At 42.2% G+C, this 228162-nt stretch overlaps 1 protein-coding gene across 2 annotated transcripts; it reads right to left on the bottom strand.

Moving 5' to 3' along the window:
* Positions 1-3056: 3056 nt before the first annotated feature.
* On the bottom strand, positions 3057-180196 carry BCAR3 (BCAR3 adaptor protein, NSP family member). 2 transcript variants are annotated; one of them, XM_036767866.1, is made up of 12 exons: positions 179750-180196; positions 166953-167280; positions 137520-137559; positions 43703-43834; positions 35506-35948; positions 30165-30268; positions 27262-27914; positions 14797-14912; positions 12223-12394; positions 7704-7815; positions 6662-6874; positions 3057-3723 (listed from the first exon to the last, which is right to left on the bottom strand). In XM_036767866.1, exons 2-12 carry the CDS (start codon positions 167270-167272, stop codon positions 3545-3547), a joined length of 2484 nt encoding a protein of 827 aa, XP_036623761.1. In that variant the 5' UTR covers positions 167273-167280; positions 179750-180196; the 3' UTR covers positions 3057-3544. The 2 variants fall into 2 exon arrangements, with proteins under 2 accessions (XP_036623761.1, XP_036623762.1); XM_036767867.1 differs by lacking the exons at positions 137520-137559; positions 166953-167280; positions 179750-180196 and adding an exon at positions 90549-90742 and having other exon boundaries at positions 3476-3723.
* Positions 180197-228162: the final 47966 nt, after the last annotated feature.

The raw sequence follows: 228162 nt of genomic DNA, 5'->3' as shown, positions 1-228162 counted from the left end.
TTAGTGAGAGCTCTGTGATGCTTGGCTTCATTTACTAAGGCATTTATATAAATTTTTATGCTTGTAGGTGGGCCACATAAATTGCACGGCGGGCCACATTTTGGACAGCCCTGCTATATAGCATTGGTTCTCAGATTGCTTCCTTATGCACCATCAGAACAGTCCTAAACTCTATGGTCATCTTCCTGGCACATAAGTCCAGCGTCCAAGAATGATGACATCATCTGAGCTCCTCATAGGTATTTTCTGTTCTGCTGTTCACACTCTCAAGGAATTGTGGAAGGAAATTATCCTTGAATTCAACGTAGTCAAATGTGTAAACTGTGCTTTGGTAATAGGTATGTATGATCTTTTGTCTAGAGCTTCTCGGTGGGGATATGGTTCATGTGTGTTGGGACTGACAAAATGAAATGGACTATTCACTGGAAAATAATACAAATGAGAAAGAGTGATGGGAAGGTTATAAGGGGAAGATAAAAAGAAATCACTTTGGATTCACGAGGAGCTCTCTAAGATTTTTAAAAGATGTACACAAGATAGAATAAGGAAGACATATCAAATTTCGAGGTGAATTTTTTTCAAAATTTAAAAACTCACCAAATTGCCTCATTTGCCTCAATGTCCTCTTTCCTTTGACAACAGGAAAGCCTACCTCCTGGTTGATTCTGAGCCTGGCTGTGATACCTGTGAATTATGTTGCATGGAACTCAGTTGCATGATTGGCTCCTCCAAAAAGGTTATTTATGACTTTGATTTAAAATCAAACAGAGCTAAAGAAGTTTTCTCCTAATATACCTACAGTAGGTCAGCCCGTGATTTTAGGCTTAGCCCTGAGAAAACAGTCTTGACTTTATGTTTACAACCATCTCTTTCTCCTTTTATAGAACATTTCTCTAACCGTAGCAGAGCTTCAAAGGTTTTATAAATCTTATTTCTACAATCAGAAAGCATCTCTGAGCTACAGTGATGGGATGCAAGTATATAGGACCTTATGGCTTTGTTTTTTATTCTGAATTTGTAACCATTACTTGTTTGAACTTTCCTAATCTAGGCAAGTGGAGAAAATCACGTCTTAAGCTTTGCCTTATTTGTGTATAAGATTACATATGTATAACCTAGCCTAACCCACATCTTTTCTGACTGATACGAAGTTAAACTATATCCCTGTCCTGTGCTATACTGTGGTATGGTCCACTTGTTGTTATTCATCTCTGGATGTAAGGCAGCAGTCCATCACTGATTTTGATTCACAGTGCACCCTTAGCATCAGTGTCCCAAGTGTGTTGCTAAGTGCCTACAGCCAGCCAGTGAAGAAGAATGGACTAGATTTCTCCTAGAGATGGAAGGGTTACTTCAAGATAACACTGACCGTGTTGCCTCTGTAATGTGGCCCTGTCTTAGCCCCTCGTGTTCACAAAGCAGGACATGCGCAGATTTCACGGGCAGATCAGCATGGAGCTGGGTCACAGCAAGCTCACTGAGGCGCCAAGCCTCTGTGGTGACTAGAGAACATCTTCCCGCTTTCTGACCTCAAAAAACCCACATTATTCCTTTTTCTCCTTTGATGCTGTGCCTCCCTCATAGACCAGTTTGTTCTTCATATTTAAATGTTTCCCTTGGTTTCTCTGCGCGTGTGTACTGTATGCTATACATCGTAGCCTAGTTTATATTATGGCGGAGACTATAGTGTGTGCTGTGCCACTTAGGGCTGTGTACGTTTGTAGCGTACTGTAGTGTTTCTATGTAGGCATGTACATAGACGAGATATGCTTATATTAGACTATAGTGTAGACTGTTTAGCTTATACCATACTACAGTGTAATAGAACACGTTGTTCTTATCCTGCAGCGTCGTGTAGACCAGACAGTAGTCTATGCTATTACACTGTACCGTGTGTAGCGCAGTATAGCGTAGTGTGGCACCCAGAGATTATGGTACAGCATCCACTATCATCATAACCAGTGTGGGGAGGGACATCACTCCACCCAGCCCCACTCCATGTATCCTGGATGCTATAATAAATGACATAGCAACGTTCTGTGCTGCTTATCATGCTGGCTTCATAAAGGCCATATTATACTGTGCTACGTCAGGTGTTCTTTACTGTCTATACTATCACTATCCTATACTTGCATGACAATGTCATGTACTGTACTGTACTACATAGTGCTCCTCCCTACTCAACCAGCTTATGTATAATATATGCTAATAGATGCTAAGCTCTATTATCTTACATTGCAGTATTATGATCATTGAACTCGGGAGGGGTTAGTTGAGCTGTTGTATACCATCCTCTATTTTGAGAAGTGGCCCAGGTCAGCCCCTTTCATTTATCTCCTGGCCCTGTTCCTAACTTTTTGGACTTCAAAGTCACGCCTCCTCCCTGGCCCCTCAACTGTTTTTCAGGTCTCTTCTGTGTATTGTTTTCACCATTAGAATATGAGGTCCTCAGAGGGCAGGGATTACCTTTTTGCTTGAATTTGCATTCCCAGTACTTAGCACAGTATCTGGTACATAGTAAGCACTTAACAAATGCTTTTTTCCTTCCTAGAAGGGGAAGGTAGCACTCCAGTGGAACTGGTCTCTGCCACACTTCTCCATTCTCTGAGTCAAGAAATAAAATGACCGTACCTTAACTCCCACCAATTTGACTTCCTAGGACCTTTCTTCCCTGTATTCCTTTCTGTTCAGCCCACCTGCCTGCTTATACTTTTGTAGTATTTAAATAGGGTGTGTGTTTGGGGTGGGGGGGAGGGGGAGGTACAGGACCATATATTCAATGGAAGGAAAGCTCTTAAGAACCAGGGATCCTCTAAAGATGATTTTACTGTACACATATACGCATACAGATATATGTATATGAATACATACGCTAAGCAAAATGCACTTAAACCCAGGTGAGGGTCATTGAATGTGAAGAAAAGAGCTTTCTACAGCAATAAGCAAAAATCCAAGGTAACTGATAGCATTTAAGAAAACTGTTCCTTGACCAACTAAATCAAATGTATTTTATTACCACCATGAATAATTTAATTTTGATATTAAGAGACCGGACGTCCACATAAAGATATATTTTTATTCATGACTATTTACACAGTTTTCATATTCATTTAAGGAATATCATACAACTGATACCTTCTGAACAGTTTCATGCCATTCTTAACCTACTCTTCTATTTACACTTCTACGTTATCTTGTGGGAATTGAAATTACTAAAAGTGGTCAAAGCTGTTATTTTAAAGGGTTAAATCTGATCAAATGAGATCAGCTAACCCTGTCCCACAAGGTATTTTCTTAAAGTTGGCTAACAAATCATTAGCAACAGTTACATTAATAAATTATGATTCCTTTAAAAATCAGTAGTAATTTTTAACAATTCATAAATAAATGTGCACTGTGCAATTTACATTTTCAAATATCCTGTGGATACTAAAGGTTTCTATATTGTCACATTTGTACTTAATTATTTTATCAAATGATAAACTTTCCCAAAGAGGAAATTGGATAAGGTTGAAATAATATTTCATGGTTCTTTGAAGGCTTGTCAGAGCTCTGCATGCTTCACAGGAGGAGGTTCCAATTTTCGTGAGAGTGCAGTTAAAATCTGGTTGAATTTCTCATATCTCTCAGTTTGATTGACTTGTGCTCCTTTGCTTCCCCAAAGCAGTCTCATCTGAAATTCAGTCTTGAAGATTTCATTCATCTCTTCATCTGCCTGAAAACCTAATAAGAGAAAAAGAAGGTAGCAACGTGTGATACCTGAACTCACACTGTAGAGCTAAAACTGTAACTCCACTTTAAAAGTCTTCTGAATTGTCAAGAATGAAAAACAGTTCCTGATCCAGCTAAAGATGGTTGGGCCAAATTTAGTAGGCTGAACATGTAGTAAGAGCTGGGGACTACTTAACATGTTCCAAAGAAACCTCACGATGGAAATTTTGTAGGATGATACTACCAAAATTGGTTAATGGACTCAAGTTGTAGGTCCTGTAGCTCCTCTTCATTTTTTAAAAGGATCTATTTATTATGGCAGTTTTCTATGATTTAGAAATTTTTATCACTTAGGGAAAGGGGAAAAAAATTTTCGAGACTGTCAAAATGAATTGAACCACCGGATTTCAGAGTTGGAAGGGGTATCAGTGTCTATCTAGTTAAAGAGTTTCTATTTGAGGATCCATAAACTTGTTATTAAAAATGGTTTGATAATTATTTCAATATAGTTGTTTACATGTATTCTTTTCATCCTATTGGATTCAGTCCAGTGGTTTCTCTGTCTAGATTTTTCTGGATTCTATCAAATCTAATGTTAGCTATCTCTTGGCTCTGTCGTCTGCCATTTTAATAAGCACGGCATCTATGACTTCATTCAAGGCACTGATTAAAATTAACATGGGATGAAGCACAGACACTTGAGATACCTCCTGGAGGTTAAGAAAAGAAGGGTCAGGGTAGCTTGAGTTAAAACATTTGAAAACTTTTCCTCTGTGAAAGAATTGGTTACACATGATATATAGAGAGAGAGGGGAAGAGAAGGGTTCCAAACAGTTCAGGAGAAACAGGCTAGCTAGATGGAACATGGTCCCACATCAGGTCAGCATGTTAGAAAAGGTGAAGAATACAGACACAAGATGAAGCAAAGAAAAAAGAGAATGGTAGGGAGAGAGGTTTTACCTAGCAGGGAGGGGAGGAAAAAGGTGCTCTAGGAAAAGGTCATGGAGACCCACCTAGGTAACCATATTAGGGACTTGAGGAGCTTGATAGAGACAGTACTTAATGTTCGAATTGTTGGCTGCGCTGTAAGTTTTCTCTCCAGTTTTGCATCAATCTCAGAGTTGGGAGGAGCCTACTAACAAACCTGAAATATGGCTAGCCAACCTCTCCTTCAGTGCTGCCAGTAGTGGTACTAATACCATACTGTTAAGCACTAGAGACCTGTGTTCCCTGAACATTTTGTATTAAGTTGGAGAAAGGTGTCCAACCATCCTAAAAGATATTTTAGATTTAGAAACAATTTGGTGAAGTATAAAGAGGCAGAAGACAAGTTCAGATCCACTACTTATTACTTACTTGTGTAACTATGAGGAGGTCACTTCCTCTTTTGGACCTCAGTTTGCCCAACTGGTAAGATCAGGGCGTTTGCATTAGATAACTTCTAATTAAGATCTTTCCCTAAATTTGTTCTATATTCTTAAGCCACACAGTTACACACTTCAATGTGTTCACTTCCATGTGCGTCAGCTGAGTGCCACTATCCTGCCTAGTCTTTGAACAGTGGCATCTGATCCTTTCCAATCCCACATCCCTTCCCTTTTAAGGTGAAAGGAATTGGCTTCTTTTGGGCTATAGGGTTTGTAACTTCATTAATCAAACTGTGAACCTTTGATAAATTGAAAAATTCTAAAGTGAGGAAGAAGAAAATGGAAGCCTGACCAAGCCACAGGGAATGACTTTTTTTTAAAAAAAAAAAATGAAAACTATTATCCTAATGTTTTTTATAAAGATCAGTTACTGCTGTACTCACTGAAATCTATTAGTCACATATTGCTTAGTTTATAATCTTAAAGAGAGGAAGTTTTTACATGCTAATGGGAGAAAATCCTCAGGTGACAAGAGTTCACTCCTGCAAAGCATTCTTTTTTTTAATTAATTTGTTTATTTTTTAGTTTTCAACATTCACTTCCATAAGTTTTAAATTTTCTCCACTTCCCTCCTCTCCCCCCTCCCTGCAATCTGATATAGGCTCTACACAAACATTCTTATTAAATATTTTCACATTAGCCATGCTGTATGAAAGAATTAGAGCAAATGGAAGGAACCATGAGAAGGAAAAAACAAAACAAAAAACCAGATAGCATGCGTCAGTCTGCATTCAGAGTCCATATTTCTTTCTCTGGATATGGATGGCATTTTCCATCATCGGTCTACTGCAAAGCACTCTAAAGTTCATAAAGCCCTTTTCTCACAACAACCTTGTGATTGTGCCTAAGTAGCGTTTCCATTTTACTAATGAGGTAAGAATTGGAAGGGATATCAGTGACCATCTACTTCAACAGTTCTTAGCCGGGGGTCCATAAACTTGTTTTTTTAAAGATAACTTGATAACTGTATTTCATTGTAGTTGGTTACATGTATTCCTTTCATCCCATTGCGATTCACCCATAATTACATAATACAGCTAGTAAGTGGCAGAGCTTTGGTTTGAAACCAGGGATTCTGAGACTCTAGGGTAGTTGCATCACATTGCCTCTCAGTAAGTGTATATATATATTATATATATATTCTCATTCAATCAAATCCCTTATCAGAGATTTTACCTCCTCTCCTTTTATTCTACAGTAAAGCTACTAATGAGGTCAGACATGGGGGGAGGGGAGGTGGGGATGAGAAACTTAAATACACAGCCTGATTTATCCAGTTTAGAATACATGAATACATAGAATACAATTAGAATACATTAGAATACATAGAATACAATCAATAATATGTAATGTCATTTTCAAGTGGAGAATAAATATTATGAAAAAGGAACTGAATTTTCATGCTTTCACTTTGTCTACTGTTGTCTTCACCAAAGGTCGCTCGTTTTGCCATGATTTTGTTTTGTATCATCGGCAGTAATGATAAACCAATGAGGCATTAGCTCAGAGACATGTCTGCTTACCTTCTAGGATCCTCTCTGCATTTGCCCGGTACATGTCTGCAGCCTGGGCTATGAATCGGGCTGTTTCCAGGTGGCTCAGCATGATTTCACAGCTTTGATCATTTTTTTCCCACATGTCTGTCCCTTCAAAAGTGACTACTTGCCGCTCCATCAAGGTCACTAGAGGCATAAGCAGTGGGACTGTGACCTTGTTCTGGGGAACACACACGGTCTCTGGAAAACAGAAATGGGAGTCTGTAGGTATACTTTCCAAGAGAACTAAGGAACAAGACAGGTGAAATAGGCACAAGATGACAAGCCTGACTTGTGCAGGTTTTGATCAGTGAATAGGCTGCCTAGGAAAGTCATAGGTTCACCCTGAGTGGAGGTCTTTAAGCAAAGGCTGGACGGAGGGAAGGGAGTAAGCATTTATGTAGTGCCTGCCATGTGCCAGGTGCTGGGCTAAGTGTTTTACAAATATTTTACAACTCTGCTGTTTTGATCTCCATTTTACAGATAAATCAAAGAGAGATTAAGTGACCTGCTCAGTAACATAGCTGTTAAGTGTCTGAAGCCTGATTTGCCCTTGGGTCTTATTGACTGCAGGCCAAGCCCTCTATCCACTGAGCTACCTGGCTGCCTCTGACAAAGCAAAGGTGGTGGTGATTCTTGGAGAAGGGGAGAAAGTAAGGAAGGGATTCTTGTTTAGGTATGGGTTCATCAACAAATACGGCTTTTGGGGTTCCTTCCGACCCTGAGATTATGAAGTAGATGAAGCAGCTGGGGTTGGGTGGTTTTTTTTTTAACCACTAAAAACCTCCCATGAAATGACATCATTCCTAGAATATGGCCTCCCTAAATCAGTAATCTATGGATAAGCCTTTACCAATTCTGGTTGTTAAGCTTTTAACAAAATGCCCTGAGAAAGCTAGAAATTATAAATTCTCAATACAGTGTGTGTGTGTGTGTGTGTGTGTGTGTACGTGTGTGTGTACACACATGTGAGTGACACCGTTCATTCAAAGAAAACCCAAGTGGCCTGCAGTTGTTGCTTTGTACCTACCTTTGCCTTCGTGTAAAGTTTTGCTGAAAGGTTTCAGTTGCTTTTCATAGAGGATTGCGGTCTGGGTGTACTGGTGTCGTAAAGCAGTCCATGTCTGTTCTAACCTCGTAATCTGTGAGAAGAGATGTCAGAGTAACTCTTGGGAAAGCCATGCTGATATCATTTGAAAATAAACCCAGAGGTTGCCATGCAGTTTACCTGCTCCTTCATGAAACATTTCTTTTTGCTTCAAGAACTGCAGGGAGGGAGAATCCACTACCTTCTTAGGCAGTCCATTCCAGTTCTGGACAGCTCCATTTTTTTTTTTAAATTTCCTGTCATCAAGCCTAAATTTTCTTTATTTTACTTTCTACTCACTGCCCATAGTTAAGCTCTCTGGGACCAATCAAAACAAATATAATCCCTTTTCCACATTACAGCCTTCCAAATACTCAAAGATGGGCTATACCCAGAAACCATGATGTAAAATCAGAAGGCATCAATACAACTTTTTTTTTTAATGTGCTCAGAGCTGAACATAGTATTCCAGATCTGATCTGATCAGGACCAAGGACAGAGGCATATCTACCCCATTATCCAAGGGGAAGGGGGAAGAGACCAACATGCAATACTTCTGATACAGGTACATTTCACTGTGATGGCAACGGTGGCCTAGGCTAATTTCTCTCATCCGACCAACAAAACTTTTCTTCCCTTCCTGCTCAGGACTTCTCTTCCAAACCAGAGGTTTATTCACTCTTTTCAACCTAAAAGTTTTATCTTTCTATCTCCTTGCTTGCTCTCTCATGCTTTCTCATTTGTCATTACTCTGACCTAAAAGTTCATGCTCCAATGGAACCAGATATATGAATAGGCTTGGCCAACATCATATGTGTGTGTATATGTGTGTGAACACACACACAAACATTGCAAGTCTGAGGCCTTCATCTGTTATAGAGCCTATTCCCTGCTCCAAATTAAATTATATTTACTTATCTTATTGTAATTGTCATCTCTGTGGTTGAGAGTATGCAAGGGCTGTTTTGTTTTTCTCTCTATCTCCAGAACCCAGCACAAAGTTAAATAAAAGTTTGTTGATAGAACAGACATCAGTTGTACTTTAGCGACTTTGACCTGGAATGCCCAGGTTTTAAAGTATGTCCACTTTATTCCCAGCAACCCTCGCCATTTAAAATCTAACCCCTACAACTCAAGGGTTAGATCTGTGTCACACTACTGCCAACTTCTGTGCTGAGGATAAGGAGACACCATTAGGGAAGTGTAACTAGGTTCATGCCATTTCCACAGAGCTAGGGAATTTCCTGTCTTGGTAATAAACTAGGGATTTCTGGTAAGTCCCTAACATTTTAAGGTTGACATTAAAGAGGGTTAATAACCCAGCCCTTTCTTTCACAAAATGCACCCCCCCCCACACACACACACAACCAAAAAAAATCCCAAATATAACTGTCAGGAAAGTATTGGGTTAAATAGATGATGAATGTGACCCAGTGGGGTATTTCTCATTTTGTTTTTTTTTCCGCTGTCCTGGAAAGCTTTCTTTAGATATGTAATTCTGGAAGTACTTCATAGTAGATTGAGATTGAGTGAGGAATGTATACAAACAATGTAAATTTAACCCAAATAAATAAAAATTTAACCCCCCAAAATAAAAAAATTTTGATGCAAGCATAGAATTTCTACCTACAAGAGAGGTCATTTAGTTCAACTCTCCTTTTACAGATGAGAAAATCTGAAGCTGCACAAGGATCATTAAACAGAGGGACCACAGGTTGGGGCATCCTTCACATGTAGGCCCTTCCCCTGTGGTCTGAGGCCTGGGGCTCGAAGAAGATTGAAAAGCAGTGAGAACCAGAAGACCATAAGGACTGCTCCCTAAATCTTTATTGCATTGTTATATTGGATTGTTGAGTCTCTTCTGATTACTACTAGGATCAGAATCCCTAACATGTAATTATATGTGTTTATACATCCTCTTATTATATCATGGCAGACTTAGTTTAAAAACAAAAGGGAAGGGGGAACAACAGCAGAGGAGAAGTGGGTTACCTAAAGTCACAAGGGTGGTGCTTATCACATTGATCACAGATCTGGAGTTATAAGGGACTTGTAGTCCAGCTCCCTACTTTTTTCCCCTTAGGTAGGAAGGGGGCCAAATCTGTGATTTCATTAGTGAGGAAACTCCCACTACCAATGCAGCTGTGCTCAGTAATTGTTAGATAATTTATAGTCTTAGAGAATTGCTTAACTAGCACATGTTAGCAGTGGAATTTAAACCCAAGTTTTCCTGACTCCTAAGTCCCAAGCCAGCTCTCTCTTCCGTATAGCATGCTGCCTCTCCTCCTCTCACACTTGAGGAAACTGATACGAGAGGAGAAACACTTCTTCTAGAGACCAAAAGAAGGTCACATGACTCCAAATTCACTACTTTTCTCACCGTACCATGCCATCAACCCAAGTTACTCAGAGAGGATATAACAAAATGAAGCTTAAAAAAAAAGGAAATACATTTCAGTTGATTTTCTAGAAGCAGTGATATATTTTGGTTAAGCCATGAAGTTACCAGGCCCTGCTGTAACTCTTGGAGGGGGAAGGGGCCACAAAATAACTTTGGCTTCATTAAGTGTCATTGCTCCAATCAACTGAACTAGTTACAGAGGCTTGACTGGCAGAATGACTTAGATCTGATACTGTCTTCAATGTAAAGAGAATAGTTGACAAGACAGGGATTCCAAATACATGGCATTTGACACGTGTCCATTCCCTTCTTGATACTTGATCCACATGACACTGCACTCTCAGGTTCTCCTGTCTTCCTTACTACTTTTTGGTTTCATAGGATTGCAGAACTAGAGACCTCAGTGACTACTCAGTTCAGCTTCATCGTTTTATAGATGAAGGAGCTGGGGCCCAGCCAAATTCGTTGACTCGTCCAGCCAAGGTCGTACAGCTTTTAAATGTCAAAGCTTGGACTTAACCCCAGATCTCTGTTCTTCCCCATTGTACCACTCTGTCTCCTCTCCTGGCCCCCTCATCTTCCTCCTTTAGACATCAGTGTCCTGGGCCCAACCTAGGTCTGTCCTCTTGGTCATCTCCCACAGCTTTAATCATTGCCTCTTGGAAAGTACTTCATTGACCTCTTTTTATACTCCTAACCTCTACAATCCCACACTTCTCCACTTGGACATCCAAATCAAAATTAGTAGTCCCCAAAATGAACTCATTTCTCCTTAACCTACCTAGTTCTTCTATTGATGGCAGCACCACCACTCTGGCTGGAATAGAAGTCTGGAGTCAGCTTTGGCTCTTCCCTGATTCCTTACTCCCCGAGTCACAAGTTTTGTTGAATCTACTTCCAAAAACACTCACATCCCTCCCTTTCCTGTCCGTTGCGGCCATCCTCATGCAGGCTGTCATCTTTTGTCACCTCTGCTACAACTAGCCTCTTAATTGTTCTTCCCTTCCTTCAGTCTGTCCTTCCACCCATCCATTTGCTTCACTGCTACTGAGAATCCTCCTACAGCACCAATATGGTTCTTTCCTTATTCTATTAAAAAACAAACTCCAGTGGGTCCCTGGTATCGAATATAGTATACACTTCTGATTCTAGCGTTCACACTCTAACTCCAGCTTAAATGCCTTGCAAACAGCAGGTGTTTAATAAATGTTACTGAATTTTATCCATGTACTTTGTTCTCAGGCCTGTCATTCCCTCTTCTTCCATCCCCATTCCCATCCCCCCCTATCATATTTCCTGTTTTCTGTGTTTGGAATTCACCATTCCTACCTCTAATTCTGCATTTAAGTTCCTCCACTGTTTCAGGGAACAACTCAAGGTCCATCTCTTCTCCTAAGCCTTCCCTGATTCTCCAGTACCCATCCCCAGTTGCAGAGGATCTCTTCTCCTCAGAGCGGGTAAGGTTGCATCTCCTGTGTCCCTTATGCTTACAGTGTCTAATGAAGAGTAGGCAGTAAATAAATGTAGAATTGAATTGGTAAAGATTCTCATGCACTAGACGCATCATAGAAGTTTATAAGTTCCAAATGACGTGCCTTCAGCAGGTTATTCATAAGTAATCCACTGTCCCTTGGACATATTTCCCAATGTTCTAGGCTTCATAGAGTTAAAAAAAAACTACAGTGTCAACACGTGCAAAGATCCAGACAGAAATATGTTGTTTCTGGCAAAAACAAGCTACAGCGTGGCATACCATCCTAATTGGTTTCTCACAAAAAACATTGATTTTTTTTTTTTACTTTTGGATGACACTCTTCATTGTACATCAGAGGCACTTGCTGACTGTCAGCAAATTACCCACTGTTTTAAAAACAGAAAGTACTTTGCACAATACTTTCAGCTGCCTTTGTAATCAAAGGCAGCTTTTATCATGGTTCAATTCAATTTACTTATTGAATAAAACAGTTAAGAGATTTGCCTGGCTGACAGACCTGTTAAAAAAAAACAAAACAAAACATTATCTCCACCTATGAAGCCCCAGAAGGCAAAACAACCACTTACTTGTGGCATTTCCAAGGCTTTCATGATGGCGGAGAAGGCATACAGGTCCCCCATGGAGTCCTTCAATTCCACAGCCACCTGAATGATCTTATGGAGTGTTGCTGCTCTTTCCTCCAAACTACCCGTGCAGCCCAGGATATCCACTGCTATGCCTATGGCCATGGTATTGTGCCTGGAAGGGAGAAGATGTGAAGTCACTCTGACGATGGTGAAGCCAAGGGCAAACCCACTAAATGAATGTCAAGGACAGCACCCCTGTATTGCTCAAAGCTCTTCTCAACAGGGAAGCGCGGCGGGCCAGAAGTCAGCAGGCCCAGGCTTCAAGCTCTTGGGAGGTGGCTGGGTAGACCACAGACAGGTCATTTAACCTCACTGAACCTCAGGATCCTAATTTGTACATTGGAGATAGAATTCATTCACTTAACAGGTATTTTAAGCATCTACTTTTGTACATGGTAATTAGGGATAGGAAAAAAAAACCCAAAGCAGTGCCTCCTTGAACTGAGTTTGAATATGATCTCACACAATCACTAGCTGTGTGACCCTGGGCAAGTCATTTAACCTGTTTGCCTGATTTCTCCTCTGTAAAATCGGGATAATAACAGCACCTGCCTCCCAAGGTTGTTGATGAGATAATAATTATAAAGTGCTTAGTGCAGTGCCTGGCACATAGTAAGAATGCAAAAGCTCATTTTATGTATAAATATATCAGCTATTATTAAGCAACTTATGTTGGAGGAAGTGCCATGTATACAGATAATTAAATGCAAAATAATACTAGTACTCGTGATCTCAGGCAAGGGCTCAGCAAACTTTAAAGCACTTGAAAAAACAGGAATTATTACTATTACTCTCATATTCAAATAGATCTGTGGGGTAATCCTTTCAGAAATGTAGATTGAAGCCCACGTGAGCCCAGCCCCGTTTTATGTTCTCTCCTTCCTTCACAACAGGGGTAAGGAAGGAGACTCAATGCAACTCGCTGAGGAGGCTTTGACTTCCTTGCGTTCTCCTAGCACCCCAAGGACTCCACTAGAGCACAAGGGCTACCCATCAGTTATCCCTCCCTCTTGTCCGGTGACCAGTCCATCTTTTGTGAATGCATGTTTCTTTGATGACATCCTTTATACCAGTTCTTCAGAGTTCCTTATTTCTTACATATCACAGCCTCTTCAGATCCAACATGTGCCTTCTACACTAGCATCTTGAGTGATGGGCATTTTTAATTCTAGTATTCCGTGACTTAGAGATAACATCAGTAGAATGTTGAAATTTAAAAGATGGGGCTTTGTTCCAAGGGGAGAAGTCCCTTGCTTCTAAATTTGATGGCATTTATTTCCTCTCATTCCCTAAACTTTTTGTATTCACATTGTCAGGCATTTAATGTGACTTAAGTGCCTGCTTCAACAGTTCAACATTTATTAAGCGCCTCCTGTGTTTCAAGCAATGTTGTGCTGGGGATACATGAAAAATGCGGAACATGAAGGAATGCAACCTAAGAGGGTAATATAACATATACGTAATTATGATAAAAGGCAGAATGTAACAAGGGAAAAGATAAGACCCAAAGGGCTGTTGAGGAAATTTTAGGAAGGAAAGCTCACATGTAGCTTAGGGGGATGGAGCAGGGAGAAGGAAAGTTGAACCCTTCAAGGAGGAGAAGGATTTCAAAAGGCTGAGATGCGGAAGAACACATTTCAAGCGCAAGAGACAGCCTTTGTGAAGGTAAAGAGAGAGCAGAGGAACTTGGGAACATCCAGCACCACCGAAGATAGAATGTTCTGGTGGAGTGGGGCACAGATTCCTGTAGAGGACTTCCTGCTTTTTAGAGATAATGCTTTCAATGGAAACCTGAACCCATGAGCTTAGCCCAGAGCACTTGCTATCACCTGCTTCTATATTCACTCCACAAGACTTTACTCCTTTCACAGCAAATTACTGGTTCAGAACAAAATGAGACTGTGTTTTCCTAACAGACTTTTTCTCTCCTTCCTCACAAACTCCCACCATTTATTCTTGAATCTATTTGCCTTTCAAATAGACAAAGGCCTTTAAGATCAGAGAGAGGCCAGGGTTTAAGAGGTATGAAGAACTAGGAACTCTCTGTCTACAGTGTGTTTGGAACACCCCCAGACTCTTCACCAAGGCCATGATTATTGACTCCCATCGCGTTTATGGGCCAGCCATGCTACCAGCTGCATACAAAGACTTCTTTTCTCCCTCAACCTCCCCCCACAGCAATGACCTAAATACAGCTATGATCTTAGAGACTTCCTCTCCATATTATCTTTGTTAATGTCCAGAAAGTATCCTCTTGCAAGTGTCTTCAAAGGAAAAACCTAGATTCACAGTAACATGCCAAAGACTGACATCTCTCTCAAGGTACACAACTATTAAGCACCTCCTTTGTTTCAAGCAATGCTGCTCCCATGGTGTTGGGGATACATGATGGATTTATCCATTTTTTTCTTTCTAAATGTGGTTTCCTGATAATCGAGAGAGGTGGCATCTCTTCTAACTGCCTGACAGTCAAGGTTCAAAGGACTGAAATGAAAAGTGACAAGGAATGTTTACCTTTCAATGATGTCCAGGCGCAGTTGGTGTCCATAAGGCAAGGTAATGAGTTCCAGACCTGAGTTTACTCCCATGATCCTCCTCATCTCTTCAGAGACCTCTAGTATCCTAGCAACCTGTCAAGAAGAAAGCTTAAATAGATTAATTTGGGAAGTTGGCTTGACGTGACCCTGATCTAACGTGTAGAAAGAGCTACAGAAAAACAGAGGCACGCTCAAAAGTATTCCAAGAGTACCCTTATCTAAAAATGTACGTATGTCATACAGTGATGTCAACACTAGCAAATTAAACACTGGGAGAAAAGAGGGCAAAAGGGACTGAGTTGTTTGGTCTCCGGAGTTGGCAAGAATTTCCAACCAAACAAACATCTGATTTATTTAAGCTCATGTCAAAAGTGTCCTAGAGACCTGTTGTAATATTTTACTACCAGTGCCAGGTAGGGGTGTGTGTGTGTGTGTGTGTGTGTGTGTGTGTGTGTGTGTGTGTGTAATGGACTCCATCAATTTACTGAAAGAATGAAATGTTAATGTCTAAGTTTTCCTTTCCCATTCCAATTCTCACAAAAATGCTGATTAGATCCTTAACGTTGCTTCTTTTGCAAAGAGTAGCTAGCCCCTTTAAGTCTGGAAACGATTAGGGCTTCAACACTGGACGCTTGAGGAACAGGTTTGAAATGTGAGTTTCGAGCATCCTAGCATCTTAGATGTAGAGCTGAATGGGACCTTAGAGGTCTTCTAATCAAAGACATGTTTGTTCTCTTACTGGACTTTTACTTGTGGGACTGCCCGTTCTATGTAACTTTTAAGGAGAGGGGCCGGCCATGCGGAGCCATGAGACCCACCACAATACACTGAAGAAGAAAGAAGTGTCAGCTACACATTTGTAATTACTGTGGAAAGGAATCATAGTCAAACAGGATGCTGGACTCCATCTTGTTACTTTTTCAGCAGCATTCTAGATGCCTCTTCAGGACACATAATAAAGCTGCAAAACAAAACGTCTAGGAGCTTGGCCTCTGTTATTAACCTTGACCTTCTTTGGTTCAGCAAAGGAACCACTGGGGATTCAAAGAAAATAAATACATGGGAATTCATTGGCAAGCCCAGGCACAGAAATGAGTTCACCTATGTGGCCTTCTACTCTTGGGTGCTCTGGGCCCCAGTATCCCCCATATGGAGGCAGCTAGGTGGCACAGTGGATAGAGCTGGGCTTGGAATCAGGAAGACTCATCTTCATAAGTTCAAATCCAGCCTCAGACACCAGGTGTGTGACCCTGTTTGCCTCAGTTTCCTCATCTGTAAATTGAGCTGGAGAAGGACATGGCAAACCACTCCAATATCTTTGTCAAGAAAACCCCAAATGGGGGTTATGAACTGAACAACGACAGGCCTCCATATACAAAATAAGACCAGTTCTCAAAGACTGCTTGACCTCCATCTTTCAGAATTCCTAGCTTCCTTCAGAGCTCAGCTCAAGAACCCCCTACATGGGGTCTTTCCTGATTCATCCTAGTTGTTAGTATCTCCTCCCACCACCCACGCCACCCTGAAATTACCTTGCATATATTTTGTATCTACTTACATTCATACCTGTTATTTCCTCCACTAGAATATAAGCTCCTTGATGGCAGGGACCTTTTTACTTGTATCCCTATCACCCAGCATAGCAGGCACTTAATAAATGCTTGCTGATTAACTGGCAACTATGGAGGGGATAATTGCCTTAATGGAAACAGTCGACATAGCATGCTTGTCCATTGGGAATTGTTCTATGCACAGGAGAAGGAATCCTGGCACAGTTCACTAGATCAGATTTACACCTTTGGCCATGGGAGGCAGGTTCCTGCCTAGACATTTGTCATAGCCTGTTTGCATCAGAGCTGCTGGCAGCAACCCAGATTTCCCCATGTGTTTTGAAAGCTGAAATTTGTCGTCTCCGTTAAGCCCAATACCTTTGTGTGATTTCCTTTAGTCTGTATGAACTATTGTAGTCAGAATAAAGAGTTCTTGGTATGTTTAAAAAAATCACAACAAAATGTATTCACAAGTGAAGAACCTCTATTTTCAATGAAAAGACTACGTAATGATTATAGCTGACATTTAGAGGCACTTTAAAGTTCACAAAATGCTTTACATCCATCATTGTGTTTTATTGGTACTACTAGATCAAACCCATTTTAGAGAAAAGGAAGTGGAGCCTTAGAAATGTGGAAGTGGTTTGCCATTGTTCAAACAGCCAGCGTCTGTGGAGGGATTTGAACCCCACACTGTTTTCCTGACTGCAATTCCAAAACTATGTAACACACCTGATGCCCCCTCGTCCTTTTCCTAAATGTCAGAGTTTCTGCCTAGTGACTGGACAACACCTGGCAGCTGATTGTGAGAAGCAAGGATGAGGGGCACTGACTGGGAACACAGAAGTCTCCACTTGATTCAGTTCAAATAAGCACCTAGTAAAAGCCTCTTCTATGCCAGGCCACAAAGATACAAAAACCAAAGTGAAACTCTAATCCCCATGCCTTTAGGTAACTCCCCAAGAGCATGTGTCTCTGGACTCACATTTGAAACACCATTAACCAAAAATATAGCTTCTGAGCATCTATCTACTATAATGGAAGACCTGGGTTGAATCCTAGGCCCTGCTAATTATCCCAGCTGTGCTTATTAATTAACCTCTCTTGAGCCTCAGTTTCTTCATTTGTAAAGTAAGGAGGTCAGAGTATGTTACACAGCTGAAGAGGCTCCTTCCAACTCTAAAGCTGTGACTATTCTGATTTTTTAAAAAACCAGAGATACTAAAAGGTTTTCTCAGGGTCCCAGTGGCTCTGGGGATCACGATCTGATTACAGCAGGAACTTGGCTGGGCATCAGGGACCCTAAATGAGGAAGTAACCTTGGATCTCAGCTGACCTCTTACCATTTCTTCAATTAACCCACATAGAAAGTAAAGATCAATACATCTGTGAGGCCCTGACCCATATAAACCAAGTAAAAAGCTGCCCAAAGTGGTGGAACAATAAACTGGTGTGCCATTCAAAGCCGGGGAAGTGGTGTTTCTCCCTGGGGGCGAGAAGTGATAGATGATCATAGGGCAGTGACCTTAAAGTTCCTCAAATCCAACCCATCTGACAGCAAGAAAGGGCAAAGGAAAAAGGCAGAACAAACAAGGAGGCCACTGAACCCTCCAATTATGAAGTACATTTGAGAGAAGTTTCAGGCACTTGAAAAATCACTGCTGTTCCCTTTGAAAAACTAATTATACTTTCTGGCATCGGCGCTGGAAAAATAATACTTAAATACTTCAGCGGCATTTTTCAAACATTAATTACCACCCCCTCCCCACAACTGGAAAGTTGTTCTTATTTTGTTTTCCCACATCTTGTTGAAGAAATGGGTGAAATATATATATATATATATATATATATATATATATATATATATATATGGGTGTGAGCAGAATTTTTCATAGGTTCCACCCATCCCCCACCAGCCTCCCTTTCCCCAAACACTTTCTTATTTTCACAGTATCCTCAAACACTGTAACAACAATAAAATAGTTCATTTTTTAAAAAAAGTAGCACTTTATAATTTTAAAGCTATAGTATTTAAACTATTTATCACATATATGTTATTTATAGTATATATACATGTAATTATATACATATGTATGCACACATACACACACATATATCTATATATGTAAAACACATAGTTGCAAGTCTCTCTAAGGGTCCTTTTAACCAGCATAAAGGCAAGATCATAGGCTTGGTAAGGCTTGAAGTTAAGGGATTGTTTCACTTTTTGTCATTGTGTCTTCAATCTAGAATGTTTGACAAATAGGAAACACTTAAAAAATGCTTGACAGTCAGTAAACATTTATTAAGCACCTACTATGTGCCAAGCACTGTGCTAAGTACTAGGGATACAAAAAGAGGCAAAAGACAGTCCCTGACCACAAGGCGCTCACAACCCAATCGGGGAGACGACAAGCAAATGAAGATGTGTAAGCTATAAACAGGACAAACAGGAAATAACAGGGAAAGTGCTCGAATTAAGAGAGTTTGGGAAAGGCTTCCTGTAAATGATGGGATTTTAATTGGGGCTTGAAGGAAGCCAGGGGAGGCAGTAGGTGAGGTGAGAAGGAAGAGCACCGAAAGCACGGGGGACAGCCAGAGAAAATGCCTGGAGTCAAAAGATGGGGGAGTCTTGTATTTGGAAGGAGATCACTGTCACTGGATCAAAGAGTATGTAGTAGGGAATAAGGTGTAAGAAGACTGGAAAAGTAAGCGGGGGGGGGGGGGGGGGGGGGGGGGCTAGGTCGTGAAGGGCTTTGAATGCCAAATAATTGATCCTGGAAGTGATTGGAAGTTACTGGAGTTTGCTGAATGGAGCTGACATGGTTAGACCTTCCCTTTAGGAAAATCACACTAGTGGCTGAATGGAGGATAGGTTTGAGTGGGGAGAGACAAGGCAGGCAGAATCACCAGCAGCTATTGCAACAGTCCAAGCATGAAGTGATGAGAGCTTGGCACTTGGCAGGATCAGAGGAGAGAAGAGAATGCATTTGAGAGATGATTAATGATGAAATCGACAGGCTTTGATAGGATATGGAGGGGTGAGAGATTATGTAAAGTCAAGGATAAGACCTAGGCTGAAAGCCAAGGATGGTGGTACCCTTGGCAGTAATACAGGTGGGGGGAAGGCTTAGCGGGAAAGATAATGAGTTTTGTTTTGGGAATGTTCGGTAATGTTTCCTACTGGACACCCAGTTCAAGATATTTAAAAGGCAATTAGAGATGTGAGATTGGAGATCAGCAGAAGTGTTAGGGCCAGATAAGCAGACTTCAGAATCATCAGCATAGAGATGGTAATTAAATCCATGGGGAGCTGATGAGATCACCAAGTGAAGTAGACAAGAGGGAAGAGAGAAGGGGGCCCAGGACAGAACCCTGAAGAACACCTATATTGAGAGGGTGTGATCTGGATGAAGATCCAGCCTAGGAGACAGAGAAGGAGTGGTCAGATAGATATGAGGAAAACCAGGAGGGAACGGAGTCCCTAAAACCTAGAGAGAAGGGATTATCAAGGAGGAGGAAAGGACCAACAGTGTTAAAAGGCTGCAGAGAGGTCAAGGAGAATGAGAAATGTACGTATCTGTTTATGTGTTCATAACCAGGGGTTTGGGGCTCAAAATTGCAAATCTCAAAAACCTCATTTGTGGAGGCTGATTACTCAATGTTCCCTGCCTTCCTGAGAGAGGACAGGCAACTACATTGCCTTTCTCTCCCTTCAGGGAACTCTCTCTGAAGAGACTCTGGAGCCAAGATTCTCTCTAAAATCCAGAAGCCAGGTGTCTAAAATGTCTCTTCAAGTTCTCAAGGTCTGGAGAACTGAGTAATTGATCTCCACTAATGAGGAGAGTCTTGCACAAATGAGGTTTGAGTTCTGGGTTCCATGTTTTTTCCCAGTAGACAGTAAAGAGTTTTGAGAGCAGGAACTCTTTGGCTTTGTTTTAGTGCTGGTGCCTAGCAAAGTGCCCTAATAAATGCCTGCTGAATTGGATTTAATTGAACTAGAAATGGAACCCCAAAAGCTAAAGCCACGGGAACCTATCTATGCTCATAATCAGGCTCAAAGTACCATTGACTTCTCTGAAAGAAAGAAAAGCTCCCATATTTGATCCTACAAGAAGGTTTTGTGTTCAGTGGGTTTGCGGCAGGTCCTAGCTCTTTTATCCCAAGCTGCTCTTTAGTGGTTAATCCTGTGAATGTATATCCTAAGGGTTTTAGTCACTCGGAGGAGAGAGAGTAGGGTAGGCTTTTAGGGGTCAAAGAACAAGATCTAAGCAGCTAGGTGGCACAGTGGATAGAGCACTGGGTCCAGAGCCAGAAAGACTCATCTTTAAATTCGAATCTGGCTGCAGACATTTACTAGCTGAGTGACTCTGGGCAAGTCATTTAACCCTGTTTGCCTCAGTTTTCTCATCTCTAAAATGAGCTGGAGAAGGAAATGGCAAACCACCTCAGAGTCACTGCCAAGAAAACCCCACAAGGGGTCATAAAGAGTTGGACATGATTGAAAAAAGTGACAAGAAGAACAAGATCCAGGAGTTAATCCAGATGAAAATTAAATTGCAGGTACTGGAGATCTGGGACTAGGGGGGAGGCAAGATGGAGAGAAGCCCTGGCCATCAACAACAGTGGGAGGAGGCACACTTTTTATAAATGCACTTATTTTTAATACCAGAAAATCTCACTCTCCAATCGGCATAAAAGTATTCATTTTGTGACTTCAAATATAACAGTGGAGCCTCAAAGACCCTCTAGTGGACTATAACACACAGGACGCCGGCCACTCCTGAGTTGAAACATATGACATGGTTGACTACCACCCCCTGACCGCCCCTACTTGATGCCGTCTTTTCCCTTGGCTTCCATGATGTTGCCGCGTCTGGTTTTCCTGATAGGTCCACCTCCATTTTCATTGCTGGTTTCTCATTCTCCTGTTCTCTAAGACTAGGAGTCTAACATTGCTCCCACCCCCAAGTTCCACTCTAGGCCCTTGCTTAACTATACTCCTGGCAATCTTAGCCACTTCCAAGGCTTCTTTGCAGATGATTCCTGAAGCTGTCTCCTATTTCCAACATTTCAAACTTAAAACATCTGAAAAAGAATTTTTCATCTCACCTCTCAAACCTTAGCCTTTTTCTTAACTTCCCCATCACTTCCCTAGTCACCTAAGCTCAAAATCCCAAAGGTTCCTTCTGAACCTACCTCCCAATGTCCTATGAGCAGCCGAGTCATGGAAATCTTAAAATCTATCACTTTCTGTTTCCACTGCCATCACCCTAGTTTGGTCCTTCACCACCTCTTGGCTGAACTATTATCATAATGATCCAATATTATAATAGCCCCCAACAGGTTTCCCCTGCCTTCTGTCTCTTCCTTTTCCAATCCATCCTTCACAGTACTTCCTATTCCAATCCCTCATCCACAGTACGCCAAAGGTTATCTTCTTAATGAACAGATTTACCACATCAGTCTACTGTTCGAAATCCTGTGGGACCTCGCTGCTCTCCCCAGAAAATACAATTTCTTTACTACCATATTCAAGACCTTCAGTGGTATGACTTCAATCTACCTTTCTCATCTTTCTCTCATCTATCTCTCTTTCATACCACTCTCACAGCCACCATCTTAATTCAGGCCCCACTATCTCTTCTCCTAGACCAGCACTTCTTAAACTGTGGGTCGCAACCCCATATAATTGGGCAACAGTAAAAGGTTTCTGAACATGCAACGACCAACAATTAACTCAAAATCAGACGTGTAATGAATCCAAGGTTTTTCTGGCAGCACCGGCTCATGTTTCATTGAGCAACTTCACTGTAGCCTTGGTTCTGAACACAATGCATGTGCACTTTGCATTACGCATGTGGTCACGCCATGAAACACCAACAAACACTGCCAAAATGTGAAAAGGGGTCACGAGTGGAAAGAGTTTTAGGATCCCTGTTCAAGACTACTCCAGCAGCCTTCAGATTGGTCTCTCTGCCTCAAGTCTTTCCTTGCCCTAATCCATTCTCCACCGAGATGCCTAAGTGATTTTCCTTAAGCCCAGGCTACTCTCTTATTCAGTCCACTCCAGTGGGCCCCTATTGCCTCTGGGATAAAAGACAAATTCCTCTGTCTGGATTTTAAAGCCCTTTACCGCCTGGTCCCAACAAAACTCTCCAGATTTATTATACATTACTCTCCTCTCTATGGTCCAACCAAATGGACCGTCCTGTTTCTCACATATGGTACTCCATCTCCATGCTTTTACATGGGCCATCTCCCATGCTTGGAACCTTTTTCCTCCTCAACTCTGGCTTACAAAATCCACCCTTTCAGCATTTGGATTGCACAATCCCTTCCACTTGAGAAGCCTTTTCTGATTCCCACCACCTGGCCCCTAGTATTCTGTATATACTCATAGATCACACTGTCTCCAATAAAAGAGAATCTTTTTGAGAACAGGAGCTGCCATTTTGTGATCTGTATTCCCAAGGCCTAGCATAATAGGTGCACATACATAGGTGCTCATTCGTTGGTTGGTTGATTATTCTGTACTCCAGTTAAACCATTTCCCAGTCTCTTCCTGCTCTCTCCTGACTTTGTTTACCCCATTCAACAGGCCTGGAACGGATTCCCTTCTACCACACCATCAATCATTGACACTCTTTTCTCATCTTTAAGAACCAGTCCTGGTGCGTCCTCCATGAAACCTTTTCTAATTCTTTACAGCCACACGTGAAAACTCTCTCTGAACCTTTTGGACTGACTTTTCCTATGTATTTAAAAACATCCTATTTTATACTAGAGTTATATATACGTATAGATGCCTTATTGCCTTAAGTTAAAAGTAAGTTTCATTGAAACTGTACTGTTGGATAATAGGATTTGGGGCCGGAAGACTGGAAATCTAAATCACTTATTCTGCAGATGAGGAATCTGAAGCCCAGAGAAGTGATTCATCTAAGGTCATGTTTATCAATTGTTGTATCTCTGGTGACCAGCACAAAATAGGTGCTCAAGAATAGTGTTTGATGGATTTAATTTTCAAACTTTGCCTAAGGTACACAGATGGCCTTTCTCCGGTTCTAGGAGGCAGTATTCAAGATAGAAATTTGGTTTTACCTCTTAGTAGATGGTCCAGCCACTGCTACTTTCAAGCACTCAAAATCTGGGTATAAGTGAAGAGGACCGGGTGTCTTACAAATATTCTAATAGCTCTAATTGGTAGAAGTTTCAAAGAGGCATATATATTTAGGCTTAATATAAGGAAAAATTTGCTGACAATTAGAGCTACCCAAAACTAGAATGGCCTGCCTTGGGAGACAATAGGTTGCTCCTGACAAGAGGTCTTTAAGTGAAGCCCGGATGGCCATTTATCAGGTGTAATTATAAACTGACAGAAAATTAGACTTTGTTTCCCTCTATAGTCTGTATCATTAATCTTCTCTGCTTAATAGTCATTAATGTGTCCCCACTGTGCAAATAATACAATTTACGTCTTTTGTTTGTAAAGCCCTTACCTCTCAAGAGGTAGCAGAGCTTCTTAAGCATCCTAGCATACTAGATAAGAGCTTAGGGTTCAGATTCAGAGGCCTGGGGTTCAAGTCTCCCCTCTGCCACTTATTACCAGTGTAGCTACAGGCAAGTCACATAACCTCTCCTCTGGACTCAGTTTCCTCATCGGCAAAATGAGAGGTTGTCTCTTCTGGCTATGAGAATATGAGAATAAATAGAGCATTCTCCCTTTCACTTTTTTCACTGCTCTGAGAACAGAAAAGGAAAGGATGGGGTCTATGAGGGGGCACCATGTACAGGACAGGTAGAGGCCAGACATTCCCAGGGCTCACCTTGCCACTTTGGCTGCTTTCTGCTCTGCCCTTCCTTTTCTGAAATCCTGCTTCTTTTTTTTGGAGTGGGGGGAGAGGAGGGAAAGAAAAAATCCCTTCATTTCAAAGGAAATTTCCAACATAAGGGCAAGGGGAAGTAATAGTGAATTGTGGTCACGCTATAGATCAGCCAGGAAAGAGAAGCAGGGACCCCTGTGCCTGAACTTACTACATGTCTAGAGAATAAATGAGCTCCCTGGCAACTTAAAATGGCAAAGGTACAAGTGGGAGAATCAACCGTGCCTCCTAGATTTCTGTCTCATCCCAGGAGAAGGAATGACTTAGAACCAAGCTTGGCTCTGCATCAGGCAGGAATGGAGACCACGGTAACCATGGCCACCATCTCTTTCATAACCCTCACCACCATCCTGACAGGCTGCTGGAGCGCCCAGAAAGCGATACACAGATTAGATGTGCTACTTCCCAAGGTGTTCCATGCATAAAATTGGTAGATACGATGCTGCAGAGAGGTTTGGCCAGGAGGACTAAATGTACCAGAAAAACGAAATGGAAGTTTGCTTATCGTCACAACTGAGAAATAATTTTACCCCGGCAACAGTGAGATGATTTCAAAGCTGCTTCAAGTGAGCAAGATGCTTTTGGTCTTTCCTATCTCTACCTGATTCTTCCGCATGTCACATAAGGTGGCAATGGTGTTATACTTCACAGGAAACCTAGCCTGCTGATGGTCCCCTGAAGAAGGAATCGCCCTTCTTTCCCACAGCTCACACAGGGACGTCATAAGCTAGATGAGAAAGCAGCCTTGGATGCCTGGGAGCGCATTATAGTCTTGATCCTGAAGTAGATGCAACGCCAATACATGAGATATTATCCAGCATGAAAAACTCAAGATAATGACAATGATATTAGTAACAGACATTTAGATAGTGCTTTAAAATTGACAGACCACTTTCCCCCTAACTGGTGGTGAATCCCCTTTAGCCTCCTAACAGTCCAAACAGGATTTTACTCACATTCAAGTGACGCGGGCAAAGGCCCAAACTGACCACCAGTAATAACTACCAGTGTTAATCCAAGTCTATACAACAAATCACATAGGGGAAAAACCTCAGGGGTTGGGAACCTGTGGCCTTGAGGCCACACGTAGCCTTCTAGGTCCTTGGGTGCGGCCTTTTGACCGAGTCCAAGTTTTACAGAACAAATCCTTTTTTATTAAGGAGATTTGTTCTGTGAGGTTTGGATTCAGTCAAAGGACCACATTTGTGGATCTAGAGGGCAACATGGGGCCTCGAGGCCACAGGTTCCCCATCCCTGATCTAAAGTGTTGGATTTGGAGTCAGGAAGACTCAAGTTCAAATTCTGCTCCTGAAACTTGCTAGGGTGGGAAAGTCATTTAAGCCTGAGCCTCATGTGAAAAATGAGGATAATGAGACCTGTAGTTGCCGCTTCAAAGGTCTAGTGTGCACCTCTGCTTCGCAAACTCTGACAAGCTATATCATGTCAGTTACTCTTATTATTTAATTCCCCTCCCCCATCCACCCAGCCCTCTCTTCTCACAGTCTGATCACAGCGAGTAAGCCTCTTTCATCTGCGGGTGACACAGGCAACTTCACAGGCTTGAGCAATTGCAAAACAAAACAAAACACAAACACAAAAAACTAGGAGCCCAAAAGCTAGAGACGACAATTTCCAAGCCAGGAATTCCATTCTGTTCCCAAACCAGCATCCTTGCTCAGGATCCAAGTACCAGTTTTCATTGGCAGAGTACGTGCCAATAAAAAACAGAACCACCAAAACAAAAATGACAAAGATAAAACAAAACACTGATATGTATTTTGGTTTTAAAGGGATGAAAAAAAAAACCTAAGGTCCTTATTACATTTTTTTTATGTTGCCTAGTGATCCTGAGTTGGTGGCTGTTGCCCCTACCCCACCCATGACGGGGACTGCCATGGATGCCAAGCTCCATGATGACAATGCTCTATGATCCCAGAAAAGGAAAGCTGACTTTTATAAATTTAAAACAGTGTGACATTTGAAACTAATTGTCTCCACTGGGCCACAAATAGGTCCAGCTTTTTAAATGGTCTGCATAGCTATTCAGTTATCAGTTTCTTTATCTAGAGATCACCACTGGTGGCAGGGCTGGGCTCACGCTGGGTTGAGACACAAACTTCCTAGAAATGCCCTTTCAGAATGACTCGATTCAATTCAACAGACACGATGGGCTGTGTAGAGGGCCCAGTACTAACGATGAGTGAGATACAAGGTTTAAGCAAGATGCAGTTCTTGCCTTCAGGGAACCTAGAGTCTAGTGGGGTGATAGCACATGTACCTGTATGACAATAAAATAAAATAATGTACAGAAAGTTTTTAAAAGAAGCACAAACACAAAGTGCTCTTGAGACACACAGGGCAAAAAGTGGTTACTTACTGAAGAGAGCAGAAGCGGCTTCCTGGAGGAGGTGGCGTTTAGGTTGGACTTTAGAAGGGAGCTTCTTAACCTGGGATACATGAGTTTGTTGGTGTGTGTGTGTGTGTGTGTGTGTGTGTGTGTTTAAATATATTTCAATAACTAATATAATTGAGTTTTTTCGTAATCTGATGTGTTTTATACATTTAAAAATATTATTTTGAGAAGGCATCTGTAGGCTCCACCAGAATGCCAAAGGGATCCACAGCACAACACAAGTTAAGGATTCCTAAGCTAGATGATCCCTGTGGTGCCTTTAACTCTAAAAATCTATAAAAGTAACTGCCAGCCCACGAAGGAGACCTCTAATGAGTTCCCTAATACCCCTACAGGGTTTGAGGTATATACCTGGCCACAGTTTCAGCCCCGGGCTCTTCTACCAACCTGCCAATAGAACTGTCCAGGGTGAAGACTGCTCTGACCTCTTACCCCTTTGATCAATCCCCACACTCAGGGCATCTTCAGCCATTTCAGAAATTTCTCATAAGCTAAACACTTAGAAAGAAAGGTGTGGCTAAGTTGAAAATTTAGAAAGGTCTTTTTTTTTTTAAATGCTTTTTCCTTCCTGTTTAAAAGACCCAAGTATTTACCTTGCAGTCCATCTTCAGCATATGCTTGGCGATAACCTTGGGATCGTTATTGGTGAACAACTCCTTGGCACGTTTCAACATCGATGTTTCCAGAGGCTTGTTTTCAGGAGGGAGGAGTTTGGATTCAAAATCATTGGGCCTGAATGAAGACACTGTCTCCAGAAAGGGTGTCACAAACACCCCGCCACCCTCCTGTCCCTTCTCCATCTGGGCAGCCAACAGAGCCCGAGAAGGCCTCGGAGTGTCGTCGTCCAGGATCAGATAGTTGGTGCCAGAGTTTCGAAGTGAGAGGGCCCCGTTCTCCTTGGCTGTCAGAGGCTCTCCACAGCCACTCTGGGGACACAGAGCCTGCTTTGTCCCACAGAAGCCAGGGGAAAAGGCAGGATTGAGTTCACAATAGTTTGCCTCAAAGTTGTGCCAAGTTGAAGGAGACTGGGGTGGCTTTAGGAAAGGCACTTTGCTGGGCTTTGGTGGGGGTTTGGGATACAGCTGGCTGTCCGATCCTCTCAAGGCTTCCCCGGGGACCTGTGCTTCCAAGGAAACCCGCCGCACCACTGTGGGGCTGAGTGTTGGCTCGCTGCCTGTCCTGAACACTGGGGAATTTGGACAGGGGCTTGTGTCTATTCCGGAGGACTGGGGTGGCAGTTTAGAACCTAAAATTTAAAAAGAGGGATCAAAAGAGCCCAGTTTTATGAAAAGGAAAAAAGAAAGAAAGAAAAAGCAACCTCCCCCCTTTCTAGCAAACTCAGCGTGAGAGACAATATGATATATAAGGCTCTAGACTTAGGAGTTAAAAAAATCAGAGTTCAAATTCCCACCTCAGACACTTGCTAGTTGTGTAACCCTGGGCAAATTACATAACCTCAGTGTCTCGGTTCCCTCGTTTGTGAAATAAGAGGCTTGGACTTAACAACCTCTAAGATTCCTTCCTAAATCTATGATCCCATGATTGGGCTTTATTTACATTTCCATGTTCCTTTCCAGAGAGCCCCTGTTATATACCTCATTCCCAGCAGAAAGAGTAATATCTCAACGAATACGCCAGCCAGCAAAATATCCCATTTCTGGGGCCCATCACCCAATGCTAATGCCTGTTGTCTGCTGTCTTCTAATGTCATTTGGGAATCCTTTTAACAATACCCTGTGTTTCTACTCACCTAGGGTTAATCTAGTCAAAGCTGGATTATTCCATCCAACATAGAATATATGAATGGAAGTTGATCTTTCATAAAGAGAAGACAGCTTGTAGGCAGTCAGCCTTAAGGGCTCTCAGTCACCACAAAGCCTCACTACCCATAAAGAGAGGAACGGAAAAAAGAGGCTGAAAAGAGGATTCAATTTGGGAAAGAGACCTTTGGTTCCTCCCAAGCTTACTTCTGTGAAAAGGTGAACCTCAAATATTTTCATCTGCTTTCCTAAAGTGGCTAACATCTATATAGCGCTTTAAGGTTGGCAAAAACATATCGCACGCATCATCTCATTTGAGCCTCAGAACAACCCTTTGAAGTAGATGCTATTAGTACCCCCAGTTTACAAATTAGAAAACAGGCTGAAAGAGGTAAGGTGATTTGCCCAGGATCACACAACTAAGGCAGGTTTCAGAATCAGATCTTCCTGACACCAAGTCCATTAACCACCGAGCTGCCTGCTACATTTTCTCCCTGATTCATCAGTCCATCATTTCCTCATACCACTTCCTCCTGTTTCTATGTAACATTAGTACACACATATTCCACTTTAAGGTCCTCAAAGCACTTTACATCTACTAATTATCCCATTTGAGCCTCACAACAGCTCTGTGAGAATGGTGTTATCATCATCCCCATTTCGTAGGTGGAGATACTGAGAATCAGAGAGGTTAGATGAGTATTGAGCATCTGAGGCAGGATTCAAATCCAAGTGTAATCTCGGTGATTCCCGGTCCAACTACCCACCATGCTACATACAGTGCTCCTACGCTTCCAAACACAACACAGGCATTATTATACAACCCGCAAATAGATGCCATGAAGAGGAAGGAAGAGCTTACTGAATTTGGGTGACTGTCCTAAGACAAAGGAGAAGTGGTGGGTGTTCTCACCAATGCTTTAAACACTTCCTAGTCTTAGCTCGTTAAGAATGATAAGCATAAAAATGCAGATTAATGGGGAAGGGGAAGAGGGTAAAAGGGGGATTCTGAGAAATTTACTTCCCATAAGGGCCATCAAACATCTGTCAGAATCAAGTAATTCAATCTAAAAATGATCATCCTTATGCTGGGCAGATACAGCATTATGGAGTGGAAAGAAGAGACAAGAAAACTGGGCATCTGGGTCCAAATCCCAGCTCCTCTTAATAGCCGTATGTCTACGAGCAAGTCACTTGAATCTCAGCTATGAAAGACGGCTGTGGAATATAATTCCAGCTCTTCTACCTACTTCTTTGGGGGTAGCCGTAAAGATAATGTTCATAGACCTTTAAGTACACTGCTCCGCATGGACTGAAGTGAAGTACTAATATTTAAGTGTGAATTTATTTAGAGGCGGCTGGCGGCACCAGCAGATAGAGTCCTGTGCCAGACCTGGCCTAAGGAAGACTTGAGTTCAAATCTAGCCTCTGACCACTCACTATGTGTGGGACCCTGAGCAAGTCACTTACCTTCTGCGTGGCCCAGTTTTCTCATTTGTAAAATGGGAATGATAACGGCACCGACCTCGTGGGGTTGTTGTGAAGCTCAAAGGAGACAGTAATTGTAAGGCGCTCTAGCACGGAGCCTGGCACCTAGCAGGCACTACATAAAGGCTAACTCCTTCCTTTCCCGTTTTTATCACCCCTTCTATTGTGCCAGCCAAGAAAGGGAGCGGGGATGGTTGTGGAAAGGCAGAATTGCGGTCCCCTTTGTATCTAGATTCCTGAGGACGTACCAATCGGCAGGTAACTTTCTGACTGGTGGGCCTTGAGGGACAAGGACCTTTTATCCTGCACGTGATCCAGGCATGCAGGCTGGCTCCCACTTTTTTCTTTATTTCTGAAGAGAGACACAAAGGAAGGAAGAAACATGTTACAAAAGACGAATCAAGCGGCGTTGTAATTAAAAAAAAAAAATCAGCGGGAAGAACGGCACTCTTGTTAGCAGTATGAAATCCTCCGATCTGAAGGAGAAAACACAAGAGTGACGAGCGATCGATCGTTACACATGCCCTCTTTAGTCCCTCAACCCCAGGGAAGACAGGACAGCTCGATTTAAATCCGAGTGTGCGTCTGCTCATCCAACCTGTCCTGTCCTGTCAAATGGGGCTGAGGGGGAAGTTTCAGGATACTCCCAGGAAAATCAAGCTAGTTAACTACTATGTACCACTTCAACAAAGCCTAACATTACTTGCAGACTTGGGGCAAATGACTTGTTTGAACTAACGTGCAATTTTCACAGCAGTTTCCCTGTGTCAACAGCCGCTACTACTGAGTTATGAGTTTCAAAGCTGTTGCTGGGCCATTTTCAGTGCAAATCTCAGTATCCCAGAGATACCAGTAAAAGTCATGGAACTAACCTCCGTGGTTCGCTCACACTCACACTCAGAGGGGTCTCCTCAGATTGCTGAGTGAGAGCATGGGGAAGATTTTTTTTAAGGTGACTCTCTGGAACCAGTATTGGGTCACAGGGACTAGAAACAACCAGAGTTGGAAGGAACATCAAAGGCCTTCAAGTCCAATCTTCTCCTCTCACAGAAAAGAAACTGAGGTTAAGTGACTTGACCAAAGTCAACGCCAGTAGTAAGCACCAGAGAGGCAGGATCTGAACCCAGGTCCTCCTCCTCCAGAATCACTGCTTTTTTCCCCTGTACACTAGTTGACAGCAGGCGATGCAAGGTCCGTCGAAGAGCTTAATTAGGGCCCTAGGAGCCATGCCACCTTGGCTTCCTTATTTTCCGCAAATCAGAAACAATCCTTCTAAATCAAAGGAGAGATTGCAAAGCTACATTTGGCAAACGTACTCCCAGCCAAGTTGTAATTGAATGCCACCAGCTCTGAACATTCCTGAACTATGGCCCTGGAGTGCTCAGAACGGAGGAGGGAAGTTCTTTTTTTTTTCCCTACCTTTGTAAGCCTCAAAGAAAAAAAAAACATCCCCAACCCTTCAACAACAGAGGCATTCCTCGAAACCAGCAACCCCTCAATGGTAAGCGGGGGCAGCGAGTAATCTCCAAAGGGAAATGGTTTCAGTAAAGTGATACTCTAACTCCGGAGCAAAGCAATGACTGCAGTCAGGACAGCTGAGCCCTGCCATCCTGTCCCATCCCGGAACAGGGTCTGGAATGCAACCTGACAATATAAATGCCAATCATTGGCTCCGGACACCGTCACGTGCTGTGGGCTGCCAGGGAGGATGGGGTGGAGGAAGTCTTGGGCACCATCTAGAGTTCATGGTTTACTCCTAGTTCACAATGGGGCAAGATGCCACTACCTGGAGAATTTTCCCACCAGTTCCAAAACCCAACACTCCCCAATACATACACACATAGGAAGGCATACCAAGGGAGGAACACACACACACACACACACACACACACACACACGCACGCACCCCTTTTTCCACCTCCAGACCCTAACTCCTAAGATCACAGAATTTAGAGTTATGAGCGGTATCACAAACCAGCACCCATCCCTGTCATTTCACAGACAAAGAAACTGAGATCTGGAGAGTTTATATGACCTTGCCCACAGGCTATAAATAGTAGAGTCAGGATTAGAACCCAGGGGAAGGAGGGGCTTAAAATACCTGTTATCTGAAAATGACCAGGGGGTTTTAATGAATTTCAAGCTCAGTAATAGTCCACAGTGGAATAATACAATCAAAAAAGCTACTTAGTCTGTGTTAAAAAGTACAGTGCCCAGGGTAAGGGAGGTGAGAGTCCTGCCAGTGGTACAGTGGATAGAGCATCTGCCCTGGAGTCAGGAGGACCCGAGTTCAAATCTGGGCTCAGACACTTGACACTTACTAGCTGTGTGACCCTGGGCAAGTCACTTAACCCTGATTGCCTCACCAAAAAAAAAAAAAAAGAAAAGATGCAATGGGGATTGGGCTGAGGATGTAGTGGGTTTTCCCTTCTTAGAGGTTTTTAAGCAAAATCTGAGTGGCCACTCTTGGGGTGCACTGTGGAGGGGATTCTTGATCAGGTGTGGGTGGGTCTCAATGGCCCCCCAATGTCCATTCCAACTCCTACATGGTGATTTCTTGATGCTTCTTGGAATCCTTGCTATCCAGCAAATTTATCATGACTGGTATCTTTAACCTCATCACTACACAGAAGGTAATTTCTCACTCTCAATTCTACTCCCCCTTACACCAATCAGAAGAGATCAAGCTTATCCCAGAGTTGGCTGTACCTCACTAGGCCTCAGGTATCACATGAAGCTATTATCTATCTATACTATTCCCTGATGCTTTTATTTCGCCATGCAAATCCAGGCTCCAAATTCTGTTTACTTGTCAGCTTTGACGAAGTTTTCTCCTGACTTAAAGAAAGTCATTTGAAATCAATTGAAGTAAAGGAAGAACATAAAACTAGGGATCATGGGATCAGGATTTTTTTTTAAAAAATTGAATAGCAATAGAACTTTGGAAAAGTCAACTAACTACTTTGGACCCAACTTTCCCTGAGAGCAGATGATAAATTCAAGGCTTCTTTAACTTCCAGAAAGGCCGGTATTATCCAACTAGAAGCTAATATAACTGCACCAACCAGTACTTGACTATGGGATGGAGAACATGAATTTGATGCAGTTGCTTTTCTTCTTCTCCTACTCTTCTAAATATTCTCTTCTTATCTCTTTTAAGAGACAGCATGGTACAGTAAAAAGGATATTGACTCTGGAATCATAAAACCTAGTTTGAATCCCAGCTCTGCCCACTTCTTGTGTGGCCTTAGGACAGCCAACTCTATTCAATTTTCTCATCTGTACAATGAGTGGAATGGACTAGATGACCGCTCAAGTCCCCTCATGCTCGAAAAGTATTATGCTATCAAGTCCTCTTCCCCTTTTAAAACTTACCAAAGTTTAATCCTTGGCCCTTAGGCCTTCTTCCTTGGAGATCTCATCCATTCTTCCCTATTTGTACACCCTGCCCTAATTATCCCTCTGGACTCAGGACCAAAATTTCGAACTGTCTAGTGCCATTTCCTTTAATTCAGTACAACTGAAAAGTAACTATTCATCGTTGCTTCTTAACTACCCAATAACTATTAGTGGTCTCGCCCATGTCCCTGGTATCCTCAGCCACCTAACTTCTTCATATCCAGTTTGTTGCCATGTGCTACATGTGAGTCTTCTTTCCTAGCATCTTTCACACTTTCCTTTTCATTTCCACCTCTACCACCAGCCTTATCACTCCACATCAGGACACCAGAAGGAGGCCATCCTTTAGCCAGGTGGTATCCAAAGAAAGCCTTGCAGAAGATGAGATTTGGTTTGGGTTTTAAAGGACAAGTTGGTTTGGAACTCAACATCTTGTAAAAATGGATGTCGAAAACTACCTTTGCATGTCATTGGGAAAAATAAAATACTATTAAGTGGGTGTCGGGGGTCGAGAAGGGATAAGTAGGATTTGGCTACTCAGACAGCATTGGGCATTGTAGGAGGTGGAAATGCATGAATGAAGACCAAAGGTAGGAAAGAACAAGGGATATTCTGAGACTGAGCAAATCAGATATGTAGGGGAGACTGGTCTGTCTATAGGTTCTCTTTCCTCCTAACCATTCTGCTGCGCACTGCCAGAAGACTGTGTGATCAATTGTTTTTTAGTTGTGTCTGACCCTTCGTGACCCCACATGGGGGGGGCAGTCTTAGCAAAGATACTGGAGTGGTTTGCTACTTCCTTTTCCAGCTTATTTTACAGATGAGAAAACTGAGGCAAACGGGGTTAAGTGATTTGCCCAAAGTCATACAGATAGTTATCTGAGGCTGCATTTGAACTCAATTCTTCCTGATTCCAGGCCTGGTGCTCTATTCACTGCACCACCTAGCTGCCAGAAGATTGGGACTGGGATAGGGACTGGACTTGAGATTTCACTGGTATAGGAAATTCCTGGATAAGGAAACTCCTCCTAAGAAATGCAGACTGGCATCTTCTCTGTGCCTTGTAGAGAGCTGCCCCAAGCAATGCAAAGTTAATTGACTTGCCCAGCATCCCACACCTGGTATCTATAAGAGATGGGACTTGAACCCAGGTCTTCATGGGTCCAAGGCTGGCTCACCATCTACTCTACTATGGAACCTGGATCTTCATAGGTCCAAGTCTGGTTCACCATCCACTCTACTATGGAACCCAAATTTTCATAGGTCCAACGCTGGTTCACCATCCACTCTACTATGGAACCTAGGTTTTTCATAGATCAAAGGCTGGCTCACCATCCACTCTACTATGATGCCTCCTTAACAGCAGGATAATAATCCTAAAACATCACTTTGATCATGTCACTAGTCAAAAACTGTTAATAACTCTCCAATGGGTATAGGACAAAATTTGAATTCCTTGGCCTAGAATTTAAGACCTTCCATATTCTTGCCCAACCTACCATTCCAGATTCCCTTAAGAAACCCTACACCCAAGTCATATTCATTTATTTGCCATCCCCTGAACATTTCTAGACTTTGCTATCTCTGTATTTTACTCATGCCATGCCACTCCCTTGGAAGCCCTAAGCCAGGGCATGTAACTTTTTACCTATCTACAACTGGAAGCTTCTAGGCAGGTAGTGTTAACTACTTAATGGGCCTTTGCTCATCCACCCCTCTCCATTTTTTAATGCTCTCTCCCTCTTTATCTTGTATTATTTAGTATATGCATTGCTTTTACTTATCTCTGTTACTATAGTGGAGAGAGTACTCGCTCTGGAAAACCTATATTGAAATCCCATCTTGGACATGGACTACCTGTGTGACCCTGGTCAAATCACTTCATGTCCTTGGTCTTCAGTTTACACATTTATAAAACAAAGGGACTGAACGAAATGCCTCTGAGGTTCCTGCTATCCCTATGATCTGTGTATGTGTTGTATCTATCCCAACAGAGGCTCCTTGAGGGGAGGGACTGTTTGGGTCTTGAGACTCCATCCCCGGTGCCAAGTAAAGGGTCTTGCACATAGTCAATATTTAACATATTTTTTTTAAATTGAACATCTTATACTTTTTCACATGCTGCTCATTTCCTAAAAATAGTCTCTTAAACTCTTAATCTCTCTGTAGGCTTGATTTGAATGAACTTACCTTAGAAGATTTCCTCTGGCCAAACTCTGTTCTCGAGAGGGCACATTGCACATATTGAGGCTCAGTCTTTTTGTGGTTTCTATTTTTCCCTCTGAGAGGCTGTATTCCCTTGACCGGGCAGGAGAAGTGCCGTATCTCTCCTCCAGACATCTCAGCGGCACGGTCCTGTTGATGGGCTGAAAAATAATAGCCCCACTCTGCTGGGATATTGGTCGACGATTCCCCACGTAGCACCTGACTAAGCCTGGGATGGTGTCAAAGCTTTCCTGATCAAACTGATACTGGATACGGCAGTAGGCTTCATTGAGACGGAGAACTGTCTTATTGATCTTGAAATGTTGGGCTGTATTCTTCCACTGACAGGTCAAGACGAAGTTTCCAGGGCTAGAGAGAGAATCCCGCACCAAGAAGTCTCCATCTCGCTGCACAAGACTCTCTGATACCTTTAGGGTAAAACCACATGGGAGACAGAAACAGGAGAGTCGATCTTACATACCATATTATTATCATTAACTACCTACATTTCTTCAGACATAACTGCTGGTGATGCTAAAATTTTCTTTTGTGCTTTCCACTTTCCCCACCCAAATGGCAGAGTACTAGAATATAAAATTCATATAATATTAGGCAAATAAACTTTTTGGGACAGAACGAGGAAGAAATGGTATCTGATAACTTTTTCCTCTCAAGATTTATATGTTTTATATGTATCATCAACAAAATTGTCTACTTCCTTGTCTTTCTCTTGACTCTCTTGACTTTCCAGTGTCTAGTAAATGCAAATCCAGTTTCATCTACCCATGGCCACAGAATAGGGATATTTTAGCCAAACACATAAGCTAGGTAAATAAGAATTACCACATAGATCATCATAATCATCAAAAAAATGGACTATATGTCAAATCACTATTTCAAACTGCTTGCTTCTGGAGAGGAAAAAAGTATAATAAAAATTATATAATGTAATATAAATTCTACATATTCCTTTCAAATTTGTTCTGCCTCACTGTGCTTCCTGCTGAACTTTCTTCTTTTCCCTTCTGTGCATTTTTTAAATGTTACAATGGCCTTTTGGGGGCATTTCTGTTACTGACCCCACCTTCTACCCTAGAACCCCTGCCCTCTATTCACAACTGAAAGAAAAAAGAAAAAAAAAAAGAAATCCTTGTTACACATAAGCCGAGTCAAGCAAACTGAATCCACATCCTAATAAATATAGGTCTTACAACCTTGACCATAAACATAAGTCTCCTCCTGCACCTCAAGCCTTCTGCCTCACCGTAACATGCTTCATTATAAGTCTCCTGAAGTTACGGTTGGTCATTTCACTGAGCAGAGTTCTTAAGTCCTTCAAAGTTGAATTTCTTTACGATGTTATTGTCCTGGTATAAATAGTTCTCCTGGTCCTCATAATTTCACCCTGTAATAGTTAATACTACCCAGGATTTTCTGCAGCCAATTCTCATGATGCAATAATATTCCCTGGCATTCACATACCACAATCTGTTCAGTCATTCCCCAATTGATGGGTACCCTGTTAGATTCTAGTTCTTTGTTTCTCTCACCCCATCCCTTTCAGGAAATTATTTTCCTGGGACTATTCCCTTTCCAGTATTATCCTTCTTCCTCTTTTACCCCCAGCCCCATCCCCTTTATTCCCTGCTTGTTTCTCTGTTGAGTTTGATATATTTTTTAATATTAATTTTTATTGGTGTCTCTTTTTAAATAATACAATTCCCCTAGTATCCTTCCCCAACACTGACAGCCAAACCATAACAAATACTATCTTTTAAAGACAAATAATAGAAAAAGAGAAAATAGCATAACTGATCTGATCCTGTGATCAATGCATAGAAAAAGGCTGAAAAAACGTGCAATGTACAACACCTGTGGGCCTCCCACATCTTCAAAGGAGTGGGTGAGAGGGTCTTTTCATGTTTCTTCTTTTGTTCTTTATCATTTTGTTATGTTCACTCCAGTTATATTATTGTGGTCACTTTGTACATTGTGGTCACGCATACATTGCTTCCTTGGTTCTGTTTACTTCACTCCGCATCAGTTCATACAGATCCTCCCATGCTTCTCTGTATTTATCACATTAAGCATTTCTTATAGGACAGTAATATTCTATGACATTTATGTACCACAATTTGTATTATTGTTGTTGTTCTAACATTTTTCAGTTGTGTCCAACTCTTCATGACCCCATTTGGGGTTTTCTTGGCAAAGATACTGGAGTGGTTTGCTATTTCCTTCTACAGCTCATTTTACAGATGAGGAAACTGAGGCAAGTGACATTAAGTGACTTGACCAGGGTCAAATAGGAAGTATCTGAGGCTGTATTGGAACTCAGTTCTTCCCGTCTCCAGGCTCAGAGCTCTATTCACTCACTACACCACCTACCTGCCTTTAGCTATTCCCTAACTAATGGGCATCTGTTTCCAATTCTATGTTGTCACAAAAAGGTGCTACTATAAACATTCTGGCATATACAGGAGCTTCCTTCTTATCAATGACATCTTTGGAATATAAGCCTATATTTCTAAATCAAAGGGTATGGTAGTCATTTTATTTACATAATTCCAAAGTGCTTTCCAAAATGGTTGCACTGAATCACAAGTTCCACCAACAATGCACTAATGTGCCTGTCTTCCCACAACCCTTCCAACATTAATTATTCCTGTCTCTTGTCAGTCTTTGCCAATTTGCAGCATGGGGTCAAATCTCAGGGTGGTTTTGATTTACATTTCTCTTATCATTAGTGATTTAAAAAGTTAGATTCATTTCTACAACAAACTGCGTTCAACCCTCCCTTGTCCATTTCAGATAAGAGGGATGTTCATCCGATGCCCTCTCCTTCCACCTGGTTCCTCCATGTTTCTATATTTTCTCACAGACTCCAATTATGAGAAAGAACAGGTTCTACTCCCTTATTCATCTTTTCTATACTACTAAATTTCTTTTATCCTCCTCCCTTTTCCTTCTCCTCTTCAAACTCTTAAAATAAAACCAATCTACCCCAAGGTACTTTTAAAAAAATTATTTAACTATCTTAGTATTCTTTAAAGACATCTGTGTTCTCAAGAGACACTTATTTCTAGCATCATACTGTTCCTTCCAATTGCTCAAACAAATTTACCTTTCGAGGGCTTTCTTTATTCTTGCATATTTCAAAGTTCCTACTCAGTTCTAGTCTTTTCATCGGAAATGCTTGAAAGCCCTCTATCTCAGAAAAAGTCCATTTCCTTCCCTATAAGATTTTTAAGGGTAAGGTTCTTGGTTATAAGCCTCTAGCTTTTGCCTTTTGGAGTATTAAATTCCAACATCTCCTCTCTCATTTGTGTAATGTCGACTGGTTCCCAGGTACCATATTTCCCCATGCATAAGATGCACCTTAATTTGGGGGCCCGAAATTTGAAAAAAAAATGTGTTACATAAAGTTATTGAACTCGAGTTTTATTCTTCTGCTCATAGCTTTCAGGCATCTTTTGGGCAAGTCTGGTGTGTGTATGCATGCTTGGTCCATTCCCTTTCAAGAACCTGAAGCACCAATTGTGTCCCTTGAAATCAGTAACTTCTTTTTCATCAGCAATTCTTCTTGCCTCATGCTGAACCATCTTTGTGGACACAGGAATTCCAATTGCCCTTTGCTCTTCAATCCATATCTTCAATTCCCTCCCTAAATCAGGCCATTTTGCTGACTTGCCTCTCATGGCCTTCTGCTGTGGCGTTTTCAGTAGAGTTTCTTCTTCCTGTAGCCAGTCTCGGATTGTCTTCTCAGTTGGAGGAGGACCAAACTTACATTCAGCAGCATGATTTCCATTCACTTTTGCAAACTGGATCATTTTTAACTTGAATTCAGCACTGTGGGAAAATCTTTTCTGAGCCATTTCTGGGCAGAACGTGGCAAAACGTAATCAAATGCGAAACAATGCGCACAAAGTAGCAAATGCGAAACAATGAGCACAAAGACAACAAGAGCGAAAAAGCGGGTAATGCAAGTAAAAAAAACTACAACCACTGTATAAGACACACCCAATTTTTAGACTCCCAATTTTTCCCCCAAAAGGGTATGTCTTATACATGGGGAAATACGGTAATTGTACTACTTCTAAGCCTTATAATATTCTTCCTTTGACTTGGGAGCTCTGGATTTTGGCTGTGACATTCCCAGGATTTTTCTTTTCTTTTTTTTTTTTTCAGAAGGTGATGGGTGGATTCTTATCTTCCTTTTGCCTTCTGATTTCAATACATCTGGGCAGTTTTCATTTATGACTTCTTGAAATATAGTGTCCAGGATTTTAAAACCATGGTTTTCAGAAATTCCAGTGATTCTTTATCTTTCCTTAACTCATTTTCCAGGTCTGTTTATTTCTGATATCTTAATTTTTCTACTTTCTCAATAATTTGATTTTGTTCTCTTTTTCTCCTTCTTCTAGCTATTTAAATAATCCATTTTTCTTCCTTCAAGTCTTTCTTTGCAACTGTAATAGTTACTCTGGTCTTCCTGTGATCTACAATAAGTCCATATACTGGTCAGTGTCTCCTTTTGTTGACTCTCATCTCTAGCTTTAGTTCCTCAACTGAGGCTTTGTGCCAAGCCAAGGTTCAAGCCCTGAGGCCCAGTGCTGGGTCTTTGGGGTTCAGAGCATTGGATCTTCATGTCCTTCAATGCCATCCCAGTATGGAATTCCCTAATCCTACAGGTAAGGAAACTGAGGACCAAAGGGATTAAAAGACTTGCCTAGAGTCACTAACAATGTTAATGGCAGAGCCAGGTCTACAAAGAACCCAGATTCCCTGATGCTCTGAATATAATATACTTACTATCAAAACTCTACCCCACACCACCAAAAACTATCAAAGAAAGCCATTAAGTCCCCATGTAGCCAGTCTTCCACCCGCCAATATATTTGTATTTATTTCATTAAATATTTCCTAATTACATGTAAAGAAAATTTTTAACATTCATTTTTAAAAATGTTGAGTTCCAAAGTCTCTCCCTTCCTTTCCCCTCTCCTCCCTCCTTGAGAAGGCAAGCAATTTTGTATCGTCATACATCTGAAGTCATGCAAAACATATTTCCATATTAGCTATGTTGCAAAAGAAAACACAGGCCAAAAAACTATATGAAAAATAAAGAAAGTCTAAAAAAGTATGTTTCAGTCTGTACTCAGAGTTCATCAATTTTCTCTCTCTAGGTGTGGTTAGTATTTTTCATCATGGGTCCTTTGGAATTATCTTAGATCACTATCTTGATCAGAGTAGCTATGTCTTTCACAGTTGATTGTCTTTACAATATTGTATATAAGCAATCTTTTACCAAGTCTTATCATGTCTATCTCCCCCACATCTCTTGTATATATTATTCCCTTTTCTCCACCTACACAGCCCAGTACAGGCCCTCATCGGCTTATACCTGGACAACTATGATAGCTCTTCTAGGAAGCACTTAATAAATGCTTCATTTATCTATCTGGTGGTCTCCCTGGCTTGATTCTATCCCCACTCCTGGCCATACTCAGTCGCCATAGCGATCTTCCTAAAGATTGGGTGTGCTTCTTTCACCCTGCCCCACACCTACTCAAAAAGCTCAAATGGTTCCCTACTACTTCCAGGACCAAGTAGATAAAATGCTTTATTTGGCTTTTTTTTAAGCCCTTCATAATCTGGCTCCTCCATACCTTCCTAATTTGTACACTTTACTCCTTTACTGAAGTTACCAGTCCAGCTATATTGGTCTTGTTCTTCCTCCAACTGGACACCCCATGTCCTAATTCTGTGCCTTGGCATTGGCTCTTTTCCATGCCAGTCAATCAATAAACATTTATTAAATGTGCCTAGTCTCAAGAAGCTTCCCAATGACTAGGGGAAGACAATACAGAAAAGGAAGCTAAAACAAAACATAGGGGTGATGGGTGAGATGAGGGGAGGGCTGGGAAGGTACTAGACAAGAGGCATGGTGGGAAAGCCAGACAGGTACCAAAGAAGTGCAGCCAGGTAGGACATGAGGAGCTGTTCTGAGCTGAGCTCCCTTCTTAAATGGAATGTTTTCCATTTTATTTTTTGGACATTCTCTTTACCACCATCTCCTAGATTCCCTAGTTTTCTTCAATACTGAGCTCAAATCTCACCATCTGTAGGAGGCTATTCCTGGTCCTCCCACCATGGCTAGTGCCTTTCCTCTGGTGTTACCTTCCACTTAACATTGTATGTTAATGTATGTACATAGTGTTCCTTCCCATCCATCCACCCACCATTAGAATGTTGAATCAATCGCTCAAGGGTAGGAGCCTCAGTATCCTTGGCACAGTGTTTGGCATATAGTAAGTTCTTAATAAATGCTTGTTGACTGACTGAGGTCCCTTCCAGCTCTGAGATTTTTGTATGACAATTTAGTTTTTCTCCTGAATTAGTCAAATTTATTGCTGTTGAGTGTTTCAGTCATATCCAACTCTTTGTTGGGGTCTTCTTGGCAAAGGTACTGGAGTGCTTTGCCATTGTCTTCTATAACTTATTTTACAGATGAGGAAACTGAGGCAAACAGGGTTAAGTGACTTGCCCAGGGTCATGCAGCTAGTAAGTGTCTGAGGCCAGATTTGAACTCAGGAAGATGAGTCTTCCTGACTCCAGGCCTGGTACTCCATTCACTGTGCCACCTAGCTGCCCATACTGGTCTTAAGGAGTCCTAAAAAATTACTGAACACACACAAAAGGGGGGAAACCTCCCAGCATAATCAATTCAAAAAGTGAAAATAATGTGCAATATGCAACCTATAAGGACCTCCCATCTTTGCAGAAGGGTGACTTGGGAGTATCTTCTCCTAGATCTTTTGAGCCATGCATCTTTTTTATAATTTTGCAACATTCACTTTTTAAAATAGGATTTTATTTTTCCAATTACATGTAAAGATAATTTTAAATATCCATTCAAAAAATTTTTGAGTTCCAATTTTTTTCCCTTCTTCTCACCACCCCGCCCCTGCAAAAGGCAAGCAATTTAATCTAGGTTGTTTTTGTGTAGTCATATAAAACAGATTTCCATATCAGTCAGCAACATTCACTTTAGAAAATTCCCCCACTGGGGGTATAATAAGGAAATTAAGTGGTGTAGTGGCTAGAGCACCGGGTTTGTAATGAGGAAGGCCTAAGTTCAAATCTTGTCTCAGATACTTATTAACCATGCGACCTTGGACACGTCACCTAACTGCTCTCTTGGTTTCCTCATCTGTAAAATGAGGGTTTTGGACTCGATAACTTCTAGGATCCTTTCCGGCCCTAATGCTATGATCCTATGCCCAAATTCTGAAGAGCGGAGAGTTTGCTGCAGGTGGCATAACTAAATAACTCCTTTTGTGTGATGATGTTTGTGGCATAGGTTACCAAAGTCACATCACAGGTCACAGAATATAAAAAATGGAGAAGAATCCTTAGACTCTACCCGTTGGTTCAAGAGAAGTAGGTATTAGTTTCAGGAAGAACACAAGAATGTACACTTTAAAGGAGCATCTTTGATAGTGCTAAAATGTCTGCCATATATATATTTTTTGAAGATTCAGAACTGAATACATATAAACACATACATGTATGCATTTCTATTTCTATCCATCTCTACTTATAAAGATAGAGATTTGGATATCTGTATATCTTTGTCTAGATATCTATCTATATGTATCTATCTAGTGATCTATATCGATCATTATCTCTATAGTATATATATATATATGTATATATATACATATATATGTGTGTGTATATATATATATATACATATATATATATATATATATATATATCATCCATCCATGGATGTATATGTGTATATATCTATGCATATATAAAATACATATATATGAATGCAAATAAAAAGACTTTCTATTTTTTTTATCACAATCTGTTTACTAAGTTCTCAGAATGAGCTAAAGCCAAAATGGACTTTGTACTTCTGACCCTGACATTTCCCTATGGTTCCTTTATAGAAGAGGGCGTGTTAAGTAAATAGCACATTGCACATGATGCAGATCGTCCAGCTAGAATCTCTTTTGTTTTACCCACAGAGGAGCTCCTAAAAGGTCTCAGAACGCAGTAGCTAGAGGTGGTTCAGCTGGCCATTTGCCTGGGAAAGTCTGCCTTCTCTATTTGCTCTGAACCAAAGAAAGAGACAGAAAGACAAGAGGGCTGCGGACATGAGAGATACCTGTCGGGGAATGCGCCCGTGATACCAGGCGTGGCTGCGTAAGTCCTCGCCACTGAGCTGCAGCTCTTCCTCCAGTTCCTTCTTCAGCAGCTTCTCTGGGGTCCTGTCCATGATGTGTCTTTCCTTGGAGAACTGTAATAAAAGGCATGAGCAGTGATTTTGCTTTCCCTAGACCACCTGGCACGTCATACCCCAAGGGCCAGACACCTGCTTTGATAGCCAAGCTAGCACTTGCCAAAACTTCAGTTTAGTTCAGGTTGAGGAACCTGGATAAAAGCCGCCGTCCACAGTGACCTTTCATTCTGCCAGCCGCTAATGTGTCATAAAAATGTCATCTTTGCATGGGGAACATGGCAGGAAGTCCCGCCAAGGTCCTTGTTGTTTAATCAACCAGCTGAGGTGGCAGGTACCTTTAATACCATCTGGGGCCCGGCAGGAGAGCCATGAGTAGATTTAATGGGTGGCAGCTGCAGGTGGGGCCTGTATGGCACGTTTCCTTAAGGATCAGGCTCCTCTGGGATTTTCTCATTTTACCTCATGACACCAGAGGAGGAAACAGCTAGGTACTTAGTGAGAGGACTTGGGTTCAAATCCTCTCTCTAGTATTTTCTACTTGAATAACTTTCAGCAAGTCACTTAACCTCCACAGGCCTCAGTTTCCCCACCTATGAAATGAGGGGGCTGGCCTATGACAGGGGTGGGGAACCTGTGGCCTCAAGGCCACATGTGGCCCTCTGGGTCCTCAAGTGCAGCCTTGCCAAATTTTGTTCTGTGAAGTTTGGATTCAGTCAAAGAGCTGCACTTGGGGACCCAGAGGACCACATGTGACGTTTGAGGCCACAGGCTCCCCACCCCTGGCCTATGGTCTCTGAGGTCCTTTCCGGCTCTTGTCAATGATCCTCTCAAGGATGAAGAGAGGTACATTTCACTGACCAGATTTCAGCAACCCCCCCACCCCCACCACCCTCTTGGTTTCATGCTAGCGGAGGCAAAATATTCTGAATACGAGAGGACAAATGTTTCCAGGCATAGTTCTGAATCCTCAATCATCTGGAATGTATAGACACAAACTTGGAACTTAGTTAGGTGTGAATGTTCTAATATGCTGGTGCAACAGATTTTCCGGCTCTAAGGGAAGGCAGCTCACCAATAGTTCACTAGAATCACAATATTACACTATCAAAACAAATATTTACAAGCCTGGAAAGGCTTGTAGAATCTCTTAAGTTACCTACTGTGGGCTAGGAACAGAGGACCCAGACACAAAAATTAACCCCTCAAAGAGCTCACAAGAAGAGTAAGAGAACTTAGATATTCTCTAGAGGCCGAGGGGACCTGAGAGATGCAGTACAATTCTCTTTCTTTTCAAGGGAGGAAAATGAAACCCAATGAGGAGAAATCGCTTGGCCATGGTTCCAGATGTCCTCAGCATCTGCATCGGGAATCACACCCCTCCCTCTGATTCCACATCTGGACTCTCACTGCTATTTGGGATGTGTTAAGTTAAGAGGAATTATACCCACATTCTTCTTCATTCAAACAAATGCTAGACCCCTACACCTGAAATCCTAGCCTAGTCCTTCCATGCATTCTGATCTACATCCTGAACCAATTCAAGGAGGTATCTCAGTCTGTGGGGACAGTTGAGAGGTAGAAAATCAAAGTCACACATGTTAGCTGTTCAGGATATGTTTGGGTCTAACTTAGAGACTCTAGAAAGCTGGCTTTTCTGCATTCATAAATGTGAAATAATAATAATAATCATAATGTATAGCCAGCATGGTAGTGGATAGAGAACTGGCTTGGAGCCAGGAAGTCCCAGCTCTGACACATACTGGCTGTGTGACCCTGGGTAGGTCACAATCCTTCAGTGCCCTGGGCAACCTTCTAAGACAGGGGTCCACGAAATTATTTTTAATAACTATATTTCAGTAGACTTGTCTTCCTTTGTAATCCTATGTATTTTATTTTATCCATTATAAAACACTGTTCTGAGAGGGGTGAATGAGTTTTCGCCGGACTGCCAAAGGGGTCTAAGACACAAAAAAAGGTTACGAAGATTTCCTTTAAGGTTATAGGGATAAGAACGAGTCTCCTCACCGGGAATTCATTATATCAATGAAATCATTGCCCCAATCCAAAATAACCCCAGTTTAATTACTGACATTTCTCTAATGCTTTAAGATTTATAAAACACTTTTCTCACAACCACCCCAGGAATGCAGCAATGATTTATCAGGCCCATTTCACAAGAAGAAACTGAGGCTCATGGTCATACAGATAGCCAGGATTCAAACACACATCTCCTCGCTGCCCACAGAATGAGCAGCCTCTTTCAAGATTTATCAGACCACCAACTTCTTGCAACCTAAATCCTCTGAAAGAATCTCTCAATAAATCATGGGTAATCGACACATTAGGGTTCATTTTCTACAGTGCCTGGCACATAGTGGGCTCTTCATAAATACTTGTTCCCTTTCCCTACCCCACCCCCACCTCTGGGAAGAAGAAATTAGTGAAAATCATGGCACATCTTAGGAAAGTTCACCCCTCTGTCTTTGGGCAACCCCATACTTAGGCAGTCCTGGTTAAAGACCTCAGGAGGAGGAGCTGCTTGTTCAATGTTCTTTTCCACAGCATGACCTCCCATTCAGCCCTACATTTCAGTTCCCCCCCCAGTCTGGCTCCATCTAACCTTTCCAAGTATTTGAATACTATCCCCCACCATCTCCCGATTTCCCCAAAATGCAGGATTTCTTCCATCTCCCATTGTCCTGTATTTACCCAGGAACACCTGGAATGCACTCACTCCCTCCTCATCTCTGCCCCTTGGGGATCCTTGTCTTCCTTCAATGCACAGTTCAGGGACTCCCTTCCCCCTCTTCTCTAAACTCTTCCCAGAGTCTCCCCAGTTATTAGCTTTTTCTCTTTCCTCTAACAGCATTATGTGCAGTCTTTTGTGTTCAGGTAGAACATAAGCTCCTTGAGGGGACGGAGGGGCTGTTTCCCCTAGCAGAGCTCCTGGCCCAAAAGGGCCTAAGTAAGCATTTGTTGAACTGAATGGAATCATTCTACCTGTAAAATTCCATTCAGTAAGGACTTACCATATTTACTTGCATATTGCTACTCTTGGTACCTTCTCTCCCTGTTTTTGAAGAGGTAATTTCCTCCTGACAGCCCCCTCTGATTTGTGCCTTGCCTCCTCAAGGTAAAAATTTTAGCATTTTATGGAAGAGCTTCAGCAAAATTTACCCACTTGTATACACACTTAATCAATGTCGGTCTACCAAATGAATCAAGGTTATTACTGGCTGTTCCCGTTGGATCGGGAACAAGTAGTAAGATTTCTGACTCGCAGGGTTTTCTCCGACAAGGATGATATGATATGTTTTCACAGCAGCTGCCATGGAAGATACTGTTTTGTCTGCTTCCCTGATAACAGTCTGAAATCTTGGTAATGGCACGTTCTTTTGTGCTCCTATTGGTAACAGGAAGGCAACTGCTCCCTGGATGTTGGGTTTTTTCTCTAGGAAAATAGTATATGCAACTCCTAGCTATCTCTAGATATATCTGAGCTAGTCGTAGGGCCCCGGATGACAGAATTAAAATGGCCAGGCATGGTAACATACACCTGCAGTCGTTACTGGGGAGTCAGAGGCTAGTGGTTTGCTTGCATTCAGCAGTTTGGAGATGTAGTAAGAGGGAAGCTGATGTTAAGTCCAGCACTAATATGGTGAGCCCCAGGAGCAGAGGGACCCTGCTAGGTTGCCTGAGGAGGAGTGAACTAGACCAGGTCAGAAACAGAGTAGGAAAACAATCAGTATTGGGATTGGGCCCACTGCAGAACAGGGACTGGATTTCTGTTTGTTAAGCTTCGGCAATTCTGTGTATCCCCAGTACTTAGTACAGTGCCTGGCACAAAACGGGTGCTTAATAACTGCTTATTGACTAAAAAGCAATAAGGAAATTGAAAATCAGTGGTGGCATTCTACTTTGAGGATGATGACTTTTACAATTTAAAAAAGTTGAGATGAGTGTGCTAAAGATGAGTTTGGAAGCATTGCTATCGTCTCTACTTCTAGAAGGAGGGCCCCCCCTTGCCTCCCCTTCTAGAGGGAGCCCCCTCCATCTCTGCTTCTGCAGGGAATACCCCCCCCACCTTCCCTCCCCTGCTGCAGGGAGCCCCCCTCCCATCTCTGTTTCTGTAAGGGCCCCCCCTTGCCTCCCATTTTTCTGGGAGCCTCCCTCCCCGCCTCCCCCTGCTTTACTTCCTCAGATCTGACAGATTTGTAGCTGACAGCAGTGGAACAGGGAAAGGCAATTTTTATAAATGGAGAACTTGATGGAGAAGCAAAAAGAACAGGAAACAGCAGGTGTCCCGTGCTCCAGTGCCCTGCTTCTAACACCAAAGGCAGAGTCGTGGGGTTAGAACGCACACAAGGTTTGTCAGGCAGCTGCAGCTGTACTCCAGGAGAGGAACTGAAATTCTCCTTCAACTTTAATTGGACGGGAAAGGAACAATTTGGTCCCAGTCTATTACTCTAGAAACCAAACACTCATTGTCTGCTGCTTGTTAGCGCTGGGGATACAAAGGTAGCGGCACCTACAGGAAGGAGAGCTGGGCTGGGGGTCACAAAGACCTGAGTTGTTAAGGATTCTCCCTGCTACCCTGAAATTACTTTGTATATATTCTATAGCTAATAGCCTGTGCATTCTATGTATATGTATAAAGTCCTAAGAAGAGGTTGTTAGGTGGCACAGCAGACAGAGCCCTGGGCTCAGTCAGGGAGACCCAAGCTCAAATCTGGCCTCAGACACTGGCTACCTGTGTGACCTTGGGCAAGTCACTCATTTGCCTCAGTTTCCCCATCTGAAAAATGGGGATAACAATAGCACCTACCTCCCAAGGCTGTGAGGATCAAATGAGATCCTGTCTATAAAATGCTTAGCATAGTGCCTAGCACTTAGTAGGACATCAGTAGTGATGATGATGATGATGACGTTATCATTTGAGGGGAGGGATTTTCTTTTCGGGGGTGGGGGTGGGTGTGTGTGTGTGTGTGTGTGTGTGTGTGTGTGTGTGTGTGATGGAATCATAGATTTAGGTCCGGAAGGGACCTTAGACATCAGTAGGACCAGCCCCTTCTTTTCACAGATGAGGAAACCTGAGTCCCAGAGAGGCCAGGGTCCCACTGCTTTTTGTTGTTGCTGAGTCATTTCAGTCATGTCTGACTCTTCATGACCCCATTGGGGTTTACTTGGATACTGGAGGATACCAGCTCATTTTACAGATGAGGAAGCTGAGGCAAACAAGGTGAAGTGACTGGCCCAGGGTCACACAGCTAGGGTCTGAAGCCGAATTTGAACTCACAAAGATGGGTCTTCCTGACTCCAGGACCAGTGCCCTATCTACTGTACCTCCTGCTAGCAGGACTAGTAGGTCTTGCTGACTCCATTGTACCACACTCTCCCTTGTAATACCAGTGCCTTGCCCCTCATAAGAATTGAATACACACTTGCTGAAATTAAAATGAATTGCTTTATATCCACCCTCACCAAAACATTCACAAACTCTGCGTGAGCTTCTCTTGAGGAGGGCATTGTAGGGTAGGAGTTGAGGGTGAGAGAGGAGGAAAGAGAGGAGGCCAGCTTTGTTCTGTTTCTTTTATTATTATCATCTCATTCTCACCTTTTTCAATGAAAGTCAGTCAACGAGCATTTATTCAGAGCTTACTATGAGGCCCTGTGCTAAGCAGTGAGAAATGGACCTGAAAATGTTTTACATAATTGTACATGCATAGCCTATATCTGATTGCTTACCATCTCAGAGAGGGAGGAGGGGACAGAGGGATAAATCTGGAACTTGAAACTTTAAATAAAAATGTTTTTAAAAAGTAAAAAAAAAAGAAGGAAGAAAGAAAGAGAGAGAGAGAGAGTGAGAGAGAGAGGGAGAGAGGGAGGGAAGGAAGGAGGGAGGGAGGAAGGAAGGAAGGAAGGAAGGAAGGAAGGAAGGAAGGAAAGAAGGAAAGAAAGAAAGAAAGAAAGAAAGAAAGAAAGAAAGAAAGAAAGAAAGAAAGAAAGAAAGAAAGAAAGAAAGAAAGAAAGAAAGAAAGAGTCCCAAGACAAGCTGCTATCAGGCAACTAGGCCTGGGATTTGAGTAACACAGAGAACTCCCAGATGAGAAAACTCCCTCTACCAATGCAGGTCCAGCTCCTTCTCTGCAACTTAAAGAGTTTTCTTGCCCAGGGTCACCGAGCTGCTAGTATATTTTCTATTTCATATTATTACTCTAATGTACTTTTTCAACCCAGTGTTTTCTACACATGAGAGAGGAACTGGAGCAGATGTAGTATGGCACTTTGACTAGGGTGGGTCTTATTTAGCACAGGAATCACCTCCCAGCCTACAAACTTCCCTTCTCCCTCAGCTTTACCACCAACACACAGCAGCTGTTCTGCACATCTCCCTCCGGAGGAAGTGAGCTTTACGGTTTTGTTGTTGTGTTGTTTGAAATCAAGAACGCTTGCCCCACAATTCCAGACTCTTCTTAGCTTTATTCTGGGGGATTAAGCCATCACATGACTGTCATTAGAAAGAGATGCAAGATGTAAATGAAAGATTTGAAAGAGGTGTGGACAAGTCAACAAGCATTTATGAAACACCCTCTCTGGGCTAAGGGGCAGCAAGCTAGGTGGCACAGGGAATAGGGTGCTGGTCTTCCTGAGGTCAAATCCAGTCTCAGACACTTACTAGCTATGTGACCCTGGGCTAATTAATCACTTAACCCTATTGGCTTCTGTTTCCTCTTCTGTAAAATGAGCTGGAGAAGGAAATGACAAACCACTCTCCTTGGCCAAGAACATCCCACATGGGTCACAAAGAGTTGGACACAACTGAAAAAACCCCCCGAACAACAACTAGGCTAAGTGCTGGAGATAAAAAAAAAGGCAAAGACAGGTTCTGCCCTAAAGGGGAAGGCAATAAGTAAGCAACTATATCCAAATAAGATATACACAAGACCAAGTAGGAGATAATCAACAGATGGAAGGTACTAGCATTAAGAGGAATGTTCTAGATCAAATATCCCCATAAGCTGGACATATAAGAAATCTGGTTGGGAGGCACTGTCAGTCAATAAACATTTAATAAGCACCCATTATGTGCCAGGCACTGTGTTACATTCAGGGGATACAAAAAGAGGCAAAAGACCTGACCTCAAGGAGCTTATAATCTAGTGGCCCTGCCATGGAAAGGTCATGAAACTTTGAGTGCTCAGCTTGGAGCCATGGGCCCAAGTTCAAATCCTGGCTCTGACACTTACTAGCTCTGCTATTTTGTCCAAGTCTCTTAAATTCTTGGTGTCACGTATGTGAAATGAAAAGGATGGATCAGGTGATGCTAAGGTCCCTTCCAGCTGTTGCTCAATAGTCCTAAAATCCCATGGTTTTTTTTTTAACAGTAGGAATAACATAGACATACCACAATCTCTGTGTGTGGCAGTGTCTTTAATACCATTCGCACCTAACCTCAAATAGTGAAGAGCCATTGAATTAGCTGGCCAGCCCCATAACCTTCTAGGACTACTTAAACTTACCTTACACCATCACTGGCTGCAGCAATCAAAGATGGGACCATAGGACCATAAAATTAGAAGGAGGACTTAGAGGTCACTGAACCCAACCTCCCATTATTTGACTGAAGAGAAAATAAAGGCAGAGAGAAGGTAAATGACTTAGTCAAAGTCACACACCCTGGTCTCCTTGAGTCTTGTATCTAGCCGCTATGAAACATTGCTACACATTAATATATATGTCAGCTAATCATGAGAGAGTTTGGTAAAACCAACATTTTGCCAAAAGTTGAAGGGCATAGGTTTGAAAATCAGAAGCTAGTAACAAAAAGGTTTCCCAATTTCTCCGTAACTCCATAACAATTGCAGAGTCCTTTATTTTCCTCATTAGCCTTTTTTTCCTTATGAATGTCTTCTTACATGAATCTACTCACCTCTTTCCTATTGTCATTACTTTTAGTAATATCCAGTGGCCAGGAGGGGCATGAGAGCAGGGCGAAGAGAACTGCCACAACATAAGGTGAGCCCTACCCCAGAAAGAGCAAAGAAAGAGGAAAAGGAGCCATAGATACAAAAAAATTTAGAGCAGCTCTTTTCATGGTAGCAAAGAACTAGAAACTAAAGGAGCGTTCATCAGCCGGGCAAAGGCGAAACAAGTTACAGCATACGAACGTAAAAGAACACTAGTGTGCTGGAATAGATGATGAAGGGGACAGTTTCAGAGAAACCTGGGGAAGACCTATATAAACTGACATAGAGTGAAGTCAGCAGAACCAGGAGAATAATTTACACGTAAAGACACACAGCTTTGAAAGACTCAAGAACTCTGATCAATGCAATGGCCAGCCATGATCCCAGGGGACAAATGATAAAGCACGCCACCTGCCACCTGCCCCCTGACAGAGAGGTGATGGACTCCAGATACAGAACGAGACATTTTTGCATATGACAAATGTGGAATTTGTTTTGCTTAATTATGCACATGTTACAGAGAGTTTTGGTTTTATTTTTTCCAATGGAGAAGTGAGAGGTAGAGAAAATAAATACTTGTTTACTGAAGAGATAAAATAAAAATTTAATTGCTTAAAATGTTTATTAAATGTCATTTTTTAGTTGTGTCTGACTCTTCATGACTCCATTTAGGGTTTTCTTGGCAAAGATACTAGAGTAGTTTGCCATTTCCTTCTCCAGCTCATTTTTATAGATGAGGAACTGAGGCAAACAGGGTGACCACAAGTCTGTTATCTGGAGAAATGGACTAGTTAAGTCTGAAGAAGTTCATCACCAATCTTTTATGATCAAGGGTTGTGAATTTTTCAACCACAGCAACTCCTCCGAGGTGCAGCAGGGTTGCTAATTTGCATTGGTGGCAGGAGGCCAAATCCTGGGAAAAATCACAGATCCTTGAAATGTTGAAGTGTTTAAGGGCTAATCTAGAACAGACCTCATTCTCACAAGCCAGGAAGAACTCTGGGGAATGGATGAATAATGGCCATTAAATTGGATTCAACTGATCCAGAATGAGAGACGTGGACAGGGAAGGGAAACACAATTCAAAATTTCCCACCCTAATATATTTACTAGGGTTTGGGGATGGGAGGGTGTGGGGTGGGGAGCCACTTCTGCTACAGACTTTGCCAGAGTGAGAGACTAATCCCAGAGGAAGAGGCCTCATGTTCTGGGTAAGGTCTTGCTGTTGCTGAAACACTCTTGGTTAGCTTCTTTATGAAGACCCCAAGAGAAATCTCTCCCCAGAGTTCTGGGGCCCTCAGTAAATTGGAGGGAACAGGGAGGCTAAGGTTACTATACAGGTCAGAGGTGAGGATGGTATGTTAACAGGAATGGATTATGTCACCAGGATGATATTCTGACAATTCAACCCAGGTCTGGGTGTCAAACATTTTGAAAAGGATCGAAAAGAAAAATCAGCTCCTCCAATAAGTCTCCTTGATCATTAGAGGTGCTACCATGTCTTCCCCCATCCCAATACCACCCTCTGGCATTAGGGCACCCTAATTGCCCTTCACCTAAAGCAGTATATAAGCCCATGGTGTACCTGGAAAAAGCAGTGGATTTGAGGAAGACTTGCCTCTGACACATACTGTCTGGGTAACTTTAGTTAAGTCACTGAGTTCCCGTTCTCCTTGATCTCTCCTCCCCAGCTACCCAGAACTAATGAGGTAGCTGGATGGGAAAAGCCCTGAGGGGAGGCCCTCTTCCCATTCATTCCTCTTTCCTCTAACCCTACATCCCCACCATGGTATACAAGTAGGAAAAGGGGTACAAGATGGCTTCTCACATGGCTTGGATGAGCTGGGAACCACCAACTATAATTCTCAGGGTAAAATGGAGGACCGCCATTCTTCATCATCTGCCCTATTATTGAATGCTAAGGGCCTTACCAGGATCTACACTGTCATTATCCCCTCCAGACCCCTCAACACTCCCATCCTAACAGTCTATGCATCCTAACGACCCCTGGATCTTGCCATCCAACCTGCTACGGAACCCTTAGGCCTTTTTGGACCTTTCCCTCCACCTCTCTTTTATTTTCCCCCAATTCAAGTATGATCACCTTGAAGGCAGAGACTGTCTCACTTTTTTCTCTCTGTAGCCCCAGCACTTCCTCACTGTGCTTGCCACATAGCAAGCACTTATCATAAGGGCTTTTTCATTCATTCATCTGTAAATGAGGGGATTAGGCTCTGATTTCCATTATCTTCTCACCTATCCCCCTGAGGCCCACTGTCCACTTGTTCTATGGGTCGGGGCTGGTCTTATCTTACTGACTCCATCTTCCAAAAAACCCCTTCAAGTCAGTTTTACCTCTTGAAACAGAGCAAGCCTAGTGCTGACAAAGCCTGAACAGCCTAAACGCTGATGATTATTAGAAAGCACATTTGGGGTGGGGTGGGGGTGCATGGAACAATGCCAAGGGAGCCTGAATTCCACTGCCAAGACAATCAGCATGCTGGGAACAGAGTAAATGCTGACATTTCAACAGCTCTAAGAGAGAGAGAAAATCCATTTCCAGCCAGAAAAAAAAAAAACCACTCCAGTATCTCATCTTGTGAGAAGGCTATGCATAGAAATGAAATTAAAGTGTGGATTTAAAATTAGGCATGCAGTCAGGATTTTTTTTTTAAATCACAGGGGATTGCTGTCAATAAATCAACCCCACGATTAGACTATCTGGGCACACAGGCGATGTGGAGGCGGCGAGTGGATCTGTCAGAAACCAACCATGTCCCAAATGGAGGTTTGAGATGATTTACATATGAAAGACAGTCTGGAGGATTAAAGCAAGATGCCATCAGCATGATAACATATATTTGTTTTATTCTTCCTCCCATGAGCAAGAAATGCCTCCAAGCTGTAGAGTAGAAAAGCTGCAGAGGCAAAGAAAAAAAAAAGGATGATAAAAATGCATTCAGGGATCTGGCCTAGATAAAAGAAACACCAGAAGTAGAGTGGGAATTACTCAGTGGTGGATGCTGAGAATCATAATAAGGGGAAAACATGTCTCTTTCCTAAAGGAGTCTGTAGTTTAGCTTGAGATCAGGAAGTGGGAGATGAAATCATAAATAACAATATAAGTTAGCTTATGGTATATATTAAGTGAATAATGTGGACAATTAAAAAAAAACCAACAACAACAATGTGGACCAGACTGGGTAGGTAAGGTGTCCTGGAAGAAGCCAGCTAATTTAACAGGATAATTTAGGGTCAGAATAGATCTTTGAGATGATCTAGTCCAGGGGTGTGGATACTGCGGCCTCGAGGCCACGTGCAGCCTCTAGGTCCTCAAGTGCGGCCCTTTGACCGAATCTGAACTTCAGTGAAAGGGCCGCACTTGAGGATAGAAGTTTGGATTCAGTAAAAAGGTTGCACTTGAGGACCAGAGGGCCACATGTGGCCTTGAGGCGGTGGCTTCTCCACCCCTGAAGTCCATAGCCTTCTTTGCTAGTGTCATAACTGGTAGGTGACAGTTCTTAGCTGTGTGAAGGAAGGTGTGGAAGAAGAGCTCATTCTCTCACTCACTAAGCTCCTACCAGTACAGAAATGGTTCCTGGATGGGTCACTAGAATTTAAAGGTAACTCTCTAGTATGAATACATAGTACCTCTTCTGGGGCTGCTCCCCCAAGTAGACACTCACAGGATGAGATCATCAGAGGATGGCTGACCATTTCTCCCCACAATGCTTTAAAGGTGACCCTGAGGGGTTGGAATGCTAATACTGTTGTTCAAAAGCCCCCACTGGTCTGTTTCCCTTTATAAATTAGTTGACCAGATTTAATTATCTTAAAAGGTATTTGCTGAGATGGTATATAAGAAGGTTGGTACAGAACATTCCCCTTGAGCCTAGGAGAGCAGTGGCCCACACAAAGTGCCCTGGAGAGAGTGAACACAAACCTAGAATATGACAGCACTTCGACATAAGCACGGAGAACAGATGTAGCCAAAGGGTAAAATCACAACTCCTCCCTCTTTCCTATTCTTTCCCCTCTTTGTGGAATCCTCACAGAGTTTGCTGCAGAGCCTGGCATTAGTGACGGGCTGGTTGCTGTAGCATCCCTGCTGGATAAGTCTATCTATTTGCACCCATGCAATTTCTTCAGACTGCAATTCTTATAAGGTTGCTCCTTGGTCACATCCATCTCAAAGTTACTGCTCAGTCACCTTCCAATTCCTTGAGCTACTGTACTAGCTCTGGCGGACTTTGCCACCAAGTCTGGTCATTGGTGGGATCATCTGATGGGACCTCAGGATACCCTATACACACATTGTTGCCTTAATAGGGGTGAGGAGGAGTTGAGGGGGAAAGAATGGGAAAAACTCTCATGACAAGCAATTTACTTGCAGGGACTTAGATGGAACTCTTTCATCATTCAACTTAGCCTTGCCTGGACTCAAATATTCTAAATCGATTTGCTATATTATATGGAGGCCCAGAGGTATGTCTGATTCTTTCAGCTAATCACATCATCTGTCTTTTAGCCAATGATCAAAAAGCACTTTACTCCTTTAAAATTGAGTAAAGACATGTTGGGACCTTGTTTATGCTTTTGATTGATTGATTCAATTGAGCTGTCTGGAACTTCTGTTATTATAATGGATGGAGTAGGAGTAGAAAGTCGTCTTATGGCTACAGAAGGCAGGATGGATCCCCTTGATCAGAGATGTAGTCCCCAAGGAATCATGAAGACTGGATTTAGGGAGCCAATTTTCTGGTCATATAATGGAATAGAGAGAAAGTATAAAAGAGAAGAAGGCCTAAGATACAACCCTGGGGTATGCCCATGCAAAGGCAGTGGGGCATGGTTATTGATCCAACAAGGAAGATTGGGAAGAAACAGTCAGTCAGGTAAAAGGGGACCTAGGAGAGAACAATCTCACGAAAACCCAAGAGAGAATATCCAGGGCTACAAACTAGTCAAGAAGAATGAGAACTCAGAAAAAGTCAGTAGATTTGGCTGTTAAAGGCCACTGGAAGACGGCAATTTTAGTTGAGTGATAGGGCTGGAAGCCAGATTGTAAGGGGCTGAAAAGTGAGTGGAAGGTGATGATAGGCAATGAATGTAGACAACTATTATTTTTAAAGGAGTTTGACAATGAAAGGGAGGAGAGATACAGGATCACAGCTTTAAGGACACTCAACTGGGTCCAGTGCTATCCTCTTTCCAGGAAAAAAGTGTATGCATACAAATGTATGAAAAAAGTTTATATATAAATATATATACCTTTAGGATTATTAAGGAGTCTATTTTAAAATGGGTATCATATTACTTCTCAATGGGAAAGGGAACAAGTGGAGAAAGGGAGAGAATTTGGAACTGGAAATAAAAAAATTTTTAAAAATCTTTTTAAAAGATCATATTTTCATGGGGCAGCTAGATGGCACAGTGAGCAGAGCACCGGCCCTGGAGTCAGGAGAACCTGAGTTCAAATCTGGCTTCAGACACTTGACACACTTACTAGCTGTGTGACCTTGGGCAAGTCATTTAACCCCAATTACCCTGCCTTCCCCCCTCAAAAAAAAAAGGCTATATTTTCATTACGAAGAAATTATTTTTGGTAGAATTGTATGTTCACTACTGAACTGATAACGTTAATAGCTCCCCTTCTAGTCCATGTACTTGAAAGTTCAATTTACATTAGATTTGTATTATTATCAATTTCATACTTTCCTCTGTAGTCTTAGGTCCCCAATGCTGACAGTCCCCATTAAATCTGCCAAACAAAATTCATTATTTATTTTGTGCGGTTTAGGTTTGTGGGTACTCTATGACCAAAGTCTAAAGATTCCCAGAATCTTGGCCCCTAACAGATCTCAGCAGGCTCAACAACTGAAAATTGAGGTGGGGAGAGGCCCCTCTTCTTTTAGTTGTCCAGCTAACACATCTTTACAGATGAGGAAACTAGAGCCCAGAAATTAAGCCACTTTCCCAAAGACACTCATATATACCCAATGTTGCAGCCAATAAAAGGGATTCAATGGAATGCCAGAATGACTGAGAGTCATCCAGTGGACTAGGAAAGGAAACACAATTCAAAATTTCCCATCCTAAGATATTTACTAGGATTTCTTTAGCTGTTCATATAGCCAGAATGAGAAACTAAGACCAGAGAAGAAGCTTCAAGTCCTGGGCAAGGTCTTGAGCTGCTGAAGCATTCTGGGTTAGCAGCATGAGCAATCCCTCCCCAGAGTTCTTGGGCCCTCAGTAAACTACAAGGAACAAGGAGGCTAAGGTTATTATTATACAGGCTGAGCCCAGACCCTCTTGGTCCTAAATCCAGTGTTCTTTCCAGCCCAGAGCTAGGAACGTGGTGTCTGGAGCATGAAGAAGTCACCTTGGTTCCTCTGGTTCAGAATTCTCAGAAGCAGCCCTGCCATCCCTATGTACATGATTGTAAGCTTTTATTTCTTAGTATCTTGTATTTCATCACATGGCGTTATCTTGAATCCCCATATTTAAACGGAGCAAACCACTTTTAATCAGATACACACCCCTAGCATATTCAATATGACCTAACCACAATCTGTGTGCTAGAATTAGGAATTCACCTGGGGCCAGGCTTACTCACTGACCATTATAGCGTCACTAGAAGCCAAATGTATTTGTCAATGTCCCTACTTCAAGGGATAAGGGAAGGAGAAGGAAGAGATGTCTAAGAGGCGCTCTTACCTCGAATCAAGAGAGGCACTCTGGGCAGAGTCAGTGATCTAAAACTAGCAGAGACCTCAGAGACCATCTAGACCAGGGCTTCTTAACCATTTTGTGGCATGGACCCCATTGCTGGTTTAGTGAAACCTATGCGCCCCTTCTCAGAAGAAATGTTTTTAAAGACATAAAATAAATTACCTAAGATTACAGAGGAAATCAATTATACTGAAGCAGTTATTGAATTTTTTTTTAATTTGATAGATTCCAGGCTAAAAAACCTCTTGTCTACTACACACCTCTTATTTTACAGATGAGGAACTGAGGCACAGAGAGGGTAAGTTAATTATCCAAGTTCACAAAGGAAACATTAAGAGGTGGGATTTGAAAACAGGTGTTAGTGGACCTTCTGACTCCAAAGTCAATATATTCCTCTTGTGAAGCTTAAATGAGATAACGTGTGAGAGGGTGTCCCATAAATCTTAGTGCATTTTAAAGCTTTAAGCTAATTAAGATGTTAAAGTTTAAAAGTGCATTAAGACTTCTGAGGTATCTTGTATAGACTTTTAATGTCTATTATATTATTATTAATAAACCTGGGGATATGGGATAGGTCCCAGTGTAAAAGTGGCCAGTCAAATGGACAGGTGAAATCTAAAGCAGGTGACTTGCCTTCCCTCAGGGGATGTCAGGAGAGAGAAAGTAAGTGGCATGCTGATGAGGGAAGTCCCAGCTACGGCATCTGTAGTTCTGGATCCTGATCCTCCTCTCCCTGTGTTGTGACTGTGGGGAATGTGGAGAAAGGGTATGTTTACAGAGAACTGCAGGAGAGCAGGGTGGGTCCAGGGCCCACATCAGTATGCATTCAAACTGGAGGAATAAGGGATGATGAGAACCATGGGGAGATCCAGCCCTGAGCTGCCTGGCCAAACTGTACTGCCTGAGCTGACTCCTAATTTCCTCTCATTGAAAAGGGGTAACCACTGCAGCTGGGCATTAGGCATGTGGAATGAGATTGAAAAGAGAGAGAAGGGCCACTGGTCAATGATTACTCATGGGTGAGTCACTTCCCCTCTCCTGACATCACTCCTGAGGGAAGGCACGTCACCTGCTTTCGATATCACCTGGCCATTTGGCTTAGTGAGAGTGAATGCATGGGCACTCATGCCCTCACAGTCCTTGTGCATGTTTGCTCAAGAGAGAAAAAGAAAAAATGAATTCAAGTTATTTAAGGCTGCTAAGTTTCTCCAATCCAGTCCCTGGGACATTTTACCCAGGTTAGAACGATCAGACCATACAAATGTACAAAATAGAAGCTGGCCCTCTTACAAAACAGTTCTGCATAAAAATGGCTCATTACCTTGAGAAGGAAGTCAATGAAGGTCCAAAACCAAGAAATTCTTTAAAGAAGTCTAAGCAAGACTAAAAGTCAGAAATCACAAGTGCAAATAAAAGTATTGTTTGATTAGCACAATTTCAAACATGAACAGGATTTCATCTTGGAAAAAGGGACGTATATGTCTTTAAATGAACCACAGAGGTTCACTCCAGGCAATCATTTGGAACAGAGAAATACAGGAATTGTCACAAGGTAGCCCCAAATGAATTGCTTCCTAGCAGATCTTTGCCAATGCAACATTGGGGCACCCATAAAAGGAACACAACTAAGCTGAGGTTCAATCTACCAACATAAACAAAGATCTGACTTTGCTGAGGAACACAATAAAACTAAATCTATTCACCAACATTAATGATGTTGTGAATTTAAATATAAATACGTAGATTTTTTAAAAAAAGTTTAATTGCTGACTTTTTTATAGCAATCATATCTGGTTATGTTGCTCTGCCCCTGTAACCCTTGAACCTTCCCACTTATAGCAAAGAAAAGTAGGTAAGTAAAACTGACCCAAAAAATGAAATGATGTTTTTTCTCACTAACCTCCATACTGCTCTATCCAGAGGAGACATGTTTCACCACCTGTTCTCCAACCCCAGATTGGTCATTTGAATTAATATGACTTCAGTTATCTTTTAGTGCTACTTTCTTTTCTAGTTCTGTTTCTGCTTAATTTACTCTGCATCAGTTCAAGAGACTTCTCGTATCTCTCTACATTTCCCATTTCAATAGGAAAGTGATTTCCCAATCAATGGGTACCCACATTATTTCCACTTGTTTGTTTGTAATCACCCCCATGGCTGTGAATATTTTTGCAAATAAAGGCTCCTTATGTCTTTCATAAACTTTCAATTAACTAAATAATCAGTCACCTCCCTCAGGGATTTATTCCCAGTGGTAGAATCATTGGGTCAAAGGGTATGAAGTGGTCAGTGAATTTTCTTGCATAGTTCTCACTTTGTTTTCTAGAACAGTTGAACCAACTTGCAGCTCTACCAATACTGGGTCAATGTGCTAACACATGAGAATTTTACAAAAAATTATAGGCAAAGAATTATAACACTTTAAAGATGAAAGTCAAATCAATCAAAGAGCATTTATTAAATACTTACCACATATCAGGCATTGTGCTAGGTGCTGGGGATATTGAGACAAAAATGAAATAGTCCCTACCGTCAAGGTGACTACAATCTATCAGAGGAGGCAATTTGTGTGTAAAATATATATACATATGTATATGTATATACACATATATACATCTATACGTACACATATATACACAAAATGAATATGTTATTTTGATGGAAGGAAAACATTAGCATCTGGAGGAAAATGAGAAAAGGCAGAGTCATAGAGGAAACATGGGATTCTAAGAGATATACAGAACTGAAAAATTATCTCATCTAACTTCCTGACTTTACAGATGAGGAAACAGAAGACCAGGGAGGTACAACACCTCATCTGAGATCGTACATAAGATTCAGGTCTCCTGACTAGTCTAGTGACTTTCCAGTTGCATCAGACTATTCCCTTGTAGTAAATAGGTTACTAATTAATATGAAGTACACCAAAGTTCACTAGGATTTCAATGCCATAGAACTACTTTATAGGTCAAAACTGCTTTAGTAGGAGATATCTCAGTAACCTGTGTGGGTGATTCCAAGTCCTATTGATTCTATCTTCATATCTTTTCTTCCATTCCAATCTCTTATCTTACTCTGCCTGCACAGTCACTGCCCTAGCCCCCGCCTTCATCACCACTCTTTTGGACTACTGCACTACCCTCCCTGCCTTACCTCTCTCCTCTGAAATTTATCCCCTGAAGGAAAAAGAAGCTCATTAACCTTATCCAAGAACACTTCTGATTATACTACTATATATTACACTACTGTGTATATATGTATGTATATATATATATACACAAAAACACACATGTGTGTGTGTGTGTGTGTGTGTGAGTGAGTGAGAGAGAGAGAGAGAGAGAGAGAGAGAGAGAGAGATCTATCAATATGCCCCGCTCCAGTTAGGCTACTGGCTCTAGGAAGGCAACAACTGTTCCATTTTGGTTTCACTTAAAGAGTGTTTAGCAAGTAGCAGAGGATCATAGAGTGTAAGGTACCTCTTTTAGTTCCATACCCCCATTTTATAGATGAGGAACTGAGGCCCAGAGAGGTCAGGAAACTTGCCCATCATCACAAAGCTAGTAAACGTCAAAGAAAGGGTTTAAACCCAGGTTCTCTGACCCATAGCCAGAACTCTCTCCCCCTGTATCATATTCTTAATAAATAGGTATTGAATGGGACTGAAACTTCCACAGAAATAATCACCTTGTATTTGCTAATTTGTACACCATCTCTGTAGCAGAATATAACCCAATGGATTATTTTGGTTTTGTATTCTCAGCATCACATGCTAGGTACTTAAAAATGTTTAATTTGACCATTTAAAAATAAAATAGCTCAAATAATCACTGGGATGTCACCAATCACCTAGCATTTATTGTGTGCCAAGGTGCTAAGGGCTGTTTTAGGTGCTGAAATAACAAGGAATAGATTGGGGGGGGGTGCAGCCAAGATGGCAGCTGAAAAGCAGGTACTTGCATTAGCTCCCCACCAGGTTCCTCCAAAAACCTATTAAAAATGGCTCTGAAGAAACTTTAGAGCTGCAGAACCTACAGAATAGAAGAGGGAAGCAGGGCTCCAGCCCATGATGGTTGCTGGGTAATGTCTATCCCACGGAGCTGGGAGCAGAGGGGAACACAGCCCACCGTGGGCTGCGCCTGGACGAACCAGAACTGGAGCTGGGCAGAACAGGCCCTAGTGCCCTGAATCAGTGAGCTGTGGCAGTTACCAGACTTCTCAACCCACAAACACCAAAGACAACAGAGAAGGTTAGTGGGAAACGCTGCGGGGACAGAGTGAAAGAAGTTCGCGGTGGTACAGCTCTGAGGACAGAAATACAGCTGCAGTTGCTTCCAGCCCCAGGCCCACCTGGTGGGAGGAATTAAGTGGTGGATCTGAGCAGGAGGGCAGAGCCTGCTTAAGATCTGAGTCGGGTCTGGGTTGGTGGTTCTTGGGGGAGGAGAAGTGCTGGTGTGGCAGAGCTTGCTGTGTAGAAATAGCTCTGAAAACAGCGCAGCCCCTCAAGCTTGGGAAAAAGTACTCTCTACTCTACAAGCAGTCATACCCCACTGAAAAACTCAAGGGTCAAGTAGCTGGCTGGGAACATGGCCAGGCAGCAAAAAACGGACCCAGATTCAGACTCAGACTTTGGAATCTTTCTTTGGTGACAAAGAAGACCAAAACATACAGACAGAAGAAGTCAACAAAGTCAAAGAGCCTACATTAAAAGCTTCCAAGAAAAACATGAACTGGTCTCACGCCATGGAAGACCTCAAAAAGGATTTGGAAAAGCAAGTTAGAGAAGTAGAGGAAAAATTGGGAAGAGAAATGAGAAGGATGCAAGAAAACCATGAAAAACAAGTCAATGACTTGCTAAAGGAGACCCAAAAAAATACTGAAGAAAACAACACCTTAAAAAATAGACTAACTCAAATGGCAAAAGAGTTCCAAAAAGCCAGTGACGAGAAGAATGCCTTGAAAAGCAGAATTAGCCAAATGGAAAAGGAGGTCCAAAAGACCACTGAAGAAAATACTGCCTTAAAAATTAGACTGGAGCAAGTGGAAGCTAGTGACTTGATGAGAAATCAAGATATTACAAAACAGAATCATAGGAATGAAAAAATGGAAGACAATGTGAAATATCTCATTGGAAAAATCACTGACCTGGAAAATAGATCCAGGAGAGATAATTTAAAAAATATTGGACTACCTGAAAGTCATCATCAAAAAAAGAGCCTAGATATCATCTTTCAAGAAATTATCAAGGAGAACTGCCCTGATATTCTAGAGCCAGAGGGTAAAACAGAAATTGAAAGAATCTGCTGATCGCCTCCTCAAAAAGATCCCAAAAAGAAAACTCGTAGGAATATTGTAGCCAAATTCCAGAGCTCCCAGATCAAGGAGAAAATACTGCAAGCATCCAGAAGGAAATATTTTGAGTATTGTGGAAACACAATCAGAATAATACAAGATCTAGCAACTTCTACATTAAGGGATCAAAGGACTTGGAATATGATATTCCAGAAGTCAATGGAGCTAGGATTAAAATCAAGAATAACCTACCCAGCAAAACTGAGTATCATGCTCCAAGGCAAAATATGGATTTTCAATGAAATAGAGGACTTTCAAGATTTCTCAGTGAAAAGACCAGAGCTGAATAGAAAATTGGACTTTCAAACACAAGAATCAAGAGAAGCATGAAAAGGTAAACAATAAAGAGAAATCATAAGGGACTTACTAAAGTTAAGCTGTTTTGTTTACATTTCTACATGGAAAGATGATGTGTATAATTCATGAGACCTCAGTATTAGGGTAGCTGAAGGGAATATACATACATACACACACACACACACACACACACACACACACACACACACACACATATATATATTTATACAGAGGGCACAGGGTGAGTTGAATATGAAGGGATGATATCTAAAAAAATAAAATCAAGGGATGAGAGAGGAATATATTGAGGGAGAAAGGGAGAGATAGAATGGGGTAAATTATCTCACATAAAAGTGGCAAGAAAAAGCAGTTCTGTTGGGAGGGAAGAGGGGGCCAGTGAGGGTAGATGAGTGAATCTTGCTCTCATCAGATTTGACCTGAGGAGGGAATACCATACACACTCAATTGGGTATCTTACACCACAGGAAAGAAAGAAGGGGATAAAAAAGGGGGGATGATAGAAGGGAGGGCAGAGAGGGGGAGGAGGTAATCAAAAGCAAACACTTTTGAAAAGGGACAGGGTCAAGGGAGAAAATTCAATAAAGGGGTTAGGAAGGAGCAAAATATAGTTAGTCTTTCACAATATGAGTATTGTGGAAGAGTTTTACATAATGATACACATGTGGCCTATGTTGAATTGCTTGCCTTCTTTGGGAGGGGGGGGTGGGGAGGGAAGAGGGGAGAGAATTTGGAATTCAAAGTTTTAAAAGCAGATGTTCAAAAAAAAAAGTTTTTGCATGCAACTAGGAAGTAAGATACACAGGCAATGGCGCATAAAAATCTACCTTACCCTACAAGAAAGTAAGGGCAAAGGGGATGGGGGGGAGTGGGGTGACAGAAGGGAGGGTTGACTAGGGAATGGGGCAATCAGATTATATGCCATCTTGGAGTGGGGGGAGGGTAGAAATGGGGAGAAAATTTGTAATTCAAACTCTTGTGGAAATCAATGTTGAAAACTAAAAATATTAAATAAATAAATAAATGACAAGAAAAAAAAACAAGAAAGATACATGTCACCTAGGAATGAATCAGCAGACATGACTTTTTACTCAGGATAAATCGCATCTAAATTGTTTACAAATGTCTCTAAATTTTCTAGCATAATATAATTGAAAGAAGGTATTAAGCGAGATATGAAACCTTTATTAAATTATACTTGATGCAAAGAAAAAAAATAACAAGGAATAAAGTGAAACAGTCCCTGTCCTTATATTCTGAAGCTTACATTCTAGCTTGCCAGTCTTTCAATTCTGTAAGTACTTAGAACTTCTTCAGTAATTATTACTATACCACTATATGGAACACAAAATGAACATACGATATGGTTCCTGCACTATGGGAGTTTAGATTCTAATGGGGAAGACCGAAAACATATTAAACGGTAACTTTCTATAACAATTATATGCTAAAATGAGCAGAACAATAAGAAAGTACTAAGAGTATGAGAACATGCTAGATCAGGGCTGTCCAACCTTAGGTTTTTATTGAAACAATAGACAATATATTTGGATTTGCCATTTTAGTGAGAGCTCTGTGGTAGCTCCGCTTCCTTTACAGAAGCATTTATGTAAATTTCTATGGGCTGCATTTTGGACAGCCCTGTGCTAGATGAAAAGAGGAATTCAATTTGATATACACTGCTAAATTCTATGCTAGGCTCAGAGGCAAAAATGTATCAATTCCTGCCTTCAAGGAGCTTACCATATTTACATAGATACAATGAATACATAGATAAGTAAATACAAAGTAATTTCAAGAGGAAGAAGATACTAACAGCTAGGATTATCCCCAGTTGTGAAGGTAGGAAAAGCTTCAGAGAAGGTAGAGTTTCAAAGAAGCAGAGATAAGGCGGTACATTTCAGACACAGGGAAGAGCCTGTGCAAAGGCGCCTAGGCAGGAGGGGAACATTTTTCACTTAACCTTTCGTAGATAGGCACTCAACAAGAGTTCTGACTTGTTCATCAACCAAGAAAGTGAGCCATAGTAATTCAGGAAGATGTGAATCATGAGTAAGACATTCTCTCACTACATGAAGAAATCGATACAGACTTCAAAGAACTGTAGAGGTTAAAAGGACTTTTTTTTTTGATCAGAAAATTAACCCATTCTATTTGATGCAATGCAATTGCTCCACATTTTACCATATTATGTAGAAAATACTGAAAATACAAGCTACTTTGTAAAACCAAAGACAAACATTGAATCCAAAGATAAACTATGTTTTACACAATGGACCCTTTTCCCATAGTTGGTATTAAATTTTAAATATCTATATTTCTTTTGTTAAAATGATTATTTTACATATCCCCTAAGTATATCTGCAATACAAACATAGATCAGTAATTCTCAGAAACTACCTGTTTCTAGAGGTTCGTAAAAGGAAGAGCACAACCAGAAAAAGGGGGAAAGCAAGTTTAAATGGCACACAATAACTAGCATGTCAAATACATTTAATAAAGGAGGAATTCCATTGCAATATCAAGGATTCAAAGCAGAAATACTAACATTACAGAGAATGTACATAGACTGTACTGCTACATGTACTGAGGTTATTTTCAAGCTGAATCTGAAATCACACATTATATAAAGTTGAGCAACAAACAACCATGTAGACATGCTGCACCACCCATCAGTTAAAAAAAATCAAAAAGGAAGCAGCCTCAGGCCATTCCTGTCACTGAGGGGCAATTTCATTTCATGCCTTGTCCCCAAACAAACCATCCTAACCAATGGATTCTGCTTAACGGTGATGAGATGAGATGTGTAATTAATCACTCTGAGTGGCTGGCTAGGGGCAGCCCTGACTTCTCTGACTAGAGATGAGCAGATAGATGCCACTTCAGACTTGGTAGGACTGGCCCAAGATGCAGTTCTCTGTCCGGGGATTTCCAGACCAGGACTGACAGTCACTCAGTTACCCCATGAGTGTTCCTGAAGAGCCTCTATAGAACACCACAGACTGAGGATGGCAGTTTTGCCAGGACTCCCGGCTTCCTCTTTCCTTGTAGTAAGAGATGGGATAAGTTCACCTTCTGAGGGAGGGCCTGAGGCTCGACAAGATTTCTTTAAGCTGATTTGATTTCAGGTCATTCTGACCCAGCCCAACTACTCGATGAGCTCAGTAGGTTTCCCTCATTTGGGAAAAACTACAAGGACAGTCTAAAGCCATTTCTCAAGGTAACACCCTACTCAGCAAGCACATGCAATGTAATCTTGGTCAATCTAAATGCCAATTTGCAGCCTCAGACTGAGAATTGTCAAAATGCTTAAAGCCACAACTCTAGAAACATACTTAATATAACTGCATACAATCTTGGTCATTTCTTCCTCAGTGGAGTCAGGCTTATATTTTAAGTGAGATCTACTTGTTGGCTTTTAGAGGGTAGATTTTTCTGCATCTCATAGTTTCTATGGAAAACACACACACACACACACACACAAATCCTGTTCCCTGGAGAGCAAGGTTACAGAACAGGAATTTCATTCAAAACAATTTGTGTGTATTGGGTAAGAAATGTGCTTGGCAATAAATAGACATGAAGTTCACACATGCTGACCAAAAAAAAAAACAAACAATCCAAAAAACCCTTTTCAACACCAGGGACTGCTTAGTTATCATGACACAGATAGTGCCAAAAACACACCTTTAATGAAACGACTGAAAAATATACACAACACAGACCAGCTCCTGTCAGGCTGTACAAATGACCTGTCCCGTCTCGGAAGCTCTGACTTCTCACAATGAAGAAGCTCCAAATACCTCAACAACTCCTCAGTGTTTGACCCGGATCAGAGCTTGCTGCCCGGGGCCCAGTGAAATCTAAAAGGACTTTTTTTTAAAAAAAATCAGGCCCATGATTTATTAGTGTATGGAGCTCCTTTTGCTAATGCAGGATGGGAGGGCAGAGCCAACAAGATGGCAGAGTAACTAGAAGAACATTGAGCTCTACTCCGCCATTACTCCCAACTCCTCCAAACAGGTCTAGAAAACACATCAGACTGAATCCTGTTCAAGAATTCTAAGAAAAAAAAATCACAGTTGAGTCATTTTTTCCAGGTAGGCCAACAAAGGAAGACAGAGAGGTCTATGGACACTGGGGATGGGGTCTGACCAGGAGCATACCATTTGGAGCATTTCAGTAGAGGGAATGGTTATGATCCAGGGCAAGAAGAGGTGCCAGATCCAGCAAAGAGGCAGCTCTGTAATTCACTACCTAGTTGCAGGTCACCAATCCAGAAAGTACTAAAGAGATGAGAGCCTTAGGCTGTGTACCAAGCAAGGAACAATTTCAAATGTAAGAATAACCATATGGTTTTGATTTCAGGAAGGGAGTGGGTTCTCAATTCTAGATTTCAGTCCAGTCTGGAGCCTGCTGAGGAATAGCCAAGAAAAGAATCCTAGATCAAAGAGAAATCAATAATTCTATCACTCAACGGGCAGAGCTTTCCAGATGGCTAATAGATACCAAGTCTAGCAGCAGTCTTCTGAAATTCAAAATGGTGCACACTTACAAGTATGTGGCTCAGACCCAAACACAAATCAGAAACTTGCAGAGCTCAAACCAGGAGGGTAATGATCAGACTTTATGTTGGATCAGACTACTTGGGAACATGGGAAGCTTTCAGGTCTCCATCCTGAGCTGTCCCTGAGATCCCAGAATAGCACAACACTCAACGTCCCAAGGAAGCAGCAGTAGGACCAGACCAGACCAAACTTCCCTCCAGAGGTACATGATACCCAGTCCTTACATAAAGTCCAGAGACAGGAAGTAGGCTAGAAGAATGAGCAAACCAATATAAGATGACACCTTCTCTGCAACTTCAGAGTCTCAGAAGGTCCTTGGTTAAGTGACTTGCCCAGGGTCACTCAGTCAATATGTGGCAGAGTTGGAACTGAATCCTAGGTTTTCCTGACTCTAAGGCCACTTCATCTTTTACACCACAATGCCTCTCATCTAACCCAACTGACTGATTTTACAGGTCATAAAACTGAGGCCAGAATCAGAACCAGTGTCTTCTAACTCCCTGCCCATTGCCTTTTCCATCCTTTCTTCTAAACAAAGAGCTATTGTAGGAGAGCTCTCTCAGAATTTTAATGTGCTAATGTTCTCAGTGTTCTCCTTTAAGCACCTCGATGATCTATAATTTTCTCTTGCCCAAATCTAAGAAAGATATTCATTTCTCAATGACCCTTTACAGATGAATGTCAAAGCTATTTTGCTATTTTGTGATTAGACCTGAATCATTTATCCCATCTTATACTAGAATTTCTACTCCAGTGTCATTAAAAAACAAATTTGTAATTTGCTGTTAAATTAAGAAGCTTCATTTTCCTACTGTGATTTCCTTCATCCTAGACAAATGATGATATAGAAGCTATTAGACAGCACTGAAGATTGGAAAATACCACCAAAGCCCCAGAGAAGAGAAATACAAGAGACTTTTTTACTTAATTTATTTTCACTCCTGAAACCTTATCAAAAGAGGCTCAAAAACTATGAATAGTAAATTTGCAGAGGATATCTGTGGAATTCTTTGCTTATCAAGACTATGAGAGGTTCCATTAAAATTCTACTTGCACTGTGTGCAAATGAAAAAGACTAATTTAATTTTAATTTGTGCAGATTGGAGTCTTACAGTGGAGCCTGTTCTCTTAGCTATGTGCCAAACTAATTGCATTAGAATGATTCTGATCTGTACCCTTGGCTCTGGCGTCAGTCTCTTTGATGTTAAACTCATGTAGTCTTTTATCCCCAATTATTCTCTGAGCTCTGAGTCTCTTCCACACATTCCCATCATTCCGGATGATGGAGCTGGTGCTGGACTGACTACCATGGGAATGAAAAGGACTTCTCTTCAAAGCTGCACTGTGAGTACAAACTGAATCATTCTGAGTTTCTCCTGGAAAAATGCGTAGGGAATTCAGAACACATAAGATTTAACAGAATGCAGAACATCCATAAACAAATAAATGGCTTTTTTTTTCATCCCACAAAGGTTAACCATAAGTCAGGAAATCTGTCTAAGCTCTTCCTTTATACCATATGATCTCCTCTGGCCACTCTTCTTGGCTCAGAAAGGTCTGTGGTGCCACCTCTGTTTCTTCCCTTGACAAAGTATCATTTTCACAAGGGCATCTCTATGCCCAGACACAGAACTGATCCCCCCACCTTTCCCAGCTAAGAGATTTTTCACTAGACAGCTAAAATCTTGCCTTACTGAAACTTTTGGTGAGTCCCTTTCCTCTAGAGCAAATTCAGATGACTTCCTAGTGCAGTGGGCAGAGCTAAAAGGCTCTAAATCACCGTCCCCTCCCCCTACCCCAGACAATTCTATCTGTAGCTTATCCCTAGATATTTTACACCACCAAAGCCTCCAAAGATCTGAGATATCAGTGCATGTACTCCCTCCCCAGATGCTGACCACAACCCTTCGGTATACAATAGCCAGTCTTTACGAGTCTGAGTGGCCAACTTTCTTACCAGTTGGCCTTTGAGCTTCTCAAATTTATCTAGGCTGGTTGTCTGAGAGTAGACATGATCAGGATTTTGGGGGGAGTCAAATGATGCATTAGATAGGTTGGATATTTCTCCCTTGATTATTTCCAACTTATCCTGTAGATAGCTTAAGTTGTAAATAGCTGCTTACATGTTGTCTCCCCCATTAGACCGTGACCCCCTCGAGAGCAAAGACTATCTTTTACCTTTCTTTGTATCTCCAGCACTTAGCACAGTGCCTGACACATAGGAGACACTTAATAAATGTTTACTGACTGTCTTGCTCACCAACTTCCTTTCTCAAAGGACTAGCTACCATAGGTCAGATTTCTTTAATTTAAGAATAATATAATGTGAATGTGAATAATCTACATGGGGAATAGGAAATGTCCAAACATGGGAAACGACCTGTGAAAATACATATAGATTGTCAAATTAAGGGGGCAGATAGTGAATAGCCCAGTTCACTCAAAAATCAACTTTTTCCTTTATCTGCTGCATTTCAAATAAGGTTTTATGATACCAACAAAAATATTACAGAAAAAGGAGATCTTTGAGCAGTCCATGGATACTGTAGGGTCACTGAAAAGGAAAAAGGCAAGACATACAAAATATGAACAGGTGATCAAAGAGCTAGAGACATTTTCAGCTTGTAGCAGCAGTTCTCAAAGTGCAGTCCATGGATGCCTGGGGGCACTTTAAGGGGGTCCTTGAAATCAAATTCATTTTCCTAATAATATTATTTGCTTATTAAAAGTCCCCCTTTCCCAACCACAAATCTATATGTTGGGATTTTTTTTTCATATACTTCAACCAAAACAAGATATCACAGCAGACTGAATGCAGAAGCAGATGAGAATCCAGCTGTCTTCTGTGAAGCCAGTAAAAGAGATTTGCAAAAATATATTAAATGCCACTCTTCTCACTAAATGTTTTCTTTCAGAAGATACAGTTATTTTCACAAAAATGTTGTCAATGTCAACATGTAACTGGTGTATGATTGTTATTTTTAAATGAATATATTTTTAAAATTTATCAAATCAATAAACATTTATTAAGTGTTTACTATGTGCCAGGCGCTGTGCTAAGAGCTAAGGATACAAAAAGAGACAAATCCAATGTCTTCAATGAGTTCACAATTATCAGTTTTATTTTCTATCCACCTCCAGATAGTGAACTGATAGACTCAAGAGTACAGACAGAAGCATCTCTTTTTTTGTGCCTTTGGATATGCCTAATTCAGAAATTTATGAATGACTATGCATATTTGTAATAGGTTTTGTTTTTCTTGCCATCTCAATGGGTGGGGGAGGGGAAAGAAGGAGAGGGTTCAGAACTTAAACTTGCATTTTAAAAATAAAAATATTTTCTAATATGGTAAATATTGATAAATATGACCCATATAAATAAAAGCTCTTTGAGGTCCTCAATAATTTTTAAGAATTGCAAAAGGGTCCTGAAACCAAAAAGTTTAAGACATACAGTTTTGGAGTATGGAAAGAATGGCTTTACACCTTTGGTTTCAATTTAAATACACAATTATTAAGCACCTTCTAACTACCAAAGTTATAGAAGCCTGATTACTTGGCAAAAATTACTCTAGGACAAACCTGGCCATGTTACAGGGCTGGACACGTAGTAGGCTCTCATAAGTAATGATGAATGGTTAAAAGGCCAACTATGAACACATAGGCTCCCAACCAGAAGGTCCTTTAATGCCACCTATGTCACTCTTGACATCCATTGCCTCCAAGACCTCAAAGAAGCTCATGTCAGTTTTGGACAGCTCCAGCTATCAATTAATTTTTTCCCCTAACAAGCCTAAATCTGCCTGTTCTACTATACCTATCCACCTGCTGCTAGTTCTGTTCCCTGAAGCCAAGCAGAGCAAATCTGATTGCTTTTCAAGTACTTGAAAGGCTGCTTCAAGGGAGAAAACCCACTATCATGGGCACTCTTGTCTTGCCCTTCCCAAACAAAACATCCTCGGTTCTTTCGCAGGCTCACGTGGCATTATCTCTGGTCATCTCGCCATTGGCCTATAAGCACACTCTACTTGGTCAATGTCAGTCCTAAAATGTGACCCCCAAACTGAAAATAGTATTTCAGATGTGGTCTGACTAGGGCATATTCCAGTGGGGCTAATGACTTCCTTATTCCACACATTCTCCTTCTTTTACTACAGCTTGGGACAGAAATAGTTTTTTTGGCTGACGGGATTCATTTTGAATTTGAAGTCCATTAAAACCCTTACATCTTTTTCACATAAACTGCCCTTGGACAGTTGATATTTGGAAGCTAAGCTTGGAACTCTACATTTGATCCTACTCAGTTTAGTCGTATTGGATGCAATCTATAATTCTAGCCTGTGTAACACCCCTCTTGCACAATCTGTCCCTTCACCTGCCCTAATCCCTATCTCTCTCCCAATTAAGCCGTGCGAAGCATGAAGACTGTCTTTGGGAAGGGAGATAAAGAAAGATGTACCACAGAAGTGACCCAACATGGCTTCAGGGAAGGGGGCCATGGAGTCAAGGCCTGAAGGTCAAAAGGATGTTCTTGACAGGAGGCCAGAGACTGAGTTCACTCAATATGCTCCACGACCTTACTAATAATTATGGTAAGAATTGGTTCAAGGTCCCTGCTAGTGATAGGGACACCAAATGGAAAATCATGGGCCTTCCAGGGTACTGGTTTACACTTGATTCAGAGCCTGGGCCTATTCTTCTATGGATGTAGAACTGCTTCAGATGACCTAAAGACTAGCCCTGCTGGATACACAAATTAAGCATCAGATTCCAACTGTGTTCTATTGTCCACTGGAAGGAGGAAGAGCCATGGGGGCTAAGTGAATTAAATTATGCATTTCCTAGAACTCCTAGATTTAAAGCAGTTTATGTATTACTGTCTGGGGACTGCTGGAGTCTGAGAGAGGCTGTAGCAAAGTGGAAAATGTTTTATTATGCATTACTTTATTGCTATTATATGTTGTTGTTTTATTACTTTTATTGATTCTATGCCAAGTAGAGTATTATATGTAGTATCCAAACATGCTTGGGTACTGTATCCTTCACTATGGAAAGTCAACTTTGTTATGCCAAGGTCCATGAAATTTAGTTCAGAAAGAAAGTAGGGTTGAGGGGTGGGGATTGGCTCAACAACTGGTTTTAATTGGACAAATTCACAATAATCCCCATCTCCTAGCTAGCAAGTCAGTATTACTCCACAGAGAAGAAGAGCCCAAAAACGGAAGACTGTCCAATCTCTGAAAATAATAGATATCATCACTTTCTCACCATTTCCGTATAGTAGAATGAATGTACATAACCACCAGGTGGAATGGTGTTCCTCTTCCCCTGCCCCCAAGCTTCTGAGCCTTCATGTTGAATAGGATGAGGACAGTGGCTAGAAGTGCCACTTAGTAGTTAAATCTATGAGATTTTTTTTTTGGACCCTGACTCTTATCCAATACTACCATCTTGAATTTATGGCTGATCTTTATTAGGAATAATCTAGTTGGAAAATATATGCATAGAAAATAATGTTTATCCCCTTAGTATATGCCTGGGATATAAGTTGAAAGATAGCATACCACAGTACAGAGAAAAGATTCTGAAACTACATGGAAAGTTAGACTAAAATACTAGCATATCTTCCAGTTCTAAGGTTCTGTGCTCTAACTTCCCCATTCTTCAATCTACTCAACTCCCTATGACCCATTTTCCCACTCTACCTCAGCTACACATAGGGACAGTCCTACTTTCAATCTTGCCATCACCCTTAAGTATTCTATTTCCATATTTGTGGACTCTAAATTTCCTTTACCTAATCATTTCCTGGGACACCTCTCCCATGACCTCCAATCCTCCATCCCTCAGTGCTGCTCTGACTAAACTCATCTTGTCTCCTAATTTCAATTCTCGGTGAACCAGTTCAACATCTGTAACGCTCTAACCTCTTGTCCTATCACTGATCCTGCCTTGCTCAATCCCAACCTTAGGTCACTCCTTTCCTCCTTCTCATGTTACTGTATTTTGTAAATGGCGGAAACAGGAAAGCTGTACTAAATAAGTTCATTACAAATTTATGTTAACGAATCTCAACTGCAGCAAGGTTGTCTGTGCACTACGGCCCTCCTCTCTAACCATCTCCACCAGACCAGAAATTTGTACTCCCCCTGTTTGTCCCTCAGCTAAAAGATGAGCTTTTCCCCAGGCCTCCATACAGTTCCAGGTAGTTTCCCAGCCATACTCTAACATCCCCTTCCCTTCTCCTAGCTCCTTCTCCCATTAGAATACAACCTCCTTGGGGCAGTTAGGTGGCAAAGTGAGTAGAGCACCGCCCCTGGAGTCAGGAGGACCTGAGTTCAAATGTGGCTTCAGACACTTGACACACTTACTAGCTGTGTGACCTTGGGCAAGTCACTTAACCCAAATTGCCCTGCCTTTCCCCCTCCAAAAAAAAACTCCAAACAAACAACAGAATACAACCTCCTTGAAGGCAAGGACTGCTTATATGCTTAGCACAGTGCCTGGCATCTGGCAAGCAATCAATTAATGCTTTATCCAACTGTCCCTCTGTTATTCACCACCAAAAGGGTTTGAACTTGCTGTTCCTCACACATGATTTCTTTGAACTGGCTATTCTCCCTATATAAAATGCTCTCAGGGCAGCTAGGTGGCACAGCGGATAGAGTGCTGGGCCTGGAGTCCATACTTCATCTTTCGGAGTTCAAATCCAGTCTCAGACACTTACTGGCTGTGTGACCCTAGGCAAGTCACTTAACCCCATTTGCCTCAGTGCCTCATCTGTAAAATGAGCTTGAGAAGGAAATGGCAAACCCCTCCAGTATCTTGGCCAGAAAACCCCAAATGGGGTCACGAGGAGTTGGACTTGACTGAAATGACTGAACAATAACAACAAAAACAACAAAATGCGCCCCCTCCTCACCTTAGAATTCCAGGCGTCCAATAAGATCCAGCTCAGGCATGACCTCCTGTGGGAGCCCTTTTCTGGTATCCCCACATGCTCCCACCTTCCCTCCGTTCTACAGCGTAAGCGCTTTAAGGACAGGAGCTGGTTTTTTTCTTTCTTTGCATTTCCAGTACTTCACACAGTGTTCGGCACAGAGTAAGTGCTCAGTAAACGCCCCGGCTTAACTCCTGAATGATTCTATGATTCTAATTTGGGTTCTTCCTATTAAGCTGCTGCTATGAGAAATATGCAAACATACAGACAGACTAGTGTATGAGAAAGGTAATTCTTCTTAGTGTAAGCAACAGGACCCATCAACAGCCATTTCATTAGGACAAACAGGCAGCAAAATTCATTTCAACAATACTATACACATTGGCAAGCAGGGGTATAAAAATATCTTAAGGGTAAGAATGACCTTAGCCAGTTCAGGGGTGATTTTTACCTAAAGGACAGTGAGTTATAGTCCCATGAGTCACCTGCCCCCTTACCTAGCCAGCTGCTAAAACTAAAAAGCCCCTGGGTTTTAATCCGACTCAAGTATGAAAGTTGTTGTTGATGACAGGCCATCATCTTTAGAGCCAGGTGTCAGTACCGGTTTTCCCCTCTTCAGTCTAAAAATGTCACTCTTAAGCAGTACAAAAAAGGACTCTTCGAGACCTCTGGTTCCCAAACAATGCTCCTTGATTCTTGGCAGGCACCAATCTCCTGTCCTGGGGGTACCAAGATAGCCCACAGAACTTTCCCAGGATCTTGGTCCCATAATGTCCTTCCCAGCCAGGCCCCTCCAACAAAAACAACTCCCTTGCCAGAAACCAAGCATGTTGGGGGAGGGAGTGCTGGCACACGCCCTCTGTCAGTGTGTCCGGCCCCTGAAGGCTGAAACCATATCCTTAGAGCTCCTAGCTGCCGAGGAAACACATTTAGATAGCCATGCACTGGAGAGATACTCCTTTTAAAATGGGCCTCTATAAAAAGCCTTCTTCATTTAGGATGACTAAGGGGACTGGTAGCCTCCTCTAAAAGAGAACTGTTGGTTGGAAGCAAAGAGTGGCAACAGGATTGAACCAGACTTTTCTCCTGCTCCCAGAATCTGAGAGTTTGGAAGGAGCCTCCCTGGCTATTGAGTCCACGTTGTATTTGAACACAAAAGCCCTCCATGGTATCCCTGAGAAATGGTTGCACAGACTCAGCTCGAAGACCTCCAGAGATGAAGAACCCAACAATACCTGAAGCACCCTCCTGTACATTTGGATGGTTCTCATAAGTTTCTTTCTTACCTAGAGCTGGAATCTGTTTCTCTATAGTCATTCATTCATCAGTGAATAAAAATAATCATTTTTCTAAGCACCTACTCTGTGGCAGGAGCGGCACATAGTGACAAAGGAAACATGCCCTGCCCTGCCCTCAAAGAGCTTACAGTTCTGCCATCTGGGGTCAAGAAACACTAGTCTAATGCTTCTTGCATGTAATAAGCCTGCAGATACTTGAATAGCTATTAGGTTACCTCCCCCCACCCCATAAGTCTTTTCTCCGTGTTAAACATCATCGGCCCCTTTAAATCCTCATAGGGCATGGGCTCACATTCACTGAGGTCACCCTTCCTAAAACATGATACTCAGAACTGACCACAATTCCCCAGACTTTGTTTAACTAGAACAGAGGAAAGAAAGGTTATTATCTCCCTCATTCTAGTCATTAATGCCTCTCTTAATGCAGTCTAAGGTTGTATTTGCTTTCTTGGCTGCCAAGTCACTCTAACAATTCATATTGATTGAGCTTACAATTCCCTAAACATACTCTTACTCCCTTCCCCATGCCCCAACCTTTTCTAAATCTTCCAGCTGGTCTCCCTGCTTCAAGTCTCTCCCCATTCCGGTCTGTCCTCCCCTAGGTGCCAAATGATGTGATCTTCCTAAAGTGCAGGTCTGACCATGGCACACCCCCCCTTACCAAATAAATTTCAGTGGCTCCCTATTATCTCCAGGGTCAAATATAAAACCCTTTGTTCAGATTTTAGAGTCTTTTACAACTTAGTCCCTTCCTACCTTTGCAATTTCCTAATACTTTACTCCCCTCCACAAATGGGTGGGCATACAGGGGCACTGGACTTAATGCTGTTCCCCACATTCATTCTATCCCTTGACTCTGCCTTTAGACTGGCTGGTCCTTCTCTCCTCCCCTCAGTCTCCTGGCTTCCTTCAAGAAACAATTTATGTTCCACCTTCTGCCAATGTCTTTTCCTGACAATCCTTTACCCACCACGGCTGGGGCCTTCTCTGTGAGATTACCTCTCATTACACTGTATATGTTGCCTATGTTCATAACTGTTGACATATTTTCTCCCCCATTAGAATGTGAGCTCCTTGAGGGATGGAACTGTGGTTTCGCCTCCTCCCCCCACATGCCTTTTTTTATGCCCAGAACTTAGTATAGTGCCTGGCACATAGTAGGCACTTAATACAGGCTTATTGACTGATTGGATGACTGATCTTTTCCACAAGAAGTGTTATCTACCTCCCTCCATCCTGTACTTTGAAAGTGATTTTAAAAAAAGTGCATGACTAAATTAATACTTATTAAATTTTATCTTATTGATTCAGCCTATTTATTATTCTAACCTCTTGAGCCCTTCTTTGAGATCCTGATTCTGTCATTCAACAGATTAGCTCTCCTTATTAAGTTATGTATTACAAATCTGACAAGCATTCAAGTCACTAAGTTAAAAAAAATGTTAAACAGTATGGGGTCATAAATCAGAGACCACCCGCCCACCCCAAGTAGCCATCTTGGAGTTAGGTCATTCAACCACTTCTTAATCGACCTAACCATGCTATAATGTTGCCCACATCTTTGTACTTTGTACATAGGTACATAGCACTTAGTCAGATGACTGGCTGCTCCTTGATCTACCAGTCAAGCTAAGCTGTTAAACAAAAGGGCAATAAGCTTAGTCTGGTGTGATGGGTTCTTGCAAAAGTCATACTGACTCTTAGTGGTCACTTTCTCTTTTTAAATGTTCAGAAACTATTCCTTTTGTTAGGTGTACACCCTGGCTTGCTCTCTCAGGGCCAGACCGGAACTTCAGAATGCCCAGTGGTGACTTACACTTTACACTTTAATAATACATTGCACTATTTTTGTAGGACTCAAAGTCTACACTGAGACATAAAGAATCCACTCTTCTCTTGATTTGGGATTCAGTTCCTGAGTGACTTCGTCTGTCTTTCCCAGCTTTGGCAGATAGCATACCTGCTCAGGCTGTAAAAGGTTCATTTAAGACATCATTAAGCAGGGACTTGTCACCACAGACAAAACTAACAAAACTACCATTTTGGAGGATAAGGCTAGTCTGCAGTTCTCCTCCAAGGCTGTGTGGCTGATTTAGAATCCTGTCTTTGTGAAGGCAACTAAAATCAGACCAGAAAGATCTGAAGAAAAGACTTCATCAGTGCCCCTACAGCAATCCCCTACCCACCCTTGTCTCCTTCTCCCTACCCCCCCCCCAAAAAAAAACCCTGTCACTGTAACTAGTCCCTTTTTTATGAGGGCTCTGGGGCACAGATCAAGTCACAGATATAAAGGACACTTTAGCCTGAACTGCAGTACTCAGGTTTATATTTACCATTGTGGTTTCACCGATGTGAGGTATTAATAGGCAGACTCTCTGAGACACATACAATGTCAATGGAAAATCTTTACTGAGAACTCTTCTGTGTCTCCTACCCAATACTGAGCTGAGCTTTGGCTGCCCCAAAATAAAGCTTTCCACATAAAAAACTGGTCATTGCTTGAGCATTTTTTGGTCATGCATAACCAATGACCACAAAAATATGGTCTTTCTACCCAAGTGCTCAATTTTCCTTGGACTTGATTGATCATTACAGAATCGAGAATATTCTCACTGAAATACTGGGTCCTAGTCTTAGAGCTAGAAAGGACTTCAGAGCTCATCGAAGGTCCTGCCTTCATTTTACAGAAGAAGAAACTGAGTCCCAGAGAGGATAAAGGTCTTGCCCAAGGTGACTTGCCACTTACATGGCAGTGCCTGGATTTGGACTGAGGTCTTCTGACTCTAACTACAGTACTTTTTCTGAGTGGTAACTCTTCTGTGACACATGTGACAACCACTGAAGCCAAGTTTATAGGATCATAGAATCACAGGACCCGAGACCCTGACTAAAAAGAATAGACTCTAAGATCATCTAATCTAATCTTCCTTGTTTACCGGCCCAGAGAGGGCAGAGAAAAATAAAGACAGAGAGAAGAAACAAAAAGAGAGGTCAAGGGAGGGGGAAAGGAGGGAAAAAGAGACAGAGAAAAAGATGCAGAGAAAGATAGGAAGAATAGAAAGAAAAATAGAGGAGAGAGGAAACAAAAAGAGAGGGCAAGGGAGAGGAAAAGGAGGGAGAAAGAGAAAGAGAGAAGGAAAGAGAGGGAAAAGGGTAGAAAAGAGAGAAAGAAGAAAAAGAGAGGGAGAGAAGGAAAGGAAAGAGAGAAAGAGGGAAAGTGATTTTCCCAAGGTTATACAGGTAACAGATTTTGTTGCTTAGTCGTTTCAGTCGTGTCCAAGTCTTTGTGACCCCATTTGGGGTTTTCTTGGCAGAAATACTGGAGTGGTTTGTCATTTCCTTCTCCAGATCATTTTTACAGATGAGAAAGTGCAGCAAACAGTTAAGTGACTTGGCCAAGATCACACAGATGCTAAGTATCTGAGGCTGGATTTGAACTCAGGTCTTCCTGACTCCAGGCTCAGCATTCTATCCACACCAGGATTTTAATCCAAGTTCTCTGATTTAAGAGGCAACAAACTTTCCCCTTTTCTGTTTATTTTGTTTTCTCACTCAGGCAAGTAACTAGCTAATTTGTGATTGGCAGTTAATCTGCCTCTTTCTTTCTAAGTTCCTGACCAGCTCTCTAACAGAATCACAGTTGGCCTTGCCAAAAGGCAGTGTGGTACAATAGAAAGAACTCTAGATTTGGAACCAGAGAACCTGAACTCAAATCCGAGCTTTGCTACTTTCCATAACCTGTGTGAACTTGTGTAACAGGCACTTAATCAATGCTTACTGAATTGAATTAACTTCTCTGGGCTCCATGTCTTCACCTGTAAAAATGAAGCTGAAGATGGTCTTTCAATTCTTTAATCCTACCAGGAAAATGATGCATTCACAGGAGGCTCCTGAGAGATTACGCTCAGCAGAATCCCCGGTGCTCACAAATGAAGAGGTGGTGGGGCATAAAGGATGGAGATCTGAACACAGAACCAAGAAGACCTGGATCCAAATCCTGCATCTGACACATACTAGCTGTGTGACCTTGATAAAGTCATTTCATCTCTTGGTGCTCTAGAAACTCTAAAAGCAACTGCTAGTATGCATTGGTAGCAGAAGTTTCCTCTCTGGTATTTCTCTGTGCCAATTACATCACCAGGTCCCCCATCCCTACCCCCACCCTCACACAAAAGCTTAGCAATAATTTGGTCAGACTGAATGAGTTTTGTCCATCAGACCTACATTAGGGTACCATGTACTAAATTGCTTCTCTGAGGCAATGCCAGAAAATGGGCCATCAGCCCATGGACCTTCACAATAACTAGCCAAAGATAAGTATTTCTACTTCACTGAAGGGAGAAATAAAGCCTGCTGAGATTAGGTGGTTCTCCTAGGCTATCAGGCAAGCCAATGGTAACACTAGAAACAAAACCCCCAATCTCTAAACACAGGAGACTCTTTAGCACTAAGTAACCTTCCCTTTCTTCAGGCAATGGGTTATAGGATTTTAAAAAGAAAGAAAAAGAAAAGAAATCTCACTCCTTTTTGTTACTAGCTGAACAGTAAAAAAGAGAGGGAGGGAGAGAAGGTGAGAAAGAGAAAGATGAAAAAGATAGGCAGTGTGTGATGGAGAGATATGGAGGGAAAGATAGAAAGGGAGAGAAAAACAGGAGAGGGAAGAAGAGAGAAAAAGAGAGAGGGGGGAGCAACAGAGGAAAGAGAGAAGAAAAAGTATGAGAAAGAAAAAAGATGCAGGGAAAGATAGAGGAAAAATAGAAAGAAAAACAAAGAGGGAGAGAGGAAACAAAAAGAGCAGTCAAGTGAGGGAAAAAGAAAGAGAGAAAAAGATGCGAAGAAAGACAGAAGAAGAACAGAAAGAAAAATAAAGAGGGAGAGAGGAAACAAAATGAGAAGGCAAGGGAGGAGAAAAGAAGGGAGAGAAACAGAGAAGGAAAAAAGGGTAGTGAAGAGAGAAGGAAGAAAAAGAGAGGGAGAGAAGGAAAGGAAAGAGAGAGAAAAAAGAAAGACAGCTAAAAGGAAGAAAGAGAGAGAAAAAAGAGAGGGTGAAAAAGAGAGGGAAGGGATGAGGAGGGGAGAACATGGAAACTTGTCATGTCCTCAGTGTGATGGAATCAGAGTATTTTCAGTCAGTTTATACGGTGCACTAAAACTTGTTTCATATTACATCCTGCTGAAGAACCTATAGTGAGTCTCTGTCTACAGAATGGAGACCCCACCCCACTCCTGAACAGGGGATACTTTTGATTTTCCCACAGTGTCTAAGGACGGGAAGGCAAGGTGACAGCCATGCACCCTTCCCTGCTGGCAATAAAAATAACTTGCATTTGTAGCGTACCGAGCTACCTGTCAGCAATCTTGTGAGGTTGGTAAAGCATTATTATCCAAATTTTACAAACAAAGAAACTGAGGCTCTGAGAGAAAAATGACTTGCCCAGGGTCATCCATCATCACAAAATAATGGAATCTCAGACTCTTGCAGTTGGAAGGATCCTCAAAGGTTATCTAATCCAACCCTTCTCTGAACAAGGATTCCTTCCTATGACACACCTGAAAAGTGGTGGCCTATCCCTTGCTTAAAGACCTGTGGTAATCGAGTTAGAATGTGCCAGGCCAAACTCTATTAATAATAATAGTAAAAATAATAATAGCATCTATCATTTATATAGTACCTACTATGTGCTGGGCACTGTGCTTAAGCACTTTACAAATATTATCCCATTACAATCTCCCCTGGTTGGGGAAGCCTGAGCCAAACTCCTCACCTTAACTTTCAAACCCAACCTTTCACCTTCAATCTAGCCAGACAGGTCTTCTCATGACTCTCCTGTGAGGTCATGATCATTGACAACTCAGTGTCTTTGATCGGATTTCTCCCACCTAATATGTTCTAACCCCGGTGCTCCTTCTCCTATCCAAACCTTACCCATCCTTCTAAGACCTAGTTCATGTCCCCCTTCCCTCCATGAAGGCCTCCCCAACTACCCAAGCCAACACAGGACATGAGATTAGGATGGGCGACTCTAATCGCTAAACTGATCTCTCTGGAACTTTGAACTGAATTTCTTTATTTCAAAAAACACTATGAGAAAGGACCTATTCTAGTATCCAGGAGTACAAAGACAGGTATGACACAGGCCCTGCTCTCTAGAAGCTTATCATCTAAAGGGGGAGGAGGAAAGGGTGAGTTGGTAAATAATTGATACAATACAAAATGAGATAACAGCAGAGATCTTCAGAGAAAGTGATTTGGGAAGAATGCCCGATAGGTGTGAAGTTGTAGTGGAAATACCCTGGGTGCTACAAGCAGAGACCTAGGATTCTATAAAATGGAGAGAAAAATACCTCCCCTGGTTATCTGCAGGGGTTGTGGTGATCAAATGAAATCATGTACATGTACAATTTTCTTTGAAAATTGTAAACTACTATAGAATAGAAGGCATTACTATTCCTACCCCTATTATTTTTTAAGGTCAGCTCCTTCAGAATAGAGTGTATGTCCTACTACTTCTTTTGCATCCAGACTCTACCTTGTAAGTAGCACAAAGCAAATAGATCCCATTAGCATCAGAAAGCATGAAGTCCCAATATGCTGGAGAACAATGAGATCCATGACCACTCAAGATCAGCCCAAGAATCTACATAGGAAAAACAAAGTGGATGAAGAATGTCTGTTGTCCAGGATGTGACATACAGCTGGATGGACAGTTCACAGAGTGAGTCCATCAGTGAACATTTATATTTGGGTCAAGTACTGCAGAGGAATAATGAATTGGACCCAGAACTGAACCCGAGGAAGGGAGGAGGCTGGATTTCATTTGGGAAACTACACAATGCTTTCAGTCATTCCAAGCTCCTCCACAAGACCAAAACCTATGGTTGTTTGTTTTAAAGCACCACTATTCTTCTTGTATTGCTGCAAATTATGGGACATCATGGTATCCAAAAAAACAAAGTTGTAACTGTCTGGAAGGGTGGCAGAGAGGCACACAGCGTATGCAAGGAGGAAACAGCGTATTACCAACAATGGTAATGTTGGTATACAAGTGCGAAGGAAAGAAACTAAGCATGTATTAAGTGCCTACTGTGTGCCAGGCACCGCACTCAGTACTTTACAAATATTATCTCATTTGATCCTCACAACAACTCTGGGAGGTAGGTGCTATTATTATCACCCCATTTTTACAGATAAACACACTGAGACACATGGAGGTTAAGTGACTTGCCCAGGGTCACATAGCTTAAATGTCTGAGGTCAGATTTGAACTACTCTCTTTCTGACTTCAGGCCCAGTACTCTATCCCCTGTACCACCTAGCTGCTTTGTGGCATTAAAGACATCATCCAGTTTTCTGCTCCACAGAATCAGAAAAGGAAGTAGGTTGGTCTTGTAATAAGAGTGAGGAATGTCAGATAGACAACCTCACTGCTACAATGATACCTTTATAATGTTAAGACCCAGAAGAAGGCATCTCAACCATGGAGCATGTTTTCTATTCCACTCAATTTGAATGCTTATTAAGCAGTTACTATATGTAAAATACTGTGACAGATTACAGGGTTACAAAGGAAAAAAGTCTCTCGCCTTTAATGAATTTCTATTCTTCTTTGAGGATACAGAATGAATTCAAGTAAATACAAGATTATTTGTAGGAGGATGAGAAGGGTATAATTACAGAGGCACTGTTGATGATCTCTGAAAGATTGTGAAGAATGGAAAATGTGCAATAGAAGTGGAGAAGGGCAAACATCCCAGTTTTCTAAAAAGAGAATCAGCAACCTGCAAGTCAGCAAGCTGAATTCGTGTTTCTGGCAAAATACTAGAAGGCACCATCAAAGGGATGAGGAGGAAATATCTGAGAAATGGACCCCATGTCCATGAAGAGCCAGCATGACCTCATCAAGGACAGGTCATGGTAAACTAACGGGATTTCCTAATCTGATGGGGTTAGAAGGCTGGCTGATTAGGGAAATGTAGATATAGATAATCCACCTTGATTTTAGACAAGGATTTAACAAAGTCTGTCATGCTATTCACATGGACAATAAGAGATCTGGGCTACATAATAGTATAGTTAGGTGGATTTGGGATGGACCCAAAAGATAATAATTGGTGGTTCAATAACAATTGGGGGGGTGTCTCTAGAGGATTGCTTCATGGATCTATGCTTTTAAAGAATTTTATCAATGACTTGGGTAAAAATGTAGATGGGTATGTTTATCAAATTTACAGATGACACAGGGTTGGGAAGGGTAACTAACTTGTTGGATAGGGGCAATATCCAAAGACAATAGACCAGGGATAGGGAACCTGTGCCCTCAAGGCCACATGTAGCCCTCTAGGTCCTCAAGTGTGGCTCTTTGACTGAATCCAAACTTTATAGAACAAATCCCCCTAAGAAAAGGATTTGTTCTGTAAAACTTAGACTCAGTCAAAAGGCTACATCCAAGGACCCAGAAGGCCATATGTGGCCTCAAGGCCTCAGGTTTCCTACCCCTGCACTAGACAGACTAGAATATTGGGATGAATCTAATAAAACAGAATTGAACAAGGGGAAGCATAAAGCCTTTGATCTGTATTCACAAAATCAATTCCATAAGTACAAGATTGAGAAGATATGGCTAGTCAATGACTCATCTTTAAAGAGTCCAGGAGTTTTTGAAGACTTCTACTTCAACAGGAACCAATAGCATAAAATGACAGCAAAAAAAAAAAGCTAGTAGGGTCAGTTCTACTTTAATGTTTGTTTCAAAAAACATGTGAATTTGTTCCAATGCAATTGATATATTAGGGAACAAAACTCAACATTTAAGTCTGCATATATGCAATTTCTTCCACAAAAAAAAGAGCGAGAACACAGAAACCTCTACCACTTCACAATAACTCACAAGACGTAACCCTCCCAATGCCCACTTCCACAAACCAACCTCAGGCCTTTTTCAAGATAAAGTGCCATATTTATTGTATATCTTCTAGTGCAATAGGAGATGGGCAGGGGAGGGCTACATGGCCTTTGACCACGACCCAGGGTTGCTGTCTGTCCTTTGGGCTGCCCAATTTCCACTAGACTTTGCCAGTTGCCCAAGTCACAGACATTGTCACTAGTTATTATAATATTTATATATTTCTTAACTTTATTTATTTTTGAGCATTGGGTCCCTAACCCCATTTTCCCCATATGGCCTGTGGTTTTTATCGTGTGATTCTGCATACCACAGTGCTTTGGGGGAAGGCACACGTGGCATCGCAGCAGAATCAGCTGTACAATATTAAGTGCCATTAAGAGAGTTACCACCATCCAGGATTGGAGAAGTGATAGCACTACAGTATTCAGTCCTGGTCAGACCACATTTGGAACACCTAAAACTAATTAGATGATCATTTCTGGACATTAATAGGGAAAGACATTAATAAGCTGGAAGTCCAAAGGAAGATGATCATGATGGTAAAAGGTCTCAAGATTATGCCATATGAAGATATATTGAAGGAACTGGAAGTGTTTACCCCAGAGAAGAGAGAAGAGATAATTTTGAGGTGAAATTTAGATTGGGAGCTCCTTTAGGAGAGGGACTATGTTTTTTTCTATTTGTATTTGTATACCCAGCAGTATGTGCACAGTGCCTGGTACATAAAAGGTACTTAACAAATGTTTAATAAATGTCAAGTATTTAAAGGGCTATAATGTGAAAGGGCCCTAAAGGACAAAACTAGTTACAATGGATGGAAAATTTAGGCTTGGTGTAGGGAAAAATCTTCCTAACAATGAGAGCTATTGAAAATTGGAATAGTCTTCAAGCTAAGATAGGATGACCATTTGACAAGTATGCTCTTGTGGGGATGCTTTCTCAAAGGTTAAACTAGATAACCTCTAAAATTCCCTTCCATGATTCTGTATCCACCTGGCAGGGGACAGGGGAATCAGGAAAGCTTATACGGAACAGGGACAAGAATGGAATAAGATGGCAGCACCGATGGGCTGTGTTCTGCACCACTGGAAAAAGCACTCACAGGGAACAGAGGAAAGGAGGAAATAAGCACTTAAATAGTACCTACTGTATACCAGCCACAGTGATGAGATCACAGCCCATTAAAACATTAAGCCTGAATGTCACACAATAATGCTACTAAATCTAAATTTAAAATGATCTTCTAAACTTCTATTTCCATTGGACCTGGATTTATAGGACCATTCTACTTGTATGACCTTAGCCAAGTCACTTAACCTCTCTATATCTTAGCTTCTTCTGTAAAACAAAAAGGCCTCTTAGATCCCTTCTAATTAGATATCTATCATCTCTTAGCTTCTTCTAATTAGATATCTATCATCTCTTAGCTTCTTCTGTAAAACAAAAAGGCCTCTTAGATCCCTTCTAATTAGATATCTATCATCTCTTAATCCTGTGACTCATATTAGTAAAACAACCCAGTAGTCTTTAGTGCCTATCAGAACTCCTTTAAGGATTTAAAGATTAGGACACTGAGCCACTGTAGCTGAGGTCCCCAACATTCCCTGGAACACTCCACATGAACTCTCCTTGTAAAGGCATCTGGGTGGCTCAATGGATAAAGGGTTGGATATAGAGTCAGGGAGACTTGAGTTCAAATGCACTTATTAGCTGTGTGATCCTGGGCAAATCACCTCACCTGTCTGCCTCAGTCTCTTCAACTGCAAAATGGGATAACAACAGCACCTAGTTCCCAGGGTTCTTGTGAGGATTAAATAAGACACATCCATAAAGCACTTAAGACAGTACCTGGCACATAACAGATTCTGTAATTGCTTGCTCCCCTCCTCCCACCCCCATTCCACCCACCCACTGCTCTTTCTCTTTCTTTGCTCCAAAGAACAATTTTTCTTCCACACCTGTTTGGGCCACATACTGGCAACCTGTCCACAGTCCCAATGCTCTCTTTTCTCTATTCTTATCATCCCACTTAATTCCCTTCTTGGGCCTATTTCCTTAAAGTTAGGCAATCCAATTGTTTACTGCCCCTGCTGATTACGGTAACCTAACCAAACTTGTTTCAAGACACATCAAGTGAAAGTTCATTTGAGTGCACCCAATATATACCAAAGTCTAGAATGTCTCTGCAAATAGCATCTTGTTTTCTGAAAGCAAGCAGCTATGATTGGTTTCTATGTATAAGGCTTTTTATATTTTTAGTTCTCTTCCCATACAACAAAAACTATTAATACTGTTCTACTTTCTCCAGAGACAGTATGGATTAGACCAAATGGGAAGTTACCATGACTACCTCAATGGTATTTTTGGTATGAGAAACGTTGTTAAGTCCAGCAATGTATGTGGTCAAGAATTGTGGCTTTATTTCCGCTTTGCTATCAGACAATCAATCCCAATTTAATTTCAAAGCTCAAATAGCAACGGAAACTAATTAGGAGCAGCAAGATCTGAAATCCCTAATTAAAGCGGAAGTCAATAAAGCCATAAGCGTTATCATTGGGACAACCACCAGCAGGATGGAGCTCCACACAAAACCAGAGGATTTCTTTCCCAGATAATTAGCTAAGCAAAAGTGGGGAGGGGAGAAAGAGAAAGCCATTTGGAGGATGCAAGGTGGAAAACTAAAGTCAGGAGAGGATTCTATTTCTGATTCTGACGCTACTTGCTCTCAAAACAAGTTGAGGAACTTCTCTCTACCAGGGAGCCTCGAAGGAAAAGGGTGAACAATTCTAAGGAGCACCCTCTGGCATGTGCGTGATATTTACCCTGGCACCTGAAATGCAGTGGGAGGGGGTTGGAGGCTCTCTGGGAGGACTGTCTATCTTGCTGAGCTAAATATGATCATAGATTTAGAGCCAGAAGAGAGTTTAGAGTTCATCTTGTCCAACTCGTCAATTTTTTAATAAGAGAAAACTGAGATCCAGGCCAGTTAAATGATTGCCCAGTCATATGGGTAATATATAGCGGAGATCTGAACTCAGGTCCTATACCACCAAGTCCAGTGCTTTTCCCCCCACGGTACCATACAGGAAAGTAGGGTTCATTGCAAATAGTCCAAGAAACCTCTTTGTACTCATGTGTGACTCCCATAAATGCAGGGGAGCAGGTCTACTGAGCCAAAAGCTCAACACTCTCCCCTCTCTGCCTTATGGGCCAAATGCTGAATTGCCGACTTTGTATTTACCAGAAGTGGATCTGCGCAAAACCTTCTATTAACAGTGAAATACCACAGCCAACTCCAGAAGTGTACATATCTCAAAGGACCAACTCGGGTATTTTTGACAGCTTTAAAATAATGTTAATGGTCTGACTTCATCTCACTCAAGCCAGAGGGATCTACATTTAGGCCAGAAACCACATGGCCACTGCACTGCCTGCAGGGGTAGCAAGGGGATAAAGGATTGCTTCTCCCTGATGGTTATATATACTTGTCTTATCTCAAAATTTCTTGATAAAGAGAAATTAGCTTTGAGAGTGAATTGAAAAGTAGAGTCAGGCTGTCAAGTCACAGCATGCACTCAGGCCCTCTCTTCAGCTAGTGAATATTCACTGTAGAAGATTCTTCCCCCTCTCTCCTTTAAAACATAATTGCCTCGTAAGAGTATTATAAAGAGGAAACAGAATGTAATAACCCTGAAATGGCTTTTTTGATGCAAATGGGGACTGAGAGAGATGGAGATACACACACACACACACACACACACACACACACACACACACACACACACAGACACACACACAGAGCAAGAGAGACAGAGGGAGGGAGGGAGAATGAGAGAGAGAGAGAGACAGAGAGACAGAAAGACACAGAGAGATCTTGATATAAAGATAGAGATAACTCCCTGGAGAACTTTCCAAATCCAACTTCCTGAGTTAAAATCAGGTCTGAAAAGTCATTACCAGAGAGACAAGTCCCAAGATAAAGGGAAGCTGGCATTCGCGTTCATTTTGTATGTATTTCAAAGTCAGGCAATTACAATGCAAACAGCATTCATTAGCATAGTTCTGTCTATCAGTGGAATCACTCAGATGAACCCATAATATTCTCAGCAAGGTTAAAAAAAAAGAGTGTACTGACATAGTCTTTTAGTACTGAATGTTTTGTGGGGGTGGGGGGAGAGGCCACCTGAATTCTTCCAATGTTGAGAAAAAGAATGTCAGCCACTAAGACAAGCTAATCTTAGTTCCTAATTTAAATGAATTAGCATTCACTGTGACATATACATCTTAAACACACACACACACACACACACACACACACACACACAAACAGAGGAACACAGGCAAGAAAACTGACCTAGCTATCTAATGTTCAGCATAAAAAAAAAAAGAAAGAAAAATAGCTTCATCTTGCCGCAGGCACTTTGGAATAAAGTTATATAGCCCAAGTAGTCAGGCAGCATCCTAAAAAAAATCTTATTGCTCAAACAGTGACAGAGCCATTTCCACATGAGTACCACTGGATAGCACTTCCAGCAGGAGTTTCACATTAGGTGCATATCAAGTTCCATCACTCCAAGAAAGAACACCTTGGTTTATACACCCAAGCTGACAGCTGTAAACTTCTTCTGTGTCCTTTAGAAGACTCCCATTGGTGATGGTAGCACTAAGGATGCCTCATCTCAGACCCTCTCCTTACCTTCACTCCAATGACAGACTTCCGGTGATAAAAGCAGCACAAGGCTGCGGAGAGTGTATGAAAAGCGTTGCATTCCTTAGGCATCTTCCAATTTTCTGGCCCAGAGACCACACACTTTCTTTAGGGTTCAAAGACAAGAGGCTTCGGAAGTTTTCTGGGAGCACCCTCCCGGCCAGCATCCCCTGCCTGCCCTGGCTGTTCCTGCTGCAGCTGCTGCGGCTGCCTCCTTGGGTTATGGGAGCTCTCTCCTTCTCCAGATCAGGGTGGGACTGTTCCCCCCCCCTTCACCCCAGCCAAAGCCTGTAACGATCAACTCTCTCAATCCTGACATGCTTGTGTCCAGCCTGCCATGGAGAGTGTGCCAAAAGCCCTCATGTGACCGGCCACTCTCCAATGAAATTCTAACCCCTCCAAGGAGAGGCTTTGCTCTTTGGCTGTCCCTTCAATTCAGAGACCCTGAGGACAAAACCCTTCAACCACAAGCCACAGGCAGCCTTCCCTTCACAATCCTGGACCTTCATCAAGTACTCTGCTCCTTTCCGCCTGTCACTCGAGCTGATCTCTCTTTGAATCAGAGAGGTTTTAGAGAACAAGGTAAATCACACCAATCGTTCAGCCTGACTATCCAACTGGGACTAGTTTGGAAGACAGTGCTGGTTTAAGGGCTACTGGGTCACCCAGTCTGGCCCCTTTCCTCAGGCTAACTAACGTCCTAGGTAACCTAGGTAGGGGGGAAAGGAGGAAAAGGAAACACCCTAATGACCACACTGACAAGGCTGTTTATTTTTAATTAGGATGCTCCTGGCAGCCAGTTGTAGGGAAAACACAAAACCCAGCTGATAACATTGGCACAGCCATTAGCTACTGGCAAAGCAACACAGCCTTTTGGTGTTTAATTAGCAGGTCTGTCAGCAAACACCCAGAGCCATGTACCGGTCCCACATGGCCCTGCAAGCTGTCGGGAGGCAGCCGTGACAAGGTTGTGTTACCGGCTTCTGACACGACTCAGAATGAGCAAATGGATTTCATCAAAGCCACAAGGTGCCCTTTTCTTGGTGTTCATTTTTTTTTAATGCTAGGTGGCATGGTGGATAGGGTCTGAAGTCAGGAAGACCCCTCTTCCTGAGTTCAAATCTGACCTCACTAGTTGTATGACCCTGGGCAAGTCATTTAACCCTTCAGTTTCCACATCTGTCAAATGAGCTGGATAAGGAAATGGCAAAGATCTTTGCCAAGAAAACCCCCAATGGGGTCATGAAGAGTCAGACATGACTGAAAAACGATGCAGCTGCAGCAGCAGCATTAGCAGCAGCAGCAACAGCCTTAGCAGCAAACAATAACATCGCCAAACCACCCAAAATGAAAATGAGGCCCTATCAATAGTAAGCAGGGAAGGAAGACTCCATCCAAGTCCTTCAGCTAAGAAGGATCCCATAGCAAGGCCCCAGTGAGGAGCTTCAGGGGGAGATAACCTGTTTTCTCTTTGGTTCCTGTTGCAACAGCCCTAAAAGTTTCTGGTTTTTTATTGAATCTAGCTTTCTGCCTGAAGCTATTCCTTCTTTTCAGTTCCAAATATTAACTTTCTGCTGTGTCCCAAAAAGGGAACGAATCCTGCTGCTCTCTCTAGCCAGGGACAGGCAGCAACTCGCCACGGAGCAGAAACTGAGCTGTATTCAGTTCAGAAAGGAGCAGGACCAGATGAGACACGAAGGAGGTATGAGAAGCATCCAAGAGGATTAGCATCAGCTCTTCCAAAGGCCTCTACTTGTGGCGGACTGAGCCGTCCGCCTGTGAAAATAGGCCGTTGTTTGCTCAACTGCCCAGTGCGTAGCTCCTGAGCTGAAAGGAGGGGGTGATGAGATAAATTTAGTACACAAGAGAAGCAGCCACTCAGCTGAGGAATATGGAGTTGGGATGGAGGCGGAGGGAAGGAGGTGGATGGGAGGGTGGAGAACAGGAAGTTTTCCTGAGAACAGCAATGGTGTAGGAATATAACAGCCAGGAACAGTTCTGGCCTCATATCTGCTTTCTTCTCCTTTATAGTCTCTGGACATGACTCCCCTTCCTGCATTCTGCAATTCATCCCAACTGGCCTTCTTGCTGGTCCTCACATACAACAGTCCGTCTCCACCTTTGCACTGGCCATCCTCCATGCCTGGAATGCACTTGCTCCTGACTTCTGAAGCCCTTAAGCTGCAGCTCAGACGTCATCTGCAAGAAGCCTTTCTGGATTTCCCCAATGGCTAGGGCCATTTCCCCCAAATTACCTTGTAGTTAACAAATTTGTGTATGGATGTAGGTATAAGTTTATTAACTTTATATTGATGCTGTATATATTTACATATGTAATTTTTTTATCTCTCCCATTAGACTCATTCCTCCATTCTCATCACATACCTTCCCTTTCTATCCATTCTAGAGGTGGCGCAGTGGATAATAGAGCACTGAACTTCGAGTCAAGAAGACTTGAGTTCAAATCCAGGCTCAAATACTTACTATCTGCATGACCTTGGGTATGTCACTTCACTTCTGTTTGCTTCAGTTTCCTCATCTGAAAAAATGGGGGTAATAAGAACACCTACCTTCCAGAGTTGTTGTGAGGATGAAATGAAATAATATTTGTAGAATGTTTTATAATCCTTAAAGGTTCTATCACTACAAGCTATTTTTATATTCAGGGCACCTAGGTGGTGCAGTGGATGGTGGGGCAGCCCTGGAGTCAGGAAGACCTGAGTTCAAATTTGGCCTGACATGTACCAGCTGTATGACCCTGGGCAAGTCACTTAACCCCGCCTGCCTCAGTTTCCTCATCTGTAAAATGAGCTGGCGAAGGAAATGACAAAGCACTTTAGCATCTTCACCAAGAAAACCCCAAACAAGGTCATGAAGAGTCAGGCTCGACTGAAAATGACCAACAACATTAACCTTCATCTCTGTTCCTTGTGGAGTTAAAGCTTCTGAGGCACCTGTTTTAGATTCCCTCTTCTAGATAAGTTTCCATGTTATTGCCTTGTAGATCTTGTTCCATAACCCCTTTTTTCTGTTGTGCCTCCCTTTTTATTCCTGTAGGTGATAGAGAAGAGATTGCCCTATGGTAGGAATTTTCTTAAATGTCTCCAATTGTGCAGGTCATTATTCACCTTTGCCCTCCCCCATGGTCATTTATTTTTAGTCCCCATCTGCCATGAAATCTCCTCTCTGGGTCCATGTCCTCTTGATTTTCTGGGGGTCTGTTGCCCCAGAAGTTCTGATTCCCCTTCACCTGAAGCAGGATGGAGGGGACTCTCTAAGTAACAAAAACCTGGTGATTTTACCCGTTGTAAAGCCCCCATCTCCCTTTATGGAATATCTCTTTTCTCCCATGGGAACATCCCATCACCACTGAAACAAAGATTTCCTCCTTTTCTTTCCTTCTGTTTCAACCCCTCCCAGCCTCTCCTTGCTCATTCTCCTTGCAGGATCTCTTCTTTCTGAGACTACAGGAGCTATTTTTCCCCTCACTGTTAACCTTCAGTGTGATTAGGGTACTTCACATATTGCCCTCTATCTTCTTCCTCTTCTCCCCTTTGTATTTTCTCATTTTGTAATCTGGTTCCACCTGTAGGCAGGGTGTTGTGAGGCTTAGTCTTATTTCTCCACGATCACTTCCAGCTGACTTCTGCTTTTACTTGTCTCCTTGTGTACTCACAGGGAAAAAAAAATCTCTAAATGGTCTGTCACTATTTTGTTGTCCCTTCCTTGGTTGGCGTATCTGTTTACCTTCTTATATTTCTATTGTCTGGGCCACTCGAAAAGCAAGTAATTTGTTCAGGTCTGGTTTTCTTTCTAGGAATGCTTTAGGGTGCCTTTTTTTGTTACTGAACATGCATCTTTTTCCCCCATAAATGATTAGGTTCAGATTTGCAGAGTAGGTCACCTTGGGTTGTCTCTTGAGCCCTTTCAGTCTTCGGAGAACATTATTACATTTCCTCTTGTGGTTTCTTGTAGGTTCAGAATAGTCTTGTGTTATTTGAATTTCCTTTCCCTTATATTTGAAGGACTTTCTCTTGTTCACTGGTTGTCATTGGATTTGTTCAATTTAACCTCTATGTGTTTGGGAGTTTGTAGCATGGAGTTTTATCCTGGAGGCAGCCTGTGGATTCAATTAGCAATGTGAATGTGAATGTGAATGTGAATGTGAATGTGAGAGTGTGTGTGTGTGTGTGTGTGTGTGTGTGTCTGTGTGTGTGTGCATGTGTGTGTGTGTGTGTGTGTCTGTGTGTGTGTGCATGTGTGTGTGTGTGTGTGTGTGCAGAAGTTCTGGGAAGTTTTCTTGTGTTATTCCTTGCATTAGGGTGTTCAGGTATTTTGACTTGTAGTGTTTTTCTGAAAAACTTATAAAAATCCTTAAGTTGTCTCTATATATCCTGTCTTTAGATGATTATGTTTTCCTTATATGGAGATCATGTTTTCTTTCAACATTACTGCTCTTTTCTCTTCCAGATTGTCTTTCACTTCCACGCATTTGCATTTCCAATCAATTATTCTCTGTTTTGTTTCTTCGGTGAGATTTGCCACAGTGGATTCAAATTTTTCTTATTCTGCCAATTATTTCTGCTGTGCATGCCATAAATTCTGCTTTCACAATTCTTCTTTTTCTTTTCAACCATTCAGGGACATGCTCTCTTGGAATCCACAGGGTCTTCTTCCTCGTCAGGTGTTGATTAATCTTCCTTTATCTTACAATATTTATTCATAGACATCTGGATACCTTTAGCTGATCTGGAGGCCATATTCCCTTCTGTTGTTAATATTTTCTCCATTAGTCTATGTGTTTATGCTTAAGCTCTTTAACTGAGTTTTCTACCTCCAGGATCTTTGGTAATTTCAGTCTTTCCCCCTTATATGTCTCTATTGTTCACTTTCTGGCTGATTCCCCTTTCTCTGGGGGCAGGAAATCAAAGCCATCTATGCTGGACAATTCACATTTCACTGGCTTCACTCTATTTCCCAAATGACTGCTTAGGGGGGAGAACTATGGCTCCAGCTAGATACTTGAGGGACCCTTTCCCTCAAGCTCAATGAAGTGTCACACACACAAGCTGCTCCCGTTCCTCTATTCCTCCATTTTCTATCTGATGACTGTTGCAGGACAGGGTACTGCCTGGCTGCTGTCCAAGCTCCAGCAAGGTTCTGCCTTTTAGTTTTCTGCTGTACCGGAAGGAGGGTGGAGTAGAGTTCAGTTACAAGCTCAAGAACAGGTATGTATACTCCTGCCAGATTATCGTGGGTCATGGGGGAGGGGTACTGTGGATTAGCTTTCTCTGTTTTTAATTCATCAGGTTTTTTACCTCTTCAGCATTCCTGGTGTCTTAGCCTGGTAGAGACAGCTGAAATTGCTTTTATCTCTTGTACATAATTCCTATCTGGGAGAGATTTGAGAGGATGAAAATGTACAGTTCTCCATCTTGTTGTTTATGTGATCTGGAAGTCTCTTCCAGCATTAGAATCGAAGTTTGATGTTATTAGAGATTGCTTCATTCTTTATTCTTGCTTCCCTAGTGCACGACACAGTGCTTGGCACATAATATCCACTTAAATACCTGCTGATTAATTTTAAATGGCTCCTAGAGCTGTAACTATTAGTTCCGGCTCCTGGCACAATCACTACAAGATAGGATCACAGATTTAGAGCTGGAAGGGGCCTTAGGGCCATCGAGTCCAACCCCCTCCTTCTTCAGATGAGGAAACTGATTTCTACATTTGAGAAACTTGCCCAAAGTTACACAGAGAGTAAATATTGGGGGACCTGAACCTGGGCCCTTCAACTCCAAATCCAGTACACTTTTACTCTATTATACTGCTAAAATGAATACCCCAGTCAGAAAATCATTGAGGATACCTATGAGGAGAGCTCTCAACACTCAGGACACAAGGTCCCATAAATTAGAGACAGAGACCCTTATCTGTAGAATGAGCTGGAGAAGGAAATGGCAAACCCCTCTAGTATCTTTGTCAAGAAAACCCCAAATGGGGTCATAAAGAGTCAGACACAACTGAAACGACTAAATAACAACAAAAGGGAAATTATTAAGGAAAGAGATTATCACAATAGTAGGTGGTGTAAAGCAATGGATGATAAATGGCTGACCAGCCTGGGTGCTGCTCTGGTAGCCCCAATTACAAAAAGACCTGAAGGAAGGCTTTTGGCACAATGGGCAGGTCCTCCATGAGAGGACATGGCTAAGGACATCACCTACAGGATGACAAGGGGCGAATGGGCTCCAATGAAGTCATAAACCTTCTACAGCTTCAAAAGCTTCAGTAAGGCACTGACAATGCGTCGCTCATCGGTAGTGTGCGGTGTTGGTAGTGATCACGGTAATATGTAGCAGCACGTATATAAGCATCTACTATAGGCACTACACTAAGGCACTCTACAAATATTATCTCATTTGATCCTTACAACAACCCTTGGGAGGAGGGTACTATTATAATCCCAATTTTACAAATTAGGAAACTGAGGCAAATAGATAAAGTGACTTGCCCAAAGACATAAAGGTTGTACATATCTGAGGCTAGATTTGAATTTATTGTTGTTCATCCTTTGGTTCTAAAGAGGACCAGTGATATCACGATTGATGTCTTGACCAGCACATGAACTAGATTTAAGTGAGGCAGAGCTGGGCAAAGTTGTCAGTCTCACTCTCTCTTCCAGAGTCATCAAAATCCAGTGGCAAGACAAAAATCAAGATGACTGGCAATGGCATCAGGTCTTCCTGATGCCAGGCCTCATGTTCTATCCACTGCATTACCTAGCTGCCCCAAGTATGACAGGAGAATGATAGGGTTGGTCCAGAACAGGGGTGGGGAACATGCAGCCTCGAGGCCACACATGGCCTTCTAGGTCTTTGGGTGCGGCCTTTTGACGGAGTCCAAGTTTTACAGAACAAATCTTTTTATTAAGGGGATTTGTTCTGTGAAGTTTGGATTCAGCCAAGGGGCCTTGGCTTGAGGACCTAGCGGGCTGCGTGTGGCCTCGAGGCTGCAGGGTCTAGAAGACTGCTGGAGTTCAATCCAACCCTCCTACAATTCCTCAATGAGGGCAGATACATGAAGTGTCCCTACAATGATTGTTATAAAGTCATGAGGTTCACACAGGCTCAGGTTCTGGATCTAGATAGCTAGATAGAACGCTGGACCTCTAGTTAGAAAATCCCAAGTTCAAATCTGTCCTTAAGCACTTATTAACGACGTGACCATGGATAAGTCACTTAACTTGTGTCTACATTCAGTTTTCCCATCTTCAAAATGGGGATAGCAATAGCATCTACCTCCCAGCATTGCAAAAGACCAAAATGAGTTAATTTATAAAATGCTTTACAAACCTTAAAACACTATATAAAATGATAGATGTTATTATTGTTAGCTTCTCCTTAGGTAATAGAATCATACATGTAGAGCTGGAAAGTACCTCAGAGGCCACTAGTCCAACCTCCTCATTTTACAGAGAGGGAAACTGAGGGCCAGGGAAGTTAGTGTCTTGGCCAAGGTCAGACGGGTAGCAAGTATCAAGATGGCACTTGCACCTAGGCCCTCTGACTCCATACCCAATGCTCCTTCCATCGTGCCACAGTCAACGCAAGTTCCCATACACTTGGCCAGGCTTTTTGAAACACCCCCTCCCCCACTGCTTTCTATGCCAGAGTTTGAATTTCCTCAAGTAACAGCTACCCCCAAAAGTCATTTAGAAAGATGCCCTTTGGAAGTCCAATCTTAGTGACAGCCCACATTTCTAGAGGTCCTTACAACAGCTCTGCAATGTCAGGAAAAATCATTTCCCCACTTTATTAAGAAATAATTATAGTGTTTACTCCCTGCCAGGCACTATACTAAGCAAGAGGAGTAGCAATACCAAAGTGAAACAGTCCACCTGCCCTCAAGAAGCTTACATTCTAATAAGAAGAAACAACGCATATAGGGGAGTCTTAGTCTGAGGAGTCACAAGAATGGTGAGTCGATCCATAAATCTGTGTACCATTTCCACAAGCAAGCATGGTATTGATTTGACTGAGACGGAAATCCTGAAGCTCAGAGCTATTAAATGAGTTTCCCAGAGTAACATAGCTAGTGAAGATCTGAGCCCAGATACTATGACCAGAGCTTTCCACTAACATGTGCAGCCTGTCCAAAAAGTAACCTTAGAAATCAACTAAACAATAAAAAAAAATGGATCCTTGACTATGGATGGATCATGAAAGATATCACGAATTATAAAATATGGTCCTAGGATGTAAAACTAGAGCTAGAAAGGACCCTAGAGTCCTTTTAATGCAACCCCAACCCTACCTGGTACAGGTTAAGATGAGGCCCAAGGTCACGCAGGTCATACAATGGCAGAGCCAGGATTTAAATTCAAATCCCTTAACTTGAATGTTCTTTCCATTGTAAAGCTAATTTATACCTAGTTGGAGAGACAGGACAAAGGTGCTTAGAAAGAAGACATAATATGAAGCAGTATATTTGATAGATAACATATAAAAGGAAAAGTCAATAAACTGTGGGTTGGTGTCATCAGGGGAGCCTTCACAAAGAGCTAAGCCTTGATGGATGGGTAGGATTCCAAACGTATTTGCCCCAACCATTCTTTCTCCTGTTATGTGGAAACCCCTTCCTGCACAAAACCAGCAAGACCCATACTCCTAGACTGCCTAGACATTGGCCACACAAGCAGAAATACAGCATCTTTGTCAGCTTCCTATGGCCCTTATCCTTTCTTTATACTTGCCAATGGCCCAAAGATAATATGGGAAGACTGATGAGAGTTGGGGGTATTGGACACCCAAACATCCTTGACTGGGTAGCTCATTATCGACCTCGATTAGGAAGCCAGTGAAATAGATGGTTAGCTAAACGCTTCTGCTATGAAAACCACTCCCCTTCTGCAATATTTTGCTGGTACCCCTCTTCAAGGAGGTGAATGAATCCTAAAATGCCTGAACATAAAAACAAAAATACCCTACCCAAGAAAATGACATAGAATTGGTCTCTGCTCCCCTAGCATGCACTTCCCTTTAGAGGCACACAAAAGATAAACCAGGTCACCGCTGAGACAAATGAAGCTTTCTTCCCTTTTTCTCCAGGAAATGTCTCTCGCAAGTGGAATGCGTTCCATCGGGATTAAAGGGAAAAGCTGATCCTGTTAGGTAACCATTTTCTAAGTACATTCCTTCTGAGTCCTGGGCAGAAAGCAATTCCTAAAGCAGCACTCAGCCCTTTTAATCAATTTTGTCCAGAAATGGCTCAGAGACTGGAATAATTTATTATCATTGCCACTAAAGATAATAATTTCATGAAGGTATAAGATGCCCTCTATTGAGCCTGTCCCTTTTCCTAAAAGCATTTTGCCCATCCTAATCAATTCTCCACACTCATACCCATCGTAATCACTGGAGAAACTGAGGGACAGAGCTGGATGCCTGGCCCAGGGTCCCACGGGGTTCAAAACAGAAATGGGGATTCCCAGGTTTCATTTCGAGAACAAAGCCCCTGATCTTGCTTGAGGTGTGCTCATGATATGGGTTGATATGTGAATTTTTAAGGCTTTTTTTTTTTAAGCCCTGACACATTCCACAGCTAAAGGAATTCTTACTACCTGTCCACAACTAGGTCACATCGGTCAATGCATTCTTCTGGTCCTGAATAAAAGGGTTTATAAATACTGAACCCCAACTGTGTAATTGGAGGGTGATTTCTCTGCACTACACAATCCTGGGACAGAAATCAATGAAAAAGCCAGAGACAAGCAAAAATAGAAGGAAGAAAGGTATCTTTTTGCTACTCTCTAGTGACCCCCTCTGGCTATCTCACCTGATCTTGGCTACTAGCCCAGCAGAATATAGCTGGAGAGAGACAAAGAGGACACATGGCAGGGAGGAACCCCCAAAAGCTACTCCTGATGCATCTGAGCAAACAAGTGCTTCCTGAAGGTGCCTGAAGGAAAGGGTTAAAGGAGAACCAAAGAAGGTTCATGGTACAGCTATTGTCTTCCATATCAGCTTTTCGTGGTCAGCCCTAATACCAACCTATCCTACTTAGTAACCATGGAAACTGGAATACTGCCTGCCAGCCACATTCAACAGAGATTCAGTTCCCAGGAGGGCAAGCTTTCCCCTCTCCGCAGCAAGCAGCTTGACAGATGAGTGACAAGGTGGGAAGGGGGTGGTTCACTTGGGTTCTGGCGGGTATTGAAGGGGTAGTCCCTTTCCTGAAGGTAATCTTACCCCACCCTGGGAGAAAGGAAATGTAGACATTTTACATAAGAGAAGGGATGGGTTTTTACCTACAAAGAGATGGTGAAAGAAAGAGAGGAAAGGAGAAAGACAGAGGGAGGGGGAAGGAAGGAGGGAGACAGAGAGAGGGATAGAGGAAAGAAAAGATCTATAGAGGGAGAGAGAAGGAGGGAAAGGGGAGAGGGAGGGGGAGAGGAAGAAGAAGAGGGGAGTAGAGGGGGGGGAAAGAGGAGAGGGAGAAGATGAAGAGGGGAAGGGAGAGGGGGAAGAAGGGAAGGGACAGGGGGAAGAGCGGGGGAGAGGGAGAGGGAGGGGGAGAGAGAGGAAGAGAGAGAGAGAGAGAGAAGAAAATGGGCGAGGAGGGAGGAAAGAGCCCTTTTTCAGACACATGCTTGTCGACTGCCTCATTTCAGTTAGAGAAATCATCAGAAAAATATGAGGCTTAAGGCTACATTTCTTAAACTTATTAAGATGTTTGGAGCCATCAAACATCAAGGAAGACAATGAAACGTCTGTCCACTGTGGCAAGCAGAGGAATGACGAGAAGTTGGCCTGTGGTGCAAAGTTCAAATCGTTTCTGCTGGCAGTGACCAGGCTAGGCAGGGACAGCACCTGTCCAGCAGAGGTGAGCTCACAGTGGATGAGCACCCAAAACAGTGAATGAAACATTCAGACCAACTTTACAGAACAGCCTCTGAGATGCTCCATTCCCTTGAAAAAAGCCATCAGCCCCCTTTTCACCCCTCCTGCAAACCAGTAGGGTGGCCATCAGTAAATGAAGACAGCTTTATTGAAATAATGAGCAAGGCAGAGCCATCCAAAGTCTAATTCTCTCTGAGGTGTTAGAGAAGCAGAAGGAAGATGAACGTGACATCTGCATTTACCCAGGCATGAAAACAAGCCGAATACTGAGGCAAGAGCATCGATTCCCTGAGGATGCTGAAGTCTGGAGTGGACAGAAGGAAGTCAACTCATCTACCAGGCAGCATCCACAAAGACAGTAGCTACATGGAAATGGCGAGAATCAAATGGAGAAGGATCCATTCCAGTGGTTCCCTACTTTGTCTAGGATTGAATACAAAGGTCCTACATTTGGCAGTTAAGCTCCTTACAGCCTGGACTCTTCACACCTTTCCAGTCTTCCACTAAAAAAAAAAAAAGTAGGGGCTTTCTACCATTTTACACTGGATTTCTTTCAGTTCCCTATGCACACAACACTCTATTTCCCTTGGCTATACCTTCATCTCTGAAAGGCTCTCCCTTCTCCCTGCAACCTGGACAAATGGCTTCCCCTTCCCAGTTCCCACAAATGCTCAAGCATTCATCTTTAAGGTTACCTTCCATCTACTTTGTATGTATCTCATCTAAGCCTATTTATTTACATGTTGTCTCCTCCGTTACAATGCAGACTCCTTGAGGGCAGGCACTGTTTTTGTCTTTCTTCATAGCTCCGGCCTTTGTCATAGCATCTGGCACATAGGAATAAAAATGCCTGTTGGACAATAAGGGTCTCGAATGTTCTGTATAAAGAACAGAGAACTTGCAAACACTCTTGCTTCTTCACTCCAACTCCAAACTCTTGCTCTTTGACTTATGACCCTGAACCCTGCTTCACAAGAACCCTCTAGCATGCACACTTTTTCCCACCTTATTCCATATCCCTCCCCTTTGTGCCCATCATCCTCCTGCTAAACTTGACTATTAGTTGTGCTATCCAGCTCCAGATTTTGCATCTCCCTCCTCCACGAATTCCATTTTCCCCCATGCCTTATCTCTACCTCCAGGAATCTTTAGAGACTGTAGATTTAGATCTGGAAGGAGTCTTAGGAATGAACCAGATCAACCAATAGAGTTAGGTGATCTGATCAAGGTCACAAAAGTAGTGCCTCTGATTCCAGATTTGGTACTTTTTCCACTGTACCACCAAAAGTCATCATGCATTTATTAAGTGCTTACTATGTACCAGGCATTTTGCTAAGGACTGGGGATACAAAGAAAGGCCAAAAAACAAAACCAAAAATAGTCCCTGTTCTCAAGGAGCTCACAGTTGAATGGGAGAGACAACATGCAAACAACTATGTACAAACAAGATGTGGACAGTTTAAATGAGAGGTCATCTCAGAGGAAGGAGAGGGATTGGAAAAGGTTCTCATTGAAGGTAGAATTTTAGCTGGGACTTAAAGGAAGCCAGGGGAACAATATGAGGAGGGAAGAGAATTCTAGGCACCAATGACAGCCAGGGAGAATGCCCAGAGTCAGGCGATGGGAAGTCTTATGGGAGGTGCAGCAAGGAGGCCAGTGTCAATAAGGAGTAGTACACAGTATATAAAGAAATACATAGACATAAACACACAGTCCCTGTCCTCAAGGAAGTTGCATCCTATATGAAGAGATGACATCTCCATATATAAAACCAAAAGAAAAACACAAGTTAAAAAAATTTTTAAGAGTATCATTAGGAGTTGGGAAGAGGGAGGAAGATGGCCTGGGAACATAGATCTCCATGGAGCCTGAAGGGACTTCAGAGACCATTCAGCCCAAGACCTTCATTTTACCAAGGAGGAAAGTCAGGCTCAGACCAAATGACTTGCCCAAGGTCACTTACACAGGTAGGTAGTAACAGAGACCAGATGTGAACCTTCTGTAAAAGTCATTCTCCTTTCTCAAAAGACAGTGCACCATTTCAAGCCAGCCTGGAGATATACAAAGGTTTCCTGCTACATTACTCATTTCACAGGACACTGATCCTGTTGCTTTTCGATCTTACAGAGAATGCAAACTCCATCCAAAGAGAATAAAGGAGAACAATGCTGGCACTGAGACCTCGGCAGCTCTTGCTCCCTAAGACTAAAGGGACACAGGAGGGGCTATGTGTTATAGCTAAAAGAGCTTGGGATGTGGAGTTCATGCTGTACTTAGCACAAGGCCTGGCACCAAGTAAGCTCTTGATAAAAACTTCTTGTTGTTACATATCCTGACCCTTAATTTCACCCTGCCCCAATACCTCACATAACATTTTGCTTTCTACCTTAATAATGCAGTTATCATGGAATATGTAGGGTAGGGTAGGGTAAGGTATGGGAGGATAGGATAGGGTAGGGTAAATACACACACGTGTATACCATATATGCTATACTATATATGCATATACATGTATATATGGCATGTATGTATATGGTGAGTATATATATATACACATATATATATATATACCAAATATTGTATGATATATATATACACACATGGTATATATACATACACACTATACCATACCATATGTATTCCATGATAATTGCATTAGAGAGATAGGGCAAAATATATACACTCACATATGGTATGTATATACACATATCAAATGTTTATACTACATATATGTGATGTATGTATACACCACATATATGCTATATATATATATCATTCCATACATATTTTATTATAGATAATATGTAAATATAATGATATGTATATTTCTCCCCTTCCCCCTTTTTCTTTGTATAGTGGCTATAACACTGTTCAGGAAGATCTGGTTTCAAACCTTTCCAGTATTTAGGCCTTATCTCCCTCTACTAGGTTGTGATTTTCCAGAGAACAGGGAATCTCCTGACTAAACTTTGTTTCTCCTCACCCTCTACCCCAGGGCATCTGTACACAGCAGGTGTTTTTAAAAAAGAAAAAATTTATTGGATGATTAATTAATGCTTAATTAACGTGATTCTGGACATAACTTATCTGAGCCTCATCCATAAAATAGGAATGTTAATACCTGCATTACCTACCTCAGCTTCCTCACCTGTAAAATGGGAATGTTAATGCTGGCGCTACTCACATCTGAAGGTGTGAGGAGGAAAGTGCTCCGTAAACCTTCTGTTACCATTTAAATAGGAGTGGCTGTGCTTCTTGTTAGAGAATCCTGCACTAAGCTGACATGGAAGTCCTGCTTAAAATACTTTCCTAGTGCAGATCACTTTCCCTAATTTACTCAAGGGAATGAAGATGGAAGCTATAAAAAGGCCTCTGTCCAGAGGGGATATTGATCTAACCAGCACATGGAACAAAGGAATTGGATGAGACATTCATTCCCATACACATTTCCCTACTTGGCAGATGCGCTTTCAGAGCTCCATCCTTTCTCCCCATAGATTTTACTGAAAGCAGAGTCTGAGAAAGACGCACGAGAACCAGGAGCTGAAGGCTCCATATCAACCCCTCCCAAGTTGCTCCCTGCAGACTGCCTGACTACACCCCACCCTCTCCAGCCTTCTAAATTCTCCCAGAAATCGCACGCTCTGCAAACCAGTCTTTGGAAGCAAAACAAAACAGAACAGAACAACCAAACCTGTGTTTTGGACACTTATTCTTGCACTTCCTAGCTGCCCAATAATGGGCACTCCAAGACTTGGTTTCCTTATCTGTAAACTGGGGGTAATGATGCTGTACCTTTATCACAGGGTTATTGTCAGGAGAGTTCTGTTTGGGAACATCATATCCCTATTATTTATCAGTATTATTATTCTCACACCTCAGAGGAAGAGGGAAAGCTTTGTAATTTGACCCCAGTTCAAGGGGCATGAAGAGCCAGGCAAGTCCTGTAACCTCTCAGTGCTTCATATCAAAAAGGCAGTCCATGAGCCTCTCCCAGGATCACTCCATTTTGCTAAATCATATTAAGATGTAGTAGGGAAATATTTAGCAAAATAAATAAAAAATATAACATAGATAATGTTAAAACGTGATTTTCTAAGTCAACATGTGACCTGGAGGGATCCACATGTACGGTTTAGTGGTCCCATTTCTCTTTGAGTTTGACACCATAGTTCTAAGCTACAGATTGGGTTACATATGCTATTAGACAGCTGATATGATAGTTCAAAAGACCTGAGTTTTTCCTTCTTTTTTTTTTTACTTCGTGTAGTAGCTAGAGCACTGGATTCAGAGTCAGGGAGACATGAGATCAAAGCCTGCTTCAGGTATTTAATAGCTGTTTAAACAATCACTTAACCTCTCCAAGCCTCAGTGTCCTCATCTGTGAAATGCAGGTGTTGGATCTGATGATTTCTAAGGTTCTTTCCAGCTTCACCTCTATGATCTGATGATTTTGTATGCACCTGTTTATGGATGTGCTGTCCTCTCTTTGAAAATGTCGGCTCCTTCAGAACCAGAAGAACACTGTACACAGTGACAGCGATCTTGTAAGGACGATCAACCCTGAAAGACTTAGCTGCTCTGATCAAAACAATGATCCAAGACAATTCCAAAGGACCTGAGGTGAAAAATGCTGTTTACCTCCAGAGAGAGAACTCATGAACTCTGAATGCCAACTGAAGTATACATTTTTATTTTCTTCATTTTTCTCTGTGTGTGTGTGGTGTATGTGTGTGTGTTTTCTTTTGTACCATGGCTAACATGGAAATAGATTTTGTATGACTTCATATGTATGATTGACATATCATATTGCTTGCTTTCTCAGGAGTATGGAAAATTTGGGAGGGGGGAGGAAGAGAATTTAGAATTTAGAAAAATAAGTTAAAATTTTTACATGTAATTGGGAAATATTTAGCAATATAAATATGTATATCTATATATACATACACATGTACATTTAAAATGTGGGCTCCCTGAGGGCAGAGACTGCTATTTCTCTGTTTTTTTATCCTTAGACCTTGGCACCCTTCTTGGCATATAGTAAGTAAGTGATAAATGCGTAAGGGGAAGGAGAGGGATGTACTCAGAAGGTAAGCTGATACAAAAACAAAAGATAATAAAAACAAAGAAAGACTACATATTAACGATGAGCTCTCTGTATGATTTGCTAGACTGAGTTTTAGAACTGGGAGTTCCCTACTCTAATGAAATCACAAATTTAGACAAAACAACAAATCTACCAGCAGCGATGAACTTGGCACTGAAAAAAAATCCAAATCCAAATTGCTAAGATCTTCTCTTCTAAATCTGGCATATTTTTCTTTCCTTCTCTAGTCTATTTAAAGCCACTTGGGGGTGGGGAGGTGTGTGAGGCAGAATTCAAATTCAGGCCTGGCAGGGCTCCAAGTACTGCTTTCCATCTATTGTACCATGTAGTCACACCCTACTCTAAATCAATAGGGAATGGACATCCCATAGGTGGCAGTCACTTGTATCATCATTTATTTATTTTCTTTTCAATATCAACTTCTATTTTTCCACCCTCCCCAGGTTGGCAGCTACAAATTGGATAGGGCACTGCTAAATCACGGTTAGGAAGACAATGGTCCGTTTGACAGCTACAACGAGTGGGAGAGGGAGGGGGAGTGGTGTAGGAGAAGAAGGCTATTAACTGAGATTATCTGGGGAAAACAATGCCTCCCTTCTCAGGCCATCTCTGCAGGCTCCTACCAGGATGCAGCGCCCACACTGACAGCTCAATCTTCCAACATTCCTGACTTTAGGGGAGTCATCTTCAGTGAAATCTACAAAATGGAAAATCTTGAAGACAGCAGCAGCAGCAGCAACCAGTTCCTGCTCTGAACGGCTTTACATTCTATTGCTGGGGACACAGCCTATACATACATATGGGGGGGTGACATGAGGGGTGAGTCACTAAGGGTTGAGGGGGATGGATCAAGAGTGGCCTCACGTAGGAAGGTGAACTTGGAAGGAAATGTGGGATTATTCTATGAGGCCAAGGTGAGGAGGGGGTACATTCCTGGGATGTTAAGGAACAGTCGGTGCAAAGGAGACAGGAGATAGATGGAGAATCCTATGTGAGGAATGGCAAGAAAGCCGGGTTGACTGGACGGTGGCGTGCATATAGCAACGTGTATAGTGCAAACAAGAGAAAAGTAGAAAAAAAGGCTGGAATTGTAGGTTGGGATCAAGTTGTCAAGGTTTTAAAATGCCAACCAGAGTTGGATCACAGAGGTAATAGTGAGTGGCTCACACACAGTCATAGGACTGAGAGCTAAAAAGGCCCTTCAAAGATTCTCTAGTCCAACCCTCCCACCCCCCACTTTACAGATGAGGAAACTGAGATGATATGACTTGTCTGAGGTCACAAAGGTATTGGGTGTTGGAGGCTGGATTCAAACCCAGGTCCTCTGTTCCAAATTCAGTGTTTTTTCCACCACCTTATTACCAAGCCCATCCACATTGTTTGTCTTAATAAGGACATACACCATTCAACTTCAACAAACATTATCTGCCTATTGACTTTAGGGATTTCTTCCTGGTTTCTGGAGAAAAATCAAGGCATATCATATTGTTTGCCTTCTCGGTGGGTGGGGGAGGGAGGCAATATGGAACTCCAAATTTAAAAAGAAAAGAATGTTTAAAATAATAAATGAATAAAAATTTAATAAAATGAAATTAAAAAATCAAGGCCCTTCATTGTGAACTCCTTCTTCTCCCCTCCTCCATACTACACCATCCCCTTGCACGTTCCCTGGGTCCTCCCCTTTGCTCCAGTCAGACAATTGGCTCCTTCTTAGCTTCCTACATAATCCAGTTTTTCCTCCTCCTTAAAAATTAAAACCTTCATTTGACCTTGCCATCCCCTCTAACTTTTGTCCTGTATCTCTCCTCCCTTTCACGGCCAGATTTTCAAAAACGGAAGTCCACTTTCAATGCCTCCCTGTCTTCACCTACCTCCATCTACACTCCTGACCACCCTGCTCCTGGGCCGATCGAAGCCTTGGCATGGGCTGCCCTCCCCACTTCTTCCATGCTGGTATAGGCTCCTTCCTCACTCCTACTTCACAGAGTCCCATCCCCATCAAACCTGTAGTTTTAATTGGAAGAGGGAACTTAAAGTCACTTAATCTCACAGTGGGCCAGCCACTCTCTGAGGCTATAAATTAAAAGTGTGAAGGCTGATCAGCATTGATAGAAGACTTGCCCAGAATCACTTGGTCAGTATCCAGTCAGTTTTAGGGGCAAACTTGAACCCGGGTATTCTAAAACATCAGGGCCTCTTGCACATAGTAGGTACTTTTTTTGGGTCAAACCCCTTCAGTCTACAGATCAGGAAGCTGAACTTTCCCAAGGTCACACAGGTATAGAGACAAATAGCAGAGGGAGAATTTTAACTGAAGTCACCTTGTTGCCTCCCTCCAAGACAGCCTCTATCTCCTTACTATAAGCAATCGATATCCATTTATTAAGTGCTTATTATGTGCCAAGCACATCGACTGATAAAAACTGGGGATTCAAAAACATAGTCTCCTCCAAATCCTTCCCCACCACAAAACATCTCAACTTCCCCTGGGCAAACCTGGCCCCTGCAAGCTTGTAACATCTGATAAGTCATATGCCTGCTGGGTGCCTTGATTTCCCATTCATAAAATAAGAGGCAGAACAGGTATATTGGATAGGGTCTCTAAAGACCCGGATTCAAGTGCTGCTCTGGTCATGCTGAGTTAGCACTTAGAAATGTTTGCAGAATTAAACTGAACTGATGTACTCTTTCTCATTGAGTGTATACTCTGGCAGGGGGGTGGGCTTGCTAAATATAATACACATTAAGTATAAAAGAGGCTGTGAGGTCTGAAGCTGGACCAAGAACTTGACTAAGTGGAAGAATCAGGGGAGGCTTTGTGGAGTAGGTGGCATTTGAGCTAGGCCCTCTATCACCATTATTATTATGGCTAACATCTATTCATGGCTAACATCTATAAGGTGCTTTAAAGTTTGCAAAATACTTTCCACGTTATCTTATTTGTATGATTGGCAAGATTTCGACATGTTAATATGGGAAGGAGGTGGGGCTTATGAGACACAGAGGATGAGGTAAGCCAAGGAACAGAATCAGGAGAATGTGAGCCATAAATTGGGCAAAGGTGAGTGGGCCAATTTGGCTGATACGCAGGACACACAGAGCGGAGTAGTGTGAAAACAAACCGGAAAGGGAATGCAAAACTAACCTTGAATGCCAGGCAAAGGAATCTGACCTCTATTTAGTGGAAAGCTGAGAACCTCTGAAGGGATTTTAAGCAGAAAAGCAATGTGATTAGATCTGTTCATTAGGAAGACCAATATGGCGGCCATACGAAGAATGGAACAGAAATGAAAAAAACATTTAGGAGTCCGCAGCAATAATCCAGGTGGTGGAAATGAGAGCTTATATCTGGGGTAGCAGTAATGGGAACAGAGAGAAAGGGCTGGATTCAAGAGATTTTTTTCACCATGGATCCTGCCTACAACATCCCTGAGAAGTGGTTGTCCAGCCACTGCTTCAAGACTTCCAACAATGGGAAACTCTTTTTTGAGGTTTGTCATGGGATTTCTTTTTAAACAGCTATAATTACAGAACTTCAGAGTAGGGAGAGACCTTGTGGGCCGTGTACTCCAAACCACATCTAAACTAGAAGCCCTTCTACCACTTTTCCAACAAGTGGTCATCTAGTCTTTAGTTGAAGACCTCCAGTTTAGGGAAATCCATTCCCCTCCTGAAGCAGCCCATTCTACTTCCAGGTAGCAGTTCATAGTTTATCGGTTGCCCCTGTAGCTCAAATGCTAAAGGTTCTTCTCCAGGATTAAACAGAATCAATCAAATGCCCACTCCACAGGATGATATTTCAGATATCTAAAGATGGCAATTTTGTCCCACCGTACTTAAAGTCTTCTCTCTTTCCAGGCTACGTACACCTCCCCAGTCCCTTCAACCAATGTTCATTTGGTATGGTCATGCTGGTCATCTTCTTCTGGACAAACTCTAGCTTGTCACTATCCTTCCAAAAACATAGTGCCCTGAGAATATAATAATGTGGGTATGTGGTTTGACCAGGCTGAGGTTACAGTAGGACCATCATCTCCCTCATTCTGGACCCTATACTATACAGGATCACAAAATGATAGATGAAGATCTGGAAGGGACCTAAGAGAACATCTAGTCCAACCATGTTGTTTTACAGATGAGGAACTAAGGAGACTTCAGAAGAACAAGGATTAGAACTCAGCTCCTATTACTTCTCATCCAGGAGACCTCTCACTCCACCACACTGTACTGATCATGTTTGATGAGGTTTTTCTCCCTGTGGACTATTGTCTAATTGGATAGCATTCCTTTCCAAACTTGTCAATCTCTAAGAATTCTCTTAGGAGTTATTTGTTGCACAAAATAATGTAAGGATATGGTTTTGCATTTAATGTTCACACAGACAACAGAACAGTCAGCTTAGTAGAATTTCCTCAAAGCCACAGGATGACATTTATGAAGGAGGTGCTTCCCCCTCTGACCTTTTTGTTTCTAAGTAAGCTCCAGCAATCAAGGACCTCGACATTATGGAGGGAAGGCAACTCTCTCTTCCTGGCCATAATATGGTCCTAGGCAGAGAGGAGACAGTTGATCAAGCCAGTAATCCAGAAAACAGTATCCTGCCAATATGTCAGTAAGAATCACTCCAGATCATAGATTTCAATCAGGAAGGGACAGAAAAGAGTAGGGTAGACAGTAGGATAGCCCCTTATTTTACAGATGAGAAAAATGAGATCAAAAGAGGCTATGATTTGCCTATGGGCTCACACATGGGAAGCAGCAGAGCTAGGGTTTGAACCCCAACTCCAAATGCAGCATTCTTTCCATTGGACCAACCTGCCATGACCTACTTGCTACTAATAAAAGGCTTTTCTATGGTTGTAATGAATGTGGTTTTCCAGAGGGTTTATTTCATCCTCTGTACATTGGATCAAGGAGGGAGGGGAATTCTAGTAGCCATGGACACCCAAGGGAAAGCAGATAAGATGCCTTTGCTACCATGGATACAATCAGGCCTTTACTGGGGCAGTGACTGGTAGGAACAGGAAGTGTAATTAGATAGCTTTAATATGGTGACTTACAACTTTACCACACAGCTGTTGGTGTCGTTTAAACATCTAAACAAAAAGACGGCCAGAGCTCCACACCGGTAGACAAAAAATAAAAAAAAAAAGCTTTGTCTTCATATCATATTTAATGAACACAGAGTGGATCTAAGGAGAAAAGTGATCCGTTCCTCCCCCTCTGCAAAGACTCTAGGCATGCAATCCCAAGGAAAAGAAAGTCCATAGTCTCTTTGACCATGAGGCACACAGGATGATATCAGGCTACTTGACACAGGGTTCCCAGCAAAAGGAAGCAAAGCTAAGCAGCCACTCCTTAGGATCATAAACTCAGAGCCAGAAAATGGCATAAAAAGCCATCTAGCCCAATCCCTCTCTTTTCTTGCTTCTTCAATGGGTGGGGGAGGGGGAAGAGGGAAGGACGGGCTATAGAGTCGAAAATGAAATAAAATTGAATTAGCCCAATCCCTTTGTTTTCACAGATGAGGAAACTCAGCCCTATGGAGATTAGATGACTTACCTGAGGTCACAGGTGGTACATGGCAGAGCCAGGTGGAAACCCAGGCCCTGATGACTTCATTCAAACCTATGAGTTAATCATTTTTTAAAGAATTGAAGTAGCCACGGTTGATGAAACAATGATCTGGGATTATCTATTTACTAAGATAATGGAGAGATGGTAGAAACCTGGAAAATAGCCAGTGGCCAAGATATTATCATGTGTAAATCCAACAGGCACCAAAGGATTCCTGACCCTGTAACAGGCAGACAAGGTAACAGACAAATCTGCTGGTTGGCAGGCCTGTGTCCAGGAGAACAAGGGCCGGGGCTGTCAAGCAGTCCAAGGTTGTTAAAAGAAAGACCCAATCAGAGATTCTGCACCATTTAAACACTGATCAGAATGGAGGTAGGGAGGGAGGCCAGTGCAAACAGGTGAGAAAAACCAGCAACCCAGAGGCAAATGGTGAGACAAGGAGGGAAGGAACGGAAATCTATTTGTTACACAGTGTTAAGAACAATTGTGCCAAGTTCTGCACCAGAACAAGATGGGGTTTTCCTGTCATAGAAAGGGCTGTGTCCATTACCACCCAGTTCCTTCATCTAAAGCCCAGCTGCCAAGCATAATACCCAGGGCTGTTGACGATACCCAGATTCATGCTGTCTCACACCCAAGTCAAAATCATTGACAATGGAATTCATTGTTTAAGTCACTGGCAAATACATGCAGTGTGACCTTGGAGTATGAGAGCAGCAGCGGGGAAGGGACAGGGATGGGAGTAGAGAAAGGAGTCTCTGAAGGTGGGAAGGGCCCACTGAGCTCCTTGGCTCATAGTACCAGGTTCGTGGTATTACCCATTCACCCAGCAACACATACATGACTGAAGAAGGGCCCTCAAAGAGTCAAATGGCGTATGTTTCCTGGTAGTCAATAGCTATCTGGAGAGGATTCCTCTAAAATGAAAGGAAATATCTTTGAGTGTTGAGTGTTCAAGGAACATATAGTATAGAAACAGGTAAAGGAGCAACAAAACAAATATTGTGGGGGAAGGAAAAGAAATTCCAGATAACAAAGTAGATGAGATGGAACCAAGTAGGTCTGTGGAGGGTCAAGGCTCAGTTAGATAGAGGTGAGAGTAAGGGGTGAGGGGGAAAGGTTTGGGCCAAGAGATGTCTTGTCATATGGGAGGAGCTAGGCTGTCTCATGCAGGTGGAATGTCCTGGTCCAGGCCTATGAGTTGGAGAGAAGGAACCCAAGAAGATGGGTTCATTACAAACTAGAGAAATAAATTCCAGGCTTGCTCTCCCACACTCATCACTTATCCCAGGCCATGTGAGACCATCGTGATTTCAAACACCTCTGGGAGTTCTTCCTAACACTGACTCAAACCCAGCATCATCCAACTCACTGAGGCTGTTTCTAGAAGGCCTTTTGATGATAACGAGATGGGGCTCTTGACTCAAAGATACAGGCAAGAATCATTTGTCTGGTAGAGGTGAGGAGAGATTATCAGAGCTTTCCTGAGGCTGTTTAAGATCCTTCTCCTAGACAACACAGCTCAAGGGAAAGGAGGATTTCTAGTCAACCTAGAAAATGCAAGCCCTCCCAGCCCTAATTCAAGTTTAGACCATTCCAAATTCATACTGAAGACTTTTCAAGCAAAAAGCAATCAAGTCCACTGGTGCTGTGGATGGAGAGACAACTGGCCTTGAAGCCAGAAAGACCCGAGTTCAAGTTTCATCTCCAACTCTGTGACCCTGGGCAAGTCACTTAACCTCTAGTAACTCAGGAGGAAATTCTCAAAGTTGCAAGGAATTCTGAGAGTTCCTTATAACAGACAGGACTAGTCCTTATCCTTCCTAGACACTGTGCTGGAGACTGGGGACGATACAAAGACAAAGGGGAAACAGTGTGCTCATTCTATTGAAATGACCTACAGCTCAGACTGGGGAATCCCAGGAAGGAGATGGGGCAGGGTAGGTGCGGGGTGGGGGTGGGGCCGTATGGCAGGTCCAGAAATTAGATCTTAGCTCCAACTCTAACTTTTGATAAGGAATCAGGGATTAAAAAAACCCCATAGATTTGGAAGAGGAAGTGACCTTGACCTCAAAGACCAAGTTCAAGCCCTCGGAAACTGAAGTTCAGGTTGATTAACTCACTTCCCCAAGGTTACACAGGTAGTTAGGGACACAGTATTTGAAACGCAAGTCGTCACAAAGCCATATCCTATCTGCATATGGCTTTGAAGAACGATATTATGAAACTGAAGACTCTTAGGTTCTCTCCTTCACTTTGACCAAGTTTCCCAGTGGCATGGCACCCAAAGCACTTAAATTTGAATTGAATTTGAATGGTCTCAAACTCATCTCTGAGACTCACCAGGCACCATGGTCTCAGGTTACACATAGACCAGGGTCCTGAAATGAAAGTGCTTCCTAGAATAATGACCAAATCTGTGCCCAAGGAAACTCAGACCTCTTTAATGTAGGAAAAAGTATGAATGAAGAGTGACCAGTAGCTGAAGGTAATTCAGGGGGCACTGATGTCACTGGACCACCCGCACTCTTTCCAGGAAGGACCAGAGTACAAAGAGTGGGAATGGGAAAGAAGAAACTAAATAATGTAGGGGTCAGCAGGCTCACACGAAATCCCCCTCAAAAAAATCACACCTGGGTCTGAGAAGAAGACTCTAATTGGAGGCTGCCAGTCACAGGAAGTAGTTGATTAGTTTCATCACTTCTGGGCACAAAAAGCTCTTTTCAGAGTGTTGTGCTCTGTGAATGAGGCTTTATGAAGAACTCTCTCATCCAGAGGCCAATAAATATGGGAAATGGCCTCCCGGGCCAGGTTTCTGCAACATAGACACTGGGGTCATTCAAGAAACAATTAGGTACCATCTGGAGGGAACCAAGACCCTAAAGGAAATTGCCTCCAAGGGCCAAACAGCATGTTTTTATTACCAGCATCTCACCCACTTTTATCTTCATTCACAAAAAATTGATGGGATGGAGCCTAGAAGGCACAGAATGAACTGTTCTGTTCCAATTAATAATAGCTTGCAGAATCTGACGACTGACTCTTCGATTTTAAGCCCCGTGATTTTTGCCCCTTAAATAAGTTTATCCCTTCACTGGACTTTATGACAGCAGAAGAGTAGAGTATCTTTGCAGTAATCCTGGCTCTTATCTTCCTCAGATTTGTCTTTTTATCCATGAAAGGCAACATGGCACAGTGAACAAAGAGCTAGCCTTGGAGTCATAAAAATCTGGGTGGAAGTTCTGACACATCAGTCAACAAGTATTTATTAAGTGTAACTGGCACATAGTATATGCCATTAGTATATATTTTATGTATACACACATATACATAGTATATACCATATAATACACACACACATACACATATATGCTATATAGTATATATTATAGCATGTGGTACAGGATATAGAGTATATGCCAGGCAGCTAGGTGACACAGTAGATAGCGCACCAAGCCTGGAGTCAGGAAGATTCATCTTCATGAGTTCAAATCCAGCCTCAGACACTTACTACCTATGTGACCCTGGGCAAGCCACTCAACCCTGTTTGCCTCAGTTTCGTCATCTGTAAAATAAGCTGGAGAAGGAAATGGTAAACCACTCCAATATCTTGGCCAAGAAAACCCCAAATGGGGTCACGAAGAGTCAGATACAACTGAAACGACTCAACCATAAAAATTACATACGCCAATAGTAAGCATTCCCCGTCCTCTAGAAGTTTACATTCTATGAAGGACATAGCATGTAAATAACTTGGTCCATACAAGATGTATGCAGGTTGGGTGATGAAAGGTAATCTGGGAGGAGAAAGTATTAGCAGCTGGGGGAGAGAGGGAAAGGCATCTTACAGATAATGTGACCTGAAGTCAGCCTTGAAGGAACTTGGGGAAACTGAGAAGATGGGGAGTGGGGAGAACATTCTAGACATGGGAGGCAGCAAGTACAAAAGTCAGAAATGGGAGGTTCACTGTCATGTTTCAGAACTGCAAGCAAGTCAGTGTTGCTTAATCATAGAGCAAGTGAAATCATGTGTAAGACTGGAAAGGTAGGAGGGGGACCAGGTTATAAAGAACTTTAAATGCCAAATAAGATCCTGTAGGTAACAGGGGGCTACTGGGTCTCACTGAGCAGGGTACTGATATGGTCAGAACTACACCTTAGAAAAAAGAGGATGGACTGCAGCGGGGAGAGACTTGAGGCACAGAGACTCACCGGAAGGTTATTGCAAGAGAAAAGAGGTGATGAGAGCCCGGCCAGGGCAGCAGCTGTGAGACAAGAAGATGGATATGTGGGATGAATTAAAGTGGAAGATTTGGGGATGACAACAAGGTTTCAAGCCTAGGTGGATGGGGCGCTGAGACAGTAATAAGGAATTTCAGAAGAAGGAAAGATTTGGGGTGATAATAACAAAGTTCTCTTTGGCCGTGTTGAGTTTGAGATGCCTAAATTCAGTTTGATATGTCAAAGAGGCAGTTGGTGATTCCTGATTGGAGCTCAGGAGAAACTGAGAACTGAAATCATGTGGCTAATGATATCACCCGTGTATCCCTGGGCAAATCATTTAATCTCTCAGTGTTTCAGGCATCTCTCTAAGACTTTGCAGAACAGGCGCCAACCTGCATTGTGATTGAGTTTCCTGAAAACCACAAGTTTAAATAAATATAAATGGGTGAATGGAGAGATAAAGGAATGAAATGCACGTATGTAACTAATACAGAAAGGATACAGCTTCTGACTAAACACAGAGTCAGGTGTATCTTTTGGAAGAGGAAAGAAAGAAAAGGATAGAGCCCAAGAGTGGGGAAGGGACCTTAGAAATTACCAAGCCCTTCCTTTGACAGATGAAGAAATGGAGACCCAGTGAGATGGTTCCCCAAATTCACACAGAGTTCAGATTTGAAACCACTTCCTTTGATTTCAAATCTGGTGCTCTTTCCACTGAAGAAGAGGGAGGACGAGGTCAAACCTTGCTCTTCTGTATTTACTGAGGTCTCACAATCTGCTAGTTGGTGAAAAGAAAAGGCGTCCAATCCAGACCCTCTCTTTTAAATGTGAATTCTCACTTTCTTCCTTTATCATTAAATAAAAAAAATGAATCATCCTTGCCTCTCTCAATAGTGGATAAAATGCAAAAACAATCATTAGGCAAGCTAAGCACAAAAAAAATCTACAGATTAAAAACCATGGCATGGGCCACTAGGTGGTGCCATAATGGATAGAATGCTAGGCCTGTAGTCAGGAAGATTCATCTTCCCTAGTTCAAATCTGGCCTCAGACACTTGCTGGCTGTGTGACTTAAGTCAACTTAACCCTGTTCGCTTCAGTTTAAAAAACAAACAAAAGTGAAAAACAAAAAAAGGCACAAAACAGATCAATTTAGGGGTGATTATATTGTGAAGATGTTTCATGCCAGGATTCTTTTAAATAGTGGAGGAGGAGACTCCTCTCTTCTCCCCATCACTTAAATTATTTACAAAAATGTGTTAGGCACACGACTAATGTGAAAATATGTTTAAATATGAATGTATATGTACAGTCTGTATCAGATTGCATGCCACCTAGGGGAGAGAGGCAAGGAGGAGGGGGGAGAAAATTTGGAACTCAAAAGCTTGTGGAACTGAATGTTGTAAACTAAAAATAAATAAACATATATTTTAAAATGTGCTAGGCAATACAATTTCTCCAGACCTGTTATGTAATATGAGGTACACTTGTAATATTAGCCTGTTTTTATTTTGACTGTTTCGCTGACATTCAAATATAAGACTTATTATTGTTTTGAAATGAATGCTAGGCAAAACCAGCAACCAAGGGTAAGCCAAAGACAGGGAATTATCTGTTCAGGTTCCTTCCCTTCCCCCAAGCTAGGCTCATCTAAGACACCAATCCCCTAACATTTTACTTGTTACTCTCTGCTTCCTTCTTCTCTCCTCCAGTATCTATCATTGACACACTCTCTCTCTCATGTAGCATAATGAGAGATGGAGCCTTGCATTGTGAAAAGCATCTTAGAATCGGGAGATTTCTGGGTTGAAATGCTGCCATTTAATAGGTACGTGACCATGGGCGAATTATTTAGCCTCCAGGCACTCTCATTTCCTTATTTAGAAACGCGGAAATAGTATTTTCACTACCTGCCTCACAGGGTTGGGATAGGGGATGAGGGAGGGGATGGGGAGGGGGGAAGGCCTTCGTAAAAAAAAAAAAAAATGCCCCACTACGACAATGTGAGGAGTAATTATTATTGTGACAACGTTGGTTAAAATCTCCCAGCAGCTCTTTACTACCCCCTACTCCTCCTTCCTCCAATAACTTTCTAAGGCAAGGCAGGAAATGACTCCTCCATCCCTCATACACATACATACGCTTAATAGCTAACTGTTAAATTTTGAATTTAGAGATGGACTATGATATGGAGGAAAAAGAGTTGGGCTTGAGAGCCTTAGGTCAGAATCCCAACCCTTAAACGCTTATTACCAGTTGGACCAGGAACAAGTCATAGAACTTCTCTGCCTCCCAGTGTTCTCATCTTTAAAATGGGACAATAATATAGTACTTAACTCAGTAAGGATCAAAAAACATCATGCGTGCACGCGCGCGCATGTGTGTGTGTGTGTGTGTGTGTGTGTGTGAAGCACTTTGCAATTAAGAGTGGCACAGTGGATAGAGTGCTGGTCCTGGAGTCAGGAAGACTCACTTTTGGAACAATGTTTTTAATTTGGGTGCGTGGCTCAGCATCCCTCTTAGATTTGTAAATCGCTTGATGGCAGGTACTAAGACCAGAGAGGAAGGAAGATCTATACACCCAAGGAGCTAATGTCAGGAGACCTGGATTCAAATTCTGCCTCTTACAAGTGATAGAACAATGGGACAGTCACATAACTGCTCCGAGTCTGTTTCCAAGGGAGGACAGGCCAGGCATCTTCAAGCAGCTGGACCCCCAGCTGTGAAATAGGAGTAAAAGTTGCCCCTACCTCCCCGGGTGGCTGTGGATCAAATGAGATAATATACATAAAGCACTTTGCAAACCTTAGAGGGACACACACATGTTAGCCATCATCATAGTCATCATTACGGAACTTAAGAAAGATGAGCAGAATTTGCAGAGTGCCAAGATTTATGCTCCATGTAAGGAAAACCTTTCTAAACCCTGAGGCTGTTTAAAAGTGGAATGCATCGTCTTGGTAGGCTGTGGGCTTCCCAGTCCCTAGGCTGAGGTCACGGAGCCTTTGGTTGGAGACAGTGTCCAGGAGATTGCATTTATATGCAGATCGGACTAGACAACGTCACAGGGTCCTTCTAATTCAGAAATTCTGCGACCTTTACATAGGCTTTGTACCTTCCTTTGTTTAATATTAATGATTGTCTATGAATATTCAGAACCACTGCAGTGCTGTTGCACTCAGTTAACACTAGAGGGCAGAGTTTAACAGATAACCGCAATCAAAGCCTTTTAAAAAAATCTGCTCAAAGCCAAAAAAAAAAAAGGCGTTAAGAAAAAAACATCCGAATCCAATGGCTAATTAAAAAAATTGAGGTAAAACGAGGCATTCACTGCTCTGCCCTGGGTCAGATTTGTTCCCGGACTGCATTTTTAAAAGCTGAGATCTTTCAAAACTGAGATAGGAAAGAAAGTAAAAACTGAGGCTATTTATTGGGTGGGGGCACTCTCTGATGAGTTCAGATAAGGACCATTGAATCCTATTCCTCTTAATAACAGTCGCTAGCATTTATGTAGCACTTTAAGGTTTGTAAAGGGCTTTCCATGTTATGTCATTTGATTTCTTAACAATCCAGTGGGGTAGGGGTTATTGTTATCCCCACTTTAGAAAGGTTAAACGTTTTGCCCCGGATTACACACACAATCGAGTATCTATTATCCAACATGTATTTTGTTCTCTCATGTAGCTTCGTCAGCATAGTGAGGGACGGATGCAGGCATCATGGAAGGCATCTTAGATGCTTAGCAAGATGCCACTCGATGTCTGAGGCAGGATTCAAATTCAGGTCTTTCTCACTCCAACTTCAACACTCTATTCTCTGCACCATGTAGCCACATGCCCACCCTCCCAGAGGACATTCAGGCCAACACAGAGGAGTGTGCATGAAGCAAATGACTCCAAAGGGTGACCCTCCCAGCCCAAAGCCAATTCTTAAACTTGCTATTTCGGCATCTTCTCCAATCCTTCGCTGCCTACAGGAAAGAGGAAATGGATCCCTCTGTCTTCTGGTGCCTGGGTTCAAGCACCAGACCACAGCCCAGATTCAATAATGGAGTGCTAACATAAACTCTCAAAGACAGGAAATTGGGCCCATGCCTATTCATGAACTCCAACAGCATCTTCCTATGCAAGTCTCCAGGGGGCACTATTAAATAGGCAGGGAGTTGGTCTCCAACTGTAGAAGGCAATAGGATAGAGTTTAAGAGGCCTGGGAACTATCCTTCTGGGAATCTCAAGAACCTTCTAGTTTAAAAACTTCATCTTACCTGTGTTAGCCTAGCCTATCTGGCCCGTAGTATTCCTAAGGCGCAAGCAGTAACCCAGCATGGAGATAACCACAAAAAGAGAGCAAGAAAAAATGACCATTCTAAGTTAGAGCTTTCTATCAATAGTAAAACTCATAGGTTCATAAAGTCCATTAGAGCTCCTTGAGTTTACAATTAGCTTACAGTTACATTAGACTGTAAGCTCCCTGAGGGGAGTGGCTATCTTTCTTTATATTTACTGCATCCCCGCCACTTAGCATAGTGCCTGGCACACAGTAGGTACTTAATAAATGTTTATCGACAAAGATAGACTTAGAGCTAAAAACAGACCCTAAAAGTCCTCTAGTCCAATGCTTTCATTTTACAAATGAGAAAACCAGGGCCCTTTGTAGGGGCAGGCGACTTGTTGTTCAAGGTCATAGGTATTAAGTGGCAGAGCTAGAAATCTGAAGGCAGGTCCAAATCCAGCACTCTTTCTCCCTTCCCCATTGTCTCCCTGGCTCTGATAGCCGTATCTCCATCAAGAAAATCAGAATGGTTTCCAAGTGTCCCACAACCCTGCGCTACAGTTGTGCTGCGTGTACTGTTCTGTGTGCAAGAAGGGAGGAAAGTGAATCTTGGGGCAATGTTGCAATGCTCATATCAGTTCATTAGACAGAAGGCAATGGGAGTAGTGGCTAGAGATCTGACCTCAGAGTCGGAGTCCTGGGTTCAATTTCTACCTCTTATACTTATTGGCCATGTGACCTTGGGCTCCTTGGGGCTCCAGACAGCAAAGAAGGAAAGGTGGCTGCCCATCAGTTTGGGGAGAGAATGTTTCATTCCTGGTACCAGTCCCCAGGTCTAGTTGAAAACACGCTTTGATGAAAACTTATTGTGTACTACGTGTGAGGTACTGTGTTAGGCATAGCTGAAAGAATTTAAAAGGCAGTGACTAATGGGCTTGCAATCCAAAAATCACAAGTCATTCTTACTTTAATTTTTTGTTGTTGAGTTCTATCAGTTGTGTCTGACTCTACCTGACCTTTTTGGGGGTTTACTTGTCAAATACACTGGAGTGGTTTACCATTTCCTTCTCCGGCTCATTTTACAGATGAGGAAACTGAGGCAAACAGGGTGAAGTGACTTGACCAGGGTGACACAGTTAGTAAGTACCTAAAGCTGGATTTGAACTCAGAAAGATGAGTCTTCCTGATTCCACATTGCACCACGTAGCTGCCCAATAACAGTGCTACGTCAATAACAAGTCTATTTTGTCAAAATCTTTTTAAGAGTTAGATGGCTTAGTGGATAGTGCACTGGACCTGGAGTCAGGAAGACGTGAGTTCAAAAGCTGTGTGAACCTGGGTAAGTCATTTAATCTCCATCTACCTCAGTTTCTGCATTTGCAAAATGGGGATAACAGTCTCTACCTCCCAGCTAGGGGTCAGTGCAGTGGATAGAGCACTGGGCCTGGAGTCAGGAAGACCTGAGTTCAAATCCAGCCTCCGATACTTACTAGCTCTGCAACCCTGGGCAAGTCACTTAACCCTGTCTACCTTAGCTTCCTCATCTGTAAAATAAGCTGGAGGAGGAAATGGCCAACCACTCTAGTATCTTTGCCAAGAAAACCCCAAATGGAGTCCACAAAGAGTCAGACACAACTAAAAAGACTTAACAACAACACAACCCTTCCGGGGTTGTTGTGAGGATCGAAGGAGAGAATTTGTACAAAGTGCTTTGCAAACTTTAAACTGATAAATAAACGGTATTATCACTCATGCTAGGTAAGCAAAAGATACTTCAAATATCCACACTTTTAATACACAAAAGGACATTAGCGTCAGGGTCAGAAGGCCTCAGAGTCCAGGCCCCAGTGCTTAAACCCTACAGGATGCTCCCCAAACCTAGCTGAGTCTCAGCTTCCTCCCCAGCACCTCCTACTTCCTTACCAGAATGTCCGTAAGGAGGAAATGCTCTCCAAAGCTGAACACACACATAAATGCAAACCACGAGTAACCTGCCTCCTCCTCTCAAACTCATCCGTCCATTTTAGATTAAAGCAGATTCTCTTTCACGCTGGCACAAGAGCCTGAAACAAGCCCTCGCCCCATCCCTACACCCCTGCACCAACTTGGTGGCTTTCTCTTCTCACTGAAAATTCTCAAAACTCACCCTCCCCAAAAGCCAAAGAATAATTTCCTCTTCCTAACAAAACCATAAGATCATCAAAGACAGGGTTTATTTACATTCTTTTATTTTGGTAAGACGGCAAGGTAGGTACAAGGGAAAGCATGCTGGATTGGATGTCAGAGGACATAGCTTCAAATCCTGCCCCAATTACTTATCTGCCTGACCTGGGGCAAGTCAACTTCTCCAGGCCACATCACTAAATTCAGTGGGTTCAACTGGATGAGCTGTAAGCCTCCTTCTAGTTCTAATCAAGTCTACGGTCTTGAGATCTCTTTTAATCTCAAGAGGGATATGAGAACATCATATTAGAAACACAGTCTCATAGATGTAGATCTAAAAGGGACCTCAAAGGCCATTTGGTTCAACCCCCTTGTTTGACAGATGATGCTCAAGATCAAATGACTTACCCAAGGTCACCGGTACTAAGAGTCAGAGGCAGGATTATGAACGCAGGTTTCCTTACTCCATTCAGCACCCTTTTAATTGTACCACACTCCCTACCTTGAACAACACTGAGTTTAGCCACTTTTAATTTGTTGAAAATTGGGGGTGGGGGTGGGACTAGAAAATATAATACACCTTTAATAAAACTCATGTCACCTTAGGATAGAAATTCAGAGAGAATAAGTAATAAGAAAGGTGGGACTTAGCTCTGTTTGTGGGTGCCTAATTATCATGAGTTAATTAACCCATTGAAAAATGAATTTTAAAGCAAGGTAGCCCATAACTAATCAGGAGAACAGAATTTCTTTATATGAATTTATATGAATGTAAGCAAACTTCTTTATAAGAATTTGCTTGTAGCATGTGAAACAGTAAGAAAGCAGTTTGTGGCTTATCACACAAAGGCAGATGCAAGCACCCAGGACAGGTAGGCCATGCAATCAGTGATGCTCAGCCCATGGCCAGAGGAAAATACAGCCTGCTAAGGGTGAGCACACTCCTCATGCGAGCAGAAAACCTGCCAGGTGAGCATGTTCTAGACAGGCAAGAGGTCTGGCTCCACTGATTCACCTCACTTCAAAGCCCAAAATAGCCTCCTGCTGAGCCGGCAGCATCTCTGACCTAAATTAACACTGTAGTTTTAATTCATTTATTTTTGGTAAAATATCTACATTTTCCCCAGGTCCCGAGGATCCAATTTCCATTTAATTAGATTCCCTTTCTTCTTCCTCCTCCCCTCTTTCTCTCTTTTGTCTTCCCACACCAGTTCAGCTAAATTCTTTTTTTTTTAATTATTTAATTTTTTTTTTTGTAGTAACAGAAACCCTCCCAAGAATAATTGCAGAGTGTTGTCGGGGCAGAGTGGGAGGGAGAGGGTGGCAGCTATATTTAGCGCCAATGAATGTGAGAGGCTGTTTCACATCCCAGGCTGGCACGGCTTGATCTTCTGGGTCCCATAGGGGGATGGGGCTGACTCTGTGGATGTGCAGACTCAGGCAAAAACCTGCCGAGGCAGCCAATAGACCCATTATTTGGTTCACATAACTTGTTAGAATCTTCCCGGAGCACACAACGAGCTATTGTTTTTTTAAGTCCCTTTCATGACTTTGTAAGCAGGCTAATTCAAAGCAGACTAGCCTGTTTTCCCTGCTGGAATAAAAGAATCTTCTCAAAGAGCTTTTTAACTGTGACCATGGATGCAGCCTTCAACGCAACACAAAGGAAAGAGCTGAAGTCATATAGAGCCGCTGCTTCTTAGTGCTTCTGTCTCCAATACGCCAGTGTATGTCCATCTTCTTGGAACTGGTCTTTGCATAATTATCTTCCTCTCCCCCCTCCCCCTTCCCCCCACTTTTAATCTGTTGGATGACCTCATGCATCAACATTCCACTGGAGGAAATGGCCTTGCTGAGATCGGAGCCCTGGAAAGTCTGTACTGCGTCTGTAAGACCAGCTTTGAAAAGGGGCCTTTTACCATCACAAAGAGGGAGTTTCTAAATCTCTCAATCTCTCAGTCTCCCTCTCTCTCTCTCTCTCTCTCTCTCTCTCTCTCTCTCTCTCTCTCGGCTCATGTGTTGTTAATCAGTCCTTATGGGAAAGGCGGTTCTGGTGGAACACAGACTACAGACCGCATTCCCGGTGTTTACCTGCAAAGCAATCTCGGAAAGGGCAAATGATTTTATTTAGTCTGACAAGTGGTTTTGGCAAGAAGCCATTGCACCCAAGGAGCTAAGGAGAGACAAGGTCCTGCATTCTGGGATGACATTTTCCCCACAGCTGTCTGGCTGTTGAGATACCAGGCCTTTGTGAAGCAAGCAGACACAGACGATGAAATGCTATTTTCTAATCTCAGCAAAATTGATAAAAATCACCACTAGGCTGCTATCCCTCCCCCCAGACTTTAAAAAAAAAAAAATCAAAACAAAACCAACCAAAACTCTACATTCTCTTTGTCCTTACTGAATCTGCTTTATTCAAAACCTTTTTTTTTTTTTAAATAATGGCCATTGGGTGGGGAGGTATTACTAAGAAAAGTAATGGAAGTTCTACATTTTTCCTCCAGGAAGTCTTGATTATTTCTGACACCAGAAAGGATGACTAATCTCCTCACTGAACGCTTTCTCATATGATAATGATTGCAACTGACTTATGTATAGAGGTTTCTTCATCTGTAAAATGAGGGAGTTGGCCTTTCACTCATCAAATGGGCCAGAAGAGTCGAATTCCATGTTGGTGGGATGGAGGGGAAAGAGGCATTCTGCTTACAATACTTTGTTGGTGGGAGAAAACATGGGCACAAGGTTTTGAGAGAGCAAAGTGGAAACCTAGGACAGGAGTCACAGAGATGATCATACTTCTGGACCCCAAAGGCCCACTACTGGAGCTGTATCCTAAGGATGTCATTAAAGGAGAGCGGAGAAGACAGGGAGAAGCCCTATCTGCATGGAAATATTCATAGGTGCCTCACTTGGAATAGTGATAAACTGGAAACAACCTCTATGCCCAACAGTTAAGGAATAATGGAATAAACCATGACAAATTAACGAAATGGAATAGTGTTGTTCCATTAAAAGAGATGAATAAGAATACAAAGAAATATGAAAAAAATAATGCAAAGATAGCAGAATTAGGACAGTGTGTCTAGAGATAAATAGTTTTAGCCAGTAACAACAGCAAAAGACAAAAAAACCTTTATAAATACACAAACAGAAGGGAGATAAGGGAAACAGACAAAATAAATTGGAAATGTTACATCATGTTTTTCTGTCACAAGTTCACTTTCTAAATAATTTAGGTTCCTGAATTCTATTGAAGTTTTAGTCCATATGCTATTTGTTTATGTTACTATTTATGATAAACTTATCACTCTATTTAAATAAAAATGAAATGAGGAAGTTCCACCGCATGAACTCAAAAAGTCCCTTACAGCTCTAACATTTTATGACACCATGAGTTGTCTTATGTCCATTACTCACAACCCATGCTTTACCAACCCATCAAGAAGTATTTATTAAGCATCTCCTGTGTTCCAGTAACATAGTAGTTCTAGGTGTTAAGGACACAAGAACAATGAATGAAACAATCCCTCCTCTAAATGAACTTATAGTCTAATAGAAATGGATAAGAAGTAGGTACAAAAATATGCAGCATAAAGTTAATAAATAGAAATATATACAAGATGCTTCCATCCTTCAAGGATCCATGATAAGTGCTCCAAAATCTGGATTTATAAACTATCCTTATGGCACCTGTGGTCTTGACCCATGAGTCATGAGACAAGAAATGAATGTAGACTCATCCTCAAATCTTCCCTGACAATACACCCAAAAGATCACTTAAGTAAACAGTGAAACCAAAGTGCTGGGCATCATCTGTGAACGAGACAGAATGACACTTACCCACCCTTGTACACAGGCAGCCGCACGTAAACAATGATATGCAGCTCTGATTGCTACCCTTCAAGAAAGGTATGTGATAAAAGCTAGAGAAGGCCCAACAATCATCAACTAAGAAGACCACGGAGAGGGGATGTGATGATGGATCAAAACAAATGGGATGCTTTAGTCTAGAAAGATGAAGGGTCAGGGATGAAAGGAAATATGTGGGAGATGACAGAAACTGACCAAATTACCAAGGGTAACAAATAGGACAAACACAGATTTATTGGCCAATTCCCAGCACAACTGAAGTAGGAGGCACTGTCTTGAAGCTCAAGAAAAAAAAATACAAAAAGGAAGTGCAACTTTAGATCTTAAATAGGAAATACTTAGAATGTTCTATCATAAGGGATTGGTAAAAGTGGCAAATAGGTTCAAGAAATAGGTTTATTGAAAAATAGGTTTATGAAAATAGGTTTATTGAAAATAGGTTTAATAAATTCACAGACAGTAAATTTAGTTGTGAGTGAATTGGGCTACGTCCTTAACCTTTTGAAAAGATAATAATTGATGCTTTAAGGTTAGCAACAAGCTTCAGGTAGAACCCTGAAACTCACGCACTGTAATGCTCTCTGATCCTCTGGGCCCTCCCTCTGACTGGATGGCTCCTCCCAGAACCTTCCTTTATGGAGAGTGCCCAGGCTGCCATGTCTCATTCCTCTTCAGGTTGCGCTCCAGATTTTCTCTCCTAGGCTCCCATCTCCAACTGAGTCCCTTTGGGTGCCCTTCTGTCTCAATCTTTCAGCTTCCTCTTGTGTGATGTCTTCCTCTATTAGACTGTAAGCTCCTCAAGGGCAGGGACTATCTTTTGACTCTTTGTTGTCTCCCCAGCACTTAGCAGAGTGCCTAGTGCTTACTAAATGTTTATTGATTGGTTAGCACATTTTAAGCACTTAATAAATGCTTGTTAACTGACTGCCTTAACCTATATTATGTCATTTGAGCCCCATAACAACCTTCAAGGAGGCTACTACAGGTATTACTATTTTCACTTTACAGATGAGGAAAGAGAGGTTAAGTAACTTGCCCATGGGCATACAGCTAGTGAGTGCTGGAGGCCAGATGTTAAGGTCAGGTCTCCCTTGACTCTAAGTCTAGAACATTGCCCCCCACCCCTCACCAATTTCTCTCTATACTGGTGACAGGATGGATAGCAACCATCACAACTCTTACAAAATGTCATAAGGTCATAGATTTAGAAGGGACCTTAGAAGTCACAGTCCAACCTCTCATTTTACAGATGAGGAAATGGAGGCCCAGAGCATTTAAGTGATTTACCCAAGTACACCTTTTCAAGAGCTAGTCAAACCCGCCTACCATTTGAAAGCAGGTCCTCTGACTCCAAAAAAACCAATGTTCAACATGTGGCAAGCTTGGTTCTACCATGAGATATAAAATACTCAGGCCAAACTATTGATATGAAGCAGTATGGCAATTCTTAGGCTCAGAGTTAACAAGAATCAGAAGTTCTGCATGTTATAATTTGAAGGGTTTCAAAGGACCACCTTCCCCCCACCCTTAAGAAAAAAAAGCATCTTCCTTAGGCTTCTGTAGGGCATTGAATAACATTTGGTATTCCCTATCTCTTTGGGGATAAGGAATTATGTTTGGACAAGGAGCTTTAAATGTTGTCTGGGAAGAGTTCTCAAAGTGTGGTCTAAGGACCCCACTGGTGACAGACTGAATGCAGAAGCAGTTATGAGAATCCAGCTGTCTTCTATTAAGCCAGATATTAAAAAAAGATTTGCAAAAATACATAAAACAATGCCACTTTTCATTATTTTTTGTTTTGAAAATATAGCTGTATTTTATAAAAATGTGTTATGTCAACTACAGTGAATCTATTATTCTTGTTTTTAAATGAATGTTTTAAAAAACTATCAGTTCTAATTTCTAATAAAGGTGAATGTCAATAGATATAATCTATATAAAAGATCTCTTTGGGGTCTTCAATAATTTTTAGGAGTGTAAAGGGTTCCAGAGACCAAAGAGCTTGAGAACTGATGTTTTCAACCACTCTTACCACTCTTGGGGGCAGCTAGGTGGCACAGTGGATAGGGAGCTGGGCCTGGAGTCAGGAAGACCTGATTTTAAATCTAGCCTCAGACACTTATCTCTGTCTCAATAATAATACCTACCTCCTAGGGTTGTTGAGGATCAACTGAGAGAATATTTATAAAGTACTTAGCACAGTGCCTGGCACATAGTAGGGCCTACAGAAATGTTTGTTAATAATAACAATAATATCTTACCTAACAAAATCTTGGCAGAAGACATCAGGCTGGAGATGGCCATCATGCAATGCTGTCAATGATTTTGGAAGCCCATCTCCCAGTGAGACCACATGGCTGTGAACGATGGAACAGCACAATCTCTGGAGAACTGAAATCTCAAGTGACTCAAAGATATGTGTAGGGCACAGCCCATTGCCAACCATGACGTGCACTCAAAAAAAGGCAGCATGAAAGATGTTATCGAGGCCAGGTGTTGCCAACCACATACTAAGAATAAGAGGCAACTGATGGACAGACAGCCAGCCCAAGGGATACAGCAGGATTACTTTCAGTGCCCTGGATGAAGCCACTACGGAGGTTCTTTGGAAGGATGCGAACAAGACTCTCCCTGCATAAGAAGGTGGAGAAAGGTTTGATCTCAAATCTGGTGGAAGGAGCTCAGGCACATAAAAAATGAAATCAAGATCCCTCCAAGTATCAAGTTAACACATTAGCACAAACAAGTTATCAGATCAGCTAACTCTGCATATAGTGAAGTCCAAAAAAGACTGGACACAGAAGAGATAAAGGTTTTTTTTGGTGGGGGGAAGGAGAAGGGTGGGGTACAGTGGGAAAGAGAAGCCAAGAAAATTCTGTAGGGAGTGATCAGCAAAGGCCCAAAAGACAAACATTCCCTTACTTCATCATTTTGCCAAGGGCTATTCCTTTAAAAGGCATTTCCTCCTGTTAAAAAAAAAATAAATCTTTTGGTTTCATCTACTAAGGTATGCGTTGTAAGCAGAGGAAAATACCAAGACCTCATGCCACTCACCCATAGTCACTAGTTACACACTGAATGGGGAGATGCAGTGACAAAGGCAAGAGGCATTTTGTTCTCCGAATCTAGAGGACAATAAGATTTTTTTTTTAATTTGCAGAGCAGTGAAAGGAATGCCATTATATTCAATTACAGAAACGTAACCCATGACCCAAATTACAATTTTTGGAAGAACAAACTTTAAAAACTGATAGATATCCATTTTGAGGGTTTTTTTTTTGAAGGGGGGGGGGGAGTCAAGGATGGGTGGAATGGACGAATGAAAAAGGAGAGGAATACCAAAAATGTCTCCCCCACCTTGCCAAAAAAAAGCAAGAGCCTAAAGAACAAAAGGCCAAGGAATTTAGATGACAAAACCCCCAACTCCACTAATAAAATCTAAATATCAAAATTCTACCACGATGTCCGAAAATGCCAGCTGGAGGCAACAGCCCTGAGAGGAATGCCTGGCAGAAAACACTGACAAGAATTCCAAACAGCTTTGGGACTTCCCGCTAATCACGTGGTTCTCCTTTATCCTAAACTCAGAAGAATCAGTGGTGGTTAAGCAACTGGGGAGCCTTGTCTTTTCAGGCCATATTAATAAGGCTTCAACACAAACCGCACAGCAGGTAGGAAGGAAGACAGAGAATACAAATTGGATTGAATTCAATTCTGTATTCATTCTCCACCAAGCTGTATACCTTCCCAAACTGCTTTTCCACCCTCCCCTCTGTGACCCCCACGTCCCATCCACCTCTGTAGAAACTGGGGGTTAGCAGGCCCGGTTTTGTCTCTTCCAGTACGCCAGAATGATTCATGAGAAAGTGTCAGACGGGCTTGGTCTCACACCACTCCTCCTTTTGGTATCTTGTGGAAACTATACTAAAAAAGGGATAGGAAAAAATAAACTATGACCTCATCACCATGGAGGATGGCATGCTTTTATAAAAGGGTCTGGGGTTCATGGCAGAGAACCTGAAACACACTGACCAGCTCTCTTCCTTTTAAGAGGATTAGAATCACCAGAGTGCAAGCTGGGGCCATTTCGACCACTGCCCGGCTTTGACATGAAACAATCCAATTACTTTTCACAATTTTCTCCTCTTGTAGGGGCAGGCAAAGAGGAGGAGTGTGGTGGACATTCGGACTAGAATCATAGCAGAAAAATCACACCAGTTTGAAAAAGAAATGCCCTTAGAAATCATCATTCAGTAAGCATTTATTAAGCATTACTATGTGCCAAGCACTAGGCTAAGTGCTGGAACACCTAAAATCTACTTATTTCTTTTTATAAAGAGGTATGATTTTATTATGCAGAACCTCACAACTCATTAAGCAAAGATTTTTACTCTGGCATCCACAGATAGATTTCAGATTGTACAACTGATTTCATGGACAGTTTCCAACAACTTGAATGTGAAAAAAAATTACACCCTAATTTTCAATAGCCTCTTACCGAAATTTAGTATTTTCTGTTATTGTGAATTTAAAAAAAATTATTCTGAGATCATAGGCTTCACCAGATTGCCAGAGGGATCTAAGACACAAACAGGGTTAAAAATCCCTGAATTATAGAAAACATTTTTAACAAGCAAGTGGTTCAAAGTTCAATCATAGACCGCCAACCCTACATAAAGAACAAAGCAAAAAAGTTAAATATACTCAAAGAATAGGGAAAAAGTAAACCTCATTTAAACTGGAAGATTAGAAGGGGAGGAAGAGACTAGGTTGTGAAGAGCTTTAAAAGCCAAAGGATTTAATATTTGATCTTGGAGATAATAGGGAGCCATGGGAGTTTATGGAATAGGGGAGTAACACCTTGATACTTTTCTCCTGCAAACAAAGCTATCTCAGAGAAAGGGGAGAAAATCTAAAGTCCAGTCTTACCTAGCTAGCATTAACCAACAACAGTAAAGAGTTGCCCAATAAAACTTATCTTCTACAGAAATAACTGTATATAATAGACATATATTTTATAGAAATTTGACGATGCTCTCGCTACTCCAGTGACTACAAGATTGGGAGAATTTGCTTCAGTCTGAAGCACAGCAGGTCCTAAGAGGTATTTGAGACAGTGTAGCACCATAGATAGGAAGCCAGGAAGATTTGAGTTCAGCTCTCGCCTCCAACATATACTAGCTGTGTGACCTAGAACATCTCAATCTCTCAGCGATCTGAGCAAGTTTCTAGTCAAGTCAACAAACATTTATTAAGTGCTGATTATGTGCCAAGTACTGTGCTAACGGATACAAAGAATAGAAAGCAAAGGCACTACCCTCGTGAGGCTTACATTCTAATGGGGGAAGCAACATGTGTAAAAACCCTGATGTACTTAACAAGACACAGACTGGGCAAATGGGAAGTAATATCAGTCAGTCAGTCAATGAACATTTAGTAAGCACCTACCATGTGCCTGGCACCATGCAAACCCCTAAGAGACAGCACTACCAGTGTGTGTGGGCGGGGGAGGGGTGGAGAAGAGTGGGGGAGAAAGAGTTTAGGGAAAGGTCAGGAAAAGCCTCTTGCCTAAAGTAGGATTTAAGCTGAGTCCTGAAGGAAGCCAGGAAGGCCAGGAGGCAAAGAAACAGAGGGAGAACATTCCAGGCATGGTATAGCCAGTAAGGACACTGGGAAAGGAGGAGGACAGAGTGCCAGGCATGGAATCATGAAGACTCCCCTTCCTGAGTTCAAATCCAGCCTCAGACACTTACTAGCTGCATGACCCTGGGCAAGTCACTTAACCCTGTTTGTCTCAGTTTCCTCATCTGTAAAATGAACTGGAGAAGGAGATACAAACCATTCCAGTACCTTTGCCAAGAAAACTCCGAATGGGGTCATATAGAGTAGGACATAACTGAAAAATAATAAAAAAAAAATAACAAAGAGGCCAGTGACTCTAAATCAGAATGTCTGAAAGGCAGTAATGTCTAATAAGACTAAAAAGGTAGGAAGGAGCCAGGTTGTGAATGTCTTTAAAAGCCAGACAGAGAGTTTCGGATTTGATTCTGGAGGTAACAAGGAGCCCATCGGAATTTGTGGAATAGAGGGGTGATGTGGTCACACTTTAAGAAGATCATTCTGGCAGCTGAGTGGAGGATGGCCAGGAGTGGGGACGCTAACTAAAGAGAGCTACTGTGATAGTTCAGGCACAAGGCAATAAGAACCTACACAAAGGTGGGAGCTATGGCAGGAGAGAGGAGAATGTGTATGAGAGATATTGCAACAGTAGATTCAATAGGACTCTGACAACAGATTGGATCTGTAGAATAAGTTCAAGGAAGGAGCTGAGGATGACCATTCTGGAGAGCGATTTGGAACAAGGCCCAAAGGGCTATCAAACTGTGCATACCCTTTGATTCAGCAAGACCACTGCTAGGTCTACATCCCAAAGAGATTAAAAAGAGAGGGGTGGGGGTGAGAGGAAGAACCCATTTGTACAAAAACATTTATAGCAGCTCTTTTTGTGGCAGCTAAGAAATGGAAATTGAAGGGATGCCCATCAATTGGAGAATGGTTAAAGAAGCTTTGCTATATGCTTGTAATGGAATATTATTGTGCAATAAGAAATGATGAGCAGGGGGGCAGCTAAGTGGCACAGTGAGTAGAGCACCCGACCCTAGAGTCAGGAGGACATGAGTTCAAATCCGGCCTCAGACACTTAACACTTACTAGCTGTGTGACCTTGGGCAAGTCACTTAACCCCAATCGCCTTGCCTTCCCCCCTCCCCCCACCCAAAAAAGAAAAAGAAATGATGAGCAGGATGATTTCAGAAAAAACCTGGAAAGACTTACATGAACTGATACAAAGTGAAGTGAGCAGAACCAGGGAACAGTGCACACAGTAACAGCAACATTGTACAATCTCAGCAATATCTTACAGATCTATTCTCAGCAATACAAAGGACACATGATGAAAAGTGCTATAGGAAGAACTGATGCTGTCAGTTCTTTCTCTCTCTCCCTTCCTTTTTTTCCTTTTTTCTTTGTTTCTTTTTGAGCTTTCTTGCACAAAATGACAAATATGGAAATGTTTTACATGACTGCATATGTTTAACCTCTATCAGACTGCTTACCATCTCAGGGAGGGGTAGGACAGGGAGGAAGTGAGGCATAGAACTTGGAACTCAAACCTTTAAAAAATGTTAAAATAGTTTTTACATGTAATTAGAGGGAAGAATGAAATGTTTTATAAAAAAGAAGAAGGGGTCAAAAAGGTAGAAGGAGAATCAGGAGAGAGTAACGTCGTAAAAACCTAGAGAGAAGACAGTAACCAGGAAAACAGGGTGATCGACAGTGTCAAAGGCTACAAAAGTCAACGCATATGAGGACTGAGAAAAAGCCATCAGACTTGGTAAATAAGAGATCATTAGAAACTTTGTGGGGAGCTGTTTCCATTAAGTGATGAGGGTAGAAGCCAGAGGACAGAAAGTACAGAAGAGAATGAGAGGAGTGGAGGCAGAGACACCCATTGTAGTTGTCTTTCTTAAAGAGCTTTAGCCAGGAAAGGGAGGAGAGATATAGTATGGAGAGCTTAGTGGAGACAGGGAGGGTTTTTTGAGGATGGAGAGACGCAAACATGTTCGTAATCATCAGGGAAGTAGCCAGCAGACCTGGAGAGGCTGAAGATTACCGAGAGGGTGGGGATGCTAGAGGCAGCAAGAACATGGGCTAGGATGAGGTCACGGGGACACACAGAGCGGTGTGTCTTGGCAAAGGGAAGAGTTAGTTCTTTATCTGAGACAGAGGGGATAGCAGCAGAAGCCTTCTAAATGATGAGAAGGGAAAGAGGGAACTTCCCTTTTCAGAGAAGGACAAATTTGAACTCAGGTCTTCCTGACTCCAGGTCCAGCACTCTAGATACTACACCACCTATCTGCCTCCAAACACAAGGCATGTCAAAAATATAAAAATTTAATAAAACCCCTTAAAATGTAGCCATTCTGCATTTGCTTCCTAGAATGGTGACTTTGGCTTTGCCAGTAAAGCCCTTAAGTGGTGTGTATTGAACAAAGAATATATGCTCTCTGGAATGACCTAGGTGATATTTAGACCCTGCAGGGCACTGTTAAGAGGCCCAAATGACCAAACTTGGCCATTCTTCCCAGGACATGTCCTCATTTCCCCTGGATAGTGTCACCCTCTTTTCAGGGATGGCATCCTCCCTCTCAGCAGGGGCAGCCAGCTGGCCCCTTCTGCCAAGTCCATTCATGGCCCTCCAAGCCCCAGCAAGGATCAATGACTGAATGATGGCCAGCCTGAAGAGTGATCTGAATGACACAGGGCCCCACTCAGAGCTCTGAGTAAAGCATCCTTCTGTAAACTCATAGCTCCAAAGCAAAGGCTTTAACAAAACCCTTCAGACACCAACAAGACCACCCTCCATCAATCCACAAGCCATGGCTTTTGCCCTATAATAACTGCATTAGACAAAGTGCAAAAAATGAAAAAAAATTTTAAAACTTACACAACTGCAATAAGCATCTCAATGTTTTGGGGAGGGGAGGGAATGTGGTATAGTAGAAGGAGCATTGGCAATCTGAGGCCATGAGTTCAAATCTCTGGGGCTTACCTGCATGACCTTAGGCAAATCACAACCTCCCTGGGTCTCTAGTCCCTTATGAAAGAATTGTATTAGATGGCTTCTGAAGGCCCTTCAAGCCCCAAATCTACAACCCCATGTGCCATTTCAACGAGAGGATACCACAAAGTGTCTCAGTCCAAGAGGATATTCTAGACGGTGAGATGCTGCAGCAGATAGAATCCTGGGCTTGGTGTCAGGAAGACCAGGGCTCAGATCCAACCTCAGACATTAACTAGCTGTGTGACCCAGCACAAGGTACTTAATTTTTGTCTGCCTCAGTTTCTCAAATGCAAAATGAGAATAACACCCAACTTACAGGGTTTCTGTGAGAACCAAATGAATTCACACAACTCAAGCATTCTGCAAACCTTAAAGTGCCATATAAATGCCTGTTGTTGAGACATTTCAGTTGTGGATGACTCTTCATGACCCCATTTGGGGTCTTCTTGGCAGAGATACTTGAGTTGCTTGCCATTTCCTTCTCCAGATCATTTTAGAGATGAAGAAACAAAAGTAAGCAGGGTTAAGTGACTTAACTCAGGTCTTCTCTTCCTGAGTTCAAATCTAGCCTCAGACACTTACTAACTTCGTGATCTTGGGCAAGTCACTTAAGCTTTGTTTACCTCAGTTTCCTCATCTGTAAAAATGAGCTGGAGAAGGAAACGGCCAACCACTCTAGTATCTCTGCCAAGAAAATCCAAAAAGGAGTCATGAAGATTCACACACAACTAAAAACAACAAAATTTCCTGATTCCAGGCGAGGCACTCTATCCACTATGCTACCTAGTTGCCCATTTAAATGCTAGCTAGACAGAACATATTCCAAATAATCACAAAATGGCAGATTTAGAGCTAGAAGTTACCAGAATCCACCTAGTGTGATTCATCTTATTTTAAAAATGATGAAACTGAAGACTAGAGATATTATGTGATTTGCCCAAGGTGGCACAAGTAGCAGGCATCAAAGGTAGCATTTGAAACAAGATCCTTTAACTCCAGGCACAAGTGTTCTTCCCACTTAATCATGCCTCCATGTACCCTAAGGGGAGTGGCACACAAATACATGTGGAAGACAAGAACAAATCAAATCCACAGTAGAACCAATAAACTAACACAAGCGACTTTCCATCATCCACATTAAGGGAAGGAGATACTTCCTAGCCTTTCCCCAGTTATTCACTAATAGAAGAGCTGCAGGAGAAGGGAAGGGGGAACTGCGTGGGAGGGCGGGAAAACAATGAAAAGAAAATACAATGGGTCTAGATCTCAAAATAAGATACACATGATTACAAAGGAAACCAACCATAACGAAATACTTTCAGTAGATGATCAGACTGGGATCATACGAAGTCTACAAGAAGGTCTTAGTAACTACAGTAATTGTGAAGTAGTAATAAGTGAAAACAATATTTCTGGCAGTAACAATAATAGGAGAGGAAAATAGATATGATTTCTATTGGTGACAAAATCACAAGTACTGTTAATACTCCTGTGGTTCATTGCCTTCCTTCGTAATGGAAGGAAATGCTAAACATACGTTAGAGGTCAGTGAAGGTGACATGTAGTTTTTTCCCATCAGTTCAAAGCCCCCTCCTTGAAATCAATCCATAGACACTGGTCTAAATAATCCACAATTGGAATAATTTGTCCTTAAGTAATTCAAACATGTAATGACATCAATTCTAAGGGAAATAAATATCTTTAATTCTGCTTACTTCAGTAGCCACCTGTGTGTGGGTAAAAATAAGTGGAATACGTAGAATTATAAACAGCTTGATTATGTAAATTACAGTTTCCTACATCCTAGGAGGTGACAAGCCTTAGTAATGGCAGACCTCAAAAAAGAAAAAGGGTAGAAATGATCTTTCTGATGATAGGGACAGCAGTACCCACACAACAAATGTCAACCCCACCAGGGAGAAACTCATCACTCATCCCCACCTCAAAACAAGAGACTCAGCAACTCTGAAAGGACAGCCATGCAGCAGAACAGGAGAGAGCCCAGGCAATTCTCCTGAGTCCCAAGGTGCCATATGGGACTGGGAGAGGTCATGACCCATTACTATAATAGATTTAAATTGCTATAATAGATGTGAATGGCAGAACCAGCTTACTCTTCATCACCTGACTGGAGCAGTAGTTAGTAACAGTCACTTGGAAATGGAAACCCTGTGAATCATGCCACACGCATGATTTGGGTTATGACCACCATGACATACCTTCACATATTCCATCACTGGGTCCAGGAGATGCGGATCCCTGCAGAGGGAAAACATAGATGAGTATAATGCTTTCTCTTAATGAGGAAAATGTCAAGATTATTTTACACTTCTTGATTCACATTATAAATAGGCTGCAAATCTACATCCAAGGAAAGTCACACAAACAATCAAGCCTTCAGTAGAATTGGTCAATATATTTCCTGTCAAAAACAAATAAAAAGCATTGATACCTCTGCAGTTAAATGAGAACTATCAGCTGCTTTTAAGCATAAAAAAAAATCTGAAGAACTCGAGCCAACACATTCTGAAAAAAGTGTAGAATGCTAATTTGTCCCCAGCTCGACCTCCAAGTGTTTGTACACGTGGGATTGACTAAATTTCTCAACCTACCCTCAATTTTCTGATGTCTAAAATGTAAATAATAGCATCTCATCTTTACTTCTTTCATAATGAGATGTAATGATCATTCATCTAAAATTTTTACGTAATGAGGACTGGGCTGGGCTTGAGGTCAGGGAAGATTGAATTATTAAAATTAATTCTCTTAATTCTTCACTTCTCTTTTCATGGACAGAAACAGCTGGAAATTGACCTCTCTCCAAATACAGTAAAAAATTGCCAATAATTAAATTACCAAGGGAACATCCAAATGATTTTAAAGTAATGAAAAGTGTGCCTTGTTAATGAGGTATAACTCAAGTAAGGAGATAGGCAAAACTCGGAATAATTAAATGGACCTTAAAAAGGAGAACTGGCAACGTAATGATCTTAATGGAAGGAACAAAAGAGCAGGGCTTCCATTTCATTCTATGAAAAGGTTCTTCGGTTTGCCTTTGGTATTGGCTTCGCTGTTTACTGTATGTTAGTTTTTTTTTTTTTTACCGTGATTGCCAACTCGTATTTTTGGATTTCTGCCCTACCCCCAATTAAACCACCTATTTTTAATGGTACTTCCCTTTTCCTGAGTAGACCAGAAGCTTCCTTGAGCTGTGGGAAGACAGAAAATTGCCAGAGAAAGCATTTTCCACTTTTGTGTGCGCAGATGGCTTGCAGTCCCAGAGGCCAGGGTCAACAACCTCTGTGGTCACAAAAGTCATTAGCAACCTGTAGGTGTTCCTAGCAGGGCATTTGGTGCGAAAGAATCAGTCATTCCAAGTCCAGCCCCCAAACCACATACCACACAAATCCTTCCATAGGATGAGTACCTACTAGTATTCCCTACCCCAAAGTAGGAAAACTCAAAAGGCAAGGAAGCTCTCCCTAAGATTTGATGGGTCAAGAGGGTGGACAGCTTCCTGGTGACCTCAGGGCATGTTGAGGTGATTCCTGGTCACCTGGATCCATAAATGTAAAGTCTGAGTCCTTCAAACTTGGCAGGATATTCCGACCTCCCCCACCCCACCTCCATACCCTGCCCTGGACTAAAAGGAAGGGGGCCACATAATAGCAGTGATAACCGTTACCATTTACATAGTGCTTTAAGATTTGTAAATCACTTTACAAATATTGTCTCATTTGATATTCACAACAGCCCTGGGAAGTGATGATGGTGATGATGGTGATGATGATGACAATAATAGCTTACCTTTATGTAGCGCTATGGACCAGGTACCGTGTGAATAACTTTACAAATATTATCTCATTTGATCCTTACAACAACCCTGGGAGGTAGGCACTATCATCACCCCCATTTTACAGATAAGGAAACTGAGGCAGACGTTAAGTGACTTGACCAAGGTCAAACAGTTAATCCTTGTCTGAGGCAAGATTTGAATTCAGGTCCTCTCGACTCTAGGCCTGGTGCTCTATCCAGAAGTAGATCCTGTTATTATTTCCATTCCGAGACTGAGGGAGGTAAAATGATTGCCCAGGGTGGCACAGATAATAGACGTCTGAGGCTGGATTCGTACCCAGGCCCACCTGACTCCCAAGTCTTCCACTCTACCCACTGGGGCCAACGCTGCCACAGCTAAGGGCTGTAACCTTGCTCTCCTTTCCGTGCCCCGACGAACCAAACCTCCTTCTGTTGTTGAATGACCTACGATTGTTTCATTTCACTCCATACGTCAGACCTAAACTGCCGGAAGGCCGGCCCAAAGAGCCAACCCAGCTCTGAATTTAGGCTGCCGCTCTCATCTGGTACTTATGGCTACGTAGCTTTTCATCTCTACATGCCTCACTTTCCGGTGCCCGTGCCGACAAGACGGACTTTAGACTCCTTGAGAACATGGATCACTTCCTGTTTTTTCTTTGTGTCTCCAACACTGCCCAGGAGTGTCTTAAACACAGCAGCCTTTGTGCATGGAATACTGATTGATGGATGGATAGTTGATTGAATTAAGGAGACATAAGACAGAAAAAGGAAAGGTATAACAAGAAAGAAGGGAGAAAGAGAATAAAGAAAAAGGGGTGAATGCATATGGAGAGTGAGGTCTGATGGAGGGCTAATAACAATTGGTACCTAGACCCTAGGTTGTTTACCCCTCTCTGTAGATATCAATCAGTCAGCAAGCATTTAGGTTCCTACTATGTGCCAGGCAATGAAAAAATAAGGCATTTCCTTGTTGTCAAGAAGCTTATTAGCACAATACAATCAGTTTGGCTTTAGAGCCAGAAGATCTTGGTTCCAAATCTGGACTCTGCTACTTACTACGTGAATGACCTTGGGCAAACAGCTTTATATATCTGCTTGTGCCTTCATTTCCTCATCTGTAAAATGAGGGAATGGAACCAGGGATATCTGAGATCCCTTCCAGCTCTCTGTCTACAATCCTATGATCCCACGATTGAGGTTATTGTTATGTGTGTCCTTCGTTCTCCAAAAGGACCATGGCATCAGGGAAATGATGACATGACTCGCAGTTAACTTTGATTTGAGTGAGGGAGGGCTCTGCAAGGTCACCAGCCTCACTTTCTCCTCCAGAGCCCTCCGGGTCCAGTGGCCTGATGTTCACCAGGATGACTGGAGATGGCCCAGGATGCAATGGAAGACCCTAGCCCTTCTAAGCTAAGGTCTTTTCAGGTTCTCACTTTGAGTGAGGTAAAGCCCATTCAATGTGAATAGGCCTCTTTAAGAAGTTAATCAAGGGATGGCCCCTTTAATCAAAAATTAAAAAAAAAAAATAAAACTGGGAAGGGAAGACCCTCAGGGTTCCTGCCCAAAAGAGAAACAGTTACTATTTAGTATTTACATTGACTCTGCACTAGGAGGGCAGGGACCTATTAGTCCAATATATGAGTTCCAGAGTGAAATGGGTTTGATTGAGGTAGGGCCAATGGGGAAGACGGAAGATTAAGAACTGGAAAATCAGGAAAGGCCACTTAAAAGAAGTAGGCATCTACACTCAGCCTTGAAGGAAGCTGGAGGCTCCAGGAGGAAGAGTCTAAGAGCTTTTCAATCCTGTGGCCAAGGCCAAAATATGGAGGCAAAAGACAGAATACCATATACAAGGAACAGTGAGGGTAGAGTGTTGGGGGGGGGTTGTGTGTCATCAGCCTGGAAAAGTGGGATGACATCAGGGATTTAAATGCCCAACAGGTCAATCTATATTTTATCTTTGATGCAAAAGGGAGACCCTGGAGCCATTTGAAGAAGGAAGTGACATGGGAAAACCTGGACTTTTGGAATATAAATCTGGTAGCTGGGTAGAAAAAGGTTTGGAGGCAGGAATGACTGGAGGTGAGAGCCAAATGTGTACACAAATCTCAGAATAAGGTCTTCTATCTGTTTTTCCATGTTTATGTTAAGTGGAGGTGATGTCAGAAGAGGATCACAGGAATCAGAGTTAGAAGGAAAGGTAAGAGTTCATTAGTCCAACCTCCTCATTCCATAGAAGCAGAAACCAAAGCTGTTGCTGGCACTGACCCACATCCTCCACCTCCAAAGCAAGCGCTCTTCATGGCCCACACACGAATTATATTGAAGAATTTAGGCCCAAGGAACTTAACTCCCTGGTTTAATAATAGTAGTAATGATAATAATAACTACATGTACAGCACATGGAGCAGCTAGGTGGCATGGTGGGCCTAGAGTCAGGAAGACTCATCTTCAAACCTGGCCTCAGATGCTTACTACCTGTGTGACCCTGGGCAAGTCACTTAACCCTGTTGGCCTCAGTTTCCTCATCTGTAAAATGAGCTGGAGAAGGAAATGACTAACCACTCTAGTATCTCTACTAAGAAAACCTCAGATGGGGTCGTGAAGAGTCAGACACAAATGAAACAACTCAACGACAGAATATAGCTTTTATTATGGGTCAGGCACTGTGCTAAGTACCTTATGATTCTTATCTCATTTGATCCTCATAACAATGCTAGAATGGTGGAGGGGGGGTGCAATTTTACAGATGAGGAAACTGAGGCAAACAAGAATTAAGTGGTTTGTTCAGGGTCACATAGCTATTAACTGTCTGAGGCTAAATCTGAACTCAGGTCTGTTGAGTTCAATGCCCTATTGACAGCACCACCTAGCTCTTCTTTTAAAAAGAGGGGGAAAAAAGGAAGCAAGGAAACATGAATTTATTAAATATCTCCTATGGGCCAGGCACTGTGCTAAGTGCTTTACAAATATTATGTCATTTGATGCTCAAAGCAACCATGGAAGGTCAGATGAGGACACTGAAACTGAGGCAAACAGAGGTTAAGTGATGTGCCTAGGGTCACACATCTAGTAAGTGTTTGAGGCCACATTTGAACTCAGGTCTTCTTAATTCTGGGTCCACCCACCTCATCCCCACCTCCACCCACTGTGCCAACTAGCTGCCATATATACGAAGCATATATATTTGCAACGGCAACCACACTGGCATACCCAGGACGTCTGCTAGTGCAGGTTCTTAGATCTGCTTTACTAAGGAAAGCAACTTAAAAGAGGTCAATGATCTTCTTTAATTACATAGAAAAAATACAAAGAAGAATAAAGACCAACAGACAGGGCTCTACTATCTGAATCAAAGCTTTACATCCACCACTGAATCGAGAGAGGCTTTACCTCTGAGGAGTCAGAGAGCTCTGAACATATGGCCACTGAGAGTCTCAACAAGGGAATCACATCTTTCTCATAAGTGAGCCCCCAAAGCAAAAGCTCACCTCTTAGAATATATACTCTTTAGGCTCAGTGCCTAATTAGAAATTAACAAAAGGTGTGCAAGCCTTCCTACAAGCAAACAAGCTTTCCTTAACGGGCTCCACATGAGGCCCATTGATGGGCAGGGAAGATCTTATTCCCCACTGACCTTATGATATTCTTCCTAACTTCCCTATTTCTTTTGAGGGCATCATCAGATCATCTTCAACGCTGTGTTCTCCCTCATTCCCAATTTCCAAATCAGGTACCACGGCCTAGAGTCTTCCTCCACAACATTTCTTAGATCCATCCCCTTTTTCCACTCAAGCAGCCTCCGAACAGACTCCTCCTAATTCGCTTCTCTGCCTCTAGTCTTCTCCTCACTAGTGTCTCCTAGACAAAGCTGCCAAATTGATATTCTTTAAGTACAAGTCACCCCCAGCTTGAGAAGTTTAAGATAAAAAACAAACTCCTTTGTTTGGCACTTAAATCTCTTATCTTGTTCCAGTCTCTTTCTAGTAAGATTTCACATTGCTTCCCTTCCCACTCCCCTCCCCAAAACCATCCCATTGGCTATTCCCTAGACCCTTTGCATAACAATGTAACATTTAATTCCTATAGTGTTTTATAGACACCAGTGTCTTCATATCTTCACATTTGAGCCTAGAATCCCTGTGAAGTGGAAAGTATAAGTATTATCTTCATTTTTACAGCTGATGAAACTGAGAATCAATCAGACTCGCCCAAGGTCACACTGTTAATAAGAGGCAAAGGTGGGACTTGAATCCCAAAGTTCTGACTCTAAATCCAATGCTCTTACAATCACACCATGTGCCAGGAACTGGGGATGCAGCCCCTACCAGCCAAGAGCTTGGATTCCCAGCTATATTCTAGAAGTCATCTAGGGGAGAAGGAATGATTCCAAGAGGAATTAGGCTGCCATTTTTCACTTAGGGTTCCACTGGGAACAATGAAAGGGCTAAACCCAGGGCCTCGAAGGCCTCTGCAGTGCCTGCAAGAGTGACCTATGAATCCTTGATAGTTTCTTTGAAAAGGTTATTGCAGACTTTAGGTAACCACTAAGATCCCCAAGACCACCAAGAGCTCATTCCACAGCTCAACGAGCACCTAGGATGATGATGTGGAAAGAAAACAGGAAGGAAAGAGGAAGATAACAGAGCAAATTTGTATAACTGTAATTAATCAGTGTTATAATCAAATAAAGAAGGAAAATCATAGTCTGTAACTATGATTTCATCTCACTGGTTTAGGTAACAACTAGTCACTTCATTGACCAGGCAGTTCTTCTATGACTATAGCTATTCCTTCCACATTGTGGGGATAGGGGGTAATGGGGTGGGTGGAGGTGGGTTAAGGGCTCCACAATCTGAAAAATCTGTGTAAAATTTTTGGGTGCTCCATTTTTACCCAGAAAGAAGTCTGAATTTTGTCGTTTTCTTGTATGGGGTGCTTACAGTAACATTGTAAAATCTGTGTTATGCATTTCTGAGTTTTGGAACTTTTTCTGTTTGTCTGCATGTTGTTTGTGACTTCTGCAAAACTCCCCCCAAATTCCCATTTAATTTCTTGTGCTAACCCGCAATACAGCAAAACTATGATGGGGAAAGTCTCAATGTAGAAGGGATAACTGTACTATAACCTAAGAGAGTTGCCCGAGGACACTGAAAATGAAGGTGACTTGCCTAGGGTCACACAGTGGGCATTTGACAAAAGGAAGAAAGACTTGGACTCAAGTAACCTCACTGTAGGGCACACCCTCTCTGCCCGCTATGCCACGTTCTCCTCTAAAATAAAAATCTTTTCATCTTCAGGGAAGAGGAAGGAGTGACAAAACAAAGAATACTCCAAAATCACTAAGTCTAGAGAGCCAGCTTAAACCAAATTCAGCTACCTGTATTTGAGCTTGGGTTGAAAAGATAAAACTATTTTTGTCCTCTTCTTCACTGCAGGTTAACCATACAAAAAACCAAAAACAACCACAAAAAAAAAAAACACAACTTGTCCTATAGAATCCTCTTTCTTCTATGAAAGAGTATCTAATTAACCCCAAAAGACAAGGCAATAAACAGTTCCTGAAGCAGGGATTTACGGTCTCTATAAAAATAACCTTGGAAAATAAAAACCGTAGACAAAAAAGGTTTTGCACTTACACCATTAACATGAATAAAGTTGCTAATGGGGACGCGAGTCTTTATTCCCAAAGGTTCAGGGGGGCCACCTATAAGAGGAATTATTGTCAAACAGATATACTTGGCCTATAAAGAAAAAGCAGCAGACAAAGCAGGAGTGAAATACTATTCTTCAGGCCTGTACATACCACTATGTAAGCATTTCAGAAGAAAATTAATTGTCAAATTGGGCAGCAGGGGCACACAAAGAGTTTCTGCCAAATACTCAAGGTTGAATACTCAGATAAGCAGAGGACAGGAACAGTGAACGGGGAATTGAAGGCTTTGGTCTCCACACAAAGCAAGCCAGCAACAATTGGAAAGTAGCTGTTTTATAAGACAGGGCATGTTTTTTAAAACTCCCTAAAAACTTGGAAATGGAGCAGCAAGGTGGTACAGCGGATACAGCCCTGGGCCTGGAGACACCAAGACTTGAGTTCAAAATCAGTCTCAGAGACTTAGTACCTGTGTGACCCTGGGCAGATCACTTCACTCTGTTTGCCTCAGTTTCCTCATCTGTAAAATGAGCTGGAGAAGGAAATGGCAAACCGTTCCAGTGTCTTTGCCAAGAAAACCCCAGATGAGGTCCCAAAGAGTCAGACGTGACTGGAGAATGACCGAACAACAACAAAACGTTGGAGAGCCAAGAATCTGTATGCATTGTTATCATTCTCACATGCCAAGGGTATCATTACAAATACAATGTTTTTCCTTACAATGATTTAACGTTTTAATTTGCAGACTTCATTTGGGTGGGATTAAAAGTGAGGTATGAGAGGCAGGATTGGCATCATTGATGAAGACTACCCAGGAGTCAGGAAGTCATGAGTTCAAGTCCCTAGTCCCGTTTCTGATCCAGACTAGCTTGTCTGACGACTCAGGGCCCCCAGCCAACTCTCAGACTAAAAGCTGCCAATGAGTTGCTGATCCTGTATTTGTTGAGGAAGTTTTCACCTATGAAATTATAGTCTGGACCTCTACCCAACAACTCACTCTCTTCACCTCCCCCCCCCCAAACCCCTGTAAAGCAGTTAATAAATATAACTTCATCTTCATTTGACCAACACTGGGGAGTGCCAAGAGTTTTAGTGAAGGCTTAAACTACTAAAGGGAAGCTAGGTAGTGTAATGGGCAGCTAGGTGAAGCAGTGAATAGAACACCTGGCTTGGAATCAGGAAAATCTGAGTTCAAATCCTGCCTCAGACGCTGACTAGCTGTGTGATTCTAGGAAAGTCCCTTAACCCTGTTTGCCTCAGTTTCCTCATCTGTAGAATGAACTGGAGGAGGAATGGCAAACCACACCGGTATCTTTGTGAGGAAAACCCCAAATGGAGCCATGAAGAGTCTGGCACAACTGAACAGCTACAACATCTGGCTATTAAAGCTTAACTCTGTACTAGGAATTTTGGGATATTTTGTATAAGAGATGGCATTTATTCCATATCACCTATATGCCACTCACTGTACTAGACAAGATCTAAGACAAAAATTAAGTAGCCTGTAGTTGAAGGCAGCTTACAATGTATTTATAGATAAGTTTGTACACAATTAATGCAAAGCAAACTTTTCTTGGGGGAGGAAGGAGCACTGGTGGTTGAGGGAATTTGGAAAGTGGCGCTGGAGCAGGCTTTGTAAAAGGTGGCTGTAGGGTTTGGGAGGGGAGAGTGCACCGTGGCTAGACATGCCCTCAACTAGTTCCAAGACAAGTGGACTATTCATTCAACAAGCAGAGGCCAGTGTCTCTCACTGCATCGGGCCCATCTCCAATCATCTCAATCCTTATCTTGTCATTGGACCCAGGTGGCTCCAGAGGAGAAAGTGAGGCTGTTGACTTTTCCCAATCTTGCCTCACTTAAATTCAATTCACTTTCAAGTCACAACCTCCCCTTCCTAGGGAAGGACAAACAACAAGAATAAACAACAATTTGTTAAGTGCTGTTAGGTACCTGGGCTCCTGTGCTAAGTAAAGGCTGGGAATACAAATACAGGCCAAAAAAGATGATAACCGCCCCTCCCCCCACCTCTTAAAATCTAAAATCTCTCAATCAGTCTCTCTCTCCCCTCCCCCCCAACTCACCGAAAGATATGGACAATAAAGCCTTACTCACTGGCAGGTTTTTTGCTCGTGGGAAGGAGACAGTAGTGACCTTGTTCTGACTGTTTTCACTAAGGCTTAATTTTTAAAACATCTACCTATGATTTACATAGAAAACAATACATGGTGTCCCAAAAGTCTTGGTTCATCTTAAAGCTTGTGTAAAGTCTAAAGCTACACCAAGGCTTTTGTATATCAATAGATATGTAATAAATCCACCCAATGGCTAACTTGCAAGTAGCGTTCCTATTGACTAGGCCTTACTCCAGTCAACTCAACAAGCAATTATTATAAGACCTGCACTAAGCTAGACACAGGGGCAAAGATGGAAATCACTGATCTCCAGGAGTTTGCACTCCCTTAGAACTGATGTACGTGTGTGGGGGGCACACTCCGGATTAGCAAACACACAAACAAAAGTCCCTGCCCTCAAAGAGCTTACACTCCACAGGAGAGAAACCCCTCAATTCAGTAAAGACCTACACGGGAGCAGAGAGGAGAAGGCAGGTAGGGATACCAAAAGGGGGAGTGGGAGAGGAGGGGAGGTTAATTAGATAAGGACTAGTTAGAATTAGCACATTGTTTTCTACAAATAGATGAAAGGTTTGACCTTCGGAATACAAAGTTAGTTAAGCACTTGCTAAACAGACAGTGCCCCTATAGGGCCCCAGGGGGAGGTACGAAGATGAACTAACGCTGCGTCCCAGGCCCAGAAGCTCTCCTCCTTAGAGGCTGAGAACTAGTTTCTAAAGCAGGTTAAATATTTCCCCTTAGATCATGTTTACTTTGCTACTTTGCTTAATGTGCCCTTTCTTTTCTAATGTACTGATAAAAGAAACGCTAGCCTAAGCTCCTATCACACTGACCAAAAATTCTGACTTAGTGGGATCTGATTCAAGGAGGTTTCGCAGTCCCACCAAGCCCCACTCCCATGGATGGTTGGTTGGAAATACCTTCAGCATTCAGTTCCTAAATGCCATATTCCTTAAATCCTTCCAACAGCCAATTTCCACTGAAGAAATGGGGGAAACACCACTCTAGATCAGGCTCTCATCACATATTACTTCAAGTCTACCCCCAGCCCTGACTTTAACCCATTCACTTGCTCAAATGCCAAAGTAATTTTCCAAAAAGTATAAATCTGACCATGTAACTCTCCCTCCCCCACCCTTCAATAAATTTCAGTGGCTTCCTATTACCTTTAGGATGGAATATTAAATCCTGTTTGGCTTTTAAAGCCCATCACCACCTGGATCCTTCCTACCTTTCCAGTCATCTTATACTTAACTGCCTTCCATGTAGGATCTACCAGGGACATAGCTATTTGTTCTTCAAACTCAATACTCTCTCCCAAATCTTTACCTCTTCATGGTCTGTATTCCACCCCCTGCCCCATGCCTGGTTGTCCTCCTTCTTTCTTCATCTTGCTTTCTTGCCTTTCCTTCAAAACTTAGCTCAAATCCTACCTTTTACAAATGATCCTCCCCGCCATGACTGCTCCCTGTGAGCATCTTCCCTCAGAGACTTCCTTCCATTTACACTGTATGTATCTTGTATGTATAATTTTTTTGCATGCATCTCAATTAGAATGTAAGCTCCTTGAAAGAAAGGACTGTCATATGCCTTTATTTGCACCCCCAGTGCTTAGCATAGTGCTAAGTGACACATAGAAAGCAGTCACATAGAAAGCTTTTCACTAACTCCACATTAGCAAGGAAATTTAACCTGGGAACAAAGGACAAAAGATCAGCAGTTAGATACTTACACCTGTCCATTCAGCAAATGTTTATTGAGCCCAAGAAGCTAACATTCCACTCTAATATTATCTTATGATATGCACTATTATAAATAAATCAAACTGGAAAGAGATTTTAAAAATTAATTACGAGGTTTTTGGTTTGTTTGATTTCAAATTAGCCCATTCTCTTCCTAATTAAGTAGACCATATTATCTCAAAATGCTAAAATTCTTTGTAATAACCTAAGGCTGGGGTCCCTAGTTTCTAGTTACAGAGCCCATGTTAACATCCTATAAAAAGAGACTGCTATTTAAAAAAAAAACCACATTTTTATTGCTCTCTTTTGCCTTTGAATCACCTCATTCCCAATAAATTCCTGCTCCTTGTCCAGCATCTGCAGTGGTCCACACTCAAGAATATCCCATCCCTCCCAAGAAGGGAGGAAGAGGCATCCTCCTATCTCCTTTTCAGGGCCAAGATTGACCACTTTAATGAAGCAGTCCTTAGTTCTCATTTTGTGGCTGTTCTTTCCATCTCTATTGCTGTAATAGTCACGGATACTAGCCTCCTAGCTCTGCTTATTTCATTGTATATCATTTCATAGTAGTCTTTCCATGCTTCTCTGTATTCTTCATACTCATTGTTTCTTATATACTTACAGCTTTCTTGTAGTGTTACAGCTTTTTATTAGTTTCTTTTATGCATTTCCCCAAGGCCTTTAACAATGCTATAAAACCTGGGAGCAACTCCTTGATCTGATCCCTTGAAACACTTGTCAATACAACCACATCTCAGTCATTACAATCTACAACAATCGGTGCAATTTGTTTAGTCATTTGATAGCCAATGGGCAACTATTTTGTTGCAAGTTCTTTGCTACTACAAAAAAGTGTGGTTTTAACTATTTTGGTGTTTAGGGTATAGGCCCAAGGACGTGCTAGAGTCAGTTAGCTAGCTGTTAAATTTTCAATGTGAGCTTTTACACTTTGGGTATTGTGAAATCTACAAAAAAGGGCTTGATTTATTATTTTGTTGATTGTCTAGACTTAAGATAGTGATTGAGAAAATGTCAATGATGCAGATTAAACTTAAAAGTGCATTTTGCATATTACCCCCTCTTCCCATGTTGTGAAACTTTTATTATCACATTTCTACCTTATGGACCTTTCGATAATTCCCCTTGTTTTTCCAGAAAGACTGAACCAATTCACAGTTCCACCAAGAATGCATTAGTGTGTGGAAAAGCTACATTTAACTTCCCCAAATCTAGAAGTTAGCTAGCAATTACTGCCAACAAATTCCTAAACTTGGGAAAAGGTCATGACTGATAACTTTGATATTTGGACTGGGGTGCTATTGGGGGTGAGGAGACAAGCTGTCAGGAGAGGTGTTATAATCATAGCAAACAGATTAGAGATCTACCAAACAAAGCTTCAAGGTCTCACAGTGGATCCTGAACTGCCAGTTGAGGACCCGTGACCAAAGGAATCTCTTTAAGATTGGAGCACTGAATTTGGAGTTGGAGAACTGGGTTTGAATCTGGGTGACCAGAGGCAAGTCACTTGACCTTTTGGAATTCTCAGTTTCTTCCTCTGTAAAATGTGAAGGGTTGGACTAGATGGCCTCTCCAGCTCTAAATCTATTGTCCTATGACCTATTGTAGCCTAAAGAGCTCTCATTTTTAGATACAGTATAATGAGATTGTGATTCATTTTATTTTCATCCAAGTGTCTACTTAAAATGGTGTAAACACAATCTCTTCTCCCTTGGATCTCAAGAAGAGGTTTAAACTGGACAAAGAATGTTGCGGGGGGAGGTGCATGTGTGTGAGAGGGGGTGTGGAGCAGAAAGTCATGGTTCCAGGACCCACTATCATTACATAAATCATTTGAGAGTAAGCAAGTACATACTTGTTACTTAACAATGACCCTGAAGTTAACTGGATAAATGGTAGGACATCTCCATCGCTGCTAATGACTAGTCTGCAATCAGTTCAATCAAACACTGCCTCGAGGCCATACATGGCCCCTCTAGGTCCTCAAGTGCAGCCTTTTGACTGAATCCAAACTTTACAATATGAGTTTGGATTCAAAGGGCCGAACTTGAGGGCCTAGAGGGCCACATGTGGCCTCAAGGCTGCGGGTTCCCCACCCCTACTTCTAGGTCTTTTCAAAATAAAATTGAACCACTTGCTGGATCAGCTTCACATTAATATTTCCTTTTTCACATTTCAGATAGGAACATATCTGAAACACCAGGAATGGAGCTAGGTGCTGCTAGAATTTACTGTATTATCCTTTCATGGAAGAGTGGGGGAGAAGCTGATGCTTGAGAAGCTGGTTCTAGGTGAACAAAGGACTGACTTGTAGAGGGAGTGACTTCATCACCCGAAGATGACACGGAGATGGTTAGATCGGCAAATGTATCAATGGAGCAAGGAAATCGTCACTAAGTTTTGTAACATTGTAAAGGGCCGGGGGAAGAGTCTAATAAAGAGTTATTTTATAGCTCTAGGAGGAAGTTAGAGGGTATACAAGCCCACACTTATTTCAAATGTGTCACAACTCAAAGGGCATAGAAATAACAAGGCTTCCAGATGTGAATTAAAAAAATGCAAACTGCTTTTCACAACTCAAATTATAAAACGAGTGAGAAGAGACTCATTCCTTCCTAATTTCCACCATATAATTTCAATTAATACTATATTAATTTCATTGTTGTTATTTAGTCATGTCTAAATCTTCATGACTCCACCTGGGGTTTTCTTGGCAGAGATACTGAAGTGGTTTGCCATTTCCTTCTCCAGTTCATTTTACAGAGGAGGACACTGAGGCAAAGTTAAGAGACTTGTCCAAGGTCACAAAGTTAGTATCTGAGGCTGAATTTGAATTCGGGTTTTCCTGACTCCAGGTCTGGCACTGTATCCACTGCACCACCTGGCTGCCCATTATACTAACAAATTACATCAATAAGATACTATTATATTAAAGGTATGCTTTGCCATTCTAGGGGCATACATACAGGATTCAAAAAGGTCATTTCTGAAGAAGTGGGGAAAAAAGAAAAGTAATCAAAGAGTGCCATTAAATCCTGTAAGCTTCACCTCCACTATCTCATAATCTCACTGATATTCATGAATGAGATTCATTCATATCTACTCTTTTTCTGCTCTACAGCTCAATAAAGGAAAGGAAGTAAAATCAGCATGTTTGGGTGGCAGTGAAAATTAGCTATAAAACTATCTGTGCATATGACAAGGACATTCAGAGCAACATAGAGACAGCTGTAAGACTGTCTTAGATTCAAAGTGACTCTATGTGGACGTACATGTAAATATGCAAGAAACAGTGCGATCAAAATCTCCCAGATTCAGATTAAAATGTAAATGGGAAATCCCAAACAAAATAAAAATACAATACAACATAGATACTGTTAATTTGTGGTTTTCTAAGTCTACAGGTACAAGTCTACAAGTCTATTTGAATTTGACCTCACTGGTTTGGTAGATAGTCAAGAAAACCTCGGTTCAGGTCCATCTTCTATGACATCCTGCCTGTGTGATTCCAAGCAAATCATTCAACTTCTCAATTTCTCCAGGCAACCCTCTAAGATGAATAAATTGCAGATCTTCATAACTACTGTGTAAATGCAAGAATGTGCTGGTAAATGTTTAAACTGGCTCTCTAGAAGAAGGAAAAATTGTACTAACCACCACTCAAGTTTAATTTGCATTATTTACCTTTTCTAGTTCACTTTCTAAAGTCTAGACAATCAACAAAACAAAAACCAAGCCATGGTTTGTACCTTTTGCCAATTTCCAAGATGCAAATGCTCATGGTGAAAATTTAACAACTGGCACATCCACTACACACATCAATATATACATCTACTACTATTTGGACTAACACATTTATTTATCCAACATTTGAGAATTTCCAAGGTATAGAGGCCAGCTATACCAGGAAGACCTGCATTCCTGTTTTCCCTCTGACATATATATGCTGGCTATGTGACCAAGGGTAATTTACTTTAGGCAATCCTCTAAGGCTTTAAGTGGCAAAGAAGCTGTGGGTTCGCACATACCAACAAAATCACAGGTCCAAACCCTTTCCAACTTAAAAAAAAAATAAAAGGGAGGGAAAAGGAATAAGCATTTATATGGTACCTACTGTGTGTTGAGAACTGTGCTAAATTCTTTATAATTATCTCATTTAAACCTCCCAACAACCCTTGGGAGATAGGTGCTGTTTCATCCCCATTTTATGGTTAAGGAAACTGAGGCAAACAGACTTGCCCAGGGTCACACACTAAGTATCACAGGTCAAATTTGAACTTAGGTCTTCCTGACTCCAGGTCCATCACTCTATACATTATCCCACCTAGTTGCCTCTATAGGAAAATAATTTATATGAAAAATAAGAACATACATAAGCAGAAATTTAGTATTTCAATCCTTCAAAAGAGGTGTGATTTTTTTTTAACCAGTGTGGCTAACTTTCCTCTACCAGTGCTGATTGTTACCCCTCCATGTCTTAGCATCTTCTTCATTAGTTCAACTATGACCTCTATGGAGAAGACTCTCAGATTTAGACATCCGGCCCTAGTCTCTCTTCTGAACTGCAGGCCCGCCACATCGCCAACTGCCTGTCCCCAAAACAACTCAGTCTTCGAGTCCAAAACTCATTATCTTTTCACTAAAACCTTCCCCTCTTCCCAACTTCTCTATTTCTGTTAAAGGCACCATGATCTTTCCTGTCACTTCCCATTCACTACCCCAGAGTCATCCCTGACCCTTTACTCTCCTTCACATAGAGTCAGCTGCCAAATCTTAGTTCCTATCTCAATTTCTCTTGAAATTCCTCATCACATATACAGATACCACCTCAGTTCAGGCCCTCCATCATCCTTCCCCTGGATTAATGTCATAACCTCCCAAATGGTCTCCCCTCTCCAATCCATTTTCCGCACAACCACCAAATAGGGACTCCTAAAGAGAAGATCTGACTGCCTCATTCTCCTGCTCAAAAAACATACAGATTTTCTTATACCTCTTGACTAAAATACAATCTTCTTTGTGTGGCTTTTAAAACCCTTCATGATATGGCTCCAGGCTACCTTTAGACATCCCACCAAATCTCTCCTCTTGCTGTCCCCATGTACCATATTCCATCTGCCATCTCCCTGTCCACTGTCTACTCCCCATGCCTAGAATGCATGCCTTTCCTCTTCTACCATTGCCTCACAGAATTCCTAGCTTCGTGCAAAATATAATCTTTTCACTCAAACCCCAGTATTGGATTCATTTCTTTTTCAATATTTCAAGTATCTCTGATTTTGCTGCAGAGTAGATACTCCTTACACAATCTAGAAGATAGTCTTCAAGAATTCTTCCCTCTGTGTGTGTGTGTGTCTATATCCATCTCCATCCTTCTATAACTAACCTGGTCTTTGGCTCTCCGAACTCAACTACTGATCCCGCCTGTACTCAAAAACTTTTCAGGCTGAAGCTGCTGGACCTTAGTTGTTATTGTTGAGTCATATCTGACTCTTCGTGACCCCATTTGGGATATTCTTTGGCAAAGATATGGGAATGGTTTGCCATTTCCTTCTCCAGCTCATTTTACAGATGAGGAAACTGAGGCAAACAGGGTTAAGTGACTTGCCCAGGGTCACACAGCTAGTAATTGAGGCTGAATTTGAAGTCAAGAAGGGTCTTCCTGATTCCAAGCCCAGTGCTCTATCCACTGAACCGTCTAGCTGCCCCTAGCTGGAACTTCACTCCACTGGTACAGCCTCTGAGACCCAAAGATCAACCTCTACGCCAAGATGAGGAATCAGAAGACAATATTCAGGGAAGAATTAGGAATTCCTTTCATTTTGCCATCTGGGGTTACAGCACAGGTACGTACCAGTTAGCCACCGTGTCACTTCTAAGATTTCAAGAAGGGCCTTGAAACCTGCTATTTGTAACTAAGATTCACAGTTCCATATACAATCTTTTTCTATATTTTTTTTTGTATATGAAAACATTCACGTCTTTTGCTGGTTGTCAATTTCATAATAATATTAATTTTTTTTAATAATCAAGAATCAAAGGCCTCAGAAACTCTTGCTTCTCCAAGATCTCTACCTCAATGTCCTCCAATAAACAGGGTCTCCAATGAAAGCAACAGCACCTTGGGCCTAGACACTGAACCCAAATCTCCAGAAGACACGGCAGTGGCCTTTCTCATGAAAAGGGCTGTAACTAGAGTATGCCTAATTATGCAGAGAGAAGCCCTTTTAAGAACCTAGGTGTGGTGCTGAACAGAGTCTATATATAAACACAAAAAGAGATTATTCAGGACCACAAAAGTATGGCTGACTGATAAAGAGTTGGGTAGGTCATAGGTTAGTGACGGTGGAAAGTGAGTCTCTTCTCAGGGCATTATTCTGTCCAACTGAATAGGCAAAGGATGAGAAAACTGGCATATCAAGGCCAATGTGTCTTTTGGCTGACACACACTGCCTGGCACCAGTGAATCGCCAACTTTCAGGCCGTCTGAGGCCAAATACAGAGCTTTTTGGATGTGAACATTGCTCCCTGTGGCTGCTATCTATGTGCCATTTTCCCCCTTTTAAAGGGGTGTGTGTACATTTGTGAAAGCTGACCTTTAGATGTTTGTCTTCCTCCCTCCATGCAAACTCAAAAGTATAATGAAAATCCTGGAGTTTTTAAAACTGAATGAGCAATGAGATATTCCCTAAAACACAAGAAAAAGGTGCTGCCTGAGCCATTCCATTTATGTAGAAATATCTCCCACTATGGCAGCCCTTTAGTGGATCCAATTCTGGACTGGAAGGCAGGAAGAGCTGGGTTCAAATCCTGTCTCTGACTCTTATTACCTACAAAAGCCTGGAGAAGGTATTTAAAGCTGAGGACAGAGCTTCTTGCTGTTGCTCATACTGTACAACCCCATCTCCCTTCTCCAGGCCTTTGCATTTGCTTTCCTCTGATTGCCCTGTCCAATCCATTCCTCCCTGCCCCATCCAATCCATTCCTCCCAGCCACCACTCCTCTATACGTATTGTGTTCCCTTATTAGAATGAATGTAAGATCCTTGAGGGCAAGAATTATTTTGTTCATATATCTGTTGCATAGTACAGTGCCTGGCATATACATGTTTAATAAATGCTTTTTTTCACTCATTCATTTAGCCAGCCAGCCAATTAACAAAGGTGAGCTAGAACCCACGTCCAGGACTCTGGCTGCTATATAGCCCAAAGCCACCCAACCTCCCATTCCCAAATATTAGATCTGCAGCCAGATTCCATCCCCCACAGATTCAGGGATAGGAAATACACATTCTGATCACACCCAAATCAACTCCATTTGACTTACAATCCTGCTCAAGATTTTTCAGGGCTACCTTGCTTCATCTCCAGGCTAGCAGGCATCTACCAGCCCCCACCCCTACCCTGCCCCTTGAGTCCACTGTATGATTCTTTCTTCACTCACCCTCACTCTTGCCCTTCAGTCCAAAGCCAGTTCCTTTGGTGCCTGGGAAAAATAAGATCCTGTCTGGATCCAAGCTCCTTCCTGAGTTGCAGATCCAAATTGCTCCCCTCAAAGCCACCAGAACCAAAACTCAGCAGAATTCAGTGTCCACAAAATTTCTTGTCCTCTTCTGAGACCAGGAGGCATCAAAGATTGCATTTCTTTAGTATCTTCTCTCTCCCCTCATTTCTTCCCTTCTCTACAAACATCTTCCCTACCCTACTTTCATTCCATCTTATTACCCCCTTCAACCAGTCTGTCCCATCTCTCTCCCTCCCTTCTGCCAAACTTAGAAGATCTGTCTGTACTCACTCACTCTACTTCCCTGCCCTTCTTTCATTCTTCTACGGCTAATAATCTACATTCTTCTCTAGCTGTTTAGAGCAAACCTTGGACAGCAGGAAAAGTGTCAGATTTAAGAGAGGACCTAGCTCTTACTGCCTGTGTGATCACGAGCAAATCACTTCAGCCTCTCTGGAATTCAATTTCCTCTGAACACAGTGACTGGCATAGTATGTGCTTTAAAAAATTCGGTCTCTTTGCCTAGCCTGGCCTCATAAAATGAAGGCATTCGACTAGATTGACCTCTAGGGGCCCTTCAGGCTCTAATCTAGGATCCTTGGCTCTTGGATTCACCAAATCTAATCACTAGATCTCTCAGGCCACATTTTCCCAACCTGCAGGCAAACATTTCATACTTTAGAACATTCCTCTTCTTGAAAATTTCTCCTTTGTTGTTGTTGTTGAGTCGTGTCCAACTCGAGTCGTGTCCGACTCTTAGTGACCCCATGGACCATGGTGTGCCAATGCTGTCCAGTGGAATTTCTTGGCAAAGATACTGGAGTGGTTTGCCATTTCCTTCTCCAGTGGATTAAGGTGAACAGAGGCTGAGTGACTTGCCTAGGGTCACACTGCTAAAAAAGGGGCTGGATTTGAATTCAGGTCTTCCTGACTTTGGATCCAGCACTCTATCCACTAAGCCACCTAGCTTTCATGTTTCTCCTACTAGGCTTCTATTATACAACACTATTTTGGGTTTTCTCCTCTGATTTTTCCTTCTGTCCTATTCTCTAACTCTTTTTCTTCTTCTGGCCTAATAAATTTGTTAGCTGTCCCACCTAATAAATTATCCAAGGCATTATCAAAATAATATCAAAATAAAATACCCAAGGCATTATCAAAAGCTCTGTTGTCCATGCCTTATACTCTTTCTTTCCCTTCCAGAAATCTTTCAAGCCTCCAAGGATTCAATTATCTTCTCTACAGGTATGATCCCAAGCCCTATATTTTTAACCACTACCTCTATTTTGAACAGTAGACTGCATTTCCACTTGCTAGCTGTCCTTACCCAGAGGTCCCAATTGTATATTTCTGATTAAATATATCAAAAAATCAAACTCTTCACTTCCAAACCAGCTCCTGCTCCTAACTTCCTCTTTTTGTGAATGGCATCACCATCCTCTGAAGTCAACATACTAAAAACTTATGGTTGTTTTTTTTTTTTTTAGTAGGTGACTCCTCTTCTCCCCAATATCTAACCAAGCCAAGTCCATTCAATTCTATCTCTACCAAGTCTCTCCAATCAGTTCCTTCCTGGTAATTCCTATTGAATTCAATTCACCACAGGTTCCTTATACCAATGAATTCATGGATCCAGTCTCCAGCATAAGCCTTTGATAATGTCTTTTGTGGGGAGGAAGAGAATTTGGAATTTAAAAATCTTAAAAATGAATGATAAAAATCTTTGTTTACATGTAATTGAGAAGAAAATGAAACACGAATGAAATGTAAAAAATGTCTTTCTTGCTACTTTCCAAACACAAATTATAATTACTCATGAAATTGCAAATGAAGAGAATGATTATTCCAAGGGTGGGGAACCTGCGGCGATGAGGCCACATGTGACCATCTACGTGCTCCGGTGCAGCCTTTCGACTGAGTCCAAGTTTTACAGGACAAATCCTTTTATTAAGGGGATTTGTTCTGTGAAGTTTGGATTTAGTCAAAGGGCCGCACTTCAGGGCTTAGAGGGCTACATGTGGCCTTGAGGCCACGAGTTTCCAAACCCTGGATTATTCCATCCGGTCCAAGGGGCTCTTTCTTAACTTTAGGTCATGGACCCATTCAGCAGTCTGGTGAAGTTTATGGACCCCTTTTCAGAATATTTTAAAATACTTGGAGAAACTGCTAAATTACAGTTGAAGGTCAGAGCTAATTGTTTTCCCCAGCCAAGTTCGAGGACTCTCTGAAGCCCATCCACGAACCTCAAAGTGTCTGTGAATCCTGGGTTAAGAACATCAGAGGCTGCTGGTGACACAGTGGATAGAGAGCTGGGCCTGGAGTCAGGAAGACCGGAGTCCAAATCTGGCCTCAGACTGTGAATAGGGAAATCCTGTCAGAATTTAGTATTCAGCAAACATTTATTAAACACATACTCCCTGCAGGGTCCTGGTCCAACCAAACTGACTCCTTAAACTGCTTCCATATCCCATCTGTCTGCAAGGGTTGTCTCCCATGTCTGGAATGCACTTCCTCCTCAATTCCACCTCTTAAAGATCCATTATTGTTCAGTTGTGACCCCATGAACTTTGTCTATGGAGTTTTCTTGGCAAAGATACTGGAGTGGTTGGCCATTTCCTGCTTTAGCGCATCCTCATTTTATAGATGAGGGACTTAGAAGTTAATAGGAGGCAAACAGGAGTTAAAGTGACTTGTCCAGGGTCCCACATCTAGTAAGTGTCTGTGGCCTGGATTTGAACCCATATCTTCCAGACTCCAGACTCAGTGCTCTATCCACTGTACCACCTAATTGCCCCCAGCCTCCTTCAAGGCACAAACACAGATCAGGGGCTACCTCCAACATAAGACCTTTCCTGACATTTCACCCCCAGGTGCTAGTGCTTGGTCCCCTGGAAGTTACTCTGTCTGACTCCGCACATTTCCCATCCAGATCTCCCAGAAAGACACCAGGCCCAAAATAGTGAGGGTGGTTTGCTAACTGACCAGCTATTGCCCTTCCTCCACCATTAGGAGCAGTGACATCCAGAGATCTAATCCATCCCTCTTCATTAGGGGCTTACTTAACCACTCAGATTTGGGACTTGCCTTGGGCAGAGCTGGGACCCTTTCCCTCCCTAATTTCCAGCCATTCCCTAACCCAGTGGGTAGTCTTTCTCCCAGGTGGTCTTCAAACACACCCAGATCTCCAGTATCTTTAAGAAATGCTGGCTAGACCCTAAAATCCCCTGAAGCTATCCTATATTTGTCATCTGCCAAATTTCTAGCAGAAGTGGTCTACATTCATTCACTGCCTTTACTTTCTCTCCTCCCACTCACTTCTCAATCCTTTCCAGTCTGGCTTCTCTTGGGAAAATGCTCTTTGCAAGGTCACCAAACATCTCTTTAGTGCTAAATCCTAAGACTTCTTCCCCAGTCCTCACCCTTCTGGCTCACTCTTAGCACTTAACAGCGTTGCTCGCTTCCTTCTGGATACTTTATCCTCCCTTAGTTTTCACTGTCATCAATCTCTTTTTACCCATCCCATCCATTCTCAATCTCCTTTAAATTAAAGTTCATCAGCCATATCCCACCCATGCTATGAGTGTGCACCCCATGGCTCTGTCCTGGACTCTCTTCTGCAGTGATTCGCCCTTTCCTTCTCCAGTTCCTTTTATGGATGAGGAACTGAGGCAAACTGGGTTAAGTGACTTGCCCAAGGTCATACAGCTAGGAAGTATCTGAGGTCACATTTGAACTCAGGAAGATGAATCTTCCAGACTCTAGGCCTGTCACTATATTCACTGTGCCACCTAGTTTCCCCTCTCTCTATTTTACAGCTGAGAAAACTGAAGGAGACAGAGGTTAAGTGATTTGCCCAAGGTCACACTGAGATAAGAATCTGAGATTGGGTCTTCCTGACTCCAGGTCCAGTACTCATTCCACTCAGCCACCTAGCTGCCATCTTAGATTCACTCTCTCCATACACACACACACACACGTATATATGTATATACACATGTATACATATATGTATATATGTTTGTGCATGTGTATATGTATATACAACACATAAAAACAACACATACACATCTATACCTTCATATACACATATGCATGTGTGCACATATAAATAACATACCTATACACACATCTACATATATACCTACATACACATATATACATACCTACATAGAGAGAGTTCCCATATGTATTTCTCTCTCCCCTATTAGAATGTAAAATCTTTGGGAGGCAGAATAACATAAAGGAAAGAATCTGGAGTTAAAATCCTGCCTGATACCTATTGCCACCCTCAGGCAAATCAGTTAACCTTCTTGGGTCTCAGTTTCCCCATCTGTAAAATAAGTGGGTTAATCTAGATTGGCTCTAAGGTCCCTTCCAGCTCTAGCTTTATAATCCCTGAGAGCAAGGACTCGTTCCAATTCAGTGATTGGCACTTCCCCAACAAGGGAAGAGTTGGGCAATCTCCGAGAGTAGGGGACCAAAAAGTGAGCGAATGTCCACACAGAGCCACATCCAGAGAGAAATGAAAGGATTTCGTCCCTTGGCTACATGGCCATCAGAATGATTTGGGTAATAAAGGAACAGGTTTCCTCTCAACCTAAGGAAATTCCCAGATTTGAGTGAAAATGCCTCCCAGGAAGGTAAAGGAATCAAAGAGATGAGCGCTCACACCAGGGCTGTGATGTTAACAGGAAATCCTGCCATTGAGCCAAGCCTCCCAGAGTCTACAACTCTGTGCCCAATGACAACGCCTTCGGAACATCCAGGAGGGTGGAGGACTCCACTGTTCTGGCTTTGGCCATCATTCAAAACCACAAAGACAAGGGAATGGAGCCAGGGGGAAGATGAAGCCAAGAGACACAGGTTCCTGAGGGCAAAGGCGGATTCCTGGACTGAGATTCTTCTGCCTGGCTCCCTGTGGCATGGCCCTGGTCTCACACAGTGGTGAGAGGACTGGGCAGGCTCTGGGGATTGGCTCCATCTATTCTACAAAGAACCTTGGACCATGCTCAGAGGTGCCAATATTCTCAGAGGGCTGTTGATTTTAGAGGCCCCTCAATACGTGTGGGTGGGATGGCTCAGCTATTTGAATTGTGAGGTCAGCGGAGAAAGAACTCTTCTCCAGTGCCTCCCACATTGCTGCTGTTTAATTAATTTTTTCTTGTTATTTTAGGTTGGGAGGTGGGATTTGATCAGCATGAGGAAACTCTTTCCACGGGTGCAGACTGGCAACCCCTATAATTTAGGAACACAGATTCAGAATTGGGAAGGACCAGAGACATCTAATCAAACCACACTTTACAGATGATGAAACTGAGGCTCAGAGTCACGCAAGTAGTATTAGAAGGAGGATTTGAACCCAGAGCCTCTGGCTCTAGAGCTATGGGGCCTTAGAGAGCTGCCTGAATCGGTTGTCGGCTAAGAGATTTGCCTAGGTCTTCCTGACTCAAAAGCTAGCCCCCCATTCCCTACACCATTTTGCTACCTTTTGTCTTTCAGAGGCTACTATGGTACAGGGTTGACCTTGCTATTAAGGACCTGGGTTCAAGTCATGATGCTCATTAACTGAGACCACAGGCAAGTTTCTTTTTCTTTGAAGTAGGGATAATAGTACCTCTAATGACTACACATCAGGGGGATTAAAATTTCCAACATGATAACATTTAATAAATACTTAATATTCACTGAATTAATGACAATAATAAATGATGATGATTTAGCCAGCATGGCATCATGGATAAAAGAATGGCCTTGGATTAAGGAAGACCTAGGTTCAAATCCAAATGTCTGAGACGTGCTATGTGGCCACAGATAAAACATTTAAACAACTCTCAGAGACAAGCTTGTAAATGAGTAGCTGATCTGCTATAGGGGTTGGAGTTCCCAAAGAGAAGGAATCACAGGCCAGAACCAAAATCGTAATGAAAATTAGGCAGCTACGTGGCTCAGTGGATACGGCCTGGGCCTGGAGTCAAGAAGATGTCAGTTAAAATCTATACACTAGCTGTGTGAGACACTGGACAAGTCACTTGACCTGCCTGCCTCAGTTTCTTCATCTGTAAAATGTGCATATGGTACTTGTTGGGAGGATCAAATGAGAGAATATTTTAACGTTAAGTGCTATGATACCACAGTTATAGACACGTTCTTATGGGAAAGGGGAGGACCCTGTAGACTGAGTCACAGAACCAGAAGGCATTTATGTGTTAGGTAGGTGGAAGCAGGATTTTCTGAGAAGAGCCTAAGGCACTTTCTGTAGAAACCTGCCCCCATCCCCACCCTGAGGCTACCAACAGGCCAGGACCCAGTCTAATTTTTCCAGGTAAAAGATTTCAGTTTTGTTATCTGAATTGGTCACTGCCAATTAAAATTAAAATCCCCAACAGTATGAAATGACAAAAAAATGACAAATCACAAATGATTTGAAGCAAACCAAAATCAGTCACCTCGTTCTGGGCAATCTGTTCAGAGCAGCTCCTCTTAACCTGGAGACAGGCAGGGCTGAGCAGCTCTCACATGTTAAAAAAAAATGGTCTGTTTCTCAAGAGAAATGGAGCTCCCAGGTCTCAGGTGGGAGCTCAGAGTCAGGGAGTGGCTGCTATTTTTTATACCTTTGGACTAGAAACCAGGAGACCAGAATTGATCAATCAACCAATCTCTCTCTCTCTCTCTCTCCCTGGCTTCATTTATGACTGTTTCACCTTAGGCAAGTCTGCTTCTCAGTACCCCAATTAGTTCATTTGTAAAAATAAAAGCGAGGCCATATACCCTCTCTGCTTATTGAGAAGATTGAGAGCAAGAAAGTTTATGTAGTACTTAGATTCTTCTGAATTTAGAACTCAGAAGCTACACAAATGTGTTGGGTCTGTGAATAAACATGTGTATGTGTGTCTGCATTTAAGTATGTCCCCTGAAGTATAACTCCTTACATACTTACTCAGAATTATACTGCAGATCACAGGGTCATCAAATCTGCAGCTAGAACTCAGAATCCACCTAGTCCAATCCCTCCCTCCTTCATTATACAGATGAGGAAACCGAGGCCCAGGGAGTTTAAGTGACTTGGTCAAGGTAGTAAGGAGCAGGCCTGGGATTCAGACACAAATCCTTTGACTCTGGTCAATGTTCTTTTGCTTATCACACAAACGCAAATTATTATGGTTTTTCCAATAATTGCTTTACGCTGCATCACACACAAACAAGCTCAAATTGATCTTCCTAAATTGTAGTTCTGACCATGTAAACCCCACTTCCTCATTCAATGAATTCCTATGGCTCCCTGTTACCTCTGAGATCAAACAGAAAATCCGCTGGCATTTATCGTTGTTTAGTCGTTTTTTAATCATATCTGACTCTTCATGACCCCATTTGGGATTTTCTTGGCAATGACACTGAAGTGGTTTGCCATTTCCTAGATAAGGAATAGATAGGCTAGATAAGCCTATATTACAGATGAGGAAACTGAGGCAAACAGGGTTACACAGCTAGCAAGTGTCTGAGGCAAGATTTGAATTTAGGACGATGCCTTCGTGACTCCAAGCCCAGTGCCCTGTCCACTGTACCACCTAGTTGCCCCCTCTGACATTTAAAACCCTTCATAATCTGGCCCTCTCCTCCCTTTCCAAATGTCTAATATTTTACTCTCTTCTGTGGACTCTGAGATCCAATGATACTGACATCCTTGCTGTTCCTAACATAAGATACTCCATCTCCCAACTCCAGGAATGTTCACAAACCATCCCAGACACCTCAAATTCTCTCCCTCCTCACCTCCACCTCCCGGCTTCCCAGGCTTCCTACAAGTCCCAGCTAACATCCTAAATTTTACAAGAAGCCTTTGCCAATCCCCTGTAATGCTAAGGCTTTCCCCCTTTGTTGATTATCTCCAATTTATTCTATACATAGCTTGTTTGCACATATTTCTATACATGTTGTCTCTACCAGTAGATTGTGAGTTCCTTGACAGCAGGGACTGTTTATGCTTTGTGTTCCAAGGCTTAGCATGGTACCTGGCACATAGTAGGTGTTTAATAAATGCTTTGTTGTTGACCAATCTCTGACATTAATGTAAATCTTGAATAAAACATGGTAGCCAAAATCCCAGCAGTCGCTGCTTATTAAGTTATAGTGAACACACACACACACACACACACACACACACACAACAAACCTTCCAAAGATCCTGGACTTCAAACTAAGGACTTGTACCCACCCTCAGAAGGACACATTCTTCAGCTCAAAATACTGACCTCTGCCCAAGAGAGCTTTGCAACCAAAGCTTTGAACTCTAGGCAGAATGACGGTATGGACCTTGAGTGTTTATTAAGGACTTCCTCAAGATAGAAAGGAGGACTATTAACTGCCATTTCCCCTGTAACAGTTGGCACCCTGCCATGCCTCAGAACTTCAAGAGAAGGAACTTGTACAACTCTCAGAGAAGCAGGGAGCTCTCCATAGCCCTCAGCTGCATTTGGACTTGATGCCTGTGACCACCCCAAGATGGTCAGCCCCAGCTGTGGGTCCTTTGCCCCTGTTAACTCTCTGCTCATCAAGAGACAGACACAAACTGATGCAAAGTGAAGACAATATTCACGACTATGAGGATGTGAGTGGAAAAAACGACGCTCAAAACTGAATACTGCATGATTATAATGACCGAGCTCGTCCCTGAGGAAGAGGTTTGAGAATGTAATTTTTCTCTTCTTTGCAGAGATGGGAGGATCTGAGTGCGGAATATATAATATTCCATATAATAGGATGCATTACATGGAACAGAATTACATTAATTGGTACCTAATTGTATATATATTCCACATAATATATAATAATAAGGATATAATATCAGATATCTGGCTACTGAACAGCTTTTTTCCTCCTTTTTTAATTTTTGTTATAAGGGATGCTCTCTCAGGAAGAGCGGGGAAGGACATATTGGACAAAGAGGTGATATAAAAATATGAAAACAAAAAGCAACCAATAATTTTTTTAATTATTCTCTTAATTAGGGAGAAGAGATAATTGCTCATCCTGGAAAAATCTGTCTATACTCACTGACCCTACTGCCTCTCCTCTCACTCCAGCCTTTGCAATAATCTAGCTTCCACCTCATTATCCAACTGAAACTGTTCTTTCCCAAATCACCAATAATTTCTTAATTATATACAGCTGCCAAAATTATTTTCCTAAAACTCAGATCTGACACTGTCACTCCTTTCCTTGATCATCTCCAGTGGCTCCCTATTGCCTTGGATCAAATATAAACTGTTTAGTTTTTAAAAGCCCTTCACCACCTGGCCCCCTCCTATCTTTCCTGCCTTGTTCTATATTACTCCCTCTCCTGGACTAGTCCAACTGGCCTCACACACAATGCTCCATCTGTAGCCTCTCTGTCTTTGTTTGCACTGGCCATCCTCCATGCTTGGAATGCACTCCTTTCTCCCCTTTGCCTTATGGAATCCCACTCTTTCTTCAATAGTCAGCTCAAGCACCAGCTTCTCTATGAAGCCTTTCTTAGTCCGTGCAAGGAATCAGGCTCTCCCACCCAAACCCCCTTGTTCTTACTTACTTTGTGTGTGTTAATTAACATTTATTCCTTTTATATTTAGTCCATATATGCCTATATATGTATTTATTTTCTCCCTCATTAGAATGCAAATTCCTTATAAGTAGGGATTGTTTCATTCTTTGTATTTGCATCCCCAGCACCCATCACAGTATCAGGCACACAGCATTAATAAACACTTGGGGATGAGCGATCCTTGGCCTGATTAGGGATCTGGTCTTTTTTTCTCCTTTGCTTTCCTAGTACCTAACCATAGGCCTTGCTTGCAGAGGGCACCTGATAAATCTTGGGAGTTAAATTCAGTACCTCTCCACTAATCTGAAAAGTCAGCTTTTGCAGAGAGCTACCATCTCTCTGACCTGAGGTTACCACACATGTGAGCCCAGCTTCAATGATCAAGGGGGATTGCAGGGATTCCTCCAAGCCCTAAGCCAGCCTTTGAACCTAGTAAGCTGGACTCAACCCAGTAAGGACTTGCATCTCCATTTCTTCCTGAGAATACATGGGGCTCTCCCTCCATCCCTTCTCCTATCTAGAACAATTCAGAGCAAACACAGCAGCAGCCTCTCTGGCATGTCTACAGGTGGACCGCCAGGCAGAAGGGAGAACAGGTGCACTCAGAGAGCCCACCTCCAGAAAATGTCACATAGTTCACCTGATAGCATCACAGGTGGATGGCTTTTTCCACCAATAAAAAAAAGGCAGGGGTCTTTCTAAAACCAACTCCAATGGGCAGAGCCAATTAGCCTACTCTGGCCAGCCTACTCTGCAAACTGAGAGGAGAGGTGTTTATCAGCTTTGAGGCTTGTTTACCGAGATCTCAGGCAGACAGGTAGAAGGAATCACTCTTCCCTACCCAGGTGCAAGGTCCCTTATTCAGGGACAGGGAACCACTTGTCTTTGTTCAGAAGCTAATCCAGTCCATAGAAGCATAGCTTTAACTTTTAGCATTTAGCATGATGCTTGGCACAAAGAAAGTGCTCGCCAAGCTGACCTAAGCAACACAAAGGTTGAATTCTTTGGGATCGTAACCAAGATGTTGGGTCCCCTGGCCAAAGTGAATGGAAACAGGCTATAATGTAAAATGATGACAAAGACACACTGAGGTAGATGGACCATTTTCTGTTTGCTTTTAGGGTTCCTGGGTGCTAAGAGAATCACCTATGAATAAGTTCTTGAGACAAGTGAGCATGAGTTTGAACATCTTAAACAGAAGCAGTTACCTGAAGGTGGACTTTTCCCCTCGCCAGTCTTGCAGTGGGCTCTCCTCTATCACATCTTGGATCAGAGGGGAGTTCTGCCGTTGGGTCTTGGAGTAAGGGAGTGTTCCCATATGACTAAATGAGTCAGAAGACCTTATGGGAACAGGTCCTTTTTTCTTTCTTGGTAGGGTCCCATGTATAGACACATCCTGATAGGCATCCGAGCGGGGTTCGGTAAGGGGGGACTTGCTGCTCAGAAGATCCATGGAAGAAGCCAGAGGGAACTGATGATTCACCTGCATGTTTCTGGGAAGACTTGCAAATTTTCCAGCAGCCATCATTCTCAGCCCTAAAGAGGAAAAAAAAGAGGGAAAGCTGAGGTCACAACATGTCTGGTCTTCCTGTGCACAAAAGAAAATAGCTCCACCATTTCACAGAATCATAGATTTAGGACTGAGAGGGACCTTCGCGGTTATCAAGTCAGGACCTCCCCCCCCTCCCCCATTTCACAGATGAGGAAACTGAGGCAAAAACTGACTTGCCTAGGTCACACAGCTGGTAAGTACCTGAGGCAGTATTTGAACTCAGGACTTCCTGATTCTAGGTTCAGAACGCTGTCCACTAACATAAATATTTCAGAAACTTCAAAAAGTAGACAAACGACCAAGCTTAAATACAGCACGGAAATAAGAACTGAGCTATACCTCTAAGTTTTCTATCTCCTTTGTGATCTTACAGAAGAGTTCTCTTCCATAGAAGCAGCACAGGATGGGACAGGAAGCTAGATATGGAATCAGGAAGGCATGAGTTCAAGAACAACCCTCTGGGTCATTCCAGGTAAGTCATTAAACCCCAATAGAGCCATGGCTAGAGATGTTTTAGAAGCGTGTCCCCTGGGGTGGAAATTGATCCCTGGAAGCCTCATGCCCCACCATGATCATGACAATTCTATCTCCAAACCTCAGTTTTCTCATCCATAAATGACTATAGTAATAGCTCTACTACTTACCTCACAGGGTCGGTGTGAAGCCCAAGGAAATTTGATTTTATCTATATATTTAGACAAATATATTTATATATGTTCTATGTAATATATTTGATATATTTATAATTATACAGCATAATATTTAAATGAAATATATTTATTATATAATATATTTAAATGTACAGTATAAATATGTATATAAAATATGTTTATTATATTAAAATATATAAAATATATTTTATATATAAACTTCCTTATATATAAAAGATCCTATGAGGTAAGTAGTATAGATATAGATATATGCATATATATATATACACACACATACGTATATATACACACATATACATATATAGCTATTTTTGTATGTACACACATATAGATACACATACACAAATTGATTTCATATATATCACTTTACAAACATTAAAGCATTACATAAATGTCATTTATCATTAGCTGGAGTAGTAAGTAGGCAGTAGAACCTTCATCGCAACAGGCAAAAAATTTCAGGCTCATTAGCTAGGGCCGAGTCATCCAGTGTATGTGTTCAGGAAGACAGAAAGTCAAAGCTGACTGGAGGAACACAGCTGAAGAAAACCCATCATAGGAAGAAGCAAAGCTTCTATCATAAGCACATTAGAAAAACCAGTTCACATATTTCTATGTATCCAAAAGATAAAGGCAGGAAGAGATGGCTGGAATTCTTTGGCCACCAGAGTGCTTTCATTGGTAGACTTGCCCTGCAGTTAAGCTACCCAGAGGGAGAGGGGAAAACTTTCTTTAACGGAGGCTGATGCGTGTAAATAAATCAGTGCACCCTAATTAATGCAGACAGGCTGGGGTCAAGGATCAGGAAGTAGGCTGCTATCATACAGATCTATGTATGGCTGGGCTTCGGCAGAAAGCTGGGAGAAGTGGGGGGGGGGAGGGTGTGGAGAGGAGACACAGGGAACCGGGTGACCTTTTTAGCCCCCAATCCTACCAATATGAATGCATCTGGAGTGCCACTGGCAGCTAAAGACCCATCAAAGAGGGAAAAAAAAAAGAAAAATCGAGAAGAAGGGAAGAGGGAAAAGAAAGAAGGTAGGAAAAGATAGAAGAAAGAAAAGAATAAAAAAATAGGGGGACACCTGGTGGTCTGCAAAAAAATAAAAAATCGCTGTTTGCTCGAGGCATTGATGCTCCAGGACCATAACCATCACAATATGCAAGGAACAACACTCAGTGAGACCTGCTTTCTTTGAGGCTGCACCTATGACATAGCTGGAGGGGGTTAATAGAGGTATGCTCTCAGTATTGAAAATATGTGTTATCATTAAAGATTACACAGAGAAAGGGAAAGGCAGTGCAGGATGGTAAATGCAGAGCTGGCCTGGAAGTCAGGGAGCCCTGAGTTCAGGTTCTATCTCTAACACATACTTGCCAAGGGGCAGCTAGGGGACACAGCGGATAGAATGCCAGGCCTAGAGTCAGGAAGACCTGAGTCCAAATCTGGCCTCAGACACTTACTAGCTGTGTGATCCTGGGCAAGTCACTTAACCCTGTTTGCCTCAGTTTCCTTATCTGTAAAATGATCTGCAGAAGGAAATGGCAAACCACTCAGTATCTTTGTGAGAAAATCCCAAAAGGGATCAAGTGTCCAACACTACTGAAAAAGGACTGAAGAACTGAAGCCCTTGCCCAGTCACAACCTCTTAGGCCCCAAGCAACTGTTAGAGTAGGTACTATTTTGCATTGGTAAGGAGTGTCATCAGGAGTTCCCAAGAAATCACAAATTTTGTCCCCTTGCTCCCAAAGGATAAAGTAGAAGGTTCCCCCTCCCCCTAATACATTGAGTGGCCCCTCTGCTGAGGATTCATGAAAAGACTCATGCATGCCAGGTGGCTATGGTCTGCATCATTGGAGGCAGTATCTCTGTTAATAAACAGACCAGTGGAGTCTGTCTGTAGATCTTTGAACATTGGCAGTGAGGCCTGATCTCATCTGTGTTTTCATCTAATTCAACAAGGAAGGTGGCCTTCACCAGGGGTCGAAGACAGACACAGAAAGACGTGACACATTCACTCACATCTCTCTCTCTCTCTCTCTCTCTCTCACACACACACACACACACACACACACACACACACACACACACACGACTTTGACCCTAAGCCTGACAGTCAACAAGCATTTACATATCTACTTAAGCGCTAGGGACTAAGGTAGTGTTTAGCATGGCCTAGGGGTACAAAGACAAAAATGGCAAAGCCCCTGCCCTCAAAGAGCTTCAATTCTCGTGGGAATGGCAAGAGTAACTGAACAGCACACATCCAAAGTCGATGGATGGTAATCCCAGAGGGGAAGGCTCCAGTAGCTGGGGAAACCAGAAAGAATACACAGAAACTGGGGTGGGGGGAAGGGAGGGGAAGAAGTATTTCTATGGCTTGTCCTACGTGCAAGCTCTGCGTTGAGCACTTTACAAACACTCTGTGCCGACACAAGCAAGGGCTTTTAAAGCAATCTTTGAGAAGTGTAAGCACACACAGAAATTTAGGCAAATCCCCTGAAAACTGAAGTTATGGAACCATTAATCTCCAGGGTATCAGATTTCCTTGTGACATGGGCATGTCGACAGACAAGTAGCTTCTTGGCCTAATGAAAATAACAGGAAGCTAGAAACCACTGTTTTGGGGCAGATTAATTCACCATTTGGGCCTATTTCTTCCTTTCTAAAGTGAGGGGGTTGGACTATTATCTCTAAAGTCTCTTCCAGCTTTAGAATTCTAATTGTTAGCATAGCCGACACCATTACTTCCCCCAAAAGGCACTATAGGCATGACAAAAAACACCCCACCTTGAGCACCTTTTTACTTACAGATAAGGAGTAATAATATTAATAGGTAACATTTCTAATAGCACTTTAATGAGCTTTACATATATTTTCTCATTTGATCTCACAACAACCCTAGGACATAAGTGATATTATTATCTCCCTGTTAAAGATGAAGAAAGGGAGGAGGCAGAGATGCTAAGTATCTGGGGCAGGATCTGAATTCAGATCTTTTTGGATCTTCAAGATGCCACCTGGCTGACACAGTAGAGAGGGCCTGGACTTGAAGTCAGGAAGACATGCGTTTGAATCTCATCATAGACACATAGATAGCTATGTGAATCACTTAACCACTCTTGGTCATAAGCCTTAAAGGCTGAGAAGCAAAGATCTCGAAGCTCCCCCCTAGCTCGATCTACATCTATGGTTCTATTATGTTGCTCCCACGCACCCCCAAGACAGCTCCCATTGTCCACCTGGTCAGTAGGTAAGACACATCAAAGTCCTCCTGGGATGCTGGGCATTCACTGTTCCAGATTCAGCTCTTTGGAGGGACGATACTTAGGGGCTTGGTGCAAAGAACACAGACTGAGGACTTTGCCCTCAAAGAAGCTCACAATCTATAGAAAGGTGGAGGAAGATACAGATGAGGAGGAGGAGAAAGGTAGGACAAAGACAAGAAAGGGTATACAAGAAACCCAAAGGCATAAAAACAGATCTAACCCCCAGTGTGTGTGTGTGTGTGTGTGTGTGTGTGTGTGTGTGTGTGTGTGAGAGAGAGAGAGAGAGAGAGAGAGAGAGAGAGAGTACAGAGATTGGAGACAGCAGAAAGAATATAAAGAATAGAGTAGAGAAAGGAGAGAGGGAGAGAGAAAATAGAGTAAAGAAAGAGACAGAGAGAAGGGAGACAGAGACCCACAGAGAGAACATACACAGAAAGCCTGTATGGCTCTCCTGGGGGGTAGGGGTGGCCACAAGGGTACCAGGAACCCACTCCCTGTGGCAGGCACTCTCCATACATACCACAGTGCCTGGCACACTGTCATCACTTGCTAAACGTTAATCATCATTATTAAAGAAGAAACTGAATCCTCCGACTCCTCCCTGCCCCAAGTTGGGATACAGGCTTTACCCAACACTGCCCTCCCCGCCCCAAACCACTGCAGCTGTTAATGCTCCAAGATTATTCCAGTTATCAGCACCTTTTCCCTTCCCTGAATGTAAACACTCTTGGGCACTGTCCTCCCTTCAACAAGAAGTCCTGGAATTTCTCAAAAGGTTCCAGTTGGGAGGAGCAGGGCACCCCCACAATATCTCCATTTCTGCAAAGGAACACACATTCTTCACTATGGTTTCCTCCAGCACAGGAAAGCCAGGGCTCAGGGAGCTGGTTTTGAATTGAATGTTGAAGGTGCCTCTGAGTGGAGGAAGGCAGGACTGATCCTCTTCTCTTATCATAAAGGCAAAAGAATCTAGATCAGTGAATAAGCTCTGGAAAAGAGAGAGACCCTGCAGAGCAGCATACCTTGAATTCAGATTCCACAAAAATGCCAGGGAGTGGAATGAGCCTGCGAGTGAAAGTCATGGGGGCTCCTCTGGGTTGAGGGTGAGCAGTTGAGGATCAGAAGGTAGTGAACTGTACTGTCAGCTGTAGTGACTCTACTAGCTGGTTTTGTTTGCTTGCTTTCCCTTGTTGTAAGGGAGTATGATAGGGGAAGGGAACTTTAGGAAATGCCTGGTCTAAAAAAGAACATTGATAAAACCACAAAAAAGGGGAAAGGAGCTGAAGGATCAGTTCACAGAATCGCAGAATTTTCAAGCTGGTAACAGACCTGAGGGATCATTTACTTCAAACCTCTTGTTTTACAGGAATGAGAAGGTAAGGCCTAGAGAGCTTAGGTGAGACTTATCCCAGAGGTTAAATGCTTTGACCAGGTCACACCAGAACTGGCTGGTGATAGAACCAGTCAGGACTAGACCCCAGGTCCAGAGCTATTTCCACTATAAGGATACACTACAGGTGCTTAGCACAGTGCCAGGCACGTTGTTTTCAGTCACATCAGACTCTTCATGACCCCATTTGGGGTTTTCCTGACAAAGACACTAGAATGGTTTGCCATTTCCTTCTCTAACTTATTTTACAGATGAGGAAACTGAGGCAAAGAGGGTTAAGTGACTTGCCCAGGATCACACAGCTAGTAAATGTCTGAGGTCCCATTTGAATTCAGGTACTCCTGAATCCAGGCCCCCCACTCTATCTACTTCCTGACCTAGCTGCCCTGCCCAACACACAGGAGACGTGTGTGTGTGTGTGTGTGTGTGTATACACACACATATTAATTCCCTTTTCACTTAGAATCGCAGTATCTCAACATCAGAAGAAACCCCTAGTCCTATCCATGTCCCTAAAAGAATACCTACTATGACGTACCAAACAGATGGTCATTTAGCCTTTCCTTAAAGACCTCCAGTGAAGGGAAGCTTGTTACCCTCCTGAAGCCTGGCTCGGGCAGCTAGGTGGCACAGTGGATGCAGTGGGAGGCCTGGAGTCAGGAAGACTCATTTTCCTGAGTTCAAATCCGACCTCAGACACTTACTAGCTGTGTGACCCTGGGCAAACACTTAACCATCTTTGATTCAGTTTCCTCAATTGTAAAATGAGCTGGAGAAGGAAATGGCAGAGCACTCTAGAGTCTTGGCCAAGAAAACCCCACATGGGGTCACAAAGAGTGGGGACACGACTGAACAAAAGTACAAGTGGACTCTGAATCATCTAAGTAACTAATAATGATGACTTGGGCTTTTTCCTCAAGTCAAACATGATTAAATCACCTGAAAAAGTTAGGTTCCTTCAAGCCAGAGATAAGACTTAAAAATAAAAGTCTATATATGTAGATAAAAGATAGCCTGGCAAAGTAGACAGAGAGCTGAATCTCTTTGAATTAGGAAAAATGGGGTTTGGTATACTGGTTTTGTGGCCTTGGGCAAGTCACAACCTTTCAGTGTCCCAAGCAACCACAGACAGAAATTACAGAACGGTGGCACAATTGTATCGCCAGGAGCCGCCCCAACAGGTGCTCAGTATACGGGTGAAATCGTAATAGCACTTATAGAGCTCTTTAAGGTTGGCAAAGTGCTTCATTTGGGCCTCACAACCATCCTGGGAAGTGGTTGCTATTATTATCCCCACGTTACAGATGAAAAAAGTGAGGCAGAGAGAGGTTAAGTGACTTGCCCAGGGTGACACAGCCAGTAAGTGTCTGAGGCCACATTTGAACTCAGGTCTTCTTGATTCCAGGCCCAGGCTTTTATCCAGTGCACATCTAACTACCTACAAATCCCAGATCCATCCCTACTCCCCTCCAATACACATACATACACACACACACACACACACACACACACACACACACACATATAAAATCTACATGTCATCCTCTTTGAGATCACTTCCCCTCACTTCCACTGTCAGATCAGGTACCCAAACGGCAGCTGATTACTTCTCAAGATTCTTAGGGATAAGGCAGGGGTGGGGAACCTGCGGTCTTGAGGCCACATGTGGCCTTCTAGGTCCTCAAGTGAGGTCCTTCCATCAAAGGGTAAGGGGTAAGGTAACCCTGAGGCACTAGAGTTTTCCAGTACTATTGCTCATGAACCCCCAGCGGTATGATCCTCAATGACTTATCAGCCAGGCTTACTTAGCTTTTAAAAGGTTTATTTAATAATAAGCAAATATAGTAAAGACAGTTGTTATTAAAAAAAGAAAAACACTTGCCTCCCCCCCCTACAAAAGACGGCACACTCTCACCTTTGCACACAAAACATTCCTGTGGAAGGTGGGCTCAAACTTAGAGACTTAGAGTCCAGGATAGTGAGTTACACACGTGACCAGAAGGTTCTGGCCAACACATCCTGGTTACTGGGAGCCCGTTTCTCCTTTCCTCAATCCCTTATGCAGTTCCACTTGGGTGTAGCTCTCTAGTGGGCTCCAAGCATTAGTGTCTCTCTAGAGTCCATAGCCTGTACTTCTTTCTGCCTCAAGGATGGTCACTTCTGGAAGCTGTCTTTGGCCTCAGTTGACTATTTTTCTACATCCTCTGTCATCAGCTTCTACTGATCAGCAGTCATTGCCACTGCCTCTGGTTAGCAAGGGCACCTCTGATGACTCCCCCCAACTCACACAGTCCTGGCATTTCTCCCTGCCGCTCCCTCTCCCTGACCCCAAGCTATTCCCTCTAAGGAGCTTGGCTGAAGCTCCTCCATCACCAGACTGGCTTGAGTCAAAACTGGGTTACTCTGCTGTACACAGGCCCTCAGTGAGTCCCAAGATGTTTCCCACATAGCACAATCTGCTTTCATCACATGGCCCAAAGCCCCTCTGATTTTTTCAAACTGATTCAGGATTTATTCACACCTACTTTACTTTGGTGCTTCAATCAAAATGTCTAGGCCTTCTATGATTACATTAATGGGGGGATGGAAGAGAGGAGGAAAGAGAAGGATTCACTGCTATATCTCAAAGACGAAGGTTTTCATTCCAAGTTACAGAATCAGAATAAGGAGGAACCTTAGATCAAAGCCTAGTCCTTTCATTTTAGGAATGAAAATACCAAGGCTTCATTGACTTGCTCAACCTGCAGAACTAGGATTTGAACCCAGTTCCTTTGACTCCAAATCCATTGCTCTTTCCACTACTCCCTCAAGACAAGGAAACTGAGGCTTATGAAGGGGTTAAAGGGCTTATCCTGGGTGCCCCAGGTGATTCCAAATCCAGCACTTCCTTCCAATATACTAATGCTGTCACACAATTCCACCTGAACATTGTGGTACAGAACAATACTGCTTTCCATTTTCAGATACTTAAAGCCCTCAACAGGAATTTAAGAGCTTTTCTCATTTTAACCTAATACTTCATTTTGAGTAATGTGAGTTTCTAGTGCTAAACCTACTTACTTCTTTCTACCACTGAGTATTTGATGATGTTTTTGATAGAGTGAAAACACCGCTACGGATGCACATCAACAACTAGGCCTCTTTTTGTATCCCCAGTGCTTATCCACAGTGCTTGATACATGGAAGGTGCTTGATAAATGTTTGTTGACCAAATGACCAACTAAAACCTCGACCCACTGCAACTCAGCCCTCAATGACAAAGAGTCCAATGGATACAAGATCCACACCTACCCTTCCTGTGCATCCCTGGCCCGTGGCCTCCCATAAACTCTTCACAAGGGTCTGAGGGAGCCTTATTTCCAGATGAAGATGCTCATTGTTGATTTGGAGACCCAAGAAGGGCATAGGTCAGATGGTCAATAACCATTTATCAGGGGGCTACTATGTGCCAAGCACTGTGGCAATTGCTAACTTTAGTGGGGCCATTTCCAGTTGTCCTGATCTATATCTTGCCACTGAACCCAGATGGCTCCAGAGGAGAAAGTGAGGCTGGTGACTTTGCACAACTCTGCCTCACTTAAATCCAATTCACTTGCATGTCACGGCGTCACCTTCTTGATGTCACGGTCCTCTTTGGGAACACAGGACGAAAAACGATGACACCACAAGAATGTACCCAATGATCTGGATGCCTTCTTTCCTCAATTTCCCTAGACTGTGAGGGTCCTTGTGGAGCATGCAGATGGCCCACAGTCTAGCTCACACTTACCATGACCAGCCATCTTCTTCTCTCCTATTCATTTCTTTGATGAATTCTTTTGCCCCATTCTTAATTTCTCATGTATAGAGTTACAACTTCAACAGTGACCATGATCCGAATGAAATGGCTTGTCTTCTATTTGCTTCAAATATTCCACAGAGCAGAAGGCATTCCTTCTCCACCTCCTTCCTCAGATACTGCCACCCCTAAGATGGAATGCCAAGTCCTTTATCATATCTTCCACACTAGGAGGGGAAAATTTTAGCTTGGAATGATAAAACTAAAAACACCAAATCAAGGACAGCAGGAAAAAAAACATTGAACACTTCACAGGGATCAGCCTGCATGGCCTAACATGCCAGTGCAAGACAAAAAAGACTGAGGCGAATCGCTCCAGACAGAAGATTTCAGCTCCAAGTCTATGGTGAACCAACCCTGTGTCAACCAGATGGGTGATGTAAGACCAGCACATGCAATAAATGGTCTCTCTGTCTTCATCTAATTTCAGACCTTGGAAAGTATACAAAGGTCCAAAGGCTCGAAATCTTGAAACAAGAATAAAATAGAGAGAGACCCGGAGGAAGGTTCAAAGACTTACAACTGATATCAAAAACAAAGGAGGGTGACACCTGTCAAAAACATGGAATTACTTACCTCCTTGACAATGGCCAACGACCTGGTTCTGAAATAGCTGTAGAAGCAGGCCAGTCCTGCTAGCCTTACAGCATTAGCTTTGTGAAATGAAGGAGAGTTAAGTTGGGTTGGCCATCTGCCTGTTTTAACATCTCTCTCTCTCTTTTTTTTAAAGGGGATGTTTACAGAGAAAATATGATTATCCTTCCACTCTAGGGCTTAGTGATATACACACTTGAATATAATATCTTCTATTACTCTTTTTCTTCTGGAAATGAACTTTAGTTAACCCTTTACTTCTAGGAAAAAGAACTTACATTTCAAAGACTCATAGATTTTAAAAACTGGAAGACAGAGAGCAAGGCTAAGCCTCCTTGTTCTTGTTTTTTTACAGTTGAGGAAACTGAGGCCCAGAGAGGTTGTGACTTCCATCTTTGTAGCATTGCCTACACAGCGGAGAGAAGGATGGACCTGGAATCAGGAATAGGTATGTTTCAGGCTCTGCAGTACAGTGTGGGGAGAGCACAGGTTTGCGGTCCAGCGATCTGGATTTAAATCCCAACTCTTCTACTACAAGTATAACTTTGGGCAAGTCAAATAACCTCTCTAAATCTCAATTTTCTCATTGGCAAAAAAGACAGGATTGCAGAGGACGGCCACCCCTCCTACCCCCAGGTCCCTTCTAGCTCAAAATCTGTGTCCCTATGACTTCTCAAACATCAGCTAGGCCTCTCTGAATGTTTCCCTATTTGTCAAATGGGGATAATGACTATATTTCTTATCTTGCAGGGTGGTCATGAGACCTAAATGAAATAATTCGAGTCCCAATTAAAATCAACAGAAATGTAAATTATTTTTTATTCCCCTCCCCCCAGCAACTACAGAAGGTACTACAACCACTGTTTCTAAATGAGCATATATGTTAAAAGCTGAGCTTCAAGTGTTACAAATTGTTTTTGCATGCAATTGAGGAAAAAATAAAATATTATTTAAAAAAATCATCTCATGTGATCCTTACAACAGCCAAAAAGGGTAGATGCAGTTAAAAAGAAAAAAAATACCAGAAAAAGAAAAAAAAATGTGAATTTTACTTGAGTTTAGAATTCAAGGTGTATACCTTTAAGGACACTCCACTTTAAGCAGGCTTATAAAGTCTAGCCAAGTGATTAAAATGCTAGTAATCTCACCTCACAGTTTAGGGATAGATTATACTTCAAGCAGTATAAAGTTATTAGGATTAGCATTCACTTGACAAATGGGCTTCCCCTTGAATTCTGAGAATATGGATTTCAATTAATTATCCTGAAAATCTAAAGCCCAGAATGTTAAATAAATTCCTTGGAAGTTGGGGGTGGGGCTCTTTGAACTACAAGCTGCTTAATAATATTATCATTAATACTTAATAGAATTCCTTAGCATGTTAGACGGCAACGGCCTAATCAACAACTCACTCCACAACAGTTTTCTGAGTTAATTATTTCAATTTAAAATTCACACTCTTCCAGATCTTGGCAGTGGGGTCCTTCCATCTTCTCAGGTCTTATTTCAGTCACTGCCTTAATGAATGTGAGGGAGAAAAGAGGGAGGGGTAGCATCAGCTCTCAATTTGACCTTCCCTCTTTAAAGCCAGATAACTCTATTTCTTTTCCTTGGAGAGATCTGCAACCTTGGGAGATAGTAGTCAGGATTTAAAAGCCTCTTCCAAAAAAAAAAAAAAAGATTTGCATAAATTCATTTACTCAGCTGGATCAAAAGAAGGCACAAGGTTACTCAGAAGCTTCTTCCCCTTTTACCTCCCCCCTCCTTTTTTAACTGAAGTAGATGAATAAACGACCAGAATGAAATTCCAGAAAACAATTTCCACCACCTACCACCCCTGAAACAGTCTGATAAGGACCCATGAACCTTGTTATATGCTTCTAGACAGCTGACCTTCCCATCTGGAGTACTATGCAACCTTGAAAACTTTGCAAAGAGGTAGAAGTGCCAGTTGCTTAACTGCTGGGAAAGATGGGCTCAGATCTTGCTTCCCTCTCCAGACCAGCCCCCACCCCTCTCCCCCACTCCCTTTCCAGACAGAGAGGGACCCACACAACCAGCTATTCATTTTCCTCAACAAAGAAAAAGAAGCAGCAAAAGTTGTCAACAGCTACATGGCAGGCTCCTTCGCTTTCTTTGCAAACTTTCCAAGAGATTAGTAAAGAAATTTGCCTCCTTCAAACTCTCGGCTTCCAGCTGAGCCCTTTTCAATTCGTCTCATCCTTCCCTCCCCACCCCCACCCCAACCTTTTGAGCTGCATTTGATTAAAAAAAAAAATCCTGGCAACCCCCCAGTAAACAAGGGACGCGGGCTGCAACACAGACACTTTTAGGACAAACAACTTTTCTGGAACAGGGCGAAAGAGACGCCCCCCCACCGCCCCGTCTCCGTCCTCGTCCCCCTCCTGCCTGCATTCTAAATCATGCCTTCAGCAAACCCCCAGTGAACCCAGACAAAGTGCCAGCTCTGGCAGCCACATGGGCAAGGGCTACTTCGGTACAAATTGCTGGGCATCTATCTCCCCGACTGCAGCGACACCCCGGGGTTATCAGCGGCCGGCCAAGGGCTTTCCCGAGGTCTGCGGGAATTCCTGCCCTGTCTTCGGAGACTGGTAACTGTTTAAAAAAAGAAGAAAGAAAAGAAAACCCAGCCCCCAAGTTGAGCCCCAAGGCTTCCATGCTGTTAAACTAACCTCAGTGAGTCCTGCACAGGACGAGACTGGTTACAGCGGCTGTTCCTTGGTCGTGAGCCCGCGGAACAATAGCCGGAGCCCCGGGCGCAGGAGAGAGGAAAAGCTGGGCTGGTCCGCTCGCTCTCAAACACCGGCAGCTGGGCTCTCTCCGGCCGCCACTTTACTTCCCTCCCGGACGCACGCCGGGGATCCCCGCGCGCTCCCAGTCCTTCCCTCGCTCCGGCTTTCGGTTCAGGGCTGCGGACCCTTCATCTCCGACACAGAGGGGGTTCGGGGCTGCTGGAGGAAGCCAAATCCCGAGGGCTCCACGGGTGAGATCTGCTCATCCTCCGAAGTGGGGGATCCTGGGGCCGGGGGATCCCGCAGCACGAAGACTGCCCTCCCCAGCCGGGCCAGGCGCAGCGCGCTCTCCCGGATCTCCGAGAACACGGAAAGTGCGGCTGTTGGAGAGCCTTGCCCGAGCTCCGACTGTCACCGGCAGGCGCTCCCGAGCTAGCTTCCCGGGCCCCACCCCTGGGGAGGCTGCCGAGGCGCGCGCCTCCGGGACCCCTCCCTCCCCCGCACCCCTCAACATTTACATTCCATGACCTCGCCTTGCCCTTTACGGCTCGGATTGGAGAACTGGGCGCTCGCAGGGGCCCTCGCATGGAATTGCTGCTTCCTAATCGACCACTCTCCAGTGGGCGGCTCCCGCAGATAGCTCGGGTCTGCCTGTCCACCTGCCTACCTGCCTACCTGCTTGTCCTCTATCCCAGATCTCCCGAGTTCATCTGCGGACACTTGGCTAACTCTCTAATTAAGGAATATTCAGCTTGAAGGCTGTCATTATAATGGCCAAACTTGTCCTAAGAGAAGGATAGAGAAAACGCCCGTCCCTGGGCTCTTTGCTTAGGTGGGGGACTATGCATGTGGAATATTGCATATCTGTCATACGTGTTTAATGGGCAGGTTGTGCTGAACTGATTCAACAGCCCATCCCCAGCCCTTTTAATCTCTGTTATGAGTGATGGCTGTCTGGGTAAAGGAGGAGGAGGGATACATTAGGAAATGAAATGACCTAAACAAAGAAAAACAACAAAATCCCATGCTTAACAGAAGGCCTGGAATAAATTGAGGTTAAATGCTTTTTCATTCATTCAACATAAGATGAAAAAATAAAGCATATTGAGCCTAATAAAAACAACCAGATAAGCAGAAATGCCCAAGCAATGGAGACAGTAGGTCATGGGAACAGAAAACAAACGAACCACGGATCAATCAATGATCACTTTCAGCCTGGACACACATCCCCCACTGTTTAATGAATCGAAGTCAAGATGGGGGACAATCTTTGCTGTCTTGACCTCTATTTGCTGTAACAAAAAGAGGAGTGGGGGTACCCTGAAAACAGAAACTGCCAGGGCTCTGAAAGCAGTTCCGTGTTGTATTTAGATCTACAAAGTTCTAAGGGCAGCTTACTCAGCTAGCTCAGTTTCATCATCCCTGAGAGAAACTTCACCCACAGTTTTTAACCTTTTATCTCTGAGTACAGAGAACCCAAAAGAACACTGGGATTGGAATCAGAAGATCTGGGCTCTTCTATGCTAGTTGTGTGACCTCAGGCAAATCACTTAAACCCCTCGGGGCCTCAGTTTCCTTATCTATACAATTAGGGTATTGTATTTGTTGTTCAGTCGTATCTGACTCTCCATGCTCCCATTTGGAGTTTTCTTGGCAAAGTTACTGGAATGGTTTGCCTTTTCCTTCTGCAGCTCGTTTCACAGATGAGAAAACTGAGGCAAAGAGACTTAAGTGACTTGCCTAGGAACACACAGCTAGTAAGTGTGTGAGACCAGATTTGAATTCAAGAAGATGAGTCTTCCTGATTCCAGGCCTCCCACTCCATCCACTGTGCCACCTAGCTGCTCAGTTGGGCTAGATGGCCTCTAAAGACATACATCACAGATTTAGAAGCAGAAGGGGCCTTAGCATTTATCTAGCAACTCTCTTATTTTAGAGATGAGGAACCTAAGGTTAAATGACTTGCTAAGGTCACACAAGTGACAGAACTGGGATTTCACTTCATATCTTGTAACTTTAAATTCATCACTCTTCTCACTGTGCCACACCAATTGTAAAAAAAAAATGATGCTTTCAGTTCTAAATTTGTGATTCTGTGATCTCTTCTCTCTCTCTCTTTCTCTCTCTCTGTTTGTATATATACATATACACACACATATATGTATATATACGTACATATGTATTCTCTATGAGGTTTACATCTTCTTCCAAAAGAACATATCTTGTCTTCATATCCTTAGAGAGCAGAACTAAGAGTTCTGGTGAGATGTTTCAAAGAGGCAAATTCAGATTAGAGATTGAGGAAAAACTTCCTAACAAGAGAAGACAGTAGGTTCCCCCTCCCTGAAAATGTTCACTTTGAAGGTGGACGACCACTTGTTGGGTTTAGGTATGGGTTGGACAAGATGGCCTCTTCCATCTCTGAGACTCCACTGCAGCAGCCTTCTAATTGACCTTCCTACTTCTAGTCTCCCTCCTCCCCATCCTCCACACAGCTTCCAAAATAATCTCCCTAAAGCACAGGCAAAACCGGATCAAATTTTAAGTTAGTATTGCCTCTGGGATAAAATACAAAGTCGTCAGCATGCAACTCAAGGTCCTCCACAATCTGGCTTCCATCTACCTCTTCAGCTTTATTTCACATTACTTCCCTTCAAGCACTCTGTGTTCTAGAAAAACTGTACTGCTAGCTATTGCTCAAACTCAGCATTCCCTCTCTTGCCCCTAAGCATTTGTTCAAGCCAGTCCCATGCTCTAAATGTACTTCTTCCTCATCTCCAGCTCTTAAAAAACTCATCTTCCTCCAAAGCTCAGCTCAGGAGTTACCTCCTCCCTAAAGCCTTCCTTCATTTTCACCACCCTCTCCCCCAACCCCAGTCATTAGTACTTTGTTCCTTCCTCAAATTACCACTATATACCTTTTCTGTCTTTGTGTTATGTTCCCCTATTAAAATGTAAGCTCCTTGAGGGCAAAGTCTGTTCTGGTTTTGACTTTGTATCTAATAGAGTGACTTAAACACAGCAGGAGTTTAATAAATGTTTGCTATATGATTGAGTTGAATTGAATCCACTGTTGGTCTTCTCCCTCTGTCCTAAATCACCCCCATACTGTAATAAAGTATCAAAGCTTTGCAGAGGCCAGAAAGTCAGTTCTCCTTAGATAAGGTAGCACACCTGGGTTCCTGGGTCACCTGTGAGGGAGCTCAGACTCACAGATAGCTGCTCTAAAGAGTAATGGAGCTATAGACTGGCAGAACCAGATGAGACCATAAAGCTCATCTCATGCAGGGGATCTTAAGCCTACTGGCTCCTTCTCCAAATAATATTTCTAAATGCATAAAATAAAATATATTAGAAAATATAAATAAAAACAATTATGTAAAAAAATAAAGTTAGAATTTTTTTTAAAGTTCATGAACCCCAAGTTAAGAACTCCCGATCTAGTCTAATACCCTCATATTATAGATGGAGAAGCTCAGGTCCAGAGATGCTGTAATTTGACTAAAGTCACACAGCAAAGAAATCAAACAACTGATGTGAACTAGGACCCTCTTTATAGGGTTTTTTGAAGGTCAATAACACTCATTAATTGCCTCAGAGTACACTATCTCAGGTGGTATCTCAAGTGTGGGATGGATTGATTGACAATGTAATGGACCAATTAGAATCCATAAACCGATACTCCCACACATTTATTTAAGTTTTTGCGGAGTGGATTTTTAGCCTTCTTGCCAGTATCACTTTGGAGGAAAGTGATAGTGATAATGAACTTAGATCACTAAACAGTAGAGGGAAAAAAAACCAGGGCGGCTTAATAAATGTCATTCAAGATTCATTGATTGAAATTTTCAACAGTGATGAACTGCTAACTTCTCTCTGTCTAAACTGAGGACAAAATTAGAGGAAATTGACAGGAAGGATTTGGCTTGGACACTGAGGGTTGTGAGATCCTGAACTCGTTTCCATGGTTCATGAATCATAGATGGTTTCAGTGGGGCCATGCCTGGATGCAGAGGTTTGGATAAGATGACCTCAAGGTCCATTCTAGCCCTATGATTCTATCATTAGTCAATGGTTGATGAAAAGGGAATATTGAGCTTTACATATCAATATATGGAAACCTCACTGGCCTCCGTAAAGCCTATCAATCAACCAACAAGCATTTATTAGGTACCTACTAAATACTAGGCATTATGCATATCAAATACTCAAATAGATTTGTGCGGATTTCAATCCATCCATGCCAACCCGTCCCATTTCAGTCTTGTCTGTGGCCTCCTATGAATGAATAAGGAGTCTATTTAAAGTGCTGGAGTCCCTTCCTGACTTCTCTTGACATCAAGAGGTCACATTTTTATCCCTAGCCCTCATCACATGAAAAGCCCAACTACTCTTCCTCTCATACATTTCCTTAATGACATCTTTTACTCCTTCAAAGTTCCCCATTGGTTGTATGTTTTTGCTGGGTCTGCCTTCAACCGTGCTCTTCCTCCACTGAATTCTGTGTGATAAGCAGCTTCTTTGGAAACTGCCATGTCCCAATTTCTCAGAGCAACAGCAATGGGGACACCCACAGTCCCTGCCCCTAGGTCCTGATCATCTAAGAGGCCCATATAGTTGCTACTCAGCCTATATAGTACTTCAAGACTTCTTTAGCTGGAAAGGAAGAGTGCCTTATGGCTGCAGTCCAAGAAAATAAGGAACAAAAATAACTCCCCATTTCCATAGCACTTCAAGGTTTCCTCACAACTCTCTGATATTAGTAGTTCAGGTATCACAATCACCTCTATTTTACACATGAGAAAACCGAGACCCAGGGAAGCGAATTAACTTGCATATGAGCAAACAATGGACTCCAAGGGCTCCTCCAGAGTATCTCTCACTAAGAGTGACTGAGCCAGAAGGACAGGCATAGAAAAGCTTCATTTAGAAATTTTGGTATATTTGACTCAAGTGGAACTCTCCCAGTACTCAATAAATAGTAAATTTTCATTCAAGAATAATAGTTGCAGTAAGCGCCCACATTTATATAGCCTTGAAAACAGAAAGCAAGGAGGCATTTTCTCATTTCCTTCTGTGGCGCCAAGACATTCTGTAACCAAGGCATTGAACCTCTCTGGTTGAGTTTTCACACTTGCAAAATAATAATAATGCTCCCTGTCCTCTTCTCCTCCCCTCCTGTCACCTCCCCACTAATTTACCCATTTACCAATAATCACAGAATTTCAATGCTGAAAAAGAAACCTATGGCCATGGAGTACAACCCTATGGATGTACTTCTATGATGTACCTGGCAAGTGTTGGTCCAGGCTTTTCTTCAAAATCTCCCACAAGGGGAAACCCACTGCTTCCTGGGGCAGCATATTCCATTTTTGGACAGCTCCAATTACTAAGAAGTTTTTTCCTTATTATTACTCCTAAATCTGTTCCTAATTCCCTGGGGCCTCTAGAATTAAGCAGAATATGGCTTAACCTTTCTTCCATGTGACATTCCTTCAAATATTTGAAGACAATTATAATATCTGGCTAAGTCAAATTTGGAAAAGAGTTGAGAAACATCTAGGTTCAGAGAGACTTAACCCCTAGCTTGTTTCCCAACCTTTTCCCAATCCTTGGCACACTTGTAAATTTCAGTGTTTGCTATGATGTAGAGAAAATAAGGGGCCCATCAGTGACAGGAAAAAAAAAGTGGGAATGGGGAGGGAAAAGGCAGGGAAAGCCATGGCCCTGAATTCAGAAGAGCTGAGCTCAAGTCTCAGCCTTGTCATTTACTAGCCGAGTGGCTCTGGGCAAATCAGTTTCCACCCTCATGCCTTAGTTTCCTCATGTATAAAGTGAAAATAATTGTAACCCTACAATCATTGAGTAGTTGTGAGGCAAGAACTTTGTGATTCTCAACATCCTATAGAAATAAGAGTTATTAAGATTACATAAAGGTTAATAATAACCAGCATTATTACAGTACTAAGGGGACTGAAATTGGGGGAGGTCTCTGAAGAGAAGATGCTTCATACTATATAGCAAGTAAAAGGGAAAAGAGAAAACAGAAGGAAAAGGGGGTCTACTTGGCTATTCAGGGCTTTGGAGCAGTTCAGTGTAAGAGCTTGTTGGGGCTGACAGCTTCCGATTGAGGTTGTAGGGGAGGACCTCAAACTGTGGAGGAAAGATGATTTGTTCCCATCTACCTGCTAAGGTCTTTCAGATCAGTTGGTCTTTTAGATAGGAGAACAAACTGTTTGTCAGTTGATTGGAGGGATGGGGGGGTGAGACAGAGGAACACAATGGAATGACTGTCCAGCTTGAAATTTTCATGATTCCTGAGTTCGAATTCCACTTATTATAACACTTATTAGCTATATGACCAAGAACAAGTCACTAAACCTCTGTGTGCCTTGAGATACTTTCTAAATCTTCTCTACTAAAGTATAAACAGGTTGCAATTTGAGTTGGTGGAAGCAATTCCCACATGGAGCTTACCAAGGAAGTCCTCGAAATCAAGGAGTGGGGAGAATGATATGAGAGAGCAGGGTCCCTAAAGATGAATTTCCTTACAATTTTGCCAGGGGCCAACCATATTCAAAATGCCTCAGTGTGTCTTAGTTTTCTGGGTAAGCAGTCATTTTTTTTAATTAAACATATTTTCACATTAGCCATGTTGTAAAGAAGAATTAAAACCAATGTGAGGAAGCATGAGAAAAAAGAAACAAAACAAAAAAAAAAGAAAGAGGGCAAATAGTATGCTCTGATCTTCATTCAGACTCCAAAGTTCTTTCTCTGGATGTGCATAGCATTTTCCATCATGAGTTGTTTGAAGTCGTCTTAGATCCTTGCATTGCTATGAAGAGATAAGTCTATCAAAGTTAGTCATTGCACACAGGGGCTGTTACTGTGTACAATGTTCTTCTGGTTCTGCTCACTTCACTCAGCATCAGTTCATGCAAGTCTTCCCAGGTTTTTCTGAAGTCTGCCTGCTCATCATTTCTAATAGCACAGTAGTATTCCATTACATTCATATACCACAACTTGTTCATCCATTCCTCAACTGATGGGCATCCCCTCAATTTCCAGTTCTTTGCCAGCACAATCCTTATTCCAATCTTTCAGAAGAAAAACACTGAAAATCTACAAAGTTAAAGAACTAATTTTCTCACTGGGGAAAAAAGATTTTAATAAAGTAGAACTCCTCACTTCCACTATCCTTGGGCTGGGAGTGTCAAAAAACTGACATCCCTGAGACTTAGGAGCAAAGTGGATTTGCTGCCAAAAGTGGCAAACATCCTTCCCAGGTCAAGCCGGCAGGCAGAGGCCAGTTTCTGGTTACTCTGCACATTTCCCATGAGAGTGCTATTTATGTGGTGCTTATCTCTGTCCCACCTATTTATTTTACAAAACAGGACACAGTCCATTCTACATGGGGCAGGTGGCATCATTTACAGGCAGGTGGCTGTAAGTTGGCACAGGAGGGTTCAAAGTGAAACCTTACTCATTCTTCCCACTGTAGGCCTTCTGCCTTACTTTGGCCTGACTCCTATCGCTCTTGGTGACCTCTAGAGGAGACTGGGCTAGAAAAGTGGACTTTGTACTAGATAATCAAAGAATAGATCTTAGAGTCATCCTGGTACGTTGGAAAGTCAGAGGACCTCATTCCAAATCCTGCCTTGGCTACTGACTATGTGACCTTGGACAAGTAACTTAACCTTTCTAAGTCTTTATTCCTCACTTGTAAAATAAGGGGGTAGAACTCCAAGGTCCCTTCCAGCTCTGAATCTATGACCTGTGAACTTGTAGGGGAAAATGTATTGATTGAATTTGGAGTTGGAGGGCTTCAATGTTCAGATCTTGCCTCTGATTGCTATGTGGCCTTGGATAAATTACTTAACCTTTCTGGGCCTCAGTTTCCTTACTTATAAAAAGAAAGGGGTTAAATGAAATGATCTATAAGGACCTTTCCAGTCCCAAACTCTTCCTACTGGAAGACATACATAGGAATACTTGCCACTGGAAGGAAGCATTCTTAACTTTTTGTCCCTTCCCCAGATGCATTATGAAGATCATAAAGACCATGGGGGAAGGCTTATTTGTTTCTGTCTCCCAGATAAGTCTTCCAGATCAGAGTCAGCTAGAGTACCCCAGAATGTCAGAGGTAGGAGGAACCTTAAGGATTACCAGGCAGTTATTGTGATGGAAAGCACATTGGACCTAGAATCTGGAGAAACCTAAGGTTTCTGGAGAAACCTTGCTTCTGATACCCACTAGCCATGTGTTCCTGGGCCAAGACTCTCTTAGTCTCAGCTCCTTCAACCATAAAGTAAATAGGACAAATAATACTTATATGATCCATATCACAAGATCCCTGGGAGGAAAGCTCTTTGTAAATCATAAAATGTTATTTGAGGTGTATTGGATAGCAAGCTGGCCTTGGAATCATGAAGACCTGGGTTCAAGTCTCTCCTCTCAGAGCAGCTGCGATCCTGGGCAAGCAAAGCGTTCGGTACCCCAGGCAAGTCTTCAAGACTATAAATTGTAGGGAAGGTACTGATTGCTGTTGGGATTTCCCTTACCAATGAAATCGAAGATTTACACTGGGGGAAAAAAGTGTTGCATGAAGATTTACTGTTACATAGCTCAAAGCACTCACTTTACATGCCCAGCCCAGAGAACGGGAGTTGGCTGACGTCATCCAGGGAGCTCACTTCTATAGCTGCCATTTGCTCTTGAAGGTAAGGACTGTTTTTACTTTTCTTTGCATCTCCACTTAGCACAGTGTCTGGCACTTAATAAATACGTGTTAACTTAATTAGACTTCCAGTTTATCAAGCACTTTACATACATTATCTGGTTGGAGCTTCACAACATTGCTGTGACGTAGGGACTAATTTTTTTAATACCTAAGAAACTGAGGCTCAGAGAAGTGTCCTGTCCAGGATTAGCTACCTAGTAAATGTCAGAGTCAGGATCTGACCCTGGGTTTGACTCTGTGTCCAACATTCTGGTGGTCGTCTCTTCAATAGCAACTCTTTCTCCAGGTGACCTCTGAGAGAATCAAGGTTACAAGAGTTCGGGGATCGTGCCAAGATGTCTTATCCTGAATCTGGCAGGCTTCGTGTAGAGGGTGTTCATGGAGTGCAAGGGTAGGCATTGAATGTACCCAGGCTCATTCTCTCCTCCCAGAAGCCAGAGGAAACAGATGTATGACCAGTGATTTCCAATTAGTGGTTTCTAGCTATGTTTAAAACAGCAAGGCAGAGGAGAGGAGAAAAGTCCTCAGCCGAATTCCTGCTCATTAGAGAAAGACAGGAATTCTTTATGTTAACAATTTGTTTAAATGTCATTTGGAAATAACAGAGAATCCATCTCTTCCTTCCCTGACTTGAAAGCCTGAGAGTGACATTTAGGTAAAGCTCTTGAATGTAGTTTCAAGCACATTCCTTGTCTCCAACACAATTGGAAGCTTATTCTAGCTTTCAGCAGATTACACATAGGGTCAGTCATTCAGTCAATAAGTATTTATTGTGTGCTAGGGATACAAAAAAGGGAGTCAAACATTGTTCCCACCCTCAGGAAGCTCACATTGGAATGATGGAGATAACATGCAAGTAACAACTTATATCCAAGATTAAGAATTAAGGTCCCAATATACTAACCTAGATGCTTCTGAAATGAGCCATTGTGCTCACAGTTAAAACTCACGGTCCTCCAAGTGAGCAGTCTTTTTGTCAGAAAGCAGAAGCAATCTACCTGTCATTTTTTTTTTGGTCATTTTTTCCTCCTGTGACATCATGGGGGACAAAGGGGAGCATTTCTTTTTTCTCTGATCAAGTTGGTTTCAGTGATTCATACCCAGAGAGGCTAAAAATATATCCTAACTCCCTCCTTCTACTTCCCTCCACAGCCCCCAACCCCCCCCCATAACTCCCTCCCTCTCCCCATCCTTTGTTCCTATTCCCCCTTCAGATGAAGGGGAGGAGGCAGACTTCTCCTTTGTCAACGTTTCTAGGAAATGCAAAACTCATCGGTAATAACCCTGCGCTGTCTTCTATATCATAATTTATAGAAAGGAAGAAGTGAAAGAAGATTGTCCTGGCAACGTGATGAGATGGCAAATGGTAAGAAATGACCCTGCATGGTAATTACTATTCTGAGGTGAGTCACACTCACCTGCTCTATGGAATCTGTGTCCTGAGATAAAACTCTGAGTTCTCTTGGTTTGAATGAGGGCAAATCATAGATCAATACTTACAGAACACCTTTAAAACATCTGCTATCTATTTCCATTTTATGGGTAAATTCATCCAATTCACATTTTAAGCTACAATTACTTATGTATTTTTCTTCCTTTCTATTTTTTCTCAATATCCTTCTCACCCTATTTACCCTGTCCCTCCTCACTCTTCTGCTTTACTTCTACCAGCTACCTTGCCCTCCTATTCCTTGGCCTACCTATCCCTCTAAGAGTTCTTCCCCTATCCTCTTCTCCGACCCTACCCCCTTGCCCTTTTATTTCTTTATGAATTTAGAAGACTTTTGCACCCTTCTAGATAAATATGTTGTTTCTTCTTTAACCCATTTCCCATGAGAGTAAGGTTCTAACAATACCCACCCCCCACTAGCTTCTTCTACATCAATTTTTCCTTTTATGCGTCATCTGTATGAGATGATTACTCCTTTTAAAACTCTCCCTAGAGTTTTATTTTTTTAGAATCATCCCATCATACTCAGCTCAGCCCACACCTTCCTTTCAAAATACCCAAATAATGATGATAGTCATAAAAGTACTGCTAATACTTTCACATATACAAAGGAAAAAATTTGATCTTACTGAGTCTCTTATAATTGGTCTTTAATTTTACCTTATATTTCTCCTGGTTGTTATATGTTGAATTTTCCCTAAAGTTCTGGGGGTTTTGTCACAAAATCCTGAAAGTCTTAAGAGTGTATTAAATGTTAATTTTTTTTCATTCAGGATTATACTTGACTTCCTGGATAAGTTACCCTTGATTGTAACCCTAGCTCTTTTGCTCTACAAAATAGAGTGTTCAATGTAGTAGCTGCTAGGTCTTGTGTAATCCTTCTTATAGCTCCATGATATTTAAATTGTTTTTTTTTCTTGTTGCTTCCAATACTTTCTCCTTAACTTGGAGCTTTGATGCTTGGCTATGATTTTCCTGTAAATTTTCCTCCTGGAATCTTTTTCAGGTGGTGATGAGTGGATTTTTTCTATTTCTACCTTGCCTTCCTGTTCTAGAACTTCAGGGCAAATTTCCTTGATAATTTCTTATAATATTTTACCAAGATTCTTTTTCTTTTTTAATTGTAATTTTTGGGTAGTCCAACTATTCTTATATTATTTCTATTCAATCATTCTCTAGATCAATTGTTTTTCTGATGAGATGTTTCACTTTCTCTTCTATTTTTTCCTTCTTTTGATTTTGTTTTATGATCTCTTAGTGTCTTAGAAAGTTATTAGCTTCCCCTTGCCCAATTCTTATTTTCAAGGAATTATTTTCTTCCTTAAGTTTTTGATTCTCTGTTTCCAGTTGGTTGACTTTTTCATAATTTTCTTGATTTTCTTGGATTGCCCTTATTTTTTTCCTAGTTTTTCCTTGATGTATTTTATTTGATTTTTAAAGAGCTTTTTAAGTTCTCCCAAGAACTCCTTTTGTGCTTGGGATCATTTGACATTTCTTATTGAAAAAGGAGTGGCTTTTCAGCTCCATTATCTTCCTCTGATGATGAACTCAGATCTTCTCTATCCCCATAGTAACTATCTATGATTGGGTTCTTTCTCCTTTGCTTACTCATTTTTATTTTTTTGTTTTATTTTGTTTTTTAGCAGCTATTAGTGTAATCAAGTTGTAGTCCCAATGTGTGGGAAATGATGTCCCAAGTTTCATGTCCTTCTTACTGTTATTTTCTAAGGTCTGTCTTGGGTCCAACTTTGGGCTCTCTTCTCCACTCCTGAGCCTCTACTCCTAGGGCCCCCAGCCACACTGTCCAGCAAATGATCTTGCTCCCTGTGGTTCCCTCTGTTTGCCGCAAACTACAGCTATCCTCTCTACACCAAAACTGAAACCAAAGACTCTGCTCTCCTGCAAGTGCCCATAGCCAACAGGGTTCCCTGCTCTTCGCTACTGCACTCACCAGATGTGTGCTAGCTTCTTCTCTCTGCAGCCGCAGCCCAGGATGCGTCTGATCAGCACAGCTGTCTTGGCATCCCTCAACAGTGGAAGGTCCTTCAATCTTTTCCTACTCAGCAGTCAGACCCCCATACAGTCTGTGAGATGATAGTTTCTAAGGCTGAGACTGTCTTTCAACCTCTGCAGAGTCAGCCCAGGGGTGTTTGCACTTCACTCTGGCCAAACCTCCACTCCCGGAAACTGGGTCTTTCCTGGGGTCTTTTCAAATTGTCTTAGGAGGATAACTGCCTTGTGTTTATTTCTGCTGCTCTGCGGTGATGTTCCATCTCTTTTTGCTTTGTGGAGGAAATTTGGAGAGCCAAAAGTTTTCTGACCTACTTTGTTATCTTCCCAGAATTCTCTCCCTATATATTATTATGTATATTAGATATATTATTATAATATATTATCATATTATAGTAAATAAATGCTAGCTATTATTATCACACGTATATTGTAGAGTATATAGGCTCTTAATTTTTGTTGTTGTTCAGTCATTTTAGTTATGTCCTACTCTTTGTGACTGCATTTGAGTTTTTCTTTGCAAAGATACTGGAGTGGTTTGTCATTTCCTTCTCCAGCTCTTTTTACAGATGAGGAAACTAAGGTAAGTGACTTACCCAGGGTCACATAGCTAGTAAGTGTCTGAGGTCACATTTGAACTCAGATCTTCCTGACTCCAGGCCAGTTGCTCTATCCACTGTGCCATATGGCTGCTCGGGAGGCTATTGATCTGTTTTCCTTTATTTTCATTATGTCACTGGCCTACTTTCTTTTCCCTTCACACATCTCTTTGATGATATCTTTTATGGCACTTCCGGAGCACAATTTATAGAATCATAGATCCTCTGTTAGTAATGTGCTTCCATCTATTCATAGATGGAATGGAAGGGAGTAGACTATACTACATTTAGGAAATTGTGTAGTTTTACTTTTTTCTTGTAAACTTGTCAAATATCAATAAATGTGAAAATGTCCTTATACAAAGAAAAACAGAAAATCTGGATTGTCTCTGACACCGTGAATGTAACATACCTCTTTGTTAGCTATTTTAAAGTACATATTAAATTTTAACATGGTAGTTGGGACCTTCTTCTTGAAGGCAGTTGTGTTCTTCCTGTCTTTTTCCTTCTCTTCCTCATTCTCTTTCTTCTCTTCTTTTTCCTCTTCCTCCTCCATCATCATCATCATCATCATCACCTTCTTCTTCATCACCCCTTCCCAATTTGTGCAATATTTTTGGTGAAACAACATCAATGATACAATGTGGCTGTCACTCATGGAATACCATAATCTTAGAATCAAAAGTGTAGATCGCCCAAAGGACAGTGCAGAGAAACATCTACATTGGCAAAGTTACAAATAAACGATGTTGGGTTACCCATAGAACACCTGGGATTCTTCCTTAAGGACCATGCCTTAAACCCAAATCACTCTGACTCTCATTGATTGGCCAATAATAGGTCCCAGCCCAAGCTGGGTTTAGGGCCTGATGGCTCAGAGCAAGTGTAAATAGACCCTGTTTCTGTTTTGGCCAGAAACCCTGAAGGTTTTCCCCTCCTAGATTGTTTTTTTTTTTTTGACTAGGTAAAAGAGGCCATTCTTTGCCTCATTTCTTACCTAGCCTTAATCACTAAATGGGTGTTCTCTCATTCAAACTGAAGCCTGGGAAAGACCTTAGCATAAAAAGGCCAAGGTCTCTCACTCTATCTTGAGCCATCTCCAGTTGACCTGATCAATATTATGCCACTGGACCTAGATGGCTCCAGAGGAGAGAGTGAGGCTGGTGACTATGCACAGCCCTGCCTCACTTAAATCCAATTCACTTGCAAGTCATGGCATCACCTTCCTGATGTTATGGTCCTCTTTAAGAATGAAGGAGAAACAACAACAGGACCTATGAGACAATACAGCTTGTTGCCAAGGGTCAGCTCTGATCAGCTGCATTCCTCCCCTCTCCTTTATTTTCTCTCCATCCCTCCACTGGGGTGTTGGCCAACGGTGGTAACTGTCTCTCTTCAAGGACAGCCAGGGAACAAAGCACCTCTAACCTTGATGGAAGGCACTAATGCAACAAGTCGGGGCTCAAGCAACAGACTAGCTCTTTCCCCCTTTGCCCCTCTTCCCTAAAACTCAAAAGGAAACCCTAAATACAGCCACAAACTTTTCAAGTGCCTCACAAGTTGTTTTAAATTCTCGTTCAATTAAATCCAACACGCATTTCTAAAATGCTTACTATATTTAATGCACTATGATAAAGCTTTTATAGAAAGTCTTATTAGAAGGTACATTTATACCACTTTCTGTGCATGATCATCCTTTGATATACAAGTTCATAGAAGGAAGAGAGTAGGCCGCAGTTCTGCTCCACAAAGGAATTTCAGGACAAGGGAGTAGAAATTTCAAAGGTGTAAAGTTAGTCTCAACAAAGAGAAGAACTCACTAGCAATTCAAGCTGTCTGAGAGTGAAACAGCTGCCTCATTCAGTAGAAATTTCCTCTCCTTCCCTCCCTCAAGTTGAACAACACTTGCTAAAAATATTGTAGAGAGAATTTCTGCCTCAGGTAAGGGCTGGACTAGAAGGTCTCAGAGGTTCCTTCCGACTCAGAATCTATGACTCTATGAAATACGCTGGTTAAAAGAGCCAGCAAAGCAGCAACAACTTTGCACCCAAAGCCATGGGGCCGCAGAGCTGTTAGTTAGTTCCTAGGCCCAGTTAGGAAACATCGGGGCGTGTTTTCCTTGTTAATGTGTGCAAGAAATTTGGTGGCAGAAACTAGACCAGCCGGGCGGCTCAGTGGATAGGGCAACAGAACTGGAATCCAGAAGACCTGAATTCAAATCCAGCCTCAGACACTTTGTAGCTGTGTGACCCTAAGCAAGTGACTTAACCTCTGTTGACCTCCCAGTTTCTCCATCTGTAAAGTGGGGGTGATAATAATAGCACCTACCTCCCAGTGTTGTTGTGAGGATAAAATGAGACTCCATTTATAAAACAATTTGCTCACTTTAAAGCAACATATAAATGCTAGCTACTGTTATTAGATAGTGTATTATTAGATAGTTTTCCACAGTGGGAAAAACGGTGGCTCTGGAGTCAGAGGCCCTGCATTCAGATCCTACCCGAGTATTGCTAGTGCAGGTATGACCTTGGGCAAGTCACTTACATCCTTTGGGGTTTTTTTTCCTCTCTGTAAAACCCTTAACCGCCTGGAGTCTTAGTTTTCTCCTCTACCAAACTAGAGCACTGGTCTAGATGGCCTCTGAGGTCCCATCCAGCTCTGGTCTATGGTTGGCTTGTAGAGCAAGAGGCCTGTGGATGTGATGGAACCGTTTTGACTTAGAGTCGCCCTGGAGACTTTGGTAAAGCGTTTGGAATAGGAATGAACCGGCATATAGGATGGTGAATGCCAGCTCCCCAGGGCCTCTCTCCCCCTGCTGTACACTGAGCCCTGACCTCATAGTCTTCCATATTCAGTGTTACCAGCACTAGAGACCAGAGATGAAAGAAAGGCCATTCACCAGATTTCATCTCTCATGCCACTTACCCGAATTAGCCTCTTCTGACCTCTCTGTAGTCTTTTCACAAGAAAAAGGAGTGAGTGGTGGGGGTTGGGGGTGATCAGAGGGTGGAGGAGGAGGGAGGGATTGCTGCTGCTTCGTGTTGCAAGCAGACCCCAGACTCTGACAACTTACCGATCCAGACCCACATAGAGATCTTCATCCTGGACTCTCCATCGTCATTTTCATTTTTTCCCCTTTATAAGCAGCATTTTTTAGGAACAGGAAGAACTGTTGGGGGAAGACAGGAAAATTCAGCTAACTTTGCCACTGTTTTCTGTGTGAATTTGGGGTGAGTCATAGGGTTCTCCAAGCTGAATGAAGGTTGCCAACGATGGCATCAGACTAGGACAAGAGCCCAAATTCTTGCAAAATTCTTGACTGCATATTTTTAGAATGAAAATATAAAGGGGATAGGGAAACACTTATGAAAGTCCACATTATTTAGATGGCTTGTGCCCCGCCTCCCCATCACACCCCTTTGGAAACAGACTCCAAGGCTGGCTCAGCTGCCCACAATTCAGATGCTTTCTACTGGACAGCTCTTATCTTTCCTGATATATCCTGGGGTGGGAGGGAGGCTTTTGGGGATCGAAGGGTGATACTAAGAATTAGCCTAAAAGCCAAGGTCCTACATGTATGTTCTTACAAAATATGATAACCACACGAAGAGAGCTATAGCAAGGCCTGAAGCAACATTCTCAAGGTACAGTCACCACAATCACTCTGGCTCTCTCCAACTTACTCTCTGTTCTCACACCAGAAAGTCTATAAATGCTGATTAGACTCCCTACCATGTGCCAGGCACTGTGCTAAGTGCTGGGAATACAAAGAAAAGGAAAAGACAGTCCTGGGGAGCCCTGAGGAGCTCACCATCTAACAGAGGAGACAGCATACAAACAGCTACATACAAACGAGGTGCCCCCAGGATAAATTGGAAATAACCCAATAGAGGGTGGGCAGTAGAATTACTATCTGGGATTTGGAGGGAGCCAGGAGACAGAGATAAGGAAAGAGAATATTCCAGGCGTGGGGAACGGCTAGTGAAAATGTCTGGATTCAAGACATGGAGCATCTTATTCGAGGAACAAGAAGGCCAACGTCACTGGCAAGGTAGGGGAAGGCCAGTTGATGAAGGGCTTTGAACATTAAACAGAAGAAGTTTTATTTGATCCTGGAGGTGATAGGAGTCATTGAAGTTTATTGAGTAGAGGCACTGACACGGATGGACCTATGCTTTAGGAAGATTACTTTTGGCTGATGAATGGAGGATAGCCTGGAAGGGGAGAGGCTTGAGGTAGGCAGACCTACCAGCAGGCTATTGCAACAGTCCAGATGTGATTTCCAGATGAGAGCCTGCACTTTGGTGGTGGCAGTATCAGAGGAGAGAAAGAGGTACATTCAAGAGATGTTACGAAGCAATAAAGTACTGGATACTAAAGAAAACCTTCACATTGAATAGATCCCTTAGGGACGATTTATGGAAAGACATGAACAAACTATGGTTACATAGGATAAAAAAACATGAATAGGTTGCAGACTATACCAGTGGAAGGGGTCTTCAAGTTGATGAGATCATGTATTCATCCAGATATCAAGATGACTAGACTACAGACTACTTGGCTAGATAGAAGAAATAGATGGTGAGTTCCTGATGTTAATCACAAACCTGGAGGTAAATACCTAGTCCTCTTCTGGTGATATTCCACTGTTAAAAAGACATACTTTGATGGATCTGTGATCTCAATGATGTTGATAATCCTTTTCGAGGTATAAATTATAATCCATCCTTACTTTTTAACCCTCATTACTCCTGACCATAAAGTCTCCACAAGGGGCAACCCTAATGTGCTATGGATCTTCCTTTAGACCTGCCAGCTTTACAAGAGTATGAATGGAGGATACAGGTTATCTATCTGCCATCCCTCCCTTTTACACACAACCAGCCCACTTCCTCTACAGCCCTCGGGGTAGCCCATAACTTTCATTTGTTGAAGACTGTAATGGTCCTTGATTTTCAGTCATATAACATCACTAAGGGAATATTGGTGTTAAAAAAAAAATATGGGCCTTTGTTTTAGGAAAAAGCTTGGGGTTGTTATAAGCAATGTCCTAAATGTATTCTAGTCCATTTTCCTGCTCCTTTTCAATCTTGGGCCCGTTTCTTGTCTGTCTGCAAGATCTTTCTAAAAGGTGTGTCCGGCTCAAAGGTTAGCTTTCCTACTGCATACAATTGTCCATACAATGAGCATTCTTCATTCCACTTGTCTTTTTGCTGTGTTCTTGTAAGTGAATAGGGATCTCATTTAGGAGGCTCAGGAGCGCTCCAGGCTTGCTAAATTAGCACCATGCTTTCCACAGATGAATGTCTAAAGGACTTCACCAGTTATAGGGTATCCCATTCCATTTGGAGACTGACCTGGGCCTTCTCTGTGGCAGGGACTCATTTGGCAAGCATACCCCCCATATTGTGCCCTGCTTAATCGTAATAATCAAATGATCGTTGAAGAAAATGAGCTCTATTGTTGTATGCTGTTGTTTTGCCTTTCAAAGAGCCTTGCCTTACTGCGACATAAGAACAGGAGACACCAGGCGAGAGAGAAGCCTGTAGGGGAACATTTTGCTCTACGGCCCTTAAATGCTTTTACAAACATTTAGCAAACAATGGTACAGCGTGAGACATACATTTTCAGACACAATCAACGCAACACAATTAGCTTTGCTTGACGCAAAAAGGAGATAACATTTGTGATATCTAGGTGTAAAGTTTCTGTCAGTCAATAAAGACAACAAGCGGTGTTATTTTATGGGACATTTGGTCATCTTGTATTATGGGGCTACCTCATGTTAGTCTGTTTGTAGACATTTGTGATGAGCCCCGCAATACAAGATGACCAAGTGTCTCATAAAATAACGCCGCTTGTTGTCCTTGGATGCAGAACAAAATCAAGTCTGCCAACCTTTATTTATCTCTCCAAGGAGAGGCCGCAAACCATCCTTCCTATTACCTGCAAATTCCCCCTGTTTTCTGTTTTCTCTGACGGTGAAAATGTCAAGATTGTGACTCATTTCCTCTAGTAGATAACCTTGTGGATGATTCAAGGTCTTGTTTAGGGGACCAACAGTTCAATGAATGTTCTAGGATGGCCTGAAAAATGTGACTCAGCACGTTCTGCCTCCTTTTCTGTCACCCATCGGTTTGGGAGTGGAAAGGGGACGTTAGGGTTGTTGCTGTTCAGTCACTTGAGTCACGTCCAGCTCATTCATGACCCTTTGTGGGGTTTTCTTGGCAAAGAAACTGGAGTGGTTTGCCGTTTCCCTCTCTAGCTCATTTTATAGATGGGGAAAATGAAACAAACAGGGTTAAGTGACTTGCCCAGGGTCACACACCCGGTAAGTGTCTGAGTCCAGATTTGGACTCATGAGGGTGAGGTGCTGGCCATCTATCCACTGCGCCACCTACCTGCCTTGCCACAACACAACCAAACCAATGGAAAGCCTAACCATGCTTAGCTAAGTAGGACCTCAGAAAGTTGATCTTAAGGAGAGGACAACTGATAAATTATTGATTTGCTTTGTTAATAATTTCACTTTTTAGAAGATAGCAGAAACACTAAGGAAGGTGCTAATTTGGACCTGATTCTGACCAGTAGTGACTATTTTTCTTGGCCAAGCTCCACTCCTGATTCCCTGCACTTTTCCCAAAATGCCATAGAAGTCTCCTCACTCTGGAAGTTCACTCCACCCCTGGTCTTCCCTTGCCAGAAGTACACATTGCTCCTGTGGCCTCCGCCTCTGATTGGTCTATTCCTCCCAGAACCTTCATTTTAGGAAAAGTGCCCAGGCCAGCCATGTTGTCATTCCTCTCTCAGTTCCAGAACTAACTCTTTCAACTTTCTCCACTCTAACCCCACAATGGGTACCTCTTCCCTCCCCCTTTTCAGCTGCTTTTTATGTGTTTTCTTCTCCCATTATAGAATACAAGCCCCTTGAGAACAGGGACTGTTTTTCCTTCTACTTGCGTTCAGAGCCCAGGGCCTGGCATATCTTAGCTGTTATATAAATGCTTATACCTTTCCCTTCCTCTCCCTTCCCTCTTATTCTTCCTCCTTTACATTCTATCTTATCAAATAGGAATTGAAGTTTTGAATTCTCTGGCTTACCTTGTGCAGTAACCCCCCAAACAGTGGTCCTTGTCTTTCATGATTCTTTTTCTTGCTCCTGACATAGCTTCAAAAGCCTTGTCATCCCTTGCAAGGGAAGAGTTACTTGAGTTCCTCCTTTCTATGCTAGAGAACCATTCCCTATGCCTGTCCCGATCTTGCCATGGGGGATGGTTCTCAGAATTCTGGTTCCCAGAATTCCTTTCTACCAATTCAGCTCAGCACCTTCTTTGTCACTTATAATCTCAGAGGGTCACCTATAGCACAGAGAGAAACTAAGTAATTTGCCCAGAGTCACCCAAGAGTCTAAGATAGAACTTGAACCCAGCTCCTCCTATTTCTGAGAACAGTTCTTTATCCATTACACCAAAGAGAGAAGACAGGATGGTTCAGAAAAACACATCAACCAAGTTCAATCTTATGTGGAGTGTTTTACATCTACAAGTGCCCTAACTCTTCAAAGAAGGCAGCGGGGGGTGCAGTGGACAGAGCGCTGAGACTCATCTTCCTGAATTCAAATCTGGTCTCAGACTCTTACTAGCTATGTGATCCTGGGCAAGTCACCAAACCGTGTTTGCCTCAGTTTCCTCATCTGTAAAATGAGCTGGAGAAGGAAATGGCAAACCATTCCAGTATCTCTGCCAAGAAAATCCCAAATGGGGTCACAAAGAGTCAGACATGACTGGAACACAACAATTCTTCAAAGAAGTGAGGGACGTCTCTTTTCATAATATCTCTTCTTTGGGGCCAAGCTTGGTCATTAAAATTTCACTGCATTTGAGTTCTAGTTTTTTTTTGTTTTGTTTTGTTTTGCTGTTCTTTTCATTTATATCATTGTAGTCTGCACTGGTTCTACCTCCTTCACTTGGGAGCCATTCATCTGTCTTCCCACATATCTCTGCATTCTTCATATTCACTGTTTCTGGGAGTGCATTAATATTCCATCATACTCGTGTGCCACAGCTTGTTCAACCATTCCTCAACTCATGTATTCTAGACTTCCAAAGAGCTAAGAGAAGAGAGAAGTATGATCCCTGAACTCTGAAAGGAATGGGGCTCCAGAATGAATTACCAAACCAAGCCACTGAAAGTGATTCTGATGAGGGAGAAATGGAGGAGTTGTATAAAGAGACTGATCTGGCTGCACAGGGAGCTGACTGATGAATTTGTGCATGAGAGACAGAAGAAACGACCAGTAACTGAGGACAAAACAAAAATTGGCAGAGGTCTGTAAACTGAAAGCTGGAAGTGGCTTCGAAGACTGTCTAGTTCCTTTCCTCCATTTTACAGATGAAGAAATTGAGGCCCAAAGAGGTTAAGTGACGTGTATTGACACCTGTCCTTGCAAGTCCCTTTGAATACGGGGGTCCTAGAGGCAATAGAATCGGGAGTCAAGCCCAAGCCCTCTGACTTTAAATGCAATGTTCTTTCCAGTAAATACCGTAAGAATAGTGTTAGAAAATCTAACATTCGCTATGAGTTAGAGCTTGTAAGGGATGACAAGGCTTCTGAAGCTATGTCAGGAGCAAGAAGAAGAACCATGAAAGAGAAGGACTGACGTCTGACGGAAGGTACTACACAATGTAAGCCAGAAATTCAAAATTTCAATTCCTGTTTGATGAGATAGAATTTAAGCTCCTTGAGGGCAGAAGCTCTTTCATTTTTGTCATCATATCTCTAGCTCCTGTTACAGTGCCAGGCACAGAGTATTGGTGCTTAATAAATGCTTGTTTATAGGAGCATAAATTTAACCTGGAAGGAACAAATAAATGCTTGTTGGTTGGCACATAGGATCATAGATTTAGAGCTGGGAGGGATACTGGAGACCATTGAGTCTATCTCTTTTATTTTGCAAATAAGGAAACTGAGATACTGTGAAGTTGTGATTTTCTAGTGTAACACAGCTAGTAACTGTCAGAGGCAGGATCTGAAACCAGAACTTCTGGTGCTAAGTCCTCTATACCATTCTGCTTGACCTTTTTTGTTGAAAATGAATCAAAATGGCTAATGGGGTATATATTCTGTTATTTTTATTTTTAAATACATTTTATTGATATCTTTTGCTTTTACGTCACCTACATTTCCCAATGTACCCTTCCTCCTTTCCCCTCCCAGAGACCCATTCCATATAATAAAGTATGAAAAAGAAGGGCAAAAAATGTTTGGCAAAACTAACCAACATATTGAAAAAAATCTGATGGAATATATAGTGTTAGACACCCATAGTCTCTTACCTTTGCAAAGAAGTTGGGAGGTGTCTTCTTATATCTCCATGGAAGTGTCTTTTGACAGAAGAAAATAAAGCCAGAAACTAGGAGCCCTTGGCACCACAGACCTTACTTTGAAGCTCCTTCCCTTGCACAGGTACCATCTTGTTAAGTACATAAGAAGTATAGCTTGTGGCCTTATTTCTAGTAACATTCCCCACATCCCACCCCCCACTCCCACCCCACCCAATGCTGAATGTAAGAATATGGAGCAAACAATGATGAAAATCCAGAAGATCAGATTTTGCTTAATATAGGTTATATGAATCATGGACAAACGAACTCCCTTCTTTGACTCTGCTTTGAAAAGAGAGTACCTGGGTGGGGTATGGGGAATATCTGAACTCTGCAGGTAGACTGAAATTTCATCCTTGAATATGTTAATCAATCCCTCCCTCCATATCAAATCTGCACCCTTGTGCCCCCTCCCCCCATCAATGGCAGAATATGTGAAGGAAATATTCTGAAGCGCTCAAAATATCTTTTGGGGCATGATGGAGAGAAGAGGCCTGAGAATTGATTGAATGACTAGCTTTAATGGATGGATTGATATCAATTTAGTATAGTGGAAAGAAAACTGGCTCTGGACTCAGAGGACCTAGGTTCCAATCCTGCCTTAGATGCTTACTGACTAGGTGATTTTCCTGGGCCTTGGTTTCCTCATCTATAAAATGGGGTTGTGCAGAATGAGAGAGGAGATTGGACTAGATGTAGTTGTACCCTAAGGCCTCCTCTAAATCTAAAAGTCTCATAATCCTGCATCCTATGCTTAGTCAATGATAGACCACATCTGAAATTCTGTCTCCAGTTCTGAGCAACACATCTTAGGAAGGTCATTTTTGAAAGCAGGTCAGAGGAAGCTGGCCAGGACGGTGAGGGACACTAGAGACCATCTATCCAATCTTCCTACCTCACATCCTGCCCTTCTGGGTGCTCTCTGCTTTGGGCAAAGGGGGCTCTGTCTATCAAACCCAACCTCCGTTCTCCTATCCTGTTCATGCTATACCCTGTGCTCAGAATGCCCTCTTTCACCACCACTACCCATTAAACCCCTATCCATCCTTTAATACCTAATTCTTCTTACAACTTTAAACTGGAGGTGTCTAACACTCAGCTCATGGGCCTCGTGCAGTTAGCTAGCAACACTCCAGAGTGCTGCCAAATCAGATAAAATGTAATTGGGAAATATTTAACAAGCTAAATAAAAATACATTAAAACATAGATAACACATTTTAAAACTAAGTCAATATGCGGTGGGCAGGGATCCATATGTACAGATTAGTGGCCTTTTTTCTGTTGGAGTTTGACAACACTGCTTTAAACCACAACCCTGCCATGTTCTCCCACGGAGTCTTCCTTGATCCCCCTGCTATTTATTAATCAACTTCTCTCAAACCTCACATCACATCCCACTCTTTCAGATCTCTCTACTACACTTACCTTGTGTTATTGTATGTCAAAGCTACTTGCCTTATTCTCCTATTAGGCTGCAAGTTTCACCAGGGCAGCAGCCATCTTTAATCTAAACTTTGTATCCCCTACAGCCTAGCATAGCATGAATTAAATTTTATTAACTTGAACTATAGGATGTTAGAGCTGGAAAGGACCTTAGAGATCTCTTAGAGGGTCTCTAGTCCATATTTCAAAGTCTTTTGGTTCTGTAGTCCCATCAAAAGATTTTCGAGCATGCATCCTGCATGTATGTATACTTACATACTTATAAATTGTACATATGTACATATCATGTATAAATTATAAATTTGAATATAATTTATGTAAATATAATTTTATAAATTGCATCTATGTGCTACTGTACTGATAATGGTGCATATTATAAAATTCACCCAAAAAATAGAAATTCAAAAAGGATGAAAAAACCTTTTGAAAGTAATATTTACTAATAGCACAAAAACCTTTTTTTTGCTCTCACACATACTATTGTTAATGATATTTTAGTGAGAGCAATATGATCGCTCCATTAATCATATGCTCCATAAATCAATGTGTGTGCCATTTTCTTCTTCTTCTTCTTTTTTTTTTTTTTACAGTTTTGGCTTAATACTGAGATACAGTGATTCAAAGGTCCAGTTCTAAGGTCAGTTTATTTTGATACTGGGTTTCAATGGTTGTCATAGATACAAAAGGTAAGTTAGAGAGAATGGTTGCCATAGATACAAAAGGTAAGTTACCAAATGGAAGAGGCCCATCATTGATTGTCCTTGACAAATCATAATATTCATTTTTCAATCCCATCCACAAATTATTGCAAATGTTTTTTGCTAAAATTCAACTTTTCCATCTTCCTGGATAACAACCAACTATTGCGCAGAAGATTACGTGTGTGTGTGTGTGTGTGTGTGTTTGTGTATTGGGGGGCAGACAATCAGGGTTAAGTGACTTGCCCGGGGTCATACAGCTAGTAAGTGTCTGGGGCCACATTTGAACTCAGGTCCTCCTGACGCTTTATTCACTGCGCTGCCTAGCTTGGCCCCATTTTAATATTTTTTAATAAATGGATTCAAAACTCACTCACTGTTTAGAAGATTTTTCAAACAGGTTATAAAATTGTGTTCTCAAGTTTTTGAAGCGTACGTGGATGAGAGTTTTCATAGGTGATCCTCTTCGCATGGTTTTCATCAATCCAGAGAAGAGAAACCAAGCATAAAGGGTAATAGGCAGTGACAAGTGCTGCAGAGAGGTTAAGAAGGATGAGAAGGGAGAAAGTACCACAAGATTTATCGATGTAAAGACCAGTAACTATGAAAAGTGTAGTTTCACTTGAATGAGGAATCAAGTATTATGATGAGGTTGAGGATGTGGGAGACTAGAAAATGGAAACAGATAATGGAGGGTAGGTGTGTGATGCAGGTAATGGTGATCCATGCCACATCTGCTCATCCTATGCTGTTCCTTCGTTCTCTCTTTCCCCCATTAGCTTGTAAACTGTCTTGTCCCTCTCTTTGTATCCCCAGCACTTTAGCACAGCTCAGGCACATAGTAGGCATTCAAGAAATAATTATCGACTGGCTAGTTGATGTGATTTTGTTGGAAACAAGGATTATCTATTGCCCAGTAGGGTGGGAGGCGACCCCCTCTTCCTACTCTCTGCTGGTTGATTATACATCTTTTCAGATCAAGCTCCCTCCCTTGGAAACCATTAATCTAATCCAATTCTTTCATTTCACAAATGAAAAAAGTATGGTGTCCTCTTCATCCTCCCTCCTTTCAAAGCTTGTTGAAGGATCTGGTCAATTAATTCAGACTGAGGTATAAATGACTGCTAATTGCTTTCTCCGTAGATGTTTGCATTTTAACAGAGATCAAAAAAAGTTGAGCCCAAAGAAGGAATCTAATCAGAAATGGATTTTAGATCTAGAAGCATAGGAGATATTATTTATTCCAATCCTCTCATTTATAGATAAGGGTGCTACGAGAAGTAGAGGTAAAATGATTGAACCAGGGTCATACAATTGATTAGGGGCACACCAGGGACTAGAATTCTGGTTTCCTGAGTCCTCATCCCATGTCTTTCTCATCATATGATGCTTTTATAATTTCCAGAATTAAGGGACAGGTGAGGTTGGTATTGGAGGTTGGGGGTGGAGGAAGTTGGGATGGGTACTCCTCAGTTCCCCATGAAATCCCCATGTGTAGATAGCTGCTTACTACTCCAATGCTATTAGGCCAGTCCCAGACCTGAGATCCTGAAACAGCCTATTGAATAAAAGTTGTGTGGAAAGAGAGGGAAAGTCCCCTGGTCCTCGGCCAATAGCACTTCTGTATGAGGTCAAGTCATGTCAACCAGCATTTGCCATGTGCCAGACTCTGTGTTAAAATCCAGAGATACAAAAAAAGTCAAAAACACGGTCCCTGCCTTCAAGGACCCACCTTCTTTTTGTTAAATGTTAGCTTTTACAAAGTGCTATCTACTTTGAAGATACAGCGACAACAAAAGTGCAACCCCTTCGCTCCAACAGCCGGGACACACTGTCTCCTATATCACCCGGTCTCTGACGAAAGTGGCCTCAGACTTAGCATAGTTTTTTTTACTTTTCATTTTAAAATTTTTGTTATCAATAACATTTTTATTTTTAATAACCATTTTTAACATTTTTTATTTAAAATTTTGAGTTCCAGATTCTATTTCTCCCTCCCTAGCCTCCTCCCCGAGACGGTAAGCAATCTGATACAGGTTTATACCCTTAGCACAGTTTTTACATAACGTTGGTCCCATCAAGTAGAGTGCTCCCATTCTAATGGGGGAGAAAACATGAAAATAACTAGGTACACACAGGACATACACAGGTTAGGTGGAATCTCATAGGGAAAAGTACTGGCAACTGAGAAAAGTGTGCAAGAGATAGTATTTGAGGTGAATCTTGGAGCAAGCCAGCTAAGGGGCAGAGGTGAAGAGGGAGAGAATTCCTCTCTTGGGGGCCAGCCAGCACAAAGGCAAAGTGTGTGTGTGTGTGTGTGTGTGTGTGTGTGTGTGTGTGTGTGTGAAGCCAGCAAATAGGTGGATATTGCTGAATTGTCAGGTAAATGCAGGGGTGTAAAGTGTAAGAAAAGTGGAAAGGTTGAAAAGGACCACATGCAGTGACAAAAAACTTTAAACACCAAGCAGAAGATTTCATATTGGATCCCGGAGGTAACAGGGAGCCACACTGAGGTTTATTGAGTTGGGGGCTGGGGTGGGGAGAGATATAGTTAGACCTAATCTTTAGAATAATCTGGGCACTAACGGATGCCATTCATCCCATACTGCTGGGAAGAATGGTGGGAACTTGTCCTTCCAGAAGGCATGCATTTTATGATATTCTTTATTGCCCCCATGTGAAAACTGGCCTAGATGAAATCGATTAAAGGCTTTCCTTTGTCTGGGACAGAGGTCTCAGGGTGTTTGCTATTTGCTTCTTGTGCAAGCAGGGATGAGGGGCAAACACGAAAGACAAACAAAGCTGGAAAGGGCAAACTTTGGAGGGATCTCGGAGAGATAGGGGAGGGAGGGAGGGATCTGGGCAGAGCTCACTACGGGCCCATCTCTTTACAGATGATGAGACTGCTTAGGGGAGAATGTTTAGAACCACAGCCACAAACAGCCAGCTTCAATTTCTGAAATAACTGTAATTATGTGCAATAATTTAATTATCAAAATAATTACAAGTGTGCAGTAATTTGCAATAATTTCATTATTGAATTAATTGTGATTATTGCAATAATGAAATTATCACAAACAATTACTAACTCAGGGGTGGATTATTTAGTTTGTGACTTATCTTGGTGCTTGATACACAAAGACCTCTCTGGACCTCAGTTTCCTCACCTGTAAATGGGGATAATAACCTCTGTAATTACCTACCCCCACAGAGTTGTTATGAGTTAAGAGTTCTTTAAATTGTAAAGCCCTAAGTGAGTGTCAGCTGCCAATCAGTCAATCAATCAACAAGCTTTTATTTAAAGTACCTACTATGTGTTAAGCATTGGGAATAGGCAAAAGGGATAGAGCTCCTGCCTTCAAGGAACTTGCATTCTACTGGGAGAAACAATATATAAATAAAATATACAAAATGAACATTGGATAGTTTTGGGAGAATTGGCACTTGCACTTGAGGGAATCAGGGAAGGTTTCTTGTCAAAGATCACAGTCAAGAGTTTTTAAAAAAACAAATGATTCTTTAAAAATCAGCTATTTCTCCCTCCCTGCCTTTTGGCCCTTTCCTCTGCCATTAGCCCCTTCATGAGGTAGTGTGTCCCAGCAAGAGATGAAACTTACACCCCTCAGCTGCTTGTTTGGTGACAAAACCTCAGAATGCCCGTTAAGAAGGGCCCCCCGAGACCATCTGGTTTGACCCATCCATAACCTGAACAAGAATCTCTTCTCCCACATCCCCTATGACTAATTATCTATCGATCAATCAATATTTCAATCAGCAAACATTTACTAAACACCTACTATTTGCCAGGCAATGCGCTATTCAGCTTTTCTTTGAGGACCTCTGCTGACAGAAGACCACTGCCTCCCACGAAAGCCTCTTCCACTTTTGGGCAGTTCTCCAAGCTTCTCCTTCCATCAAGCCTAAGGCTAGTCTCTCTGAGACAGTCACCTCTTGTGCCTAGCTCTGTCCCCTAGGATCAAACCAAATAAGTCTGGTCTGTCCTCAAAGAGACATCCCCTCAAATACTGGAAGCTGTCTTTCATATCTGCCCCCAATTTTCTCTTCTCTAGGCTGACTAGCCATCTTCAGTTGGTGGTGTAGTGGACAACAGGTTGGACCTGAAGTCTGGAATTCCCTGGCTCAAATTTTACCTTAAACACTCATTAGCTGTGTGACCCTGGACAAAGCACTTTACCTCTTAGTCTCGGTTTCCTCATCTGCAAAGTGGGAGGGTTGGATTAGATGGCCTCCAAGCTTCCTTCCAGCTCTTAATCTATGATCCCATGATCCTCCACTTCATAGAGAATGGTCTGTAGTCATTTTGCCATCCGCATTACCCTCCTGTGGATGAGTTTTCCAGCTTAGCAATCAACACCCTTCCCAAAATGTTGGCCCCAGAACTGAACACAGCGCTCCAAGTGTGGTCTGCCCAAGGGAGAACACAATGGAACCAATACCTCCCTCATTTTGGACACTGTTGTTTGTTGTGGTGTCAGACCATTTGTGACCTGATTGGGGGTTTTCTTAGCAAAGATACTGGAGAGGTTTGCCATTTTCTTCTCCAGCTTATTATACAGATGAGGAAATTGAGACAAAAAGGGTTAAGTGACGTTCCCGGGGTCACACAGCTAGGAAGTATCTGAGGTTGGTTTTGAACTCAGGAAGATGAGTCTTTCTGACTCCATGCCCAGCCCTCTATCCACTGTGCCACCTAGCTGCCCCTGTTCTGGACATCATGCCTCTTTTTATGTAGCCTGAGATGACTTTATTGTAGCTTCTTTGGCTGCCTTAAGATAAATTGCTTTCTAGCCACATTTCGTAGTTTGAAACCCAAGAACCAGCCTTCACATTTGTCTCTAGGATTATGCAAACATTTTAGTTATCCCTGCTCTCTCTAAATAATGGAGAAGTAGCTGAAGTTAGCATTGTCACTCGCCTCTCAAGGGAGAGGATACAAATACTGGCCTCCGGATAAAACTTTCCAACTTCTGTTTCTAAAGAGAAGTGGGAGGACCACCCAGGAAACCGATCCCTGTCAAACTGAGAGTTCCCCAAAGGGAGTGGCCTCCCATGGCTATTGGCAAAGACACCAGAAACTTAGCTCCAAAGCGCACCCTTCCAAACAGGTGGTCTCAAGACTCTGGCAGGGAGCGTGGGACTTCGGGAGAGGGAGGAACCAAGGCACAAACAGCCACATGCTTGGACCCCGTCAGATCCCTAGGGCCAGGGCAGGGATGATGGAATGCTCACTAAGAAGAAATGGCCATGCTGGCTTTGGGAAGCGCTTCCTCAGCCTCTGTCTTTGGTTCTCCAGAAGAAATTTCTGCAAAAAAGGGCTGAGCAGCTCGTTTATCATAATTCTGTAAGCCAGAGGAGGTGGTTGTACTCCCCTCCTCCAGCTTTTAATTTTCCTTATTTATAACTGCTCTTTAATTTTGTCTCTTTCCCTAGGGACATGCCCACTATGTGTCCTAACCTTCCTGAGGAACTTTTAGAAAGAACAGGACAACTCTGAAAACCCCCCTTCCCTCCACCATGTGGACTAAGAGTGTTGGGTCTCCTCAGGACCCCTGGGGGCTGGTGGAGAGAGATAAACAGGCAGAAGGATGTACTTCCTTTCTCCCTTTCTTAGCTATCCTCTGCAGAGGGATATTGTGGGCCATCAAAGAGAAAAGGAAAAACATTCAATCCTAAAATAGGAAAAAAGGAAAAGGAATTGTTTCATGGATAGGTTTCTTGGTAAATAAAACATGAAACTTAAAACAGGGTCCCTCGACCCTATGCCCTGTACATCAGATCAAATGAGAAAAGATAGTATATCTAAAGTGTTTTGTAAACTTGAAAAGTTATGTAAATGAGAGCTATCAACATCATCATCATCATTATCACCACCACCATCACCACCACCACCACCACCATCATCACCACCACCACCACCACCACCATCACTACCACCACCACCACCATCATCATCATTAGGTATAAGGAAATCCTGGTGAGCCAACTCTCTACCAATGCTGATCAATAGGTGCTCTGCCACTTACAGACTCAGAGGGTCACTCACTGAGAGTTCAAAGGACTCTCCCAAAGTCACACAGCTAGTAGGTTATATGTCAGGGGCTGGACTTGAACACAGGTCTTCCTGACTCCAAGTCTCTCTCCACTATCTGATACAGCTTAGTTACTTGGTAGCTATGTTTAATTTAGTAATTTAAACTAAACTAAAACCAGCATCCCATACATATTCTCAAATGAGAAAATACACGTAAAGCATTTTTTTTGGCAAATCTTAAAGTCCATATAAATTTGATTTTGCATGCCTTCAAGGGTACCCATACAAAAATACAGGTAGGTCATGGACAAATTACACTGAGTGCTTCTTCTCCTACCCTCATCCCCAATGTTTTTACACAGGTGAATAACCGGGAAGAAGCTTTGCCTTGGTGGTAACAGTATAGGAAGTGGGTTGAGTGTGAGTGCAAAAGAGAATGCCCAACAAAGAGGACAGAACCATAGAGTAGGTATCAGAAAATCTCAAGCCCTGGCTCTGCCACTTAATAACCCCGTAACCCTTCTCTTCAAGGGGAGGCTTCAGAACTTCAGTTTCCTCACTTGTGAAATGGAGCTCATAAGACTTACCGTAGTTTAATCTCAGAGTCATTAACAAAGCTCACTCTAGAAACTAGAGCTATTGTTGTAATAAGAAGCTTCATTGTTTTTAGGAACACCAGCTTCTCTCCTTCTCAGGCTGTTTCTCTGAGTTACTACTCAGGGTTCCCCCTCCCCCACTCCAGTCCAACCCTAAAACAAAAGAATAAATAAAAATATATTTTCAAAAAAGTGTTTATCATTACTTTAGGGGCAGCTCTGCATAGCTCGACCTCAAGGAGGTATGTTAATTGTATTTTACTCAGTTTCAAGATTTGTATATAATCTAATATTCCTAGCCAGAAAACTCTGAAACACCTAATTGTGTGGACCTATCTATGGCAGACATCTTCACTGGAGATACACTAATGGGTCAGAAGAGCCTAAATATAGATTCCATTTGAATCTCAGGCTTCACTTGCAGCCCTGGGTCAAACTGATAGAAACATAAGCCAGGGGGAACAATGATGCTTCCAAAGACCAGCAGCAAGCAGGCAGATTTAAACTTTTTTGTTAATTAATTAATTAACTAATGTTTTGTTTACAACATTCAGTTCCATAAGCTTTTGAGTTCCAAATTTTCTCTTCCTCCCATCCCTTCCCTTTTCCCCCCTCCCCAAGATGGCATGCAATCTGACAAAGGCTCTACATATACATTCACATTAAACATTTTCACATTAGTCATGTTGCAAAGAAGAATTAGAACCAACAGAATGAACTATGAGAAAAAAGAAACCAAAAAAAAAAAGAGAGAGAGAGAGAGAGCAAATAGTATGCTTCGATCTGCATTCAGACTCCGTAAGTCTTTCTCTGGATGTGGATAGCATTTTCCATCATGAGTCTTTTGGAGTTGTCTCAGAACCTTGCATTGCTGAGAAGAGTCAAGTATATCAAAGTTAGTCATCACATATTGTGGCTGTTACTGTGTACAGTGTTCTCCTGGTTCTTTTTACCTCACTCAGCATCAGTTCATATAAGTCTTTCCAGGTTTTTCTAAAGTCCAGCAAGCAGACTTTAAATGATCCCTGGGAGGCAGGCAAATATTTTTATAATCTTTCCTCTACAGGTTTTGCCTGTAGAAAGAGCCACTGGGTGCCGTTGGGAGAGATCTTGCCACAGAATTCCATAGGAATAAACATTTCATCAAGAGAGTGGGTTTTCACTTTCTCAGACCTTTGGGGAAAGGATGGTTTCTTAGAGTCTGTACCACATAATGGAGTGCTTACTCATATTGTGTTTTGTGCTGCCTTCTTTTGTAGTCTAGGGCATTGAGGTGGCTCAGTGGATAGAGTGCTGGGCCTAGAATCAGGAAGACATGAATTCAAATCAGGCCTTAGATACTTATCAGCTGTGTGACCCTGGTCAAGTCATTTAGCCCTGTCTGCCTCAGTTTCCGCATCTGTAAAATGAGCTGGAGAAATGGCAAACCACTTGGGTATCTTTGCCAAGAAAACCCCAAAATGGGGTCACAAAGAGTCAGACACAATTAAACAATACCACAGTTGCACTGTTAATCTTTTCAATTGCAGTATAAATTATTGAGGGCAGGTATTGTGTCAAATATTTCTTCTATGGCCCTTGTAGCTCTTAATCCAGCATAGGTCACATTTTTGGAGCTAGCTGCCATCTTTAAGGCAACCTCATTTTATATATGAGAAAATTAAGGCTCAGGAGTATTAAATGACTTATTCAACCTTACATAGGAATTCAGTAGCAGAAGCAAGATTTGAAACTGGATCTTTCCTCTTCAGAAGCTGTGCCTCTGACTATCTGGACTTTGCCACCAAGTCTTAGCTTTCCTCTATCCCTGGAACTTCTATAGATAGGTCCATGGTACTTTCTCACTCCGGAGGGTCCCTCTATCATGCTTGCCTCCTGTCATTAGAGAGGTCCTTCCTGAGACCTCCATTTTGGAGAGGGGCCATCAACCTCCATCCCCTCCCTGTCCTGCTTCCAACTTTCCAGACTTAAGACACTGTGCCCCTGGAAGGGTACCTCTCCCTTCCCCAACTTTTTCAGTTCTGTTTTATTTGTTGTTTTCCCTCATTAGAATATAAATTCCTTTTGGTAAAGGGCTATCTTATTGCTTATATTTTTATCCCCTTAGTACAGTGCCTAGCACATAAGTGCTTAGTAAATACCTCTTGCCCTGCCTTGCCTCTAATTCTAAATTAAGCACACTTTTTTTCCTGTATCGAGTTGCCCCCCCATATATAGCAGGCACTCAATACTCACTTTCTTTTGTATAAACATTTTGGGGATGTCTTTTCTGTCATCAACCTAACTCTTGCACGAAAGTCTCTGCCAAGTCCACTGGATCATTCCTTCTCTTTTCAGACGTAGGAAAAGCTCCTGGGAATAGTGGATCACAGATTCAGAGCTAGAGAGGACCTCAGAAGTCATCAGTCCAACCTTTTCATTTTACAGACGAGGAAACTGAGGCCCAGAAGGGTTGAGTGACTTAACCACGGTCATACAACTTGCAAGTATTTGAGGCAGGATCTGAAGCTAGGTCTCCCTGTCTCCACGTCCAGTAGTCCATCTGTGTGGAGTGTAGGGAAGTACAGAGTGTGGAAAAGAGTGAGGAAAAAGGAATAACTAGAGAGTCTCCACTTGCCGTTATCACCTTTTCTGCTGAGCAGAAGCTTAAGGATAGACTGGGGAGGTCTTCAAATGTTTCCCCCACTTCATTAAAGCCCAACTCACAGCATAGGATCAGAGGATTAAATGCCTTCTCCTCTATGAAAGCCTGTCTGATGCTTCCCATTGGTAATGACTTTATCTTTTAGACCTCAGGTCGCACCTTGTTTTATGACTCTCTGTTGTGTTCATCTTGTTATATTACATATTCGAGTTATCTGGATTTATGTCATCCACCAGAGGGAAGATGAGCTACAAGGAGTGTATCTTATTTACATTTTGTATTTGCCCAGGATCTTGCACAGTGCTCGGTACATAGTAGGTTTATAATAAATGTAGGAAGGAAGGAAGGGGAGAGGGAAGAAAGGAAGGAAGGAAAGAAAGAAGGAAGGAAAGAAAGGAGAGAAGAAGAAAGGGAGGGAGAAAGGAAGGAAGGAAAGAGGGAAGAAAGGGAGGGAGAAAGGAAGGAAGGAAAGAGGGAAGAATGGGAGGGAGAAAGGAAGGAAGGAAGGAAGGAAAGAAGGAAGGAAGGAGAAGAGATGACTAAGGGCTGCACTTTTGAGTCATCTAATCAATGTTTGATGTACTCTGATCTAGAGGGAAAAAATTGCCCCGCAAATTCTTGCAATTAAACATGTCTAAACAAGTCGTTTTCTTTTCTTTTTTTTTTTAAATCTTTTTAGTGACATCTTTTGGTTGACAAAAGTTCAACATCTTTTTTTACATAACTTTCATTCCTGAAACCCCCCTCCCTTCCTACCCAATGAGCTATCCTTTGTACAAAGATTAAAATGGAGAAAAAAAAAGCAGTTCAGCAACACCGTCAGCACATTAACTGTGTCTAACAATACACACAACATTCCATATCAGTGATCCTCTTCCTCAGCAAAGAAGGAGGCAGGTCAAGTCGGAATCTTTTTAAAATAAAATTTTATACGTATCCTTTTCCTCATGTTGCCTCTATTTCTCCCTGCCTCCCTCCCCAGAGAGCTATCCTGTCACATTATTTTCAAAAAGACAGGACCTTCCACCCAAACAAGTCCTGAGACAAACTAAAATCTTGGGTTCCTCTATGTAGGAGTTCAGCCTACCTGGAGGCCAATTATATATGTATCCCCCTTCCCTACTCATTCATTGCTCTCCTCTCTACTTCCTCTGCTTCTATTTGCATTGTGTAATGGGTCTTAGGGGCTGCTCTTTTCTGAAGTATAAATTCTCTGTGAATCAGCAATCAGACGTGAGAGTAAAGTCAAGGAGGAGCCCTGAGATGCAGGTCATGATAAGGGGAAGAAGCTAGCTGCACTTTACTGGGAAGCACTGAGTCACCTAAACACTCAGGAAGAGCATGAGACTGGGGCCAGGAAAGAGCTATATTAGAATTTCAGAAGAGGCATAGGAATATAGACTGATCTTGTTCCAATTCAATCCCAAAACATTTATTAAGAGCCTACTAAGTTTCGGATTGCGTGTTAGGTTCCCCAATACAAAACAAAACAAAACCATTTCCTTCCCTTATGGAATTTACTTGTTACTGGGGTAAAGGTGGGCAATACAACATGTAAACAGATAAAGCAAATACCCAGTAATTAGTGCAGGGAGAGAGCCCCAACAATTAAGGAGACCAGGAAAGACTTCCCTGAAGAAGATGGCAAAAGAGTAAGTCCTTGTAGGGAATTCCACTGAAATCTTTCCACTTAGGAGGAAACCAACCAAAACCAGGACTCAGCAAATACTGACTTTATCCAGGAGGGAAGCACTGTTGTTCTAGAAAGTAAATGAACTTTTTTCAGACCCTCATTTTAGAAGAGAAATCTCCATTGGTCTACTAGATGGTGAAAGGAAGAGAAGAGGGGGATGGAGTAGAAACTGATTGCATTGGTGTTGGGCACATTATTCTCCCATGAACCCCATCTACTTTGTAAAGAGAGGGCAGGGAACAAAGAGGGGGGGAGAGTATAAGAGAATAGGATGGGGGTGATAAGTAACTGATGATCCTAAAGTGAATGTGAATAGCATAAACTTATTCACAATACAGAAGATGGCAGAATGAACTAGAAAGTGGGATCCAACAATATGTTGTTGCAAAAAATATACTTGAGTCATAAAGGCTCACATAGAGTTAAATTAAGGGGCTAGAGCAAAATCTATTGTGCTTTAGTTGAAGTATAAAAAGGCAGGAATAGTAATCATGATTTCAGACAAAGCAACAGCAAAAAATAGATTCGATTAAAAGAGATGCACAGGAAAACTGTATTTTTCTAAAAAGTACCATAAACAATAAATTAATATCAATACTTAACATATATGCACTGGATGGCATAACATATAAATACTTAAATAAAAAGCTAAACTAATGGGGATCTCAATGTACCTCTTTCAGACACAGATAAATCTAACCAAAAAGAAAGTCCTACTATAAGGAGGTAGCTCTGCATCTAGATAGAGCAATGGATAGAGGGCTGGCCCTGGCACTCAGGAGGACCTAAGTTCAAACCTGGTCTCAGACACCTACTAGCGAAGTGGCCCTGGGCACATCACTTAACCCTGTTTGCCTCAGTTTCCCCATTTGTAAAATGAGCTGGAGAAGGAAATGGCAAACCATTCCAGTATCCTTGCCAAGAAAACCCCAAATGAAGTCATAGAGAGCTGGACATGACCGAAACAACTCAACAATAATCCTGCATCCTGAAGTCATGCTAACACATATACAAATACATATACATACAACTCTCTTGTCATAAAACTAATAATAGCTTATAGTTATATCACACTTTAAGATTTGCAAGTCACCAAGATGGCGGCTGGAAAGCAGGGACTAGCGTGAGCTCCCCGCCGCCTCCCTCCAAAAACCTATAAAAAATGGCTCTGAACCAATTCTAGAACTGCAGAGCCCACAAAACAGCAGAGGGAAGCAGGGCTCCAGCCCAGGACAGCCTGGATGGTCTCTGGGTGAGGTCTATCCCACACGGAGCTGGGAGCTGGGAGCTGGGAACGGAGCAGAGCAGAGCCCAGCGTTAGTGGCTCGGACCAACCAGACCAGAAGCCGGGCGGAGGGGGCCCTAGCGCACTGAATCAGTGAGCTGCGGCAGTTACCAGACTTCTCAACCCACAAACACCAAAGACAGCGGAGAAGGAAAGCTGCGGGAGTGGAAGGAGTTCTTGGTTGGGCCACCACCCCGGGGCAGCAGAGGTGGGGCAGCTACAGCTGCAGTTGCTTCTGGCCCCAGGCCCACCTGGTGGGAGGAATTAAGTGGCGGATCAGAGCAGGAATGCACAGCCTGCCGAAGATCTAAGCCCAGTCCGGGTTGGGGTTTCTTGGGGAAGGAGGAGTGCTGGTGCAGCAGAGCTGGCGCATCCCCCCCAAATGTGGAACATAGAACTCTTTAGTCTACAAGCAGTTATACCCCACTGAAAAACTCAAGGGTCAAGTTAGTTGGTTGGGAATATGGCCAGGGAGTGAAAACACACCCAGATTCAGTCTCAGACTTTGGATTCTTTCTTTGGTGACAAAGAAGACCAAAACATACAGCCTAAAGAAGTCAATAAAGTGCAAGAGCCTACACCAAAAGCCTCCAAGAAAAACATGAACTGGTCCCAGGCCATGGAGAGCTCAAAAAGGATTTGGAAAAGCAAGTTAGAGAAGTAGAGGAAAAATTGGGAAGAGAAATGAGAAGGATGCGAGAAAACCATGAAAAACAAGTCAATGACTTGCTAAAGGAGACCCAAAAAAATACTGAAAAATACACTGAAGAAAACAACACCTTAAAAAATAGACTAACTCAAATGGCAAAAGAGCTCCAAAAAGCCAATGAGGAGAAGAATGCCTTGAAAGGCAGAACTAGCCAAATGGAAAAGGAGGTCCAATGGACCACTGAAGAAAATACTACCTTAAAAGTTAGATTGGAGCAAGTGGAAGCTAGCGACTTGATGAGAAATCAAGATATTATAAAACAGAACCAAAGGAATGAAAAAATGGAAGATAATGTGAAATATCTCATTGGAAAAACCACTGACCTGGAAAATAGATCCAGGAGAGATAATTTAAAAATTATTGGACTACCTGAAAGCCATGATCAAAAAAAGAGCCTAGATATCTTCTTTAAAGAAATTATCAAGCAGAACTGCCCTGATATTCTAGAGCCACAGGGCAAAATAGAAATTGAAAGAATCCACCGATCGCCTCCTCAAAAAGATCCCCAAAAGTAATCTCCTAGGAATATTGTCGCCAAATTCCAGAGCTCCCAGATCAAGGAGAAAATATTGCAAGCAGCCAGAAAGAAACAATTTGAGTAGTGTGGAAACATAATCAGAATAATCCAAGATCTGGCAGCTTCTACATTAAGAGATCAAAGGGCTTGGAATACAATATTCCAGAGGTCAATGGAGCTAGGACTAAAACCTAGAATCACCTACCCAGCAAAACTGAATATCATGCCCCAAGGCAAAATATGGACTTTCAATAAAATAGAGGACTTTCAAGCTTTCTCAGTGAAAAGACCAGAGCTGAATAGAAAATTTGACTTTCAAACATAAGAATCAAGAGAAGCATGAAAAGGTAAACAAGAAAGAGAAATCATAAGGGACTTACTAAAGTTGAACTGTTTTGTTTACATTCCTGCATAGAAAGATGATGTGTAAGATTCATGAGACCTCAATATCATAGTAGCTGAAAGGAATATGCATGTGTATATGTATATATATATGTTTATGTACATATATATATAAGTGAATGTGCATGTATATATATGTATGTGTGTGTATATATATATATATATATATAGAGAGAGAGAGAGAGAGAGAGAGAGAGAGAGAGAGAGGACACAGGGAGAGTTGAAGATGAAGGGAAGATATCTAAAAGAAATAAAATCAAATTAAGGGATGAAAGAGGAATATATCGAGAGAAGGAGATAGGGCGAGATAGAATGGGGTGGATTATCTCCCATAAAGGTGGCAAGAAGAAACAGTTCTGTGGGAGGAGGGGAGACGGCAGGTGAGGGGGGAATGAGTGAATCTTGCTCTCATCAAATCTGGCCTGAGGAGGGAATACCATACATACTCAATTGGGTATCTTACCCCACAGGAAAGAAGAGGGAAGAAGAAAAAAAAAGGAGGGGATGATGGAGGGGAGGGCAGATGGGGGTGGAGGTAATCAAAAACAAACACTTTGGAAAAGGGACAGGGTCAAGGGAGAAAATTCAATAGAGGGGGATAGGTTAGGAAGGAGCAAAATATAGTTAGACTTTCACAACATGAGTACTGTGGAAGGGTTATACATAATGATAGGCATGTGGCCTATGTTGAATTGCTTGACTTCTTAGGGAGGGTGGGTGGGAAGGGAAGAGGGGAGAGAATTTGGAACTCAAAGTTTTAAAAACAGATGTTCAAAAACAAATAAAAAAAAGTTTTTGCATGCAACTAGAAAATAAGATACACAGGCAATGGGGCATAGAAATTTATCTTGCCCTACAAGAAAGGAAGGGAGAAGGGGATGGGAGGGGAGTGGGGTGACAGAAGGGAGGGCTGAATGGAGAACAGGGCAACCAGAATATACATCATCTTGGAGTGGGGGGAGGGTAGAAATGGGGAGAAAATTTGTAATTCAAACTCTTGTGAAAATCAATGCTGAAAACTAAATATGTTACATAAATAAATTTAAAATGAAAAAAAAAAAGATTTGCAAGTCACTTTACATTCCTTATCTCACTTGACTAGGATCAAAATCTAAGGGCCATCTTGGACTCTTTGTTATCTCTTACCCACCATTTCCAATCTGTTGTCAAGGCCTGTCAATTTCACCTTCTTGCCATCTCTCAAATACTCTTCCTTCTCTCCTCTGATGCTACCACCACTCTGATGCAGACCCTCATCACCTAATACCTTGTTTATTGTGATAGCCTGCTGGTGGGTCTGCCTGCCTCCAATCTCTACTGACTTCCATCCATTTTCCATTCTGCCACTAAAGTGATTTTCCTAAAGCCCAGGTCTAACCATGGCATCCCTCGCTACTCAATAGACTCCAATGGCTCCCTATTGCCTCTAGGATCAAATACAAAATCCCCATTTGATGTTCAAAGCCCTTCATAACCTCGAACCCTCGCCCCACCATCTTTCCAGGCTTCTTACACCTTACCCTGCCCCAACCATTCTCTTTGATCCAGTGACACTGCCCTGTTTGGTGTCCTTGGCCCTAAATATTTTCGCCCATGCCTGGAATGCTCTCCTTCTATACCTCCTGGCTTGCTTTGGGTCCAATTGAAACTCCAGCTTCTACAGGAAGCTCTCCACAATCTTTCTTAATTCTACTGCTGTCTTTTTATAAAAATTTTTCCTGTTTTTCTTGTATATAGCTTGCTTATACATATTGGTTTGCTTGTCTCTTCCATTAGATGGTGAGCTCCTTTTTTTTTTGTATCCCCAGCACTTAGCACAGTGCATTACACAGTAAGCGCCTGATCAGTGTTTCGCTTTGTGACTGACTGACTGACCTTTACAACAACCTCCTGAGGTAGATGACGTTGTTATCTTCATTTAAGAGATGAGGGAACAGACTCAGAGACATGAAGTCACTTGTCCAGGGTAAAAGCGGCAATGAGTAGGGGAGCTGGGATCCGATCCAGTGCACTTTCTAATGTACCACACTGCCTTCTATTGGCAAAACCTTACTTACACATTGTAAATGCTTAATAATTTTTAATACCTTATTTTTCATAGGAATATTTGCTATTAGTTCCTCCCACCCCACTTAAATGCCTAGGACATATTTCCAGAGTGCTCTCACTTAGTCATCCAAGTCATCTGAAGCCCCACACAATCTAGGAGTTCTTGTTGGCAGATCGTTGTTTGTGGAATATGGCACACAGTTGTTCATGGAATGTATTGTCTCAGCTTCCGTGCCTTAAGAAATGTGCACACTTCATCTCAACAACAACTGAGGGGGCATTTTGTGTTAGGTGACTTTCCCAGGGTTTCACAGCTAGTAAGAGTCTGAGGCAGGATTCAAATCCAGTATTCCCGACTCCCAGTCCAGCGTCTTGTCCTCATGCTACCAAGTAACAAGTAATTTCTTGAGGTCTGCTAAGCCATATGGTCTAAGCCTCTATCTTGAGGATGGAGTTATGGGAGGAAGATATCCAACCCACAAGGACTGAAAAGTACAGATCACAGGGTCTGAGGCAGAATCAAAAAAAGGAAGCCCCAAAATTCCAGTGTTCACCTTTCCCTCTCCTCACCCCCTCAGTCTTCTTAGGTTTAAGCACTGTCTGCTTTCAGCTTTTCCTAACAAGCCAATTTTGATTTTTCAGAGACCCAGAACCAGGAACTGCACAATGAAAGGCCTTTGACCTCCACACTGCTTGGGAGTCATTACACCAGGTCTCAGAGGGCCAAAGGTAAAGGCCCCACTGGGTATTGTAGGATGTGACTTCATCCCAGGCAACTGGACTTGGGAGAAAGGCATTAAATGTCCCTGAGTCTGGCTCCACTGCTCCTAGACACATCACTCTGTCAGGGACAGACATGAAACCAAAACACTTCATGTAAGACTAGAGGTCAGGTAACAACAACTCAGCCTAAGCATGAAAACATGGCAGCTCAGCAGAATGGAACCGACTGGCTTGAAAGCCCTCATCCTTGGAGGGCTGAGGGCTAGGATTTCAGGAACATGGGTTCTAGCAGCTCCCAAGGGAAGGGAAGGAATGCTTGCTTCCACACTTGTCTTTTGTTTTTAAGACTACTGATATCCTTGCTGAAACAAGGGTGCCTCTTTTTTTGTAGTTAAAGCAGCTGGAACCCATGGCCATTCTGGGGCAGGCCTTAATCTCAAACTCTTAATCCCAAAGCCTAGAGCTGCCATGTCTCAGAAGAAATGCTGGGATCTGAGTGAAGCAATGCAATCTCAAATGGAGCAATACACAGGTGTACTTGGTGTATGTAAAAGACATTATTTTAGAAGCCACGTGTAAATCATGTGACTTTATTTCAGTTGTTTTTCAGTTATGTCTGACTCTTCATGACCCTATTTGGGGTTTTCTTGGCAAGGATACTAGAGTGGTTTGCCAATTTCTTCTCATCTGACAAATGAGGAATTGAGGTGAACAGGGTTAAGTGACTTGCCCAGGGCCATGCAGCTAGTAAGTGTCTGAGGCCAGATGCACTATGTCACCTAGCTGCCCCTATGTGTGACCTTAGAGGTCACCTAATCTAACCCCCTCGTTATATATTTTGAAAATTTTTTGTTAATATTTTTTGTTTTTATATCAACATCATTTTCCAATACATTCCTCTAATTACCATACCCAAAAAGCCAGCCCTTGCAACAATAAATAAAAAAAGAGGGGAAAAAACCCAACGGTTCAGCAAAACTAATCAACACATCAACAAAATCCGACAGGATATGCAATATTCCATATCCATTGTCCTCTACCTTTGCAAAGAAGGGAGAGGTACATTTTCACATTTGTTCTTCAAGGTTGACGTTGGTCATCATAGTTACACAGCGTTCAATCGGAGCTTTTTGGTTCTTTGCATTTATGTGATTGTAGTCAATATCTATATTGCTTTCTGTGTTCTGCTTCTTTCATTTTTACCAGTTCATATAAGTCTTCTCATGCTTCTTTCTAGTCATCATTTCTTTTTAAATGAATGTCTTTTATTTTTACATTGCCTAAATTTTCCCCTGTATCTCCCATCTTTCTCCCAGAGAGTTATCCTATCCAACAAAGCTGGGGTTTTTTGCTTTTTTTTTTTTTTGAAGAAGAGGAAAAACCCTCAGCAAAAGTGATCATCAATTGTTGGATTGGAAAAAACTGACAATACAGGCAAAGGTACACATCCACAGACCACCCCTTCACCTCACACCCCAACCTTGCCCCCCACTTCTGCAAAGGAATTGGGGGGAAAGATCTTTTCATCTGTCTTGGGAGGGACTAAGTTTGTTCTTTATTATTTTACAATATTCGTTTCTTTTTGTTTGGTGGCTGTTCTTTCATTCTTCTTTCCAAACATTGTATATATTGTCTTCCTAGCTATGTTTACTTCGCTTTGCATCAGTTCATGTGTCCTCCCATGCTTCTCTAGATTCATCATATTCTGATTTCTTACTGCTCAGTAACATTTATATATCACATGTTGCTTGGCATTTTTCAGTTTGATAGGCATCTACTTGACTTCCACTTCTTTGCTACCACAAAGTGTGCTACCATGAACATTCAGGTATTGATATAATCCCTTCATTTTAAAGATTGTAGAAATAGTCCCTGAGCTCCTTCCCAAAGTGACAGAGCCAGTAAGTGGTAAAAGCATGAACTGAACCCAAGACTGTTGACTCTAAATCCAGTACCTTCCCCACAAAAAATATTGGTATTTTATCACTTTATGCTTTTGTTAATGATACTTTAAATACCCAAGGGGGGTTGATTAGCTACAAGAACTCTGTATTGAAACCTTTTACAAATATAATAATCCTTTTGTTATTTTTTAAAATTAAATTTTATTTTTAAAAATTGAACAGAAATCTATTTTATCTCCTTTCTACCACCTCCCCTGCCCCACTTCCTTAGGGAAACAAATGAAATAAAATCCTTGTAACAAATATGCATGGCCAAGCAAAACAAATTTCCACATGGGCAGTGTCCAAAAAAAAAGTCTATTTCTCATTTATACACACAGTAGATAGAACGCTGAGCCTGGAGTCAAGTTAAAATCTGGGCTTAGACACTTACTAGCTGTGTGACCCTGGGTAAGTCATTTAACCTTATTTGCCTCAGTTTCCTTCTCTGTCAAAAGAGCTGGAAAAGGGTACGGCAACTTCCCACAAGGAACTTACATTTTAATGGGAGAAAAAAATACTTTTTTTTTAAAGCTGAAAAATAGGGTGGTGGTGCATAGGTACTTTTAGGGGGTAAGGTATGGTGGTGAAATCCAGGGAGTCAGAAGCCAGGAGAGGAATGAAGGAGGCCAGGCCTGGGCGCTTCTTCAAAATGGAGCTCCTAGAAGGAACTTACCGATGGAAGAAGAAGACTGAAGGAAAGAAGAGATGTTCCAGAGGTGAGAAGACTGGGCAAGTTTTGAGGGAACTTCTACAGGGAGAAATCAGTTAACGAATGTTGGCAAAGCATAGAGAATTGGATTATCATTGGGATTCCTGGTCCCTAATCTTTCTGGCCCCATTTCCTTACCTCTAAAATAAAAAGCTTGGACTAGATCCTTGTTAACATCTCTTCAAATTCTAACAGTTTTAAAAGTCTGTCAAATTTCTACCCTACTTCAGTTACAGAACATTCATGAACATTTCTCAAATCTGGGAAATTTGGCAAAAGGAAGAGCAATCCTCCTGAGATTGTTCTTCCAACTCCAAATATTACCAAACCATCCCTAGACTACCCAGAGTGCCTTTTCCCAGGCGCATCCAGAGAATAGGTGTGCAGGAGAGAATTTTCTTCACAATTAAATACAGATGTATTTTCAAAAGTGACCCAAGAGCCTCAACTTGGAGTCACCAGGAGAAAAGGCCAGGGTCCTCATTACCACTCTGCTTACCAATTTAGCATGTGACTGTGACCTTGACCTGCTAGCAACACCATCCTGTTCTCCAGGTTCTGGTATATGAGATGGAAAGAGTAATATTGGTGTTTTCCTGGGAGGGAAGCACAGAGCACTAACGGATATAAATCACTTCACTGCTCCTTCAAAGTTTTGTTTGGCCTAGAGACAGCATCAATGAAGTGTTTAAATAAAAAACAGCCTTCAAGTGCCTCTGGCCTCTTTTCTTTTCCTCTTTCAAATTCCAATTGCTTTTCACTTTTCCACTTTCCTACAGAGATGGAGGGAACGGTCAATGACTGCTAAAGGTTTTCTTCAATCCATACTCGGATTTTGAGGCCTGTGTATCTCACGCCTCACATGAGGATCTTGTCCACGGCACTAGTTCCATACAACAGTGTTATCTATCTAAGTCTGTCTGGATTCCCAGAGATAACACACAGTAGTGGAATAGATAAGGAATTTGAATAAGGGGCTGAATGAACACCTGTAGAATCTGAACGTCCAACTCCCATGGATGCTTTAGAAGAGATTACTGGTCAGGTAACAGTTGGACTAGATGACCTTTGAGGGTTCTGTGATTCTGTGACCTGGGTTCAAATCCCAGCTCTACTAATTACTGTGCCATCTTTAGAAAGCTTAACTTGTCTCGGCCTCAGTTTCCTCACTAGTAGATAGAGGGAGGTGTTTTTTTTTTTTTTTGCTAGATCAGGGTTTTTTACCCTTTTTTGCATCATGGACCCCTTTGGGAATCTGGCGAGTTCTAGGGAACCCTTCTCAGAATCATGTATGTTTCCTACATTCATAATGGAAGGAAACACTATGGTTGAGATATTTGTGAAAATGAAAGATGCAATGTTTTCCCCATCCATGTTCATGGCCCTCCAGAAATCCATTTATGTGGATCTGTGGACACCAAGTTGAGAAATCCTGTACTAGAAGAATTGCTACACAATCCCAGGATCTCAGAGTTGGAAGGGACCTCAGAGATCAAGTCCTGAACAAGAATATTCTCTACAAGACCCTCAGCTAGTATCCATCCAGCCTTTTTTTAAAAAAAAGAATGAAGTCAAAAAGCTTTTATAAAGTTCCTACTCTATGCCAGGTACAGTACTAAAGATGGGGGATACAAAGAAAGGCAAAAACAGGCCCAGTCTCAACGAGTTCCCAGACTAATGAGGGAGACAAACAACTGTGTACAAACAAGATATATACAGGATAAATTGCAGAAAATCTCAGAGGGAAGACAATAAGATGAAAGAGGACTAGGAATGACTTCCTGCAGAAGGTAGGATTTTATCTTGGACCTGAAGGGAGCCAGGGAAGCCAGGAGACGGAGATGAAGAGCGAGACAGTCCCAGGAGAGGAGGACAGACATACTTGGGGTCAAGAGATGGAGTATTATGTGCAAAGAACAGCAAGGAGGGAGAGAGAGATGTAAGAAGATCAGAAAGACAGGGATAGCGAGGTTATGCAGAGCTTTAAAAGGTGAAACAGAGGATTTTGTATTTGATCCCAGAAGAATTGCTATAATATTTATGTAAAGGGAACTAAATAAACATTAACTAATTAATATTATAGAGAACTGCTTTAATTTATTGAATAGGGTCAGATGTGCGCTTTAAGAAGATCACTTTGACAGCTGAATGGAGGATGGACTGGAGTAGGGAGAGACCGGAGGCAGGGAGGCCAGCTGGCAGGCTATTGGAATGGTCCAGGCTTAAAGTCCTCCAGTGAGGGAAGAATCCAAGATTTCCTGAGGCCACCTATTCCAATCCTTAGCAAATTGTTTTCTACCTCAAGCCTAAATTTGCCTCTTTGTAAATTCCACCCATTATTTTGAGTTCAGTTCGCTGGAGGCAAACAGAGTGAGCCAACTTCACTTTCGACAAGGCTTCCCTTCAAATACTTGAAGGCGGTTAGCATCTCCCCACTATGAAAATATAACGTTGCCACAACTAGAAGGGTACCATGTTCTTGTTAATAGCCTAGGATTCAATAGGTGGCTTGGTCTATATATTGCCAGTTCTGGAGTCAAGAAGACTCATCTTCCTGAGTTCAGCTCTGGCCTCAGACACTAGCTGTGTGACCCTGGGTAAGTCCCTTAAACCTGTTTACCTCAGTTTCTTCATCTATAAAATGAGCTGAGAAGGAAATAGTTTACCAAGAAAACCCCAAATGGGGTCATAAACTGAACAGCAACAAAATTCAGTAAAATACATTATTTTATTTATTTATTTTAAATAAATTCTTATCAAATATGTTCAAATAGAACACAGGTTTAGAGTCAGGAGTATCATAGATTTAAATTTGAAAGGATGTTGTAGGTCATCCTATTCAACCCCTTGGTACCTCATTTTGTTTTGTTCAGTCATTTTAGTCATGTCTGACTCTTTGTGGCCCCATTTGGAGTTTTCTTGGCAAAGATACTGGAGTGGTTTGCAATTTCCTGCTCCAGCTCATTTTACAGATGGGTAAACTGAGGCTTAGGAAGGTTATGTTACTTGACCGAGATGACACAGCTATTCCTCTGACTTGACTCAATGTTCTTTTCATTGCCCTGTACTCTGACCCTGCTGCCCCCAACGTATGGCCTTCTATAGTTACCTGGGTCTAAATTCCTTTCCAACTCTGAGTCTTATCCTCCCAATCCCTGAAACTTGCATTGAGAGAGCTGGAGCCTGATGCTAAGCTGGGAGGGGAGTTAAAAAGCCTCTAGCATTACACTCTCTCTCAAGGAAATGATGAACAGGGATGTTGGAGTCACCCAGGAAGTCACTTAACCCCAGACTGGCCAAAGCTGAGTCAAACGATCATCATCTCAGAGAGGTGCTGTGCTTAGTAAGTGGATGAGCTGGCCTGGGAGCCAGGGAGATCTGGGTTCTAGTCTTTCTTCTGCCATAGCCTGGCTGTGTGGCTCTGGGTAAGTCCATTTATGTCTCAGTGGCCCAGGTAACACTCTAAAACTGCATCAAAGGAAGTGCCATAAAAGAAGTTCAAAGTCACTGGGAGACAGCTTCTTACATTCATTAAATCACAGCTCTAGTTTGTGTGTTTGTTTATTTATTGGGGAGGCAATGAGAGTTAAGTGACTTGCCCAGGGTCACACAGCTAGTAAGTGTCTGAGGTCACATTTGAACTCAGGTCTTCCTGACACCAATGTTGGCACTCTAACCATTACACCACCTAGCTACCACTAGATTGCTATCTCCAACCCATCTTCAAAATCATCCAACAGGTTAGAGAACTACAGGTTGAATTTATTACAGACTTAAAAAGAAAAGCGAACTGTACATAACAGAGTTTGTGGCTTCATGCACAATCCTTTCATTTGAATATCTTCACTGAGGCCCTTTACTATCCTAGTTGGAGTCTCAGCAAGTCACTCTTTTTCTACTCTACCATGTGTACAACCATGCTTTCTGTTTGTTAAGTTTGGAATAAAAATAAAATTTAAAATAAATTTTTTAAAGTCATACCCAAGGATCAACAATACCCAACAGTCTTGGCTCAGGTATTGCTTGTTAAATATGGTCCCCAGTTTTCTGGCTTAAAGAAATAAAAGAGAAGAAGCTTCTCGCCCAAAGCCTAAGCTGGCTGAAACTTGTATACGTGGCAGATTTGGTTCAGAAGGCAGGGAGGATGGTGTCACAGGGTCCAGACAGTTCTTCCATAAGTGCTCCTCCCACCAGAAAGTCTTGGCCTTTCCTCTCCTCGGGGTGGAGGAGAGTTGGGGGAAGGAGGCAGCATACCACAGGGGTAAGGCCCTGGGGTTGACGCTCCAGGAGGAACTGAAACCCTCCTAGATGTTGGCACCCTGGCGTAAAGTCCCATTCACCTGGTGCTAGTCACAAATGTACCTTTACCTCTCTTCTCCTTCCCTGGGGAGATGACAAGTGCTTTTGTGGATCAAGGGCAGCTAGACGGAGCAGTGGATAGAGTGCTGGGCTGCGAGTCAGGAAAACTCATCTCCTTAAGTTCAAATCTGGCCTCAGACGCCTACTAGCTGTGTGACCCTGGGCAAGTCACTTAACCCTGTTTGCCTCCGTTTTCTTATCTGTCAAATGAGCCAGAGAAGAAAAAGGCAAACCACCCCAGTCAAGAGACAAGAAAACCCCAAATGGGGTCACAAAGAGTCGGGCATGACTGAAGAAGAACTGGTGGATCATAAGCTTGGGGACCTGCCTTTGTATAAGCCGTCT

Source organism: Trichosurus vulpecula, chromosome 7 (genome assembly GCF_011100635.1).
Source record: "Trichosurus vulpecula isolate mTriVul1 chromosome 7, mTriVul1.pri, whole genome shotgun sequence".
Taxonomy (NCBI): domain Eukaryota; kingdom Metazoa; phylum Chordata; class Mammalia; order Diprotodontia; family Phalangeridae; genus Trichosurus; species Trichosurus vulpecula.
The sequence above is the reverse complement of the archived record's forward strand: the minus strand, read 5'-3'. Positions and strand labels throughout refer to the sequence as shown.

Bases quoted from the DNA above. Each gene is read 5' to 3' on its own strand.
- BCAR3 (XM_036767866.1), bottom strand. From the start codon at position 167,272: ATGATGGCTGCTGGAAAATTTGCAAGTCTTCCCAGAAACATGCAGGTG. The intron at 43,835-137,519 runs GTATGTCATGGT...CTTTTATTACAG, and splicing joins CAGTGATGGAATATGTGAAG to TTCTCCAAGGAAAGACACAT. The intron at 27,915-30,164 runs GTACGTCCTCAG...TTTAAATTTTAG, and splicing joins AGAAAGTTACCTGCCGATTG to GTTCTAAACTGCCACCCCAG.